Source organism: Xyrauchen texanus, chromosome 35 (assembly GCF_025860055.1).
Source record: "Xyrauchen texanus isolate HMW12.3.18 chromosome 35, RBS_HiC_50CHRs, whole genome shotgun sequence".
In the NCBI taxonomy this organism is placed as follows: domain Eukaryota; kingdom Metazoa; phylum Chordata; class Actinopteri; order Cypriniformes; family Catostomidae; genus Xyrauchen; species Xyrauchen texanus.
The window spans coordinates 24,457,089-24,705,283 of record NC_068310.1 but is presented as its reverse complement, the minus strand read 5'-3'; the positions used below and the strand labels follow the sequence as shown (position 1 = coordinate 24,705,283).

The 248,195-nt window shown below is 40.7% G+C and overlaps 4 protein-coding genes across 8 annotated transcripts; 2 read left to right on the top strand and 2 right to left on the bottom strand.

The window, feature by feature from the left end:
• Nucleotides 1-42,190: 42,190 nt before the first annotated feature.
• Nucleotides 42,191-58,971, bottom strand: rnd1b (Rho family GTPase 1b). The gene is made up of 5 exons (XM_052105216.1): nt 58,750-58,971; nt 57,972-58,059; nt 45,996-46,105; nt 45,521-45,655; nt 42,191-45,080 (listed from the first exon to the last, which is right to left on the bottom strand). Exons 1-5 carry the CDS (start codon nt 58,867-58,869, stop codon nt 44,835-44,837), a joined length of 699 nt encoding a protein of 232 aa, XP_051961176.1. The 5' UTR covers nt 58,870-58,971; the 3' UTR covers nt 42,191-44,834.
• Nucleotides 58,972-75,048: 16,077 nt separating this feature from the next.
• Nucleotides 75,049-96,244, bottom strand: cacnb3b (calcium channel, voltage-dependent, beta 3b). Of its 2 annotated transcripts, XM_052105214.1 has the most exons (15): nt 96,067-96,244; nt 81,801-81,920; nt 81,601-81,723; nt 81,386-81,507; nt 80,766-80,821; nt 80,069-80,088; nt 79,626-79,706; nt 78,602-78,660; nt 78,392-78,492; nt 77,877-78,028; nt 77,569-77,664; nt 77,042-77,212; nt 76,911-76,959; nt 75,262-75,291; nt 75,103-75,137 (listed from the first exon to the last, which is right to left on the bottom strand). In XM_052105214.1, the coding sequence occupies exons 1-13, from the start codon at nt 96,100-96,102 to the stop codon at nt 76,930-76,932; spliced, it is 1,167 nt and encodes a 388-aa protein (XP_051961174.1). In that variant the 5' UTR covers nt 96,103-96,244; the 3' UTR covers nt 75,103-75,137; nt 75,262-75,291; nt 76,911-76,929. The 2 variants fall into 2 exon arrangements, with proteins under 2 accessions (XP_051961175.1, XP_051961174.1); XM_052105215.1 differs by lacking the exon at nt 75,262-75,291 and having other exon boundaries at nt 75,049-75,137.
• A 28,907-nt stretch (nt 96,245-125,151) lies between these two features.
• LOC127628460 (adenylate cyclase type 6-like) lies at nt 125,152-222,875 on the top strand. 4 transcript variants are annotated; one of them, XM_052105210.1, is made up of 23 exons: nt 125,152-125,322; nt 145,085-145,286; nt 151,137-152,022; nt 193,702-193,851; nt 194,398-194,519; nt 196,164-196,275; nt 197,129-197,256; nt 197,353-197,511; nt 198,428-198,569; nt 198,782-198,910; nt 199,825-199,853; nt 205,510-205,657; nt 205,747-205,844; nt 205,930-206,017; nt 206,221-206,337; nt 207,917-208,069; nt 209,209-209,384; nt 212,733-212,759; nt 213,203-213,335; nt 213,462-213,725; nt 220,472-220,676; nt 220,783-220,907; nt 221,297-222,875. In XM_052105210.1, exons 3-23 carry the CDS (start codon nt 151,138-151,140, stop codon nt 221,423-221,425), a joined length of 3,519 nt encoding a protein of 1,172 aa, XP_051961170.1. In that variant the 5' UTR covers nt 125,152-125,322; nt 145,085-145,286; nt 151,137; the 3' UTR covers nt 221,426-222,875. The 4 variants fall into 4 exon arrangements, with proteins under 4 accessions (XP_051961170.1, XP_051961169.1, XP_051961168.1 ...); XM_052105209.1 differs by lacking the exon at nt 145,085-145,286; XM_052105208.1 differs by lacking the exon at nt 125,152-125,322 and having other exon boundaries at nt 145,132-145,151.
• Nucleotides 222,876-226,361: 3,486 nt separating this feature from the next.
• LOC127628878 (polypeptide N-acetylgalactosaminyltransferase 6-like) lies at nt 226,362-247,245 on the top strand. The gene is made up of 11 exons (XM_052105829.1): nt 226,362-226,562; nt 228,313-228,810; nt 230,941-231,113; nt 237,394-237,543; nt 237,997-238,231; nt 242,546-242,663; nt 242,938-243,138; nt 243,279-243,410; nt 243,524-243,625; nt 243,774-243,932; nt 244,785-247,245. The coding sequence occupies exons 2-11, from the start codon at nt 228,335-228,337 to the stop codon at nt 244,896-244,898; spliced, it is 1,860 nt and encodes a 619-aa protein (XP_051961789.1). The 5' UTR covers nt 226,362-226,562; nt 228,313-228,334; the 3' UTR covers nt 244,899-247,245.
• The last annotated feature ends 950 nt before the right edge of the window (nt 247,246-248,195 follow it).

Genomic DNA, 248,195 nt, shown 5'->3' with positions numbered 1-248,195 from the left:
CTTGCACATCATCTTCCTAGCATCTGGCAATGGAATGCCTTTATAGTTGGAGATTGGAGATATGAATATCCCATATTTTAATTGAATGCAACACAGCATAAGTGAGTAGTTTTTGGCTGGTCATGTGATTCCAACATGGCAGCCACCAGGAGGGGATCCTCTGCATGTAGAATAAAACAGCTTTTATGAGGTTAATGATATGACTGGAGTCTTCATCTCATGTGAGTGCTCATGATTTTATGCAGATGGTTTCAAAATTTCAATACATTTGATTCAAACTTTTTTAGGGGTTAGTTGTCATGCAGGAAAGGTTTACAAGTACAATATCTCAGTAACTATCAGGTTTTTAAGTCAAAAGTGTCTTTGTATGTTGGATTCAAAAACAAAACCTAAAACACATCTTAAATTAAAATATTTGATATTGGTGTACACAATAAAACTGGTATATATTCAGGCAAGGGTGACCTAAATAATATAGGTATATTTGAACTGTGTTTTTAGGACAAGGGTAGGCCTATATTTCAGAAATGTCAGGTCAGGGCAAGTTGTTACATGTGTTATCACAGTTTCTACTGACCAAAATAATGCTTCGATATCTTGTATGTATGTTATCTTTTATATTATTTCTATTTCATGATTTTTGTTAGTTATTGTTTTACTGTTAAAATGTTATTGCTATTAACTACTATTGTTTTTATTGCATGCTGTCACAAAAGGTCAACATGTATACTATTCAATAAAATCTTTTTTCCCTGGGCAAAAACAGTTGAAGTGTTCATATACTGTAGTTTTTGAAAATGTACCATCCCTGAGAAATATGCTATTCACTGGAGTAAAAAGTGTGACAACTACACCAGTCTCCCATATACTATGAGTTAAAATTGAACAGTCCAATCATATTTGCTCATATATATTCGCCGGGAGGATCCCGTGGATTAGCATTCCGATCCCATCGACAGGAGTTGAACTGCACTGCACCTTCAAAGCAGTTTGGGAGTTGTTCTTTGCTAAGATATTCAACAGAGGGCGCTACTGCATCGCTTATTTGCCCATTCTTTAAACTCGTGAACATAAATTGATGTGATTGTGCAATGATTTGTTGTTATCATCTGTTCAAATTCCTATAGTGATTGTCATTTGTAAAATATCTTTGCATTATTATGATACTAAACACCCAAACCCTGTCAAAAATATTAAATGATAAGTGGAGCAAGTGTTTCCAACTACTGCAGCTAGGTTTCAAACAGATGCTTATTCCCAATGTCCAGCACCAAACCAGCTTAAACCAGCCTAGACAAGCATGAAAATTCATGCTGGTCCAAGCTGCTCTTTTCAGCAGTGTCTACAGGTGAAACTCAACTGCCATTACTGTGAGCTCAACAGAGCCATAAGCTCAAAATTGAAGCCAAGGATCTTGCTTATATTTTCAATAATTCTTTCCAGTACCCAAACCTGTATTACATTTAAGACACAGTAAATAAATATTACCTAAAATGTGTCCTGTGCATTCCATGCAAATTTTGAACTGGGTCTTTCTAGAAAAGGGATAGTTCACACAATAATGGCAATTCAATCAATAAAAGTGAATGATGACCAAGGCTAACATTCTGCTAACGTCTCCTTTTGTGTTGCATAGAAAAAAGTTAGTTTACACCTTTGGAACAGCACGAAGGTGAATAAATGATGCTAAAATTTATTTTTATGTGAATTATCCCTTAAAGGATATGTTGCAAATTCTCCAGCATCAATTCCCACAAGGATTCATCAGTTCCCTATCGAGAGGTCATTGCGTAAGTAGCTTACGCTATGGGAAAACTCCGTTTCTCGAGAAATATTGAAGTCTTTATGTAAAACGCATTGCAGCTGCACAGCAGACAGTGATGAGCGAGGCAGCTCGGTCATTGGCTGTGCCGCGGCAACTACTCGAACCAATGACGGGGCGACTCTGAACGCGCGACCAATGGGCGCTCGCCTCGCGTTCGCGCGCTCAGAGCCTGCCGAAATTAGCATAGGCAGGCTATATGATGGGCACCCCGTCATGCGAGTTCCTTTAGATTTAATCTCCTTCAGCGAAGACCTTCTCTTCGCTGGATCCTCCGGATTGTTGGAGTCTTTCGCCGCCGTTGACAAGCTTACAGCGGGACTGCTAAGAGGATGCCGGCGCCTTCAGCCACCTTCGAAGCCTTCTGCTACGCCATCCGGCGCACATCGCATATCCTTTACTGCAAGCGCTCGCCCCCGCGATTAGCATAGGCAGGCTATATAATGGGCACCCCGTCATGCGAGTTCCTTTAGATTTAATCTCCTTCAGCGAAGACCTTCTCTTCGCTGGATCCTCCGGATTGTTGAAGTCTTTCGCCGCCGTTGACAAGCTTACAGCGGGACTGCTAAGAGGATGCCGGCGCCTTCAGCCACCTTCGAAGCCTTCTGCTACGCCATCCGGCGCACATCGCATATCCTTTACTGCAAGCGCTCGCCCCCGCGACGCTTTTAAAAGTAAAAGAGTGATGTTCCAAGGCGTTGTTTCAAATGCCTTCAGCCTGCGCCTCGTGCAGAGGCCCTCTTCACGACGGAGATCGGCACATCATCTGCACTCGCTGCCTGGGTCTGGACCACGCAGAAGCTGCACTCATTCAGGGCGGATGCCCCGAATGCGACTCCTTGGGCCTCGCCGAGCTGCGCGCTCGCTTTGCCGTTTTCACCGCAAACGAGCCGGCTTTAGCCGGCACTCTGCTCGCCTAAAGCCTTCTTTTTCTTCCTCACTCTCCTCAGTGGACGGCGCGAGAGAAAGAGTCTACGAGGCAACTCCGCCCCTTGAGGAGACCGTGGCCAACCATCTATGCCCACCCTCCACCGCTGGATGGAAGGCCAGAGCTTCTCACCCCTCGAAGCCCTGCAGAACCACCTCAGCTCTCGCCGGTCGCGCATAGGCCGCTGCCGGCCAAGCTGCGTCAGCGCTGCATTTGACGGCGGTCCTACAATTTTTTCAGGCCAAACTCCTCCGCACCATGGACGAGTCTGGACCTGAACCCGAGGCTTTCAAGGACCTGCGCAGCGCTACGGACGTAGCCCTGCGAGCCACAAAGGCCACCGCCCAATCCATCGACCGGGCCATGGCTAATTTGACTGTCCTTGAGCGCCATCTGTGGCTAACGCTATCGGAGATGAAGGATGCGGATAAGGCACCATTTCTTGACGCGCCTGTCACTCCAAGCGGCCTGTTCGGACCGGCGGTGAGAGAATTCACTGAGGGCTTCACTGAGGCTCGGAAGGATTCGCAAGCTATGCATTACTTCCTGCCCAAGCGCTCCAGCTCGTCTCAGAAACCGCCCCAGCAGCAGCAGCGAGCCAGGGCAGAGCCGCCCGTCTCCCAGCCGAAGAGCAGACCTGAAAAGGACGGTCGACGCCGCTCGCGTTCCGCTGGCCGAAGAAAGCCGCACGAGCAAAGAGGTCCTCGGCCCAGAATCACTCTGAACATGGAGCCTCGTAAGTCTTCCTAGCAACAGGAAGAAAAAGAGAGAGTACGTGTCTCGCAAAAGCCGGACCGCTCTCTCTCAAACATCTAAAACATTACCCAGTCCCCTTACAGGCGGCTGGAAATGTCTATACAGCAGTCAATGGGCCAGTCATAAAACTCGCTCACCTGCAATCAAACGCCGTTTTTACGGCGACACACAGAAATCACGAAAAGAGTCACTGCCTGTGTCACTAAGGGTTCACATGTCCACACTAAAGTGCGCATTCCCACATATCAATACTGTCCAAACAGTGCCAAATACCTCCCCAGTTCAGGCTGGATGTCCCAAAAATGTAGATCGTGTGCCTATTGTCATGAATGCACCACTACACACAAGCACTGTTCCCACAGTTATAAACACTTCCCCAGTAAAAACGGGAAATACTATAAGTGTAGTGCGCGTGCCTGCTGTACTGCACGCACCCCTACACACAGCTAACCATACAGTTTCAAACAGCTCTCTATTTCATGCCGCAAGCATCACAGATGCAATGCGCGAGCAAAGAAACTCCCCGCTAAATACGGAAAGCTTTATGAATGTGGCGCGCGTGCCTATTATGATGTATGCACCCCCACCCCAAAACACTGTTCATACAGTTGCAAGAATCTCTCTGACTCATGCTGTGAGCATCTCGGAGATAGCGCACGTGCCTGTACTCTCGGCACGCACCTGCGCCTCTGAGAGCCGTAGACTCTGTGTTAGCACAAAGCGATTTGCCGGTGGGGCCCATACGTCACTGCGACACCCCCCCAGCCAGCATTCAGCCCATATCTGTGCGAGCAGAAGCCTGGGAAAAAATCCCCAACATGCCGAAATGGGTTTTGAACATAATAAAACACGGATACTCACTTCAGTTAGCTCGCAGACCACCCCGCTTTTCAGCGGTGGTCGAGACGAAAGTGAGAAAAGATGTGTCACATGTTCTACGCACCGAGGTGCTCAAACTGATAGAGAAGGGCGCTATAGAAACTGTTCCTCCCTCTTTGAGCGAGGCGGGTTTTTACAGCCGCTATTTTCTCGTCCCGAAAAAGGACGGTGGCCTTTGCCCCATCCTGGATCTAAGACATCTGAACAAAGCTTTAATGATTCGCTCGTTCAGAATGTTAACAACCAAACATATCCTCGCGCAAGTTCGCCCCGGGGATTGGTGTCTATCAGTGGATTTGAAAGACGCTTTCACATTCCGATAGCGCCTCATCACAGGCCCTTTCTGAGATTCGCTTTCGAGGGACAGTCATACCAGTACACAGTACTACCATTCGGCCTATCATTGGCCCCCCGTACATTCACGAAATGTATGGACGCGGCACTTTCCCCCCTGAGACAGCGGGGAGTGCGAATACTGAATTACCTCGATGATTGGCTAATCATAGCACAATCAGAGGACCAGTTAATGATGCACAGATCTTGGATTATCAGCCATCTAGAATGCCTGGGTCTGAGAATCAATTTTGCAAAGAGCGTGCTATCCCCAGCCAGAATATCTCTTTTCTGGGAATAGTGCTAGACTCACTGCAGATGACAGCGCGCTCTCATCAGAGCCGCGCTCTCTATTCGACGCTTTGCAACATCGTTCAGAACGGCGCGCACGCCCCCGTCAAACGATTTCAAAGAATGCTCGGTCTCATGGCCTCGGCATCAGCTGTACTCCAGCTAGGATTGTTGCACATGCGTCCTCTCCAGCGCTGGCTCAAGAGCCGTGTCCCCACTCACGCGTGGCGCTCGGGCCACTTTTTGATCAGAGCGAATCACGGCTGTATAAAAGCCCTGACGCCCTGGAAAGCCATCAACTGGTATCAAACCGGCGTGAGTCTGGGCGTGAGTACGCGGAGAAAAATTATCATGACAGATGCCTCCAAAATAGGATGGGGGGCCCTTTACGAGGGCAGGCCTGTCTCCAGGTTTTGGTCAAACCCGGAAAAGCGCCTACACATAAACTGTCTGGAAATGAAAGCGGTCGCCTTGGCTCTCAGAGCCCTGCTTCCGTACCTAAAAAACGAACACGTCCTGGCCCGAACGGACAACATGACGGTAGTTTCGTATATAAATTGCCAAGGTGGACTCAGGTCGAGCTCCCTGCACTCTATGGCCAGGGAGCTCATTCTATGGTCACAACACCACCTGCACTCGCTAAGGGCAGCGCACGTGCCAGGTGTCCTGCACCAAGGAGCGGACATGCTATCCAGAGACAAGGTTCTCCCAGGAGAATGGTCTCTCCACCCTCTGACGGTTCAGTGGTTATGGCAAACCTTTGGCGAGGCAGAGGTCGACCTCTTCGCCTCCAAGGAAAACGCGCACTGCCCTCTCTTCTTCTCAAAAAGCATGGACGCACTCGCCCAAGTTTGGCCGAGCCGCCCCTTGTATGCTTTTCCCCCGATCGCGATGCTACCTCAGGTCATCAGTCGGATCAGGGTGAAATGTGCAGTGCTCCTGGTAGACCCACTCTGGAAAAACCAGACGTGGTTTCCAGAACTGATACAGATGATGCAATCTGCCCCATGGCCGATTCCGCTGAGGCAAGACCTCCTCGGACAGGCCAGCGGGATGATTCTTCATCCCCGCCCCGATCTGTGGGCCCTCCATGCATGGCCCCTCAACGGGTTCCCGAGAACCTCCCCAGTGGAGTTTTGAGAACCATTACTGAGGCGCGAGCGCCCTCTACGAGGCGCTTGTATGCCCGAAAGTGGAAAGTGTTCAGTGACTGATGTGATACCAAGAGTTTGAACCCCAAAACGTGCGAGATACCAAGTGTACTCGCCTTTTTGCAGGAGCTGCTGGAGGCGGCCGCACACCCTCCACACTCAAAGTCTATGTGGCTGCCATAGCGGCGTCACACAATCCTGATAAAGGACATTCATTAGGGAAAAACTATCTGATCGTTCGTTTCCTAAGTCCTGGACGCACTCAAGGGTGCCCCGTTCGAACCTCTCCGAACCGTGCACCTTAAGCAGCTCTCGCTCAAAACCGCGCTCTTGCTGGCGCTCGCGTCAGTTAAAAGAGTGGGCGACCTGCACGCGCTGTCATCAAGCGCTGCTTGCCTGGAATTTGGACCTAACGACTGCAGAGTTGTCCTTAGGCCAAAGCACGGGTATATTCCTAAAGTGCTCTCTACACCCTTCAGAGCACAGGTGATATCTCTGGCAGCGCTATCGTCCCCAGCAGACGAAAGCGACGCAAATTTACTCTGCCCGGTCAGGGCGCTCAGAGTATATTTGGAACGTTCTGCCCTGTTCAGACAGACGGAACAATTATTCGTATGCTTTGGCGGCCGAACTAAGGGTCTCGCTGTCTCAAAGCAAAGAATATCGCGCTGGATAGTGGATGCTATAGCGCTGGCTTATGAAGCCAAGGGCCTTCAATGCCCCTTAGGCATCAGAGCTCACTCTACGAGGAGCATGGCCTCCTCGTGGGCGTGGTCGAGTGGGATACCCATTGAAGATATTTGTGCGGCAGCAGGCTGGGCCTCGCCTTCGACATTTATCAGGTTTTATAACCTACAGGTCCCCTCATTGCATTCCAACATTCTATCAGCCTGACTATAGAATGGAATAGAGTGTATGTATGCTGGACATCACCTCCTCCCTTATAAGGTCCGTCTCTGACCGACTTAGAGGATTTATTATGCGTAGCAGTACATACAAAGCTCAGTACATAAGATGTGTGCTTGTGTTTGTACAAAGAGCGCCCCGCCTTGGCAAGGACGCTCTGTAATATCCCTGTATATAGCTTGCCGTTGGCCGGCTCAGGGAATAATCACTTTGCTTTAAAGCTCAGGCACCTGCCTCTGGTTTTATAGAGCGAAGTCAGCACGCACAGCGTTTTACATGGTGTTCCCATAGCGTAAGCTACTTATGCAATAGGAGAGACCTCTCGATAGGGAACGACTCGGTTACTAACGTAACCTCGGTTCCCTGAGAGGAGGGAACGAGTATTGCGTAAGCTGCCGTGCTTGTGCTTGGTCAGTTCGCTTCAGTCGATTGAACCTAAAGGAACTCGCATGATGGGGTGCCCATTATATAGCCTGCCTATGCTAATTTCGGCAGGCTCTGAGCACGCGAACGCGAGGCGCGCGCCCATTGGTCGCGCGTTCAGAGTCGCCCCGTCATTGGTTCGAGCAGTTGCCACGGCACAGCCAATGACCGAGCTGCCTCGCTCATCGCTGTCTGCTGTGCAGCTGCAATGCGTTTTACATAAAGACTTCAATATTTCTCGAGAAACTGAGTTTTCCCATAGCGTAAGCTACTTACGCAATACTCGTTCCCTCCTCTCAGGGAACCGAGGTTACGTTAGTATCCGAGTCGTTTCCACAGCCACTGCCATGCTATAAACATGCAACATTTTGATACTTGAGGGTCTATTGGCATAAATGTAGGGATGAGTGTTGCAAAGGTACTGTGCCATGAATTGGAAAACCCATGTTGACATTTAACTCAGGGCATTTCTTGATTATATTTCTCTGATAATGCCAATGTACCCTTGAGCAATGCACCAAATCCCCATCTGCTTAAAGGTTCACCCAAAAATGAAAATTCTTTCATTGTTTTACATATCCTCATGCCATCCCAGAGGTTTATGACTTTCTTTCTTCTGCAGAATACAAATGAAGATTTTTAGAAGAATATTTAAGCTCTTTAGGTCTATACAATGCAAGTGAATGGGTGCCAAAATTGTGAAGCTCCAAAATCCACATAAAGGGAGCATAAAAGTAATCCATATGACTCTAGTGGTTAAGTCCATGTGTTTAAACACAATATGATAGGTGTTTGTGAGAAATGGATAACTTTTTATGTCATATTTTTATCACAAATTCTCCTCCCTGCCCAGTAGGGGTGATAAGCACAAAGACTGCGAATCACCAAAAACAGAAGAGGGAGAAAGTGAAGGAAAAATTACTTAAATATTTATCTGTTTCTCACTCACACCCATCATATCGTTTGAGAAGATTCTGATTTAACCACCAGAGTCATCTGGAGTACTTTTCTGTTACCCATATGTGGATTCTTGGATTCACTTGCATTGTATGGACCTACAGAGCCGAGATATTCTTCTAAAAATCTTCATTTGTGTTCTGCAGAAGAAAGAAAGTCATACACATCTGGTATGGCATTAGGGTGAGTAAATGATGAGAGAATTTTCATTTTTGGGTGAACTATCCCTTTAAGTCATTTTTACTCTAAAACTCCACTTTCATTTTTTCATCCGAAAGTCACATGTGGTGCCTGTTTAGTTTCACTTTCACATCTGAAAGTGAAAGTGGAGATTTAGAGTAAAAAAATATTAAAATATTGTTCTGTTTCTCACCCAGACCTATTATATTGTTTCTGAAGATATTAATTCAATCACTGGAGTCATATGGATTACTTTTATATTTCCTCATATGATTTTTGGAGCTACAAAGGTTTGATCACCATTCACTTGCATTGAATGGGCCTACTAAGCTGTGATATTTTTCCAAAAATCTTCATTTGTGTTCTGCCGATGAAAGAAAGTCATACACACCTGGGATGGCATGATACAAATATTAAGGTATATACAGTGAGATGTGAATATTTTAATGTATATTTTTATTTGTGAATATTCAATCATTTGAAAATTCTATTTACATATACCACCATAAATCCATAAAATAGTTTAAATCAAAGATGTTTTTATTTAATACAGTGATATGTATTTAAAGGTTTTTAATGATATTATTTAAATTTGATTCAACATTCTTTATTTAAATACTGATTTATTATTTAATTTTAAATAAACAAATAAATAGAAATAAAGGTAGTATTTGTATTTCTCATCTTTATTTATTTCTAAATAAATAAATCAAGTAAAGATATAATATAACAATAAAGGCAGTGCATTTGTTTTTCTGGTCCCCAGAGGCCATAGTATAGACTTTTCAGGTTGTTACTTTGTGATTCTGACATGTTAAGAATTTTTAGCAAAGCTTTATCATTTTCCAGTACCAAATGGGACACAGATGGATGAAAGATGAGTCATTTGTTTCTATAGGATCATTCCTGAGCATTACAAGTTCCTCTTGGATGCTTTGTATAATGTATAACCATTTAAGCTTTTATTTTAATGTCAGGAATTGCATTTAAGAAATGGCACAATACATTTCTGCAACTTTGTTCATGAGCTGTAATAATCGATTTGGCTTAATATATAAGCTATAATACAAAAACCATGTTAGAACTTCCCATTCTTGTTTATGACATTATGATCTAGACAGACCTGAGGGTTTGAACTGGCTCAGGTGTATAATGCTTTTGTGAAGGCTGGACAATGAGGATCTGCAATGGTGTGGGCATAGAAGCTTCTCTGGACATCTGCTGCTCTTCCATCTGATGGTCAGGCAGGCCCATCTGACCAAATCGGCCCTTCCTCTGCGTTATTATGCTGTTCCTCATGCCAGGAGCACTGTTTGTCTCTGCTTATCTCTCTCTGTATAACCTATTATCTCTCATTGCATTTCTATCCCCATTCTTTTTTTGTTAATATTGTTCACAGTTCTCAAGGAATATATCAGGATTTGCAGAACTAAACTGTTTGGAATTGTCACAGGTTAACCTAGTGACTCTATAAACTTGGACTTACAAACATACACCCATTTCACGGATACTGTGCATTGCCGGCAATATTTTCATCTGTGTACACATCAGGAACGTGTTATGGATCTTTTGCTTTGTTCAGTCCAAAGTTTGTCACTGCTGTGTTTTGTTAAAGTTTGCAACTCTTTATAGTTTTTCTTAAAGTTTGTCATTATTTTCCTAAATGAGCAGAATGCCAGAACACGCAATAATTTATATGATAATTACCTTTATTTCCACAAACCTTATTGCAGTTAAACTTCCCGGGTTCACACTCTGCACAACCAAACCCATAATCCAGGTTAAACTGTTTTTTAAAGCAACAGCCATATCACTTCCTGTGGAAGATACCATTTTGGGTGTGATGTCAGAGGAGGGGGGGATTTGGAAACAGTTGTGTTTGTCACATACTTTGTTGTTAAACTCTTTTTCTGTTAATGGTTGTTGTTTTAGCTGTTTGGAAGGTTTAAGTGTTGTGTTGGGTGTTTATATTATTTAAATTGATTGTTACAAACGTTTTAGTTTTGTACCTCTGTTTGGTATGCCCTATAGGCGGGGCTTCAGCCTATAAATAAGCTTGCTGGCTTAAAGGCTAGCACTTTTGATTGTGAACGTGTATAGTAAGCAGTGTTGCGAACGTTGGGCCATTTGGTTTAGCCAAAATTAGCACATTGTTGCTGTTTTATTTTCGTTTTGTACAGTTTTTATTTATTTTTGTTTCTCCTGCACTGTAAATATTTTAGCACTCTCCAATAAAACACCATTTTGGATTTTGCATCAACTTTTTTTGTACAGCACGTCATTTCCTTTTTTTTCCACTCCAACTGGTTGGCCTTCCCACATATGGTGTCAGAAGTGGGATCCTCCCACCAGTGAGTGACGTGCCTGCATAAGGTAATGCCCTGCTGACATGCCACCCAAAACGAGGGGTCAGCCTGAAGAGGGCACAGATGCAGTAATGGACCAAGTTGCTGTTGGAGGTGTTGCCGAGGAGAGATTGCTGCCTCTGGAAATCCCAGCCACTGGGGGAGATGCTGCCATCACAGCGCTGGCACAAATGTTTCAGTCATTCATGCAGTATCAAAAGCACCGGAATGAAAGGCAAGAGAGAGAGACTTCTCGCCGCAAACAAAATTACAAGGTCCTCAGCCACCAGGTCACCCAAATGCAGCTAGACATGGAGCGGACAAGACATGCAGCTTTGGAAGGAGCTGCAAAGCGGGTGATAGACCATGAACCTCGAATAGCCAAGCTGGAGGACAGTGATGATATTGAACACTACCTTACAACTTTTGAAAGACTTGCAGAAGAATATCAGTGGTCAAGGGGCGACTGGGCCGTTCGTCTTATTCCCTTGCTAACTGGCAAGGCCCGAAGTGCTTTTGTGGCTATGAATCCCTCACAAACCAGAGACCATGACCAAGTGAAAGCTGCAATTCTAAAAAAATATGAAATCGGTGCAGAGACATACCGGTTAAGATTCCGGTCCCTTAGTACCCCTGCCGATGAGACCCCTACGGAACTCTATATCCGACTGAAGGACTTGTTCTCCAAATGGGTACACTTTGAGCAAAGTAGTAAGAGGGACATTATGGAGTCACTTGTGTTGGAGCAGTCCCTGCGAGTGTTATACCCTGAGGTGAGGACTTGGGTAAAGGAAAGAGATCCTGACACCGCTGCAGAAGCTGCAACATTGGTTGAGGCCTACATTGCTGCACGAAAGGGACCTGGAACCACTGGATATGCTGGCATCTTCCACTCTTCGAAGGGTAAGTCTGATGGGTTTGGGGTGGGTTCAAACTCTCAAAGTGGCCCTAAAATCTTTAAGCTCGTTCATTCTAAACCCCCATTAGCCACAATGCCCCAGACAACAGTTAAGGGAGAGATTGTTGTATGTTATAACTGTGGTGAGCCAGGTCATACTAGGCCCTTTTGCCCACTCAAAAAGCCTAAGACAACTGGTCTTTGTTATATGCCGCGGCCAGAACAGTTAAGAACACAGACTGAGCGGGAGCCAGTCATCACTGTACTGTTAAATGGTAAACCCCTTCCAGCATTGGTGGACACAGGTTGTTCCCATACTCTGGTACAGGCCCAATATATACCCAGAGATTCCTGGAGTGAAGGAGATGCGGTAACAGTTTGTTGTGTGCATGGGATAGCACTGAGTTGCCTACTGCTGAGGTTTATATTGAGGTCTGTAATCAGTCATATCTGATGAATGTGGGTGTTGCTACCAAGCTGCCCTATCCTGTACTGTTAGGTACTGACTTCCCTGTACTAGCTGAATTGGTGCAAGAGACTGTATGGTGTGGTGTTGTCACGAGAGCCCAAGCAAAGCAGCTTACTCAGGTTCCACAGCCCCAAGAAATAACATCAGACACACTGCGAGAAATGCCCTTCAGCTCGGAGACTAGTTTAGGTGAGTCATGGCCTACAGAGCAGGAAAGTCTGCAGAAATGCAGGGAGTGGGTTGAGGGGTTGTTGAAAACTTCAGAGGAAGCTGAAGAAGGGGCAGAAGAACCCGAACTCACTGAAGCAGACTTAGTTGTCCCAGGTAATCTAGCCCAACTTCAGCGTGAGGACTCAACCTTGATTGAATGTTTAAACCAGGCTGAGGAGACTGAGGGTGTTGTGTCTTTGCTCGGTGAGACTTTTGTGGTACAAAATAGTATTTTGTACTGACAGAGTAAGGAAGTGCTTACAGATCAGGGTCCAAACTTCATGAGCCACACCCTACAAAAATTATATAAATTGCTGGGCATAAAGAGAGTACGAACCACCCCTTACCATCTTCAGACTGATGGTCTTGTTGAACGTTTCAACCAGACCTTGATAACCATGCTGAAGAAATATGTTTCTGACACTGGCAAGGACTGGGACAAGTGGCTTCCATTCCTCCTGTTTGCATATAGGGAGGTGCCTCATGCATCTACAGGGTTCTCGCCATTTGAACTGCTGTATGCTCACCATGTCAGAGGCCTCTGGATGTATTGAGGGAGAGTTGGGAGGCCACTGATAAACCAGATAAGAAAAACATTCTCTCTTACATACTGAAGATGAGGGAGCATCTGCAGAAGACAACAGCCCTTGCACGAGAAAATCTCCTGCAGTCTCAAAAACGACAAAAAGTGTGGTACGACCGAACAGCCAGATCCCGTACATTTGAGCCAGGTGAGAAGGTCTTGTTGTTGTTACCAACAAGTGAGCATAAACTGCTGGCTAAGTGGCAGGGCCCCTACCAAATAAAGCGGAAAGTGGGTCCTGTGACATATGAGATAGAGATCCTATCCAGGACCCAGCCCTTGCAAATCTTCCATGTTAACATGTTGAAGAAGTGGTATGCTCGTTCTACACAACCAGAATCTACGTCTGAGGAAGTACCGGGAACCACAAATGCTTTATTCGTGAGATCCGTGGAGGGAGAGGAGGAAAGAGAGGAACAATACCTGCCTGGTCGTCAGGGGAACAGTCAGCTGAACTTTGAGCACCTGGAAGATGGTCAAAAGCTGGAACTTTTACAATGCATCCCAGCCCAACTCTTTATGGAGACACCTGGCAGAACAAATGTTATCCACCATCACATCACTCTCAAAGATTCCAAACCCATTCGTCAGCCAATATACCGGGTCCCAGAAAGACTTCTACCAGTTATGAAGGAGGAGTTGGAGACCATGCAGAGCCTTGGTGTTATTGAACCTTCAACCAGTGAATGGAACAATCCCATTGTCCTAGTGCCTAAGAAGGATGGCAGTCTTAGATTCTGTCTGGATTTCCGTAAGCTCAATAGTGTGAGCAAATTTGACCCGTATCCCATGCCAAGAGTGGATGAGGTAGTGGAGAGTCTTGGAAGAGCGAAGTATCTCACCACACTTGACCTCTGCAAGGGATATTGGCAGGTTCCATTAAGTTCAGAGAGCAAGGAGGTGACCGCATTTAAAACACCCTTTGGACATTTTCAGTTCCGTGTCCTTCCCTTTGGGCTTCACGGAGCTCCGGCTACTTTCCAAAGGATGATGGACAAGATCCTCCGGGGAACTGAGAAGTTTGCTGCTGCATACTTAGATGACATAATCATCTATAGCCAAACTTGGCAGGAGCATATGGGTCATCTGAAGGACATGCTACTGAGAATTAAGAATGCTGGTCTAACCATCTGCGCAGACAAATGTACCCTAGCCAGGACTGAGACACAATACCTAGGGTATGTGCTGGGTCATGGAGTAATACATCCACAGGTGGGGAAAGTGGAGGCCATCAAGAATGCAGAACGGCCAGTGACCAAGAAACAGGTCCGTTCTTTCCTTGGACTTGTGTGGTGGTACAGGCGTTTTATCCCAAACTTCTCTGAACGAGCTGTTACCCTAACTGATTTAACTAAAAAAGACAAGCCAAATAAAGTTAACTGGACTCAGGACTGTGAGAGGGCTTTCCAGGACCTAAAGGATTCCTTATGTACAGAGCCTGTTTTACAGACTCCCGACTTTGAAAAGACTTTCACTGTGCAGACCGATGCTTCTGAGCATGGTATTGGGGCTGTACTGCTTCAAGAAGGTCAAGGTCAGCTCCAACCAATTGCCTACATCAGCAGGAGCTCCTTCCCCGTGAATCCAGGTATTCCACAGTAGAGAAGGAGTGTCTGGCAATTAAATGGGCATTGGACGCTTTACGATACTACCTGGTGGGACGCAAATTCACACTTGAGACTGATCACAGAGCATTGGCCTGGTTGGGCCGTATGAGAGACACCAAAGCTCGTATCACGAGATGGTTTTTAGCCATCCAGCCATTTGACTTTGAAATTTTGTACAAAGCTGGATCACAAAATTGTACAGCAGATTATCTCTCTAGGACACCTCAGGTGTCTGAGGAAGGGGGGAGAAATGTCACAGGTTAACCTAGTGACTCTATAAACTTGGACTTACAAACATACACCCATTTCACGGATACTGTGCATTGCCGGCAATATTTACATCTGTGTACACAGCAGGAACGTGTTATGGATCTTTTGCTTTGTTCAGTCCAAAGTTTGTCACTGCTGTGTTTTGTTAAAGTTTGCAACTCTTTATAGTTTTTCTTAAAAATTTGTCATTATTTTCCTAAATGAGCAGAATGCCAGATGCCACTCAATAATTTATATGATAATTACCTTTATTTTCCACAAACCTTATTGCAGTTAAACTTCCCGGGTTCACACTCTGCACAACCAAACCCATAATCCAGGTTAAACTGTTTTTTAAAGCAACAGCCACATCACTTCCTGTGGAAGATACCATTTCCAGCTCCTCAGAAAAATCCTGAATGAACTCCCGTATTTGCGCCGCTTAAATACCCGTATGTCCGGGGGCGGGACATGCAAATACTGGTTGCCAACTCTCATTGGCCTTTTTTCATAGTCCAGAGGTGAATATCGGCGCTCAAGAGAGACCCCTAGTGTCGCTTCTCTGACACAACTTCTCGTTCCCTCCATCGGGGAACGGGGGTTACATACGTAATGGGTGTGATGTCAGAGGAGGGGGGATTTGGAAACAGTTGTGTTTGTCATATACTTTGTTGTTAAACTCTTTTTCTGTTAATGGTTGTTGTTTTAGCTGTTTGGAAGGTTTAAGTGTTGTGTTGGGTGTTTATATTATTTAAATTTTTTGTTACAAACGTTTTAGTTTTGTTCCTCTGGTTGGTATGCCCTATAGGCGGGGCTTCAGCCTATAAATAAGCTTGCTGGCTTAAAGGATAGCACTTTTGATTGTGAACTTGTATAGTAAGCAGTGTTGCGAACGTTGGGCCATTTGGTTTAGCCAAAATTAGCACATTGTTGCTGTTTTCTTTTCATTTTGTACAGTTTTTATTTATTTTTGTTTCTGCTGCACTGTAAATATTTTAGCACTCTCCAATAAAACACCATTTTGGATTTTGCATCAACTTTTTTGTACAGCACGTCATTTCCTTTTTTTCCACTCCAACTGGTTGGCCTTCCCACAGGAAGCTTCTTTGCTCGGACAATAGTTGCATGGACAATGACTGTTCACCAGTCTCCAAAACACCAAAGTAAATTTGTATGAAAATTAGCCAGATATTCTGAGATTTATGATCACAAACACACTATGACCTGCTTTCCATAACAAATGTTACAATAATAAAACATTAATTTTAAAATGTTTGTGCATTGAACTTAATTTGGCAAATAGGATATATTTATTATTTTGTAATTGTGTGTGAAATGGTGCATATGATTTCTGCAGCAGAATTGTGTGTTCTGTGATTTTGCCTGCCATGTCTATTTCCCAGGGCAATCTCATGTCATTATCCATCTGCCTGTATTAGAAGATAGACAGGGGGGGAGGGGAAAATTGAAAATATGCCAGAATGCAAACACAGGGAAAGAATTGTGATCATCTCTGTCTGTAATAAAATTGTGTGCTAAGTCTAAAATAAATTTGATGACAATAAGAACAATGAAAAAAAATTCAACAAACATTTTAGCATTGGAGGTAATATAACTTCCAACATTATATTACCAATCTAGCACAGAATGTCAATTTGATCTTTTGATTGCTGAGCCTGTTTGCTAAATTCAGCTACCAAACTTTTCCCTGCTTCTGTCTTCCCATAAAACAGTTCTGTGCAACAATGTGCTTTTATGAGATTTTGGTATTGACATTTGTGTGCTTTTCACTGAAATGTTCCCCTCAGCAAAGCTACCTTGGGCCCCCTCCCTACTGTGCTCTTTAATTAGACAGGATCTGGGCTCGGACAGCTTTGGCATGCTACTTCTCTCTCTCTCTCTGATTCTCTATGTCTCTCTGTCTATCTCTTTCACTCCCTTTATTTCATTTCAACACCTCTGTGTAGCATAGGCTGCAACAGGATAGATTGCTTTATACTTAATGATGGCAGTGAGGGGTTTGTAAAAGTACCTGCAGCACTTTCGACAGAGAGAACAAATAGGGTCACATCACTTTGGGTTCTCTTTCTAACATTTGTTCGGTATATCACTATGGGTAATGCCTCGCGCGTGACCAATCCTGGAAGCATCAATAACACTCAGTCTGTCATTTGACAGACCTATCACAGTAGTGATGAGGAAGTCCCACCTTCCTATATAAACCACTATCATAGGTGTCTACTTCATTGTCGTTCTCTTCCTCTTGAAGATCTTTGGAAACTAATCTCATTAGGACTTGTCAGAAGAGGTCGCTTAACGGTTCATTGGGCAAACTTTTCAGGTACGTTGCAGAACGCGGCTGTTCTTTTTGCGAGTTTATTCACTGTGAAATGTAATATATTTTCTGCTGTATTATATTGTTTTCTCCGGGTAGTGTGAACCAGCACGTAGTGGCAGGTTTGCGGGGTTTTTTTATGTGGATTTTTGAGCTTTTTTTAACTTTTACCTCTAAGGCAAGAGGATTAACACAGAATCAGTTGTCACGTTGTGGTGAACTGCTTCTGTGTTCTTGAGTTCAGGTTTTGTCATGCAACTGTGAGCTCACCCAGCGGCAGAGCGAAGGGGAACGATCCCTCCCTTCTGGGCTCTTGTGGAACTATGATCTTGCCGAAGGATTTGGAGAAGAAGGATGATGCTGATGATCATCTTTTGGAGGACGATGGTGAGGAGAACGAAGATGGTGCCTTTCTACCCGCTCTTCCTCCTTCCCGGACAGGTAGCTTGATAGATGCATCCCCCTCTCCTGTCCAAGTATATCTGGACCTTATTGAGATGTGTAGGAGAGTGTCAGCCAAGCTCTCCATTGACTGGCCATCACAGAAGACAAGCAAGCGTACAGAGAGGGATCTGTATGACTGCAAACGGTTGCCGTCACGTGCTGCCACGGTAAAGCAATTTATTCCAGCCGTCCCAGCGTGCATCGCAGAGAAGCGTCAGTTTTGGGACAAGCCTTTTTCGCACAGAGTGCCTGTTAAGGTTAATCTATGCTGGATGAGTACAAAATGGAAGATTCATTTTGTGTTACACAGTTCATACAAAAGCAATTTAACAGTTCATCAGGCGAGCAGAACGGCTGTTCTTTTTGCAAGTATATTCACTCTGAAATTGAATTGAGTTCAGGTTTTGTCATGCAACTGCCAGCTCACCCAGCGGCAGAGCGAAGGAGAACGATCCCTCCCTTCTGGGCACTTGTGGAACTATGATCTCGCCGAAGGATTCCCATCTGCTATGTATCAGCAGTCTGGGGGTCAGGCATGCACAGGCTGCACTCGCTAATCCCTAGTGTTGCTTGCATTATTCCCATTTCATATGGAGAGTGTTGGAAAGGAGGGTGTGGGATGTAGGTTAGAATAATTAGGATCCCTATTTTTCTATGCTGCCAGCGGAGAAAGACCCCCCCACCCCAGTTGTAAGGACAGCACTATCATGGACGAAGTCTCCCCCAATTTTCCTACCCTTCTTTGGCAGGGGACAGGGAAGAGGAGAAGGATGACGCTGATAATCGTCTTTTGGAGGACAATGGTGAGGAGAATGAAGACGGTGCCATTCTCCACGCTCTTCCTCCCATAGCTTGATGGATGCGTACCCCTCTCCTGTCCAAGGAGATATGGACCTTATTGAGATGTGTAGGAGAATGTCAGCCAAGCTCTCTATTGACTGGCCATCACAGCAGGCTGGCCAGGGTGCAGAGAGGAATCTGTATGACTGCAAATGGTTGTATGTGCTGCCCCGGTAAAGCAATTTATTCCAGCCGTACCAGCGTGCATCGCAGAGATGCGTCAGTTTTGGGACAAGCCTTTTTCGCACAGAGTCCCTGTTAAGGATACTCTATGCTGGATGAGTACAAAATGGAGGATTCATTTTGTGTTACACAGTTCATACACAAGCAATTTAATGTGAGTGTTGGCACCAGTTCCCCCAGTGCCTCTCAGTTTGCATCTCCCCTCTCCACCCACAGGGTCAGAAAAAGAGCGGAGGAAAGCTTGCACAAAACAGTGTGTGACAAAAAAAAAAAATCTCTTCTGTGCACCCAGGCAGTGTGCCAAGGGCACAGCAGTGTGTGAAAATAAATCACAAATTAATACCAAACTCAGAGCTGCAATCCCCAGCAGCATCAGTGAGCGAGAGCTTCAGCGGTCCCCTGTCTGTTTACGCAGAATGTTGACACACATGCACAGTTCATCCCTTGGTTTTATCTACAATAAAATGGGCTTATCGGCAGCAGTTCGCTGTTAAACCACCTCTGTTCAACAGTGTGTTCATATCAACAGCGGAGGTGGATTCAGCTCAGATTTTAGAGGAGGAAATAGCCAATTGGCCTATCAAAAGAAAAATAAGGATTGTGCCACTGGAGGACAGCCATCAGGGCTTTTACTCCAGGTATTTTGTCATTTCCAAGAGAGGAGACCTCCGTCCCATCCCAAAATGGTCACGCTCAAAACGGGGCAGCTGTGGCTCAGGTGGTAGATCGGGTTGACTGCCAATCGCAGGGTTGATTCCTGGCCCACACGACTCTACATGCCGAAGTGTCCTTGGGCAAGACACTGAACACCAAGTTGCTCCCAATGGCATGCTAGCACCTTGCATGGCAGCACTGCTGCCATTGGTGTATGAGTGTGAGTGTGAATGGATGATTGGGACACAGTGTAAAGTGCTTTGGTAACCACTAAGGTTAAAAAAAGCACTGTATAAGTGCAGACCATGTACCATGTACCAAAACACTCTCTCAGTTTATTCGTCCCAGAGACTGGTTTACGTCAGTCAATCTGAAGGACACGTATTTTCATATGGGCATTTACCCGTCACACAAATTCCCAAGATTCCTAAGATCAGGGAATAGCTTATGATTTTTTTACTTTCATTGGCCATTTCGGACATTTCATTTAATTTTTCATTCGGGCAGTCTTCAGCAAGTTAACGGGTCTCAGCGTGTCTGCTTATCTTGACGTTATTACGGCTGTGCGCGCCATTGCGGCAGCAAGCAGAGATAGTTACGAGAACGCTGATGTCTCATTTAGCAAATCTGGGATTCAAAATAAACAAGACAAAGTGCTGCCTGATGCCATCTCAGGAAATTATTTATCTGGGTTCAGATCAGTATCAAGCGTTCCTGTCAGAGGAATGCATCGGATCGAATCGCGGTTGTTTTCCGCTTTTTCAGAAAGGAAAACAATTCTTGTTGTGTAGATGCCTATTTGGTCTGATGGCCTCAACTGTGTCAGTCATTCCTTCCGGACTACTGCAAATGAGAGAGTTTCAGCTCTGGATTGCAGCGCAGCACTTGCATCCTCCTGTCACTTAAATCGCAGAGTAAGAGTGCCTTCAGAGGGGATGCTCACTTCCCGTCACTGGAGAATCCCTGCTTGATGACAGACACATTACTCACAGGTTGGGTTACGGTGTGTGAAGGCAGAATAGCGAATGGGGTTTGGCACATGTCACTACGAAATGCGCACATAAACTTTCTGGAGTTACTGAAAGTGTTTCTAGTATTGAAGCACTTTGTACTGTTCCTTCAAGGCCACAATGTCCTAGTCAGATAGGACAAAACTACAACAGTAGCATTCAGAAACAAACAGGGGGGCACGCATTCACAGCGATTACACAACCTGGCACAAAAGCTGATTGTGTGGAGATGAATATGGGGGCAGATCTCCTGTCCAGGGGAAATCCTCTTTATGGAGAATGGAGATGAACCCTCAGGTGGTGAGTCAGTTGTGGGAGAGATACGGGCGAGCTGCTATAGATCTGTTCGCATCAAACAAAAATGCTCAGTTTGCCCTTTGTTCTTCTCTCTGGCAAGAGACGGTGCTCCCATGGGTGTGGATACTCTAGTGCATCCTTGGCCAAACACGCTACTTAACACCTTTCCGAGTCTGATCATTCCAACTCTAAAAAGAGTACGAGAATATCGGTCACTCAGTGATTGAGTGAAACTGTGGCTAACTTAGATAATTTTGTGCGCCCAGCCTTGGCAGCTCCATCTGCGCAAGGATCTCCTGCGCAGGGGGAAATATTTCACCCAGTCTGGACCGAGTAGCTCTTTGCAGGTTTATGAGGGACACAAAACGTTTGAACAGTGTATCAAAACCACTGGTTCCATCATGGGATCTGTCCGTGTTCCTGAACGTGCTTTCTTAGCCTCCCTTTGAGCCAGTTGAAAGTATAGAATTAAAGCTCCTTTCGCTAAAGGCAGCTTTATTATTGGCCTTAACAACTGCAGAGCATGTTAGTGAACTACATGCTTTTTCAGTTCATCACTCTTGTATGCGCTTTGCGGTGGATTTATCGAGTGTGTCTCTTAAAACAAATCTAGCCTTTGTGCCAAAGGTGAGTGACTCCGCACTCAGCTGTAAGTCGGTGGAACTTTTCACTTGCCGCCTTTTTCCTCACCAGAGGACGAGAGGCTTCACTGTTTGTGTCAAGTTTGTACTCTACATTTGTACGTGGAAAGAATTAAGGTATTGAGGAAAAGTAATCAGCTTTTTGTTGCTTGGGCTGATTCTTGTAAGGGCAGACCCATATCACGACAGCTCCTGTCTCATTGGGTAGTAGAGGCTATTATATTAAGTAATAATATTCTGGGGCCAGGGGCGAAAATTTCATCAAAATGTTGGGGGGGGACAATAAACATAACAATTCTCAAGAGCAATTTTTTAAGGGGACACCAATGGGTTTTTTGTTGTTGCCCCGTTTGCATTTGTATTATTTTATTTCTTAAACAATTATTTTAAGAATATATCATTATATTATTTACAATACACATATTTTAATGATATTTTAGGGGGGGACAACCCTCAGATAGGGGGGGTCCTGACCCCCCGACCCCCCCGTGATTTCCGCCTATGTCTGGGGCTGTGACCTCCGGAGGGTTTGAGCGCTCATTCTACCAGATGCATGGCTGCCTCATGGGTGCTGTTTAAAGGCATTTCAGTCCAGGACATTTGTGCAGCTGCGAGTTGGGCATCGCCTCACACTTTTGTCTGATTTTATAGACTGGATGTCACAGAGCCCTCATTGGCTCATTCAGCCTTGGTGTGAGTAGTCAATCTGCTGATGTGTAAAAGCAAAAACAAAAATGCACACACAAATCAACAATAACACAGTGAAGCACAAGTGTGTTATATTGTTCTCTCACTCTTATTTTTTCCTCACTGTCCAAGAAGACCATATCAGAACAAACTTGCGGCCAACCTGTTTAAAACCACTGATGTAATGCGAGAGCACCTGCATGTGTGATCAGTTTTGTCTTGAGAGTGTGTGGCTTTTTTCTGCCTGATTTATCAATAGGGGCCCAGATTTACAGATTTACAGACAGACTTTAGTTTTAGGGCACAAGAGCAGCTCTGGCAAGGGCTGTGTTTTGGCTACATTTCCAGAAAACAGACTGAAGACTACGCTTGAGCTGTTCTTCATTAATCAAGCCTATGCTACCACTTGTGAGAGTTAAGATCATCATTCCACTGTGTGCAGAAGGGATTACAATGGTGATCCGTAATTAACACTAAGACCAATTCTTATATAACTATATTGGGCTAATGTCAACAGAGTGGAAAGCTCTTGGAGGAAAACGGATCACAGAAGAAGCTTTTGCTTGTGCGCAGATTATTAACAAGAGCTGTGATGTTACTTAGAAAGTAAATGCATGTGAAAATTGCTACTTGGTCAAAAGGGATATTTCACCTAAAATTAAACTTCTGACATTATTTACTCACTCTATTGTTGTTTAAAACCCAAGGAACACAACAGCAGATTTTAGGCTAAATGTTAGGGAATGACAGCCTCGGTCACCATTCATTTTCAGTGTATTGAAAAAAACAGCTTGGACATTCTGCTAGATAACTCCTGTTGTGTTCCACAGAAGAAAGAATGTTGTACAGTTATGGAACAACATTGGGTTGAGTAAATGATGACAGACTTTTCATTTTTGGGCAAACTATACCCTTAAATAATGACATTAGTTTTGGAAGATGGCTGGAATGTGATTTTCGGTTCCTTTGCAAACGTTTTAGCTGATTTACAAAATAGAGCCAAATATATGACACTTCTATATCTTTTCTGTTTCACTTCAGTGTGGCCTGGCATATCATTTTCAATAGAGTCATAAGGAAAAAAAATCCCTCTGTTTTCACACATCACTGCAAATGCCAGAAGTATAAATCACAACATGTGTTATACAAACAATTCACATTCTGCTCACTCAAACAAATATGTTTCCATTAATGTCCTTTGAACTAGAGCCACCAAGATAATTATTGTATTTTTATGATTGTTGTGGCAGATGCTGAGTTTCCAGCAATTTTGAAGCAGCTGATCTTAGAACACATTCGGTTTTTTCCTAACAGAGAGTTCTTCAGTAGACTTTTCAGACAGACCCTTGTCACAACCCTGAAAGTGTTAGAATGTTTTAGCACAATCTGTGGACTTTTTAGACACTCCCTTACCCACATTAGGCAACATTTACAGCTAATATCAAGTTTAAATTAACGATCTTGAAGGATTTTGCAGTGATGCCATCTGACCAGCTTAAAATACGGGACAAATCAATAAGGGTATCAATAGTGACTTTTCATCTTTAAAAATGGGATGATCCCATATTTTATGGGACAGTTGGCAACCCTACCCCCAACCCAACCCCCAAACCTAAACCTAAACCTAACCATCACTGGAGTCAAAATTGAATGATTGAGGTAAACTGCAACCTCTGAATCACACTTGTCACTGATTACGCAAACACAATTTCTGGTTTTAACATATGACATGAACCTGGGTCTACCGCACTCCTGGTCGTTGCTCAGGGGAAGGTAAACATTCTGGTCACAGGGTTTTTATGGCTCAGGTGATTGGCTCAAAAAACTTCTGAACTGTAGTACCCATGATCAAAGGTGGCAGATTTCAAATGGCATACTTCCAGAGGATCCTTCGCCATTCAAGCAACTGCCTCTAAGATTAATGGAAATGCCAACGGATAGATTTCTCCAAGTATTATAGAGCTCCTTGGAGCAAACAGGGAGTGAAATTAGTGAATTTCTCCTTGCTTTCATACTGCATACCAGTAGTGACCTCTTTGTGGCCATACCTGGTTAATAAGTCCACTTCTATCTGCTCTAAGAATTCCATCCTTTTTTAGTCTGGTGATACACGTCTGGAGGCTGCCTTATTTATGACTCCATTTACTGGGCCACCATTAGCAAGGCCTTTATCCTAATGAGTTAAGGAGAAGATACTGTAGGAGAGATGACCCATGGAGCTGTAAACAAGTTCTCTATTACTAGGAGCCGGAACCGAGAAGGTGAGTCTGAGTATCTGTAATTTATTTATTCACATAGAAAATATACATCTCTTTGTGTTTCAATCTGTTGTATCTATTCCAGTGTTTTCAGAGGTCAGACTAAGATGTACAACCACAAATAATTCAAATGCCATGACCTATGTACCATGTGCTGAGTTAGGGCCATATAAATGTCATCTAATTGTAAACCTGTGTGGGTAAACTAGAGGGTCTGGGTTGAGCATATATACCACTGCTTTTAGACCAGACAATGTAATTTTTCAGTTAGCTAAGGTGAAAGAAAGTGATAAGCTGTCCTGATTGCAGGTCAGGGTGCATCAATCTTTGGAAGTGTGGATATGCTAGGTGGTGGCATTTTGATGTATGAACAAAACTTGTCACAGAAATGTAATGTTAATATTTAAAATGTTCATGCAGAATCTGGGTAACTCTCTGTATCTTGTTCGATAAAGATATTTGAAAAAGGGGGAACTGTCCTCCCTGTCTACTCTTTCATGTTCCCATGACAACTGGCTTACCACTGTGAAAATACATGAAGACTAGGACAGCAACAATCTGTTTATTCAAAAAACATATCAGCAAAATGAGACATCTCTTGATTATTTGGCCTATCAATATATTGTTAAATTTGATGGAATTCTCATAAAAACAAATAGAGGATTTAAAACTAAGAGCACATGATGCAAGTTGGGATAATTAATATTGAATGTGCACTGAAAATACCATGATACTTTGCTATATATACCATTGTACTGAAAGGTTACCATATTCATATACCATGCTATTTACATGGTACTACCAGGTATACTGGTGGGAAAACCTTATAATTACCATGGTGCATGACCAAAAACATTGTGTCACCATGGTATAAAGACAATATTTGTCCACAAATGGTAGTTTGGCATGTTTACCCAGCTAACAAAAAGAACAAATAGCTTATTAAGTAAAAAACAAAACACTTTCAGAGTTGTGAAAGATATATCAAAAACATAAGTTGTGTTTGATCCAGTCAGCAGGGAGTGATATTTACATGGTACTCCAAGGTACTTAAAAGAATACCATAGTATTACCATGACACACATCCAAAAAAACAAAAACAAAAAAAACATTACTATGTACAGTATAAACATGGTATTGCCATGGTACCATGCCTAAAACAATTTGCAAAGTGATAATTTCATATTTTTGCCTGACGGAAAAACCCATGAAGTGGAAAAAAACATTAAATTAACTTCCAAATACCAATGAGTTGTTATTGCATCCAGTCAGCAGCACTGAACATAGAGCACTTGTGTGGTTTTTACATAACCCCCTTCAAGCTCACTTTTGCTTCACTTCCCATATTTCTTGTGAGTACATGGAGAAACATCTTCCAAGAGCTTATCCAGGGAGTATGACTGCTAATCGCGGCCTTATCATTGGGTTTTAATGTCAGCTCACTCCTCAGTTCCATTCCTTGATCCACAGAAGAGCTGAGCCTTTGAGATCCAACTTCAGTCAGAAAAGACGATCATTTATTTTTGTGCTTTGAACTGAGAGAGTGGGTCAATCATGCAGCTGGCAAGTTAAGGTGGAGGTGCAGGTTGAAGACAGTCTGACACATATAATGCTTTGCCATGGTAATGCTCAGTCAGTGTTGGACTCCTTTTACTTATAACAAAATGGTACTTAGGAGCTGACCTAGAGCTGATAAATTACATCTTATGGTTCTTCACAAAACAGACTGTTATGGCTGTTGGTGTATTGGATTTTACATGACAAAAAGATGACTGCTTCTCAGCTTTAATAAACCTGTTATTATTTTACTGTAGCCATATGGTATTTCTTTCACTTTCTCACCTTTCAGAAGAAAAGAAAAACAGCAGCAATATAATGCATTGTTGGAAATGAAAGCAGTCTTTAAAGTAACAATTAATATGCTATTTTTAAGCCAAATGGCATTTGATTTAGTCTCCAAGACTGTTTTCCTGGGGTCAGCATTATAGGTGAGACACCTGCTGAAGTGCTCCACAAAATTACTCTATTAAACAAATTACGGTATGCTTCTTAGAGGAATGGCAGAGGGTTTAATAGAGCAATTGAATGATGTAAAATCATGATTTTTTATTTTTTTTTTGGTGCTGCAGCTTTGATGTTAAAAGGATGTTGTTGATTACTGATCTTTATTTAACATAGCTTGACAGAAAAATAAGAAAATAAGGATATTATGACATCACAACACAAACTAATTGTTATGTTGCCGTATGGCAACTATATCACAATGAAACTGCACTAATGCATTTTCTCATTGGGAATTTTTATAGGTAAAGGCATCAATTCTATTATAAGATTTTATATATTTATTTAAGTGTTGACCTTAATATAATTGCAGTTATGCATAAATAACAAAATGGGATTTGTATTTCATATTTTTAGAAACACAATGTTTTATGGAAAGGGCAAGAAGAGTGCTTCTGAATGAAAACAGTGAGGATGATCCAGGCTTTAGTGCCAAAAAATAATTGACAATATTTAGAAATGCGTGATTAACTACATTTTAGTTTAATAAGTTCATATTTGATAAATGCATAAATTCATTAAATAAATAGTAATTTAAAATTTTGATTAAGGAGAAATGTATCATTTTTAAAGAAAAAACACATTTTATATAATTTTCTATTGGGGTACAGAGGTGCCATATTGTAAGATCCTCCACATTTAAATTTTATAAGAGATATTTTATGTAAAACATCAAGTGGGTAACATAATGAATACAATATAGGATACTTACAAAACACACAAAAGGGCCACAAGGCATATTTAATATATTATTAATTTTAATACATTTTAATAAATGACAAAAAAAAAAAAAAAGAAAAAAAAAATGTAAATGCTAAAACTACAACAAAATGCTTAATAAAAATATTGCTCATAAATATGTTCCTAAATATGTTAATTGTAAATACATTTGTTATTTAATTTAAAATGTTAGTTATTAATACATTTGTAATTCATCCTCTCGACAATTGTCAGAGCATCTAAAAGGTTTGTATTGTCAAATTTTATTGAATTATTTATTTTGAAAATGCTCTACAGTGTTATTTGCTTGTGTTATTTACCTTTTAAAAATGTCTGCAAGCAAAGTAGTTTTATGTTATGTCCGCAGTAACAAATTCTGCTTTTGGAGGACAGCGCTGCATTAAGCATACAGATACATTCATATAGTTTTCTTTCCTTAATCTTAAATCTTAAGATTAATCATGATTAACTTCATACATTGACAGCCCTATTTTATGTTATAGTAGTAAGTTAAAAGCATATTTTAAAAAAAGCACATAGCACTGGATATGCACTTTCCATTATACATTCCAAAAAAATTTTTTTAACATAATATCATGATGTTGATTTACAAAAAAAAATGCTGCCCATGTGCATTTAACATGTTTGTAGCATTGGATGAGACAAGAAAGCATCATCAAGGCCATGTTCATGGGTACAGAGCAGTTTCCCTCCCTCTTTATTGTCTGGCGGGTTTACTTGTAGGACACAGTTGGTAATCACTTGAGCCTGAACTATATATCCTTCTTTATCTTACACAGTGAAGGCAATGACAGAAAACCTGACTTGTGACTTGAATACATAGATTTCAGATCCTGTCTGCTTCGGCTGCCTAACCAATGCTTTCAAATGTCACATTCTGCACATCAGACCGTGTGCCACTGCCTCAGCCTTTGTGTGCACTGTTGCCTAGTGATGGCATGAAGCGAAGCACAATGTGTGCACATGTTTGAATGTTTCTGTGACTCTGCTTTGGGGTGTGGAGGCAATTTTTGCTCAGTATCCTGTCTCTGTTTATTCCAAGCAGGCATGCAGATATTGTTATAAACTGAACAAATATTTAATTAGACAATTATATGAGCAGCAGATTGAATCACCCCAATAAATACACACAGATGAAAAGAGCATGCCTAAATTTGTGATTACTCATCCAGGCAAGAAAAACGGAAGCATTTGATTTGTTTGACTGCATTGTGGTCAAGAAATGCTGTTTAATGTGTTTGGATGTGTTCAAGAAGCAAAGAGAAGATTTGGGCACTTCTGTTACAAAAACAGCAGAAGAGAGCAAGCCTGCTAGCAAAGCTTCAGGAACGTTAAAGAATTGATCAGGTCTACATTTGCCCTATAGAGAGTGAGTGGGTGGACAGGGTGCTCATGGGAGAATATGTGATCAAACCACTGTCAGCTGCTAGCAGTATGATTAAAGACCATCCATTGAAAATATATTTTGCTGTTATAAAACAAAATTGCCTATAACATTTATTACTTGTCTTTCTATAAATAATACTGTGCAATTAGCAGTGATTTGTGGTACTTGTGAAATCAGATGTAATATATGGTGTCACTTCAAACATTAACAAACAGAACATTATATCCAGAACAATTACATTTAAGATATTCATAGTAATATGTAAAATTATATATTTTTAATAATATTTCATGAAGAATGTGGATAAAATAACAAACAAACAAAACCTACAGTAGCATGTGTAGCATATACAGTAAGGTCTAGTCTAAGACGGCATTGAAAATCCAGGAACATACCAAATACTAAGAAATTCTGAATTTCAGATGGATTGATTGTGTTTGTGTGTATATGTACACTATGCACAATATAAAAGAGCCATTTACTTATTTTTAAAGATTTTTGTTAATGTTTTCCGCCGTGTGAACGGTATATCCCCTTCTCCGATGGGCATAAGGTGCTGTGTCATCTGCCTGGGTCAAGCTCACGCAGAGGTGGCTCACGGTTGTGTAGATTTGGCAACCATGCTCCTTCTGTGGCTCCCAAGGGACCGCATGAGGGAGACGTGCGAGGGTGGGGTGAGCTGGATGAGTTTGAGGAGGATATTTCAACAGCGCAAGCCTTGATTGTCTCTTCGCCTCATCAGAAAGCGTTTTCGTTCATGGTCTATGCCTGTGATGACCTGCGTCCCCTTACTGGGATGCAGGGCTCCATTACATTCGGCACTCACTCCAAGGACAAGGATGATATGTTGTCAGCAGTGTTTAAATTGGCTTCTGTTGGGAGGGGGAGCCCTAATTTACGGTGAATGGTCATCATTCTAAATCCCGCCGTAAAATGACTTAATGTGTTTTTACACCAAAGGGGCTCTTTTTCCAGTATTAATGTGTAAGTTAGGGTTGAGTAGTTATTCAAACAAAGACAAATACTTCACAATTCACTTATTTTATTATTATTTTTTATCTTGAATGTTAACAGGCAGGCAATGGATTTCACCCTCGGAAAATGTAAGAAATGAACATGTTTGAAAATATTGCAAGAGACGAATATGTAAATGTATTTTTTATTTGTGCAATTTAGAAACGTTGAAGTCCCTTCGCACCTGAATGTAAATGTAACTCATGCAGAAATTATTTATCATATTCATGCAGCCTGTGTTATTCTGTTGAGTGTTGAAAAACCATCGAGGAGAAACGCATCATGACAATTTTAGAAAGAAAATAAAGAGTAAACTCGTCCACTTTGCGACAAACATTAGTCGTTCTATACATTATTATTATTCAAACTGAATAATAAATGAACAGGGAAGTAGAGTTGGCAAAATAAATGTATAATCTCTGCCTTTATTGAGTTTTTAATGCCTGATAGAAAAGTATCTATCTTTGTAGAGCAATACAATTCTTTAGGCAATTGCAGAATAGTCTCACTAGTCACAGATACACTTAAGAAAATTGAGTAGCTACACAACTATTTCTGGGCTTAAAAGTTACAAAAAACAAATAAATGCAGAACATTGTATCTCAAAAGCAATACAATGTCGAACCCCATGCACTACTGAAAACCCGATGTGGCCCCTTAACCAAAATAGTAAAAAATATGAACTATTACACAATATTAAAATATTACACACCATCACCTTTACAAATTTGTTTCAGGATTTTACAAGAGTAAATGTAACTGTTATATTTTGACAAAATGTTTCAGTTTCATATGAAATAATCTAAAGATAGAATGTAGACATCAACAGTGGCAGTTTAAATTTCAAGATGTGTTTAAGCCAGAGGGGTTACCAGGATATCATGTTTGGGGGGGCATTTGGCTTGTTTGGGGGGCAACATAAACAATTGAAAAAATCGGCGCAAAATTAAGCTATACTACACACAATCTGTTTTAGTGCATATCTTTTTCTAAGCCAGGAACCCAGAGATCGGCACAGGGCCCCTATTAGACTATAGGGCTTAAACTGGATTTTTGTTGTGTCAGACCTCACTCATCTGCTAGCGATGGAAAAATATGCACAAAACAATCCACTTTTAAATTGTAATTTATCATCAGATGCAGAGGCGTTTCCAGCATTGAAGGACATCCGGGGCTTAGCCCAGACAATTTTATATTCACACTAGCAACCACTTCCCTGTAGTCCAAAGCTGGTGAGAGGGTATTCTTTGAGTTTTGCTCTGGCTGGGCCTGTTTCTACAGTTCCTAAACCTTCCACTCTAGTACTATCCTCAACATCCTCTCTCCTCCCTGAATCATCTGTGATGCAAAAGAACAAATACAGCACATAACTTATTGCAAATCAGCTTGAAACAACTAATTCATCAAGTGCTACATATGTCAAATTGTGGTCCAATACCATTGAAGAAAATGTATTGGGAAGAGCAGATCAGTGGGATTGCCCTAAGATCTATCATGATTCTTGAATTTTCATGTACATTAACATAAAGTCATCACAAAAGAATTATATTATAGTGAGTAAAGTGAGGTAAAAAAAATATTGAATATAAATAATTTATATTTTTTGACATACATAGTCAAAATGATGTTTAAGATCCTAAGTTAAAGCAATACATGAATGACTTTATTTTAATGACTCATCATCTCTATGAGAATAATTCATCTGTCAAAATCCTTTCATTAGGATCATTGGGATAAGAAATGTTTCACTTTTAACTTTCTCTAAAGTAAAGTGACTTATTAATTGTTACCAGTTTCCATGCCTGATTCTGGCACAGCTGCTGCTGCTGCTCATCTTTGCTACACTCTACAAAACCATTTAATCAAATCAAAGTGTATATTTCCTACAAACTAATATCACAAAACAAGTCACACATACATTTTATGTTAATGCTTATTGGTTATCCTTAGCGAAAACAATATCGGATAAACAAGAAAAGTACGCTCCGAACGGGGCTCGAACCGCATGAGAGGCGACTACGTTAACTCGGAGCTACCAAGCTGTGTCAATCTAAACAAGGAGGTTAGAGGCTACAACTCTTGAGGTTTAGCCTACTGTGGGTGAAAGCCAGCTAGATGATGATCTTAAGACTTTAAGGACAAAAACAAATGTGAATTCTTACCCACTGACTTCTTTCGAAAAAATCCCCAAAGCCTCATTTGCTTAATTTTTGCTGTCTTTCCTACTAATTGCCGTTAACTCGCCACTAAGTAACGTTAGTTGATGTCAAAGACTGTGCAAGCCTCCTCTACCTGCTGCATATTCAACAGAGAGGAAGAAACGGAGTCGCCCATAGGCTACCGACAGCAAAGGAACTTATTCTATAGGCTAGATTATGCCTATGTCTATTTTTACAGGCTGTATGCAGTATGTGCAAAGCCAAAGCACAATGAAATAAGGCAACTTATGATTTCGGGGGTTTACATAGGCTTTTGTCCGGTTTCATATTTGTCAGTCAACTATTCAAAATACATTCGGGGTTACACTCAAAACATTCGGGGCTGAAGCTCTCAAATTCTCAGGGGAGGCAGAGCTTATCCTAGGGGAGGCACTGCCTCCCCCAGCCTCCCCCTAGACACGCCCCTGGTTTAATCTAGTATGTTTTTTTCATAAATACATTAATTTAATATTATTACTATTATTTAAGACTAACACTGACCTAACCATGGTAATGAGGAGCCTTTCCTTCTGTGTATAAAAATGTAATATTAGGTAACAAATGTCATAATAATGGGCCCATATAAGTACAGTTTCTGTAGATTTTGACATCAACAACAAAAATAATGTCACTTGATGCATGTTCATGTACTGAAAAACCATGAACAAAACTATGCAACATAAAAGGAAATGCAACTCAGGACGCATTAAATACAGGTTATGTTTAATCTATGGCAGGTCGACACTTGATGTCCAATATAAAATCTGTCCTGAAGTAAAAACCAGTTGAGAAACACTGAGATAAAGTTACAGACAGGAGCAGGATATATTCGATCGCTCTAGCCGTTAGCGGGTTTCCATGGTAACGTCGCTGTTATGCTTAGAATTGTGACAGTTTTCCCTTGATGGCTGTGGGTGGGCTGCTGAATGAGCGACTAATGCATTTATGACGTCTGATAATTCCATGTAGCCTGGGTGTCTCTGTGTATATTATTCACTCTCATATGCCATGTATTTGTCAGGAGTCAGGAGATTAAAAATAATTCAAGTGGAATAACAATATTTGGTGCTGAAGGAGACGGAGCTGAGCTCCGGCAGGGTGTGTTGTGGACCCGAGGAGGCGGAGCTGCACTCCGGTGCGCTCCGGCCCAATTTAACCTCTGGTTGTCAGAAGTTGAGCCCTGGAGACAGCCGTTGGGTGAGCTCACCAGAACAAGGATATACGTTGATTCCCCTGGTTAAAGAGGTGGTAGCGGACCACCTGTGCACCTCCTCGACCCCGGTGTGGAAATCCAGGCCCGCTCACCCATCTAGGCCCTGTAGGACGACATCCACTCTATTGAACAAGGCCTACAAGTCGGCGGGTCAGGCTGGCTTGGCTTTGCACACCATGGCGTTTCTGCAAGCCTATGATGCTGATCTGCTGAGGGAAATGGACATGAGTGAGCTGGATCCCGAGTCACTCACGGAGCTGTGCTGTGCCACTGACATGGCTCCCCAGACAACCAAGTTCACCACCCAAGCCATCGGCAGATCCATGGGTTGTCTGCTGTCTGCCGAGTGCCATCTCTGGATTTATTCATTTGTCAGAGATGCGTGACAGAGACAAAGCCATGCTGTTAGATGCCCCAGTGACTCAAAAGTGCCTGTTCGGTGACACCATGAGCGCTTTCACCAAAAGGTTTCAGGCTGCGCAGAAGCATTAGCAGGCCTATAAGTACCTCCTGTTGAGGTTGGGGGCTCTGTAGCACCTACAACTCACTCACGCACCTCCTTGAGTCAACGCCCCTGCAAATTCAGTGCACCCACTGTACCCCCACAGTGGAAAATTGAGATGGAGCCCCCGGTGAGGTCCTAACGCCCCTAGCCAAAATTCAAGATCGTGGTCCCGAGGCTACCTGCGGAAGTCCTCCGCCAGACCGGAGCAGCGTTCCTGACGTCACTGGCATGAAGTGGGGACCAGAGCCCAGGTACGTGTTTGACCTGGGTCGTCCAGCCGAGTCCCCGCAGACATTCAGACATTTCCCAGACAGTTCTTGGGACCGACAAGGAAATCGCTTCAACAGCGTTATTTCCTCCACTGTAACATTGTGGGATGTGCCGATTCTCTGCTCAGAGATATTAAATCTCCTTCCAAAAGATGTGATAGAGATGAAATTAGCGGACTATGTCCACAGCGAATTCTACAGCCACTATTTTCTTGTCGCCAAAAAGGACAGAGGATTACACCCCATTTTGTATCTGAGATGCTTGAACTGAGCATTTGCGAGGTTTCCGTTCAAAATTATTACTCAGAAACAAATTCTGTCTCACGTTCATCCTATGGACCGGTTTGTATCAATCAACCTGAAAGACGCTTAATTTCACTTACACATAGCCCCTCATCACAGACCATTCTTGAGATTCGCCTTAGGGGAGACTGCATACCAGTTCAAAGTCCTGTCTTTCGGGTTATCACTGTCTCCTCCCACATTCACAATGTATGCCACTGAGGCTGAGTGGCGTTCACAATATGAGTTACCTCAACGTTTGGTTTCTGATCATAAGAACAAGCATGCAAACTCAGAGACCTGTTACTTGCAGATCTGGAGCGTTTGGGACTGAAAGTCAACTAGTCGAAGAACATATTAATGCCCAGCCGTCAGATTTCATTCCTGGGCATGAATCTCAACTCAGAATCTATGATGGCGCTTCTGTCGAAAGAACGCATTCATTCCATTCACCGGTGTTTGAACATTTTCAAGCTGGAAAAAACGTTTCCATTGAAACTTTTTCAACGAGACCTGGGCCTCATGGCCTTGGCAACAGCGGTCACCCCACTGGGACTACTGCAGATGAGACCACTTCAGTGCTGAATCAGATTTAAGTTACCCCATCATTCATGGCGACATGGCCACTTACGCGTTTTGGTGACACGTCACTGTCTAGCCGAGTTAACCATTTGGAAAATGCCCACATTCTATCAAATGGGCGTGTCAATTGTCCAGACAAAAATGATGATGACAGATGCGTTGGGCACGGGCTGGGAAGCCCTCTGCGACGGGCACCTAGCCTTTGGCACCTGGACAGGTTCTCAAGCGACCTGGCACATAAATTGTCTGATACTACTTTCTGTGTTTCTAGCATTAATGACTTTCCAACCAGCCATCCAAGGGTTTCATGTTCTGATCAGAACAGACAACACGGCGGTCGTGGCTTACATTAATCTCCAATGGGGAGTTAGAGTACGCCATTGATGGACCTGGCATGCCAGCTTCTCTTCTTCTTCTTCTGAGAAACATCTCCTATTAATACACAGACACGCGTTACAAGTAGAGGCCTGCACTCCCGCGGGACTACCATGGGACCTGATGCAACAGAGTGCGGCACGGGACAAGTTTTGCTTGGTAAGTAAGACACTCGTGTGCGGGTTGCGGGAGAATAAAATTATTCAAGGGACTCCCGCAAAATAGAAATATATAAAAAATAAAATATCTAAAAATAAATACATTGTTGTTCATCTATTGTATAAGAGCACCAACAACTAAAAAAAAAAAAAAAATTACAGACGCAAGGGCGGTAAATCTTTCTGCTCCATATTTAAGACACTGGAGACAGAAATTTGAATGTACATAAAGTACATAGTATTTAAAGACACCTAAAATCAAGTGTGACCTCACTTAATACAAACATCATTTTAATCTTCAAAATACAACATGTTTAATATAAAAAACATAAATGTATATAATCTTGATGTACTACAAATAAGCTCTAAAATACATTACAATTCTCTTTCAATTATTATTTAAGTTTAAAAGAAATGTCCAAAACAGCATCTGGTGCTTGACTTAATAAGTTGTTTTTGTCAATGTTAGAATGTTGCAGACGAGCTGAACTATAGTTAGAATTAACTGAGTATAATATTGATAATATCAGCTATCATCCTTTTTAAAAGAGCTACTTTAACAGAAGACATAAAACAATCAATACATATAAATTATATTCACGAAGTTAGCTGAAGTTTTATATCTTTGTATTTGGTGCTATCTTCAGCTTAATAACTGCTATGGACTAAACTTGAGTAGTCTACCTGGGTCAGATGAACATTCAGGTGCAGACTGCAGCTGCCTCAAGCCTAAAAGTTTTTACTGATGCTTCATCCTCTTTTTCAGCTGACGATGTCTGTGGTGTTTGTTTGATTTTTTAAAAACTGTCTGATATCAGAGGAGAAGGCAGAATCAAATATTTTCATACCTTTACCTGTGGGCGTGAGCGGGACAAAACGTGAAAATTGCAGGCGGGAGAATATAACATATATTTTTTGCGGGAGCGGGACTGAAAAATCTGTCACGTGCAGGTTTCCAGTTCCAGGTCAACAAAACCACCATAGTGTCAGCTATGATGCACCATTCATTCCTAAATTTCAGGGAACCATGGTTAAAGTCGTTACCTCATCGTTTTACTACAGTAACCATAAAATCTGAGTAACCACAAAATTAAGCATGTTTACTATATTATAACCACATTACTGTAATAACACCATGGTTAATTGAATAAACACTATGGTTTCTGCCAAAAACATGGTCACTAAAATATTACTATATTAATACAGTGATGCAATCTACGTACACACAAGCAATGCCGAGCCGCAGGAGTAAGAGGAAGTGCGATCGACAGACCCCGCCTCCAGATCAAACTATTCTCTGCACTCCCCAACACTCACCGTGACCAAATCACTGCAATAAAATCAACCTTTATATGAATTTGTATTTATTGATGTAGGTTAAAGGAAATATTAAGAGTGGAAACAGGAAATCGGATGGTTAAAAAAGAAAAGAAAAGTGAGACAAAAAGCTAAATCGAACCAGGGTCACCAGGATGACAATACACATTCACACAATCTTAACACCCCATGCCACTGTAGACACCTGTTGTCTAGTTTGCTGTACATTTATGTGGTTCCACCAGACTATTTGGGTGCAAATAGCTGCACTGTGTGGCAGATGCTATTTACACTGGGGGTGGGGGGTTTCCCCATACAATGAAAGTGAAAGTTGACTAAGGCTCAAAGGTGACTTGTCTTCTCCTTTTGTGTTATTTTGTGTGAATAGCCTATTTATATATACCTCTTAAATGTTTTACCACAATGACTAAACATCAAAACACCATTCCCACTCAGACACCTACACAACACTGAGAGGGCACACAAAGAGTATTTGACTGGCTTACTGACCGTGACATGAGAGTGAGAGAGAGTTAGACATAGATACTAGTCTGGGAAAAACTGATGGCTGTTGATGAGCTGGCTGAGCCCTGCACTGCGGCAGAGGCTGTGTGTGAGAGAGCGAGAGGTGTGGAAGTGTCTGTGGGGATGCTGCAGAGGCAGACAGCTCATCTGTAATCAGGGAGTGAAGCCCATTTCACTCTTCACACACTCACACACAGATATAAAACTCTTACCAAAACAGCGATCTTGTTATTAGGATTACAGCTCACTGCTCTTTCAGAGACACTAAGAAATAAGATAGTTTAACCACAAATGTAATTTCTTTCATCATTTACTCACCCTCATGCCATTCAAGATGTCATCTTCTGCTGAACACAAACAAAGATTTTTAGCAGAATATTTCAGCTCTGTTGGTCTTCAAAATGCAATTGGGTACCTACATTTTGAAGCTCCAAAAGCACATAAAGTCAGCATAAAATCATAAGACTCCAGTGGTTAAATCCATGTGTGGGTGAGAAACAAATTAATATTTAAGCCTTTATCCTTTTTTACTACTAATTTCTGCATTCACTTTCGTATTCTTCTACTTTTGTTTTTGGCGATTCACATTCTTCGTGCATATTGCCACCTACTGGGCAGGGAGGACAATATATATATAATAAAAAAGGACTTAATAATGTATCTTTTTCTCATCCATACCATATAGTCTTATAGATTACTTATATGCTGTCTGTATGTGCTTTTTGAGCTTCAAAGTTCTGATCACCATTAACTTGCAATGTGAAGACCTAGAGAGATGAGATATTCTTCTAAAAATCTTTGTTTATGTTCAGCAGAAGAAGATAAGTCATACACATCTGGGATGTCATAAGGTTGAGTAAGTGATGACAGAATTTACATTTTTGGGTGAACTTTCCCTTTAATTCTCTTTTACAAGCGCCACTAATAATAAGCAACTACTAATAATGAGTCATCATATGTCACCAGAAATGTAGGTTACAAGGTCAATTCAGTTGCAACACAATCAAAATATCCAAAATAAGGCAAGCTACTCAAAAGAAAACAAATCAAATTCTTACCCTGCAATTGTGTCTGGTCATTCCGTCTGGTTCTTGACTGTGCCATGATGCCTGTGGCCTTAACCATATCTCTTATTAGCTGAGTGAGCAATTCATGTTCCTGTGCCTGTCCAGATGTTGGCCTAATTTGCCATGACTGCCAACGTATGCATGGCATTACATTTCATTGTATGAGTATGTGCCCTTGTCTACATTTAAGGGGACAGGTTTTGTGCAAGAGGACACTTGAGCCAAGGGCTGGCTGAGCTGAAACTAGACACTAGGGTGCTTGTATTTCCCATCACATGGTTAACATGGCATTTAACAATAGCCTAGATCATTTTAGGATACACATTGGACCAGGGACTAAAAATTAAATGCGTTTCATTTAGGTTAATTCTGAGCAAAAACTGTATTTTTTCATTCCGGTTCAGAAATTCCGCAGTCTCCTTTCCAAATGGTTACCAATTAGAACAAAATAAAAGAATGGTTAATAAAGTTCTTTTTAAAATGACAGTCTAGGCTAAAGGGTGGTTGAAATACCAATTGTTGTGTTCTCTGATCTTGCAAGAAAAACAAGCACCCTAGTCTGGAAAAGTGCAAAATAAGCCACTTGCCTCACCAAAATAAGGAAAATAAGCAATACATTTTTTCCTTGTGTGGTGGATTTATCGGCATAGAAATCATAACAAGCAGTTAATTAGCAGTTATGCATGATTATAATAACAGATCTGCTTCTCAGTCAAAACCGCCAGCATCAAATCTGTATTAATGCATCATAATAATCCAGTAAAGTCTTGGAAACAACTGAGAAAAGTCCTTTTTTTTTTTCTCTCCCCAATTTGGAATGCCCAATTCCCAATGCATTCAAAGTCCTCCGGCTGGCGGAGGACAAATTTCAGTTGCCTCCGCATCTGAGACCGTCAGTCCACGCATCTTATTGCGTGGCTTATTGAACGAGTTACCGCAGAGACATAGCATGTGGAGGCTTCACGCTATACTCCGCGGCATCCATACACTACTCACCACGCGCCCCACCAAGAGCGATGACCACATTATAGCAACCACGAGGAGGTTACCCCATGTGACTCTACCCTCCCTAGCATCTGGGCCAATTTGGTTGCTTAGGAGTCCTGGTTGGAGTCACTCAGCACACCCTGGATTCGAACTCGTGACTCTAGATGTGGTAGTCTTTTCTCGCTGAGCTACCCAGACCCCCTGAGAAAAGTACTTTTTACCTCTAATAATGTTTTCCTTGTATCTGGATTAGCCGTGCATGTATACTCTATGTATAGTATTAATACATCATTGTTAAAAAGATCTCCATTCACAGAATGCAACATCCACAACAGGCAATTAGGCAAAGAAATGTGTGTTCCAGCAGTTTCCTTCAGGATCAAAGCACATTTTAAAAAACATTGTGCAACATGAAGTGGTGTAGTTCCAAAAACATAGTGTGATAAACCCTTTGGCCTTTAGTTCCATGAAAAAATAACCAGAACATAATTAACTGGTTATAACCGAAACAATTGAAAATCCCTTTGTTCTGGTTGAACCTTGAACCATTTTTAGTCCCTGCATTGGACACCACTAAAGTGGCTCTTTGAGGCTTTAGACGGCATCTGCTTATATGGCATGGGAATTTAAAGGAATAGTTCACCCAAAAAAAAAAATAATATTCTGTCATTATTTACACAGCCTCATTTTGTTTCAAACCTGAATGGTGTTTTTTCACCCGTGTAACTCAAAAGGTCAAATTTGCTATACATTATAGGAGAAAAGGAAAACAACATTATTTCATTTAGCCACATCTATCAAGTTCCAAAAAGGAAAAAGCACCATAAAAGTAGTCCACACACCTAGCTAGAGGGAATGCTTTTCAATGAATAATGATTTAAATGAACATTCTCTAATCATTTAATCACTGTCATTCCATCCCAAATGTGCATGACTTTTATCTGCGGATCACAAAGTTATATAGATATGAGGTGTTTCTGTCCATACAATGCAAGTGGAGTTTTTGGGTGAGAACAGACCAAAATATAGCTCCTTTATCAAACACTCTACATCAGCAGTCTCCTTGGCAATCATGATTTCAAGCTCCATTATACTTACTAGTGCTTGACACATCTGCAGAGTGCTAGATGGTGCTAGGAAGAGTAATCAAGCTTGAAATCATAATTGCGAAGGAGATGCTGATGTAAAGATTTATAGTGAAAAAGGAGCTATATTTTGGTCCGTTCTCACCTAAAACCGATTGTATCGCTTTAGAAGACATGGATTAAACCACTGTAGTCTCTATTCACTTGCATTTTATAGACCTTCAGAGCAGAGATATTCTTTTAAAAATCTTTGTGTTCTGCAGAAGAAATTCACATACCTCTTTTTGGGGTGAAGTGTTCCTTTAATACTCCAATTCATGCTTGTCCTCTTGTCCTTTGGTTGCAAACTGGATTAAAACGTTTCAGTGGATAAAAAGGTATTTCACAGATTTTCAAGGGAGTTAAGTGTTTTTAAATAGCCCTGCTGTAAAGAATCATTCCACATTCCTACTTGCACTTCTTTGATTAAATGTTCCTCGTTGTTGAATAAGCCTTAATAGACATTGTTTGCAATGTCTCATAATGGTAACCTCATTATACATATATCCCATGGGTACTACTACTTTGTACTTCACTGCAGTTGTCTTTGTAGAGCTGGTTCCTCATGATATTCAAAACTGGGCTGTGGGGAACTCTCTTGGTTGCTCGGTCAGGGTCTCCACCTCAGCCACATGGCTCATGGCAGAGTTACTCTGCTGGACACTGGCAGCAGCTTGAGCCCTCCTACCCCTCCAAGATGTTGTGTCTTGAGACAGATGTGCACAAGTGCTCAGTAACCAAGAACCCAGGCAATCTGCTGCCAAGACAGGAGATGTCTTTGCCACTGGCTGATGAAAAGGAGGAATATGCCAACAAGACAGCCCACCTGGCACCCCTAGGGCTAGCATTTCTCTGATGGATATATTAAGACCAAAGGATTGGTATCATTTTTGCTAAATTGAAATGATAATTCAATTTATATTTATTTAATTGATTAGAAGCTTGCAGTAAGAAAAAAAAAAACAACAAAAAAGAAAACAAAAAGAATATGGAAATGGTTAAAGCTACTGCAAACAATTTTTGAGGCACTAGAAGTACCAAACAGAATTGCAGAAATAGTGAGCGTTCCCAAACAGGTTTACCAAACACTTCCCCATCTTCCGTTGTAACAGTAGTTCCACCCCAAACTGCTCCAGGTTTTCTGATTGGTTAATAATTTTTTTGCCCTTTACAGAGCCTAAGACTGTCAGTGTGATATTTCAGGACACCTATTTCAGTGATCTGTCAGATAGTAGCAACATTTTGTGTGTGATATTCATAAAATGCTTACAGTAGTTTTAGGGGCCGTTTACACAACATTTTCAACTAAAAACGGAAAACATTTTAAACGGGTTTCAAAGTGAAAGTTTTTGAAAACGATACCATTATAGTCTCCATGTAAACCTACAAAAACAAGAATTTGTGAAAACGATAACGTCATGCGCACGCACGCGTATTACGTGTTCAGTCTATAGGCATGAACTTTGAGAAATTCGTCCTCCAGGGCAAACAGACCAACATGAGATCACCAGTTGGAGTCCTTAATAAGGTGGCATGCTTTATAGTCCAGGGATACTTGTAGTAATAAAGCAACCTCATTGTCCATCCAGACAAAATTGCTTGATGCTTTCGCCATCTTCATTGTTCGTATTCACCGCTCTGTGGAAGAATGCTTGTGCACAGGCGCGTGGTGTTTCTTTACAAAGTGATATCGCAAACTACTGGCCTGGCATGCATAATACAGCTTTTCTAGTTGTTTTTGCGGATCAGTGTGAACGGGGGTCGTTTTGACAACATTGTCATCTGTACGAGGAACTTTTCAAAAACGTTTCCGTTTTTAGTACATTGTTGTCGTGTAAACGTACCCTTAATGAGTGATGGGCACTAAAATAGTTTCAAGTTCATCAGCAGCAAAAGATTTGCACTTTTTACAATATGTTCCTTCGTTTTATTTTATTTTTGCTTTATAAGAAAATATTAATAAGGACTTAAGAGTGTTGTGCCTGAGTTCTATGGAGTTTGTATTAGCCTACAGTGACTAAAACAAACCAATACTCAAAGTCATGGGTGCCACACAAAGGCAAGCTTTATTACTCGAAAGACAAAAGATAAAGTAATTATTTCAAAAATAATGTTCTGAACAAAATCGTGTGTAAAACACAAACAGAAAATCACCTCAAATGATGAATCCAAATAAATAGGACAAAGCACATTACATCAAGCACAGGTTGGTCAATCCACAACATAAACAAATATTAATCTCATGACATTTTGAAATGTCTTACAAAGATTACAAAACAGGATATACACAACTGAAGAACTGTTACAGGACATGCTTGAAATGTTATAATACCAGCAATGTGCAATGGCAGCATAATTACTGAATTTTCAGAAAGACTTTATGATGTACAACCCACAGCTCAATACAAATATCTTTGAATCTTCAGACAAGTTGGCTGATAACACTGTTTTAATCGGCAGCTACAATGACTCTCCAGTCATGTGACAAGTTTACACATGGTTCACACTCCCCAGCTTTCTTTTTATGCATTTGTTAAGCAATACAAATAAATGTTGTTGTAATCACAGTGGCGAATCTTGTAAATAGCCACCTGAACACATAGATTACAGTGGCTGACCATTTATTCCCTTCCGCCACTAGTGATTTTACAAAATAAGAAAAATATTGATTTCAAGTGTATGGAAATAGAGAACAAACAAACAATAGTTCAAATAAAAAAAATAAAAAATAGCTGTCATTAAACAGGACCAGCCTGTTCCATTTTTCCCCAAAGTCTGTGTTTTCTATGCATTTTGACCTTGCACATACAGAACAAATGTTCAAAGCCCTTATCACAAGTCAGATGTTCCATATAATAAAATGGTCCAGTCTGAATCACCTTCCTGTCCAATTGCCCTTAATGCATTCACCTCCAATATAATATCCATATGTGGTTGAAAAAGAAAAAAGAATGTCTGTGTTGTACTCCAATGGTTTGATTTCATCCCATTTTCATCAGTGATCCAAAGGTGTCACTAATTACTCTTAACAAATGCTCAACAGAATCACAATATATTGGCTTGCTTTTACAGCAGCGATGTATATCCACATACATATTTCCACAAAGCAATAGCATGAATTTAAGCGTTTTAATTTTTTTATTATTGCCACTTGACATACTTTGCGTTATAAGCACTCAAATCATAATTATTGCTTTGTGGTGAAAAGCAGACTTCAAGATTAGCGCTTTCACACATAGCTTCTATCCAAAGTTTTGATCCAGTAGCTCAACTGATAGAGCATGGTGCAACACCAAAGCAACAATAAAGTCTTGGGTTTGATTCCCAGGAAACACATGTACTGATAAAATGTATCTTTAATGCACTGAATGCATTTGGATACAAAAGTCTGCCAAGTGCATTCATGTAAATATGTTTTATTCAGTCAAACATTTAGAGACACATTAAACTTATCCACAAATATTTCTGGTACTAGTGCTGTGAAGGAGGTCAGTGCATGAGCAGGAATATAGGAGGCAAGGAAACTGGAGATTCTATTGTTGGATGATTGAATGCTACATTAGAATGTATATGCATAACAAACTGAACAAACTTAAGCTGGTCTGATCTTAAATCAATTAATTTGATAATAAAATGAAAATACATTTTTTTATTTTTGGTCTCGTTGATTTCATGAAAACTTTAACATACTGTAGTGCTACAACGTCTCTCTGGAGGTCATTTTAACAAACAAAAGAAAATTAATCATGCCAAATTCGATCCAATTGGATCCTCAGAGAACTCTTCCAGGGATCGGATCACAGATTCTTGGTTGCCTACACTACGGAGCAGCAGGAACTGTAGATTCAGATCACTTTGTGTTCCTCAGTCACACCCCTCCTATCTCTCACATAGTTATTGCCTCTAAAAATAGAAGCTGTTATATATCAGAAAGTATTCCGGTAGAGGGAATAAGGGATTGGAAAACTGACTTTGGTAGCATTATAAATGGTCCATTTTAACAAAGGTTTTTGGCCTTCATCTTGTCATTTCTTTAACGTTTAATACCTCATCTTTCAAAGAGCATGTGACTCCCACTTAAAAATCACATCACTTCTAGCATGACAATGCCAAATAAGCATTTGTCTGATGCAGCCTTCTTCTCAACATGACCTGGGCCTTGTGCACAGCTCCACAATGGCCTATTCCCTGGAGCTATTCCCTCAGCTATAGTCCATAGTGCATACTGTAAGCATGTATTATAGGTTTCATTTTGAATCTCAGATACACCTCACACTAGAGAGCTCATATTTTTGCACAGAATAGATCAGAAAGTCTTACATTGTACAAAACATTATTGGAACTTTTAAACATTTGTTTCCGATATACTGAATTAAAATCATTCCGAACTGCCACAATAACACCGGTGCAACAGCAATTCTCTTCATAACAGCAAGGAGTGAATAAATGACAGCTGATGACTGATCCTTATTTGAAAATGCAAGATACAGTACTGAAAAAAAACCCAGATATGCACTGTGAAGAGCTCAGGACAAGGAAGACAGCAGGGTGTCCACTTGTTCTAAAAGGTGTTTCTTTGGGGGGTGAGGAAGGATTCCACACTTCAATGATGTGGCAATCAGAACCCACCCCCCTTCCCCAGACCAAAGCACAGGGAATGGTGTAGCTTTTTGGGGGGATGTTGAGATTACACTCACATTACAGAGCAACTCTTGGCTTTCTCCTTCTTGAAGGTAGAGGAGAGTAGCTCAGATTTGCTGGGCAGGTGGAGCAGGCGTTTGGACAGCCGGCGAGTCGGGCTGGGCTTGGCCAATGGCTGCAGCTTGTTAATGCAGGCCAGTGCAGCTGTGCGGAACACACTGTGGATGCTCTTCTCAGAGGTGAAGGCTGAACACTCCAGATAAGCCTCTGCACCCAACTGTTTGGCCATGGCAGAGCCCTGCGATGGGAAGAGATTGGCAAAAGCTCAATATTGTGGCCCCAGTTTTTCAGTGGTAATTCAAGTGTTTGAATATACAAAGTTATATTCAAAAGCTAATTAAAGCAAATTACGGTTTGATTTCAGTTTTACTAATGCATCATGAAATTAGTTTCAATTGGTACTTAAAATTAGATTTTCAAAACATGCATTGGGATTCAAATGTAATCCAAAAGTAATCAAATTTGATTGCCTAAAAGATTGAAACCGATAACAATTTCCATTCTGTAATTTGTACTCAGATCACATTTCAGAGGAACTCTACCCAACACCGCTTATAGGGGGCAGCCTTTGCGTGGGAGTGTACCATGATGCCTAAATATGTTGTCCAAGAAGGCAGCTCTATCGGTTATGGAATGGAGTAAATGTGTGAAATAGTGCGTGACAGAGAATGGCATTACCTGCTCATGAGTGATGGGTGTTTGTTTCTGATTGGACAGCTCCATCAGTGTGCAGACATCCGTGCGAAGGTCCGTCTTGCAACCAATGAGAAGAATACGTGTGGTGGGGCAAAAGTCAAGAATCTCTGTCCTCCACTGCAGACAGAAATGTGCCATTATAAAGATGAATACAAATCCTGATTCCTTGAAAACAAGAAATTATTGGTGTTCTTCTTTAACTAACCCTCTTACATAACTATGATTATAATAAGGGCAATTCCTGAGTACCAAGGACTTCTGGCAAGTATATTGTGATATTGTTTTTTCTAAAATATAGAAGAACAAAATATTGAAAAAAACAAAAACATAATATATATAACACACACATATATACACACAAAGTATATATAGAAAAACAATAAGAAGAAATGCATAACTTATCGCAAGTGTAAACATGCTAACAGGCCATTTTAAAATGTATTGCCATTTGTTGTACCTTCTTAAGTCCACTTTCAAAGATATCTGGACGACTGATGTCAAAACAAAGGAGCACTGCATCAGAGTCACTGTAGCAGAGGGGCCTCACGTTATCATAGTATGGTGATCCTGAAACAAAAGGGAGAAATCTACTGAATACACAAGTCCAAATGAATGACATAGAAAGGTCTGCTTTCTTCCTGCTTGGATACACTAAATATTCTACCATTATAATACTTCTTTGTTAAAATTATTATTTTTGATAGGGCCAGAGGCCACCACTGCAGATTGAGTATTCCTGACATTTTCCTTTTTTTTTCACCACCTCCCCTTTTCTCCCCAATTTGGAACGCCCAGTTCCCAATGTGCTCTCAGTCCTCATGGTGGTGTTGTGACTCACCTCAATCTGGGTGGCAAAGGATGAATCTCAGTTGACTCCATGTCTGAGACCATCAATCAGCGCATCTTATCACGTGGCTTGTTGAGCACATTACCGCAGAGACGTAACGTGTGTGGAGGCCCACGCTTTTCTCCGCGGCATCCACGCACAACTCACCCCACCAAGAGCAAGAGCCACATTATACCAAGAGCAAGAACCACATTATAGCGACCACAAGGAGGTTACCCCATGTGACTCTACCCTCCCTAGCAACCGGGCCTATTTGGTTGCTTAGAAGACCTGGCTGGAGTCACTCAGCATGCCCTGGATTCTAACCCGTGACTCCAGGGTTGGTAGTCATCATCAATACTCGGTGAGCTACCCAGGCCCCCCCGACATTGTACTACCAACTATAATTTACATAACTGTACATTTTTGATAGAGATAATATAACAGCCAAAGTGGATGACCGATGACTTGTCTGTGGTTGAAGACAACTGCATCAGCAATTAATTTCTTCTGTTATGCAATTTATGTCCAAATGAAACAGAATATTCCATTAAAAATGTTGGACGGTTTATTCATTGGAATTCCACTGAAGACTGGACGGCAAACACTGGACCATGTTTATCCATGATATTTCCCCACCCACACAGCCATAAATTGTCAACAGAACAGTTATTCCAGAGGAAGAGAGCATTAATACATTTTGAGGAATAAATAAATAATAAAAAAAAACAACAACAAAATTTCATGTTGGCTGTAAAGGGATAGTACAGCTATCAGATGTTTGGTAGAATGATACAACTACATACAAAGGATGTGAATGGTGACTGAGGCTAACATTCTGACTAACATATCCATTTCAGTTCAACAGAAGAAAGAAAGTCATGTTTGGAACAAAGAAGAGAGGGAGTAAATGACAATTTTCATTTTGGGTGAACTATCCCTTTAAGGCATTCCAGAAAAGAAGAGCTCACAAACTGTGAATGTGCTGTATATTTCAGCACACAGAATGAGACAAAGGGCAGAGGTAGATCTCCCCTGATCATCACTTCATTTCAAGTCAGCTCAGCTTACATCCTGTTAAAGCCCTCTTCCTCTCACCGATCACCCTATTGTCATTTTAAAGGAGAATAAAATTACAATTGAGCTCTAAATCCTCATTGATCTATCCGTCTCGCTCGCTTCCATTTTTTTTTTTTAAGTAGATTATGCAACCGGAGCAATGGGGCTATGGTAGGCACTTCCTCACGCTTTTGCGCAGAATCCTTTTGTAAGCCAGCCACCCACCACCCTTTAAACCCCCCCCAATACCTCCAGTCCCCCTGTTTCCAAGGCAACAGCCTTGGAGTCAACCATCTGCAGAGCACCGTTCTCCTACCCCTCTATAAAAAAAGAGTCCCTACTCGGCCCATCAATCATTTGATACAGAGATGTGAACACCCACTTGGTACGGGGGAGATGCTAGGGTGGAACTAGTGGTGTAAACGATTTTGCATACTTATAAAACTGTAGCCAAATCTCCTTGTCTGGGTGAATTCTGCATCTGTCTGATGTGAACCTTATAAATATGTGTCTTATTTTAAGTCTTTGCATGCATCAGGTAGTCACACAATGGTTAGCCATGCACTGTAGTCTACAAGCTACAGGTATATCAACAAAAGATTATTTGACCAGAGACAGAGCACTTGTATTAAAATGAATGGGAGGAATTGGAATGCCCAAAACAGAGGACATACAAAAGAAATCCCACCTAACAGGTGCCAATCCCCTTTTAGAAACAGACATCGAAATTGAAACCAAATCAAACAGGGAATAATTGCAGGGTGGATTTTGAACATCTTAAAAGTAAATAGGGTCAATTTAGATTTTCATGTTGGCTTTAAGGTTAAACTCACTGGTTGTGTGTTGCCACAAGTGGCGCTATAAGGGAAATTAGAGTAAACTGCATCTAAACTGAGTTTTGTTTTTCAAGTCAACTACTGTCATGGTGGAGCAACAGTTTAAAGAGAATATTGCTGAGCAAGTAAGTTATATTTATCAATTTACCCAAATAAGAACAGTTAATGCTACATAGGCAATGCAATAGCCAAGCACTCATTTCTACATTAGCATTAGCATACATTAGTAAAGTATGTTTCTTGCCTGAGAGAATCAGCCAAACTGCAGACATATGCAGTCTAAAGATCACTGCCTTTTTCTTCCTGAAAAGCCATAGACACGTATATCTGGGTGTGAGGCCGCATTAAATCGTTACTGATCTTGATGCAGCAATCGATGGAGACGTAGCTACACCAGGGAATTGAGGAGCAATTTCAATTAAACTTGACAGTTGACACATCCCAGTAGCCAGAGAGGAAAACTGAAAGGTTAATGCCAAGGAATCACCTCCTCATGGTAAACCTACCAAAACCAAATTAACTCAAGCCACTCATAATGCTGTTGAGGGTTTACAATAGCTGCTGAAATTCACTATATGGACAACCAAACACTTGAACTTTTCATTTTAAAATGTTAGCTGCTGTAACAGTTTCCATTCTTCTGGGAAGGCTGTCCACTAGATGTTGGAACGTTAGATGTGGGGAATACTCCCTTTCAGACATAAGAGCATTAGTAATGTCAGGCACTGCTGTTATTTAATGGGGTCTGGCTCGCATTCAGTGTTCCAATTCATTCCAAATGTGTTCAATGGGTTTCAGTTTTGGGTATTGTGCAGGACAGTCATGTTCTTACCAGTTCCAAGTTCTTTGTCACTGTAACACATTGCATTAAAAGGGTAGTTCACCCAAAAAGGACATTTTCACCATTTTCTCACCCATGTGTTGTTCCGAAACCATATAACTTTATTCCGTAAAGCACAAAACGATGTTAAGCATAATGTTAGTCTCAGTCACCATTCACTTTCATAGCATTTTTTTTTTCAAACAAAAAAGTTAAGGACTTAGGCTAACATTCTGACTAATATCTCCTTGTGTTCCATTTGTGAAAGTCAAAGGGGTGAGTGAATGAAAGTATTTTCATATTTGTTGAATTATCCCTTTATGATTAGCCTAAACTGTCATTACTGGAATAGCCAAACCAATTAATTACAAAGAGTTGTCCATAAACCTTTGGCTATGTAGTGTATAAAGTAGGTCTGAACGATTAACCAAAATAAAATCTAAATTGCGATATGACCCGGTGCGATTTTCAAACCGAGAGTGCTGCTATTTAAATAAATATTCTCAAAGCGCTGCCGATTTGCTGTGCCTTCGTGCACAACTGTTCTGTCTTTAGTAGGCCTATGTAGTGTTTTCTTAAATACGTGTAAACGGGATCAGTGTATTACACATGTGATTTCAGAGTGGTCCTGTGCTCCATACACACAAACTCTATATCTCAGTTGCCCTGAGTGACAGATGGTGTTCTGCATTCGGTTCGGGGCAGAGTATGTGAGCGGAATGGAGCGGCATGATTTTGCCTTGAGCGAGAGCGGGGTTTTTGTTTTTAAATATCGGGGAGTCAGTGTTTTCTCTCGTTTAAAGAGCACTTCACTAATACTCCATCACGAGCACAACTGTTAACGGACCTTAATGCAATAATTCACCATGTGTTGAGCTGTGTTAAACACTATTGGCATGAAGGAAAGATGGAATTTCTGATATAACCAGAAAGAATGTGGAAAAGTAAATAGTAATTTAAAATCTAGAGGCACGTGAAGGTCACTTTTGCTTTCTCTCTCTATATTCGGTTCCCATTCCCTAATATTGAGTTAAGCTTGCGGCAAAGCTTGAGTTAACTGCATGCTCGTGTCTCGTCTCTTTATTCCTACATCAGCTGGCCAATAGGCCTATTGAAATTAATGACGGGACGAAGGAGAACACGAGTGGGGAAGTGATTGCAACGATCAAATGTTCATTGTGAAATCACGATGATAATCCGTTCGCATGTGGAGAGACAATCTAAAGTCAGTAACGTATAAAGGCCTGTACCTCCCTCCCCTATTAAGTATTTTGAATAATCATATAATCACTCTTATCTAATGCAGCGCAATCTTAACTCTAGGCTATTAGGTCCCGCATTAAATAGAATGTAACATTTAACAACCTAAAACACCAACTAAACTAATCAATATATTAATATAGAATAGTTTGAATATGATCAATTGCCATCTAAATTTATTTTAGTGTCGAATGCCAATTTATGCATTATACATTTGCAGATGATGATCAGCAAACGCAAACAGAGAGGAAGATTTAAAATCTTAAATTCAAAAGCTAGTATTTCTAAAATTTTGTTTTGATAGTCTTATCTAGTTTAGAAAAATAACAATCTTGAATGTAATTTTTCATTCACAAAATTATAGAGCAAGGTTAATTAAAAGAAGTGCAACAATATAAAATATTAGGCAATAATACATGGGACTAATAAGGTTTTTTTTTTCGTTTGGTAATTTATTAATTTAGCCATTCCTCTATGTTGGGATGCTACAATTTACTGCACATTAAAAAGAACCCTATGATAGCGGGTTTTTGTTGCCAGTAAGACAGATGAGAGCAATTCACTTCATTACATTTTCCAGTCCGCAGTAAAGCATGAGCAAAACATGGTTTAATTTTGATTAAAAGGAATAGTTTTTTTGTTTTATGTTTATCATATCGTAGTTTGAATCGCAATTGTTTTCAAAATAATCTAAATTTGATATTTTTTTTGTCCAAATCATTCAGCCCTTATACAGTTGTGGCCAAAATTATTGGCACCATTGGTAAATATGAGCAAAGAAGGCTGTGAAAAATAAGTCTTTATTGTTTATCATTTTGATCTTTCATTCAAAATATTCACAAAAATCAATCCTCTAATGATATCAAACAATGGCAAACATAACACACACACACACACACACACACACACACACACACACACACAAAATATATGTGTGGCACAATTATTGGAAGCCTTTTTATTCAATATTTTATGCAACCTCCCTTTGCCAAGATAAAAGCTCTGAGTCTTCTCCTAATGCTTAACGAGGTTAGAGAACACATGGGATCTGAGACCACCTCTCCAAACAGAATCTCTCCAGATCCTTCAAATTCCAAGGTCCACACTGATGGACTCTCCTGTTCAGTTCACCCCACAGGTTTTCTATGGGGTTCAGGTCAGGGGACTGGGATGGCCATGGCAGAACCTTGATTTAGAGGTCAGTGAACAATTTTTCTGTGTTAATTTTGACATTTGTTTTGGATCATTGTCCTGCTGGCAGATCCACCCACAGCCCATTTTAAGCTTTCTGGCAGATGCAGTCAGATTTAGATTTTTTTTATCTGTTGGTATTGAGTCCATTATGCCATGCATCCGAACAAGATGTCCATAACCTCTGGCATAAAAAACAGCCCCACAACTTTAAAAATCCACCACCATATTTAACTGTGGGCATGAGGTACTTTTCCATATGGCTAAATCTCAGAGTGTGCCAAACCCATCTCTGGTGTTTGCTGCAAAAATGCTCTGTTTTTGTTTTATCTGACCATAGAACCCAGTCCCATTTGAAGTTCCAGTAGTGTCTTTAGTTTGTTGTTGGATGAGAGCAGACTTTTTTCCTTGAAACCCTTCCTAACATCTTTTGGTGATGTAGGGGACATCTGATTGTAGTTTTGAAGTCTTTCTGACCAAACTAATTTCTGCAATTCTCCAGCTGTGATCCTTGGAGAATTTTTGGCCACTTGAACCATCCTCCTCAGCATGCGTGGAGACAATATAGGCACACATCCTCTTCTAGGCCAATTCGTAGCATCTCCAGTTGATTGGAACTTCCTAATTATTGCCCTGATGGTGGAAATGGGAATTTTCAATGCTTTAGCCTTTAGCTATGTTCTTATAGCCACTTCCCAAATACTATATTCATAACTATATTCTTTGGTCTTACCCATTGTGATGGATGACTAAGGGAATTTGGCCAGTGTGTTACCTCATTTTTATACCTATGTGAAAAAGGAAGTCATGGCTCAACAATTTTCCTAGTTACCCAGCAGTACCAACAAAAAAAAAAAAAAAAACAATTCTTCAGATATATTTTACTCCAATAATTGTGGCAAATGTGTTTGAGAAAAATATTTATTTAATTATGAGAATATATATATATTTCTTTTTGAATATTTTGAATGAAAAATCAAAAGGAGAAACAATAAAGACAAACTTTTCACATCCTTCTTTGCTCCCATTTACCAAGGGTGTCAATATTTTTGGCCACAACTGTAAAAAGGATGGGATAATGCTTACATTCCTGGCACGGAGCACTTAGCATGAATCTTTCACCTCCTGCAGTCTTGGATCACAGAACTGCGCTACTGCATACGCCTGTGCACACAGTGAACAAACCTCTGCTCAGTTCCAAACCCTCTGCCACATGTTCCTCAGCTGAACAAGATGCCGCTCTTATGCCGTTGGTGTATAAACAGATGGAGGGTTTGTGAAGCTTGACAAAAGAGATGAAACTACTCCAGCTACTCTAAATGCTTTTTTGTAGAGACGCCATGCCTGCAGCAAACTAGCTGAAAAGTGGACCAACATGTGCATGTGATTGATATGAGATGGCCTTTTCATTGGGCACAGGAAGAGTCTAGTGAGGAGAACAGACGGCGGTGGGGTGGGCTGCTTTTGTGTGCCGCACAGACAAGAGCCATGGCGTATTCCATCTGCTAAGCCCTTTCAGCAACTTTAAGAGGACAACTATTGGAGCTTTAGGCATGATTCTAACCCAGACAATGGAATGCTGTGTTGCATCAGTCAGGTTCTGGAACCGAATAAAGGAATGGGTTGCATTTTGTGGGTGGCTTCCACTTTAGCACACATAAAAGGCAAGAGTTATGATCCCTCATAACTAAGCCATAACTCAGTCTCAATGAGACAATGATAACTGGTCCTGTTAAAAAAATAAAATAAAAATTCCTAGATAATCATTCAGGCCTGTAAGGAACTGCAATTAGGCCTGGATGATATATAAAATAATAAAAATATGGTCGCCATGATTTTTTTGGCAATATAAAATGAAGAAATCTCATGAAAATTGCAATATTTGTACTTTTTCTTGTTTCCAGAGTTTATAAGTTTGATTGATTTTCCAAGAATCAGTTCACAATGATTTCAAATTAATTAAATTCTGATTCAAAAAGGTTCTTTGTGTCTTTAGAATATGTTAATTGAAATGCCTGTGTGGCATCATTCATCCATCCATCGTCAACCGCTTATCCTGTGTACAGGGTCGCAGGGGGCTGGAGCCTATCCCAGCTAACATCGGGTGAAAGGCAGGGGACACCCTGGACAGGTCACCAGTCCATCACAGGGCCACATATAGACAGACATACACTCACACTCACCTCCACATCCACGGCAATTTTTTTGGAGACACCAATTAACCTAGCCTTTTGGATGGTGGGAGGAAGCCGGAGTACCCAGAGAGAACCCATGCAGACACGGGGAGAACATGCAAACTCCACACAGAAAGGCCGGGGCAACCAGGGTTTGAACCCACAACCTTCTTGCTGTGAGGCGACAGTGCTAACCGCTGCACCACCGTGCCGCCCTGGCATAATTCATATCTTTAAAAAAAAAAAAAAAAAAAACTAATTGTGCTAGGCAAATATTGCGGTTTATTACTATGCATTGTTAAATTGCTTATAAATAAAAATGATTAAATATTCTTGTGTTTTAGTCAAAATGAGTCTGGGAAAACATGCCTTGATTATTAACTAGATACATCAAAGATCTTGCCAACAATGGCTGTTACAAATTATGGCTCCCCTGACTGAAAACATATACTGTATTTATAATTAAAATAAGTAAAAGAGATTTAGATTAGCTAAAGGGCCTAGTTGACATTTCAAATGTAGACATTTTAAACAGATTTAAAAAGCTGACCAATAATAAACTTCAACACCATAGAGTCATGGACCCGTTGAATTTCAGGGAATTTATCAACACTCAGGCTCATGTAAATGAGAGCAGGGGGCTGAGAGAGGTCAGCATTCACAAAAGAGCAAGAGAAGAGTGAAAACCCATTAGATGATGGGAACAAAACCTAGACCATTCTCCATCCCCCACCCCCCAAGATGCAGAGATTCCTTCATAGAACCTGATGTGAGTTCAACAAAGAATCCCCCCTCTCACTGTGGGGCTGGCCACGACCCTTAGGGAATACCACCTTAACAGGGGCCATCTCAGTGCTGTTTTGCCATTTCCTCATCAGTGCATGTCATCAACAGCCAATGGGCACTGGAGAGCCCATTAATCTAGTGGCTGTTTTAATGTGCTAATGGAGCACTCCCCCTTTTCTTTTTTAAATGCACAACATCTTGTTAAATCATCCCACACTGAAGCAGCAGAATATTTGCAAAAATGTACATCCATCAGCAAATGCCACCAAATCCATTGTCAATACCTCAATGCAAATTAAATATAGCTTCCATATTATGAATAGAGAAGCCATCTTCTAAGAGCATGCAGCAGGTCCAATTGGCTGTGCTGATTAAGTGAGCCTATTGATTTTCACCTGCAAATCCTTTCTGGGCCCCAAAGAAAGCAACTCTGAAACCCAATGATGACCACTCAATCAATGAGCGGAAGACTAATAAGGAGACTCATCCAGACATGGAGTTGAGCAGCACCAATGAGTAAGAATAATTAGTACACTGGGAAATTGTACCACATAACAAGCAGTTACAAATCTAATCCATTTCATCCAATTGTGATAATCTGTGATCAGACCGTACCTCTGTATGAACAACAAGCAGGAAAGGGCGATATGACTTTACAGGCAATATTACCATTAAGTTTTCTAAAGACTTTGCAGCTCACCAGTATTCAGACTTTTTTTTTTTTTTTTAAAGCATCAGTGATTTAAACTTCAGAAGCAAAACACAGCATTAGAGTTTCCATCAATCAGTCTGTTTCAATGCTTTGTTTGCTTCATCAATCAAAAATAACACTAAAAAGAATGATTCATTTGCTCAACAACCATAACATTTCAAAATAAATTGCTTCTACACAGGAACGTAGATATTTGTAACATTTTTAACTCAAATGATCAAGTACATAACTGAGGTTATGGGGAAAACCTTCAGCCCCTGTGTTGAATAATTAAAGCATAGTTGTTTGGTCAAAAATAACCAATTGGGGCATTTAATTCATTGCTATAAGGAATTAGAGATTTTAGCTCTTTTTTTTTGGTATTATTAATGTTGTTTAGCCTGGTCTCATGAAATTTACATGAATATGACCACATTTTTGCTATTCAAAATGTACGTGCTGTATACAGGCCCGGTTCTATGGGGGTGCTAAACGAACCTTAGTGCACCCATTGCAGACCAGGGCAAATTTGCTGCCCATGGGTCGATTTATCATAAATGTTTTTTATTAGATCTTAAATTGTTCTGGTTTTGAACTATCGCGCATCCACAAGCGTTTAATATGCTCAGGGTTGCCAGATAATAGCTCATAAATTTACACTTGCACAAATAGGAAATATTTCGCATTATGTCATACTCCATTTATGCAATCTGGCAACAATACATGCGCGTGCATGCGCTTTCTCCTCTTCGAAAAAAAACCTTAGCGCTCAAGTGCAATATTATGCTCAAAGAAAAGTGTGATGCAGCCAATCCGTGTGCTGTTTAGTGCCAAGTCTGCGAGCAAACCTTTTCAGTGACAAACTTTAGTAAAACCCCAATAGATCTTCGCACCATTCGCACACGGAGAAAACACACGAGCAAAACCAAGTGAGAGAGAAAGATTTTTGTTCTTTGTGTTATTTGTGAAATTCTGAAGTCCCTCACCTCTGTATGTGAATGTTACTCTGGCAGTAATCATTAATCATTGTCATGCAGCCCGTTTTATTCAGTTGTGTGCTGAATGGGGTGCCAAACAAACCATTGACAAGACCCACATCATGATCCAAGAGCGTGTAAATATTAAAATAAGCCTTTAGAATCTATAATTTCAGAATATTTTACTATTAAACCAGACTACTGATGTACAGTGATAAATGTACATGTAATGTAAATTACCACTGCATTGAAGTATGGTGAAATAAACAATTAATAATAATAATTATTATTAGTCTTAATTCAGTTTTACTAACACGTGATAGAAATGTAGCAGCAAAACTTCAAGCAAACACAGTTTAAATTCTACAGCCCCAGCCACGATTAATGTCTGAAAACAGGATGAATCTCTGGTTTGCCCTCTTATCCTTTATAAACCTTCACTCATCCCCTTAAACCGTTCTGCCTCTCAGCTGGCTTGTCTCAAAGCGGACTAATCAGATCAAAAAGCATGAGCAAAGGGTTGAGATATCTTAACAGCACCTATTTCATTCAGCATTTTTAATATCTGCGTATGAAATAAGAATTCCACTATCTTTCTCTCTCACTCATGCTCTCACGCTTTCACTCACGTACAACAGAAAAAACATCAAAGAAACCTAGTCTTATTAGATAAACTTCACAGTCAGTTGGCAGACAGGCATTTGTGAGTGCCAATTATAATGCTGCCATTGGCATGCGTTTAACACACATCCAGAGCAGAGATGAGATTTTCATGTCTGTCATTTACTAGGGATTCAGATAGGAGTAGTGTGGAGAAGACAAACACAGCACGTTGTAATCAGGTCAATAGGCTACAATGGAAAGCCGTGGGGAGATGTGAACTGCCTCAGTGCCCATGTACTCTCTCATTAGGGACTCCTGACTGCATACAACAGCTGATGGAAACACATATAGAGCTCCTACAAATTAACAGAAAAGGTTGTGACACTAATAAAGCTTAGACATCTTGTTTTCCCCTCAATTTGGCCCACTAAACACTTTTCTGATATTTAAATAAAATGCACATATGCTTAGTGGAAAATGTATTGTTTATATGGGGTGTTGCATTGCAAATTGGACATCTGTTACAATAATTCTAAATGTACATTTTCATACAGTTGCTTAGCATTTGCGTAGATAATAATATTAGCATTCAAATTCATGTATTCAAATCATTTCACTGTTCAGTGTTTTCTTATAAATCAACATGACTGGATTGGCCCAGTACTTCAAAACTGCTCAAGACTGCTGCTTCGAACAGGATGTAAAACAGCTATAATTTTAACATTTGTAACAACTTTAAGGAGAGTGACAGACCACTGGCTCTAGAGACTCTCCTGATATAAAGAAAATGTCCAATTTAGTGTTTGTACAAGAAAATATCAACCAGGCAATAAATTAACACAAAATCCACAAAGCATAAACAACTAATGTAGCTTATTTCATGACCTCCACAAGGATGCAAAAGTAATACAACGACTGAAAAGTGTCTAAATTACTTGTAATTGTAATATATAATGTAAAAATGGGGAAAAGACTGAACCACGGCCATATTGGCATTCTGACCATACCACAATAGCTCACTTCTGAGGTCATAAAAATATACTGAATATACAGTCCACTATTAATGTACTACATCAAACCTTCATTGTTTCCACTACATCCCATTATGTTGTTAAAAAAAGGCATCATGCACTATCCAATTTGCATAGCATGGCCAAGCAAAATTTTATGGAGCCATATTAGTGTTATTTAGTCATCGGTTTATTCTTACCTGATGTGTCCCATAAACTCAGTTCTACACGCTGATCGTCAAGCTCCAGACAGGCTGTGTAGTTCTCAAACACTGTGGGCACATATGTCTGAAAGAAATGCAACATATCACACAGAGCAACGTGTGTGGTGCTGCAAAGAAAACATAACAAAAAAACTGGGGGAGCACTTTATATTACAGTGCCCGTGTTTCACAAATTACATGCATATACAATTAAATGCAAATTCAATAATAATAAAAATAATGTAAAAAAAACGTTCCTCCACCAAATAATTACAAGTACATGTTTACCGATTGTAAACCATAACATGAACACTATAATGTAATGTCTGGACATGTAAACAGGATCCAACATGTGAATAATTTTAATAAAAAGTATAAATAATATACATTATTTAATTTTTTTAAACAAATGTCATATCAACACTATTTAAGGTTTATTGGATTAAATTATTACAATTAAATAATGGATAAAGAAATCTAATTGTCGGTTATAAACATGTAACCCCTTCATGAACATTTTCAATGAACATGAAACTGTCAACATGCCTATTACACGACAGCAAGAATTCAGACATGTCCGTTTTATTATATATATATATATATATATATATATATATATATATATATATATATATATATATTATATGAGATATAATATATATATAATATATATAGTATATATATATCTCAGGTGGGGAAAACCCTTACATTACATAAACAGCATTAAATGAGAAATGAGAAAAAACAACAACTTCAGATAAAACGGTTAACTGACCTCTGGATAACAATCCTTTGCCAAAACCTGTAACATCGCAGTTTTCCCGCACTGAACATCCCCAACAAGCACCAGTTTACATCTGACCACCAGTGGCTGTACATTTCTTCTCTCTTTCATGATTTACGATATTTATTAACCGAACAAAACTAAACCAAAAACCTAGAACAGAGTAAACACAAAAAAGAGGACGCACGAGCGCACAATAGAGTCTGCGTTGACTTCAACCGCTGCGCGTACTGTGTTTGCCCGCACCCGTGGCTGTATATATGCCGCGCCAAAGCCAATCAGCTTGCGCGATGCTCATGACGTCGTACATTCTTCCCTCTATCATGCAATGTAATTCCCCGACGACTGAACCTTTTGGGAAACTTGAAAAACGTGGTGAAATGTGAATTCCACTTAGTTGCAAATTTTTATTAATGACCATATATATTGTCAATATACAGTATCCTGTATATAGATTTAGAGGCTTGTGGGCCTATTATATTAAATTAAACCACAGGACGAAATGCCATGTGAGGATAGTAATAAATAATTGACTTTAACATATTAAACAACAACAATAATTTAATTATCAAGCAATTTTATGTGGGATGAGTAATGTAGTACTTTATCTGAATCTTATTACCTTCCATATGTGTATTGTGTCTTGTCAGCTTTGCCAGATTTCCTGCATATTTTTGCATCTTGCATTGTCTCTTGAGTAATCACTAAGCATCAATAGGCAGAGGCACTAGGACAACAGAGCCTTTAGCAGCTTCTTGTCCCTCATCCCATCGACTCCACTTTAACCTTTAATGCAGTCTGTGAATTTCCTTCAGAGGACATATTATGTTTTGGTTTCATTTATGAGTTTTGTTTTTCTTTTCTTTTTTCTTCTTTCTTCTAAGGCAACAACAAACTTTGAAACAACTGTTTAGGCATGTTTGGTTCATTTAAAATTTCCAGTTGTCTGATATTTTACTGTAAAGTGTTCTGCATGACTTATCAAAATTCCCTTGACTCAAACCATGAAAGCACGAAGGTCTACATGACTCACTGACTGTTATTAGACAAAATACTCTTTGATTCATGCCTGTGTTTGTTTTGGACACACATACATTTATTTAATGACAAGTGTGAGCCTACAAGTTTATTGGCCTGCATGGGGCAGATGAAGATTTTAGCCCTGTGGGAGTCTCAAAAGGTTATAATGGCCTGCTAGATCAAGCACACAACTCAGACACTTTCAAGGTTATATTTGTATGTTGAACACCCCTGGGACAGCAGGCTGAGAGGAATAGACCTTATATAAACATTTTCCTCCTGCCTTCCATGCTCACAAATTTGATTATTCTTCAACTGAAATCAGATGGTCTAATTGCATAACACTGAATAGTTTCAGACTAGAAAATAAATGATTAATAAACATATTTTATCCCACTCATGCTTTTGTCTGTTCTCATCTTTTAAGGCACGTTGAACACATAACGCAAATTCACATAATGCAATTTTTCGGTGTTGCAATGTTTTTACTTTTTGTATTTAATTTGAATAGAAACCCTTTTTACTACGTTGTATGTAGTGTATTCCAACCCACTGAACCAGTTAGTGATGTCTTGGATAAGATTCATTTTATCCGTAGCAAGGGTGGAGACCACATGAAGTATGTATGAGAGAATAATTCCCTTGCTGTAACAGCAGGGCACAAAGTGCAGGAAAGCAGGTGGACCTGAATAATCAACAGCTCTGAGTGTCAGCACACAATCTGCTGCAGGAGACACAGGAAGGAGGTATCAGGAGGTAGAAGATGGCTTCTGACTCTTGTTTAACCTCTCAGGTTCAATGGTCAGGATCTTTTACAAATAGTTATGTCAGACTATGTATTTCAGAATTTCTGTTTATTTTTCACTCTATAATAAAAAGACACCTTTATTGTGCATATTTATATTTTATCATACACACATAGTTCCAAATATCATACAATACCTATTCACTACTCATTTGCATACATCATGATTTGCACTTCAGTTTTGTAAATTTGTTTGATTTGCATGTGCTTGCTCCACATAAAGTCAATTATTAATTGGTATATATATATTTTTTTGTTTTTGTTTTTTTGTGTGCGTGTGTTGCTTTTTATTGTCTTTTACACAGTCAAAGAGGCTTCCAGGAAAAAATGCCTACTACATGTATTGCATACTGCATGTGGGTTGTATTGCTGTGCTGTTTATAATTTGCGGCTTGGTGCTTTTTCATGCATGTAACGTGTGTAGATGGACTTTCAGTATTTGTTGATAGAGACAGAGATAGATATAAACCCTCATGTGTGACAGATGGCTGTGTCATTTACAGATAAAAATGAAAGCATTTTCAGTGTCAGGCTCTCAGGAGGGAAATGGAGCATGCAGAAATGAGGAGCAGCAGCATATGGAAATGGCAAAGCCCATTTGTTCTGGGGCATGTGTGGATTCAATGAATAGTGCGATGGGGTCAAGAGGATCAGTGGAATTGCTCTCAAACTTTACGTATTACTCAGTCAATCCAAACCACTCCTCTCCACATTCATTTATCTCTCTTTTTCTCCTGCTCCCTCATTAGCCAAATCTCTCTTTGAGCTCTGCTACACACCCTGCTATGTTCTGAAGTCAGGGGATGCGACACTAAAGAGCATATTGCTAGAACACCAACTGAGAGAGTAAGGGAAAGAAGGAGAGAGAGAAGGTGTATTCGATTTCATGTAGCTCTGCGCAGACCGATCAGCACTGGCAGTGGCTGTTCTGGCTTACTTGGTGCCCTAGGCAAGATCCGAAGTGGAGCCCCCCTTAATTTCAACAACATAAATATGAGAAACAGATACTTCAAGACCTTTTTATACACTAAATCTCCACTTTCACAACTGAAAGTCACATTTGATGCCATCTGAAAATGTAAGTGGACATTTAGAGTAAAAAGGGACTTAAATATTGATCTGTTTCTCACCCACATCTATCATGTCACTTCTGAAGACATGATTTAACCACTGGAGTTTTATGGATTACTTTTATGCTGCCTTTAAGTGCATTTCCTTGGTGTTAACCTGGCAGATAACCTCACCTGGTCCCTCAACAACAGCTCCATTACCAAGAAAGCCCAGCAGTGTCTCTACTTTCTGCGAAGGCTGAGAAAATTTCATCTCCCACCCCCATCCTCACCACATTCTACAGAGGGACTATCGACTGTACACCATCTGACTCCCTTTGCAATTTTTGCAAATTTCTGTATTATCTACCCACATTTGTTTTTTGCTGCTACTGTATATAATGAAAATAAAAGCCACTTGACTTTTTGGAGCTTCAAAGTTCTGGCCAACATTTACTTGCATTTAATGGACATACAGAGCTGAAATTTCTTCTAAAAATATTAATTTGTATTCTGCAATAAAGCAAGCCATGTTTCTGGAATCGCATGAGGATGAGTATGAGAGAATTTTCATTTTTGGGTAAACTATCCCTTTAAATAAAAATAACTAGACAATGAATATAGAAATGAACTAATATATATATATACACACATGTATGTACTGTATGTATGTATGCACAGTTGAAGTCAGAATTTACATACACCTTATTGAAATACATTTAAACTCAGTTTTTCACATCTCCTGACATATAATCGTAAAAACATTCCCAGTCAGTTAGGATAATAGTACAGAGATAATTATTTTTTTCAGCTTTTATTTCTTTCATCACATTCCCAGTGGGTCAGAAGTTTACATATACTTTGTTGCTTTGCCTTCAAATTGTTTAACATGGGTCAAATGTTTTGGGTAGCCTTCCACAAGCTTCTCACAAGAAGTTGCTGGAATTTTGGCCCATTGCTCCAGACAACTTTAACTTCCTGGCTGATATCTTGAGGAGTTGCTTCAATATAGCCACATATATTTCCTTCATCATGATGCCATATTTGGTGAAGTGAATCAGTCCCTCCTGCAGCAAAGTACCCTCACAACATGATGGGATGGTGTTCTTCGGAATGCACGCCTCACCCTTTTTTCCTCCAAACATAACAATGGTCATATTGGCCAAACTGTTACATTTTTTTTTTTTTCATTAGATCAGAGAGGAGATTTCTCCAAAAAGTTATTTGTCCCCATGTGCACTTGCAAACTGTAGTCTGGCTTTTTTATGGTGGTTTTGGAGTGTCTTCCTTGATGAGCAGCCTTTCATGTTATGTCGATATAGGACTTGTTTTACTGTGGATATAGATACTTAACTACATGTTTCCTCCAGCATCTTCACAAGGTCTTTTGCTGTTGTTCTGGGATTGATTTGCACTTTTCACACCAAACTACATTCATCTCTAGGAGACAGGATGTATCACCTTCCTGAGCGGTATGATGACTGCGTGGTCCCATAGTGTTTATACTTGCAAACTATAGTTTGTACAAATGAACGTGGTACCTTCAGGTATTTGGAAATTGCCCCCAAGGATGAACCAGTTCTAATGGCTTCAACCTAAGTGTATGTAAACATCTGGCCACACACACACACACACACACACACACACACACACACACACACACACACACACACACACACACACACACACACACACACACACACACACACACACACACACACACACAGCTTCACTTATTCCACATTTTGTTATGTTACAGCCTTATTCCAAAATGGATTAAATTCATTATTTTTCACAAAATTCTACAAACAATACCCCATAATGACCATGTGAAAGAAGTTTGTTTGAAATCTTTGCAAATGTATATATAAAAAAAAAATCACATGTACATAAGTATTCACAGCCTTTGCCATGACACTCAAAATTGAGCTCAGGTGCATCCTGTTTCCACAGATCATCCTTCAGATGTTTCTACAACTTGATTGGAGTCCACCTGTGGTAAATTCAGTTGATTGGACACACACATGTCTATATGAGGTCCCACAGTTAACAGCGCATGTCAGAGCACAAACCAAGCCACGAAGTCCAAGGAATTGTCTGTATACCTCCGAGACAGGATTGTATCGAGGCACAGATAAATTTCTACAGCATTGAATGTTCCAACAGTGGCCTCCATCATCCGTAAATAGAAGTTTGGAACCACCAGGACTCTTCCTAGAGCTGGCCATCCGGCCAAACTGAGCGATCGGGTGAGAAGGGCCTTAGTCAGGGAGGTGACCAAGAACCCGATGGTCACTTTGACAGAGCTCCACCATTTCTCTGTGGAGAGAGGAGAACCTTCCAGAAGAAAAATCATCTCTGCAGCACTCCACCAATCAGGCCTGTATGGTAGAGTGGCCAGACAGAAGCCACTTTTGGCAGGAAGTGGGAGACTAATCAGGATCGAGGGAAAGATGAATGCAGCAATGTACAGAGACATCCTTGATGAAAACCTGCTCCAGAGCGCTCTGGAACACAGACTGGGGTGAAGGTTCATCTTCCAACAGGACAACGACCCTAAGCACACAGCCAAGGTAACAAAGGAGTGGCTACGGGACAACTCTGTGAATGTCCTTGAGTGGCCCAGCCAGATCCCAGACTTGAACCCGATTGAACATCTCTGGAGAGATCTGAAAATGGCTGTGCACCGACTCTCCCCATCCAACCTGATGGAGCTTGAGAAACTTCCCAAAAATAGGTGTGCAAGCTTGTAGCATCATACACAAAAATACTTGAGGCTGTAATTGGTGCCAAAGGTGCTTCAACAAAGTATTGAGCAAAGGCTGTGAATACTTATGTACATGTGATTTGTTTTTATTATTATTACTTTTTTTTATATAAATTTGCAAACATTTCAAACAAGGTATTGTTTGTAGAATTTTGAGGAAAATAATTAATTTAATCAATTTTGGAATAAGGCTATAACATAAGAAAATGTGGAAATAGTGATGCGCTGTGAAGATTTTCCGGATGCACTGTATGTATTTCTTAAACCAATTGAGCTTTCGTGGGATCAGCTAGACTGTAAGGTGCATGAGAAGTGCCCGACAAGACAGCCACATCTATGGCAAGTGCTACAGGAAGTGTGGGGTGAAATGCCACCTGAGTGTCTGGACAAACTGACAGCTAGAATGCCAAGGATCTGCAAAGCAAGAGTAATTATTCAAGTTATTAATGTCCTGACTATACATTTAGATCAGTTGAATGCCACTTTGGTGAATAAGAGTACCAATTTCTTTCCATAAGAGCAAAATCTGTACAGTATTCCAAACTTTTGGCCACCAGTGTAAGTATGCACAACATGTGAATATCAATGAATGCAAGCAACTGCTCAATTTAACCCAAGAAAGAAGTTTGGTCAATAGTGCAAAATAAAAAAGGCAACCAATTGCATTCAACAAAACATTTTATTATGTAATATATCCAGGGAGAGGTTAGATACGTTTTTCCTTGAATGGGCAGTCTTCATAGAAACCAATTCGACCTAAAGTGAGAGAAAGATGGCAGAAAGCAGGCCAGGAAAGGCATAAAAGGGTTCAAATATTCACCACAAAGGTTGAAAGAAAAGGAGACCTGGACACCTGGACATGAGTGCTCAATAAACTTCACTGGATGATAACTGCTCAAAATATCTCCAGACACACATGCAAGAACCACAGAGTCAAATTTGTATCCATACAATGATAGCAAAAACATTAAAACTCCACGCCACAATTAATGCTACAGTTACTTACATTTTAGGGTGAGGGCATTCCACTGCCAGAAACAGAAAGTGTTGGAAGATGCATTCAGATCTTTTACTTAAGTACTAAAGTAATACCACACTTTGAAAATACTCCACTGCAATTAAAAGTCCTGCATTCAAAACCATACTTAAGTAAATGTATTATTAGCTAAATGTACTTAAAGTACCAAAAGTAAAAGCACTTTGCAGAAAAATGCTTTTACTATTATATATGATGTCAGTCTTTTACTATTATATATGATGTTTTTGGATTAATATTATTTCTGCATTAATGCATATGTTACATTTTAATGCTGTAGATGTTTAAGGTTGAGCTAATTTTAACTAATTTATATACTGTTGTGTAGTTTAATCTACCACTATGCATCATATTTTTATAGAGTCACTGTCCTGTGAGAACCACATATCTAAAGTCAACTTTTCACGATCTCTGAAAAACAGCCCTGTTTTCATCTTTGCGACAATGCATTTTCTAGCTAAACCAAAGCGGTTTTAAATAGTTCATTTAGTCCAAGTAGGAGAATTTTATGGAATGTTTCAGACATTTGGCTTGCTCTAACATGAGCCTGACACTTTCAAAGCAAGACATTTTTCTTTTCCCAAGCCTATAAAGCAGCACTTCTTCAAATTGCATTGACTTCATGCTTTAAAACACAGAAAGGATTTTTTTTTTAAAACAAACATAGGCATAAATTCCCATTTGGCATTTCAGACATTTAATCAGGTAACTAGGTTGGTAGTTAAATGTTTTTCTTGTTGGTGGTTGATATTTCACTAAGACCTAAAGGAACACTTAATCTTTCAGTTTATCACAAGCATTCAAAAATCACCACATCTGGATGATGTTCATTTGATCATGGTTTTCACTGGACAGGACGGGTGTGAAAACTTGTAAACTGAAAAGTAACTACTGTAGTAACTAAAGCTGTCAGACAAATGTAGTAGAGTAAAAAGTACAATATTTGCCTTTGAGATGTAGTGGAATAAAAGTATAAAGTTGCATTATATGGAAATACTCAAGTAAAGAACAAGTACATCAAATTTGGAAACAGACCATATCATAGGCCCCAGAGAAGACCGGGCCTTGAGTCGAGTTGAGCCTGTTGCTGTTGGAGAAAAATGGGAGTAGTAAGGAAAGATGAAACTGTTTTAATGTTAATACATTGAAGGACATAGATTAAATACACACAAAAAGCCAACAAAGATTTGAATGAGGTAGAGATTACAAAATTGAGTATACACTTACAGTTAGGTCCATACTGTCATGTTAACTGTTGTCTTTTTGTTTTTGTGCTTTTATGTTGAAATTTAGTTTAGTTCCTGTTTCCTGTTTGGTTTTTGTAGTCCTTTTGTAGTTTAATTTTATGATTGGTTTTCCCCTGATTAGTTCTCTTTCCCTGATTATTTCCCCAGGTGTTCCTTATTCCCTTGTCTGTTCCATTTGTGTATTTAAGCCCTTTAGTTTCCTTGTTTCCTTTGTTAGTTCTTGCATGTTTTTGATGCTCTGTGCCAGGTCTCCCTTGTTTTGCTTGTTTCTGAGTTTTTCTTTATGTTTTTGAATAAACTGCTGCGCCTAGATCCTCATTCTCCGCCAGCTTCGTCACACATACTTATTGGGACATAGGCATGATTTCTGTCCAGTACGTTGAATCTGAAATTAAATCATGACTATGGATTTAAAGTGCAAACTCTCATCTTGAATTTGTGGCTATTTCCAGATGTATCAACAGATTTGAGGACCAAAAGTTGTTGCACAAGTTCCTATAAACCTAAACAAAATGATAATATTTAGTACTTTGTTGCAGATTCTTTGAATTTGAGGACCAAACAATACCCTCATACTAAAGCTGAAATTCTGCATTTTAAACTCCTAACCATTGTTTCATGTAAAATCCAGTGTGCTGAAGGACAGACAAAATAACCAAAAATTGTGTCATTGTCCAAATACATTGACCAATCTGTATAAATCCCAAACCACCCATACACATGTAGGCTAGCATAACACCTAAACTTCTCCTTCCTACAATTACAAGGGTTCAGACATTGTGGACATGGAGTGTGTTCCTCACCATCAGTAATCAAGGGTTAATCCCTGGCAACATTTCAGCAGTTCCCTCTACTAATGCTAGGCAACACCATGCGGATGTTCTGATGACAAGCAATCTCCCGAATAACAAAAGTAACAACACAGGAACAATTCATTATCAAGGGTGCAAACTCATCAGGGGTACTGAAGTAGTATTCATAACATCTAACTTGTATAGATCAATCTGCCTTGCTTTGGAGAAAATAACCTATGTGGTCAGAGGGAAATTAAATAAATTCAGTAAAATATGGGACACTTTTATGCAATTCCTGGAAAGTGATTAAGCCGAGTAAAATTGGTAACTAAAACGACAGCGCCTATAAAAATACTTAAAGGTGGGTTTGGAATCTGCAGTTAGACTTTCTTTTCACTATGATTATCCACATTTATGCTGCTGATCTCATCACCCGTCACTGATGCACTGTCTAATAAACAATGTGTGTAATGTCTAAATTAACCAAGGAACAACCTTGCTAGATACAAGCTAGCCATGTGATCTAGTTGAACTAGCTACCATTCAGTGAATTTAGGTGTACTAATATGGTACAGTATGGTGGCTAGTGAAGTGTTGCTCACGTTAGCTAACTGCAATTACAATCTAACTAGCTATTATCTAATGATAAACATTAACTAGAGCTGGCTACATAAAATACCACTACTGACTAGATTCATGAGAGGTCAGCCAATGCGTTAAAATGTAACAAATGCAATCATTTCATCAACTTACTAGCGAGTTTGCTTGAGAAACAGTGAAATTAATGGGGTTCAGTGCTGGAACTATCAGTGTTTGGAACTATCGGTTGCTCCATGATACGTGTCACTTCCGCATTCTCCGATTACCACAGAAGTATATGGCAGTATCGCAGCCATTGATATATAAATAGAACTGGATCACTAACACATTGTTAAACTGCCAGCAGGAGGTGAAGCCAACGGAAGTGTTCGAGTGGCCATTTTAGTATGCCTAACCTCTCATAGAGCGTCAATGACTGACAGAAGAAAACACCCCCATTTCACCATCTCCGACCTGCGTATATGATATTTTGGCCTCTAGTGACAATCATGTTTAATGATTGATTTGTTTGTTATGGATAATATTTGTTACGAGTGATTGAGCATTCATCTGCCCTGATGTTCAGTCCATCAGTGCAGCACAACAGTCACCAAAGGAAGGGGGAAAACTGTTCACAAGTTTTAATGCAAGTAGGAAAAGCTTTAATTTCAGTTTGGACTTAAAAAATGTCAGACCGGGATTTCTAAATCACCTTAAATGCCCGGGATTTGCTTGTATTCACATTGAAATGCTCTGTCAGTTTAATTCATTGTCCTCCAGTCTAACCTGTATCAGTTAAATTTGACCCATCTTTGCTTTGATTGTTTCCCTCAATCTCAGCGCCCGCTGCATGTGTGATAGAGGGAGAGAGCGCACACATTCAAGCTCTTTTTGATGAAAACATAAAACAAGTAGCCTAACTCTGAACAAACACTTTGATTATCACAATAAATATGTCTGAAAATGTCTGTTTGTATCTTACCTCAGTTTCAGTGAACTGGTTTACATTCAGCTGATCTGTTCACTGAAGAAGTTTGTTAGAGGTGGATACTGTTTGTATAGATACACATAGCTTGCTTAGGCTTTCAAGAAACAGGAAAAATGTCATTTAAATAAATAATTACATGTGTAGGAACTTTGCGTTGTAGGGATGTAAATGCAGATTTCAGATATAAAATAGGTTACTGAATGACTAATGTTTACTCACTGAAACGAGATGATTTCCTGTTAAGTCAATAGGGACATTGGAATGTTTGGGCATAGCAATATGGCCGCGCAGTAGCTTCACTGATATGATGTCATGAGCAATCCAGTAATACATATCAGTCCATTCTCATTTTTAAGGGCTCTGTGCTGCACCAGCTCTGAATGACGACACAGCTCATTCATGATTAGCTAGACTCACAACGTAACAATGTAATAAATACGCGTTTCATGGGCTGCGTGCGCAATTGCATACTTCACATATCACTCTATCTACTTCTGCTATGTCAGTCAATGGGAGAAGTAAGAGTGAAGTAGTATGCCAATACAATGGTGTTTATTCTGACACCTCCAGTGCTGCGAAAACTCTCACAACTCCGTGTTTTTATAACCATACATCATGTTTTTATATCATGCTATATTATGTTTGTCATTGTAATATTATGTTTGTTCATAAAAAAATTAAAATAGATTAAAATACTAACTCTTTATTGGTAATAAAATAATACAGGCTTTTATTGGACTTTCTTCTTGTACAAACAATGTATTAAGCAGCACATAAAGCTTTTCAAATGAACAATGTTTCTGATTATTATTATGAGTAAAATGTAAGCTTCTGAATCACATATAACGGCTCTATTTTCAACTACTCCCCTGACTGTAACCGGCAAACCTTGCCGATCGGTAAATCGAGATGCAGTTCAAGTCGAACTCACATCGAGACTCCAGCAACACCCCGTGACCCACAACCTCCCACGTGCACCAGACAGAGCCATAGCAGGCAGTTAATTAGCATGTGCTAATTAGATTTTATGCCAGGGTGACCCACTCAGTAGTGCAGGAAATGTGTGGAGATATGGCGTGTCTGCTTTACTATGCTTGTAAACACAATTTCTAACAAGTTTGACATACTTTACTGAGGAACTCAAAAGTGCAAATTTAGTGCAGCCAACAGCACTAGTAGCAAGCACAGATCTACAGGTCTGCCCATGTTTTTAACTACACATTTTGGATTTTGGCTCTGTTTGATCCTTTTAATTTCTTATTTTGGCACTGCATTAGTTAATATAATAAAGTTACAAAATGACGTCACAACTACAGACTTGCAGGGCAGTTAAAGGAATAGTTCATCCAAAAATGAAAATTCTCTAAACATGTACTCAACCTCATGACATCCCAGATCTGTGTGAATTTCTTCTGCTGCACACAAACAAGAATATCTCAGCTCTGTTGGTCCTCACAATGCAAGTCGATACCAATATTTTTAAGCTCCAAAAGCACATGAAGGCAGCGTAAAAGTAATCCATAATACTCCAGTGGTTAAATTGAGAAGCAACATAAGTGTGAGTGAGAAACAGATAAAAATGTAAGTCCTTTTTAAATCTCCACTTTCATATTCTTCATGCACCTACTGGACAGGGCGAAGAATCTATAGTAAAAAATTACTTAAATATAGATCTGTTTCTTGCACACACCTATCATATCTCTTCAGAATATATGGATTAAAACACTGGAGTTATATGGATTACGTCTATGCTGACTTTATGTGCTTTTTGGAGCTTGATAATTTTGGTACCCATTCACTTGCATTGTGAAGACCTACAGAGTGGAAATATTCTAAAAAAATTGGAGTGGTGGTGGTGTAGTGGTCTAAGCACATAACTGGTAATCAGGAAATCAGAAGGACACTGGTTCAAACCCCACAGCCACCACCATTGTGTCCTTGAGCAAGGCACTTAACTCCAGGTTGCTCCTGGGGGATTGTCCCTGTAATAAGGGCTCTGTAAGTCACTTTGGATAAAAGTGTCTGCCAAATGCGTAAATGTAAAATTATTTGTTTTTTTTCAGGAGAAAAAAAGAAAATGAAACACATCTGGGATGAAATGAGGGTGAATAAATGATGAAAAAGTTGACATTTTTGGGTAAGTTATCCCTTAAGATTCTCTTTTCAAAATAAATGATGTCAAAGTACTTTTTTATGTTCAAGTTAGAGATATATTTCAAAATTTCAATCCACATTCCATTTCAACCATTTACACTCAGAATTAGTGTTTGAAATATTTTGAGTTCCTTGCTAGCATTGGGAAATCCGATTATTTTAGAGAATCTTTTTGTTCGGACGTCCATTTTTATTAAACCTATTTACAACCACGTCATCATGTAAATGTGGAGTGGTGGTGGCGTAGTGGACTAAAGCACATAACTGGTAATCAGAGGGTCGGTGGTTTGATCCCCACAGCCACCACCATTGTGTCCTTGAGCAAGACACATAATCCAGGTTGCTCCGGGGGGATTGTCCCTGTAATAAGGGCTCTGTAAGTTGCTTTGGATAAAAGTTTCTGCCAAATGCATAAGTGTAAATATAAATGCTGCATATGGAAGCTGGAAAATGCTGCCTTCAGAGCCTAGAATAAAAATAATGTGCCTTTCAAATTCTGAAACAGTTTCCTTATGAGGCCCATTCATACAAAAGCACTGTTGCTGCAGAAATTATCAGGTAGCAAGGCAGAGGATAGAATTATCTGACATAATTTTGTTTGAAAATTGCTGTTCAATCACATCATTTTCACTATTAGGATGTATATAGTACTGTGCAAAAGACTTAGGTGCTTTATATTTTTCACAAAAACATTAGTCTTCAAACAGTAATTTTATATATTCTGCTTTTAGTGTGTAAGTAAGAAATATAAATTTTGGATTCCAACATTCTCTTTGCAAATAGAATTCAATAGAAGAAGAACATGGAGTCCTACAACAGATGGTATGGTCCCACAGAGCCAGTATCTCGACATCACTGAGTCAGTCTGGGATTACATGAAGAGACAGAAACAACTGAGACAGTTTTACTGCTAATCAAAGTTATTCCTTACAGTTAGGCAGGGCTGTAGCTAGTGCGGTGAAAAGTGGTACCGATTCTAGGTCCAACGGTCCAGGGGGGGCAAACTATAAATTCAAAACTGTTTTATTTTAATAGGAAAGGGGCCCAGAGCAACATACAATCAGGGGGCCCAGATTTCCCTGCTACAGCTCTGCAGTTGTGTGATCTACCAAAGATTTGCGAAAAAGATTCGATTCTAAAAGTTCTTATTTGACAACAATTGTTCCAGCTCTGCCCTCTAGTGGACATTTGGAATTTCTTTCAAAAGCAGCTGTCAGAACATTAATATCAAAACCACACACAATTCTAAATGCTTGTAATGTTTTAATCATTTAGGCTATAATGAAGACAAGGGTAACACAAATGTTAAATAGGCTTCTAAAAAAAATCAATTTTTTCAAGTTAGATTGAAAGACACAATAGTGACAGAGGAAAAACAACAACAACAATAAAACACCAGCATGCTTTGTCCATTATTTTTTATTTGAGTTATTTTTCCATCCACCAGAGCACAAAGTACCTCTGTTCGTCATTGGGCATACATTTATTTTATGTGTTTTTTTTATGTACCAGAACTTAGTGCTGTCACATTAGTACAATATGTTAAAGTAACCATTGGAAGAGGGTTTACACACTTACATTGTGCATTTATTGCATTGTAAATCAGAAGAAAACTCCCAAACTATAAAAAACCAAAATAGTGCAATCAAATTGATTCCCCTTTATATTGTGATAGACCTTTTGAGTCCAAACTATTGTGTTCTGCATTCCTCCAGTGTTGCATACAGTACAGTTAATTGTGATATATACAGAACATAGACATCTGATAAAATAAACCATTAGCATTGAAAATATACTTAAGATATAGTTCTTGACTATGTACAAATCACCTGGAAAGATATCAAGCATATTTTTGATTGGGAAGAGCTCATTATAGTCCATCACTATGATCGAGTGATTGTGCTTGTGTGTGTCTCTTGCATGTGGTTCAAAAATGTGACTTCAGTAAAGCCAAAGCGGCAAAAGATTCAGCATGGTCCCAAATAACTTTTTTGTTCTATGTAAGTAAATAATATTACATATGTACATTTTAAACAAACAGAAAGTAATTTAGTCATTTGTTTGTGCAATTATATGGACATAGACAAGGGAAATGGATTTAATGTATAATCTGAAAATACTCAAGCAGTTTGTGATAGTTTCTATGTATGCACATTGCATTTACCTATTCAGTTTACAGTGCAGTGTATTCCTACAAATGCTGTCAAGTTTGTCATGCATAGTCATGGTTAGATTCAATGTACAATGAGACTGCATGTATATGAATGCCTAGAGTAAAATCAGTGATCTTTTAGATTGTCTTGCAAATAAGACATAGGTCATCCTGTTATGTGCTAATATTTGGAAACGTCATTGTTACTCCATGGAAGAACGGCAAGCAAAAACTAAACAGTTACAGCAGCAAGCAGATATGCCAGCAATACCATCACTTATCATGCAAATAAGTATTGATGGTTAAGATAGAAAGGATTGTTTATTTGTGATTTGATATTAATTGTGCAAATATGATCCAACCATTACACATATATCTTTGTGTAAAAAGAATAATGGTATATATTGATACTTAGCAGAGTATTTAAAGAGGTTTTAGAAAGAATGATGGTGTTTGATGTGGTGATGCTAAGATGATGTGTTACTAGTAGTTTTAAACATAAACAGTAGAGGTCACTGTAATTCAGAACAATGAGTTGAGAGTATAAATAAGATTATGTACAGGTAGTGAGGCTGTTAAGTGCAATTCAAAATCCAGGCAAAAGATGTAGAAACATTCATGTGGTCTCCTTTTCCTTTTTTATTAATTGATTTACTTTACTTTAGCTGACATAAATATAAGATGACAGGACACAAGAAATGTCAAACAGGAAAGGAAAAGACTGTCAATGAGGTTTGCTTTTGAACTCTGATTTACTACACTGTTATTACAGTCATTTGAGGGTTGTGCTACATAAAGCGTGTTGGGACTATTACTCATGCTGAATTATTATTAATCACACTGAAATGATATTAATAATGTTAGTGATGGTTGTCTAATCTTATAGGGTAAGCTGTGTCTCAAAAGTGCTGATTTGATATAGCACAGGGACGATTCACTGTCAGTTTTCGCAGCATACCAACACAACGGTTGATCCTGCTTTGGCTTCATTAAAAAAAATAATTTTCTTTTTAGCAGAGCAGAAAAAAAGCCAAAATAAAAGTCCATATCATGTCTAAAATGTAGGTTTCAGTCCTCAAAAAGCTGTGAAAAGGGTCCATTAACTTCTTATTTATAGTACTGATAAAAGCAATATCACACTAGCAATCGTGCATAATCGATGTGTAATATTGCTTAATTGACCACAGTGTAGTGTGCAAAAGCTGTTGTCATGGTGAGCTTTGAAAACGAACTAAAAGCAATGCATGAGGTGGATTTGAGTGGGCTGACTGGCAGTTGTGTGAGAGGATGTTGGTTGCATGGGATGTCCCTCTCTGTGAGCACTTGGTATGGACTCTCTGATGCCAGTGCCAGCCTCACCCCAGAGACAGAGAGGGGTAGGCTGGCATAACCTGGCGGACAGACGGCACCACCAAGTGGCTGGGGAAAACCCCTGTTGATCTCAGTGTGGCTCTCAGCAGGCACATTCAGACCAATTGAGGATGTGTATTGCATTATGTGGATGCGTGTGCTGGCTGAAGGCCTGCACAAAGAGGGCCCTGAGATACAGAGGGGACGTGTGTTAGCACAGGGGTGGGAGGTGTCGTCACTGTCAGGGCTCCTTTACAGTGAGGCAGGGATTGGTCCACTTCTTTGCTGACACTCATCTTATTCTCCTTTCCTCTGTTCTTCCACTTTTCAGGCGGGGGTGGGGGGGCAGGCTCCATCTGAGCCCCATCTCATTCTGGGGCAGTGAGTAGCTGGCCTAGTCTGGGGGGCTTTCTGGAATGTTCTGTCACTCAGACCACTCTACAACAAGAGCAATAGAGAAATCTGATATTATGGCTGGGTAGCTTAACGTGGCAAGCTTTACGGTCATCAGTTATTTAAGGGATAATCAGCCAAAATTAACATTTTGTCATCATTTACTCACCCTTATGTCGTTCCAAACCAGTTTCACTTTCTTTCTTCCATGGAACATATTAGAAGACATAAAGAAGAATGTCTTGGATATGAGATTTGAGAGCTACCACACGATACAAGATTCATATTTATTTGAATAACAACTTAAATTTGTTTTGTTTTTTTCCCTATATCCTAATTATACCAGCTACCAGCTATGGCTTCAGAAGAACATTTCATATCAACTACTTTCATTAAATTTGTTATAGTTTTTGCACCTCGACAGTGTCTGTCCCCAATCACTTTCATTGTATCAAAAAGAGCACCCAGGATATTCAGTTAAACTTCTCCTTTTGTGTTCCATGCACTTATTTTTTTTTAATAATATTAATGCATTTCAATAGTATAACACATTTCCACTAAACTAGACTGAGTAATCTTTAAATAATGTACATTATTATAGTAAATTAGGAAATAAATGTGAATTATTTAAGTTTAAGTAAATACTTCACATTTAAGCCTAATTCATAGTAAGTACATGTTGTTAAATATTAGGCTAGTTAAATATTCAGTTTGATCAATACAGTCGGAAATTTGTCATTCAATGGAAATGTATTAATCTTAAAAATAGACTGAAATATGTGTGTGGAGGAAAAGAACAATGAGGATTATTAAATGATGACAGAATTTGTTTTTTTGGTGACCTATAATAGTATTTTGGTACTGAAAAAAATGTAACTATATTATTTTGTACAATATTGGTTATGGTTTAACGATAATTTTCTTAAAGGGATAGTTCACCCAAAAATGAAAATTCTCTCATCATTTACTGACCACATCTGCTATCCCAGATGTGCATGAGTTTTGTCATCTGCTGAACACAAACAAAGATTTTAAGAAGAATATCTGAGCTCTGTAGGCCCATACAATGCAGGTGAATAGTGGCCAGAATTTTGTAGCTCCAAAAAGGATATAAAGGCAGCATAAAAGTAATCCATACAGCTCCAGTGGTTAAATCTGTGTCTTCTGAAATAATATGGTAGGTGTGTGTGAAACAGATCAATATTAAACTTTTTTCCCCCTATAAATATACGTGTAAACAGCCCTCCTGTGCATGTTCACGAGAGTTCTTCCTCTTCTGCTTTTTGCCGATTAGCATTCTTGTATATCGCCTCCTAGTGGCCGGTTGTGCAAATATGATTTATTTATACTTTTCCTTAGCTTTATCCATTCCTTTCTTCTTTCTCCTCCATGCCAAGTAGGTGGTGATATGTATAAAGAATGTGAATCGCTAAAACCAGAAGAATTCGTTCATGTCATCAATGCACATAGGAGTGCTGGCAAAAGTATACATTTATATTACAAAGAACCAAAATATCGATCTGTTTCTCACCCAAACCTATCATACAGCACCTAGGTTTTAAACACTGGAGTCAAATGGATTACTTTTATGCTGCCTTTATTTGCTTTATTGACCTTCAAAGTTCTGGTCACCATTCACTTGCATTGTATGGACCTTAAGAGCTAAGATATTTTTCAAAAAAAATTGTGTTCTGCAGAAGAAAGAAAGTCATGCACATCTGGGATGGAATGAGAGTGGTAAAATTGAGAGAGATTTCATTTTTGAGTACACTATCCCTTTAACTGACGGACACAGATGACAATTAATCCAACCCTTACCCTTTATTTGTGGTAGTGCTCATTCAATTAGCTCCTGCGTTTCTGAGAACTGGAGGGAAAGGAAGACGGTGTATTTAATGGAGCTTCATTACAACATATTCAATCCATGCAGTTAACAATTAAAAACGTACCTGTTGGCTAGAGTTGGCCGAAGGTGGCGTAACTATATTTTGCTCCACCAGAGGGTTTACCGGGGCAGAGCCTGGTAGGTGAGTGGCACGCCAGTATATATCCAAATACTCGGCCAGGTGTTCACAGGCGTCCTCTAACTGATTCTCATCCAGTATGATGTCAAACATTTCCTAATGCAGGATAATATGGGGGAGAAACAATAAGAGACAAAAGAATTGTATTTAGAATTTTGACAACAATTTCTCTAAGCATTATCTATCTATCTATCTATCTATCTATCTATCTATCTATCTATCTATCTATCTATCTATCTATCTATCTGTCTGTCTGTCTGTCTGTCTGTCTGTCTGTCTGTCTGTCTGTCTGTCTATCTATCTATCTATCTATTTGTACATAGATTAAACCAAAGCTTTGATTCTGTAATTCGTATCTTGATATCAGGGTGTGAGCCAAACTACAGAATCAAAATTGGTTTAATCTATGTACATTAGCAAGAGTTAAACGTGTATGCAGTACTGGGACTCACTGGTGGGCACTGTGATAGTTTATCTCCAGCCATCATTTGCACGTTAAGATGTTTACTTTGAGATTTCCCTCTGGATTTAATGAGTCTTTGAAGGACCTGGGGTAGAATGAGCAACGGTGAGAAAATGAGAGGGCAACAGTGGGAGCTATGATTTAGGGACAACCGAACCTATACACTGTAGTACACTGTACTGATATAACTGTATTAGGTTGTTTCCGATAAAATGACACTGACACACTATTTCATTGAAAAGAGAATTGAAAGCACAAAAATAACCTATTGACTGATTGACTTGAAGACTGTTGTACCTTTGGAGAGGACACTTTCACATAGACAATGATGGGAGCGAGGGAGGTCTTGAGGAGCTGTGCAGGGTGGTTTATCGTATCTGCATCTAAGACCACCAGCTGAAGGCTTTTAGCCAGCTCAAATATTCTCTCAATCTCACTCTGTACCTCTGCTGAGAAAGGAAGATGATAATTGAAAACACATTAATAATGAAATCACAGATAATATGAAATAACAATCAAGGTTATATGATATCCTTCAGACCAAAAATATTTTATTACTCTATATTAATGAGCAATTTAATTCTGTCATCATTTACTCAGCCTCACACCATTCCAAACACATATGACTCTTTTGTTTTCTTCGATGGAACACAAAACAAATTTAGGAACTTACAGCCTCAGTCACCTCACTAACATATTTTTTGAAGAATGTCATGTGGGTTGGAATGACATTAGGGTGAGTATATTATGACAGAATTTTCATTTTGGGCTGAACTATCCATTTAAATGTATCCTTGTATGATGTCACCTACCGAGAGTAGAGCGTGTGTTAGACCTCTCCATGATAGCTTTCTTATTCAGTACAGACCTCTTGGCCAGAGACAGATCTGCAGTCACCCGTGTAATAGAGATTCTGCCAAGAAACCACATAATGAGATAAAAGAGCAATGCTTCTTCTTTTAATCTTTAACCATGGGTATCTAAACAAACTCGAATTAAAAACCAACAGGCTCTGCACTCACCTTCCATCAAACCTGTGTTTTAGGAAGTCAAACAGAGCTTTCTGCATCATATCTGTCACCTGTACAAGAGGAAAACATATTCACTCATTGTATCTTTGACTAATGCTGGGCTAAATCTGTGATCATTTAGGTCCTGATATATTAATAGTGTTATCATCCAGCCAGTGATTTTGTTGTCTGAGTAATTAAAGGGTGATTTTAAAGATGAGCAATGCTTATCCAATGGATAATGTGGTTTGGATGAAGTAATGTGCTTTTTTAAACACAGGAGTGAAAAATGAATGACTCCAGAAATAGAGCGGAGAGTCAGCAGTAGAAGCAGCAGGTCCCTGGTGTCTCAGTTAAAGAGCTAACAAATGTGTCTAGATCACCATGCCACAGCTGGACATAAATATTTACATGCATGAATCCTCTCACACACCAAAATAGAACCTTACATTGTCTAGGCATTCACATACAGGTATGGGGGAGGCTGGGGCTAGTTGACACACACTTCACTTCAGTGAATATTTATCAGGGTAGATTTTTTCTTGACAGAGTTCACTGAACAAAAGTGAGGTAAGTTGGCACAATAGAACCGATTATTAAAAAGCATATTATAGGTGGTTCAGATAAATATACAAAGTTGGACCATTATGAAAAACACAAAAACACAAACTTCATGAAAGAGAAAAACTGTAAAAGATGCCGAAACATATCATACCATTATTTTGAACAACAAACATTGTAAAAATTTAATTGTGTGAATTTATATAATTTAGAACATGACAACTTGCCCCAGTTACAAATAGCCCCAGTCCCTCCTACATCACATGTCTGATAAATACAATGATAATCAAATTCAACAGAACAAAACATTTAATAAAATACAAAAATAAAACTATATACTGTATAAAACAAAATTCAAAAAACTATTATTATGCCAAACAATTTTGTAATCTATAGATTGTATAAATAAAAATTAAACTTGCCCTAATAAAAATGTTGGGGGCATTGATAATAAAATTTAATTGAAAGACTTTACCTCATAGCCTTTAAGTGACGGGCCAACCAAAACAACCGGCCTCATAGATGGAACGACATCATAGGGTGGAACATGTTCTGTCTGTAATACAGTGGTGTACACACACACAGTTATGTCTAACACACTCTGAAACTTAACTAACATCTCTCACATCTAATAAGTATCCCTAAGGGAAGCAATTTCAACAGAACATTGAAATCACTTACAGGTTACTAAGTTGAGTTGAGTTTACTTTAGTATTTAGCAAAGTCTTTGGTCTCATCACACACACACAACATTGTACATACTTAACTCCAGCAACAGTATGAAGAATACAGTATTACATGTGCATGAAATAATCAAACATAAGCATATATAAATATATATATATATATATAAAAAGAGGCTGGACACAAACTGTGAATATGTCATGTACATTTTTGAGGGAGGGTGGAGCCACCTACCTGTTTTTGCTTCTGTTTGGCTTTTTAAAAACATGAGAAAAGTGTTTAAGAAAAACATAAGGTGGCTGTTTGTGTGCAAATTTAGTAAAACCAAACCTGTAATTTCAGGCAAAACATACAGTACAGTGGAGTTCAAAAGGCTGAGACCACAAAAATGTGGGATTCAAAATTAAATTTAAAACCTGGAAACAAAGTTTTGAGATTTAGCAAAAGGTTACTCAAAAAGTGTTACACTGAACATGTTCTCCTTTGTACAGTTCCATTGACACACTAAAGATTGACAAAACTTCCTGGTATAACATCGATCATCATGTTTTGCACAAACTTGTGGAGTCCATGCCAGCTCAAGTGCATGCTGTCATTAGGGGGACATTTCAAATACAAAGAAATTCTGAAATTCATGCTAATTTTGCTACTGAATTTATGTTTGTTATGCTGATAATATAACTTGTAAAAAAACTAAAAAAAGAGAAAAAAAAGAGCAAAATAGAAGCATTTTTACTAGTGGTCTCAGACTTTCAGAGCCTCACTATAGCCTAAAAGTTTTGTGTGTCATGCTGAATATGACAAGTACAAGCAATTTATGCCCTAAAGGGAAATGTAGAAAGATTACACATCTACAGTATATGTGATCTATGAGTATTGTGGCTTAATAGCAGTAAGACACGACACATGACATTATTTAAATACCTCTCACCTGCAGGAGGAGGAGTTGACCTCCAACCCCCAGATGACGCATTCCCTCCCATTTTCCTTTTTACAGCATAAACACATCAGAAATTGATTCAAACATCTTTGATTAATCATAAACTATGCCATTCCAAACCTGTATAACTCTCTTTTTCCATGGAACACAAATGGAGAAATGTAAAAAAAAAAGTACTGGCCTCTGTTTTTTAAATAATGAAAGTGAATGGGGACTCCAATGAGTTCCAAAATTATAAAAATGTATCATAAAAATGGTCCATATTTATTTTGCTGTATATTTCAAGTCTTTTTAATCCATGCGACAGCTTAATGTGACAATCTAACTGACATTTAAGTCATTATTTACTTAAAATCCTCCTCTTCCCCCATTTTTTTGATAACATTTTGGAACTCAACAGCCCAAATCCCCATTCACCTCAACTGCATGGAAAAGAATCAGTACACTCTCCAACATTTCTCCTATTGTGTTCCACAGAAAATACAAAGTCATGCAGGTTTGGAAAGGCATTGGGGTGGAATCGACTTTTCATGTTTGGGTGAATTATTCCTTTAATGCACAGCATTCAGTAATGACTATTCATAATAATGAGATGTAATTTTAGGTCCGACCTCTGAGCAGCTTTCTGTTCCTGCTTGATGCGCATGGCCTCCAGTTTAACAGGGCTGGGGATGAAGGCAATGTCAGCCCCCTCCTTCACTAGCCTCCCGATCCACCAATCATTATTGTATTTCTGTATGCAAGGAGATAATGTTTACAATGCATTACCATACCAAACATAAACTAACCTCCTCTTAACAATCATCAGTTATTGCACAAATCACACCTCTTTTATATGTAGAAAATCTTTGGTTTCAAAGTTGATAGCAGTACCCTGAACCGGACAGTCTTCATCTAGAGCCCCGCAGTAGCTGACATTGGTTCTCACTGCAAATGCCACAGGCTTGATCTGCAAAAACAAAGCAGAAACAATGCAAGACAATGCAATTGAAGATGTGTCTTACATGACTGTTTAAGTAAGTGCACCTTGGCTCTCTCGAGCTGCTGCAAGGCCTGGCGCTCGGCCTCACGCCGAGACGCCTCCTTGTCCTCCTCCAGGGACAGGTCGGAATCCGATGGTCTACCCGTGTAGGAATCAGCTGAACTCTGAATAAACACAAAAAATGGACAGAGAGAAAGAGGGAGAATGTAATTAGATGATAAGAAAGAGATGTGCAGAGAACCAAACCATTTCAAATGCAAATCTTATGTGCATTGGTCAATTGCAAGCCTTACATTTGATCGTTCCTCAATTAGTATTGGACTTAATTCTGTATTTCATTTTCTACAATATTAAAGCACTCTTTCCACTGTTGTGAATTTATGGGTTGAGGACATTTAACAGAGATGTCTCCCATCCCTCAACCTTAAAACCTGCTCCTCTCTCTCTCCTTTTCCTCTCTCTTTCCCCTCCAAAAATCCAGTCTACAGTGAGGATATCATTTAAATATCAAAGGCAGCCACAGGGTGAAAGCGTCTGCAGCTTCCACCATCAGAGGAGACAAAGCATATTCTAATTAAGCAGACTAAGATAAGATTTTTATGTGCGATAAAAATATACCTCCCGTATAAATGAACATGTTAATTAAAAGGCAGCCCTGGTAGGGGAGGGATCTCCATCACAGAGAAATCCTGAACAAACTCTTGGAGTCATCAGGAATAAAGGAAAGGAAGGAATGAGTGGGGTACTGTGTAATCAATAAGGGGTAGACTGCCCTGATCATTTACAAACAAATAAGATCCACAAAAAGTAACCATGAAACAGAGTTCTCCATAATGACACAAAACAGATATAACTGTGATTAGGTAATTGATGCATTCATTTTATGTATCAATACCCTGCAGTGTGACAAATGAATTTCATAAAAGTACAAATATTCCATGTAGTCTCTCAATTATTATTAGGTCATAAAGATGCATGCATAATAACTATAAAACAAATTGATAGCTACTGTTTTTAAATAGTTTTAAAAATGCTGTTTTAATCATTTTAGAGTATGGCAAGCTTGTCACACTGTCGAAATCTCCCAAAAGTATTTCATGGCAAACCCCAAGGCTGGATTGGTAATCTGGCATACCGGGCATTTTCCCGGTGGGCCGACGCACTTTGGGGCCGATCGGGAGAACCTGGACTAAGCTGAAACGAGCCGCCGCGATATGCCGAAGGGGGCAGCGATATGCAGAAGGGGGCAGCGACCCCCCCACCCCAACCCTACTCAAAATGTGACACACATTGTAAAAATCCCAGGCCGATTTCTCTTCCCAGTCCACCCCTGGCAACCACACCAACACATCATCTGAAACTACTATAAACCACAACATCAACCTGTTTAAAAAGATTTAAAAAATGACACTATCACTTTATTTTTATTATTTTTATGAGATTATGAAGCTCCATTCATGATTGTATATTTCTAATATTAAGTCATTTATTTATACATAAAAAGTAAAAAGTATAATGTGAAATGTGTTGCACTACTCGCAAGGACATGTCTCTAAAAAAACAAACATTTTGTAGGCTATTCCATACACACACAGTGTACATTAACTCTTAGTCATTTTAGATGACCTGACAGACTAAGCAATTTTTCTCTTAGTACCTGGATCGATAGAGTTATACACGATACAAGGCAACCTCATCCGCTAAGAGTATTTCCACAACACCTCATCTGATATTCCACTTACAACACACATTCTAACCATCTGCCATTCCCAGAAATGGTTGTGCACAATGCTTATGTAAAGAGAATAATGCAGGATGACTCCAACAGCTGGGAATATCACAGTTTACTATAAACAAGTCTGCATGTTTCAAAATGTGTTTGTCTTCAGCAAGCAACTAAGCATCGTCAAACAATATTCTTCACAATATCACCTTAAAGAAATATTCCGGGTTCAATGCGTAAGTTAAACTCAATCGCCAGCATTTGTGGCATAATATTAATTACTACAAAAATTTATTTTGATCTGCCTCTCCTTTTCTTTAAAAAAAAGCAAAAATCTTGGGTGCAGTGAGGCACTTACAATGAAAGTGAAGGGGGACAATTTTTATTTTATTTTAAAATACTCAATGTTTCAAAAGTATAGCCGTAAAAGACGTAAACGATATATGTTAACATGAAATAAAGAGTGATGAAATTGCTTAATAACCTTTTCTGTGTACTTCTGTGAAAACTCCGTTGCCATGATGATGTAACGTCAACAAACCTTAAAATGACTGAAAAATGGCAATTTAAACAGCTTTACAGCTCAAATAATGCATGAGTTTTAACAGAAGAATTAAATAGTTCACCCAAAAATGAAAATTCTCTCATCATTCATGTGTATGACTTTCTTCTGCAAAACACAATTTATGATTTTTAGAAGAATATTTCAGCTCTGTAGCCTATGTCTATACAATACAAGTGAATGGGTGCCACAATTTTGACGCTCCAAAAAGCACATAAAGGCATTGTATAAGTGATCCATATTATTCCAGTGGTTTAATCCATGTGTTCTGAAGTGATATGACAGGTGTGGGTGAGAAACAATTCAATATTTTTTGATAGAGTTTGCTCATTTTAGTATCCACCAGGCAATAATTGTACATCACATAATGTGGAAAAGTAATAGGACACCACCCACCAACAAATTTTACAATTTGAGTAAAAATGGACTTAAATATTGATCTTTTTCTCACCCAAACCTATCGATTCGCTTCTAAAGACATTGATATAACCACTGGAATCTTATGCTGACTAATTACCGGTTGTGTGAGCAGCGAGCTGCGATTCACAAAACTGTTCACCTCATCTCTAAGAGCTTATGCTGTTGGATCTATGGCGCATATAAGTGGCTTTCTCCTTCTCTGCATGGCAGTGCAACTTTGCCCCTGGGTGCTTCGACAGCGCTGTCTAAAAGAGAATATTGTAAAAGAGTTTGATTCTCTAAAAGAGCAATACACAGCGGCGTTGAACGTCCTTTTCAGGGAGTGTCTTTATAAATATGCCCTTCCGCCCCGTGTAGTTCCTGGATGCGTTCGAGTTCTCTCCGTTCCTGATGGTCACAGGCGCTGCCTTGTGTGTCTGGGCTGTGATCGCACCGAGGCAGCGTTTGTGGATGGTTCGTGTTCTCACTGCAAGAACCTTACCATGGCAACGTTGCGGTCACGGCTTTCCTTCCTAAAAAGCAACGCCACTCCAGCTGCCCCCCGCGTAGCTCCATCTTCCCACAGGATTGAGGACAACCCGGCTGGCGATGGAGGCGATTTGGGGATGGCAGCGGGCTCGGTTTCGCCGGGTAAATCCCCACAAACCACCCGCCCCGACAGGCTCGTTGACTTCCGCCCGGGCTCGGGGTGACAGCAGCTCACCTCAAGGCCAGCCTGCCTATCCTCTTGAGCCCCCTGAGCTGGATGATGAGCTCGCCGCTGCATTGGAGAGTGTTCAGGTGTCTGACGCGGAAGACTCGATTTAGCTGCCACCCTCGGGTCAGCATGCCCAGTCATAGGCTGACGCCCAGATGGCCGACATGCTTGCCCGGGCTGCCATCAGCGTGGGGTTAGACTGGAACCCTCCATCCTCCCCACAGCCTTCGCGGCTGGATGATTGGTTCCTCGGGTCTGGGCGCCGCTCACAGCCACGCCCGATGGCGGAGCGGTCCACGGGTACTCGGCAGCCCCCTAGGCGGACAGAGCGGTTGCGAACCACCATGTCCTGAGAATGCCGCCACCTGGCGGGATCGCCCAGTGCTCCCCTCCAGGGCCTGTAGGATGATGTCGTCACTGACCTCCAAAGCCTACAGCGCCACCGGACAGGCCACTTCTGCTTTGCATGCCATGGCCCTCCTGCAGGTCCACCAGAAAAAGGCACTTAAAAATCTACACTTGGGAAGTTCTGAACCCAACGTGTTGCAGGAACTGCGCTCAGTGACCGCCCTCGCCCTCAGGGCCACGAAGGTCACAGCGCGGACCCTCGGGCAGGCAATGGCCACCCTCATGGTTCAGGAACGACATCTGTGGCTGAACCTGGTCGAAATGCGGGACGTGGACAAAGCACGCTTCCTCAACGCCCCTGTCTTCCAGTGTGGTCTCTTCGGCATCACCATTGAGGACATCGGCCAGCAGTTCTCAGCGGTGAAAAAAGCAGACGGAGGCAATCTCTAATATCATGCCCGTCACGCCACCAACACAGGCCGTGCTCCGTCTGCCTGCCGAGGGCATCCTCCTGCGGCTTCCAGAAAACATGCAACTCCACCTCAACCTGGGCCCAGCTCTCAGCCCCAGCTTTGAGTGCCCCACAGGAAGCATACGTTCCCCATCTTACGAACACTCTCCAGGACCCGGAAGGCTCCCAAGCGTTCCTGAGATGGATGACCCAGAGATCGAGACGTTTGCTCCGGAGCTGGTAAGCAGACCACTCCGTCCCGCGGTGGAGGGCTGGGAGGAGAATCCTTAGTTCGGTTTGTTTTCTTTGTCACACCCCCTTCTGGCTATGGTACCACATTCTCAATAAAGGAGAAATTTCCTCTTTCTCTGGGTCACCTGGCCCACAAATGCCTTTCTCACGGCATCCCGGTGCCACACCTCAACAGTCCCGGCACTGTTACTGTCAGACAGCACTGTGATGGTATCCGTGTTCACCTCCCGAGAGACCTTCCACTGCCCGACTGGTACTACCGAACGGAGGCTCCCCTCAGGACAGACGCGCTGGCACACAGCTGGTCCAGGGAGCTGCACAAGTATGCATTTCCCCCAGTGAGCCTTCTTGCACAGGTGCTATGCAAGGTCAGGGAGGACGAGGAACAAGTCATTGTGGTGGCCCCCTACTGGCCCTCTCGGACTTGGTTCTTGGATCTAGTGCTCCTCGCAACAGCCTCTCCCTGGCGAATTCCCCTGAGGAAGGACCTTCTGTCTCAGGGAAGGGGCAGCCTCTGGCATCCATGCCAAGACCTCTGGAATCTCCACGCCAGGACACTGGACGGGATGCGGAAGATCTAGCTGGCCTACCACCTGCTGTCGTGGACACGATCAACCAAGCCAGAGCTCCCTCTACCAGGCAACTTTACGCCCTGAAGTGATGCTTGTTCGCGAATTGGTGTTCTTCCCAGTCTGAAGACCCACAGATGTGCACAGTCGGGTCACCGCAGTCGGCTTTCATTTCTGCAGGAGATGTTGGAGGGGAGGCTGTCCCCCTCCACATTGAAGGTGTATGTAGCTGCTATTGCGGCCCACCACGACGCAGTAGACGGCAAGTCTTTGGGTAAGCACGACTTGGTTATAAGGTTCCTTAGAGGCACCCGGTGGTTGAACCCTTCCCGGCCTGTTTCCACCTGGGATCTCTCAGTGGTCCTCTTGGGTCTTCAGAGACCCCCCTTCGAGCCGCTAGAATCAGTTGAACTCAAGGGCCTCTCCCTGAAGACAGCCCTCCTGATCGCGCTCGCCTCCATCAAGCGACCTGCAAGCGTTCTCTATCAGCGACACCTGCCTAGAGTTCGGTCCGGCAGACACTCATGTCATCCTAAGATCGTGACCGGGCTATGTGCCCAAGGTTCCTAAACCTCCCTTCAGAGACCAGGTGGTGAACCTGCAAGCGCTGCCCCGAGAAGAGGCAGAGCCAGCCCCTTTGTTGCTGTGTCCGATACATGCTTTGATTATCTATTTGGACTGCACGCAGAGCTTTAGACGTTCTGAGCAGCTCTTTGTCTGCTTTAGTGGACAGCGGAAAGGGAACACTGTCTCCAAACAGAGGCATTCCCACTGGGTGGTTGATGCCATAGCATTGGCCTATCACACTAGGTGCTCCACAGGTTGGGCCCCCGTGTGGACTTTTCCCCCTGTATGTATTTTCCGCGGTACGGTCCCCTGGCAATCGGACCCGCGTCTCCCTTGGGCAGTCCTCACTGCCCCCCAGTCGCCGTGTTTGTAGCAACTCCTCCCTCCCAATGAGGTAAGTTCTACCACCGCGCCATTCTCCACATGCAACCTAAAATCCCATGTGATGTATTTCACCACTCTTTACCTCCCCCAGCCTGGCGATTTGGCGACCGTCCCGCGGTGGAGGGCTGGGAGGAGAATCCTTAGTTCGGTTTGTTTTCTTTGTCGCACCCCCTTCTGGCTATGGTACCACATTCTCAATAAAGGAGAAATTTCCTCTTTCTCTGGGTCACCTGGCCCACAAATGCCTTTCTCACAGCATCCCGGTGCCACACCTCAACAGTCCCGGCACTGTTACTGTCAGACAGCACTGTGATGGTATCCGTGTTCACCTCCCGAGAGACCTTCCACTGCCCGACTGGTACTACCGAACGGAGGCTCCCCTCAGGACAGACGCGCTGGCACACAGCTGGTCCAGGGAGCTGCACAAGTATGCATTTCCCCCAGTGAGCCTTCTTGCACAGGTGCTATGCAAGGTCAGGGAGGACGAGGAACAAGTCATTGTGGTGGCCCACAATGAGCGTTCTGAGCAGCTCTTTGTCTGCTTTAGTGGACAGCGGAAAGGGAACACTGTCTCCAAACAGAGGCATTCCCTATCACACTAGGTGCTCCACAGGTTGGGCCCCCGTGTGGACTTTTCCCCCTGTATGTATTTTCCGCGGTACGGTCCCCTGGCAATCGGACCCGCGTCTCCCTTGGGCAGTCCTCACTGCCCCCCAGTCGCCGTGTTTGTAGCAACTCCTCCCTCCCAATGAGGTAAGATCTACCACCGCGCCATTCTCCACATGCAACCTAAAATCCCATGTGATGTATTTCACCACTCTTTACCTCCCCCAGCCTGGCAGGTGTGGTCTCCGCAGGGTCTTCCCCCCCTGAAAGAATAGGAATTGGGAAAGAACGCTTTCCCCGATGCGTGTGATAGCGTTAAGATGGCCCAAGAATTTTGGTTGAAGTTTCAGTGTTTTATTTGTGACGTTTTGGGCACTCAAATTTCATTTTACCCCAGACTCTGTATTTTGAGCGATGGGGTGGTCATCAATATGGGGGATAAACACATAAAAAATTGGGTTCTGGCCGGCGTGATGCTTGGTAGGCAGGTTATTTTAAGAAGATGGAAGTCGGATTTATCCCAAAACCTTTTCATCTCTGCTATGCATACCGGAATGGCAGGAATGAATTATTTATCAGGTCCTTCTCATCATCCTCGAGAAGGCGATCACTTACATCGTTATCCTCTTCTTCTCATCTCTCCTCGACGGAGACATTGAAAAGAGGAGGGAGGTTCGGCAAGGCCTCCTCCATAATGTCCCCCAACTACTGGACTAAGGTTTTGAGGGTTCCTTTTCCACAGGGAGCGGGTAAAGATAAGGATCTAATTTTCTCGCAAGCCAAGACTCACACTCGCCTTTCACAAACCCTTAACAGTAATCTAGCCCAGTGTGGGCAGCACTCAGGGTTAGCCAAAGCTGTCTGTGCATGTTTTACCCCCAGGCAAGCGATACACAGGAGGTGTGAGTCCTTGGACGAAATCATGGCCCCACAAGTACACATGCGAAAAGGTTTCACTTTTGCTCTGCTTGATGCCGCAGTGGCCATGGTCCAGTGATTATCCTCAAGACTCACCACGACATGTTAGTTCGAGGTAGAATTCACTATTTCTCTCTATTATCTAAACGAATTAACTAAATATTAAGATAAAGTGTTAAGATTTTCAATGTGATATCAGACTTTTGGAACACCTTTCATATTTAGCAACCCTAAACACAATTTTCAGCAATCAATTTACTAGTGTATAAAGGCATTGCATTTTCATTCAAGTGCTGTGCACTGCTGGAGGAACTTATTGAATTTAAATACAAGGCTGCCAACATTAATATTCAAAATTAGTTGTGCAACGCATTCTATAGCAGTCTACAGCCAACAGATGGCGTCAAATCAATCAACCTCCACAGGGCTTGATAGATAACGGTCATTCATTTTCTTACTTCAAACCATATCATGCCCCATTTTCATTCATGTTGTCAGAAACTGATTTGCAGTATCCTGAATGCCTACTGCAATGTTTGAAACAAACAGCATGGAGATAACGTTCAGAAGGAGTGAACCTGATTTTGGTGAGGAGAGTGCAGATAGGTCTGGGTGGGAGTCCACAAGAAGCAGCTACATGCATTATTCAAGCACAAATGCAGACCTAAGATGAAATAAAGAGATGCAATGGTACAGATTGTGCATGCTTTTACAACAATATTAACAATATCAGAAAGGAATGAGCTATGCTGACTGGTTAGCATAAATAATAAAGCCCAAGGGACCACTTTATATTAGGTGCCTTTAACCAGGGGTGTTATGCACCTATTTTTTTTTAGGGGGCACCAAGGTAAGCTACCGCAACCCCAATTTAACTACCCCCTTTCCCCCCCAAAAGTTAGTATAAATAAAACAAAACAGTATCACTTTTTTAGTAACTATCACATTTGCAGCTGTTTGTCAATAAATGTCTATTTGTAATGGTTGTATTTGGTTAACTTTTATAAGGTGGAGTTCGTGTCTGACATCCTCACTTTTGATCTTGCCACGTCTTTTTCGCAAGCACTTATACAGGATACGAAAGGTGATATATATATATATATATATCACCTTCAGCAACAACAAAAAAAATTTCCTATTTTCAGGACACTGTATTTTAAAGATAATTTTGTAAAAATTCAAATGACTTTACAGATCTTTATTGTAAAGAGTTTAAACAAAGTTTTCCATGCTTGTTCAATGAACTATAAACTATTAATGAACATACACCTGTGGAACAATCGTTAAGACACTAACAGCTTACATACAATAGGCAATTAAGGTCACAGTTATAAAAACTTAGGACACTAAAGAGACCTTTCTACTAACTCCGAAATACACCAAATAAAGATGCCCAGGGTCCCTGCTCATCTGTGTGAATGTGCTTTAGGCATACTGCATGGAGGCATGAGGACTGCAGATGTGGCCATGGCAATAAATTGCAATGTCCGTACTGTGAGATGCCTAAAACAGCGCTACAGGGAGACAGGAAGGACAGCTGATCATCCTTGCAGTGGCAGACCATGTGTAACAACACCTGCACAGGATCAGTACATCTGCGGGACAGGTAGAGGATGACAACAACAACTACCCGAGTTACACCAGGAACGCACAATCCCTCCATCAGTGCTCAGACTGTCCGCAATAGTCTGATAGAGGCTGGACTGAGGACTTATAGGCCTTTTACAAGGCAGGTCCTTACCAGACATCACCGGCAACAACGTCGCCTATGGGCACAAACCCACCTTCGCTGGAACAGACAGGACTGGCAAAAAGTGCTCTTCACTGACGAGTCGCGGTTTTGTCTCACCAGGGGTGATGGTCGGACTCACGTTATTCATCAAAGGAATGAGTGTTACACCGAGGCCTGTACTCTGGAGCGGGATCGATTTGGAAGTGGAGGGTCCGTCATGGTCTGGGACAGGGTGTCACAGCATCATCGGACAGAGCTTGTTGTCATTGCAGGCAATCTCAAAGCTGTGCATTACAGAGAAGACATCCTCCTCCCTCATGTGGTACCTTTCCTGCAGGCTCATTTTGACATGCATGACAATGCCACCAGCCATACTGCTACATGATTTCCTGCAACACAGGAATGTCAGTGTTCTGCCATGGCCAGTGAAGAGCCCAGATCTCAATTCCATTGAGCATGTCTGGAACATGTTGGATCGGAGGGTCAGGGATAAGGCCATTCCCCCCAGAAATGTCCAGGAACTTGCAAGTGCCATGGTGGAAGAGTGGTGTAACATCTCACAGCAAGAACTGGCAAATCTAGTGCAGTCCATGAGGAGGAGATGCACTGCAGTACTTAATGCAGCAGATGGCCACACTAAATACTGACTGTTACTATTGATCTTGACACCCCCTTTGTTCAGGAACACATTCCACTTCTGTTAGTCACATGTCTGTGAAACTTGTTCAGTTTATGTCTTTGTTGTTGAATCTTTTTATATTCATACAAATATTTACACATGTTAAGTTTGCTGAAAATATAAGCAGTTGAAAGTAAGAGGACGTTTCTTTTTTGCTGAGATTATATATATATATATATATATTTCTTTTGCAGGGGTGGTTGGGCGGTGTTACGAATGCGGACGAAGGCAGACAAAGGTTGAGGATCCAAATGCGGGTTTATTGATGAACAGACACAACAGGAGCAAACAAAACAACCACGATGGGTAAAATGAAAGCAAAACACAAAAACGCTGGAACACTGGAAACACGGGCATGGGAGCGAACATCAACATTCAACAAATGACAGAGAGTGGAAGGCAAACAGGGTTAATATGCACACGAGGCAGGATAATTACAAACAAGACACAGGTGAGAACAATGACAGTGAACACGAACGCTAACAAGGAGACTATGGAATTAAATAACGGACAAAAGTGAAAACTAAGGAGCAAGGTGAAACACGACAGGGTAATACATGACATAGCCCCCTCAAAGGATCGGATCCCAGATGATCCTAAAAACAAAGATACAAAAAAAAAAAAAAAAACACAAAACAGAATCATCCAAGGAATGAGGGGGGGGGGTCTGGCAGACCACGGAGGGCACAAGGGGACACCAGACAATCCAGGGGGGGACAAGGGGCAGATAGGTAGACCAAGGGGGGCACAGAGGGCAGACAGGCAGTCCAAGGGGGCACAAGGGGCAGACAGACAGTCCAAGGGGGCACAGAGGGCAGGCGAGCAGTCCACAGGGGCACAAGGGGCAGACAGACAGTCCAAGGGGAGCACAAGACGGGGACTGGGTCAGGTGGCCTGGGAGCTGGCCACAGGACAGGGACCGGGTCAGGAGGCCTGGGAGGAGGCCACTGGACAGGGACTGGGTCAGGGGGCCTGGGAAGAGGCCACAGGACAGGGACCGGGTCAGGAGGCCTGGGAGCTGGCCACAGGGCAAGGACAGGTTCAGGAGGCCGAACCGTGGGAGGTGGAGCCGTTGCAGGCGGAGGCGTGGAAGTAGGTGCCGTAGGAGGCTCTAGAGGCGGAGACCTGGAAGGCTCTGGAGGTGGAGCCGATGGAGGTGGTACCGTAGGAGGTTCTAGAGGCGGAGACCTGGAAGGCTCGGGAGGCGGAGCCGTAGGAGGCTCGGGCGGCGGAGCCAAGGAAGGTGGCGCCGAGGAAGGTGGCGCCGTAGGAGGCTCGAGAGACTCAGGGTGCTCGAGGGGCGGAGGCCTGGAAGGCTCGGGAGGCGGAGCTCTGGAAAGCTCGGGAGGCAGAGCTCTGGAAAGCACGGGAGGCGGAGCTCTGGAAAGCACGGGAGGCAGAGCTCTGGAAAGCTCGGGAGGCAGAGCTCTGGAAAGCTCGGGAGGCGGAGCCCTGGGAGGCTCGAGAGACTTGAGAGGCGGAGCTCTGGAAAGCTCGGGAGGCGGAGCTCTGGAAAGCTCGGGAAGCGTTGGCTCTTGGATGGTCATGGCTGCTGGCGCAGGGACGGTCGAGGCTACAGGCGCTGGCTCAGGGACGGTCGAGGCTACAGGCGCTGGCTCACTGACATCGGAGGCTACAGGCGCTGGCTCACTGACATCAGAGGCTACAGGCGCTGGCTTGGGGACAGTCGAGGGCTCAGGCTCGCTCACCGTAGCATGCGTGGGCTCTGGCTTGCTCACAGTGACATGCGTGTGCTCTGGCTCGCAGACCGTAGAAGGCGTGAACTGGGGAGCGGAAGCCTTTCTTCTCCTCCTCCTCCGGGCGGACGAAGCTGGCAGCATTGGCTCTCTGATCACGGCAGGCACGAAGGTTGGCTCGCTGGCAGACGCAAAGGGACGAACCACGGGCGAATGGAGGGTTACCACTATGGGAGGAGCTACGGGGTTGTCCTCGACGATGTCCACGGTGAAAGAGGAACCGCAGGCCAGTAGGGTCTCCTCCACGGACGCGCGGAGCGTCCAGCTGCGCGTTGCCGGTGGCAACCACTCCTTGAGCGCACTGTTCAGGTTAGCCCGGAAGAATACGACCAGGGAGGAATCAGGGAAGTCGGTGGCACCCGCAATCGCGAGAAAATCGCGGATGTGGTCTTCCACCGGACGGTTTCCCTGCATGAGGCTAAGCAGCTGACAGTTCGCTTTTAGAACCGCTGGATCCATGTTTGTTGGTCGTTTGTTCTGTTACGAATGCGGACGAAGGCAGACAAAGGTTGAGGATCCAAATGCGGGTTTATTGATGAACAGACACAATAGGAGCAAACAAAACAACCACGATGGGTAAAATGAAAGCAAAACACAAAAACGCTGGAACACTGGAAACACGGGCATGGGAGCGAACATCAACATTCAACAAACGACAGAGAGTGGAAGGCAAACAGGGTTAATATGCACACGAGGCAGGATAATTACAAACAAGACACAGGTGAGAACAATGACAGTGAACACGAACGCTAACAAGGAGACTATGGAATTAAATAACGGACAAAAGTGAAAACTAAGGAGCAAGGTGAAACACGACAGGGTAATACATGACAGGCGGAATGTTATTACTCTATGACCATGCACTACATGGAAGGATTTCGCTGTTGCGCACCATCTCTGTGTATATACAGTATCTCCCGCTGAACGTGTTTACATATGCGCTCTGTGAACATAGACAGAGGAGGATAGGGTGGTTATAGTTATCTTAAAAATGTGCTTTATGTGGTAACAATAAATAAATAAACTGATTTTATTCAAGTCAAAAATATGATTTAGTATCATTCTATAGTGTAAAAGTTGCCGTTGTAACCTGCATTTGTTACATTAAGGAACTATTTCTACTGATCTAATCCTATTTTTATTTGTTTATTTTTTTGGTGTAACTTAATGTATGATTAAGTGTTGATTCAGTGGCATAAAATTATTTTTACTTGAATAAATCCAGTTAATACTGATGTTACCACATGAAGCTAATTTTTAGGTTAATATTTTTTTCAGTGTAAATGGTTTAGATCAGGGATTTTCAAAGTCAGAGACAGTGGGCCTCCCATGTGGCATAATATACACGATGGTGACATAATGGTACACGATTTTTCTTTGGAAAAACTACCTCAGCATGTTTGGTGTCAAGGTTTCTGCAGATTTTAGCAGGTTGCATGCTGTCATTAGCTAAAATCTCCTGACAAACGACACAAAGGTCGTTTTGCATCAATTGATCCTGTCCATGTAAATCCTTAACTTAAATACTGCTCATCATATCATCATCTTTTGGGTTTGACCCCTGAAACTGAAGGATTAGAATATGGTGGTCTCAGAAAACGCTCCATTGTAATTACAGACTTATACGTCACATCTGCTTTATTGGCGGGCTTGTCAAATATCAGATAATCTTCACAAAGGTTCTTGATAGATATATATATATAAATTATTTAATAAAAATTTTACCACTCTCCATGCCTCCCCTGACATAGGTTAATGCCCCCCTGAGGAGGCATGCCCCACACTTTGAAAACCACTGGTTTAGATTACACAAGCAAACGTTTTGTTAGGTAAAGCAGAAATAGGTAACAACAGCTCATTAAGGTAACAACAACATACTTTTACTTTTTACAGTGAAAAACAAATTTTTACACTGAGGTAAAAGACAAATGGCTGACAGATCTGTTCAAATGGTATAATTTTGCCAGGTACAAAAACTGTCCAGTTTTGGGAAGCTCCCACCCCAGTGATGGCCCTTGACCTTAAAAACTAAAATAAAAACAAAAAATATTAAATGAAATCTTAGAGTTGAATTAACTGGTTTTGTTCAAGTCAAATAATTATTTAACATACCTGAATCTACCTGAATAAATTAGGTTATACCAAGGAGACTTAAGGGTTAGATCAGGTAGAAATAGTCCCTTAACGTAACAACTGCACACTTTCACTTTTTACACTGTACGTGTGGGTGAACTCGTCTCAAAAAAGGCTAACTTAATAAGGCAATAACATGCTTTCTGTATCGATTAAACAATCAATGCAACTAAACGCATTTAATGAGTCCATGCTCATTCACATACAGTACGGACGCAAAGGCGTGCATCTGACTGAAAATAATTTATTTATATAAAAAGCCTTACATGAGGATATTAATAGACTATGACCAAGGCAGAATGCATGCAAAATTCATTCACTCGACCAAAGCAGCACAGATTGATTACAAAATCACACGGAGTGAAAATATAATAGAGAGGGATTGAGAGAGAACCAGTGAGCGGGCAATAAAAGAGCGAGCGTGAAGAGAGGAAGAGTGACAGAAATAAAGTGCAGAGAGTGAGAGGGAGGAAGAAAGAAAGAAAAAACGAAAGAGGGTTAACTATCCCTACCTTGAAGCTGAGCAGCGCTGCACTAGAATCGGACATGCCTATAGAGACAGCGCAAATCTGCCCCCATCACTCTGTGGCCGTCGCGAGCAGCTCTCTATAGTCAACAGTATGAGGGAAGTCTCGGCCCTAACGGTTGCAACGCACTGCACTCAACGCCTGTACAAAATTGATGCACGGACTGCAGCAGTGGAGTTCAGCTCATAAGAGCACACCCTCCCGCTGCCTCTGTCGCCGCTGCTGCTGCCTTTCTTTCACCTGCTCTAACATTCAATCAGGCTCCATTTTCCTCTGCTCCGCATTCAGGAGCTGGAGATGCTGTTCTGCAGCCAGTGCAGCGGGGGAGAAGATATTTAGCTCTCACACCAGCCTCAGAGACAATGTAATCTCATTCTCCGACAGCAAGATAAACAGTGGTGTTTTTCAAGATGCCCAGATGCTTACAGATGTTGGACTCAGTGATGCTCAGTTAGTATGCATTAGTGCAAAACAGTGGATAGAGGGGCACTAAACAATTATTTGGACACTTAAGCAACATTTACTGTAAAAAATAAATAAATTAATTAATTGCATAGACCACAAAACATCAAACCAATTGGCACCTGCAAACAAATGATACAAGATATTTTCAGAAATAACTTTTCTCAGCCATTTTGTAACTATAGGCCCACCTTGTAACCAACCTAAGGTCATTTTTAGTCAACATACAGTTGGTGTCCCAACAGAGGAAAATAGGCATTAAGTTCGACTATTTGTATTTTTTAATTTGTTTGTATGAGTTTGAAAGTTGAGCCAAAGAGAGTTTGAGTCTGACTCACATCATTTCCCAACCCTGTTCCCACCATTTTCGTTCCTTGCTCTACCTTACCACTCAATAAAATGGCAACAGAGCAATACAATTATGTTGTGTCCTGCAACATGCCATTGTTAACATTCAGCCTACATTTAGGCATATGTTATCGTCAAACAATAAGCCATTTAGTAGTTAAATCACTGGTCTGTCCACATACTTAGCTACTTATTTTACTACTAATTACATTAATAATTCTTACTGATTTTCTATTGTATTGTGGTGTTGTCTCGTGTTCTTGCAATGGCAAATAGAGTATTTCTGATCACTTTTAAGTCTGTACATATATTTTTGTCTCCTATTTACAGTCTCAAAATGTAATCCACTAGTGATGACTAATTACTAAATGGCATTCAGATTACTTCTTTTGAAAATGTATTGACTAATTTCATAAAAAAAAAATTTGTCTATATATTTTCTCATTGTCACATGCAAGTCATACACTAAGCACCTCATGTTTCTCCTTTACAATGACTCATTAAGACCCCTGCACACTTTCAACAAAATCAAAGAACAAAAGTGTGTGACGTAATTTAGAACAAAATCTTTTTGAGTTCATTTCGGTGGTTTTAAAAACAGTTTGTAACTTTTTAGTTAAACTTCTTACTGGCTGCAATTCATCTTACTGCCATTGGTCCATGTTATCGGTAGGTGTGACCTGGAGATCCACCTACTTTGTGGCTGACAGCTAATTCCCATTCAATCGGTTAAAGGGCACCTATTATGGCATTTAAAATGTTCCTAATATTGTTTTGGGAGTCCCCAACAACAGTTTTACATGCATGCAATGACAAGAAACACTTTTGTTGTCTTATAATATGCATTTATGTTTACCTGATTTGCTCACCAACTCCCAAATGATTCGTTCAACGACTCATTTTTCCAAACCCCTCCTTTGCGTGACGCTAATCTGCGGTGATTGGTCAGATGACCCAGTCAGTTGTGATTGGTATACTCTGTGCAGAGATTGTCGGAAACGGAACGCCCATCACCGCTTTGTAGTAAAATAATCAAAATCAGAGAAGGAATTTGAGTTGATTTATGTTAGCGATCATAGCCCAAAGTTCGGTGGTAAACACCCAATCAGTTATTGTTTGCGTTAGCCCAACGCATAAACATATTGATAAAGCACTGCATTACAACAAGTTATTGCTCTATTCTTTATGACAACTCCAATAACATCGACAAACATTTCACATATTTCAAAAAAATTGACATTGGAGACCTAGAAGCTGCGCTGAGCGTAACTTACACAACACACACAAATACTTATTAAGCATGCTAAAAAACACATAAAAGCAGCAATTATTAATAATACTTAAAGGTTGTGATTCGGAGGAGGAAGCTGATCCAAATAAACTTGGTACTGAACCTTCCTTCAGTATCAACCGGCTCGCGAATCCACACTTGAAAGCATTCATGTTCGTAAAGCAATCGTCATTAAAATGACGCGAACACAGCACAAGGTTCGGGCTATACTTGTGTGGTATAGTTGTAAATATAAACTCTAGACACTGATTCTTCACATGCTCGTCCCTGGGCAGTGAAATAAAGGTCGCTTTTGATATGCACTTCAGAACACAGCGTCTTGTTGTCAACATGATGTTTTCAAGTTTTCCCTGGTGTCTGCGCGCGCAATGAGTGGGCGCGGCCAATTTGATAAATTTTCATCTTGACGTCACAATGAAAATGAAAATGACTCGTTAGATAAACGATTCATTACATTGACTCAGAGTCGACTCCTACTTTTGAGAGACAATAACTTTTTTACGTTGAAGTTTCATATACAAAACTTTGCAGGATGTTTTTGTTCACTTAAATCTATGTTACACACTACATGAAAGGTAATTTTCAAAATTCCATAATAGGTGCCCTTTAAGATCAATATGACTGGCATTCAGTTATTAGAGATCTGGTGCAAATTTACCTACATCTGTACGATCATTCACGAAAGGACTTTTTCCAAGAACATGTCATGTGATTTTTTTGTTTGTTTAATTAGTCTACAAAAGGAATACAATCTACGCAAATACTACAACCCCAATTACAAAAAAGTTGGGATAGTATGAAAAATGCTAATAAAAACAAAAAGGAGTGATTTGTAAATTATATTCACCCTTCACTATATTGAAAGCACTACAACTACACATTATATGTTGTTTTTCCTTGTGAATTTAATTGTTTTTTTGAAAATGTACAGTAATTTTAAATCAGATGATTGCAACATGCTCCAAAAAAGTTGAGACAGGGGCAATTTAAGACTAATAAAAATTTGACGAGTTAAAATAACAAGTTTATGTGAAACTAGAGATGTTAAACAGGTGTGGCAATCGTGTCATAGTATATATAAAACAGCCTAGTTCTTCAAGAGCAAGGATCACTGGAGACTTGTCAATTTGCCAACAGATTCTTCAGCAAATAATTCAGCACTTTGAGAACAATGTTCCCCAAAGACAAATTGGATGGATTTTGGGCATTTCACCCTCGATAGTGCACAATATTTTAAAAAGATTCAAGGAATCTGTTCAAATATCGATTGGTAAAGGGCAAGACAAAAAACACTTCTGAATGCGTGTGATATCCAACCCCACCACAGACATCACTGTCTTAAACATTATCATTCATCTGTAATAGATATCATGAACATGGGCTTATAATAACTTTAGTAAACCTTACTTAGTCAACACCACTCACCGCTGCATCCACAGATGCACGTTAAGACTTAACTGTGCAAAGCAGAAGCCATACATCAACACTGTCCAGAAGCTCTGCCAACTTCTCTTGGCTTGGTCTCATCTTAGATGGAAAGTAGAACAGTGGAACTGTGTTTTTTTGGTCTGAAGAGTCCACATTTCAAATAACAAAGCTATTGTGTTATCCGGGCAAAGGGATATCCAAGCTGTTATAAGGACCAGGTCCAAAAGCCAGTGTCTGTATGGGCCAGGGGTGTGTCAGTGCCAATGGCATGGGTAATTCGCAAATCTGTGAGAACACCATGAATTCAGACAGATATGTAAAAATTTTGGAGCAACATATACTGCCATCCAGCACCGTCTTTTCCTGGGACATCCCTGCATTTTCCAGCAGGACAACTTCAAACCACATATTGCCCGGACTACAAGTGCATGGCTTTGAAGCAGAGAGTGTGGGTGCTAGATTGGCCTGCCTGCAGTTCTGACCATCTCCAACTGAGAGAGTGCCATACCGCAATGAAGACCCCGTACAATTATGCATCTAAAGACTTACATAATGTATGAATGGGGGAAAATTCCACTTTCTAAACATAACAAACTTGTGTCTTCAGTGCCTAAATGCTTAATAAGTGTTATTAGAAGAAATGGTGATGTTACACATCGGTAAACACTCAACTGACCCAACTTTTTAGGAGCGTGTTGCAATCATCTGATTTGAAATGACTGTCCTTTTTTTAAAAACTATTAAATTCACAAGAATAAACATAATATAATGTGTAGTTGTAGTGCTTTCAATATAGAAAATGGTGAATATCATTTATAAATCATCCCTTTTTGTTTTTATTAGCATTTTTCACACTGTCCCATCTTTTTCGGAATTGTTTTTAAAAAAATGCTGCTTCACTCATGTGCCATCTGCAGCTGAAAGCCATTAACACATCTGCCCAAAGTAAGATGCCTATCATCATTCTTTTCTCTCCATTCTGCCCATTAACACTTTTTTATACACCCATTTAGAAGTATAAGTGTCTTCATATTACAACATTACATAAAATCAAGAGTTGCCACAAACTTGCTGCAAACTTGCCGCACATTAAAAAAGCAAACTCTTCATTGTCGCCAAAGGTTTGTTGCAGGTTCAACACTACCGGTGAAGTGCTGCAAACTTCTGGCAAAAATTTGTGGCAAATAACAAACTCATTTGCATATGAAAATAATGAGTAGCACATTTGCGGCAACTTAATTTTTTTTTAACTGGCACATGTGCCTGTGTATAGTGTGTTAGTACATTAGCATTATGAATTCAGAATGTAAACACGACAAATTAAAAGATGAGGGAAAAGATGACTAGTGGGTTTTGACCTGACGAAGACCCATTTTGGCTTGAAACGTTTATTAGTGTGCCTGCGTCTCTATTAATTCCTGAAACCATAACAAATTACACATTATATACTGCATATACAGTATATTTTTGTACAGTAATCATGTGACGTCTTTTACTTGTGTGAATTCTACTCATAGAAGGAGGCATGAAGTCATTGATTACACATTTTAATGTCATATTAGTTGACGTTTTACATGAAGTCTTGAGCGTCCTTTCATTTATTACATATTTATATATCATTTAACACCTCCCCCAGTGGCTTGGTGGGTGTCTGATGTTTGCAAAGAGTATTTCATTGGTCATTGTTTGAAAATATTTTACCACTGAAAGAATGAAGAAGCCCTTCACTGTGAGTGTTCCAGGGCCTTTAAGGGTGAGGACCCTTCAGCTTTCATAGAAAATTGGAACATACAGTATGTTCTGGACTTTAGTTTTGCATGAACTTTTATTTTGAAGTCATGTTTTGGTTTCTTGACTTGTCTCAGTTCCTTGTTATCCAATGATTGCTCCCCAGCTGTGTGTTGTTAACCTTGTTTGCTCCAGTGTATATGGAGTTCTATGCTAATAATCGATCTTCAGCTGCAAAATTAAATTAAGAACAAATATAATAAATGTGTTCCTAAGGAGCTTATTGTCCAACAACACCTAGATTGGGGTTTGATTCAATGCTGCATATCCATTTACTAATGGATCTAAATGTCCCTTTTCTGGTCGCACAGCTGCTGCTATGTATATTCCCAAAAAGTAATACAGTATTAAGGAAAGAACTACTGATCATATATCTGTGTTTTCAGCTTAAATTGGGTTGAAGATGCTCAGCCTTCAAGTGTAGTAATATGCACACACTCATATGCAGTGTTGGCAAGCCTCGCATGTGGACAAAATTCAGTAAGACAGGCCTTACCCATGAGATTCTTGCAAGTCTGTTAAGAATGTATAATATGCAGGTATTGATATCCTTTTTGTGGGTTCCAACTCATGTAGGAGTGGAGGTCAAAGAAATGGTTGACAAACTGGCAAAATAGGCCCGAAAACACACAGAAATAGATAAACAATTATCATTGAGCAAGGCTGAAATCAAAGGAAGAATTAAAGCATACATTAATAACATATGGCTAGAAGCATGGAATACAGAATTTAAGGGCAGACATTTGCATAATATTCAGAAACAAGTAGGAATTGAGAGGATGGATTATAATAACAAGAAAGAAGATTCAATAATTACTTGAATAGGTAATTCTGGATTAAATCACTCACTTTATATATTATAAGAATGTTATCACTATGGTCAAGCAGAGACAGTTGAGCATGTACTGTTAAAAGTGTAGTGAAAAGAGAACAAGGAGAACTTGTCCCACCCACATGCATGCCATGTGATTTAATGGCGTGCATGGTTTAATGTAATTAATGTGTGTGTAAATATATATATATTTATATTATTATTATGATTATTATTATGATTATAATTTTTTTCCTATCTGCTGATGCTCCATTCTCCAGTTCAGTTGGTGGTGGTAATGCACCAAAGTTGGTTTTTATATCGGCAATAAACAGTAGAAGAAGAAGTATATATGGAGGCTGCATTTGAGACCAAAGCTGTCTTTTTGCCTCGTTGACCTATCAGTCAATGACTCAGGATTCATGCACAAAGGTACCTCCAGAAACTGGTTTCGTACAGGTTACTGAGGCAGCATAACGTCACATCGTTTCTAGGTTACCAGCGACTAATTAACAGTATCTGGTGTCCAAGGTAACACGTTTGCTTCATTCACTCCAACAGAACCACAATAATCTAATAATCTAGAATAAAATCAAGAGAGTTTTGGCGATAAACAAGTGTATATTTAATAAATACAATGCTACTTTCTCATTAGAAATGGAATAAAAATGTGGAAATAGTTAATAAAATAGTTAATAAAAACAATCTTAAATTGGCTATCAATTAACTCTTCAGTCTGCATTTTGTTTTTGTTCAGCTCAAACATTGTGGAACGGTGTGCATAGGATTGTGGGATTTCATAGGCAGCGAAGGATCAACTATGCTGCATTAAAAAAATCTATTAAATGAAGGTACTGTGGACAGGATGTGACACAAACATTGCATTCGGACGTGTCTTGGTCCCTTCCTACCTATTCAGCCTCCGGAAGCAGCATTTTACTAGTTTCGGACGCAGCTCTTGTCCTTCATGGATGTTGTGTTTGTTGTTTTCTCATGTGTCTAGTGTTTGGTTTTCTTGTGTTTCCAGTGTTTGTTTTGCATTTCTTTAATTAAAAGCTGCATTTAGATCCTGTTCTTTTGAATCCTCTCTCCACCACATTACAGAAGAGCTGACCCTCTGATGGATCTAGGGGCTTTTGAACTCCTGTCTCTTCGGCAGGAGTCTGACTCCATAGAGGATTATATAGAGCTTTTCTGTGTGCTGGCAAACTGTGTGAGCTGGGGTGATATTGAACAAAAAGACATTGTTCATTTCAGCCTAAACGAGTGATTAAGTCTTTTCTACCAGGAGGAAAATGTGAACTCTCTTTGGCCAAATAAATCGACTACACTTTAAGGGTTGCTTTCTCCTCCTACACAGTAGGGTATGGCAACCTCAATGGACCCTGCCTTATTGGTCCCGGTGGTCTGAACCTTGGTGGTCCCAGCTTCTGTGGTCCCGGGGGTCTCCACCTCATGGTCTCTACTTCAGTGGTCTCAGCTTCGGTGGTACTGGTTGTCTCAAACTCAGTGGTCCTACCTCAGTGGTCCCGGTGGTCTTAACCTCTGTGGTCTCAACCTCTATGTTCTCAGCTCCAGTGGCCTTAACCTCAGTGGTCTCAACCTTAGTGCTCCCAGCTCCGGTGTTCCTGTTGGTCTCAACCTTAGTGGTCCCAGCTCCGGTGGTCCCGGTGGTCTCAATCTCGGTGGTCCCAGCTTCAGTGGTCCCAACTTTGGTGATTCCAACAATAGAGGTCCCAGCTTTGGTGGTCTCATCCTCAATTGTCCCCACTACGGTGGTCTGTCTGACCATGCCCTTTGCATCGCCATCTGCCCTGACTGAACCTCTCCATCTCCAGCTGCCTTGAACATTGCGTCCTCAGCTGCCTTGACCATGCTTCAGTTGCCCTCCTGAGATTCCACCTCCTGCAGCCTCGCCCCCTGAGCCTCCACCAACAGAGTTTCCTAGCTCTCTAGTGCCTTGTTCTCTAGTAACTTGTTCTCTAGTTCCTTGCCCTCTAGTGCCTTGCTCTTTGAGTCCCCAAGTACCTTGTTCTCTGTGTTCCCCTGTGCCTTGCTCTCTGAGTCTCCAGCTACCCTTATCTCTGAGTCCCCAGCTACCCTGACCCCTGAGCCCCAGCTGCCCTGATCCTGAGTCCCCAGCTGCCCTTACCCCTGAGTCCCCAGCTGCACTGACCGTGGGGCCCCTTGCTGCCTTGATCTCTGAACCCCCTGTTGCCTTGACCTCTGAACCACCTGTTGCCTTAACTGCTTGAGTCTCCTGGCCAGCTGACGTATTTCTGGTGGTTTTTGCCCCTTTGCCTGATCCGCCCTGGTCTCCTGGCCGTCCGTCAGGTCCTTGTTGGTCCCCTGGCCTCCCGCCAGATCTGCCCTGGTCTCCTGGCCTCTTGTCAGATCCACCCTGGCCTCTTGGCCTCATGCCAGATTCTCCCTGGCCTCCCGCCATTACCACCCTGGTCGCCTGATTCGCCCTGGTCTCCGGTTCCTATGCCAGCTCTGCCCTGGTCACCTGGTTCGTCCTGGTCTCCGGGTCCTCTGCCAGCTCCACCCCAGTTGCCTGGACTGTCCTGGTCTCTAGCCCCTCCTGTTTCCCATGGTCTGCAGTGGCCTCTCCTGCTCCCTGTGGACTCCAGCTCCAGCTCCGTGGCATATGTTCTGGACCTAATTTTGCATGGGACTTTTATTTTGAAGCCATGTTTTGGCGTCTTGTCTCAGTTCCTTGTTCCCCTCTGATTGTTCCCCAGCTGTGACTTGTTAACCTTGTTTGTTCAAGTGTATATATTGTCCTTCATGGATGCATTGTTTGTAGTTTTCTCGTGTCTCTATTGTTTTATTTTTTTGTGTTTCCAGTGTTTGTTTTGAATTTCTTTAACTAAAAGCTGCATTTAGATCCTGCACTCTCGAATCATCTCTCCACCACATTACAAAAATGAAATATTTATAATAAAATAATTCACTTATGATTAAGTCAGTATTGAAAGTCAGTAACTATAATATGATTACAAGAATTTACAATGTTTGTGGTGATGGGGGCGTGGCTGAGTGAAGTCTGTAGAAAGCGAGGCCAGGAAAGGAAGAGCGGTAATGATTGACACCTGTGGGAAATTATCTCTAACAGCTGTACAGTGTTGCAGTGAGAACTGGAGAGGGATAAAAGGGAAATCCAGTCTGCCCGAGAGGAGAGAGAGAGACTGACACACGAAGCTGACTGTGTGCATTTGTTGCTGAAAAGCAAACCCCTTTGTGTGTTACACTGAAAAGTGTGTTGAATAAAAAGGCTTACATTGGATTGTTTATCTAGCTCTCGCTTCCTCCTTCAAACAAAACCAGTGAACTGTTACAGCGTTACACTACTTTTTGTGATAAAAAATAATTTGAATACAGAAATGTATTATTTGTAATCAGATTACATCCAACAATGACCATTTAAGATATTAAAATATTAATGACAAATTGACATATGTTACTTTGGTAGCACCATTCTGAATGCCTTTCCATGTTGTATGATGTTCACCATCACTACAAGGAGACATTTGCCTACCGCTATGTCTATCTAGTCTCTTTTCACACCATTTCCATTCCCACCTTGCTTCAATGAACACTGAAAGCTCTATTGTGCATGAATTAACAATCCAAACAAACACATCTGCCTGATGAGAAACATCTGTTAAACTAATTAAACTAATGCATTTGATGCCCTATAATAGGGGACACTGAATTAAATGGACTATACTTCATAATGCCTAGCCAGTATGAAAGACAATACACTTAAAGCGAACAAATGGTGAAAGAATTCCAAATACTTTTGAAACGTTCTGTCACTGGTCTCACAGCAGATGTCATACACTACTGTTCATCCCTGTAAGCAACCGCACTAAGCATCTTAAATGGAAAGTTCACTCAAAAACAAGTTCTGTCATCATTCATGTTTGGCGAAGAATGGTGATTGCTGGTTCAGTCTGATCTGTGTAATAAATGGTAAAGCTAATGTAATGGACAGCTTTTACCAGGCATTATAGAGCTCTATGTGATTGAGTATTTTACAACATTGGAAAATTCTTCATGCCGATGCATATAAAATCCATGGGGGGTTTGATCTTGACAACCTCTCTCTGTTTGCTAATCTCTCACAGCCAGATCCCACTGAGAATAAATCTGTTCCATTTGGGGATGGATGCCTTCACAGTTCTACTGTCCTGACTATAGCATGATGCAGAACGCTCCAGAAACACAAGGTGAGTCAGCTTTTGCAATCATAATGGGGCAGCACCAACACTGAATCAGTGGTACATTAATATGGACCCTTCCCTTTTCAGGTTCTATTAAATCAGCATGCTAAAGGAGGCCCGTGGCAGCCCCGGGCAGTGTGGACCGCTCTCTGGAGTCCATTATACTGAAAGCATATTCTCTTTCTTCATTCAGAATTGTGTGCATCAGAATAAACTTTGCTCTGCTGTGGCTTTTAGAGCTGCATATCTTAAGGCCATGTTAACACTGTGCTTTCTTTCAAACACTTAATAAACATATTGCAAGTGGGCAAACTTAAGACAAGCATAAGGCTGCTTTCACATACATGCTTTAAGGAATAATTCACCAAAAAATTAGAATTTGTAATTTACTCACTTTCATGTTTTTTTTTAAACCTATATGAGTTCCTCTATGCTTCTAAGAGGGCCAGCGTGAAGTTGACCATTTAGCCAATTAGTCTTGATTTACTGATGTTTAAAACAGCAATAAAGTAATATGGCATGCTCCTGACCCACCAAAATAACTATTTTAATGTCTATTATCTCAATTACAATATTATAGGAAACAATAATACAGTACTGAATTTCTTCTTTCATGTTCCACAAGAGAAAGAATGTCATATGAGTTTAGAATGACATGAGGATGAGTAAATGATGACAAAGTTATTATGTTTGGGATAATTATCCTTTAAAAGTAAAAAATGTCTGGAATTAATTAATAATTGGATCACAGAATATATTATTATTATTATTGCCATGTACTTTTATTAAACTACAGTATTTAAGTAAAGTCAACATATAAAGAAGATCAGAATTGGTCCAGAAAGGATGACAGAAACAGACGGGTTTGGAGGTATAAAGGAAAGAGAGAAAGAAAGAAATATAGCTTGAGGTGAACAAATCATGAGGGTGAGTGGAGGGACATAAAGGAAGGATATCACTCCAACTCGGCCGAAGAAATAGAGAAAGATATATACATATTTGTTTGTGCTCTTGATCTAAATATAGCTTTTCTTGCACTCTACTTGCTTTTCATCCGCTGGATGCATAACAGGCTGCCTGGGCTGATGACCCATGATAAACAGAAGGGTAGGCTGGGTGAGGTAGAAGGCCCTCGGAGGAGCAAAACAAAACAATGCAAATTTTCTCCACAAAAATGATTGTTACAAACCCATATAACTTTTTTCTTCTGTGGAACATAAACGCAGATAATCCTTTTTCAATACAATGAAAGTGAATGGTGACTAAAGCGAACATACTGCCTAACTTCTACCTTTGTGTTCTATGGAGGAAAGAAAGTCATACAGGTTTGGAACAACATGAGGGTGTGCACGTTATGGCAGAATGTTTCGTTTTGGGTTAAACTGTCCCATAATAAAAAAGAATACAAAAAATTTAAAAATATTTAATATCATTTACTTATTTATTTGGTAAGTAGCAAAGTTGGCGTCCTAATCCCCCTGTCTGAGTTTATTTTCCCATAATGACTGCTGACTGTACATTATCCCCATAAATGGTTATTAAGCTCAATGGATTTTCTGTTTAAGATCCTTTTCAAAGTGAAAGGTATAGTTTAAATGATCTCAAATGAATTTCACATATGGCTGATCATTCTGGATGTTTTGCTGAGGTGTTGAAAACCAATCCCCTGAGAAGACTTAAATTCGGTACCTTCTCATTTCTATTCCAGATGAGAACAATACTGGGTAAATCAATACCAGCAGCAAATAGACTGATACCTCATCCAATCCTGTTGAGAACTTCCTGTCCTTCTCTTCTCAGGTCATCTTGCGAACTTTCATCTTTCTGCTTCATTTTAAAAACAGCTCTTGTCAACTCTGTGTTCTAAAACTATCTCTCTTAATTATGCAGCATATCCTGCATTCCCAGACGTCTTGTTATTGTACCAAGGACACTGATTCCTATCAAAGACAAATACCCACTGATGTATACACAGGATGATAAAAATAGAGCCCGGTATCTTGCATTTCAACCACAAGCAGTGAAAGTGTAATATGGACACCAGAATGACACGACAGCATAATACGACAGCAACATATGAGGCTTTTAGGCACGCTTTGCCCATACAGTACACAGTATAACAATGCAACTATGACATTGACTCTTAATGATCAAATGGCATGGAAAGGCCAATATATCCGGACAGTATATTTATGCTTTTAGCAGACACTTTTATTCAAAAAGACCATAGGTACTATAGTCAGTACAGTAAAGACTACTATTTGTCTGATTATTATACAAAAACTTTATAAGTTATACCACACAATATTATTTCTTAACACTATGCCATACTGTGCTATATAGCACTATAATATGCTAGATTGTACCATGCCATGCCATAGACCACTACATTCTAACTTCTACAGTTTCTTGTTAAATATGAATCAGTGACTCTTTCTATAAAACTGTTTATAGTTTTAAACTAGTATTAAGTCTCCTCACCTCTATAAACTTTGCTGGTTCATCAAATTTAATCAAGGCATTGCACAGTGATGCTTCAGTAAGGCACACACACACACACACACACACACACACACACACACACACACACACACACACACACACACACACACACACACACACACACACACAAACACAAAGCACTCCTCTCCTCACGGGACAGGCTTTTAGTTCTCCAAGTCTCATGCAGTATTTAATTGACCCCTCACAGGAAGCCCAGTGGTTCCAAATGCACTCCTTCCCCAACACAAAAGAAACAGCATGAATGCCTGCATGTATGGCAAGAGCTCCACTGGCATATTCCACCAAACTGCATCTTAACACCATTATGAACACATTTTTCCTTACATTTAGTTCCATTTAAAATGAAACATAGATAAAGAGTTTAAACCCTCAGTAGATCCAATTGTTACCCATTTTCAAAATTATGTTCTGGCCTTTATAAGTAATTTAGCCATTCAGAACATGTCAAAAGCCTTCATTTATGAGCTCCAAGTAGATACGTTTTGTATTTATCATGTTTAGATCATATTCCGTTTCTGTTGTGTTGCACATTTGTTCCAGATGTTCCAGACATCATTCAGAATGTATTGCTGAACTAAATACACTTAATTTAAAGTCTGAAAAATGGACTAAACTGAATTCTTAAAACTGATACTTTCAATTATTTTCATTCTGCTATAGGTTGAAGAATTATGTGTACTCACTCAGATGGAGGTGTGGAGAGAGTGCACAATCTCACAGCTAGCTGGTCATGGTGCACTCCCTCACCAGGGTAGAAGTGAAGTGTACTGTAACATCAGTCTACAGTTCTCTCTCTTATACCACCCCCCCCCCCCCATTAAGCAGTATCTATCTCATATTCTCACTGTCTTGTTATATTCTCTGCTCCATCCCCTTCTCTCTCTCTCTCTCTCTCTCTCTCGCTCTCTCTTTCGCTCTCTCTCTATTTCACCCCACTTAGTCCTTATGCCTCTGTCTTCTCTTCTCATATTTCTCACATCATACTGGCTCAGGTTAAACTCTCATAGCATAGGCCAATTCCCTTTATATAGCTAAAATGACTAAATGAGATCTATGACGTTGTTTACTTCATTGAAAGCCGATCAAGCTCACTGCTTTGCCTTTGTCAGGCTTTGGTTGAGTGCATTTTCAATTTGATTCAGTTCCAGTCCAAATAGATATTTGTGTTACTGGCTTACAGTAACAGTATTTTCACAACACATATCATTACTCATCATTTCAATCTGTTGTAGTGGAACCTCCAATGTGTATTAGCAACAAAACAGAAATAAATTAGATCTTATAAGTAATATCTTTTTGATTCTCTAAGACAACAATGAGATTGAACTAAGGGGGCTTTCACACTAGCACTTTTGGTGCGCACCCCGGTTCGAATGACGTCAGAGTTCGGTTCGTTTGGATGATGTGAACGATGTCTTCCGAACTCGGGTGCGCACCCGCGAACCGTACTTGGGTCCGCTTAAAAAGGTGGTCTGGGATACGGTTCATGTGAACTCCAGTACGGTTCGCTGCTGATATGAACGCAATCGAACCAAACCGCGGAAGTGAACCGCTATTGATGAGGAATAATGTGGTCGTCAGTCTCACACGCGTCACTTTCACGCACGAAAGTGTTTACTTTCGTGCGTGCGTGTGTGCGTATACACTTACCTTGACGAAAAGCGGGATTGACGCACACGCACTGCAAGCAGAGAGATGATTTGTGCTTGCCTTCGCAAAAATTGTCTTCGGCGGACAGCCCACTGTCTTTTGAACGATTTCAGTATTTTTGCGGCAGACAGACGCAAGTGTGTTTCTGTATCTTGATGTTGAAAACAAAACCAAAGGTTAAAAAAAAGAAGAACAAATGTGAACCGAGCAAGTCTATTCATTGAATTTTGACGCCTTTTCATTTCGCGGTTATCAAGCAACACGATTACGCACCAGCTGCAGCTTGATGACGCAAGCGTACCGCGGTTCGGATACAAATATATAATGTGAACACAGTCCATCGGGGGCAGGGGGGAGCAATCGAACTCGGGTTCGGAACAGGCAATCGAACCAAGTGTGAAAGCCCCCTAAGAGCAAATGGAGACTTTTGCTTACTGTACATGAATTTGTTATCTCAACACGTGTCTCCTCTAGATTTTCAGATGAGATCTCACCAATGTATCACACTGTGATCAGATTTGCCAAAACACCAAAGTTCTGCAATCAAAAGTGAGAAATTTCTATATGAATTTCTCAAAAATACTTCAAACTACATTATTAGTATTTATTTTTTATAAAGCTCTATCCTCTTTATGTCAATAATGATCTCATTTGTGTTTATTTATATTTCTCCAAAGGGATTTAAGGAGAAGTATCTGAGACAAAGTTTGTCATTTCTGTGCTATAGTATCAACAAACTGAGTTGCAAAAAATGAAGACAAAGGACAAACAGGGCAGACAACCAGATGACCCCCACCACCTACAGTATTTCTGGCTGGTTGGCATGCTCAAACAAACAGAACTAATTTAATAGCACCATAGAGTTAATGTGGTGTTTACACTTTCCATGGGAATCAGCCAAAGAATGTCTTACTTGCAGTTGTCTCTGCATATTAGCTTATTGAATGATGGGAGAAAGTATTTTAACATGGACATAATGCACACAGCACCTTTAAATAGCATAATTTAGAAGAAATCTATTATGTCTCCTAAGCTATGAAAGAGCAAACGTTGGGCAATACAATTTTGGCATTCCTAAACATTACTGAAGCATCTAAGTATCTCCCTTTCCTCCACTGTTTGCTATACTGTCTTGAAGTAATGTCAGATCCAGTGCCAGAGCTGTGGTTTGGGAGAGGATGTTAAGTTGCCAGGTGTCTCTTTTTTCAATGCTTATGTCAGATATGTGGACATGTCCCATGCTTGGCCTATTGTAATGAGACTGGGCTGTTTTAAAAACTCCCTGTGCTGCTGAGTCTAGAACTGCATGGCAGAATATTCCTGATTAGTCTGTGGCTACAAAAACCTTTCAACCATCCAGCTGAGCTACCAAAAGTACTCTGCCCTCAATTTGAAAGCAAACCACACACACACACGTGTGTGACATAAATACAGTAAACAATAACAGCATGTTAAACTGTACTAAACTAAAATAAAAAAAAAACACAAGTAAGAATACAGTGATATTACTTCTACAATGGCCCCAAAACTAGTTGAACATGTAAGCCACACTTAAAAAAGTTTGAATGTCATTGCGTTATATAAGAAAATGTTGTGTTATCCACTAAAATGAAACCAGTTAACTAAAACCAGTTGGCTAAATGTAAACTCAGAAATGGTTAAGAAAAGTTAGTACTGAGAAATGGACTAACATCATTTGATTGCAGATGCCACATGATTTGAACTTGCTGTACTTTTTAGACCCACTGTATATCTGTCCTTTGTTGTACTTCTAAGCACAAGACTTTGCCTATTTTTGCAAATTTAAAAAGATCATCACATCCAATGACAGTAGACCATAATAATGGATAAGTGGAGATAATATCATATAACTTTTCATTTTCACTGTCTATAAGATCTTAGTTCTATAATAGATAAGGACATGTTGCTCTGAACAGTGAGGCATGGAGAGGAAAAGAGGGGGCCCATCAATTTGAGTTCCATATGAATGGTGCATGTGAATAAAACATGAATAGAGATCCACAATGTTATCAGAGCAGAGACGGAAAGAGAGAGAGAGAGAGAGAGAGAGAGAGAGAGAGAGAGAGAGAGAGAGAGAGAGAGAGAGCAGAGAGAGAGAGAGAGAGAGAGGGTTAGAGAGAGGGCTACATTTCTGACAGGATTTTGGCAGCCCTATGAGCTCATTCAGTTCTTGTGTCTGTCAGTCTGTCCCTTGGACTTGCTCACTGGGTTGAACCCTCTACCATGCATTATGTATTAAACCCCTGTTTTAAGGGATTGAATTTAGAATTTAAGCTTTTTTGAAATGGGCTGTGACAACTATTTTCTTTATCCATAGTAATAACATTAAAATGAAGGTAAGTCCATAAATCCTATATTTTTGTAGTTCCCTTTCAAGAAAGTTCCTTCAATGCAGCATCAGAAGCTGAAGCAATGGGAGAGCCCATCAGGTGATGGGACTTTCAGACCATATAGCATCATGGCAACTTGATTGGCTTGCAACATAGACATCTCTTGTGCTTCTGGAACCTTAAAAAAATGCATCGCTGAGCATTATGCAACTGATTAGCAGGGACGAGTTCTACTCTTCTTTCTGCGAGACGGCAAGAAGCACAACTTCAATCACTTCCATGTTGCAGTGTGTTTACATTTCATAAAGAGCCAATTTTAAGCTAACTAAAAGAGTACACTTGCTGCAACACTTCTTTGTAAAGATGGACAATTCTTTGCAGATGTTTCCCACCTTGTGAGCGATATATCCATTTGTCTGATGGATGGGGTCTGATTGTGTTCATTTTGAATGCATGCTGCTCAGGATGCTACATTTGCTGCTTGCTTTCATTGAGAAAGTGGAAGCCTATCCTTCTCCCACCAATTTTGCTCCTTCTGTGTCTCCTGAGGGACCACACAAAGGCAGGGCACTAGGAAGGGATATAGAGGATGGAGATTTTGAGGAGGATTTGTTACTGACTCAAGTCTTTGGCACCTCCAATGCACCGTATTTGGCGTCTTCTCCTGTAAAGTTCACCCATGATGATTAATATGCATGGTTCAATCACATTTGGCAGTGCAGACAAAGAGTCCTCGTGTGGTGGAAAAAATATGATGTCTGCTTCTGCAGCTGAGTTGAACAAGGTTCTCGGCCGGGTAGTTGAAAGGCTTCAGCTTGAATGGTCCATCACTGTTGCACCAGAGCACTCTTGACTGGACAAACAGTTATTACTGAGCAAGTGTAATCAACTATTGTGCCACCCTGGCCATTCTTTCCATAGTTGCATGACCAGCTAGTCAAGATATGGTGCTGACCGTACTCGGCAAGAACCTACGTCACTGGTGCAGCGGCCTTCACATCTTTGGTCTACGCCAAGCTTAGATGATTTTCACATCTTCCACTAGTAGAAGAGGCAGTAGTGGCACTCTCAAGGCCTTCCTCTTTCACACTGGTGGGAACATCTATGCCAGTGTATCCATCCAAGCCATCTAAGATTACATCCGTGCTGCTGGGTAAGACCCACAATTCAGTGGGTACATGGTGGTGTTGCAGGCCTACCTGGCGGATCTGCTGAAGGACCTGGAAGAAAGCAGTCCAGACCCTTATTACCTTCAAGAGCTGTGTTGCGCCATTGGATTTGGTGCTCCCAAGACCACTGCTGAGGTAGATCTATAGGTAGCCTGGTGTCTGCTGAATGCTACATCTAGCTAAACTTGTCATACCTGAGCGTAAGAGGTAAAGTTACTTTTGGGCATTCCTGATGGTTTGACACCTATGAAGCAGGTCTTTCATACATGGATCAGTCTGCTTCCTCTCCAAAGAAGGCCCAGACTACTTTGCCATGTCCCTACAGTGTTTATCTCGCTCCTCCCACTGTTTCATGCCAGGATTGAGATCACATGCCTGTCTCTGTGCCAAATATTTGTAACAAACAAAAAAAGTTGCAAACATCGCTGCAGATACTTGAGGCAAAAACAACTTCACAAAACCGGGCAAATTTTGAGTTCTGACTAATTAGATCATTCTGAACAACTACCCCCGGCACAATCCAGACTGGATATGTGTTAAATTTAAAAAATCATCCGTGAAACTTCAATGGCGCTCACTCCTCGACTGTACTGGTGTGTCCCGCGTCACTTTTTTGCTCAGAGGTACTGATTCTCCTCGCCAAAGTTGCAATAGAGAGCGTGCCCAAAGGCAAAAATGGGAAAGGCCTCTATAGCTGTTATTTCCTGATTGAAAAAAAGAGCAGGGGTTTACGGCCCATACGGGATTGACACACTTGAATCAGGCACTCAGGATGTCTCTGATCAAGATGGTGTCTCAGAGAAATATCTTGTCTCATGGCCGCCCTCTGGACTGGTTTGAATTCATCGACCTGAAAGATGCATACTTTCAGATGTGCAGATTACCCCATCACAATTCTTGAGATTTGCATTCGAAGGGACTGATACCAGTTGAAGGTCCATATGCATATTGTATTACCTCAATGATGGGCTTTTATCTACTCATTCAGAGGCACAGAGATCAGTTGCTCAGGTATCTGGAGCAGTTGGGACTCAGGGTCAATTGGACAATGTGTGTGTTGTTGCCCAGTCAGCAAGTTTCCTACCTAGGAATGACATCAACTCAGTTAGCATGTCGGGACATATGACCAATGAGCGCATTCAGTCAAATCCAAAATTGTCACCATGGACATGTCCAACACTGGGGAGCCCTCTACGTGGGCTGTCTGCTTGGACAGGTGCACAAGTGGGGCGGCACATAAATCACCTAGAAGTGATAGCAGTCCTCTTGGCTCTATAAGCCTTTAGATCAGACACATTGGAGTCTCACAAACTGATCTACTCATCCTACATAAATTGCCATGGAGGAGTGAGATCACGCCCAATGCTGAACTTGGCCAATTGAATTCTCCTCTGTAGTGAGTTATGTCTCCTATATATATATGCCGTGCATATGCCAGATTTACTCTCGCGACAGGCTGTCAGGACGGTGGAATATAGACTCCACCCTCAAACAGTTCAGAGGATTTGGGAGGTATTCGGGATAGCCTAGGTGGATCTGTCAGCCTCCCCGGAGACCACGCATTGTCACCTCTGGTACTTTAGCACAATACAAGCTCTGCTAGGCTTGGATGCCTTAGGTCACAAATGGCCAGCAGGATGCAAATAAGGGTTTCCCTCATTTGCTTGCTACATCAAGTATTATGCGGGAATAGTTGAGTTGAAATGAAAATTGGTTCCCAGAGATGGAAGAGCTGCTAGATGCTCCCCAATGGATAAATCCTTTGAGGACAGATCTGCTCTCTCAAGCTCGGGGCACGATCTGGCATCCTCAGCCAGACTTATATAGATTGACTGGGCTTTGAATGGGACTCTGACACAATAGGGTTGTCACAACAGGTGTTAAACATCATACTACAGGCCAGGGTCCCACCAACAAGGTGGCTTTATGCCTCAAAATTATTGGTGCTTCTCCCAGGGGTGAGGACCCTATGTATTGCCATGTGTAGACGAGACTCTCTTTTATACAAGTGCGATTGGATGCAGGACTCAGTCCATGCTCAAAATATATTTAGCTGCCATAGCAACTACTCATGACCTCATTGAGAGCTTGTCAGAAGACAAACATCCTCTGGTCAGAACATTCTTGTGAGGTGTGAGACATCTGAGACCTTCTCTCCCCATTAGTTATGGTCTGGGTCTTAGTGCTGGTATTAACTGTATGGGTCCCCTGTTTGAGCCACTAGAGGCAGTAAGCTTACGCATACTCTCACTGAAGACTGTGCTACTACTCACTTTGGCATCAGTCAAACATGTTGGGGACATTCAGGCCCTTTTGGTCAATACTATCTGTGTAGAGTTTGGACCAGGCCTGTCAAAGGCCATTCTTAAGCCTAGGAAAGTTTATGCGCCCAAAGTGCTGGCAATTCCACTTAAGGCTCAGGTTGTACCTAGGTACATTAACAGAACAAGTAAATTCAGGGTATCAGAACAACTGTTTGTTTGCTTTGGAGGCCACACAAAAGTTTTGGCCATCTCCAAGCAAAACATTTCCCACAAGTTTGTGAAAGCTATTGTGCTCGCATACAGAATGATTTGCAAAGCGTACATTAACCCATGGCCATAAAAGCTCATTCTGCCAGGAGTATGGCTTCCAATTGGGCATGGGCAAAGGGTGTGTCTGTAGAAAGCATATGTTTGGCAGCAGGTTGGACTTCCCCTAACACCGTTGCCAGGTTTTATAACCTGCAAGTACCTTCTCTCTCTTCCTAGATCTTTTCAGAAGAAGAAGGTTGATTACTGACCAATTGTTTAGTATTGATGTCACACCATGGTCTCTCTATTCACACTGATGTGAATGAGAGCATATGTACAATGTTTCCTTACCCTGTTGGCTAGTGTCATTTTGCTAAAGCCAATGTTTAACTAGCCTGTCGGCTAATGTCTTTGTGCCAAGGGCCATGGCCAGGTGATTACTTTGCTTCCCTCCTTCCCGCTAACTTGAACATATGTGTTGAGACATTGCTCATCTACCCAGCATGGCTAGTGTCTCTGTTTTAGCCTTGCACCGTAGGCTTATTGTTCTTACCTCCACAAATGGGCGAGTCACCGGTGCGTGGAAAGCAGAGATGAGCATTTATAAGTTATTACAATTCAAGCGCGGAGCAAGCATTAAGCAGCCAAGAGTGTCAAAAAACTGAGAAATGCTCAAGTTTATTCAGATGAGAAATGCTGTCTTCAAACAGACTTGAAATGATGATTGCACGCATTCAATGCTGCAATACCGTGGCTGGTTAAGCAAAAGTGTAATAAATCAACACTGTTTAAATTCTTTGGGCATTTGGACATGAAGCTGGCATCTTTCCAAATGTAACTGCACATATTTAAGATGATATCATTGCTTTTGAACTAAAAACATAAATTTAAACTCGCTGTACCACAACCCAAAGTGGCAGCTCTCTGGAGATTACTTACACTCCAGTGAACGTGTAAAATTAGGAGCTGTTCACACCAAATGTGTTTTGCATGTCTACGCTGTTTTTGAATTGTTTTCCTTTATGAACAAGCGCTAGACATACATCTTTGACCATTGCATAATGTCTAACGCAGGAACGCCTTATTTTGTAGACACATTGTCAATGTCAAGTAAAAAAAACTATGAAAATTAATCTTGTGACATCTGCATTTGGTTTCATGTGTTGCGCTTCGTCTAGCTTGATTTTAGCGCATGTGTAACAAAACTAGTTTTATGTTTACTGTTACTGTAATGTTACTAATGTTGTCTACGTTCATACATCCTTTTATTTTGAAAAGAAATTATAAAGAGATCTTTATAGAGCCTTTTCTGGTTCAGGTCGTGTTTGGGCTTAAACATTTGACAGTACCGGTCGGGCCGGCTCACACAGTCTCAAGTACCGGTCGGATTTGGGTCTCATTTTAAGACCCAAGCATACCTCTAGAACCAAGGATACACAAGTAACCGAATAGTTCTAACTGATTCAAATATATGATAATATCTTTATTTCATTCATTTGTCTTCATCATAGACAGGCACACTCCTAACAGCACATTTGAGCAATAGAAAATGTAAATTTGTCAACAAAAAAAGATTCAGTGCAAATATAAAAATAAAGGTATTTCTTTAACCTTGATATTTTCATGAAACAACTGTTCCATGTTGCTGTCTAAAACAAATTCTAAAAATAAGCAGACATAATGTGGACTGAGACAGGTGTTGCATAATATATGTTTTCCCCCATTAATCCCAGAACATTTCCTGGTGGTGGGGTGCATTCTGGAAATTTTCCCTGCCACCCCTCACAGCTGGATATTGGAAACTTTCCATTGCTTCTTCCATTCCCATCAAGACATTCCTCCTTTACCAGTCATATCATGCAGCCAGAAGCAAAGCTCCCTTTCTCAGCTTCCTCTATCATTTCCTTCAGAGACTTCTTTAATGCTGATCCAATGATACCAATCCATTTTAATAGGTGCTGCATTAATCTTCCCATAAATCCTTGACACCCGACCTCCACAGGGTAAGTGGCAGCCCTCCATCCATTTTCCCTGCACTCAGCTGCTAGATCAGCATTTTTTAACTTCGTCCTTTCAAAGGTGGCCTCCAATCCCTCTTCCCATGGGACAGTAGCTTTAAGCAGATTTTCTGGCCTTGGAAGAGTATCAGAGGTGTATCTTATTAGAAAACTTAGCCTGGTCTGGGGTACCTTCCATGGGTCAGCCCATCCTTAAACTCTATTACTGTAGATGTACCCTCCCCCTGGACCGTATGGGTCCATAGAGGCTGTATGAATGGTAAGGCTATGCATCAAAAGCTCTACCAGCCTTTTCAGGAGTCTGTTTGTACATGTAGCAGTCTGTAGGATATGTGTGATGTCATCCATATACAGTAGCTGCATAAGTTACTAATCACTGGTGCAGAAGGCACAGGTTTAAATACTCTCATGTAATTAGCAAAATGATGCTTAAATTGGAAAGAAACATCCACGGTATGTATAGAAAATCCCCTCAGTTTAACTTTAGCGAGTTAAAAGTAGATAGGATGTGTCTCAAAACCTAGTGTGTGTAGGTTACCTAGAAGGCATCTTTGGGTATCATAGACGTGAAGCATTTTTGAACATCACAGGCATGCATCACAGGATCACATTCTTTCTATCCATCCATCCATCCATCCATCCATCCATCCATCCATCCATCCAGCCATCCAGCCATCCATCATATACTCTCCTGGTCTTTGTAATTCATATGTAGAGAAGAAAGGAAGAGGGTTGTGGATATAACAAGGATTAACTTTTTTTTAAATCAAGAGATTTGGTTAAAATCTATGTGTGTTTATAATTGAAATAGTGTATTTTACATGCAGTAGCTGCATCGTCACCTTTTTTTTTTTTTTTTGCCCCACAATTTTTACAATGCTTTTTAGCCATTTGTGTAAATAGACTTGCAGTCTGTGTCATTACTCTTAGAAGTACTTAGAAGTAAAAAATGTCCTGTAGTCTCTTTATTAATATAACGTCATAAAAGTTTACCATGACACATCGTAGGAAACTTATCACTGCTTGAAATAGCATGCCAACAACTCAAAAACAGAGAGCAAGGATTTACGATGTCTCGTTGTTTTCACTAAAGTTTCAGTTAAGGCAATATCTGAGGTTATGTTATGTAGAAACAAGGATAGATCCTCTCGTTTTTCATTGATCTGGCACTTTGGATGGGACAAGACTTGCAGTGCTGTCTATTTTTGATTGAACTATTGACATGTGAGGCAGGTTATATTAGCTCTCTCTCTCTCTCTCTCTCTCTCTCTCTCTCTCTCTCTCTCTCTCTCTACACACACACACACACACACACACACACACACACACACACACACACACACACACACACACACACACACACACACACGAGTTGTGTTTCCATGTTTTATGGGGACTTTCCATAGACATAATGGTTTTTATACTGTACAAACTTTATATTCTATCCCCTAAACCTAACCCTACCCCTAAACCTAACCCTCACAGAAAACTTTCTGCATTTTTACATTTTCAAAAAACATAATTTAGTATGATTTATAAGCTGTTTTCCTCATGGGGACCAACAAAATGTCCCCACAAGATCAAAAATTTCGGGTTTTACTATCCTTATGGGGACATTTGGTCCCCACAAAGTACACTCACACACACATACACACACACACACACACACACACACACACACACACACACACACACACACACACACACACACACACACACACACACACACACACACACACACACACACACACACACACACACACACACACACACACACACACACACACACACACACACACACAGAGAGAGAGACCTTTCCCTGTACATTTCCAACTTTTATCAGACTTACCTAAAGAAACACTGGCTGCTTACGACTAACCAGTGAATATAATCTGCTGTATAATACAAGCTGTTGGTGCTTACTGAATTTTGTATGAAATACAATACTCATTCATGAAGCCAGCATTTGTAGGGTTTTCATTCCATGATAAAAGTTAGTTAATGGTGCCCTCTGGTGAACATGTACAGAAGAAACAATTTGTATGGTAGGATTGATAGTAATATATTATTTATTTTTGATTCATTAATGAAATGGCTGTCCATAAATTATATAAATAGCGTATTATTTATTTGTTTTTGTTATTGTATTTTGTTTTTGTTTTCTCACTAGGATTATAAATCAGGGCTGTGCTGAAGGCCAAACCTTTGTGGTCTTCATTGATTGTGCCTGTTAAAGATATGCTTCATTAAAATTGTGTGAAAATATTTAAACATATTTCAAATGTGCTTGTTTATGAAATATGTATTCAAGGTTACATTTCTAAGGGTTATATTTATTATTGTTATTTTCCCTCAATGTTACAAACCCTAGATGGCAGTAGTAGGCAACAAAACTGTTGCAGAGAGTTTTTAAAAACGTATGGTCACACTTTATATTAGGTGGCCTTAATTACTATGCACTAACATTGAATGCATACAAGACTATTAATTTTCTGTGAAACTACATGTTGTTCTGCAAAATGCCCACATTTCCTGCTACTGAGGTTGAGGTTCAGGTAGGTTCAGGAGTAAGGGTAGGGTTAGGATTAGGATTAGGGGTTAGAGTTAGGTTTTGAGGTAAGGGTCAGGTTAGGTTAGTGATAAAGTTAACAGTGTAACTACAAATGTAAGTACTTTAAATGTAATTACAATTCAACAACATGTTTGTACATAATAATTACATTGTATCAAATGGTTAAGTATGTAGTAGTTAAGGCCACCTATAATGTAGATCCCTTATAAATAAGATAAATAAAAATGTTCAAATAAAACATCATACTGCAAAATAATCATACTAATTTGACCTCCTTAGATGATAAATTAAAGAATTATGCAATCTAAGCTTCTTTCAGCAAAAGTTTTATGTTGTTGTTGTTCCCTCAGGGATTTGTCATTGGGTCTCTTGCATATCTTGCATTTATTAGCATTAGCAAAAAAAATTATAAAAAACAGCACTTTAGTTCACCTATTCTAATAGAACTCATTATTGTTTGGCAATTTAACTACTGTAGATGTCTGCCTTTCATTTCTTGCATTTTCCAAAAGGAAGACTAATATTATTTTCAAAATAATATAATGAATGTGTTGTCACAGTATAACAAATAATAATTAATGGAAACACGTAATCACCTGTGAAGGACAAATGAGTGAGAGGAGGTATAGTCGGAGAGAGGATGTATAGCTTTTGTGGGGCAAATCCATTAATTGCCTATTTGACTACCAACATAGGGGCAAGAGGCAAAAGTCAGACCAAAAAAAGAGAGAAAAAAAGATTGATTGTTTTGATGTCAGTAAAGATACTGGTTTGTCATGGGTGGAACATTTTGGAAGACAAGTGTAGTTTTGCCTCTGACCCCCAATTTCATGTTTGCTTGGGGTTGTCGAAGGTTTAGGACAGGAAATTAAAGATCTTCAGTCCACAGTGCAGAATCTTCAGTCTGCACAGAAGGTAAATCTCCTGCAGGGATGAGTCGGGGGATGGTGGGGGCTAGTTTAGATAGAGCCCAGAAAAGTGTTGTGAGCTGAGTGTGTAGATGCAAAAGATACTTAAAAAGAGACCCTTATGTGAAAGGGGGTTGATGAGAAGGACACATCCCAGCTCCTGTATCTCAAAGTTCATATCTTCAAAGGGCTCCCTCTTGTAAAAAAAGTGGGATAGGAGTTTATTTGAATGTTAAAGCATGTGTAAGTGGCAGTTAAAGATCTGGGCAGTAGGGACTTAAGATTTATTGTTGTATTTAGTGTGTTTATTTAAAGTGAGGGATATTTTTCTGTTTTGATGAGATATCACTTGACATATTGTGGACTTTTATACTCTTTGGACTTTATACACTGACTATCTCTATGCTATTTATTTTATTTTGTACAGTCATGTTGTGCCTATTTATAGGATTTGCACAGAAGATTTTCTCTTCAACTTGTGTAGGAGTTAACGGAAACATACCCTGTCACAAAGGTGGTTGCCCTTTAAATTGTGAAATCCAAAGTTTTAATGAATTGCACAGGGTCGTGTTCAGGGTTTTTAACACAATTTTTTTCAACACCTGTTAAATGACAAAGTTTCAATCAGCCCACGGTTTGCTTCAAAGCATCAAGGTCATTCAATCGCTGCAATTCTCTGTTCAACCAGGAAAAAGTTGGCTGTAGGTTTGCCCATAGTGTGTTTGAAAGCCTGTTTCAAATTAATAAATGTATCATTGTAAAATTAAACAATTGTTAACTTGAAATTATTTGATCTGTGAAATCTGACTTGGTAAAACAGACACAAACAACAGAGAAAACTAGGCATTGCTCTGACAAACTGCTCTCAAAGGTTATGTGTTCTGTTGTAAGCAGAACAAATAAAGCTTTATTTGCAAAGTGGGGCTGCCACCACACACACACACACACACACACACACACACACATTGTTTTTATCAGTGTGGAATCCTCAGGCAAGCCTCACAGCGGAACTCTTTGTCCTGATCCACAACCACTTTAAAAGATAGTGAAGCAATAAGCTTGCAAGTAATGAGCTGTCATGTAATTATTCTGATGAAAAACAAGTTTACACAAATAAAGAACTATTTAAAGCTCTTTACTGTCAGATGGGCCAATGTGTGAAATATTTTCACATTCTCTGCGTATGATTTTCCCTTCAACGCACATGTTTATTTCACTGTGTTAGTGAGGACATCTCATACACACAGTGGTTGTAATACAGAGGTAATGATATTTGCTATATTCTAACCCTATATACCCCTAAATACTGTTAATTTAATGATCAGTTAATTATTGTTAATTATTAAACAGATTACACTAACTGACTTTCAATTAAATTAATTACTTTTCAGTATATTTTGTGTTGCACAAGCTTTTAAAATAATATGCAGAATGTATTTAAAACATGAATTATGTTCATATGTATGTCTATGTTCCAGTGACAGCTGAAGGGACAAAGAATTAGTATATATATATATATATATATATATATATATATATATATATATATATATATATATATATATATATATACATATATTCATATACAATTGTATAACAACATATAATGTATTTCTACAGTAATTAGAATCATCATTGATAACATTGTTAATAGTAAAATAAAATATCCGGTGTAGTGAATCTTTATTGAAAACAATGGGAATAGTAGAACTTGTGTATGCGTTAAGGTAATAAGAATCTTTATTGAAAACAATGGAAATAGTAAAACCTGTGTAGTGAATGGAAACTTATATGATAATGAGAATAGGGGTAAAATGTGCTTAAGTATCCTGAAAATAATGTCAAAATTCAAAAAGCCAAAATGTTGATTTATTTTCAAAAAACATCAAAATGTCCCCACAACGTCAATAATTTTGGGTTTTACTATCCTTATGGGGACATTTGGTCCCCACAATGTGATAAATACACACTCACTCACACACACACACACACACACACACACACACACACACACACACGTTGGGTTTCCATGTTTTATGGGGACTCTCATAGACAAAATGTTTTTTATACTGTACAAACTATATATTCTATTCCCTAACACAACCCCTAAACCTAACCCTCACAGAACACTTTCTGCATTTTTACATTTTCAAAAAACATAATTTTGTATGATTTATAAGTTGGGACCATCAAAATGTCCCCCACAACGTCAATAATTTGGGGTTTTACTATCCTTATGGGGACATTTGGTCCCCACAATAAATACACACACACACACACACACACACACACACACACACACACACACACACACACACACACACACACACACACACACACACACACACACACACACACACAAATGGGGTCAAAGGTTCTGCCAGTTAAAAGGCTCCGCTGATTCTATTTAGTCCCAAAACACTAAATAGCAACAAAAACTACCACAAGACTGTGGGGTCTAAAGCTTGTTTTAGAGGCAATCAAATTTTTAATGCAAATTTATGTAGCTATGAAAATCCCTGAAATAAATCAATTTATTTTGAGACAAAATACTTATTTATCATTTTCAGTTTTGTTTAAGGTCATTAAATCAAGGTCATCTGTCCAATAAGTGAAAGGATAGTATTTGAGATAAGCAAAAACCTCTGTTGCAGGGGCTTAAGGCCCCTATTAAACACACTGTTTTCATTAAAGTGGGGTGAATATATTTGTTATGAAACATTTTCAAAGTGGGCTCACATTGACTTATCCAATCATAGTAGAGATTTTTTTTATTTTTATAGAATACTTGAGATGTATTTAAATGCCAAACGTGTTTGAAATTAACAGGAAATTATTGACTTTTTCTGAAGTAGTTATTTTGAGTATCAATTTGTTACTCAAAACAGCATCTTTCTATCTCATTTGCATTTATTGACAAATTGTGCCCTATGCCCCTGTATCTACACGATATCACTTGAAACCCCCTAGGGGCATTTTACACACACTTCAGCGAGTAGTATTGGCGTGCGAAGGGAACATGAAGGCGAGCGTGACTGTATCGCCAAGCGTTCGCAAGAATGTAACCATCGCTCAGTCACTCGCTGTACACGCGCGCTGGCGGACTAGTGACAGTTTCACTCCGCGCTTTTGCTAATAAGACACGAAGCGAGTTTCTCTGCTGATTCATGGGATGGTCTGGTAAGTGCAACCTACGAATGTGTTTTCGATTACTCTTGAAATGTGTGTTTGTTTTGCAGTGTGTTGTGCGGCTTGTTAGCAGTGGCAGCAGTAGTGTATAGGATCCTGTTATAGTTGCACCAGTCCTTCAGTCTTTAAAGTCACGCTGATGAGATGAAAAAGCAGTATAGAATAAGTACTTAATGATAGGATTTGTAGCTGCTGCTGTTGGTCTCTCGCTTCTCGATCAGGTATGTTGAGCATGCATTCAGTAACCCCACTTCAAGTGCTTCTTCAGTGTAATGCACTAGAAACCAGCCACATTTAACACATATTAGAGTTTGGATTTATGGTGTTTACTTGCTTAACAGTGGTGTACTAGTGTCTGAAGAGGTGGGCACACTGTGAATTTAAGAAAGATCAGTCAGACTGCCTGTCATCGGACTGAATGTTGCCAGTGCCATCAGTTGCGCTCCCGCAGCTTCGTGCGCGTTTAGAGAGAATCTCTGTACACTTTTAAAAAACATATATACACAATTAACTCAACGGTGCTGAGGCATCGCGTTAGTAGATTGAAAAGAGTAGTCGTTCATCCTGGCGGCAATACGTGTCATCAATTATTTAAGGTGAACATGCGCAAAATTCTAAGAAAGATAGGTTTGTATATGCCCTAGACTACACTACTGCTTAACAACTATGGCAACATTTAGATGTAGCTTCTCTAAAATATGTCATAGCACTGCAGGTAATATTGCCTATGCGTGTAATGCTTGTGGACCCATAACTCAGGTTCTTGTCTTTGACACAGGCAAAGTAGGATACTGTTTACATAAAACAGGTGTCCTTTGTGTAATTCTGTGTATTTTTTGGATGTCATGTGAAGTGTCAAACTTGTAGGCTCTTTGCATTATATCACCTGTCATATAGGCATTGCTTTTGTGTCATTAATGTCTTCACTACAACAAAGTTAAAGGTTTGAAGTTTTGATAATCTCTTATGTTCTCTTAATTTTTTGTACTGAATTTCTTCAATCACAAACAAGCTGTGATGGCACTTACCCAATAAAGAACCTAATTCAAGTTCTCTCTCTGCAGAGAAGTGTGATTGTGTAGCTTTTCGAATTTTCAAGAACAAAACAGATTCCTTTTCAACTCAGTACACTTGACATTGCGTCAGGAAGCTGAAGCTGAAGCTATGGGGACTGTCCTTCTATATGACCTAGTTGAAATCTTTCTACAATAGCGGCAATTCTAAAATTGGCTATGGTGTTTAAGCCCCGCCCCACGAAGCTGTCTTTAAATAATAGTGTGAACGCAAACACCATTCCTTAGGATTTTCTTCCTTCAAGACTTCGATTCATCTCTCGTCTAAAAGCCTTCTACTACTTCACCATCGCCATACACGAGTCAGCAGGCAGGATCTTCATAGCAACGAGAAGACTCTCTGCTCCCCTGCATTGATCTAGCGAACATTTACTCCGCCTCGCTGCTTGACGCTTTGCTGGTGTATGGATATTATATATATATATATTAGTGCTGTCGATTTAACGCGTTAATTCAGTGCGATTAATTTGACGCCAAATTAAATTAACGCCATTAATCGCAATGCCCACGGACCATCATATGGAAGATTCCTGAGAAATGCAAGCTTGTAGTACCAACTGTTTACTCCAGAGGGCAGTAAGTGAAACTTCAGCTGTGTGGCAATGCACAGTTTATACAGTGAAGAAAAAGCCCTTTAACAGCAACAACACAAACATGCGTTACGTTCTTGTTTTCAGAACACTTTGATGGAGCGCAAATCCAAACTAAGGGATCTCAAGATGTGTTCTAAGTATTAAACTATATTTAACTTGTCACAGTGACCTACAATTTTTATGTTTATGACGCTACACAAGCATGTCTGATGCTGGTGTACACTGACAGGTCCTTAATCAAGCCCTCATAATAAATCTTGAACTGACTGACAAATTCACTTGTGAAATGGATTGCTGTGAACTGTATGCCAATGATTGACTTATGTTCAATAATATGGTAGTAAACAATACATTGTATTCTTAAGCCACATTTTGTATTGTCTTATTAATGATTAACTTTTCTGCCACAAGAATGTAATGCATTTTAATTATCTGAATATTTTTATATATATATATATATATATATATATATATATATATATATATATATATATTCAGATAATTAAAATGCTTTACATTCCTAATATATATATATAATTTTTTTCAAATATTTAAAGATAACGATGTGTCATTATTTCATAATTATATATTAAATTATATTTATATGAGGGGCTTTCTCAGCAAATATTTGTATATGCGATTAAATGCGTTTAATTGCAATTAATTAATCGGGACACCATGCAATTAATTCGATTAAAAATTTTATCGGGCAAATCGGACAAGCATGGCTACGATCCAGAGATGTTCAAAGAGCTCCACACCGCTACGGACTTAGCGCTGCGAGCCACGTAAGTCACTGCACAGGCCATTGGCAAGTCAATGAGCAACCTGGTGGTTTTGGATCTTCATATCTGGCTGAACCTTATGGAAATGCATGAGTCAAGTCAAGTGGTTTTTATTGTCGTTTCAACCATATACAGTTAGTACAGTACACAGCAAAACGAGACAACGTTCCTCCAGGACCATGGTGCTACATAAAAACAACAAAGGACCAACACAGGACCACATGAGACTACACAACAAAATAAAATACCTATATAAAATACCTATGTATACCTATATAAAGTGCTCGTGCAAACATGTGCAAAAAGTACGGGACAGTACAACAAATTTCTGACAATGAACAGGACAATAGACAAAGTGCAGCGCCGACCAGTACACAGTAGTGCAAAAAGATGACAGTTTCTAAAAAATAAAAAAACGTAAACATAACATACTATGAGATAATGTTCTATGCACATAGCAGTTATTGGGGTAGCAGACAGTTATAAAGTGACAGTAATTAAAGTGCAACTCAGGACACGTGTGTGTGTGTGACAAACCAGTCTCTGAGTATTGAGGCTTGGGGGAAGAAGCTGTTACACAGTCTGGCCGTGAGGGCCCGAATGCTTCGGTACCTCTTGCCAGACGGCAGGAGGGTAAAGAGTTTGTGTGAGGGGTGTGTGGGGTCATCCACAATGCTGGTTGCTTTGCGGATACAGTGTTTTTTGTAAATGTCTTTGATGGAGGGAAGAGAGGCCCCAATGATCTTCTCAGCTGTCCTCACTATCCTCTGCAGGGCTTTGCGGTCCGAAACGGTGCAAGTCCCAAACCAGGCAGTGATGCAGCTGCTCAGGATGCTCTCAATAGTCCCTCTATAGAATGTAGTGAGGATGGTGGGTGGGAGATGTGCTTTCCTCAGCCTTCGAAGAAAGTAGAGACACTGCTGGGCTTTCTTGGTGATAGAGCTGGTGTTGAGGGACCAGGTGAGGTTCTCCGCCAGGTGAACACCAAGGAATTTGGTGCTCTTGACGATCTCCACAGAGGAGCCGTCGATGTTCAGCGGAGTGTGTTCACCTTGTGCTCTCCTAAAGTCAACAACCATCTCTTTTGTTTTGTCCACATTCAGAGACAGATTGTTGGCTCTACACCAGTCCGTCAGCTGCTGCACCTCCTCTCTGTATACTGACTCGTCGTTCTTGCTCGGTCTGTATGCCGACACGGTCGTGTCATCGGCGAACTTGACGATGTGGTTCGAGCTGTGCATTGCTGCACAGTCTTGAGTCAGCAGAGTGAACAGCAGTGGACTGAGCACACAGCCCTGGGGGGCCCCAGTGCTCAGTGTGGTGGTGGTGGAGATGCTGTTCCCGATCCAGACTGACTGAGGTCTCCCAGTCAGGAAGTCCAGGATCCAGTTGCAGAGGGAGGTGTCCAGGCCCAGCAGGTTCAGCTTTCTAATCAGGTGCTGGGGAATGATTGTGTTGAATGCTGAGCTAAAATCTATGAACAGCATTCGAACGTATGAGTCCTTATTGTCTAGGTGGGTGAGGGCCAGATGGAGGGTTGTGGCGATGGCATCGTCCGTTGAACGGTTTGAACGATACGCAAACTGCAGTGGGTCTAGTGAGGGGGGCAGTTGGCTCTTTATGTGCCTCATGATGAGCCTCTCGAAGCACTTCATGATGATGGGTGTAAGTGCGACGGGACGGTAGTCGTTGAGGCAGGACACTGAAGACTTCTTTGGCATGGGGATGATGGTGGTGGCCTTGAAGCACGTTGGAACGACGGCGCTGCTCAGAGAGATGTTGAAGATGTCGGTAAGAACATCTGCTAGCTGGTCTGCACATCCTCTGAGCACTCTGCCAGGAATGTTGTCTGGTCCAGCAGCCTTCCGTGGGTTGACTCTATGGAGAGTTTTCCTCACATCTGCCGTGGTAAGACAGAGCACCTGGTCGTTGGGAGGAGGGGTGGTCTTCCTCGCCATCACGTCGTTCTGCACTTCAAACCGAGCGTAGAAGTTGTTCAGTGCATCTGGAAGGGAGGCATCTTTGTCACAGGCAACTGATGTTGTCCTGTAGTTGGTGATGGCCTGGATGCCCTGCCACATGCGCCGCGTGTCACCGCTGTCCTGGAAATGACTGTGGATTCTCTGGGCGTGTGCGCGCTTTGCCTCTCTGATTGCCCGTGACAGTTTGGCCCTAGCTGTTCTTATCGCCTGCTCTGAAGGCGGAGTCTCGGTATGCGCCTGGGATGTTTGTGTAAACAAGATCAAGCACGTTCGCCCCTCTCGTTGCAAAGTCCACATACTGATGGAATTTAGGGAGCACTGTCTTGAGATTCGCATGGTTGAAATCTCCGGCGACAATAAACAGTCCGTCGGGGCGAGCGTTTTGCAGTTCGCTCATAGCCCCATACAGTTCACAGAGCGCTTCCTTAGCGTTAGCGCTGGGGGGAATGTAAACTCCGGTTATGCAAACAGTGATGAATTCCCGTGGTAGATGAAAAGGTCTGCATCTAACAGTCACAAGCTCCAACAGCGATGAACAGTAACTAGAGACTAGCATAGAGTTCTTGCACCATTCCGTGTTGATGTAAACACACAAGCCACCACCGCGAGTCTTACCGCAGAGAGCTGTATTTCTGTCGGCACGAAACGAGGCGAGCCCGTCTAGCTGAACTCTGTCACTGAGCCACGTCTCCATGAAAACAAAGACGCAGCAGTCTCTAAACTCACGCTGCGTAGCCTGCTGGAGTCGGATATAGTCCAGTTTATTGTCCAGGGAGCAAACATTTGAGAGCAGGATAGACGGGAGAGCCGGCCGGCTAGGGTTTGTTTTTAGCCTAGCATGGACCCCCGCCCTCTTTCCGCGCTTCCGCTTTCTCGTACACCGCTTACGACGTCCTCTCCCCCGGCCACCGGCATCAGACGACGCCGAGGACTGGAGGCCTGGTCTCCGCAGCAAGCCGAGTACGCGTAGCGCCTCCTGCAGGTCATCATGCAGCTTGGTTTTTGCATGAGTCTTATATTTCAGTAGTGTCTGGCGATGGTAGACACGAACACCGGTTGATCCGATGTCCATGTGTGGCAAAAGTCAGGCTTTTTAAACAAAAATAGCACCATTGTGGATCCGGAGTGGCCCAAACAAAGGCAGCCGCCTCAGCGCAAGCCCTGTGCTGAGGGGGAAACCCCCTGCCCTGTGCAGCAAAAGCACTCCTGACACCAGTGATGTGTCAGATTACCTGATTTATTGTTTAAGCTAATAATACGTAATAACAGTGAACGTTACGCTCAAGCGCGGCATATCAAGAAATGTAAAAATCAGGATGAATTATTTGTCAATAAATTTTTAAAAAAAAAATCAGGATGTATATCGTGTACTCTCTCTCTCTCTCTCTCTCTATCACAAACACACACACACACACACACACACACACACACACACACACACACACACACACAGTGAATGTTACGCACAAGCGCGGCATATCAAGAAATGTATGTATTTTATATGTGTTATATATAATATATACGATTTTGTTAATATATCTTCATTAGATATTATTATACAAAATTCAGTAGTCAAAACACAGAACATATAACAGAACATAAGTTGTTTATTTTTTACAACATTATGTGCTTATTTTTTTATGTGCAATCTTCATCTTTATAACAGAAGATACAATACAACAATCCTTTACCTTTTCATTGTGGTAGGTTATATACAGCTTCCTTTGCTCGTCAAGTGCAAGGTCGATCCGAGATTTTCCAAAGGTTTTCAGTGTAATTTGACACTGGATGTGAGCTGACGACTTTTCATGCTTGGTTAAAGCTGCGGGCAGGTTGTTCAAATCACAATATCCCGCTGAAGTCCAAACAGTCTGACTGGTTGAAAAAAGCAGGCAGGGATAGCAGTACAGCCGCTGATTGTTAGCACAGCCACATAGCCAATCTTTTCTTACATACCAATCAGTTTGAAATGATCGGATAATTTTTGGGCCCTTTTGCTGTACTAGTCAATCTAAGGCTGGCGTAGACCTCCCTCTTGCAATTAACTCCTATTTGGAATTAAAATCGAGCTTGGAAAAATTTCTTAATTCCGTGATTACGGCCGGTGCTGTCATTTTGATTTTGAATTTGGCGGGGATTAGGCATGTACACTAGCTGTGGTGTAATGACGTTAGCTACGCAAATGTCCAGGAATATCTCGATTTTAATTGGTCCATGTCTGATACATAACGGAGATGATTACGGGTATAACATATTTACGTCAAAAGGCACAGCAGATTTGTGCTTTTTGCCGTACATGTTAAAGAATACAGGATCGAAGTGCGCATGCGCAACATGGGTTTTCCGCGTGTCGTCTGCAATGAATGGACCGTAAAAGCACTGCTTATGCTACCATTTGTTTTTAGTTGATTATGCGTAACTGCTACATTTGTCATCATAACGTCTAAACAATTGGAATAACACACATATTGCATGTATAAATCACAAGAATAAAAAGTAAAAATACAAATACAAGTTTATTATTTAATAAACATTTTATTTTTGAATTTTGGCAGGGTAGGCAGTGCCTAGTTTGCCTACCCAGACCGCACGTCAGTGCCTGACACACAATGCTGTTCCCCTCTTCCCCACTGCTGTTTGTCGGGAAAGGAATATTGATGTTCAGAATGTTGTTCAATATGTTGTTTCTGTGTCTCACATTCAATCACATGCAATACAGAATGCAAAAAAGAATACAGCGCTATTTGCACATGCACAAGGTTCTCACCCTTTTTCAATAAAGAGCTTTCCCACTTCAAAGACCACACATTATGCACAACCGCTTCCCAGTGGTGAGTGGCATATTATATGATACAATGAACAATCCAAATTGCCCTCTGTCCCATTATGCAGACATTTAGCGAGCCCTTATGGGCATTTCCGACTGGGTACTAAAATTAGTTTTGCATCATCGGCCATCCTGTTTCAACAGTGTTCTGTCTTCTACGGTTCCATCCGAAGAGCCAAAATAAACAATCTTTTCACAAAGAACGCGATAGAGGTTGTTTCAGATGAATTAATATGCCTGCTGTCCCGCTGCATGAATGCATGGCAAGTCCTCACGAGCGTGTCAGAACTGGGTGTTTAAAACAATCGAGCATGGTCATATGATTTAGTTAGTACACTATCCACCTCACTTCTCCGGCACTTTGCAATCTGTGGTCCAACCACAGTATGTGCCGGTGTTGCACAAAGAATTTCACAGTCTCCTTGCAAAAGAATGCGATGGAGACTGCCCCACATTGCGACACACACAGCAGGATTTACAGATGTTAGATGTCTGAAGAAGGAAGCGGGCTACGGCCCATTCTATTTCTATTGAGATGCTTGAATCGAACGCTCGTGATGTGCCAATTCAGAATGTTGACTCAGAAACAGATTTTATCACACGTCCTTCCTCAGAATGGTTTGCATCAATAGATCTGATGGACACATACTTCATGTACCAATTGCACCACGTCACAAGCGGCTTTTTAGATTTGCATTCGAGGAAACTGCGTATCAATTTAAAGTCCTTCATTTCAATTTGTCTCTGGCTCCCCACTTGTTCACGAAATGTAGCGATACGGCTCTCGCCTCATTGAAAAGTAATGGTGTGTGTGTTTTGACTTCAGCGACTGGTTATTACTAGCTAATCAGAGGCACTACTGAGCAAGAGACTTGGTCTAATGTCAACTGGGCAAAAAGCACACTTTTTGAGTGGGTCCAGTGCCATCGACTGGCATTGCTTGATGAGGTGTTCCAGCTGGCGGAGCACCATATGATGGTATATTTGTGGCCGGTGAGCCCCGTTCTTCTCTCTCTCTCTCTCTCTCTCTCTCTCTCTCTCTCTCTTTTTGTTTAAGTTTATTATTAAAATATTATTTATATTCTCAAGCCGGTTCTTGCCTCCTCCTTTACAATAATCCCTTTACACTGGTGCCGAAACACGGGAAGGAGGAGGGATGCGCTGTAGTGGAGTTCTCACTGCTACCATCCACCCCAAAGGAGCAGCCGCAGCCATCTGCCTGGGGACGGAGGAACCCTGCTGCCTGGAAGTGGAGGAATGGCCACCGACCATGAGGGGAGGAGGGGTATATGTCATGCTGGGGGCTCCCCAGCCTGAGAGAATGAGGGATGAATGTGGCAGGGTGGAGGGTGGGGCCGGGTCATGATTCCTCACACCCGGCTCCTACTCGAGAGGGATAAAGGATGACTGAAGACGCCAGTGCGCGCACGCCCGTGAGAGAGAGAGAGATTTACAGACAGCTGTCCGACACTTGTGTGTTTGTTTGTCTTTTTTTTAAGTTTATTATTAAAATATTATTTATATTCTCAAGCCGGTTCTCACCTCCTCCTATACATTAATCCCTTTGCAAACGATTTAATCAGACACTAAAGAATATGATTCTAAGTCGCTCGAGCCCCTATTATTTGCAGTACAAGAGGTCCCACAAGCCTCCAAAGGGCTCTCACCATTCAAATTATTGTACAGTAATAAACCGCTTGCCATGCTCTAAGTCCTATGTCAAAATTGGGAAGAGGGACCTTCAAACAGCAAAAATTTAAGACCTGAGAGCAAATCTCCACACCGGGGCAATTAACACAGGACAGTTTGCTCCAGACTCAAGAACGTCAAAGCTGGCTGTATAATAGGGGTACTCGGCTATGGGAATTTGCCCCGAGAGATAAAGTCCTTGTATTACTCCCCACATCAAGCTCTAAATTACTCGCCAAGTGGCAAGGACCCTTTTAGGTCACACACCGAGTAGGGGAAATCAATTATAAGGTTAAACGAACGGATAGAGTGTGGAGTACATCAGATTTACCACCTCAATCTCCTAAAACTGTGAGAGAGGCAGTCCCTGTGACATTGGCGACGGAGAGGGAGGAGCTCGGACAGGAGGTGAACTTAAAAGCCACCGATTGAGTCACCCAGGTCACTTGCGGAGACCACCTCTCATCGTTACAAGTCACAGAGTTTACCAGAGTTTTCTCATCCTTTACCCATTCGAACGAATCTCATAGAACACCACATTGAAACAACCCTAGGGGTAGTGGTACACAGTCATCCCTACCGATTACCTGAACACAAAAAACAGTCCATGCTTGATATGGGGGTAATAGAAGAATCCCACAGTGACTGGGCCAGCCCGGTGGTGCTGGTTCCAAAGAGTTCTGTGTAGATTATAGAAAAATCAATGCAGTGTCTAAATTTGATGGCTACCCAGTGCCTCGGAATGATGAACTGTTCGATCGGTTAGGTGCAGCTCGCTTTTATTTGACACTGGATTTGACAAAGGGATATTGGCAGATCCCCTTAACTCCCATGTCCCGTGAAAAAACAAAATTTTCCACACCGTTTGGCCTACATTTTTCATCCTTCCTTTTGGTTTGTTCGGGGCCCTGCTACTTTTCAGTGGCTCATGGACAGAATCCTCAGTCCACATGCCACTTATGCCACTGCCTATATGGATGACATCATTATTTATAGTAATGATTGGCATCAGTATCTGCAGCATCTGAGGGCTGTACTAAAGTTGTTGAGATGAGCGGGACTCAAAACAAATCCTAAGAATTGTGCAATTGGACAGGTGGAAGTACGGTATCTGGGCTTCCACTTGGGTCATGTGCTGGTGCGGCACCAAATTGATAAGACTGCATCAATTGCAGCCTGCCCGAGACTGAAGACCAAAAAGGGTGTGAGACAGTTCCTGGGGCTTGCTGGATATTATCGTAGGTTTGTACCTAACTATTCGACTTTTACCAGCCTGCTGACTGAAGGGGGCACCAGATCTGGTCCAATGGACGGAGCCGTCTCAGCAGGTGTACACGTAAGTGAAAGCTGCACTCTTTGGCGGGCCATTATTGCACTCTCCTGACATCTTTCTCCCTTTTATCTTCCATATGGATGCATCGGACAGGGGATTGGGAGCAGTACTGTCCCAGATGGTGGAGGGGGAGGAGCGTCCCACGCTGTGCATTAGTCTTAAGCTTTCACTGTGAGCACCATCGAGAAAGGAGTGTTTGGCCATCAAATGGGCAATTCTCACCCTCCAGTACTATCTGTTGGGACGTGCCCCTCCAGTGGCTCCATCCATAGCTCTCCAGCCTTTTAAGATCGAGGAGGTCCACAGACTGGGGGCCTGAGTCGGGTGATGGTGGTATGTGTTGATGGGAGTTCGGCCAAGCAATGTTTGCAGAGAGCGAGGCCGGGAGAGACTGAACGTTAAGGACTGACACCTGTGTGAAATCAGCTCTAACAGCTGCTTTGTTTTTGCTGTGAGAGTGGAGAGGGATAAAAAGGGCAATCCAGACCACCAGAGGAGAGAGAGAGAGATGCACGCAGCAGTGATCAAGTGTGCCAGCGTTTATGTAATGCTGAAAAGCAAATGTTTATGTTACACTGAAAAGGTAAAAAATGAAGTCTTACGTTGGACAATTTATCTGGCCCTTCCTTCTTCACAAGAAAGCCAGAGACAGTCTGACTGTCACAGTCTGTTACACATGAGACCTCTCCTGTACTGACTCAAGCGATGTTCCACATTGCACCTGGAGCTTCGGGTGCATGCACATTCCGATGACTCGCCGCTGTCTGGCTGCTCTAGCACCTTATACAACGCCAGTTTTCTACCAACAAGGTGTTACGCTGGGTCAAATTTTCAGAAGGAAAGTGCTGACCACAGATGCATCCAACACAGGTTGGGGTGCGGTGTGTGATGGATGCCCAACTTTTGACACATGGACAGGTGCGAAACTGGTGTGGTATGTCAAATGCCTAGAGCTACTGGCTGTCTTTCTAGCTTTGAGAGCATTTCATTCCGACATTTTGAATCACCACATTCTGAATCATTTGGACAACACAACAGTAGTGACTTATATAAGGCACCAGGACACACTGGCCCATGTAAGGCCGGTGAAACGCCAGTACGTGTTTCCCCCAGTGCCCCTCCTTCATTCTGTCATCAGCGAACTCCGAGTGGACATGGAATTGGACATGCATCAGCTTCCTGATGCAATGTCTTGTTCTCTTCATCTCAAGGAACCGAGGTTACATATGTAACCGAGACGTTTTAAGTTATAAAATTACAATTTTGGATGTCCAGTTTTTTTAATTCTGCTGTCTAGTGTTTGATACCTTTGAATTGAAAGTTATTTTGTCTCTGAGTTATTCGTTAAAAGTTAACATGAGTGACAGCTGCTTACACTGCCATGCTATACAATGTCAGTACAATGAAAATACAATGTAAGACTGAATTTAAAGATAGAAACTCTTAAAAAGGTGCTATGAACAGTATTTCATTTAAGTATTTTGTTGTAAAACAATTTGTTTGAGTACAGAAATAATGTAATTATATTTCAAATAAATATATATTAAAATTTGCTTTAAATACAAATTATTCCTAACAGATCAAATATTATTGTACCATAAATGGTGAAAGTTACTTTTTGAATTTCTATATCTTTCTTTCTTTTCTTTTTTCAAGTTTTATAATTGCCCCAATCTTGTGATGGTGACTTACAAATTATACAAATTTTCTTAGTGTAAATATTTTTTTGGAGCTGTTACTGTTGGCCCATATGTGTGTGTAATGAAGACTCAGGTTGGTTTGGATCCATATGCGGCTTTATTAGAACAGTAAACTCAGGTCGTACAGGCAATGGTCTGGGACAGGCAAACAGAGTTAGGCAGAGAGGCAGAGGCATAAACAGGGACAGGCTAATGATCAGGGCGGGCAGCAAACAGACGTGGTACAAGGCAGGCTAGAGTAACTGGGCAGGTGGCTAACAAACTGGAACGGGGAATAGCTAGGTCGGTACACGGATAAACTAGAGAGGTAACTAATAATGCTTGGAAATGTCGCTGGGGCTAAACAAGACTTCGCAAGGAGGGAACAAACAGACGTGATTAAATAGAGTGAGGTAATAAGCAACAGCTGGGGTGAGTAATCAGTATTCGGGTGAATGCGATCTCCGGAGGCTCGAGGAGGAGGCGCCTTCACCCGTGTTCGTGACAGAGCCCTCCTCCTGTGAGCGGCTCCTGACGCGAAGAAGCGACCCGCGCCGAGGTCTCCCCCGAGGTCGAGGGGCCGGTCTCTCCGGGTTGGTCCGATGGTACTCTGTAATGAGGTTAGGGTTGAGGATGTCGTTGGTGCTGACCCAGGACCTTTCTTCCGGGCCGTACCCCTCCCAGTCAACCAGGTACTGCATCTGACCTCGGTGGCGCCTGGAGTCGAGCAGCCTTCGCACCAGGAAGGCCTCCTCGCCGCCCACGATCAGGGGAGGGGGTCTGAGAGTGGCCTCCTCTTCGGCCCCCGGGTCGTCGGCCGGTTTCAGTAGGGAGACATGAAAAGAGGGAGAGATTCGGTAATTAGTGGGGAGCTTGAGACGGAAAGTAACAGGGTTAATCTTTCTAAGGATTTTAAAGGGGCCAACATACCTAGGGCCGAGCTTTCTGCAAGGCTGGCGGAGGCGGAGGTCTTGGGTGGAGAGCCAAACCCATTGGCCTGGGGTGTAGTCGGGTCCGGGATGGCGGTGACGGTCTGCTTGTGACTTAGTGCGGTCCACGGCCCGCTGTAAGTGGACGTGGGCCTGGTCCCATACTGCCTCGCTGCGATGCAGCCAGTCGTTAACGGCGGGGACTTCCGAGGGTTCTCCGGACCAAGGGAAGAGAGGGGGCTGGTACCCCAGGATGCATTGGAAGGGGGTCAGTTTGGTGGATGGTTTGAGTAAGGAGTTCTGGGCGTACTCGGCCCATGGAAGGAATCTACTCCAGTCCGACTGGTTGTGGTGACAGTACGTGCGCAACAACCTGACAATTTCTTGGTTTAGTCTCTCCGTATGTCCATTGGACTGGGGGTGGTAACCGGAGGTGAGGCAGAGGTTGATGTTCAGGAGACGGCAGAAAGCCTTCCAGACCCTGGAGGTGAACTGGGTCCCCCGGTCCGAGACAATCTCTTCGGGCAGACCGTAGAAGCGGAACACGTACTGGAACAGGTGTTCGGCGGTTTCGAGGGCAGTGGGTAGCTTGGGTAGAGGTATCAAGCGGCAAGCCTTGGAGAACCGATCTACGACCGTGAGGATGGTGGTGTGCCCCTGGGAGTTGGGTAGGTCGGTTACGAAGTCCACGGCGATATGTGACCAAGGACGATGTGGAATGGGGAGAGGTTGGAGCAGGCCGGCCGGTGGTTGTTTAGGGGACTTCGCTAGGTTGCAGGCTGAGCACCTCTTGACGAAGTCAGCAGTATCCTCGGGTAGGGTCCCCCACCAGAAGCGGTTACTCAGGAGACGGGTGGTAGCTGTGATTCCGGGGTGGCCGGAACTTGAGGAGTCATGCACCCAGATGAGTACCCTCTCCCGGAGGCTGGGGGGTACGAAGGTCTGACCTGCAGGGCACTCAGGAGGAGGTGGGACTGAGACTTGAGCCTGGGAGATGTCTGACATGAGGTCCCACTGGACGGGGGCTAGGAAGAGCGCGGGCGAGATGATGGGTTCGGCTGTGAGGTTTTGGACTATGGTCTCGTGTTGACGTGAGAGGGAGTCGGCCTTGGTGTTCTTGGAACCCGGGAGGTAGGAGATGTTGAAGTCAAAGCGGGTGAAGAACAGGGCCCATCGGGCCTGTCTGGGGTTGAGCCTCTTGGCGGAGCGGAGGTACTCAAGATTTCGGTGGTCCGTCAAGACCTGGAATGGTTGCCTGGCCCCCTCCAGCCAGTGACGCCATTCCTCCAGGGCTGCTTTTATGGCCAGAAGCTCCCGGTTACCGACATCATAATTTTGCTCGGCGGGAGTGAGTTTGCGGGAATAGTAGGCACAGGGAAACAGCTTAGGTGGGTTTCCTTGGCGCTGGGAGAGGATGGCCCCAATTCCAGTGTTCGAGGCGCCCACCTCTACCACGAAGGGGAGGTCTGGATTGGGGTGGTGCAGGATGGGCACAGTGGTGAAGCGTGCTTTGAGTTGGGCTAAGGCCTGGAGGGCTTCAGCCGGCCAGTGGAGTTTGTTTCCACCTTTCTTCAGCATGGCGGTAAGAGGGGAAGCAACTGTGCTGAAGTTACGGATGAACCGGGCGGTAGAAATTCGCGAACCCCAGGAAGCGTTGGAGCTCCTTCACCGTGGGCGGGCTGAGGCCATTCCAGGATGGCTCGTACCTTGCGGTCATCCATGGCCACTCCGCCTGGGCTGATGACATACCCCAGGAAGGCTACCGACTTCAGGTGGAACTCACACTTCTCGGCCTTGGCGTACAACTGGTGCTGGATCAGGCGTTTGAGGACGGTTCGACATGTGTGATGTGTTCCTCAAGGGAGTCAGAGTAGATCAGAATGTCGCCGATGTAAACGATTAGATAACGGTTGAGCAGGTCTCTGAACACATCATTGACGAAGCGACTGGAACACCGAGGGACTGTTAGACAAACCGAACGGCATCACCAGATATTCATAATGGCCGGAGGTGGTGGAAAAGGCGGTCTTCCACTCGTCTCCCTCCCGAATACGCACCAGGTTATAGGCGGAGCGCAGGTCCAGCTTGGTGTAAATCTTTGCTCTCCTTAATTGCTCCAGAGCAGCGGGCACGAGTGGCAGGGGGTATCTGAATTTTATGGTGACGTCATTGAGGCCACGGTAGTCGATGCACGGGCGAAGGGAGCCGCCCTTCTTGCCCATGAAGAAGAATCCGCAGCTGCCGGGACGTGGAGGGTCGGATGAACCCCTTGGCCAGCTCCTCCTCGATGTAAGACTTCATGGCTAAGGATTCGGGTTCTGACAGGGAAAGATTCGGCCTAGGGGTGGTGTGGCTCCCGGCTTGAGTTCGATGGCACAATCGCTAGGTCGGTGGGGCGGAAGTAGGGAGGCCTTGGCCTTGCTGAAGGCCTCGCTCAGGTCAGCGTACATGGGGGGTATCTGAGCGGAGTCGTCAGGAGCCTTCTGGACATTGGTGGTTCCCACGGTTAAGGGGTGGACTGTTTTCAGACACCTCGCCGAGCAGTCAGTGCCCCACTGTGTGATTTGACTGTGCCGCCAGGAGATTCGTGGGTCGTGAAGACGGAGCCAGGGGAGGCCGAGTATTACCGGGTGGTGAGGGGAGGTGACGAGGTGCAGACGGATGGTCTCGATGTGCAGCACTCCTACCTGCAGGCGGATGTCGGTAGTGGTGTTGCACACTTTACCGGTACCCAGGGGCCGTCCGTCTAGGGCCGCCACTGCCAAGGGAGGTTCACACACAGTCAGGGGAATACCATGTTTCTTACAAAAGTTCTCATCAATGAAATTACCAGCCGCACCAGAATCGATCATAGCGTGGACATTTAAGCTATATGATCGGTAGCAGAGTGAAATGGGAACTTTCAGGCTGGAAGAAAGGAACAAACTCACCCCTGGTTGTTGTCGCTCAGGCGGACGCGTCGGGCAGTTGGAGCAGATATGCCTGGCCTGGCCACAGTAGAGGCAGAGGCGGTTGGAGAGGCGGCGTTCTTTCTCCTCCGAAGTGAGGTGGGCGCGGTCTAACTGCAAGGGTTCCGGAGCCGCTTGGCGCTGGGGTGCCGGAGCGGGCTGCGGGAGCCACCTAGCTGGTCGTCGGGAGCGGATGAGGTTGTCGACATGGATAGCCAACGAGATGAACTGCTCCAAAGTGGTCCCCTCATCGCGACACGCCAGCTCAGACTGCAGATCCGCGCTCAGCCCCTGACGGAAGAGGAGTTTTAGGGTGCACTCAAGCCAGCCGGTTTGCGTTGCAAGGGTGCGGAAGGTGAGAGCGTAATCCGCCGCTGTGCGATTTCCTGGCGGAGAGCCAGGAGTTGCTCACCAGCTCTTGCCACATTCAGGGTGATCAAAGACGCCGATCAGGTTCTGCATGAACGAAGTCAAAGGAAAATTGTGTGAAGCCCTGATTGTGCCAAACCGCTGATCGCCCAGTCGAGAGCACGGCCCGTCAGAACGGAGCTGACGAAGAGAATCTTGCTCTGATCAGTCGGGTATATCGTCGGTTGTTGCGCGAGAAAAATAGAGCACTGCATTACGAATCCTCTGCACTTCGAGGGTGTACCGTCGAATTTTTCCGGAAGGCGAAGTCGTGGGCTGGCAGCTGCTTGGGAAGTGAATCGCCGGCTGACGCCTGGCTAGCTTGAGGAACCGCTGGTGCGGTCGCGGAAGCCGGGCGCTGGTTGGAGTGCTGCCTGCACGGTGCGCATTATCTCCTCGATGGCTGAAGCGAGCGCTCGAGCTGGAGCTGTTGCGCTGGAGAGCTGGTTCGCCTCGCCGAGAGTTCCTCGGACAGGCGGGTGATCACCGCTGGATCGAGGGGCGAAGTCTTCTGTAATGAAGACTCAGGTTGGTTTGGATCCATATGCGGCTTTATTAGAACAGTAAACTCAGGTCGTACAGGCAATGGTCTGGGACAGGCAAACAGAGTTAGGCAGAGAGGCAGAGGCGTAAACAGGGACAGGCTAATGATCAGGGCGGGCAGCAAACAGACGTGGTACAAGGCAGGCTAGAGTAACTGGGCAGGTGGCTAACAAACTGGAACGGGAATAGCTAGGTCGGTACACGGATAAACTAGAGAGGTAACTAATAATGCTTGGAAATGTCGCCGGGGCTAAACAAGACTTCGCAAGGAGGGAACAAACAGACGTGATTAAATAGAGTGAGGTAATAAGCAACAGCTGGGGTGAGTAATCAGTATTCGGGTGAATGCGATCTCCGGAGGCTCGAGGAGGAGGCGCCTTCACCCGTGTTCGTGACAGTGTGTTTCTTATTCTAAAACATTGCAGGTAGATTTGTAGTAGTCTGTGAGTTATGGAAAATTTTACTATGGCTCCTGGTCTCTCCACCACTGAATGAATGGTTCAATCTTCCTGCCAAGTTAAATTAGTGCTTCCAATAGAATGTGAAGCCACAATGTCTTTAGAGTGGGATTCATGTAGGAAAAATCAACCCAAATGTCCCACAGACCACTGTTACTTTATTTATATAGCTGTGTTTAATTTTGATCAATAATACACGTTGTTGCCTTCAGCTCAAAACTGTTGACTTTGTTGTAAAATCAGTGATTCAAATCCAAATAAGAGTTGGTTACATCTTATTTTATTTCCAGACAGTTAGTCATTAAAAAACTAATTTGAAGTCACTAATGCCCCTGACATGTGGAAAAGTGGTGATTCATCTGAGTAAATTTGGGGAAGCATGCACAATTTAATCTGAATTACAGACTGTTGACTTATGATAGCACACAGGCAGTAAGTCCTTTGTTGTCAGACAGCAAGCTAAAAACTGGCTTGTGTTTACATTTTGGGTAAATCTCCCTTTCTTTAAATGCACCGTTATTGTGGTTAGCTATTTGCAAGTCAGATCTGAGTCAGTTGGACTGGCGGTTTAACCTGAGTCCCTGAAAACGTTTGTGTTTGTGCTGTTTTTCTCTTGCGCATATGTCGAAAGCACACTTTCTACTTCTGGCAATTTTAATTATAGTAAAGTACTCCCTCACTTATTTTTTTTTTTCATACTTTTTCAAGAATTTATATTTTTGTAAAGGTTAAGTGAATTAGATTGTGTAATGTGTAAATTTGTCAAACTAGCATCATGAAATAGCAATAATGATGAGTATTTTCAAAAAGGTTTCCCAACACTCCTCCTATCTGTCATTGGTAGAAAAAAAAGATAGTCCTGCCCCGAACTCACATCATTGGTTGAGCCAATTTTGCCATGTCAGGTTTGTCAGAATGCTAAATATTTTAATAGCACCACAGTGTTTTCACTTCTCAGGGGAAATCAACACAAATTTTCAAACTTATAACTGTTTGTGCATATTAAGCAGGGCTAGGAGGAAGTATTTTGATATTGAAAAGATCACAACTTCACATTTGAGAAGATCCACATTTTTAGGCTCAAAGTGAACTGAAAAAAGGAAGGGCAAAGTACACAAAACCACTAGAATAGCCAGTTCATCATTGCTTTACAGTTTTACTCAATAGCTTTGGCTCAATTCTTGAATAAGTTAAAATCTCTGAACAAATAGTTCCCTGTCTGTCGCTCTCTCTACATTGTGTCGAAGAAGCGACATTAGGGGTCTCTCCTTCAGCACAACGTCTCGTTCCCTCCATCAGGGAACGGAGGTTACATACGTAACCTAGACGTTTCTTGTTCACACCATTTGAATTTCTTATTAATTTAAGCAAATTGCATGTGTTTTGGCACATGTGTCCAGTGCACGAGTAAGAACATTTGTCTGCAATTTGCACAATAACTAAATGCACATGAGTTGATTCTCAGTGAAATTGTCATATTGTTCACAACTTCTAAACAAAATTTCATCATGTGAGCCATCACATGCTAAATGATCCATTAAATTATCAAAATCTGACATACATGTATATTCCATAAATATATATGACATGGAATGTTTGTGATGTCTGCTGAATCTCTGGCCAGACCAACAAAAGTGACAGGATGTCCACAAAGAAGATGGGAATTTTCTGTTCACTATATATGACTTGAAATGTAACAAATGTGTAAAAAATGTACATGCAAATGTGAATTTTCTGTTTACATGTAACACATTGCTCCAAAAATGAATTTACTTTATACATACAGCTTATTCTTTTTCTGTGTACTACAATATTGTGCTGTATTGACTTTTCCCAGTAAACTTTTACCTACTGTTGAAATCAGTATCTAAAAAGCTCAGTGTGATACACAATAGCATTCAGCTAGAGAAAACTGACATTCTTGTATAGTACAGTAAGCAGTCAGTGTCAACAAAAATGTAGAACAAAAATTTTATTTGTATATAACAAACAGTTCCAGGGTTGACTGCCATGTTGAAAAAACATCTAAACATTTTGACCAGTACGGCTCACACGATGACAAAAAAAACTTGGTGGCATTGGTCAATTTACTGACACATTAATTTGATTTTGAAGCATGAATTAAATGTTTTTGGCAAGTTACTACATTTTACAGACAAGCAATAGAGTTGTGATGTCCCATAAAACAGATGTGGCAATTGCACTTACAGTTTAGAGAATATTAAGACTGTTTCAAAAAAATTTGCCAAAGCGATTGAGAAAAAATGTAAATCAGATTACCATTCAATATTATCTTACTTAAATGTGTTACTAACTCAATGAGGAATACACATAAAAACACTTATTAATGGTAACAACAAAGAAGTTCAGCAACAGTTATTAGTGAAAATTATTTGCAATAATCAGACACTGATAATCTCAGTAAGGTTTGTCATGTGCTTTTGTTTTGTTTTCGTTTTCAGACTCCTCTCATGCTCCATGTGTTTTATTTGTGTTGTATCAACAGACTCAGCTGTCTGAGAGATGCAGAGATCTGGCACTGTACTAGAATTTTCTATTGATCCTGTGCTTAAGTGAGTGTCCCGGAACTCAGAGACAATCCCTGTGAATGTGTTCAGAAGAAATCTGGTAATATTATCTCTCTACAGAGTAAATGCATTGCCTTGATAAAGAGAGCAGTGCCGCTACACAAGAGGGAAGCCACACAGGTAAGACGACCTTACCAACTGCTTGGCAACAATCACTCTGTAAATACATTATTTGCTTGGATTAAATAATTACATCCTTCCCTAGAGCAAGAATGGCGAGCAAATACTGGACTGTTGTGTTGAGTAAAATACCTAAACAGCAAAATATTGTTGGGAAAGTTGACACTGTGAGTGTTAAAATGAACACTTTCTGGGTGAAAATAGCCTAGAGGTCCATCTTTGATAGTGTTCGGTTAAAACTGACCAAAGTATAACTTACACTGGCGGCCAAACGTTTGGAATAATGTACAGATGGTACTTGAATTCACCAAAGTGGCATTCAACTGATCACAAAGTATAGTCAGGACATTATTGATGTAAAAAACAGCACCATCACTATTTGAAAAAAGTCATTTTTGATAAAATCTAGACAGACCCCATTTACAGCAGCCAACACTCCAACTCCTTATCCTTGAGTAATCATGCTAATGGCTAATTTGGTTCTAGAAAATCACTTGACATTATATCAAACAGAGTTGAAAGCTATTAGGTTGGTTAACTTAAGCTTAACATTGTCTTTATGTTTGTTTTGGAGTTGCCACAGTATGCAATAGACTGGCATGTCTTAAGACCAATATTAGGTAAAAATGGAAAAAAGAAACATATTTCTCTAGAAACTCAAGTCAATCATTGTTTTGCGGAATGAAGGCTATACAAAGCTTGAAATGCCACAAAAAAACTCAAGATTTCATACAAAGGCGTACACTACAATCTTCAAAGACAAATGACAACTGACTCTAACAAGGACAGAAAGAGATGTGGAAGGCCAGATGTACAACTAAACAAGAGGATAAGTACATCAGAGTCTCTAGTTTGAGAAATAGATGCCTCACATGTCCTCAGCTGACAGCTTCATTGAATTCTACCTGCTCAACACCAGTTTCATGTACAACAGTAAAGAGAAGACTCAGGGGTGCAGGCCTTATAGGAAGAATTGCAAAGAAAAAGACACTTTTGAAACAGAAAAACAAAAAGAAAAGGTTAGAGTGGGCAAAGAAACACAGACATTGGACAACATATAATTAGAAAAGAGTGTTATGATCTGAACCCCATTGAGCTTTTGTGGGATCAGCTAGACTGTAAGGTGCATGACAAGACAGCCACATCTATGGCAAGTGCTACAGGAAATGTGGGGTGAAATGTCACCTGAGTATCTGGACAAACTGGCAGCTAGAATGTCAAGGATCTGCAAAGTTGTCATTTCAGCACATGAAGGATTTTTTGATGAGAGCTCTTTGAAATAGTTGAAGTTAATTATTTTTCAATTCAAATTGTAATAGTAATTTTCTCACATTATTAATGTCCTATAAATATATCAGATCCATAAGATGTCTGTTTATCAAATGCAGAAACAGAACAGTCCTAGTTCACTATCCATAGCTTGGGGGGCATTTAGTCAATTAATTAATTATTAAAAGTATACCGAATGTGCTCTATATATGAGCAATAATATATTAAGTATCCTTCTGAATGCTTTGCAAATAAAACATATCATCATGGATTTGTAGTTTCACTGAATTCATGTTTAACAGTTTTGCTCTTAAAGGGATAGTTCAGCCATAAATATAAACTTGTATCATTTATTCACCCTCATGCCATCCCAGATGTGCATGACTTTCTTTCATCTGCTGAACATATATTAAGATTTTTAGAAGAATATTTCAGCTCTGTAGGTTCATTCAATGCACATGAATGGTGACCAGAACTTTGAAGCTCCAAAAGCACATAAAGGTAAATGGTCTGCACTTATATAGCACCTTTTTAACCTTAACGGTATTCAAAGCGTTTTACACTGTGACTCATTCACCCAAACTTTCATACATGCAAGGTGCTAGCCTGCCATTGGGAGCAACTTGGGGTTCAGAGTCTTGCCCAAGGACACTTCATCATGTGGAGCCGTGTGGGCTGGGATTCAAACCACCAACTCTGCAATTAATGGCCAATCCACTCTACCAACTGAGCCACAGCCACCCAACTCTAGAGGTATAATTCATGTCTTCAGAAGAAATCGAATCAATTTTGGATGAGAAGAAACCAAAATGTAACTCCCTTTTCACTTGATCATAATTTCAAGATTGAATACACTCTAGCATTCTGCACATTATATTAAAATCACGATTGTGCCTATAGACTGCTGATGTCAAGATTTATGGTGAAAAAGGAGTTAAATTTTGGTCTGTTCTCACCGGATACTGATTAGATCACTTCAAAAGACATGGATTAAACCGCTGGAGTCTCATGAATTTCCTTTAAGGTGCTTTTATGTGCTTTTTGGATTTTCAAATTTGTAGATCCTGTTGACTTGCATTAAATGGACCTACAGAGCTGAAATATTCTTCTAAAAATCTTTGTTTGTGTTCTGCAGAAGAAAGAAAGTCATACACATCTGGGATGTCATGAGGGTGAGTAAATGATGAGAGAACTTTCCTTTTTGAGGGAACCATCCCTATAAATTTACACTTGTGATGATTGGCTGGATTTAACAGGATTGATTATGTAATATGTTGTCTAGATAAAGGTAAATGTAAACATGTCATATTCTTAAACAAATTAAAATGAGCTTTAAAAACCTCATAAAATGCTTCAGGTGAAGTAATGGCTTGACAGTATGAGATTTATGTTAACCACAATTTAGTACTCGTGCACATCTGCTTCCAGTTGCCAGTACAAAGGGCTGCCTGTCTCGATCCTCAATACTTCTGCAGAACTGAACAACATAATAACTTGTTTACTTTAATGAATCAGGACAGTGAATCAGGTTTTTGTATCATACACAGATTATTCAAAGAGTGAAATTGTTCATAAGCGTACCTTTTCTAACTTAAGCAGGCGACCAACAACATTTCTCAAACAGATCTTGGCAACTCTCTTTTTTCCAGAGGGCACAGAGGTGCAACACAAGAAGAAAGGAGGCTATGTCACCATCCAAGCCTTCATTGACAAGACACTTAAAAAGAGAGAGAAAAAAACATTCAATCATTATTCATCCAGTACATCTGTGACAAATGACATTTATAGCACTTTCATGAGTAGTGTCATGTACCTTGATCTTTGTTATCGATGTAATTTTTTCACCAGGAAAGGCGATGGAGTTAGAATGCTTGCCTTAACCAAAAGGTTAAAGAGACGATTTGGAGTAAAGTTCCTTGATGTATGAGATTAACACTTAACTATAGATTATTTTTGTTTGACCAACATTTATGCAGAAATACTTACATAGCCAAGTTTGGAAATAGTGTAACAATGTCACAGGTATGGATCTCTCCTTGATTTGAGTGGTAACTTTCTGCAATAAAAATAAAGAAAAAAAAAATCCACAATGAAACTACAAACTTCTTAATAATTGAACAGATTGCTACTTATCACCATTAAGTTAGGTAAATCAGTTTTAACATTATTAAAGGAATATGCACCTAATACATTTGACATTTAATCACAATACATACAGTTGAAGTCAGAAGTTTACATACTGTACACCTTAGGCATATACATTTAAACTCAGTTTTTCAAAAACGTTGCCATAAAAAAAGCTTGACTACAGTTTGCAAGTGCACATCGGGACACAGATCTTGAGAAATGCTCTCTGGTCTGATGAAACCAAAATGTTAATATTTGGCCATAATGACCATAATGACCATTTGAAGGAAAAAGAGTGAGGCTTGCAAGCCGAAGAACACCATCCCATCCGTGAAGCATGGGGGTGGCAGCATCATGTTGTGGGGGTGCTTTGCTACAGGAGGGACTGATGCACTTCACAAAATAGATGGCATCATGAGGAAGGAAAATTACGTGGATATATTGAACAACATCTCAAGACATCAGGCAGGAAGTTAAAGCTCATCACAAATGGGTCTTCCAAATGGACAATGACCCCAAGGATACCTCCAAAGTTGTGGCAAAATGGCTTAAGAACAACAAATTCAAAGTATTGGAGTGGCCATCACATACCACTGACCTCAATCCGATTGAAAATCGGATCGGATGGTTAGGGATAAGGCCATTCCCCCCAGAAATGTCTGGGAACTTGGAAATGTCTGGCAAGTGCCTTGGTTGAAGAGTGGGGTAACATCTCACAGCAAGAACTGGCAAATCTGGTGCAGTCCATGAGGAGGAGATGCACTGAATTACTTAATGCAGCTGGTGGCCACACCAGATACTGACTGTTACTTTTGATTTTGACCCCCCCTTTGTTCAGGGACACATTATTCAATTTATGTTAAGTCACATGTCTGTGAAACATGATCAGTTTATGTCTTAGTTGTTGAATCTTTTTATGTTCACACAAATATTTACACATGTTAAGTTTGCTGAAAATTAAAGCAGTTGAAAGTGAGTGGACGTTTACTTTTTGCGGAGTGTGGCACCAGTGTAATGTAGTTCAATGGAAAGGAGGAGGCGAGAACCGGCTTGGCAATGTAAATAATAGTTTAATTGGTAAACTGAAACAAAAGACAAACACACACACATGACAGACATGTCCGTAAACTATCTCTCTCTCCCGCACCATCCTCCGCAGTCGGCCTTTATCCCTCTCGGAGGCTTGATTAGCCTGATAAGGGACCGGGTGTGTATGATCACGACCCGGCCCCGCCCTCCACCCTGTTTAATTGTTGTTTAATTTAGTGCTGTTAAATTTTGGAGGGCAGAACTTTATAATATAAAAATATCAAATATAAATAATATACTAATAATATACTAGTTAACAAAAAAGTTTTATTCATTTTTGGTCATTATTTTATTTCGTTTTGGAGTCATGAAAATGTATTGTTTAGTTTTATTTCATTTTTGTTAGATTGTTTCAGTTAGTTTGTAAACTATAACTAGATAGGTAAAACTTTGATGTTGGCTTGACAAAGCTTTGTCTGAAAGTTTAAACTTGGCTTAAAAGCTTGAAGGTTTTACTAGTCATACAGTCAAATAGACAGACAGAAAGAATGTAAGAAATGTAGATAGATGGATAGACAGACTGACAAAACAAAAAAGAAAGAGAGAGCAACTTAAAGGTGCTATAAGTGTTTTTTTCATGTAAAAGTATGAAAAAATTGTTCCTACTCCCTTAAAGACATGAATAAATATGTGTCCTGAGATATCTCACCACTCTCTGTGACAGCTATAGACTTTATAAACAGAAAACAAAAATGTGTCCACGGACATTTACACTTTTCACCTGTCAATCATTTTGAAGGTTCTCATAGTGTTGTATTTGAAGCTGATCATTGAAGCTATGATTCATAATGTTTGTCATTTAAGGGCGCTATTGCACCATTGTTTAATTCACAGCCACAGAAACAAACAATGCTGCTCTTTTGCTCGGTTTTGGCCTTAAAAATTATCTTTGGAGGGCGGGGTTTTGTAACGAGGGGGAGTGGCTAATTCAATGCTCAGTCACGTGAAAGCTTCAGAACGCTAAAATCGCTTATAGCACCTTTAAAGCAGATTAAAGGCCTTGTGTGTGTTTGTTTATATTTCACAATTTTGACTGTTAGTGTTTGAATAGTCTTTGCTCATTTGAACATTCCTTTGATGTAATCTATGGGATTTTCAGTGATTTGATTGTCCGCTGTCTAAATACCATAAGCCCAATCAGTTAGAAAAGATTGAGCACACTTCTGTAAGTCTGAACAGTCTGAAGGTCTGAGCCAAGTTTGATGGATGTAGCTTTAAATCTCTATGTTACAGTTACATTGGTTACAGGTGATAATTTTAGTCTTTGTTTATAGATTAAAAAAAAAAAAAAAAAATAAACATCTGTAGCAATAACAGTATGTTGGCTAATAATACTGACCCGTATTGTGTCCTCCTTCACTTTAGGATGTCTTGGGTCAGTGGCTTTAAATCTGTAAGAGTGGACCACCATAAAACAGCATGGGGTGAACGCAATGGCAGAAAGTCGAGGCATAAGAGGGGCTCATCCCTGTGCAACCCACGCTACATGAGCTGTCTTCGGGACCAGGAGGCCATGGAGTCTCCATCACAACACAACTCCTGTGCAGCAGGGGGTGCCTCTAGCAGCAACTTCAGCACACGATGTGTCTGGCAGGAAGACCACTATGGCAGAAAGGGCGATGTGGGTCTGAGGGCTGTGGACCTGGCCTTTGAAGATGCTGAAATGAGGCAAAAAGATGGAGAGGGCCAGGGTGATGGTGGCCAAGAGAGGAAGGGTCCCAAAAGGTGTTTTTTTGGTTGCTTGATGCATTTAGCTCATGTCTTTCAGTCCAAGAAATTCCAATCAGCCAAGCTTGAGAGATTGTATCAGCGATATTTCTTCCGGTTAAACCAGAGCTCTCTTACAATGCTGATGGGTGTGCTGGTTGTGGTTTGTGGGGTCATGCTGGCTTTCCACTGCATCCAAGGGCCGCCTGGCATTGCATATGCCTCTGTTCTCTCTGTAGCTATGGGGCTGTTCTTGGCCTTGATGGTGGTGTGTAACAGAAATGGCTTTCACCAGGACTATATGTGGATCGTGAGTTACCTGGTAATGGGGGTGTTAGTGGTGGTGCAGGTGTTTGGAGTGTTAATGGTGGCTCCACGCAGTGCATCTGAAGGGATCTGGTGGACAGTATTCTTCATCTACATCATCTACACGTTGTTGCCAGTGCGTATGAGAGCAGCTGTGATTACTGGGTCTGTGCTCTCCACTATTCACATTATTACAGCATGGAGACTCAACCTTGGGGACAGCTTCCTCTGGAAACAGGTATGTGTATGCACATCTCAAACATTTCAAAGCTGGACTCTGAAGTCTTAAACACTCCACTTAAACTACTTTTTCCTATTCTAGAAAGCTTATTATGCAGACAACTAGTAGTAAACCATTTGTTTTTAAAATTTTTAACTCTCTTACTTTTTGCTATCAAAACATTGCTCTATTTGACAATGCAACATTTGCTTAAGCAATAGTGTGAATCTGGGGTGGGACTTTGGATTGACACTAGTGGCACAGAAATTGCACGCTTCAGGTTTAAACAATTTTAATCTGCACAGCATTAGCAAAGTTTTTTATTTTGTGCCATTAGCACTTGATCTTTTGAAATCAAAGAAACGTAACATATTGCACTCTGTTATTCATACCACAAGCTTACTGTTGTATCTTTTCACAGTGGTGGATGAATACCTGCCAAGAAACTGAACAATTGAAGCCACAATCTGTTTTGGAATCATAGAGTTCTGTAAAAAATTAGTTACTGTTTGAAATCTTTGATTATTTGAGTACTTACAAAGGCCTGTGTAACGTTAGTGCTGACACTGGCAATTACAAAGACGATGATGATGATGACAATCAACAAGACAATCAACCAATGAACCAATGAAAACAAGACACATGAACCTGGAGGGAAACATGAAATCATATGACATGAAACAAGAACTAAACTTTTCAAAATAAAAAGACATGAAAAACATGAATCAACAAAATACGCATGCTAGGCACATCAGTTTCAGTCAGCCCTTTTGGACCTTTTGAAAATGGATCATGGTAACCAAAATTCTCTCTTCTTGTCAATTTTAAACGTGTTTTGTCCTTCATGGCCTTGCATTTGCTTTACTGTTTTGGAAACACAAGCAACATTTTACATGCTGTCGTTCCATGCATTATCTGCACTGCAATATCTCTCTGTGTCTGTCAGCCTCATGCTCAATGTGAACTAATCTGACATTGACCAGGTTAATGCTGGTTCAGTGAGCTTGCACTTTTGTTGTTTGCTTCTTGGACAGCTGGGCTGTGGGCTCTTCACTTGGCACTCAGCGTGATAGAAATGGATTGGGATAATGGCTGCTGATTGACTCAGGCCATGCCCTGGAGCATGTACTTGTAGATTCTCGTCATAGATATTTGGAATAGGTTCTAGTCCTGTGGGCAATCAATGCAGGCCAAAAGTCCATTGGTTCTGTGGCTGGTTAGTGCCTTATATAAATGCTGTTTGAAAAGCATGCAACAAGCAAGGTACTCTATCCAGGTTTGCTTCTTGATCTTTCAAACTCTAATAATTGTAAACTTTATTGCTGAGCAAAGTTAAGACTGAGGGTGGAACTCTGAAGTATTTGAAGTCTGAGGCCACAGGTTTGAAAAACTAGATTATTATGGTTTAATACCCATTATACCGGTACTGAAAAAGTACCACAGTACAATATTATCATTTAGCAAGTTTCGGTACCTGATTCAGATGACACAGACTAATTACACTGTCAATTCACTGTCGGGAGGTTGCAAGTGCTGCTGCTGAAATCGGTCTGTGCCAACCGAAATTCCAACCACTGCCGAAACTGGAAATGTTGTTCACCAGTTTCTGAGTGAAATGGCCACAGAGTGGTGCCAAAAGTGAGTTGTAGTTTATCGTAAATTATGTAATACAGTCAAGAGGAGTGCATATTTTATTAACTCCAACCCTAAACCTAACGTCAATGGATTCAAAATCAAATTTTAGAGCAAAAATGTGACCCCTACTTCCTGGTTTTCCTGGGACCTGAAGAATGTGTCAGTGGGAGCAAAGGCAGAGCCGATACAGTGAAGGGTGTGTGTCGTATTTATCATGCGAAAGAGAAAGTTTGTTTGCAAACAAGAGAAATAACATTGAAAAGATAAAAACATTTGCCATGAGGTGTCTCAAAACTGCATAAGTGCAGCGGAATAGTAAGTGTACAATGCGCTAATTACTAATATTTGTAAAGTACTTAAAAAAAAAAAAAAAAAAAAAAAATGGAACAACTGATTTATCATATAGAACTGGATTGCTGAATACGTTATATCAGTGAAGCCACTGCGCCGCCATATTGCTATGCCCAAACATTCCAATGTCCCCATTGACTAAATAGGAAATCTTCGAGTATACATTAGTCATTCAACACCAATTTTATATCTGAAACCTGCCTGCACATCCTTACAATGCAAACGTCCCACACATGTAAATATTTAATTAAAGTCGGGAATTATTCCTGTTTCTTGAAAGCCAGAGCGAGTAATGTGTATCTATATGTAACAGTATCCACCTCTAGCAAAGTTCAGTGGTGAACAGGTCAACTGAATGTAAACAAGTTCACTGAAACTGAAGTAAGAATATACAAGCAAACATTTTGATACTTATTGCGAACATCCAAGTGTTCATTCAGAGATACTTGTTTTATGTTTTCATCAAAAAGTGCCTTTTTCTCGCTGTCACTTCACTATGAGCGGCACGCAGATTGTGACGGAGACAAGCAAAGATAAGTCAAATTGAACTGATATGCTAGGTTTAAATGGCAAACGGTCATCTAAACATATATCCATGTATGATTACAGAGTGTGCTTCAATTTGAAAATAGGCAAATCCCGGCATTATATAGGCGATTTAAAAATCTTGGTTTTACACTTTTAAGGACCCCCTAGGGAAGGATCACCCTAAAGTTATCACCCTAACAAGCAGATATTACAGCTTTTCCTACTTTACATTCAAACTTGGTGAACGTTATGCTGCACTGATAGTAACACACCGGGGCAGGTGAATACTCCAACATCGCGATCCGCTTATATCGTCTCCCTCGTAACAAATATTATCCATAACGAGCAAATTAAACATTAAACATGATTGCACTAGAGGTTGCAATGCTGCTGTCGTATCTGGAGGTCAGAGACTGTGAAATGGGGGCGTTTGCGCCTGTCAGTCATTGATGCTCTGTGATAGTTTGGGGAAACCAAGATGGCTTCACCTCCTGCTGGCAGTTTACTGTTGAATCAGCAATCCAGTTCTATATACTGTATATATCAGTAAGCAGAACATAGAAACTACTGGAAAAAAACACCGACAAATAAACACAAATTAATAATAATTTTTTATTGTAATAAATTATAATATCTGAAGGAATAATATTTTTTATCTTCTCTGTGTAGCTATTTTTCTTTAGTATTCAGTAGGTAGGTCTATTGTTTAGAATCAAACAAAATTACAAAAGCAATTACTGAATTTAATGTAAATCATTATTTCAATTTTTTATTTATTTTTTAATAATTTTAAAATAATATTAATAGTATCATGTATTATAATTTGGTATTATTCAATATGAATAATATTGCAAAAAAATTGCTTTTATTTTAAAATATTTTTGATGGTTATCACTTTCACATTCGATCTTTATTTTTCTCGTGAGGCAATTCAGTAGGTAAACAACAGCCAATAACACAAAAGCAATTAACATTGAACAATACAAAAATAATTTTATGATATAGTTATAAAAGTAGGCCTAATAGCTTCTGGAATAAAATCAATAAAATTGGCTATCATGCAAATCTATACTGTTTAGAGTTGAGCACGAGTACTCGGTAGTGACAGCAATGATCGATCACTCAATTTGAAATTCAGTGACAGCTACACAAACGTGTTAAGGAGGTGCCTTATTTTTTTGTTACTATTACATAATGATTTTCAGCGGTATCTTGCATGTCAACAGAGAGGTCTCATTGTAACCAAACTGATAAACGATACTGCAATGCTAGCATTTGTTCAACAGGTTTATGATAGCTAAAAAGAGAGTAAAATTGATTGTGTTTTGAAAACCTGTCTCTCTAAAAACAGGTTTGTGACAGGGCGGAGGGCAGGGCAGGGCCGGGTCGTGATTCTACACACCGGCCCCTTATCAGGCTAATCAAGCCTCCTAGTGGGATAAAGGCCGACTGCGGACGGTGGTGCAACAGAGAGAGCGCGTTTACGGGCAGCTGTCCATCATATGTGTGTGTTTGTGTCTTTTTGTTTAAGTTCTTAATTAAATATAATTTATATTGTCAAGACGGTTCTCACCTCCTCCTTTCCATTAATACCTTTACAATGTTTTATAATTATGTAATGTTGAAACTTTGTCTCATTAATGCATATTATATAATTAAAGTGAATGTTTATTAACTCTGTAAATCTCCCTGGGTGCTGACATGTTTGCATGACGTCACACACCTGCATCTTGGCGAAATATGAGTTGTAGATTTCTGCTCAAGTTTCCAAGTTAAAAGTCCAATATAAAGTGGCATTCCATTGCACTTTTCCTGGTAGGAAGTAGAAAATTCCAAGATGAATGGAAAGCAGCATAAATCATCACAGCAACAAAACAAAAGAAATCAATGGAATGCAGCTTGACTTTCAGTCCGGGACAGAGACTATGCTCAACACTCTAGAGAGCACACACACACCACAGCATATTAAAAAGGCCAATGTTATGGCATCTCCGGTCATGCCAACTACGCTTTGCAGATACACAATTCAGAAACAGTGGTGTGTGCTTATTAAGATAACTACGGTAACTTGAAGGAAGAGCTGAGAGACATGCTTTTCATAATGTTATTGTGTTGGCCAGCGAGTCTTCACAAAATGACAAAATACGATGCATTATATTTTGATTTTGTCAACTTTTGTATTTATTGTAACAGAGTACATTGTAACAGCCTATAATAATTCATAGACGAGACACTGGAACAATGAGATGCAACGCATCAGCCAAAGATATATACTGTATGTCTGACATATACTGTACATACATGTACATGTCTACATGCATGACACGTACATTTTTCGAAGAGTACTCAAGAAATTACTTTGAGTACTCGAGCAGACAAAATACTCGTCACCTGTGTAGACCGCGATGTACATTAGGTGTCTTTACAGGATATTTCTGGGATGTGTGTGAATGCAAGCACAGATTACCTGAAAGTTTGGGCAGTGTGATTTTACAAAATCTCGCAGTGCCAGAACAGTTGCCGGAAAAATTTTTTCTGGGATTCTTTTCGGGATCTCTGTGTGAAAGGGTCTATACAGGTTAATGCATTGATCTGTGAGACTTTTAAACATATTTTTGAACATATTTTCTGAATTTGAGATTCAGAGATGTATGTTTAAAGCTGATGTGTGTCATTTTTGTGCCACTAGTGCCACCGAATGAAATAGCTTTCCAAAAACTGCCCCCTTCTGTTGTTGAATGAACAAACAGATAGTTCTCTCCCAGGAGATCCCGTATATTCGGATCCCTGGATGACACCTCCCTAGCCCTATGGGTCCGCAATTCAGCGGAGGAATTCGCCGACCCAATCCACTGCAGGTACTCAAATTTAACCTGTACTGGAATAGGTGCTCCATAGGTCCGGACTCCTGCAGTACAGTCCCCTTACGAGTGGACCCGCGTCTCCCTTAGGCAGTTCAAGCTGTATTCGCCATATTGTAGCGACTCCCCCCCCCCTTGAGGCTGGATCTACCACCACGGCATTTTTCCACATGTGACCGGAGTGGCCCATGTGATGTATTTATCACTTGTCCCTGGGCAGGTGTGGTCTCCGCAGGGTCTTTTCCCCCTGAAAGAATAGGAAACTGGGTAAGACCCCCTTCCCACAATGCGTGTAAGGGCCCCAGCTGTTTGGCTCTATGCGAGAAACAGAGAGAAAAGAGGCCCGGCTATGCTCGGCCCGGGGTGACAAGCGTCGCCTTGTCACCCTGTTTAGGGCAACCAGAAGGATTCCGATGACTTTTATGGGGCATTGAGTACATGTAGCCTGATACAACTGGTCGCCTTTGCACGTGAAATACTTGCCCGCTCGTGTCAGCAGTACACGTACACGGCTCAGTGCATGGCGTGATTTAAATTGGACCCCTAGTGTTGCTTCTTCGACACAACGTAACCTCTGTTCCCTGATTGAGGGAACGAGACGTTGTGTCCTCCCGGCCTTGTCGCTGAGCCGAGCCACTGTGGTGGCCGGACCATTTCCGGCTCCTCAGAAAAATCCTGAATGAACTTGACGCATTTCCCCGCTTTTATACCCGTATGTCCGGGGCGGGGTATGCAAATACTGTCTGCCTAATCCTCATTGGCCTTTTTTCACAGATCAGAGGCATATTCGGCACTCAAGAATATGAAAAAAACAGTTGCTGGGAATATAACTTACAAACATGCTTAGATTTAAAGAATCAAATGTGAAAACATCTGACTTTCAAGACAACCTTTCGGAAATCTGCTTACCACACCACCACCGAAGAGATATTATAGCTACTTTACTGAGTTTTCTTTTCTAGTGAGAGGACATTTTCTTGCGAGTGAAAGAGGAAAGAAGCTTGCGCAGCCTGAGGTGAAATTATACTTTGAATCTGCTCCAGATATCCTCTATTTAAAATAATATTTGTATTATTAATTATATTAAAATGGGCAACATTAATATGACCGTAATTTAAGTGCAGCCTCTGTAGAAATATAAAGCCAAACGTAAATGTGTACAAATGTGAACAGTTTAACAGGGAATAATATTTTTGGACTAGTAATTGCAGTGTTGTCTAGCAGCATCGACTCGTCTCGCACATCACGTAGTAGTTAACTACAAAAAACACGAATTTAATCATTAATTATTTACATTAAATTATTGAATCCATTGACAGCCTAGTTTAATTTCATCAGTTGTCCACGTTGTGTATTTGTTGCCCAAGGTATTGATTTAGTATCATACCAAAGCCGAAATTTCTGTATCTGTCCAACCTTACTTCACACATAGAGAACATGATGGTTAGGTGCATAAGCTAGTATTCTTTAACATTATCCATAATTTTATGAGTATAAGTCTGCGGCAAGGCCTCTATGGAACAGTCTATATTTGTGTGTGTACAACCTCAGGAACAAGTTTTTTTCTACATCATGTGGCTAGACTGCCTAATATGAGAAATGCAGCTACTGCATATGTCAGAAACCTCATCAACTGCCGTCTCTGTCCCTTTATCTCTCTCTCTTTCCCCCACCATTCCTCTCACACCCCTGCAGTGCTTCTCACTGTGCTGTTTGCGTGTCCTTCTGAGATGGCCAGCAGTGCAGGGCAGATAGAGCAGGTCAGTGGGCGATCACCAGAGGGACAATAGCTGTCTTTGTGAAGATACACACTGATGGGTTGGTGTGGGGTGGAATGTGGTGACAGCAATGTCCCAGGATCGACAGTATGAAATAATGCAAGAGTGGCGTGCAGGGCTGATAAAAGACAGCCAGATTAGGCTTTTCTTTTGCATGCTCTCTCTCATATTCATAAATTCCCTTTCCACAACAGGGCACAAGAGATGGCTCATGGCTTTGGGACTGGTGTGAATTCCTTGCAACCCACAGAGGCTTAATGTTCGCCACTGTGTTGTAAAGCTCCATACTGCTGCTCTCTTAAAGATCAGGATTGGTGACAGTGAGGGGAGCTTTTTAATTGATCTAGTTGTGTGGACCTGCAGCTATGTATGCTTAAAAAGGCAAGGCAAGGCAAACACTTACCTCTAACAGGTCTGTCATTTAACAGAAAACAAAGCAGTGAAATGATCACTAGTGTAGAAAAGTGTTTAAAGTAATAGTTCTAAACTAAAACAAAAATGTTGTCATAATTTATTCACCCTTATGTTGTTCCAAATTCGTATGACTTTCTTTCTTATGCAGAACACAATTTTTTTTAATGAATATTCTGTTTTGTCTTTTCAATACAGTGGCAGTTGATAGAGGCTCACTTTAAAGGGGTCATGACATCAACATTTCATTTAATACATAAGAGGACTTTGTACTAAAAAACATACTGTAAGTTTCAGAACTCAAATGTCCTCCTCACTACAAAAAGAGCATTTGTTCAAACCAAGCTGCCAAAACGACTAGTTCTCTACTTCTTCCACATTGCGATGTTGTCTCCACAACAACACATAAACTACTTTACCTTCCGTAGCCCCGCACCGTAGTGGTAAGCAGAGAGCCAGGCATAATAGTGGGCGTTTGCTGTCAAATCTTAAAAGAGAAGCAGCACCAAAACAGAGTGTTTCTGACAGAGGGTCAGAATGAGGTGGAAAATGAGCATGTTTCACAAATATATGACCGATATGATTTTTGTGCAAAAACCTTTTCTAATATTATATTTATATATTTATAAATATTTCCTTAATCGGAAGCACCTCAAAATTCTGCGCGCTACAGATCACAACTCGCAAAGATGTCCATTTTATTCGACCCAAATCAAACCTTTATAATTGTCAAAGGATACAGATTATTTGCTCTAGCCATCACTTGATGATATATTGCGTATATGTATCTTTCATATAGCCTACACAATGTTTTTTAATTTACAAGTACATTTGAGTATGCCTTTGTGATTTGACAGCTCAAGTGAAACTATTCAAGGCTACATACAGAGAAATTGCATAATAATCTAATCGTTCTGTTTGCGCATTTACAACAGTTTCACACTTACCTACAAATTCATCAACGTAACTTCTTGAAGTACAAAAACCTTTATAACTTTTGTGCATAAGGAGATTAGATTTGACGCATCCTGCGTGTGACACCTGTGCCTTGTCCAACCTACGATGAGGTGCTTCTCATCCAGTATGCAACCGGCTTCAGTAAATTATATAACCCCCTTGTGGTCTTCAAAAGCCATTACGTCCAGACAACATTAAATGGATGGCCAACTGACAATGAAGTGGAAAACACAAATTAGGCTTCTAATTTAAATGATGGCAAATGTTAATACGTCAATGCCTCAAACAACATATCAAGAAAACTGTGTGCCGATTAGTTATCAATGTCAATCATTGTGCTTGTTCACAGGGCAGGCCCAAATATGCTCGTATAAAAGCCTGTTCGGATTCCTGCTCCGATGAAATGCTCCTTGTCGGATGGCGAAGTGCTCAGGGAGCAGGAAATCGTACAGGCTCTTATATATACACACCGATCAGCCACAACATGGCGAACTGAATTGCGTAGCTGAGTCGGATGGTCCTGGCCAGCCACCGCGTGAGGTTAGAAAGCGTTAGCCACGCGTGTGGGGCACTAAGGGGACAATCGCTTCTGGCGTATCTGGGGGTGGGGCCTCGCAGTGGGGGAGAGCAGGCGGCATCGTGTCAGGGAGCGTTGCTTCGACCAGAGGTGGCTGTGCTAAGGGGGAGCTCAAAGCACTTACCTTGCTCTGCGAAACCGGCATAGGGCGGGTTAGCAACTGAGGAGGAGGGCCTCTTGGGCCGTCCTCGAGAGTCGTCACAACCGGTGGAACAGCAGTAGTATTCAGCTCGCTGATAGTACTACCGCTTGGCTCCGAAGAAAAAATCTGAATGGAATGGCATTCCAGCTCCTTTTATACCCGTATGTCCGGGGGAGTGGCATGCTCACCAATTCTCATTGGCCTTTTCTCAAAGAATGGGAGGTGTTCGGGGCTCTCAAGGGCGACAGTCAATCCGCACATCTTATCACGTGGCACGCCCTGGATTCGAACTTGTGACTCATCATCTTTACGTTTACAGCGTCTTTGAGGTTTATTTTTTTTTCTGACAAATTCTGATAATGATTATTTTAACGTTTAAGTGTCCATTAATCAATATGTAGAACCACTTTTTATTTGTTTAATTTCTTATTTTTTAACAAAATAATAATTATTATACTGCAACAATAAAACACGTGTAATAATAATAATAATTCTTAAATGCTACATATCAAGCATTTCTATAAAACTAGTTACACTTACTCTCATTTAATTAAGCATGAATGCTATTATGTAAAAATGTGAATAACTTATGTAAACAGCACGTTCAAATCTTAAGTTAATTTACTCACACTTAAACACATTTTGGTTGAACATACGTTGCTTTAATGCGGTTATTGGGTGCTGTTCTTAAAATGTGGCTTTTATTGGTAGACTTTTATTTGACCCATACATTATTAAATAGAAAATGTTGTTTTTTATGTGTAAAACCTCTAATTGGTATTGTGATCTCTTTGGTATCATTTTTGTTTTCATGTCATTGTAGGTGTGGAGCACAACTGTGTTTGCTGTTACTGAATGTGTTGAACAATACCCACCCAGTGTCATTTTACTGTTCCCAAGTTCATAATTATTATACAAAATTCCTGAAAGGGTGCTTTGAATTCTCTCAAACATGGCAGATCCCTGTGAGAACTCCTTCTTAAGCCATCTCTGTGTGTATTTAGGTAAAAAATACATGATGTCTAGGCCAGGAAGGAGAATGAGGCAGTCATGTGACTGTCATGTGTGTCACTGTGCTTGACTGACCTTGTGTGCTTGTGACAGACAAGCTCAGTGTAGTCCTGGAGCACATTAGTGCAGTGTTCAGAATAGAAAAGAGTGGAACAAATTTGTTTTATGTAAGTGATAGATCTCCACTCTTATATTTTTTTATCTGTATTTATATCATTACGCCATGTGCTAATCAGATGTAACATAATGCGAACAACTTTTTTCTTTAATGTACTATAAATCAGATTTTGCCTAAACCAACAGGGCATTTTGTTTGTTCGCTTGGTTTCTATCAGAGACTGTAAAAATGTGAGGAGATGGGCAAGTCTTCGTAATGCTCAATTTGGCGGCTGAAGGAATGGAAGTCATTTTCAAAACACAATTGCCTTTGTGATAGCATTTGTTTACTCTAGAACGCACATTCACATTTGCAGGAACGGCCTGAAAAAGCTATTTTGAAGCGTCATTTGAGCTAAAAGATTTTAAAGCATTGTTGTCAGGTTTTGATAATATGTTATTGAAACAAATAATTTTGTAGATTTCAGTCTTTCCCAACTATAAGAACTGTGCTTGTAACATGTAACTAGAACTGGGTAAAAATATAAATTTTTCTAATGCATCGCAATTATTTAAAAAATATCTGTAGTACCCCCTAGTAATTTCACAAGCACGATGATTCTTTGATGACTGACAATTTATTGAAAGGTTCACCATTGGATCAACATCCAACTCAAGATGCCGTGAGAACTAAAATATAGACAATATATAAGAAAATTATGATAAAATACAGAATATAAAGCACATAAAACAAATAAACAAACTAAATATCTTTGTAAAATGTGTTAACAGAGTTAAATTCACCTTAACATTATTACTACAGTATGCTCTTTGTTTAGGTTTTACTCTTCACAATACATTAAGTATTCACATGAAATAATATACAAAACAATGGAGCAGTCACATTATATATGCATAGTAAGACTCATATCCTATAAGAAGCATTAACAACCACATTATTAAATACTAAGTTTACAACAGTAGGAATCAGGGGCGTGTCTAGGGGGAGGCTGGGGGAGGTAGTGCCTCCCCTAGGATAAGCTCTGCCTCCCCTGAGAATTTGAGAAATAATCTATAAATCTGATCAGAGGCGGCGGCAGCCGATTTTGCTGGGGCTTCAGCCCTGAATGTTTTGAGTGTAGCCCCGAATGTATTTTGAATAGTTGACTGACAAATATGAAACCGGACAAAAGCCTATGTAAACCCCCGAAATCATAAGTTGCCTTATTTCATTGTGCTTTGGCTTTGCACATACTGCATACAGCCTGTAAAAATAGACATAGGCATAATCTAGCCTATAGAATAAGTTCCTTTGCTGTCAGTAGCCTATGGACGACTCCGTTTCTTCCTCTCTGTTGAATATGCAGCAGGTAGAGGAGGAGCTTGCACAGTCGTTGACATCAACTAACGTTACTTAGTGGCGAGTTAAAGGCAATTAGCAGGAAAGACAGCAAAAATTAAGCAAATGAGGCTTTTTCTTCAATGGTATTGGTCCACAATTTGACATATGTAGCACTTGATGAATTAGTTGTTTGAAGCTGATTTGCACTAAGTTATGTGCTGTATCTGTTCTTTTGCATCACAGATGATTCATGGAGGAGAGAGGATGTTGAGGATAGTACTAGAGTGGAAGGTTTAGGAACTGTAGAAACAGGCCCAGCCAGAGCAAAACTCAAAGAATACCCTCTCACCAGCTTTGGACTACAGGGAAGTGGTTGCTAGTGTGAAAATAAAATTGTCTGGGCTAAGCCCCGGATGTCCTTCAATGCTGGAAACACCTCTGCATCTGATGATAAATTACAATTTAAAAGTGGATTGTTTTGTGCATATTTTTCCATCGCTAGCAGATGAGTGAGGTCTGACAAAACAAAAATCCAGTTTAAGCCCTATAGTCTAATAGGGGCCCTGTGCCGATCTCTGGGTTCCTGGCTTAGAAAAAGATATGCACTAAAACAGATTGTGTGTAGTATAGCTTACTTTTGCGCCGATTTTTTCAATTGTTTATGTTGCCCCCCCCCAAACAAGCCAAATGCCCCCCCAAACATGATATCCTGGTAACCCCTCTGGTAGGAATAAATCTAAAACTTATTTAATTGGCTGCTTATTACAAAGGGAGAACTTAATCTTGAATCTCGTGACATCTTCTGCAACTTCAAATAAGCAGGATAATCCTGAATAAACAGTATTAAAACTTCAGCAAACTCTGTCTAGTACCCCATGTGGAACCCCCATCTTTCTTGTGTCTATCTCCATGTTTCTGTGTCATAATAAAAGTCCTGATAAACAGTTCCTTCCTAATTGGCTTTCACCTTACAAATTAAAGGCATAATATTTCGTAAACAAAATATTGGGGAAAAAATAAAAACTTGACTTTGATGTCAGTTACAATATCGATATTGATTTTTAAATCCCAAGATAGATCTTAAACTCTAATTCACAAAGTAAATCATGTGACCAATTTTTGTGACTAAAAATGTCTGTGATTAGCTAATGGATGTAAAAGTTCTGATTTCACTCAATAGTGAATGAGTTGTGAAGTTGGGTAGAATGAGTTGTGAAGTTCAGCACCAAGATCCTTTGACTACATGTTGAGAGTAGTTTGGTTTGACTCGTCCTGTGTAATGTGTTCAAAGACAAGATCCATGCAATCATTTGTCGTTGAATAGTGTCTCTAAAGGGTCTCTTTCTGTAGTTTACAGTCAGTTGTTGATAAAAAAACACACAAACACACACACACACACACACACACACACACACACAAAGCATGAATGAGGTAAAGGAGCTTTTGTTTATGTGCGCTCGCTCAACCAAAATACTTCTGTTAGGCACTTGATAAACTGCCAACCCTCCTACATTATGTGCATATTATTATTTCTGGATTGTGCGTTTAAATTCACAGAGTTTTCTATAGTGTGGTGGTCTCCAAAAACTCATGTTCATTTTTCCAATTATTTGTTAAAAGATTTGAATGCACTTCTTGTCTGGTTGTTCTTCGCCTCAACATTGTGCATTAAAATAATTTAAAGGGATAGTTCGCCCAAAAACGAAAATTCTCTCATAATTTACTCACCCTGATGCCATCCCAGATGTGGTTTACTTTCTTTCCTCTTCGGAACACAAATGAATATTTTTAGAAGAATATCTCAGCTCTGTTGGTCCTCACAAGTGAATGATGACCAGAACTTTGAAGGTCCAAAAAGGACATAAAGGCATCATAAAACTCCAGTGGTTATATCCATGTCCTTAAATGCGATATGATAGGTGTGGATGAGAAACAGATCAACATTTATCAATATATATATATATTTGAGCGGTCAGTAGATACAGTTTTTAATTGTGATTAATCTCATGATTTTTCATAGTTAATTGTGATTAGTCATTGTGATAAGTGCATAAAACTGATTCTGTGCTTATTTCCTGTCAAAATGCATTTATATCTTTATTTGGCAAGAACAACACAATAGAACAAAAGAATATGTAACAATAATGCTTTATTAACATTTTCCAAACTCCACAGTAAAAAGATTAATTTATGTCAGGATGTTGACTGATTGATAGACCTGCTATTCATTGCAATTAGATCTCTTAAACACTCATCCTCCACAACATTTATCCTCATCAGGCTGTCTTTTCACTTTGGACATGATATGCACATGATTTGTTTCAGGGCAGCAAGCGCCGCGTTGAACTCGTTCACTGCAATGCCGTTGGAAATATAATTAATCCAAGTTGACTGTTAATCGTTAGCTGATGCTTCAGAAGTTTGGCGGCAATGAGTACAAAGTTAAAATTATGTTAAATTTGAGCGAAGCATCAACAGACCCCCCCATGGGAGAACAAGCTGTGCAGCAGGCTTGTAAGAATTGACTTGCTTATGTGGTAAAATGCGGACTTATAAAAGACACGAAGAACATAACTTTTGTCACAAGTCCCACCAGCTTGTTTTATAAGACTCACTGTTGTGTATTTCTTTGTAGTGTGTATATGAGTTTAATGTCCCTGCTGGACACATCGCCCTCTTACTAGAGTTCAGAACACACACTAAGCTGAATAAAATGTCAGAATTTAATGTCAAATCGGTACTAGGGATGGGCACTAGAACCTGTACTCGGGTACTCGGACGTGGCAGCAATGATCGTTCATGAAAACGATGATCGATGGTGATCATGCATGATGTAACTTTTCACATAATTCGTAATTCTGTGACAATTACCTGACAACTAAACACACACGTGTCAAAAGGGAGCATATTTTTAATTTTGAGATTGATTACGTTGTGATTTTGATGGGTAAATTGATTGTCAGAGACGTCTCATAGCAACCAAATTGATATGTGACACTGCAATGCTATCGTTACGATAATCACAAGAGAGTGTTATTAACCATGTTTTGAACACTTGTCTCTGCAAAAACTTTGCTAAACAAGTTTTATTATCTGTGACAGGGCGGAGGGCGGGGCTGGGTCGTGATTATTCACACCCGGTCCCTTATCAGGCTAATTAAGCCTCTGAGAGGGATAAAGGCTGACTGCGGAAGGTGGTGCTACGAGAGAGAGATCGTTTACGGTCAGCTGACCATCATGTGTGTGTTTGTGTCTTTTGATTTAGTTCTTTATTAAACTATTATTTATATTGTCAAGCCGGTTCTTGCCTCCTCCTTGCCCGTCTAAATCCCTTTACATTATCATTTAAGAACTTTGACTCATTAATGGATATTATTCAATAAAAGTGAATGTTTGTCACTGACTGTAAACCTCCCTGCCTTGGTGACGTAACACACACCTGCATCTCAACGAAATGGGAGTTGAAGATTTCTGCATGAGTTTCCAAGTTAGAAGTCTGACATAAAGTGTCATTCAATTGCACTTACCCAGTTGAAAGTTGGAAATTCCGACTCTCTGAGTTGAATGAAACGCTGTGATGTATCATCACAGGAATGACCATACGAAGCATGGCGGCTTTCCCCACAGGAGCGAACATTTGGACACACACACAAACACATACACCAGGCATGTGGCAGCGGACTCAACATATATATATATCAACGCATATACAGCTGTCAAGTTTTTCAAACTGCTAAACAGAGCGCAGCTGAATGGAACAGAATGCAGCGTCTTCAAAACTGCACTTCAGCTTAACACGCATTTTAAAAATGCGATTTGAAAATAGATGGTTCAGACAATCACAAAAAAAACTGGTGCGTGCTTACTTAGATTACTACATTAACCTGAAGAAAGAACAGACAGAAGTGCATTGTGCACATTCTTTCATTGAGTTGGGCAGCGAATCTTCACATAATGACAAAACATGATGCATTATATTTTGTTTGTGCAATCTTTTGGGCCTTTTGTAACAGATTATTTTATAACAGCCTGCAATAACGAATAGACGATACACTGGAACAACAAGACGCAATGCTGAAGCCAAAGACGTTTGTCAGATATGTTAATATATTTATACAGTTATGTACTTAATGTCATTGCCCCTCGAGTACTCGATGAGTACTTAGTCAGAGTACTCGAGTAGACATAATGCCAATCCCTACATGCCTTAATCGCGATTAAGAAAATAATAACACATTATACATTTTAAAGTAATCGCATATGTCAGTTCGTTAATGCTGAGGGCACTAATATATATATATATTATAGGTAATATAAGCATATGACAAACAATCTGCATAATTAATATCTTAAAATAAATGCTTTGTGTCATGACCGCATTATCGCCTCAGGTGTGCATTATTTTTCAACAATTCAAAGGTCCGTCGTCAATTATTCCTTACATATATACAGTATCTCACAAAAGTGAGTACACCCCTCACATTTTTGTAAATATTTGATTATATCTTTTCATGTGACAACACTGAAGAAATGGCACTTTGCTACAATATAAAGTAGTGAGTTTACAGCTTGTATTACAGTGTCAATTTGCTGTGTCCTCAAAATAACTCAACACACAGCCATTAATGTCTAAACCGCTGGCAACAAAAGTGAGTACATCCCAATTAGCCATTTTCCCTCCCCGGTGTCATGTGACTCGTTAGTGTTACAAGGTCTCAGGTGTGAATGGGGAGTTTAATTTGGTGTCATCGCTCTAACACTGCCTCATACTGGTCACTGGAAGTTCAACATGGTACCTCATGGCAAAGAACTCTGTGAGGATTTGAAAAAAAGAATTGTTTCTCTACATAAAGATGGCCTAGGCTATAAGAAGATTGCCAAGACCCTGACACTGAGCTGCAGCATGGTGGCCAAGAACATACAGCGGTTTAACAGGACAGGTTCCACTCAGAACAGGCCTCACCATGGTCGACCAAAGAAGTTGAGGTCACGTGCTCAGCATCATATCCAGAGGTTGTCTTTGGGAAATAGACATATGAGTGCTGCCAGCATTACTGCAGAGGTTGAATGGGTGGGGGGTCAGCCTGTCAGTGCTCAGACCATATGCTGCACACTGCATCAAATTGGTCTGCATGGCTTTCCTCCCAGAAGGAAGCCTCTTCTAAAGATGATGCACAAGAAAGCCCGCAAACATTTTTATGGAACCTTGTCCTGTGGTCTGATGGGACCAAGATAAACTTATTTGGTTCAGATGGTGTCAAGCGTGTGTGGCAGAAACCAGGTGAGGTGTACAAAGCCTACAGTCAAGTATGGTGGTGGGAGTGTCATGGTCTGGGGCTGCATGAGTCCTCCGGCTCTGGGGAGCTACAGTTCATTGAGGGAACCATGAATGCCAACATGTACTGTGATATACTGAAGCAGAGCATGATCCCCTCCCTTCAGAGACTGGGCCGCAGGGCAGTATTCCAGCATGATAACAACCCCAAACACACCTCCAACATGAACACTGCCTTGCTAAAGAAGCTGAGGGTGAAGGTGATGGACTGGCCAAGCATGTCTCCAGACCTAAACCCTATTGAGCATCTGTGGGGCATCCTCAAACGGAAGGTGGAGGAGCACAAGGTCTCTAACATCCACCAGCTCTGTGATGTCATCATGGAGGAGTGGAAGAGGACTCCAGTGGCAACCTGTGAAGCTCAGGTGAATTCCTGCCCACGAGGGTTAAAGCAGTGCTGGAAAATAATGGTGGCCACACAAAATATTGACACTTTGGCCCAATTTGGACATTTTCACTTAGGGCTGTACTCACTTTTGTTGCCAGCGGTTTAGATATTAATGGCTGTGTGTTGAGTTATTTTGAGGGACAGCACTGTTATACAAGCTGTATACTCACTACTTTACATTGTAGCAAAGTGTCATTTCTTCAGTGTTGCCACATGAAAAGATATAATCAAATATTTACAAAAATGTGAGGGGTGTGTATATGTATGTATATATATATATATATATATATATATATATATATATATATATATATATATAGTTCTACATGTAACCTACATAGAACATAGCTTCTCCTGTTTGCTGCATCGTGTTTTGTAGCCCACCTTCTCTGAATTTATTTTTTTGTGACACAAATTGTTCATCACTAATATATTGACATATTTCACCTAGTGTGACATGGTGTTAGCTATTAGATCTCTCACAACGGAGTGTATTGGGTCAAAGCTAATTTGCAGTTTTGTTTGCATCCCTATTTTTATTTTTTTTAATAATTTGTGCACAGTTCTCATGTGACCTGGTATTGGGCCTCAAAGGACTACTGTGGAACATGTCTAATTCACAGCTGTTTGTTTTTATACTACCCTAGATAATAATTCTGCTGTAAAAGAGAAATGCATACTTTCATAGTCTAGAGATGACTGACTCTATGACCTACTTGTAAATAGTTTTTTCTTCAAGCTGACATTTTATCAGGGGCCCGGGGCCTCAAGCTCTTGTGAATGATAAAGAAATAAACCCTTCACAAATGCACACAACAATGATTCTAAATGACTTGGAAAGTGTTCTTAATTTGTCTCAAAATGGAGTAAACTTTGGCCTTAAAGGGATGGTTTATGGGGAAAGATGCAATGAAAATGAATCATGACTGAGGACAACATTCTGACTAACTTCCCCTTTTGTGTTCCACGAAAGAAGGCAAGTCATACGGGTTTGAAATTACATGAGGGTGAATAGTAAGTACATTTTTATTTTGGGTGAACTATCCCTTTAACTCATATATCAAATGGACATCAACATCAAATGTTTTTTCCCATTTTTACAAGTGGACTTTCAATCCTTATAAACAAAATGGATTTGTTATAAATCATAGTTAAAAATGCATGGTTGTGGAAAGATGTTTCATATGCTTGCTTTTAACTCTAGTATGTTGGGATGCGACCTCAGTTGAGATGGCAAGTTCATTTGAGGTTGTAAATGTTTTAATGGGTTTGTCCTTCCAGGAATTCGTCTTGGTAAGGCAGTTCATGGACCACTCTTAAAACTCAAAAGGTTTCACATTCATGAGGTGGACACTCCTGCTGTATCTGGCATTCCCTTAGAGTAAACATTTTGAATAAGTGCTGGCTATAGTCCTCAATGGGCCCTTAATTAAATCCAGTTGTAAGCCCCTACATGAATGTATGACTATATAATGTTCTGTTTCTGGGCCGAGCTCCAATGCAAGTTGGGCTTTGGTTCCCTTATGTTTCAGCCCTGTGAAATCAGAGCTTTCGTTCAGCTACAACTTCCTAGAAACTGACGTTTCTCATAGTTATCTATTCATTTAGATGATCGGTCTCCTCTCTTTTTTCACCTTTACTCAAAAAAGTCTGAAAGTCTTGGCTTGGTTTAGATTTTGACCCTTCCATCATGGAATAGTTTGAATCTTGATTTTGAAGTTATTCTGTAAATTAGTTTTTATAGGGATTCACTCAAAAATGAAAGTACTTTTCACAATACGCTTACATGCAACCAAATAATCCATTTGTAATCCGATTGATAGCTCAATCAGATTGAAAAGCCTTCATGTAAACACCTCAATCTGGAAAAAATATCTGATTGAGCTTGATCCGAATGATCTTCCATCCGCCTGAAAGGGGTGGTGTAGATTCTAAAATAATCAGTTTAAAATAAGAATATTAGCCATGTAAAGGTTTAAATCCTACTACATTCTCAATTGCATTCTAAAATACCTTGCACGTCTGCGCAGTGCAGCGGTGTGTATGTTTGTTAATTACATGATACTCATCGCAGGAACATAATTTATACAAAGCAAGGACAACATGCTTTATTAAGGGTATGTGGTATTCCACATCTTTAAAATCCTTTAAGGACAACAATGACAACTCCCACCCACCTGTCTTTATTACATACTCATATCCAGACATGCCTGTGGTTATATTGGAGGAGGAATGGGCATGAGACAAATATGGTTTAGCCAAACAGGATGTTGGATGCTGCTTCTAATTTTGTGTTTGCTGAGTAAAGTGAGTAACATAAGAAGACAGCGTTTCTGGAATATTTTTAGATTTCTCAACAAAGCAAAAACACTGGGGGCCTGGGTAGCTTAACGAGTAAAGACACTGACTACCATCCCTGGAGTCGCAAGTTCGAATCCAGGGCGTGCTGAGTGACTCCAGCCAGGTCTCCTAAGCAACCAAATTGGTCCAGTTGCTAGGGAGGATAGAGTCACATGGGGTAACCTCCTCATGGTCACTATAATGTGGTTCACTCTCGGTGGGGCACGTGGTGAGATGTGCATAGATGCCATGGAGAATAGCGTGAAGCCTCCACACGCACTATGTCTCCGCGGTAACACGCTCAACAAGCCACATGACAAGATGCGCGGATTGACGTCTCAGATGCGGAGTCAACTGAGATTTGTCCTCTGCCACCCGGATGTTGGTGAGTCAATATGCCGCCATGAGGACTTAGAGCACATTGGGAATTGGGCATTCCAAATTGGGGAGAAAATAAAAAAAACTAAATTAAAGCAAAAACACAATAACGGTGCCATGCATGCTCACACTGGCTTTCTCAGCCTTTCACTGCTTCTTCAGAATGCAATGACCGATTCTCTTCGCATGCACAGAAGTTTTGTTTGGAATACATGTAATGCACATTGATACTTGTATCGGATTGCATAGTTTAGGGTACAAATGGACAGTACATTCAGAATCTGCAATTGGATTGAATTCAATTAGATTGACGAAAATTAATGCATGTTAACAGCTAATAACAGCTCAGTTGTGATATGAAAAAGTCTCTTGGCATCTTGCGGACTCTTGCATTATTACAACAGCAACTGATGCGGGCTGCCAGTCCTATGTATCGGAAAACCAAATTAAATTTGTGTGCAGTGTGAACAAACCTTTCACCCAACTGGGAAGTCAAAAAGAAGACAACAAATTGCACAAACAAGTTGCTGTAATTAGTGGTTCTATCTCCGAGATGATATTAGGTGCTGTCAGCCTGTTTAGGGGCCCTTGTATCTTGAGGAGATTCAGAAAGCCATAGCTCAGAGCAGTGAAAAGATACACAACATGTTCTTCCCTGAGGATGCACTGTGTTAGTGTGCTAGGACTAAGATGCTGTAAGGGTGGGGTTCCTGGAACAAATGGGGGAATAATACATAATCCCATCATGATTGTTGTCCAGATTATCCTAATAGGGGAGATGGTTGATGAGAAGGGCCATTAGCTTAAAGCTTTATTTTTCTGGGAGATTTGCCACATAATTTTAAAACTGCAATACATAAGTATTCCTTTTTCATCTATTGCATGGCCTTTGTTCAGATCTGCAGAGCCCTTGGTGTTTAATGCATTATTTGTTTTTTCAAGAATATTCTGTAACTTCACTTCTCAGCTGTGACCAATTTTGGTTTGGCCCAAACCCTTACATAGTTTGCTGCCAATAAAGCCAAAGTCCAAGTTTCTTTCTTTCTTTCGTTCACTCACTTTTTCACTCTTTCACTGTTTATTTTGCTCTTTCACTTTTTCATTAATTCACTATTTCTGTCACATTCTTTCGCTCTCTTACTTTCTTTTAGTCGCTTTTTCTTTCTTCCTTTGTTTTGCTTCTTTCACTCTTCCTTTCATTCGATCTTTCTTTCTTTTGCTCTTTCGCTCACTCTTATTTGTCATGTCTGACAAATTTAATCGTCTGTAAGTGACACCACTCCCCATTTAACTTGGAAGTGATTGCCAAGACAGCAACAAGATCTTGATGAATTTTCCTCTCATGAATTTTGTAAGGCAATAGCAAATTCTAAACATCACCATTAGTTATTCAAATGTAATGACTCTAATTCCTATTAATTTGGCAGGCTATAAGTGATTTATCAACATAATTCAGAGGAGTTGAAAGATGTTGAGACCTGGTTTTGATCAAAACCACACAGTGGTTTTGCACAGTGCGACTACATTTCTTTTTCTTTCCCAGCCTTTTTCTGTCTCTCCCTCACATAAGCAACCTTTGTGGCATGGCTGCATTTTACTGCAACCAAATAAAGTTGAATTTGGAGTCTATCAACTTATAAGCCAATTGTAATGAAGAGCCCTGTTCAAATAGAAGGCACAATGTCTTTCTCTGAATAAAATCTCATCATCCTACTCTCTTCACTATTCTCACACCAGCCCTGCTTCATGCAATGTGTGTGTAACAAAGGTTCAGGTTGGGCAGATAAAGGAGGAAGTGGGGACCGGTTTCCAAAGGTCACCTGAGTCTATTTTATTCACAAATACCCCAGTGTGTCAGCAACTTTAGAAATGATAAATTGTGGGAAAGTGCAGAAATGGTGTGTACTGTAAACAAACTTTCTCCCAGCTGTTACGTTTGAGCAGCGAGGCAGACGAGGAGATGCGGATCCAAATGCAGTTTAGACTTTTATTAAATGAACAAATGAATAAACAAAGGAAAAAACCCACAAGGGGGAAATAAACTTAAACGGAGAACCAGGGTAAACATAAACAGAGAACTAGGGCAGGAAACATTCATGCACACACATCAAACAACGACCGACAATGACTAAACAAAGAACCAGGGTTTAAATACACAAAGGAACAGACGAGGGAATGAGGGACACCTGGGGCAACAATCAGGGGAAACCAATCATAAAAAGAAACTACAAAGGACTACAAAAACCAAACAGGAAACAGGAACTAAACTAAACTTCAACATAAAAGCACAGAAACAAAAGACAACAGTGAACATGACAGCATAAAAGAAACTACAAAGGACTACAAAAACCAAAACAGGAACTAAACTAAACTTCAAAATAACAGTACAAAAAACAAAAGACAACAGGGAACATAACACCAGCAAAGAAGTTTTTACTTGGGAGTACAGTACAGAAACAGTGAAGCATCTCAATGCTGTTTTACGAAATATCAGCACTCTTGGAACACCGCTTGTCCAGTCAGATAAGAGGACCGAAACTAACTGCTGTATAATCAGCAGTTTAAAACAAAACCTAACCAGAAATTTTGAGTGATATAAATACGGGGCTGTATTGCAAATAATGTAATAAAATAACAGTGCCTTTATGCTTAAATGTTTGTAAACACTAAAGGCCTTTTCACACCTAACCTGTTTGTTTGGCGTGAATGTTCGTTCCAAATGAGCTTTTGTATGGGAACAATTCATTCCTATGGCGCTATTCACATCATGTCCGACATATAGTCTGCAGACAATCTGAAGGTTTTTTTTAAAGAGATCAGTAAGTTTTTTCTTTTTCCTTTGGACTGTGATGAAAACTGACTGACCAATGAGATACTTTCCTCGTTTCACGCACACAAACTCAGAATTCAAGGCAATTATGCAGTAAATAAATTATATAGAAGCTGTTAACACATTCTTTTCCTTTTTTTACAGAAACATAGTAATATAATATGCTCACTGATTCTTGAGATAAGGGATAAAACATGTTTTTAAATTTGAGTTTTTATGTTTTAATACTAAATTAATTTGAAATGGCTATACTGTATTTGTAGAAATAGGTCTCAGCTAACAAACCATGTAAGGGAACAGGCTGTTTTGACCATACAGTACTCTTTATATGTGCAATTCTAATACAAATATGTTATCTGTTATGTACAGTGCAATATACAAATCTGTTATGTGCAGTGCAAATTCTTTTTTTTTTTTTTTCCTGAGGAATGAAATGGAAGAAATGGCAAAAGAGGTAGATGTGTTGGATAAATATAGAAAAGACTAAACAGTGTATTGTACATAATTGTTGCTCAATGGGGCAATTTAACTGTTCATGAGATGGATAGCCTGAGGGAAAAAACTGTTCCTGTGCCTGATGGTTCTGGTGCTCAGAGTTCTGAAGCGTCGGCCAGAAGGCAACAGTACAAAAATGTAGTGGGCTGGGTGAGTGGGGTCTAGAGTGATTTTTCAAGCCTTTTTTCTCACTATGGAAGTGTACAGTTCTTGAAGGGGGGGTGGGGGGGGCAACCAATAATCCTCTATTGTCTTCTGATGTCATAGCTGAACCAAACCAGACCGTAATTGAAGTGCAGACGACAGACTCAATGACTGCTGAGTAAAACTTTATCAGCAGCGTCTGTGGCAGGTTGAACTTCCTCAGCTGGCAAAGGAAGTACAACCTCTGCTGGGCTTTTTTCACTTCAGGTCCTGTGAGATGGTAGTGCCCAGGAACCTGAATGACTCCACTGCTGCCACCGTGCTGTTTAGAATGGTGAAGGAGGGGGGGTCAGTGTAGAGGTGTTCCATCTCCACCGTTTTGAGCGTGTTCAGCTCAAGGTTGTTTTGACTGCATCAGACTGCCGTTCAACCTCCCTTCTGTATGCAGACTCATCATTATCTCGGATGAAGCCGATGACAGAAGTGTTGTCTGCAAACTTCAGGAGCTTGACAGAGCGGTCCTTGGCGATGCAGTCATTGGTGTAGAGGGAGAAATGGTAAATGGTCTACACTTATATTTGCACCTTTTTAACCTTAACGGTATTCAAAGCGCTTTACACTGTGACTCATTCACCCATTCACACACACTTTCATACACCAATGGTGGCAGAGCTGCCATGCAAGGAGCTAGCCTGCCAATGGGAGCAACTTGGGATTCAGTGTCTTGCCCGAGGACTGAGCCACAGCCGCCCAAAGAAGTGTAGTGGGGAGAGCACACCCATAAGGGGCACCAGTGCTGATTGAACAGGTGCCGGAAGTGAATTTCCCCTGTCTCACAAGCTGCTGCCTGTCTATCAGAAAGGTGGTCCACTGACAGATAGACATGGGAACAGAGAGTTGGTGTAATTTAGTCTGGTGTATAGCTGGGATTAGGGTGTTGAAAGTTGAACTGAATTCCACAAAAAGGATCCTTGCATATGTCCCTGGTCTGTCCAGATATTGCAGGATATGATGCAATCCCATGTTGACTGCATCATCCACAGACCTGTTTGCTCGATAAGCAAGGGGATCTAGAAAGGGTCCAGTGATGTTCTTTAGGTGAGCCAACACCAGTCTCTCAAATTACTTTATGACCACAGACGTCAGAGCTCTGTCTGTAGTCATTAATTCCTGTGATTTTTTTATTTCTTTGGGACAGGGATAATAATTGAGCATTTGAAGCAGCATAGGACTTCACACTGCTCTAGTGATCTATTGAAGATCTGTGTGAAGATGGGGGCCAGTTGGTTAGCACAGGATCAAAGACACGCTGGTGAGATGCCATCTGGGCCTGAAGCATTCCTTGTCTTTTGTTTCCGAAAAACCCGGCACACATCCTCTTCACAGTGCAGGTTGAGTAGCAGTAGGGGTGGAGGGGGGGGTTGCAGGAGGTGTTTGTGTGAAGTGATGGTGCGGGGTGTGAGATTGGTACTTTCAAATCTGCAGTAGAACACATTCAGGTTGTCAGCCAGTTGTTGGTCCACCACAGGGTTGGGGATAGGAGTCCTGTTTTGTTCATGCCACTCCACACTGATGCAGGGTCGTTAGCTGAAAACGTGTTTCCTTGCTTCTCAGATTAACTACTTTTAGCCACTCTGATTTCCCTATTCAGTGTATTTCTGGCCTGATTATACAAGGCTTTATCCCCAACCCTGTAAGCATCCTCTTTGTCATGATGAAGCTGTCTGATTTTTCCTGTAAACCATGGTTTATCGTTATTGAATGATAAATAAGTCCTAGTAGGAATGCACATATCCTCACAGAAATGGATATATGATGTAACAGTATCCGTGTGCTCGTCCAGGTCTGTGGCTGCAGCTTCAAAAACATTCCAATCCGTGAAATCGAAGCAGGATTGTAGTTCACTTTCTGCTTCCTTGATCCATCTCTGTACAGTCCTTAATACAGGCTTGGTTGATTTAAATTTCTGTCTGTAGTTTGGAAGAAGATGAACCAGACAGTAATCAGACATTCCCAAAGCTGCTCTAGGGACAGTAGCAATGATCCAGTATATTTCTGTTTTAGGTGGGGCATGTAATATGCTGTTTATATTTGGGCAGTTCACATGTGAGATTTGCTTTGTTAAAATCCCCAAGAATAATAACAACTGAGTCTGGGTATTGCTGTTCCGTGTCTGTGATTTGATCAGTCAGTGCGGCGACACGAGTTTGGCACAATATACACACTCACCAGAATAAACGAGGAATGGCTTACAGTTAATAAAGAGCGCTTCCAAATTTGGACAGCACATCCTCTTTAACGTTGTTACGTCTGTACACCAACTTTCATTGATGTAAAAGCATGTTCCATCACCTCTCGTTTTCCCCATTAACTCAGACATGCGATCTGCTCTGAACAGCTGAAAGCCCGGCAGATGTAATGCGCTGTCCGGAATGGCATCGCTCAGCCAGGTTTCTGTGAAGCACAAGGCAGCAGAGTTTGAAAAGTCCTCGTTTGTACGTGTGAGATGTAGTTTGTCCATTTTGTTAGGAAGAGAGCAGAGATTCACTAGATGAATGCTCGGCAACGCCGTATGAAAGCCGTGCCAATGGAGCTTCACCAGCGCACTGCCTCGTCTCCTTTGCCTGCGCCTCGCAGTGCGTTTAAACAATACAGCTACACCTCCGACTAGAATGTCCAGCAAAACGTCAGAATATTCGAAAACCGGGAAAAGGTTGACTGGTGTATGATGCCAAATGTTCAACAGTTCGTTCCTGTTAAAACTGACTGGAAAAGATTACTTAACATCGGACAAACAAACAAAAACAACAAAAAAACTGAAGAGATCCAAACGCACTATACTCTCACTCACACAGTTATGAACATGTCATTGCCACTCGAGTACTCAACGAGTACTTAGTAATTAGTCTGAGTACTTGAGTAGGTAAAATGACGAAAGTGCCAATCCCTAGGATGTTAAAATATATATGCTACAGCATTCTGATCACAATTATATAAACAAACACAAATTCTGTATTCCTTAAAATGCTGTTAAAACATGGAACAAACATAATAAAACAATTACACCAAATTAGTTAAATAAATGCCTTAAAAGTGTTAAAATATTAATCTTAAGCACTGACAGCTGAATAAGGTCTTCTGAGCAGGAATTTTTCCTGAGCAGGAAAATAAAATATGTTTTTACAGTAGAACAGCTCCGCCTAATGCAAAGGGGTAAAAAAGTTTACAATTGTATTCGTCTCTGTCTCTGTGTGAATAGACCTTTCCATCTGCAGTTTGTCTGCAAATTCATCACAAATTTGGTGTGAATAGCCCTAAAGGCTGATGATTTAATGTGCTAATACAGTGGGATTAATTACATAAATATTAAAAAAATTTACTCAATTATTTTGCATGTAAATTCTGTCAGAAGGGGGCAGTCAGCATAGCCTCAGCTCAGCTGTACAGGCAACTAACTTCACTCACTGAGAGCAAGCAGCACAAAAGAGTCACAGTAGGTTGAGTTGAAAGTCTGCTGATTGGAGGAAAACTGAATGCAGCTGTCTCAAAATGCACTCTCAAAGTTTCAAGCTGCTTTAACCTTGACACAACGTTCTAAAAATGCAATGTTTTACTCAAGATGCTGAAAATGCAATCACAGTGAAAAGGGACTCAAGCACAGTAAGACTCCCATCCATCTTCAACCGCTTATCCGAAGTCGGGTCGCGGGGGCAGCTGCTCCAGCAGGGGGCCCCAAACTTCCCTATCCCGAGCCACATTAACCAGCTCTGACTGGGCGACCCCGAGGCGTTCCCAGGCCAGTGTGGAGATGTAATCTCTCCACCTAGTCCTGGGTCTTCCCCGAGGCCTCCTCCCAGCTGGACGTGCCTGAAACACCTCCCTAGGGAGGCGGCCAGGGGGCATCCTTACCAGATGCCCAAACCACCTCAACTGACTCCTTTCAACGCAAAGGAGCAGCGGCTCTACTCCGAGCTCCTCACGGATGACTGAGCTCCTCACCCTATCTCTAAGGGAGAAGCCCGCCACCCTTCTGAGGAAGCCCATTTCGGCCGCTTGTACTCACGACCTAGTTCTTTCGGTCATGACCCAACCTTCATGACCATAGGTGAGGGTAGGAACAAAAATTGACCGGTAGATCGAGAGCTTTGCCTTTCGGCTCAGCTCTCTTTTCGTGACAACGGTGCGATAGAGCGAGTGCAATACCGCCCCTGCTGCCCCGACTCTCCGGCCAACCTCCCGCTCCATTGTCCTCTCACTCGTGAACAAGACCCCGAGGTACTTGAACTCCTTCACTTGGGGCAAAACCTCATTCCCTACCTGGAGTACGCACTCCATCGGTTTCCTGCTGAGAACCATGGCCTAAGTAAGACTCCGTCTTAAGTAAAAGCTCCGTCTGACACCTCTGTATGTAGACTAGGGCTGGGCGAAATGATGATATATATTGTGGCGACAATATAAATTGAAAGTGTCAATCAATATACATTTTGCTCTATCGTGTAGATCGCGATATATAAGTATCTATGTGTGCAGCGTGGGCTTATTTATCAGGGGGCAGGTCTTTTCGGCAGCCAGCCAAGCAAATTCAGGGACATGCATCTTGCATTCGGTGCTTCACAATCATCATGTAAGTGTCACGTGCACCGTCTCTGGAGTCCTGATGGCTTCTCTCTTTTTACAGATCTGTGGTATAGGTTTAAAAAAGCCAACAGAACCTACAGAAAAAAACAAACCAGAAAAAATTCATCTGTATACTGTGCGAGGATAACCACCGGTGGTAATGCAAGCAATTTGTTAAAAATTAAGCATGGGAAAGGATAATATGAAAGCCAAAAGATGCGTTTTGCATTAATTCAGTCATAATTTTTGCAAGATGTGTAATATTTATTTTTGTTAAGAAATGTTTACTTTGGGGTGATCAACAATAGTTTTTCGTAGTATTAAAAAGAAACTGTACTTACGCATTATTTTATTTGTTGCGTTGCTTTGGGAAGGTCCTTTTCTTGAGGAAAAAAGTTTCTTGAGGAAAAAATTATATTGGTCAACAACATTTCAGACTGAAATGTTGCATAATGATTTTTTTTTTCTTTGACTATGTTTGTCAAGTTACAAATAAAGAGAAAATTATTAAGAAGAATTTGGAATTATTGAATTCACTGACTGGATTATCCAAAAATAGGCATTACAAAATTGTTATTTAATAAATGAAGTAATTCGATTTTCCAAAAAAAATATTATATTGTGATATATACAGTTATACATATATCTGACGCATCTGTATGTAGACTAGGGCTGGGCGAAATGATGATGTTTATATTGTGTATATATCGTTGTTTTGATATAAAATGACCCATATCATGATATAAGATTTTGGTCATATCACCCACCTGTAACGTTAGTAGGAGGAGGCAGACGAGAAGTGCGGATCTAAATGCGGGTTTTATTTATAAAGGTGAAAACAAGACAGACAGGAACAAAGGAAACATCCACGATAGGAAAAATTATACAAAAACATGAAAACATCAAAGGGTACATGAACAGGGTAAACTGGGCTGAACATCGACTTCCAACATCTACAAACAACGATCGACAGAGACTGAATAAAACAACCAGGGTTTAAATACAGAGGGGTAATGAGGACTAAACGACAATCAGGTGAAGACAATGACAAAGTGTTGGCAGTGATGAGGGCCGGGAATTGTGGGAATTGTAGTTCAAGACAATAGACTAGTGAAACACGGGGCAGACAACCGGAGATCGTGACACCACCCCTAATGTAAACCAACAAAAATATCTCCGAAAGATGCAAGAACACTTCATTTGAGAACAGCCCGTCCTACCTCAAACAGTTTTACGATGTCAGTTTTAAAATGGATTACTGTGGGCCAGCGAAAGGCTTATAGCATACAATATATTTGTAATATCATATTTAACTATGTAATTATTATTTATTGAATTATCTTTATTTGGGTACTTTTCTCTTCACATATCGATACATGTGATTAATTGTGGTTAATTTGATTATTTATTGGCATCTCATATAATTAAATTGATTACATTTGTTTCAATACACTGCCCTAGTAAACACATACTCTTCTTTCACTGGCAGAGTGACACACTCTCTCTCTCTCTCTCTCTCTCACACACACACACACACACACACAGAGATGTTTGTGCTCAGTGAGTGATCTGACAGTCTTATTTAATCAGTCTCTTGTTCTGAGGTAAAAGCATGTGACATTTGCTCTTTCAGATTTTCAGTCATCTCAAATGTCAAATGCTGTGTAAAGTTTCACTGATATAATACACTCTCAGACAATGTGATTCAGTCAAACTGAGGGGGCCTGCTGTATATTCAGGTTAAATGTTTAAAGGAGCATTCACACTGACAGCAATTTTATCGCTTTAAATTGCAGGTCGCTGTCTTGTTGGTCGCTAGTTGGCATTCCTGCTGCTTGATGTCCTAATATTATTGGTGGTCTGCACAACCGCACACAGCCTCAGAAGACTTTGAAAATAATGTATGAGTCATATCGATTACTTTTACTGTTGTTTTATATATTTTTTTCTTGTCTTTTTAGTTTGAAAGACCAGAGTCACTATTCAGTTAAAGAATAGATAATAAACCCTGTGAAGTCCTTTTAAAAATATACTTTGAATTTTTAATTGTAGGATCTATCCTTTTAACTTCTCAACTGTCTTGCATACACTCGACCACAGTATCTAACTGGAATCATGTCAGATCTGTCAGACTGTGTACTTTTTACAACATGTTGCAGCGTCTTTCTAGCCACAAAACAAGAATCGTCAGTCTGTGGTTTCCACATCTGAAGGCCACATCTTTGCACGTTATTTTTGTCTACTGGCTTAAGTGAGGGTCCCTGGAATAGATCTACTTTTTGGTTTTGGAAAATTTCTGCAATTGACCACACAACCCACCTTATTGCTAAAAAAATCCAAAGCTATTACATCATTGTAAAACCCTCACGGGAAGGAGGACAGGAAACGAAGGTTTCAGCGAAAAAGGTAAGGTTTTTAATGGCTGTCTGTCTCACAAACATTTACAAAAAAACCAACACACAACAACACAAGCGCACTGGGTTGGCTTGCTCTGGTCGGCTTCACTCTGCTCTGCGGCTGCTGGCTTTTTCACCGCTCTCCTCACTCTACTGCAATTAGAGACCGCTTACCGCTTCTCTCTCCCGGACGGGCGCTTGACCACGCCCCCGCTGCCACATACCCCCACCGCCCGACTCAGGCCGGGGCGTCATCCGGCCTGCCTACCACTCCCCCCCCCATTTCTGGAGAGGAAGTCGGCGGCAGCCATCTGCACCCCGGTCTGTGGATCACCTTGAATTTAAAAGGCTGGAGAGCGAGATACCAACGGGTGATCCGGGCGTTAGTATCCTTCATGCGGTGGAGCCACTGGAGTGGGGCATGATCCGAACAGAGGGTGAAGGCCCGCCCCAGCAGGTAGTAACGGAGGGTGAGGACCGCCCACTTGATGGCCAAACACTCCTTTTCCACGGTGCTGTACTTAGTCTCCCTTAAGGAGAGCTTCCGGCTAATGTACAGCACCGGCGCTCCTCCCCTCCACCAGCTGCGAGTACGGCCCCCAGCCCTCTGTCTGAAGCGTCCGTCTGCAAAATAAAAGGGAGAGAAAAATCAGGTGCATGTAAAAGCGGCCCCCACAAAGTGCAGCTTTAATCTGCGTAAACGCCTGTTGGCACTGCTCCGACCATTGGACCGGATCTGGAGCCCCCTTTTTAGTGAGATCAGTCAGCGGGCTGGTGACGTCCGAATAATTAGGCACAAATCTTCTGTAATAGCCAGCCAGCCCCAGGAACTGTCTCACCCCTTTTTGGTCTTAGGTCTAGGGCAAGTCGCAATCGCCGCAGTCTTTTCAATTTGGGGACGCACCTGGCCATGACCCAAGTGGAACCCCAGATACCGTACCTCCACACGCCCAACCGCACACTTCTTAGGGTTTGCCGTGAGCCCCGCCCGCCGCAGCGATCTCAGGACGGCCCTCAGATGTTGCATGTGCCGCTGCCAATCATTGCTATAGATGATAATGTCATCCAAATAGGCAGCGGCGTACGCGGTATGCGGTCTGAGGATCCGATCCATGAGTCGCTGGAACGTGGCTGGGGCCCCGAACAAACCGAAAGGAAGCGTCACAAATTGGTGTAATCCAAACGGCGTGGTGAAGGCTGTTTTCTCGCGGGACATTGGTGTCAAGGGGATCTGCCAATAGCCCTTTGTTAAATCCAGGGTCGAGTAAAATCGAGCAGTACCTAACCGATCGAGCAGTTCATCAACACGGGGCATTGGGTACGCGTCAAATTTAGACACCGCGTTGACTTTCCTGTAATCCACACAGAACCGAACCGACCCATCACTCTTGGGAACAAGAACAACCGGGCTGGACCAATCACTGTGGGATTCCTCTATTACGCCCATATCGAGCATTGCATCTAATTCTTCCCGAACGACTTTCTTTTTATGTTCGGGTAAGCGATAGGGGCGGCAACGCACCACCGCGCCCGGCTCGGTCTCGATGTGGTGCTGTATGAGGTTCGTACGGCCCGGAGAGGGGAAAACACGTCCGCAAACTCTTTTTGTAACTCGGAAACCTCTGTGAGCTGCCGCGGTGAGAGCTGGTCCCCACAAGTGACCGGAGTGTTAAGATTGTAGTTTTTGTTTACCTCCGGTCCGAGCTCCGCCCTCTCCGGAACTACCGTGGCCAACGTCACAGAGGCCGCCTCCTCCCTCCACAATTTCAGGAGGTTGAGGTGATATATTTGACGCGCGCCCCTCTATCGGTACGTTTGACTTCATAATCGAGATCCCCTACTCGTCGTGTGACCTCAAACGGTCCTTGCCACTTGGCGAGTAATTTTGAGCTCGATGTTGGGAGTAATACAAGCACTTTATCTCCCGGTGCAAATTCCCGTAGCTGAGCACCCCTGTCATACAGCCGGCGTTGGCGTTCTTGAGCCTGGAGCAAATGCTCTTGTGTTAGTCGCCCCAGTGTGTGGAGCTTTGCTCGAAGATCAAGAACGTATTGAATTTCATTTTTGGCATTAGAAGGACCCTCCTCCCAATTTTCACGGATGACATCGAGGACCCCGCGTGGGCGTCGTCCGTACAACAACTCAAACGGGGAGAACCCGGTGGAGGCTTGCGGGACCTCTCGTACTGCAAATAACAGGGGGTCTAGCCACTTATCCCAATTTCTAGCGTCATCGTGTACGAATTTACGAATCATGTTCTTGAGCGTTTTATTAAACCGTTCCACTAGGCCATCTGTCTGAGGATGGTAAACGCTAGTGCGAATCGATTTGATGCCCAAGAGCTCGTAAAGTTCGCGAAGTGCTCGTGACATAAACGTTGTGCCCTGGTCGGTGAGGATCTCTTTCGGGATCCCCACCCGGGAGATTATCTTGAAGAGTGCCCCTGCAACACTGCGTGCGGAGATGTTGCTCAGAGGCACTGCTTCCGGATACCGCGTCGCGTAATCCACTAGGACTAACACGAAGCGATGTCCGCGTGCTGACCGTTCTAATGGCCCGACGAGGTCCATCCCAATTCTTTCGAAGGGGACCTCGATTAATGGTAGAGGGCGCAATGGCGCTTTTGGGGTGGCCGGTGGGTTTACCAGCTGACATTCACGGCACGCCGCACACCACCTGCGGACGTCACCGCCAATGCCCGGCCAATAGAAGCGGGCTATTAGACGGAGAAGTGTTTTTCGTTCCCCTAGGTGACCGGCCATAGGATTATAGTGAGCCGCCTGGAAAACCATTTCCCGACGGCTCCGTGGAATCAACAATTGAGTTACTTTTTCCTTTGTCTGGGCGTCCTGCGTCACCCTGTATAAGCGATCATTGATCAGCGAAAAGTACGGATATGAGACGGCGACACCCGGCCGGAGTTGTTGACCATCGATTACTCTCACTTGGTCAAAGGCGTGCTTAAGGGTTTCATCCCGCGACTGCTCCAAGGGGAAGTCCCCCTCCGGGAGGAGCGTCCACCTCGCCCCTTCCCCCATCACTCGGAGCAGCAGAGGACGGCCCTGGCTCCGCCTCCCCCGCCAAAGCCTCGCACAACACACACCCCTTCACTTTCACGCAGGACCCATCCGCGCAAACTCCCTCCAATAATTTCCTAAAGTTTGGCCAATCTGTACCCAGAATTAGCGGATGGGTGAGGCGGGGACTAACCGCTGCCTCTACACTATGCTTTTCTCCCCTGAATTTGATCGCCAAAGTCACCACGGGATATTTGTGAATATCCCGTGCACACACCTTACCCTCACCAATTTAGCTGAGCCCAAAGCCCCGGGTTGAACCAAGCGTTGGTGGATGGTGGTCTGGTTACAGCCGGTATCCAACAAAGCTTGGTATGTACCCCCCTGGATTCTTACCGGAATCCGATACGCTCCAGCTGGATCGGGGGCAGTCTGTGGAACATCGGAGACCCGTACCACCGCCCCTATTTCCATCAGCGGACACTGATCCCGGAAGTGGTCCGGGTCTCCACACCTCCAGCAGACCGGCCCAGACGCTGCGGCCGCACCCGTGCTGGCGGGCGCCCCCACCTGAGGAGGAGAGCGGCTGAAGGATGGAGAAGGGCTTGGTGGGTGTTCCCAAGACCGGGGAGCTGGGCGCGCGAACGCTCCACGCCTGCGGGGGCAGGAACGGACCCTGGGGAGAGAGCAGAGCGAGAGGGAAGAGGGGAGGGAAAAAAAACAGGGGAAGACACAGAGGAAGGGGAGACAGACAAAGAGGGCTCGTCCGCCCTAGGAATCGCCGCCATGTGGTCCTCCGCGAGCCGGACGGCTTCCTCCAGCGACGCCGGGCGGTGGCACTGGACCCACTCGGCCGTCTTCCGGGGCAAACGCTGGACAAACTGCTCCAGTACCACCTGGTCGACGAGCTCCTCGACGCCGCGGTCCCGCGCAAGCAGCCACCTCCGACACGCATCACGGAGCCGTTGGGCGAACGCAAACGGGCGGTCGGATTTCTCAAGTTTTAAGGCCCGGAAGAGTTGGCGACTTTCTTCTGGGGACCGACCAACCCGTTGCAGGATGGCTTTTCGCAGGTCGTTGTAAGCCAGGAGGCTTGTTGCCGGCAGTTGTTGGGCCGCGAGTTGTGCTTCCCGGACAGGAGAGGGACTAACCGGGCTGCCCACTGGTCTTGGGGCCACCCCCAAATCTCCGCCGTCCTCTCGAAGAGGTCGATGAAGGCCTCTGGGTCGTCCGCCGGCCCCATCTTCTGTAACGCGGGTGGGGGCAATGTGGCGCGGGTGTCCGGGGTCGCGGCTGCGGCTGGAGCGGCCTCCTGGCTGAGGAGGCTCCGGATGGCGTGCCGGTCCTCTGCTTGAGCCCGCATGATTTCAAAAAAACGACGATCCTGGTCTTGCCGGAGCTCAAGCAGGGATTGTTGGTGGCTCTGGTGGAGTGTCGCGAGGGACTGGAGGACTTCAGCCAGCTGGGAGGACTCTATGGGGCGACTCTGTTCCATTATTATGGTTTTCCCGGGTTTCGGCACCAGTGTAAAACCCTCACGGGAAGGAGGACAGGAAACGAAGGTTTCAGCGAAAAAGGTAAGGTTTTTAATGGCTGTCTGTCTCACAAACATTTACAAAAAAACCAACACACAACAACACAAGCGCACTGGGTTGGCTTGCTCTGGTCGGCTTCACTCTGCTCTGCGGCTGCTGGCTTTTTCACCGCTCTCCTCACTCTACTGCAATTAGAGACAGGTGTTAGTCATAATTTGGCCCAGGTGTGAGCGCCCTTACCGCTTCTCTCTCCCGGACGGGCGCTTGACCACGCCCCCGCTGCCACAATCATCTGAGCAGATGGATTTCTGGTGTGCGTGGCTCTTCTTCCTAGACTCTAAAATCTGAATACATACTCTAACGGACACTTAAATGAGGGAGTTGAGATGTTTTTCTGAAACCATACACTTGTAATTTCTTGTCAAGTGAGTACTGTCAATAAAGACTCTTTAACAACAACAGCAACAACAAAAAATGCTTGTTGCGGTGAATGGAAGTAACAATTCTGACAGTCTGATATAATTTGACTATCTTTCTTAGTTTATCCAAATTATAACCCTAACTCTTAAAAGGGATAGTTCACCCAAAAATAAAAAATAAAAAAAGAGAGAAAAAATGAAAAAAAAAAAACCTTTAAGATTAATTAATCCGTTGTGTGTATGATTTATTTTATTTTTGGTATTCACATCTGTCTGACAGCCTATGTGTAATCACATAAATCCTTTAATTCAGTCTGTATGATTGCACATCTCTCAAAAACTATTTTCACGAAAACATTAACCTTATGTTAAGGTCTCTTAAGAACACTGGTTTTACCGCATACCATAAAAACCTCAAATACTGGTACTGGTGTTGAGATAAAAGAAGACCTGATGCTGGATGTTTTTCATTTTAGTCTTCACACCTTTATATAAATAAACCCTCAGGTGTTTTATACTTTATAATTGTTCTTGCTATTATGACCTTATACTGCAACTGGGCTTTCTGCTCCTTTTAAACTGTGTGTAAAGTTTATATGACCTGCTAAAAGGAGGACATGGAAATGCTGAATAATGAATGGCAGAACAGATAATGAATGGAAATAATAACCAGCTTAAGAGAAGCCTGTGATTGGCCAACAAGAATCAATATTTCTTTATGTGGTTTGTTAATCAACAGGAAACTGATTGCATTTGGAGGACAGTGGATGAGGTGGCTGTTCTTTCTGGTTAAAAAGAAAATATTTTTTATTTAGTAGTCAAAATTTTTATTACAGACTAAAAGATATAGACAGGCCCAGGGGGTCAAGGTTTGGCTGGTTAGCATCGGCAGTTAGTTGGTATTCACCAGACTTGCTGGGAAATGGCACAACTCAACTGATTTGCACTTAAAATCTTTCATTATATAAATGTTTTACCTATGCTCAGAATTTCTTAGAAGGGTACTTAAAAACATGAAATGGAAATGAAAAAAAGTTGTGTTTATATAATAAAAAATATTATATAATTCTATATTAATTTCTCCAAGTATTGTAGACTTCTTTTGACCATCGTCTTTGTTCAGTTTTGGGAAGCAGCTTTATTTGTGCTATTTGACCTTTTGATCAAAACTCTCGCCACACACCATTGGAGTTCCCAATTCCTCACGCTAAAGTCTTACGTGAATGATTTAATCCCGAATTATGTAATACAGGCAGTAAATCATAAATTGAGACGCTCGAGTTACTCCACCCATCTGCAGTGTTTATTGCTGTTCCACAGTTACGTTGTTCCTCTCTTTGTGTTCTGTTTTCATTATTGATAGGATGATCTTAGGAAATGGTAGCTACTCTGCTCAGAGATCATTTTTTTTATTAGGTAGGACTGAGGGCAAGGATGAGTGGCTAACATTTAGGGCTGTACATGAGAGCCATTTGCTTGCCATAAGTTAAAGAAGCAAAAAGATCATAATATGTAGCTGACAAGATTGAACTAGAAAAACTATCTTTCTTTCTCAGTCTCTCTCTGGATTTTTATTTAGTGGAATTTAAAAGATTGATTATCCCTGTTGGCTGGCTGACTGTTTATATTCCATTTAAAATCAGACATGAGGGGGGTGAGGCTTGAGCTCCACTCTTTTTGAATCACTCTGTTACATCCTGTTTACACATGGTATTAACATCCCCCCTCACCCTGGTTTTAAATATGTTGATCATAATGTGATTAAATTTAGAGAGAAGGATGGGCCCTTTTCTCATTACCCCAATTTTGCTCTCAATACAAGTACCTTTACCAGCCTTTTGCCAACTTTTCCAATGTGCCCAAGTGTTCAGTGCATGCCTATTTATGTTTTGATGTCAAAAGCAGAGAATTGTCAAGGTCAGAAAATGATGAGACTCAGGACCCAAGCGCAGTTATAAAAAAAATCAAAGGATTTATTAATTTAACAAAAAGAGCAAAAAAACAAACCAAAACTCCCAAAAGCGGGGAAAAAAACATAAACAACCCCATAAGGGAAAAAACTCAGCACAGAATATTCTCTCGGAGATGGACTGGGACAGACAGATGTGGAATCGGGACCAACCGGACTGAACAGGGAAATCAGAAACCGGACCGAGATCAGACAACAAACAAGACTGACTGATTACACAAGACGAACTAGCACTGGACAGCACACACGAGGAGGCTAAAATAGGGAGAGAAATCAAATAGGTTAAAAGGGGACAGGTGAGGTAAATGAACTAATAATAAGCAAACAACGAGGTGGGGAGAGACACGCGGCAATGCAGAAATAAAACAAAGCCACATGCTCTCACAAGACAACAAAGCATCCAAATTGCATGAGCACATATAGCCAAGACAATAAGGCAATATACGCCCATGCCAACCGACAAACAAGATGAGAGAATGTGTAGCAACGGCAAACAAAGCGATGCCACGCATTCTCACACTAAACAAAACTAAAGAGTACATCGCGAGGCAAACGGCATGCGATGCAAGCAACAGGTGACAAAAACATGATAGGACTCCTGTGTGAGAGTTAGGCCACACACAAACCTGAAATCTCAGACTGAAGTGACCGAACCTCAGCACAACGTGAAGACAGCTCGCGTCCCGGGCACACAGCGTAAAGCGAGCACAACTCAATCTGCGGTCACGAGAGACAGACACAGAACATGGAGCATGAGTGTCCGGATCCCGACACAGACTGAAACTGACCTACACAGGGAAGTCAGGATCCAGACTCCATGCTCCGGACATGAAACACAATACAGCTTGAGACCTGGGTGCACAGCACAATGCGAGCACAATGCAAGGTGCACCCATGTTCACGAGAGACAGAGATAAACTATTGACGCATGCCACTAATATGATATAAGCACAATGCACCCACGTCAATAACAGACAGAACATGGAGCATGAGTGTCTGGATCCCGACACAGACCAAAATCGAACCAGACAGGAACTCAGGATCCAGACACCATGCTTCGGACATGAAAGACAGACCGAAGAGCGCACGGCAGGGAATTCAACCGAAACGTGCGCTCACACAAAGACAGAAAAGGAAACACATGACAGACATGGGATGATGATTCCATGGTCCTGTCAGACAAAAACCGAGACTGACAGATTGACATGGCTTTGACAGAGAATAATCAGATGATTTCAAACATCATGTAAAGCCTGTTTTCTAGCATTGTCGCATTTTTTGAATAAGCAGATTTTGCAATTATCAGCATATTGGCGTGGATGTGTGAGTAATTTGAAGCCACCGCCACACTCTTCAGTTAAATCTGAAAACTCAGTTTTCAGTTTTGCAACGTCATCTTATTCCAAAGTATGTGGTAATTGAGAGTGTTTTCGAAAACAGATGCTGTTCTAGTGTGGTTGAGAGCTATAAAGGCCTGGTAGGCAATAGTTCTTTGTTTTAGTGCGCTCCAGATCAGCTCACACCTGGTCGACCATGTTGCGAATACTCCTCTGACCGCGAATAAATACGAAGGCATTCAATGTAGTGTTAATTTTGTCACCTATTTTTAATTTAGTCTTAGTCTTAGTCTTGTGCCAAATGTCCTTGTTAGTTTTAGTCATATTTAGTCATTCACATATCTTTTTTTGTTAGTCAAGTTTTAGTCGACTAAAAGTCTCGTCATTTTAGTCTAGTTTTAGTCAAAAGAGAATTTAAGGTATCTTAGTCAAGTTTTAGTCGACTAAAAGTCTCGTCATTTTAGTCAAAAGAAAACTCAATATATCTTAGTCAAGTGTAAGTCAAAACATTTGTCTTTTTTAAAATAAATTATTTCTGAGATTAATTCTGAGATAACCATTTCAGTCAAATAGTGTTTAACACATCTCAAATATTGGTTAAACGTCATAATTACCTGACAAAATACACTTGTTGAATGATTTTTGTTGAATTCACTTTGTTAAAAGTGTCTGGTTTTCTGATTTAAGAGACACATTCACAAATGATGAACTTGTTCTTTAGATTATTTTATTTTGAACCAACACAATTCAAAAGCTGGGGCCCAACAGACTCAGACTGACAAATTACAAAGGTTTTTAAAGCTGTTTTTGGTTGCCTTTTGTCTCATTTTTCTATTCAGAGTGTACCCTTTAGATGTCGCTTAAGGTTGGTGGTGTTTTTCCCCGATATTTTTTGTCCGCAGTGCTTCCCGTCAGTTATAATGACACACTCTGACTTTTTGTCAATGTCATTGTAAGTAAAATGCGACCAAATATCGAGCCTCTTCCTTCTACCTAGCATGTCGTCGGCGCTCGTCGCGTGTTAGATGTCGCTTAAGGTTGGTGGTGTTTTTCCCCGATATTTTTTGTCCGCAGTGCTTCCCGTCAGTTATAATGACACACTCTGACTTTTTGTCAATGTCATTGTTGTTGTGTTCTTGCTCCATGTAGTTTCGTGTTGCATCCACAGGCTGGCAGCAACAGGAGTATGAGACCTGTAACCGTCACTTGAGCAACAGCGCGAACTCGTTCGGAATATTTTGAAGGCTCGTAACAGCTGAATATTCTATCTCATGATGAAAAAGTCGAGACGATTGTTGACGAAAATGAAGATAGATTTTATCTTCGTTTTTATTTTATGCAAAACATTTTAGTCTCGTCTTTTTTCGTCAACAATAATGCATGTTAATTTAGTCTTAGTCAGCGTTTTTGGACATTGGTGCAGTCTCGTTATCGTCTCGTCTTAGTCATGGAAAAAAAGGTCGTTGACGAACATATTTAGTCTCGTCTCGTCTGACGAAATTAACACTAATTCAATGCATGGCCACTACAGCTGCTTTTTTTCAATCCACCTGTCCAGAAAATCTGGGCTGCGCACGGTGTGCTGATGACGAAATTTGCATCACGCATATTGTGCGTGGGGTGATCAGCTACACGGACAGCCGAAGCATACTTTGGCCCTAAATGTAGGGAACTATATGCGTTATCAAACAAGAACTTTTTAGTTTGGACATGGCTTACGTCTAACACTGTGTCCTAACCAAACGTTATGCGATAAGATCCAAGCAACACACTGACCTTGACATTGTTGCATGATGGAGAGAGATCACAGACAAACTGTTTGAAGTTTAATGTACTGCTATGAGAAGCTGGATTTCGGAACAATTATGGTTCAGCTTTACTTAGTTTTTGCATGATCCTGATCGGCTCACGCCTGGTCGACCACGTTGTCTTTTTGAGTTTATAAATCTGACCGTGTGCATATACGAACGCATTTGACACATGGCCACTAAACTTTGTTATTTTCTTTTAGAAGACTCAATGACCGGTGCCTGCGCCGACAATGCAAACGGAAGTTGATCGCGAGTCGAGAAAATCTGGCTTCCGTGATCAGGCTGCACGAACTGCATTATGACACAATTTAAGTCACACATACAAGTCGAACATTATGTCACAAATGTTGTCGATTGAGCTTAACTTCCATTGAACCCCAAATATTCCTTTAACATGGAACATATACCTTTTATTGCGCATTGCTTTATCGTTTCACCTCTGGTTAAGACATGGTGCAAGTCAAAAAAGTAATAAAAAAAACACTTTAAGTCTGTGACATTTCAAGCAGAATACTCATTGTTATTTTAGTGGAGTATCTGCCTTAAATGTTCTTTGATGTGCATGTTTCTAATGATCAGTCTCACTGCATGTAGATGTCAGGCAAATCTGGTAAATCTTGAACATATAGATCCTCTATAGATGGGCTTTTTTTAAATGTTTTGATCAGACGGGTATTTATGTTTAAAGCCACACATAATCAACAAAAGTATAAACTTTTGATTTATTGCAGTGGTTGATTGACAGGTGAGTGGGCAATCCTTCGCTGATGTACGGGACACAGGAGGACAGATTAGTGTTTAAACTTCAAATGTGATTTGTTCACCTGCATTTTCAGCTACTTCCAAAAGTGGAGCAGATCAAAAGATGATTTGGACCCCGTTTACACTTTGTGATCAGATCACCAGGGGTAAAAGGGTCTGACAGACAGCAAGCAGTCAGCCCTTTTCCACATCTTTCAAGAATGTAATTCCTCTCCCTCTCTCTCTCTCTGTGCAGTTAAGTGCTAATACGCTGATTTTCCTTTGCACCAACATCATCGGCATCTGCACACACTACCCAGCTGAAGTATCTCAGAGACAGGCCTTCAAAGAGACCAGAGGATACATCCAGGCCAGAATACACCTTCAGAGAGAGAACCAGCAGCAGGTTGGCCAACACTTGATTACACAAACACACTTACTTACCTCTTATAAATGTGCATGAAACACCTCATAAACTCACGTTTCATTCTTATGAATGATGTTACACATTGTGGTTTCACCCCATTTCTGTTTGATTTAGACCAGGTTTTCCTGGGATCAGTAACTACATGTTTATAAAAAGATTTTTTATTTAATTTCTCATCCTGTTGAAGCCATTTTTTTTATTACTTTGTAGTCACAAATACCTACTACGTACATGCATGTGAACATTATTTTGACTGTTTTCAACAATTTAGAATAACAGTAAATTCATCAAAACTATGAAATACCATAAATGGAAGAATGGGAATTATGTAAAGAAAATGACCAGAACTCAATATGTTAAACAATTAAAAACAATAACTTTCCATTATAAATACAGTATATACATTTTTATCTAAATTCTTGATTTGAAAATGAAATTTCATGTCCATGGCATTTGCCAGCTACCCGAATACTTGTTAAGTACATGTGTACACCTCACGGGTGTCATGTCATAAACCCAATCCAGGAGCGCCTGCTGCTCTCAGTGTTGCCAAGGCATGTTGCCATGGAGATGAAGGCAGACATCAATGCCAAGAAAGAGGATATGATGTTCCACAAGATCTACATCCAGAAACACGACAATGTCAGGTACACAAATGCCAAGAGCAGCACATGGTCTCGAACTGGTATGATTGCCAGTGTTGACATTACACCTCCTAATTGTGAAGCAAAACCGTTATAACACTTAATCTATGTGTGATTAAAACATTCTGAGTGTAAAACATATTTTACACTGATACTACTTTAGGTTAATTTTTTCCAAGACTGAAGATATGTTGAATGATTTAACGTAATTAAGTTTATTCGTATTCTTGAGATGTGAATTTTTTTCTTTGCTTGTAAGAGTGAGGGTCAAGTTGGGATATGGCAACTTGTTATGGCATACCAGAAGTTACACAGCCAAATAACAGAGAGCTGTATGAAATGAAAACAAGCCACTTTAGTAGCAGAGTTTCAAGCCTCAAGTAAAATAATATCAAAAACATATTTTTTATTTCTTTGAGACATTTATCAGTAATAAATCAACATTTGGCCACAAACTAGTTAGCCCCTACTGAGTGATAGCTTAAAAAAATATTCCAGGATCAATACAAGTGAAAGCTCAGTCAACAGCATTTGTGGCATAATGTAGATTACCACAAATAACAATTTCAACTCACCCCTACTTAAAAATAATAATAAAAAACTTACAATGAAAGTGAATGGGTCAAATTGGAGGTTTTAAAAGGCAGGAATGTGAAGCTTATAATAATAATAACAAAAATAACATGTTAATTCTTTTTTTTAAAACTTGTGTATTATTTGAGCCGTAAAGTTGGTCAAATCCACATTCTTTGAAACATTTGAAACAGTGAGTATTTTAACATTTACGGATTGGCCCTGTTCACTTCCATTGTAAGTGCTTCACTGCAACCCATATTTTTGCTTTTATTAAAGGAGGGACAGTACAAGATCATTTTTTGTGCTTAACATATTGAACCTGAGATATTCCTTTCATTTAGCCTAAGTTGGCAACCTTGTTGCCCATTCTGGCATAGTTTTTATTTATTTATTTATAAAATGAATTTGACTAAAGATTACTTTTTTTTTTTTTACATTAATTTAAAATAAATTATTTCGTTTTTATTTTATAAAAAATATTTACATTTGATACATTTTATTTAATTTTGATGAAAAAGTTGAACATTTTCTAAAGGTGAAGCGCCTCCTTCCACTGATCATTTGTTAAATAAATAAATATATTTTTACTGTTTCAGGCCCAATTCATGGAAAGTTATTAGGAGTTATTTCATATAAATCAAGCCAGCTTGAAGCATCTGTAACAAAACAAAACAGAAGCTAGGCAAACTAGCATTTGTGAAAATGCTGCATGTAACTGACTAAGCAGGGATCTGGCTTTTCAAATGTTGTGAATTTGCAAGTGTTTATGAAGGAAACAGTGCCATCTGTTGTCAGATAATGTTGTGTCCTCACCATGTGTCCATTCTGTCATGTCTTAGATTGTAGTTGATGACCATATACCCTACTTGTGGCTATTAGGACCTTGAGGACGCCAGGTCCTGGTTTTTATAACTGAAGGATAAATGGAAGAATTGAGAGTGGCCACCCTCCATTCAGAGAGTGAACATAATCAATGTTGTTCTCCGTTTGCCCATCAAAACAACTGCAGTGACCCAGACAAGAGGCTTCAGTGATTATTGATCTATTTTTTTCTGTCTGTCCTCTCGACAGTATCCTGTTTGCTGACATAGAGGGCTTCACCAGTTTGGCATCGCAGTGCACAGCCCAGGAGCTGGTGATGACCCTTAATGAGCTTTTTGCTCGCTTTGATAAATTAGCTTGGGTACGAAAACAAACATTATCTCATTCTTAGTGTAATGATGACTGTTATTGACTACTAATACGGTGAATTTCACAAAGAAATATACAGATCATATTTCACTCCAAATAAAAAGGAAAAAAATCTTTATGCCAAAATTATTTTAAATTAAGAAATGAAAGCTTATTTTTAGGACTAAAAATATTTGTTTCATGACTATTAAATCATATTTTCCCCTCAAATTGTTGTTACTGTAATAATAATATAATAAAATGTATCCTTATTACTGTAATACATTAATGCAATTGTTTTAGATCTTCAAATGAGATTAACATAAAGTATAACATAAAACAAAGGCAACCTGAGTAAACACAAAATCTTAATCTTAATAGCTGGTTGTGCCACCTTTAGCAGCAACAACTGCAACCAAATGCTTCCGATAACTGGAGATCAGTCTTTCACAATGCTGTGGTGGAATTATATATACAGTATATATATATATATATATATATATATATATATATATATATATGTGTGTGTGTGTGTACATATAATATAGACAGTATATAATACAACATACAGTTTGTAATACACAGCATGTAATAGTGAACGCATTATACAAACTTGTATATAATGTGTACATAATCATTTCAATTTTTTTATATTTTAGTGGAGGTAGGTGCTTAATTATCTAAAAAATTATTTTACAATATAAAAAATCGTAATGGTTTTAAAATGTGCTTCAATTATTTTGTATTTTATTTTGGGGTGAAATATGACAGACATTTCTTGACAGTTTTCATAAATGATTTTAGCGATACTGTGCAAATAATACTTATTAACGTGTGTGTGTGATGTGTTATGTCTGTATTCTTAGGAAAACCACTGTCTGCGGATCAAGATATTGGGGGACTGTTATTACTGTGTGTCTGGTCTTCCAGAACCGAGGGCAGATCACGCTCACTGCTGTGTGGAGATGGGGGTGGACATGATCGAGGCCATCTCGTATGCTTTGCATTTATCATTCTCCCTTTCTATATCCTCTTTTCATTATTTTTTATATAATGTGTTATGCATGTCGTTACATGTGGCTGCTTGCAGATTGGTACGTGAGGTCACAGGAGTGAATGTGAACATGCGTGTGGGTATACACAGCGGCCGTGTGCACTGCGGGGTGCTCGGGCTGCGCAAATGGCAGTTTGATGTCTGGTCAAATGATGTCACACTGGCCAACCAGATGGAGGCTGGAGGCCAAGCAGGGTAAGAGTGAACAACACCCATATGCAGAAAGCTCATTTATGAAAATGTGATGTGTTAGTCTGTTTCAAATTTAAATTTGGCTTGAAAAGATGTATCAATCTTAGTAAATGTGTTGAAAGTTAATAAAGCATGAACTATTTACAAGGTTCAATTGGTCATACAGGATTCCAACAGGCCTACCTGGAAATATCAGGGAACTTTAAAATTGTTTTTTCCAGACCTGGAAAAGACATGGAAATTAGCATAATCTTAAAGTTGTGGAAAGGAAATTGCTATAATGAATATCAATTTTACTAGTAATGCTCTGCTCTAATATATTTCATCAGCTAAATATTGCTCTTGTGTGGAGTAAAATTTGCTTGCAAACTATAGTGATGTCCAATTGGTAAGCAAATAATTCTTAGGAATTGGTTCTTTTTAGTGAATCAGTTGAACTGGTTCACAAATCATTTTAAATGTATTATTAGCAACCGCAATGTTTATTGAACCTGGTCATAGAAAAGCTGGAAATTAGGGAATTTTCAAATATTAATTCCCAAGTCATTGAAATGAGTAAAATCTTAAAAGATCATGGAAATGCTATGGGAATTTCTATAGTGAATATTCCTTTTTTACTTTAAAATACTTAATCGGCTAGATTATGTGCTTTGTGAGTTCTTGTGTATGGTAAAACTTGCCTGCATCCCAGCATGATGACATTAATCTGTTATGAGGCTTATTTGAGACATTTTTGCACAAATAAGGATAACTGTTTAAATCTATTGATTAAAATGATTGGTAGCTGCTGATATACATGTGGAAATCACCTCATCAATCTCAACAACATTATTTTTAAAAATACTTATATACCCTCGAAAGGTGTGGGAATTCTCTATATATCACTTTACTACAACTGTCACACTATAAATGTTTACAGGCGGATCCACATCACCAAAGCCACGCTGCAGTATTTAAATGGAGACTATGAGGTGGAACCAGGTTTTGGAGGGGACAGAAACGCATACCTGAAAGACAACAACATTGAGACTTTTTTTGTGCTTGGCTGTACTCAGAATAGGGTCAGTTACATGATGATATATGACGTTACGTACTTTGCACACAAATGCTAAATGGCTTTTTGCATTTTGATGGGGGAGTGGGCAAATCTTGGTTGTGAGTGTGGGGGACTGCGATTTCATTCCCTTTTGGGGATCAATAAAGTATCAATCTATCTCAGTCTGCTGGAGTATTGTTTAATTTCCTGTGTTTGTGGTTCCAATTTTCCCTGCAGAAAGAAGAGAAAGCCATGATGGCTAAGATGCAGCGTGCCAGAGCCAACTCTTCAGAGGCGCTGATAGCGCGCTGGGTTCCTGACAGATCTTTCTCCAGAACTAAGGATTCCAAAGTCTTCAGACAGATGGTGAGCTCGGCTCCATTTACTAACACTCTGCCTCTGACAGCTCTCAGCATCTGATCTCCCCTGCAATTCCTTATGAGTGTAGCAACAAGTCATGAAGCAGTTTTCTCCAGAGCTTGGCAATGCCTGTGTGAATTATTTTTTACCCTTTCTGGGCAATTTTCTGGTTTCAATCATTGTCAAAATAAAAATCAGTGATGTAATAACATGACAAATAAATATAGTGGAAAAAATGTACACAGGACAAGAATTTAGTATGATGGTTTTGCTTATTCTTTTAATACATTTTCAAATAAATATATTGTAATTAATACATAAATGTATTCATTAATACATCATTTTAAATTATTATACAAGTTATACATTGTAATTGTAAGATGAGGGTTAAACAAGTGAAATGTGAAATTTTTGTGCTAATAGTATCACCAAACGGAATTGCAAAAATATTCACTCTTTTCAAACAGGTTTCCTGAACACTCCCCCTCTCTGTCATTGGTCGACAAACAGATATTCCTGCCCCAAATTTATGCCATTGGTTGAGCCAATTTTGCTGTGTCAGGCTGCTCTAGCAAACAGAGCAATGTTTTGAGAGCATCACAGAGCCACAGTTTTACACTTTTTAGGGAAATTAACCTACAAAGGACTTACTAGTCTCTGAAGAACATTTTTTGACATTGAAAAAAATGAACCACTGTACATTTAAGTTTGATTACTTGACACCCATTCCTTGACTTTGTCTCTGTCATGTTCTCTCTCTCTCTCTCTCTGGGTGTAATTTGAAGTCTATGTGTGTGTGTCTATTAAAGTGGCAGTGGCTCTGTGGGCTTGGCTTTGGAGCTGTCTAAGATGAGACGTGTTTTTCCTTTTCCATTGTGTTTCTACAGCCCGCTGTAACTAATCTACCTGTCTGTTTTCAGGGCATAGATGAAGCCTCCAGCAAAGATAAGTGAGTTCCAGTTTTATTAGGACACAAATCCATTCTCTCTGGCTCTGCAAAGTTTATAGCTGATATTTCAAAGGCTGTTTTCACAAGCTGTGTGTTTCTATTGGAATGAGCCAGTGTAAAATGAATATTCTAGATAGAATAGCCCTGCAAAAAAGCCCAGCTGAAACCAGAATTATTGGTATTACCTGGTGTCCCAGCCTGACCAAGTTGGTCTCAATTGGTGTTCAGCTATTTTACAGGGTTCTTACAAAGTGCTTGAAGTACTTGAATTTGGCTTTTTTAATTTAAGACCTTGAAAATATATTTTTTTTTACCAAGAGGTGCTTACAAAGTGCTTGAATTGTAAAAAACTTAAAATATGTTGCGGAAATCATTAAATAACTCAAATGTATTTATTTATTTTTTTCCGGAAAACCACGGACACAATCCTGTTACGGAAAGACGTAGGCTACCTCCACTCCTACAGCCAAACACCACTCCCCCTTATCATTTTTCTCGCTCTCATAGACATGTTGGTCATGAATCATAGAGAATAAAGAATTTATTTGATGAATATATCATTGCATACCTCTGTGTATGTTGTATGCTTCTTATTCAGAAAAATTTTTAATACCAGAGGAATTTTATGACTTTCGGTTCCGTTAACAGTTCTCAAACGGCCATTCTTCCACTGGTGCGGATGGAACACACATGGGGAATCACTAAGGATGAAATGTGCCCAGTAAATGCACTATTAGCACGTGCTCTCTGTGCTGGTTTAGTGCCCCATTCACTATATGAGTAATGCAGATCAGCCAAAAGCGCAAACTAAAATCCACTCAAAATCTATGATGAACACAAATTGCTCACGCAATTCTGATCTTGCAAGTCGATTCTGAGTGCAACAGCGGAGGACGCAGCAGACTACCTTGATATGACACACTCTGAGTCTGCCGAGACTCAACAGCAGTGTGGTGCGGAGGGGGGCGGGGCCGGGCTAGAATGTTGCATGCCCGGTCCCCAATCGGCCTGATGGGGCGCACGAGGGATAAAGGCGGCCGGTGACAACGGTTCGAGAGAGAGAGAATTACGGGCATGTCCGTCATGTGTGTGTTTATGTTTGTGTGTTTTGGTTTTGAGTTTAATTAAATATTATTTATATTGACAAGCCAGTTCTCGCCTCCTCCTTGCCCATCTTAACCCCCTTACATTGGTGCCGAAACCTGGGAAGGAGGAGGGATGCCAGTCGCAGAGTCCTCAACACTACCGTCCACCCAGGGGAGCGCCGCTACCATCTGCCGGGTGACGGAATAGCCCGACCGTCCGGACGCGGGGAACGGCCGCCATCCGCGGGGCGAATGGGGACTGGATTCCCTGACCTCTTGGAGCGATGGAGCCGCTGCCAGGGGCGGAGGAGTGCCCTGCCGTCCCCCAGAAACGTGGAGGGGTCGAGGTTAGACCGCCGTCCGCGAGGGGAGGAGGGAAGTAACTCCCCAATCGCCTGGAGCGGTAGGGCCGCTGCCAGGGGCGGAGGAATGTCCCCAGGTGCCGCCAGAAATGCGGATTTGGTTTTGAGTTTAATTAAATATTATTTATATTGACAAGCCGGTTCTCGCCTCCTCCTTGCCCATCTTAACCCCTTTACAAGCATTAATCGCTAGTTATGTGTGTTCTGTGAATTCTGGATGACCACCAGAGGCAGTGTTAAACACTAGTGGATTATTGCCATGCCAGCAAGATAGGTCGAGAGAATATACCAACATAGTCACGTGATGATGTGGGCTAAGCTCGGAGGGTTATTCACCATAATAGCTCAGCACTCCACCTGGGAAGTCTTTCTCGCACATTCCGAGTGACCAAGAACTCTGGCGGTTATCCAGAATTCACAGGACCACAGTTACATACTGTACGTAACTGGCATTCTGTTTCATTCCTCCTGACCACCAGAGGCAGGGTTAAACACTAGTGGATGATTATTACCAACATAGTCATGAGGACTACCACATGCCTGAAACCCGTTAAGGTTGCTCTAGAAGAACTGCAAAGCTCGAAGCATGAGGGGCAGCAACGTTGAGCTTGTAAAACCGGCAAAGTTGCATGGAAAAGACCTGGTAGCCTCTAGGAGACGCCTCTAAAATTAGCCCATGAAGAAGAAAAAGCCCTAGTGTTTGACAGGACAAACCTCTAGGCAACGACCTCTGAGCCTCCTTGTAGTGCAGAGTGATTATTTCCTTTATCTATTTTGACAACTTCTGTTTCGATACAGGGCCACCTTTCTTCACACCACCGTAATAGACAAAAAGCTGATCGGACTGCCTGAAAGTAGTGGTAGCCTCCACATAATACCTTAAAGCACATACCGTACACCAGGGGTGCCCACACTTTTTTGTGTGATGATCTACTTTTAAATGACCAACTCAATAAGATCTACCAACTAAAAAAACACAGTTTCATTTAAAATAAGAAAATGCTTGTTGGGACTACTGCATGTATCCCTACATGGAATTCATCTTCTAATTAATAAAAAAATATATAATAATGTTCAATGTTGATATCATTCAGTTTTAAAACTAAACCCAAAACACCTACAGCACAATAGATTACAATAGCCAGGTCATTTACCTTATTCTGATGAAATTGCGATGCTACTGCCCGGATTAGGCAAAACTGTCTGATTCCATTCAGTTTTGCCTAATCCGGGCAGTAGCATCGCAATTTCGCGCTCTGTTCTCAGAAGTCCTTGGAAGGCACGTATGCGCAAACCTAGTTGTCATGGCAACTGAATAAACAAAACCTTGCCTGGTCAATATTTACTCGTCAAGTGCAAGTCAGACAGAAACTAAAAGAAGGAAAGACATTATATTTATTTTTATTAAAATTTAAAGAAAGTACATTTACATTTTGTGCGATCTACCAGCATTGCCTTTGCGATCGACGTATTGGGCACCCCTGCCGTACACAATAAAAAAAATCCCTTGAATCCTCTGGTTCTGAAGAAGGCTGAAAGGGAGACAGGCCAATGGAGAACCTTTGGAAGAGAATATGGATTGGGCTGAAGTATCACCCCATAATTTTCCGGCAACAACGCAAGCACAATTCACTAATAGACTAATGCACTAATAGTGCATGTAGCTCACTTACATGTTTAGCAGAAGCAATAGCCAGTAAAAAAAGCAGTCTTAAAAGATGCCCACTTAGTGTCAGTTTTCTGTAAGGGCTCAAATGGGGAGGAGCACAAGAAAGCAAGTACAAGTGGTAAATCCCACACAGGAAAATTTGGATATTGAGCTGGCCTCAAACATCTTGTACCTTTCAAAAAACTGCATACCATTGGACCCATAGTTGGGGTGTGAATACTTTCCAATCACTGAGGGACACTGTTTAATAGGTTGTTTCTTAGGGTCAAATGATGAAGCATTCGAAGCACCAAATTTAAGGCTGTCCATGAAACCTGAAAGGTTTAATGGGCAAGTGGGATGTCTAGAAAAGGGGGTTCCAAAGGACACAAGACAATTCAATTTGAGATCTTTGACTGTCAGTGCCCCCGAATTGGGCCTAAAAATTTGGAGACTCTAAAACCTTCCAAATTGTAGATCCCAACCCTAAACCAATTTGTCTCTAATCTAATTCAAGAGGCTCTGTCAAGCTGTGAGTGCAAGAAGCATGTGTGTTCCTTTTTTCTAGAGCCTCATGCTCTCGATTTGTCTTTCGAGGGACATTGGGCTACAACCGTGTGAAATTTGGGGGCTACAGGACCTTTATAGGAAAGTCCTACCTGCTATATATTCCATTCATTTTTGGTAAGTGGTTGGTGGATGGTGAAAATAAGTTGCACATGGGCCGTCCTAGTTACAATCTATCTAATGGGCTAAAATAGGTGTTTGGGGGACATAATGTTTATAAATCCAGGATCAAATTAATGACTCAATCACATTTAGGTGACTCTATGTCTCCCTATGAAAAACATACACCATTCAAAACCTCAAAATTCAACTGACCACGAACCACCTCAAATTTTGAATGGGATCAATTGTACATGGGATCTGCATATCTCAGCTCTGGGCAGACTTACAAAGCTAAAACCTATACTCCTATGCTCATCGCAATCTCTTCTCTATGGTGTGAATTTCGAGAGGATAAGAGAAAGTAAAAAATGTAGTCTAGGAGGTGTCGTGCAGCGACCACAAACCAGCATCCACGGAGTTACCGAATAAGCGCTCCAAAGACCTGATGGCTTTACTGGTTCCCTACCGTATGTCCCTCCTCCCAATTTTCCCCCATGATGTCTAAGATGCAATGAGGCTTACGATAATTAGAATGGGGAAAATCTCTTGGAGGCTTGCGGGACCTCTCGCACTGCGAATAACGGGTTCGAGCCACTTATCCCAATTCCGAGCCCACTGTGAGCATGGCCCCTTTAGGGCCCTGGCCGTGTGATCTATCATGGGGTCCTGCTGCTGCTGGGGTTACGGCTGAAGCCCCCTCCTGGTGCAACAAGCTCTGCAACACCCAGCAGTCCTCCACTTGATCCTGGAAGAGTGCTTCTCCTGCTCCATTCACAGCTCCATGAGGACCTGGTGTTGTGCTTGGAGGATGCTGGTGAAGAACTTCTCCATGCCTTGTTTCATTTGGCGGTAATGGCTAGATGTGCAGGGAAATTTTTGTGAATGAAGCAAACAATGAGACTAATTGACATAGAAAGGAGGTATGTTTGCATGGAAAGGAATGACAAAGACCTAATTTAAATATTGACAATGCAGCGCAATTTCAGCACTGATTGTGCCTGCTAAAATAGATTGAATGTGGTTAGTGAATAAGATGCAGGTATTCCAGGTATTTGTGCTGAAATACCATGCTCAAAAGTGTCACAACTTTTCAGTGAATTCTCCCCAAAGTGTTTCCGGAAGCGCTAATCAGCTTTGTGCACCATTGCTCAATTCACATCAAGAAATGTATTCGTCCAGAGTAAAAATATCTAAAATAAGATATATAAGGCCTATATAAAACGTTCTGCTTTGTTTCATAGTCCAGTCCAGTCCAGTCCAGTCCAGTCCATGTTTTGTTCTGTTCACGTTTAGAGTTAGGGTTTTTGGATTTCACATTTGGAAATAAACTGCACTTGTGTTCATACATCATTGTCTTCATCATTGTCATTGCCAGCATCGTTACAAGTTCATCACATAAAGCTGTTGAATGACTTAAGAAAACTTTTTAATGTTCCAATTATTCATTTTTGTTAGAAAGTAAAGTACATTTAAGGCTGCACACTTAAGGGTTGTGTTTTAATAAGTGGTATTTTATCTACAACTGAAGAATTTATTTGATGAATGACTACTCTTGCATAGTCCTTGAAAACAAATTAAAGTGTGCTTGAAAAGTACTTGAAAGTCCTTGAATTTCACTTTGAAGCATCTGTACAAACCCTGGGTTTAGCTGGTCGGCCAACTGGTCTATCAGCCTGATCAGACAACAAGAGCTCAAAACACCTTAACACTAGACCAGCTAAGACTAGCAGAATATCTTAGCCTTGTTTAAAACTGTCATATACTGTATATTATATGTTTTGAGGCTAGAGATATGTAAACGCTTTTCATGCTAAATGCTGAATGTCATGCTCTCATAATTTTTACAGAATATGAATGTAACATTTTGCCCTCATTTGGTTGTTCTCCTCCAGCCGCTGTGCACAAGAGGCTTTGAATCCAGAAGATGAGGTCGATGAGTTTTTAGGTCGGGCCATAGATGCTCGTAGCATCAACCAGCTGCGCAAAGACCATGTCAAGAAATTCCTGCTCACATTCAAAACCCCTATTCTGGAGAAAAAGGTGCATAGACAGCCTATAAAATACACTGTCCATGAGACAACATATTTACGTACAAACTCGTAATACAACACCAATTTTTGTGCTTTCAGTACTCCAAAAAGGTGGATGATTGTTTTGGCAGTTATGTGGCCTGCACTCTCCTCGTCTTTTGCTTCGTTGTTTTTATTCAAATCATCATCTTCCCGCCGTGAGTAGCATTGTATTAACAACAATTATTATGTATAATAAGGGATGTGGATTGAGACCTGAGTTTATGGTATATTTTATTTCAGGACACACTTAATGCTGTGCATGTTCATCAGCATCTTTATTATCCTCGTCCACGTCCTCTTTTTAAGTGCCATTTACTCCTGCGTTAAGGTCAGTCACTGTTACTTTACTCAAGCTGAAGTATTTGTACAGGTGATATCTCTACGTGTAAGCTGAACCACCACACTATCAAGGAGCATCATTATTCACCCTGCTTTTGGGGCTTTTTGGGGTCATTCATGGTATAAATATTGCTAATGGTCATTTTGTGAGTGAATTTATGTATCTCTTCTAACTTTTGTGTCTTATTGCAGCTTTTCCCAGTTAGCTTACAGACAGTGTCCAAGAGGATTGTTCAATCCCGTATTAACAGCACACTAGTTGGAGTCTTTGCCATTCTGCTTCTCTTCATCTCTGCCTTTGTTAATATGGTAAGTATGTGATCCGCCTCAGTGAATTCACTTCAGTGGGTAATGCTGAGAATATTATACAGGATTGTGACTCTCAGAGGAAAATCTTTTCAGTTTTTGTGCACCGTTAGGTTTTATGTACCACAAGTGAATATTTGTATTTACTTCTTTTAATTCCATTAAATGCCTGTTGACACACAGGGGAAAACCTGATTATATTTAGCAGAATGATGAAAAAAAAAAAAATAATGGAATTAAAGACCCATGAAACTGAAATTACAGTTTAAGGATTTTAATCCAAATGTATAAGCACACTCATAAACGTTAGATAAATTCACTTTGAGCAGATATACACATTTAAAATTTACAATATTTTTCTTCTGAGAAAACAGACCAAAATATTGATGACTCATCTTGCCCTACACAGATTTTTGTCCAATCAAATACTCTCTAGAACGAGAGTGCCCCACCCCTTAATAATGTAACTAAACTAATACAGTATGTAAATAAAACCTTTAGACCTTATTCATGCTATCGCCATCTTTGGCTGTGAGGGATAGACTCTCTTCAATGGGCTGTACTGCTTTTTAAAGTCATTTTGGATCGTTCTGCAGACAAAACATTGATAAAATATCTGTCCAAGAGCATTCAGTCTACAAAGAACTCCAGACAATATGAGTTGTGGAAAATCAGATGTGATCAAGGACCTTTTTACAGCTTTATACTTTTCGTGCGCCCGAAGAGATAGGTCTATCGTCTATCCCTTACAGTCTTGTTGTCAATCCCATAGACATAATAAATACATAGACGCCCTATTGGCCGCTGGAGCGTACGTCAACGGGCCGCCATATTGCGGAGGGCAACATTCCCATTTCTCTCATAACGGGAGTTGAGGAAAAATGCCTGCCTCATGTGCTGCTTGGGGCTGTACAAATCGCTGCACTATTGAAAACAGGTCTCGGGGAATTACTTTTCACAAGTAAGACTGAACATTTGTTTTTGGTTGTATTTGGTCGTTATATAATTAGTAATAGTAACGTTAGTTGGCCACCGGAGTTAGTCAGACTAAAATAGCTTGCTTGCGAGCTGTGAAAGTTGAGACATGAGTTGACATGATTTATAGTATAGTTTTATCTTATATTTTATATTATAAAGTAAATTTCCTGAAAATCTAAATATTTTCTTAAAACCGACTTTTATGACAAGTACTCGTTACACCATGTACGAACCACTGAAATCGGTTGATAAATGTAAACGTTATTTTTGTTTTTATCCAGAAAAACCGCAACTCACCCGTTTACTTGCATTTGATTACAGCGCAGTCTTGCCCTCCGCAAAATGGCGGAAGCGTTGACGTATCGCAGCAATGTTCCAAAGCGACCAATAGGGCGTCTATGTATTTATTATGTCTATGGTCATTCCCATTAAAAATCAAAGATGGCGCTAGCGTGAATAAGGTATCTGTATCAGTAGAAAGAAAATTGCTCCTTTCCCCTAATGTTTAGCCTTTTTAACTAGAACGGACAATTTGCCATTTATTCTTAAAATATATTTTGTACGTTTATCAGAATTGTATTTTTTTATTCCTTTTATTTTTCAGTTTGCCTGTGATGGAGACAGACTGTTAGACTGTTTGGACATACAGCAGAAAAATAATGTTTCAGTTATTTTGTGTCGGCTGCATAATCTGACTCAAACAGCAAAGGACACCACCACCCTGTGTCCTGCCCAGACTTCATGTGTTTTACCCGAGGTCAGTGTGTGATGATCCGTACATGTATACTTTGTGTACACTTTGCATATATGCTCTCATGTTACTCTACTGTATTCATATACCTTGTATTTTGCTCAATGAGGATGAGTGACATATTTGTATGTATTATTTTTCTCATTGCTATGAGGATGTTGCCATGGTTGCGGTATGATATGGTTTGCAACACTAGGGTTCCGAAAGTAAAAATCCCAATAATTTTCTTCATAGACCACGTTCACACAGCAGCAAAATTCGGTTATAAGACCGGTTTTGAGTACTTAATAAAGTTACGTTCACATACAGGACGGTGATTTATGTGTGTGACAACCTCATTCTCTACAAACCTATGCTGTGTGAACGAAACCATACTGGACAAAAAGGATATGTTTACACAGTCAGTGTTTGGAATTGACAACTGTATATACTTACAGGTGTGAGTCTTGAAATGTCCTGTTCATAAAACAGTGTACAGTAGCAGTTCGAATTCTGTCTTTATGAACAAACAACCGAAGTCACAACTGTATTTCAACAGCTGTAACCATAGTGACATTGACTATGTTATTCTAAAAGGAAAATCAATTAAGACATTCTAAGATACATTTTAGATCTTCTGAAGATCTTTTCAAGAATTTCACTTAAGAAAGTTTTTACGAAATTCTTATAATTTATCCTAAGAACTTTTGTATATATTTTTTAAGAACCTCAGTTGATATTGTTTGAAATTTATAGGTAAGAGGTAATAAATTCTCAATCTAGTTATTCATATTGAGAATTCATATTAATCGATTATTAGATATTAGATCATTAGATAATTAAGATAAAAGGATGCCATTTTTTATTTGGGTAGAAAACATTCTGCCCTACAAATGTATAATATCCAGCTGAAATTCAGAGTGCACATAGTGTCTTTTAATGGAAAAAATAAATAATTCTGACCCTGCTTGTACCGTTGCCTTTTTTCAGATTTTCATATGCTTTTTACTTCAAATCAAAGCTTATAACATTGTGAATCATGTTGGAGCTTTTTGGTTTGGTTCATGGCTTAGAATTAAAGAGAATAATACTTTTGGAACTAAGGCTGCTGAAAAAGTAGGTCTCTGTTGCACCCTATTGACAGGTTGTGTTGCCTATGCTCTAAGTACTTCACTTACAGTGTGCTGCTGACTCTGCTGTGCTGCTCAGTGTTCCTGCACATCAGCAGTATAGGCAAACTGATCCTCATGGTCTTCATCCAGATCTCCTTTCTGCTGCTAGTGGAGTGGCCTCTGGTCACTCTGTTAGACTACGCCGACATGTTGGTCACTGCCAATGCACTGTAAGTTTCCTTAATGTTATCTATTCTTATAGTCCAACAGGATTCTTGATTTTGCTAAGTAGGATGTGCTCCTGGATCAGCATGGTTGTTTGTCCTGAAACAATATTCCTGTCAACCAATCAGATTGCAGGGTTAAGCTTAGGCCTGGGATTGGGGCTTTAGCAACAAGCATAACAACCTATAATTTCCCTCAAATTTTGATAAAAAACATTTCCCTCAAAATATAAGACTGCTAGAAATACCAAATAAGGTCTGTGAAAAGGGTCAATTTTTAATGTGTGTTTTTGTGTTGTGTGCTGAGCTCATCATTGTTACTTTTTTTTTTTTTCTGTCGGGGTAATGCTGATTTATCCTATTTCGTTGAACAGTTCTTTTTTTCCTTGAAGGCTTTTGAATGTATCTGCATTGCAGTGGGTTATGCTTTGCATTTGATTCAGTGTACTGGTATACAGTTCTGTGAAAAGTATTTGCCCCTTCCTGATTTCTTCTGTTTTTGTGGATTTTTCATACAAAAATATTTTAGATCTTCAAACGAGATACAGTATAACGTAAAAAAAGGCAACATGAGTAAACACAAAATAAAGTTTTCAAATATATCTATAGTGCATCCAGAAAGTATTCACAGCGCTTCACTTTTTCCATATTTTGTGATGTTGTGATTTTGTGATGACAGCCAAAATGGATTCAATTCATTATTTTCTACAAACAATACCCCATAATGACAATGTGAAAGAAGTTTGTTTGAAATCTTTGCAAACTTATATAAAAAAAAAATAATAATAAAAACAAGTTTTCACAGCCTTTGCTCAATACTTTGTTGAAGCACCTTTGGCACTAATTACAGCCTCAAGTATTTTTGTGTATATTGCTAGAAGCTTGCACACCTATTTTTGGGCAATTTCTCCAATTCTTTTTGCAGGACCTCTCAAACTCCATCAGGTTGGATGGGGAGTGTCGGTGCACAGCCATTTTCAGATCTCTCCAGAGATGTTCAATCGGGTTCAAGTCTGGGCTCTGGCTGGGCCACTCAAGGACATTCACGGAGTTGTCCCGTAGCCATTCCTTTGCTATCTTGGCTGTGTGCTTAGGGTCGTTGTCTTGTTGGAAGATGATCCTTCGCCTCAGTCTGCGGTCCAGAGCGCTCTGGAGCAGGTTTTCATCAAGGATGTCTCTGTACATTGCTGCATTAATCTTTCCCTCGATCCTGACTAGTCTCCCAGTTCCTGCCGCTGAAAAACATCCCCACAGCATGATGCTACCACCACCATGCTTCAATGTAGGGAAGGTATTGGCCAGGTGATGAGCAGTGCCTGGTTTCCTCCAGACATGACGCTTGCCATTTAGGCCATAGAGTTCAATTTTTGTTTCATCAGACGAGAGAACTTTGTTTCTCGTTGTCAGAGTCCTTCAGGTGCCTTTTGGCAAAACTTTTACTGAGGAGTGGCTTCCATCTGGCCACTCTACCATACAGGCCTGATTGGTGGAGTGCTGCAGAGATGGTTGTTCTTCTGAAATGTTCTCCTCACTCCACAGAGAAATGCTGGACCACTGTCAGAATGACCATCGGCTTCCTGTTCACCTCCCTGACTAAGGCCCTTCGCCCCCAATCTCTCAGTTTGGCCGGACGGCCAGCTCTAAGAAGAGTCCTGGTGGTTCCAAACTTCTTCCATTTACAGATGATGGAGGCCACTGTGCTCATTGGGACCTTCAATACTGCAGAACGTTTTCTGCACCCTTCCCCAGATTTGTGCCTCGATACAATCCTGTCTCTGAGGTCTACAGACAATTCCTTGGATTTCATGGCTTGGTTTGTGCTCTGACATGCACTGTTAACTGTGGGACCTTATATAGACAGGTGTGTGCCTTTCCAAATCATGTCCAATCAACTGAATGTACCACAAGTGGACTCCAATCAAGTTGTAGAAACATCTCAAGGATGATCAGTGGAAACCGGATGCACCTGAGCTCAATTTTGAGGCGGTGAATACTTATGTACATGTGATATTTTTCATTTTGTATTTTTTATAAATTTGCAAAGATTTCAAACAAACTTCTTTCACATTGTCATTTTGGGGTATTGTTTGTAGAATTTTGAGGAAAATAATGAATTTAATGCATTTTGAAATAAGGCTGTAACATAACAAAATGTGGAAAAAGTGAAACGCTGTGAATACTTTTCGGATGCACTGTATATGCTCTTATTGAAGCAAAAAAAAAAAAAAAAACACCTATAATCACCCATGTGAAAAACTAACCGCCACCTTAAACTTAATAGCTGGTTGTGCCACCTTTAGCAGCAACAACTACAACCAAATGCTTCTGATAACAGGAGATAAATCTTTCACGATGCTGTGGTGGAATTTTGGTTTTTGAATTTTAGTTCAGCCACATTGGAGGATTTGAGCATTAACTGCCCGTTTAAGGTCATGCCACAGCATCACAATAGAGTTCAAGTCAGGACACTGGAGGCCACTCCAAGACTTTAATTTAGCTTCTTTTGAGCCATTAAGAGGTGGACTTACTCCTATGCTTTGGATTATTGAATAATCCAGTTGCACTTGAGTTTAAACTCACGGACTGATGATCAGACATTCTCCTTCAGGATTTTCTGGTAGAGAGCTGAATTCTTGTTTCCCTCAATTATTGCAAGTTGTACTGGCCCTGAAGCAGCAAAGCATCCCTACACCATCACTGTACCTCCACCATGCTTGATGTTGTCCTTGGCTTTTTTGTGACATCCTGGATGAGTCGTCAGTGCTCTTGGAGGAATTATGGAAGGTCGGACACTGGGAAAGTTCACAACTGTTCACTACCACTACCTGTTCAAATTCACTCTCCATTTGGAGATAATGGCTCTCACTGTGGTTCTTTGGATACCCAGAGCCTTTGAATTAGCTTTGTAACCCTTCCCAGACTGATGTATTTCATTCACCTTTTCACTCATCATTTCTGGAATTTCTTTTGACCTTGGCATAGTGTGCTACTGGGTATGACCTTTTAGCCAACTACTTGATGAAAAAGTTTAGGTATTGATTTGATTTGAACAGGGCTGTCAGTAATCAGGTCTGGGTCTAGTCCAGCTGAACTCTATTATGAATGCAGTTTCATAGTTGGTATTGGATAACTTTTTTTGCTTCAATAAATAACGTCATTTAAAAAAAATATTTTGTGTTTACTGTGATTGCATTTGTTTTGTGTTAGAATTTGTTTGAATTTTATTTTACAAATTTAGCATGAGTTATACACAAAAACAGAAGTAATCAGGATGGGGGCAGATACATTTTCATAGCACTGTATGTTTAGTGGTTCATGTTGGTTGCTAATGGGAATATTTCTATTTTTACGCAGGACTTCTTTCAATGAAACAGAGATTTGGTGAGTTCATGTCATACTTTATTGTTGAATGATTGTATGAGATGGTTTAAAAACAGAAGCGGCTTTGAAATAAGTGCAAAAATTATGTTGTGCTATTCTTTTAGTCCGAGATGTTTTAAAAGCGTTTGAACATACAGTATACCATAATAACAGGTCTTATAATAAATGTATGGGCTATTGTTGTTTGAGCTACACCAGACAGAGGCTTCCCACGGTCATGGAAAACCTGGAAATATCAAGGAATTTAAAAATGTGATTTCCTAGCCTGGCAAAACCACTTAAGTAACATTTGAAAGTAATGGACATTTCTAAAGTGAATAAAATGTTTTATTGATCTAAAATTATTTGTTTGACTAGATATTGTTCTTTCTGGGTGCAGCTCAGTTCTGTTCTCAGAGAATCAGTAATCTACTGTATGTGTCTTTGTTCTTCTTTCCACATAGCACGGCGAGTGTGACTAAAGTGTCTATGAAGGTGATGATTCCTGTCATCCTCACAGTGTTTGTACTGGCTCTTTACCTGCATGCACAGCAGATCGAGTCAACTGCACGCCTTGACTTCCTGTGGAAGCTACAGGTAGGTCTCCACTGGCTTTTCTCTGAAGTGATTATTTGGTCAAGTTAATGTAAGCCAATGTTAGCCAAAGCCACTGCCTGTTACATGATACAGAAAATGGACATCCAGTGTGTCATTTTTCACCAGGCTACTGAGGAGAAAGAGGAGATGGAGGAGCTGCAGGCCTACAATCGTCGTCTCCTTCACAATATCCTGCCCAAAGATGTGGCTGCCCACTTCCTTGCAAGAGAGCGTCGAAACGATGAGCTTTACTATCAGTCGTGTGAATGTGTGGCCGTTATGTTTGCCTCCATCAGCAACTTCTCTGAGTTCTACACTGAGCTGGAAGCCAACAATGAGGGTGTGGAATGCCTGAGACTACTCAATGAGATCATCGCTGACTTTGATGAGGTAAAAAGGTGTTAGGGGTCATAGTCGAAATATAAATAGATAGACTGAATGTATGCCAGTTGTATCTGTAACAGAAGTGGCATTTTATCAGTATTTCAGTAATTAAAAGTGAACCAAGCAGTTTTTGTTTATGTTTTAATGATCAGTATGACTTAATGTTAGTATTGGAATTTATTCTGATTCATATTGGCCTGGATAGAGCATTAAGCAAAAGTATATATAAAACAAATCTGCTGTAGAAAACCCTGTTATCAGAAATATTTGTCACCCATGGTCCATTTATTTGTTACCAAGTTAAATCAAGTAGTGTTCTGCAGGTCATCTGATCTCAACATGGTTACCACCATTATGTCAAATAAAATAACTCTATGCCACTCATATGACTGGAGTCTTCATCTCATGTAAGTGCTCATGATTTTATACATACGTTTTAAAATTACAATTAGTTTCTTTATAAGTAAAACTTTTTAAAGGAGTAAAAAATACTGAGTGTATCTTTGACACCTGTACACTTATCAATTAGTGGAGTAAATCAGACATTTCATCATGATACGATCTTATATCGATTCTCTTGGCCTGCGATACGATATTTGCCGATATTTCAAAGTTTGCCATGATACGTTTTCAATTTGAGTTGATTCAGTGCCCTGTGATTGATATGTGCCTATTTTACACAATCAATAAAAACAAAATTGCCCTCAAATGCAACAAAAAACTAAATGCCAAACATTTTGAGTTCTCTGAAAAGTGCATATTTAGTATCCACACTGGGCCGCTGGCTAAATTGATGCCCTACGCAGAGCTCCAGTTGGGGGGGTTCGCGTGATATGAGCGTGAATCGATGGTCTGTGTCCCACAACTGCATTCGGGTCCTTGAATAACATAATGTGGGATTAAGGGCAGCCAGTGGACTTTCTGGTGCCCTCTTAGGGTAAGATAGTGCCCCCCTAGGGAGTTGGTGCTCTACGCAGACTGCGTAGTATACGTGTAGTGAGCTGCGGTACTGACATTGATACATCCGCAGCAGAATAAGGTACTTCAGATGTTGAAAACAAATTATACAGATAATAATATAAAAATACAAATAATGAAACAACTACAACCAAACGCTTCCAATAACGAGATATAAGTCTTTCATGATGCTGTGGTGGAATTTTGGTTTTTGAATTTTAGTTCAGCCACATTGGAGGGTTTGAGCATGAATTGCCTATTTAAGGTCATGCCACAGCATCACAATAGAGTTCAAGTCAGGACACTGGAGGCCACTCCAAGACTTTAATTTAGCTTCTTTGGAGCCATTAAGAGGTGGACTTACTCCTATGCTTTGGATTATTGTCTTGCTGCATAATCCAGTTGCACTTGAGTAAGGTCCTGGCCATTTCAGTGGCTTAGTACAGTGCTGTGGCAAGAGGGACATAATGTCTCATTCCCTCTATCAGGGAACGGAGGATATGACAGTAACCGAGACGTTCCCCTTCTGTCACTCACTTGACGTTGTGCCGATGTAGTGATACTAGGGTTCCCTACCTAAAAACGGCACAATACTGAACCGTGTTACGTGGACTGCTGATGCAGGTGCAAGCAAGCTGCTTTGTGCGAAAATAGCAGGTGCATCAGACTGCACGTAACCTTCCCCAATGCCCCAAAAGATGTCATATAGTTCCCCACATTCCTGAGGGAGGGAAGCAACGTAACTAGAATGGGAGCAGGCCGCGCCAGCCGCTGCCTTTTCTCTCTCTATGTTTTCTCTCCATAGAGTGTTAATGTGGCTGGGGCCATCTAACGCTATAACACACATCGGGTAAGGCGTTCTTTTCCAATCCTATTCTTTCAGGGGGAAAAGACCCAGTGGATTTTAACTTGTGGCAAATACGTCACATGGGCTTTCCAGCCACAAATGGATGGTGGTGGTAGGTCCTGCCTCAACGGGGAGGAGCTCTAAAAACACAGCGACCGGGGGACAGAGGGAACTCTGCCCAAGGGAGATGCGTGTCCACCGCCAGGAGGACCGTACCACGGAAAATAAATCATAGGACATATTGGAATAATCAGAACCTGTGGAGTACCTGTTCCAGTAAAGACAAGTCGGTGCCTGCAGTGGGTCTGGCTGCAAACTTCCTCGACTGAGTTTGGAGCCAGAGGGCTAGAGAGAAAGGACACCCAGGGTCCGTGAATTGTGGACTTGACTGGGGGAGTAGAGTACACATCTTCACCTCAGGGGAGGAGAAAGGCGCTATGCGCAAACGATGCACCTGGCCAGCTGTGCCGTATTACCGAATTCTACGTGTTACGGAGCTGTCAGAACACGGGACAAGACCAGCTCAACCCGGAGATTGTAAAATCTCACGAAGGTATTGGGTGTTGACCAGCCTGCCACTCTGCCAATGTCTACTAGAGAGGTGCCATTGGCCAGTGCCCACAAGGATGCCACACTCCTTGTAGTGTGCTGGAAACCACAAGGGAGCAGGCACGGCCTGGGTCTGGTAGGCCAATGCAATGCCATCCACAATCCAGTGGGCAAGCCTCTGTTTGGAGACTGCGTTCCCTTTCTGCTGTCCACCAAAGCAGACAAAGAGCTGCTCAAATTGTCTAAAGCTCTTCATGCACCAGGCACGGCAACGCTAATGCTGGGTCTGCCTCCTCCCGGGGCAGTGCTTGCAGGTTCAATAACTGATCCCCGAAAGGGTTCTTATTAACCTTGGGCACGTAGCCCGGTCGGGGTCTCAGGATGAAGTGAGAGGACGAATTTTCCATGGAGCTGCTGTCGCGAGGAGTGTGAGATCCGAGAGCCAAGTCAGAGTGGGCTAGTGTGGGGCCATGAGAATGACTTGTTCCTCGTCCTCCCTGACCTTGCACTTGGACTTGTGCAAGTAGGCTCACTGGGGGAAATGCAAATTTGTACAGCCCCCAGGGCCAGCTGTGTGCCAGAGCATCTGTGCCAAGGGGGGCTTCCGTCAGAGAGTACCAGAGCGGGCAGTGGGTGGAATCTCAGGAGACGAACAGATCTACATGTGCTCTGCCAAACCAAGCACAAATCAGCTGGACTCTGGTCTCCACTCTCCGCTGAGCCTTACTTGACGTGACAGTGCTTCCACTGTGGTGTTTAGATTGCCTGAGATATGAGTGGCGTGCAGTGACCTCAGCTGCTGCTGACTCCAAAGGAGGAGATGGTGGGCGAGTTGCGACATGCGACGAGAGCGAACGGCACCCTTGCGATTTATATACGATAGTGTCGCTGTGTTGTCTGAGCGAATCGACATGTTCTTGCCGCGGATCAAAGGCAGAAATCTGCGCAGGGAAAGAAATACAGCCAGCAACTCTAGGCAGTTGATGTGCTAACCCAGCCGGGGCCCCATCCAGGAGCCAGCGGCTGCGTACCTGTTGCACACAGCACCCCAGCCCAACTGGGAGGCATCCGTAGTAACTACGACACATCTGAACACCTGCTGAAGGGGGACTCCTGCCGGTAGAAAACAGAGGTCTGTACAAGGGCTGAATAAGTGGTGGCAGGAAGAGGTGAGGGTCACACGGTATGTGCCGTGGTGCCATGCCCATCTCAGGACTCGAGTCTGAAACCAGCGCTTAAGCGGTCTCATACGCATCATCCAGACCAGTGCGACCTTCGCTGAGGAGCCTCTAAAATAGTTTCAGTGGAGCCGCTGTGTCCGGTCTGAACGAACTCATGCAGTTCAGCACTGACTGCACGCACTCGCTTGTGGGGTGCAAAGGAGTCTCAAAACAAACTCTTGGGGAGACCTAACCAACCTTTGTCAATTGGACTTTGTAACTTGTTAAAATGCATCCGAGGATGTTTACCATTCCAGATAAAGGATTTAGCTAAACTATCAAATTGTTTAAAATAAAATAGGCGAACTTCAATGGGGAGAGATGGTAGTAAGTAGTTGAATTTTGGAATACAATTAATTTTAATAGCATTCAAATTCCCAATCATAAATAAAGGTAATGAAGCCCCCCTGCTCACATCACATGACAACCTTTTTATTAACTCTTTCCCCGCCAGCGTTTTTAAAAAAAAGTTGCCAGCCGCCGCCAGGGTTTTTGACGATTTTCGCTAAACTTTAATGGCCCGCAGAATATTTTCTTCCATGAATATATGAAGATGCTATATATCACAATAAAGATCTGAGCCTCTGCTTTTAGGCAAAAAAAACGATTTTATTTTATCTTCATTTGTTCTTTTTTTATTGCAACTTGAACAGAGGTAGGTTTTGTCAAAAAACAACATTTCAGACAAAAAGCTGACAAAAAGGCATGTTTATGTCTGATATTTTGAGCTTCTCAGTACTCCACTTCTTCATGTTTGACGCAGTCTGTTCGCAGTCTGTTTCTTTGATCAAAGAGTTGCATACTCTTTCAAAACATGCGCAGGGGTCTTCCTTACCGTATAACACCTAAAACACGGAAACCCGGAAAATTCCTTGTTTGGCGGGGAAGCGTTTTTTCATAAAACACGGAAAATTCCATGTTTGGCGGGGAAAGAGTTAAGGGGTCAAAATGAACTAACTATATCACACAATATTGCTGGGAATAAAATGCCCAAACACTTAATGCCCTGTTACTGGGCAGTACGCTGTCAGAACCAAAGCTTCGGATTTAGACCAATTGACTCTAAGAAGAACTTAGAAAAGGAAATAATATTTCTGCTGAGGCAAGGCATAGATCTAGTAGGGTTGGAGATGAATAATAAAATATCATCTGCTTAAAGCAAAAGCTTATGCGCTACACCTCCCGCCATCACCCCTCTTTTGTTTTGTCCACATTCAGAGACAGGTTGTGTTGACTCTGTTGAGGCTGATCTTAACACCTCCTCTCTGTATGCTGACTCGTCGTTCTTGCTGATGAGACCCACCACGGTCATGTCATCGGCGAACTTGATGATGTGGTTCGAGCTGTGCATTGCTGCACAGTCGTGAGTCAGCAGAGTGAACAGCAGTGGACTGAGCACACAGCCCTGGGTGGCCCCAGTGCTCAGTGTGGTGGTGGTGGAGATGCTGTTCCCGATCCGGACTGACTGAGGTCTCCCAGTCAGGAAGTCCAGGATCAAGTTTTTTTCTGCTTTATTGACATGGTCAAGGTCTATGATACCATCAGTAGGCCTGGGTTCTGGGTTGTTCTTCGTGCTTTCGGAGTCCCTGACCCTCTGCTCACAGTCATTAAGGACCTTCATGATTGTGAGCAGGCCCGGGTAAAACTACGTGACTGGGAGTCAGTTATTTAACATCTATTTCGACCACGTAGTTCATGAAGCCTTCAATTGCTGTACCGGAGGAATTTCCATCTGGTACAGATACAATGGAAGGCTGATCAATGCCTGAGTGTGGTCAAGGGATGGCTCCCTATTTCTCAACCATGTTATGTATGCAGATGATCTTGTAATTGCTGCTCACTCCGAGGAGGATTTGGGGGTGCTGCTGCTGAACCTGGAGCTTGCCACTAAGAGGTGGGGCATAACCATCAGCCCCACCAAAACTAAGCACCTGCCTTGGTACTTTGTGCCACTGGACACTCCACCCCCCCAGCTTCCAATTGGTGATAGAGCAGTTGTGAAGAGAGTGGAGAGTTTCCCAAAGATCTCACTCCGAATCAGTCGACCGGCATTATCTTTTCATTGGTTGCGTAGCGCTGTGTGGAAGCTACCTGGTCTGTCGCTCCGCACAAAGCTTCAGGTCTTTTCGGCCACAGTCGTTCCCTGCATTCTCTATGCTTGCAAAACTTGGACCCCGTTAATGGAACATCTTCGCATGTTAGAAACATTTAGGCTGGCCTGCCTACGATCCATCCTGTGTTTCACCAGGCTGGATTGTGTGAGGAGCTCGCAACTCCTTGAAAGATCTGGATAAAATCTCATCAGTGAGCTCCTCCAGCAGGCAAGGCTGGGCCATGTAGCCTGCATGCCCAGCCACCGCATGTCTAAACAGCTTTTGTTCGGCTGGATTGAGGGGGCTAAACGGGCGCAGCACAGGCTGGAGAGGAGATGGAGTGATGTGGTACGTACAGGAGGATGTGGAGCTGAGTGGACTTGCTGCTGACTGGTACCAACGGTGTTAAGATCAGCCTCTGTTGAGGAGGCTCATGAAGGATGCTACTGGGCAGTTGGAGGCAGCAACAACAATGAATGGAGGGTGGAGGAGTGACGCTCACAACAATGAGCGGAGTGCCGGATGGCTAAAGCACAGTAGGGGGTACAGGTGGTTCCTCAACCGGTCGTCTCAGTTAGTCACCCTGTGACCTCCTACCAGCAGGCTTTTGACACTTCACGTGGCGTCAAGGTGCACATAGCCTGGCACAAGCATCGAGGTGACATCACCGCCACTTAGTGGCGAATGGCGGTTGTTGTTGTTGTTGTTGTTGTTGTTGTTGTGTGTGTGTGTGTGTGTGTGTGTGTGTGTGTGTGTGTGTGTTCAAATGGAAAGTTTAGTAAAAGTCACCACACCTTGTACCGCTCAGATGAAGGACATTTCTTTTATAATAAATAAGTAAATAAATAATTCAGTGATTAAGGTTTAAGTGGAAAAATTACATACTTCACCTTTAAAGCTGATTGAAAGGAAAGATAACCTCTGTCCAAAGTCACATCTATTAATAAACTGTATTATCTAAAAGTATTTATTTGAGATTTCATGCTCTTGTTGTATTGATTATAGCAATTTTTCTGTTGTCTCATTGCCTGCATTATTTTAATACTCTAAATACTTGCATTGTTCCCTGATTTTTACTGTTCATAGATCATATCTGAAGAGAAATATAAGCAATTAGAGAAGATCAAAACTATTGGTAGTACGTACATGGCATCATCTGGACTTAATGACTCGACGTATGACAGAGAAGGCCGCACACACATTCTAGCCTTGGCTGACTATTCCATGAGACTGCGAGAACAGATGAAGTACATCAATGAGCACTCATTCAACAACTTTCAGATGAAGATCGGTAAGACATGTCTTTGCCGTTGACTCCTGAAAAGACCATATGCTTTCTTGAAGTTGATGTTGTTGTTATAACTTGGCAGAAAATTACACATTTATTTTTATCAAAGGTCTGAACATTGGGCCAGTGGTTGCTGGTGTGATTGGAGCCAGAAAGCCTCAGTATGACATATGGGGAAACACAGTGAATGTGGCCAGTCGCATGGACAGCACAGGTGTACCAGATCGCATCCAGGTAACCACAACTTTAAAAAAAATCTTTGCCTATGTCATGCTTATACAAGACAATTTTTGGCACAACACAGTGCAGAATCTCTTTGGAATCCCATTCCATTAATAAAGGATCAATAAAAAATGTGTAGAAGTGATTAATCCATGAATATATTATGCACATCGATTTAATTTATAAAGATGGTACTGCCATCTACATTTATGTGACTGCCGTTGCAGTTTAATATTGCAGGACTTCCTGATATTATAGTTATTAGTTATATGGTTACACCAGAAATATTGACTAATTATAGTAGGATTTTGTGTTTCACTCTAAAGATTCAAATACAGCAATTTTATTTAATTTCATCTATGTATTATATTAGATCCATTAGTGATTCTTTATTCTTTTAGGTGACAACTGACCTGTACCACGTACTAGAAAGAAAGGGCTACCAGCTGGAGTGCCGTGGACTTGTTAAAGTGAAGGGGAAAGGAGATATGACCACTTACTTCCTCAACAGTGGTCCAGCCAGCAGTTAATATTGACCAAATGCCTCTCAATCCACTGAAATGTGGGAAGGACAACTGAAGGCTGTTAATGGGATTTGGACCTTACCTGGATCCAAATTCAACCACTCACAAGCTCTCTCTCTCTCTCTCTCTCTCTCTCTCTCTCTCATGACGTCAGCATTAATGGGCATGTGTAATATATAATATATGCACATCTTGAGAATTATTCCCATTCTGAGGTATGCTCACAGGCTACCTGAAAGATTTAATGATCCATGAACTGTTGCCTTCGATGGAGATGACTGTGGGGGAAATACTTATTTTGGGGGAAAGGCTTATTTATTTTGACAGGTTTTTAAACCATGTAAATAAATCAGACAATTATAAATATGCAAGCATCAAGAAGCAAGAAGAAACTGACCTTTTTCCTTTTGTTTGACTTTGTGTCACTCTTTACTGTAAATGCCAAGTTCTATGACAAGACACAAAAGCAAAAAAGTCTTCAATGAAGGCCTTAGAGAAATTCCAGTTACTTGTATTTACAATGGCTTTGATTTATGTTTCATCCATATGTTTTTCCATTTTAGTATGTGTGTGCAAATGAAGTAACTTAAATGAAGGTCAAGAAATTTTATTCAACAAAAATATTTAGCTTTCTCATTTGTTAATTTATGTGTGTGGATGGGGAGAGTACGTGTGTTTGCATGTGTGAAGGGACTAGTGTCTGAGTGAATACAGAGCACTATCTTCAAAGGACGTAACAGCTCACTGTGAGGTTTATAAAATTAATTTAATTCCTTTTTTTTTTTGCCAAATTAAGTGCTGAAGTGTGTGTCTAATTTAAATGCTTAATTCTTTGTTTGTTCTCTGTTAACAGGTCATTTCCCTACCATTTGAATTCAGTAATGTATTCTACAAATTGCAGCTCTCTTTATTAATTCCTACAGAAATGACTGAAAATGTGAACACACAAATGAACAAGACCTCCATATTGCTGTTGAATTTCAATACAGTATAGTCTGCTTAAGACCCTTGTAAATAGGTTTAAATGTGCTGCCGGGAGCCAATAGGGGTTAGTGGGTGATGACAAAAGTGGCTAGACTGCAAAGTTGTCCATTTAACAGTGTTCAGTTGAAGTCATTTTCAGCATTTCCTCACGAGTGTCCTTAGACATGCTAACATAAAAAAAAAAACCTTATGCAACTACTGGTCAAAAGTGAACGTTAGCACTGCTGCAGAGTATCATATAGTTTAACATTCCCACTGTATAGACACATCTATGACTGTATTGCTGAAAAACATTCTTTCCCCCCTTAAGGATTTTCCGATATAAATGTAAAATGAAACCGTTTAACATTCTTACCTTGTCATACATACAAATGCACACATCATTTTTTTCAGGGAAAATATGTTTGTGGTACATCAACCTTTCAAGACCTTTTTATTGGAAAGGTGGCAAACAATAAATTGGGTGTTTTATTAAAGCATATTGAGTCTCAATATCTGATTCACATTTTACATTGTACAGGTTTGTGCAATTTGTCTTTCATATCTGCATGTCATGCCTGCTTGTTTTTAATGGGTAGTTCACTCAAAAATGTAATTCATCATTTGTTCACCCTCATGACATTCCAAAGTTGTATGACTTTCTTCCATGGAACACAAATGGAAATCATAGGGAGAATTACAATTGCAGTTCCCATTCAATATCATTGTATGAAAAAATATGCAGTGAAAGTGAATGGTGACTGAGGTTTTCAGTCCCTATTCTTCCTAACATCTCCTTTTGTGTTCCACAGAAGAAATTCAAACAGGTTGATGGTGGAGAAAAAGGCAGGGTAAAAAAAATTGTAAATGGTCTGCACTTACATAGCGCCTTTTTTAACCTTAGCGGCTAACAAAGCGCTTTACACTGTGTCCCATTCACCCAAATCACTCACACTCATACATCAGTGACGACAGAGCTGCCATGCAAGGCGCTATACTAGCCTGCCATTGTGAGCAACTTGGGGGATCAGTGTCTTGCCCAAGGACACTTCAGCATCTGGAGTCATGTGGGCCGGGAATCGAACCACCAACCCTGCGCTAACTGCCCAGATGTTTCCTGTCCTATTTCCACCTTTAAAAAAAAATAAAAAAACGAATGTAAGAGGCTACCTCAAAATGATGCACAGCTCTCAGGTAGACAGGCAGGCCATTGTTGGGTGCAAGAGGCTCTTAGTGATTGTTGTGTTAATGGACTCTTCTCTTTTGTTCATGCTCAGCTTGGTACCTTTTCTTCAAGTAGCAGTGGCAGTCTAGTCTCATGTCAGTCGATATAGTTGGTAATCACGATTCTCTTCGAAAGAAAGTAGCGACCCATTTCCTCTTGGCAAGCCTTTCTCAAATTTCTGAATAAATCTGTATTCGGTTACACGAACGCGACATGAGAGGCATTGAATTTAATTGCAACCCAGTTAATAATTTATATATGTGGGGGTATAGTTTGTTAACTTAATTCATCCTTTCCTGGGCTTTAATTAAGTAATCAACACCATCCAGTTAATGTCTTTAGACGTTTTAACTGAATTCAAGAGTGGTTAAAAACATATCAGCTTGGTGAAAATCTAAGGCCCCTAAGTACAGTAGTAATGTTTAAATGGTAAAGGGCTGTTCACACAAAGTGTATTAGTGACGGAACTCTTTCCATTACCGCATCTTGCTGTTTTTTCAGCGTCTTGCGTAGGAGCACCTTGTTTTTTAGACGCAGTGTCAGGTAAAATGATACCCTTTTAAAAGTCAACTTTTAAAAGCACAACTGCGTTCTATTATAGCATATGCATTGCAGTTGCGCCTAGAACACATTCAGTCTGAATGGCCCCTAAGAATGTTTATATGGGTCATTCCTACAAGTCGTTGATATTTAAGTCCCCAGTGCAAGTTGTGGTATTTATAATGTTTAGTTTCACCCAATTACAATTTTAAAAGGCTTGGTAAAAAGAATAGAGATAATGTATAATGTTAAACACTGATGTGGACCTAAAAGGGAAAAATATCAGCATTTTGTAATTTCCTCATGTCCCCAGAGCTGCATGCCAAACATCTTTGGAAAGAAATTAGTGCTAAATCGTATAATTAATAGTTTAGTATTACATTCTCTCACTAACATATATTCATTTGTGCTAAATGTGTCATATTAACACTGATAGTGGAGGGTTTTTGTGTGTCCCTTGATTTATGGTCCACCCTCTTATGATGATATTATGACCTTTAATTGAAGATATACAGAAATTACATAACACACATTGGAGGTGGACATCAGCCATTCTGCAAAATTATTTTGAGTTATATGAAGTTTGTAACCCTTTTATTTTATTTTTGTTCCTTTACTTTGTGGTTGTTAGTCATATGTGGTCAAGTAACAACCCAGTTATGGGAAGATCTATGGAAAATGTATAACATTTTTAAATATCAATATATTTATATTATCAGAAATAAAATCATCAATATAAGTTTACAAATTTGTTCGCTAGAGATTCACAGACCATGTAGTGGTGAATTCATTCCCTGAATGTCCACCCCATTATTGTTCACCCTGACCCTGCTGCCCTTTTAACTGGATGGGCATCTGAATTTTGTGGAAAATTGGCTTGACCTGTATGACTAATAAAATCTTTAACATGTATCTTCAATGATGAAACATAGAGATACTTGTCAAAGTTAATTTAATATTTCACAAGTTTCAAAACCAAAATGTCAAACAGTCACCGAATTGTTGGAATGTACTAATGTGCCCTTCAAGTGGAGTAATGAATGACCCAGCAAAGTAATATTTAAGAGTGGGAATTCTAGATGATACTCGAGTTTCCGAGTTGGAGCTTTGGAAGAAGAATGTTAACATGAAAGGAGCGCTCAGTAAAATTTTCTCATTAAAAAGAAAATTAATCCTCTTGAAGAAATTAATTGCAATTTTGAAACAACTTTATATAATCTTGATGACTCACAGGAGATGAAGACTCTAGTCAATATCAGCAACCTTTTAAAAGCTGTTTTATTCTACACAAGGGTCCACTCATGGGGGCTGCCATGTTAGGAACTCATAACCAGCAGAATACTACTCGTTTAATCTTAGTAAACACCCTGTTATTAGACACATTAGACTAATAGATGAAATAAATCGTGCCTGAATTTGAACAGTGAATTTATGCAAGGGGGTCTATAACTGAAAACTCTTGTGTTTGAACTTCTGTACTTTCTTTCAAAAATATTAATTTGTTATTAATTATATAATATACAATTATATATATATATATATATATATATATATATATATATATATATATATATATATATATATATATATATATGACAGTCAACTAATGATACCCTTCGTGGCTTGTTTTAAGCAAATAAATTAATAATTTGTTCGATACATGCGTTAAATCATATATGTTGTGTATAAGTGATGCAAGTATATTCACTTAAGTAAATTTTAGAGTACAACCGAAAAAGAGTTTTGCAGTCATTAATTGTGTATTTATTTAACTTCCCTCTTTTGTTTCCCACTTGAATGCGTGACAGGCTATTAACCAATGCCACACTCGGAGATATGAGCTTCCCAGGTTCATGTGAAGGCAGCATAAAACAACGACCAGGAAAAAACTAATTTATCACAAATTTCCCTTGTCATGAACATCAGTCTACTGCCAAAACCACACCATAATCCAAGGGAAAGGCTATATTTTTTTCCATTAAGCGTTTTTCTTAGACGTAGCTCAATGTACCAAGGCAGTGGCAATGGAAGACCAAATTCATACTACAGGCAAGCTGATGAGCCCAGAATATAAAACGCATGCGCAAGGCGTTTCTCCCCATTGAACGCCAATTTACAGAGAAAACGCATGGCGTCTTCAACCAGAGGAACCTATCGGATTTAGGACCCTGCAGACTCACAATCATTTGAGCGAATGATGGCACCTGTTGCGTTCAAAGGGAAGCCGGGAGGCTGGACGCGTGAAACCTGTCGCGCGTTTGGTTAACCCAATACCTCAAGAAACTCGAAGTTACAGTAACGATATCCGTCCATCGACTCAGCACAGATCAAACAAATAGTGCCGTGATAAAACGCGTAACTGTTTCTAGTATCTACCTTCTGGAAGCAGTACCTGATTGACTGATCTAATCACAGGTAAACTTTAAAGATTTTATCAAATGAGAGTTTTATTAATTTCGACTTAACGTAATTACACGCGAGACATTTTTGTCCATCATTGTTGTCAATGAAATTTAACCACGCTGTATCTTCCTTGACTTTAGAGCGTTTTTTATTTTTGTGATAAACAACCATATAAAGACTCTCTCCCTCTTTATATATATATATCTATATCGTTATTAGCCTGAATATTTTATATGATGCCCAGACTACACACGTGTGGTCGTATATGCTTTACATCTTGTATAAATGTTTAACTTATAACACACATCCTTTTGTTTCGTTTGGTTGGCATGTTGCGTGGCACCAATACTTTTTTCCTCTTTGAGGAAGTGCTTGTAGTTTCAGTTCAATGATTTGCGAAATTGTGTCAAACAATTCACAGGGGAGGTACTTTTTTTTTACCAAGTACGTGTACAACACAATGTGTGAATGTAACCGTAGAATGTCCGTTTAAACGCATGTCCTTCCCCCCCATGTATGAGAACCAGTTTTGGTTGAGAGGTTAAGGAAGTCTGAACCCCTATGCAGATGAACCGTACCAGTTGATCTGAATGTCTCTGTTGGCCCCTGCACGTCTTGGGATTTGTGATGTAGATGTTTTTAATAGACTGGTGTCATGGGCAATGAGGAAGTCAGTGCTGTCAAGCACCAGTTACTGATTTATTTTAAAACCCTATGTGGAATTTCCATTTTCATCACATTTCCTTGTCTGGAAATATTAATAACTTTGAAGTGAACAGTCATAGCAATGCTTTATTCTTAAATACACCAGTCCTCTCTTAAGGATGACCCACTATTGCATGAATGTGCTTTTCTCATGCCACTTGTCTGACTCAAGATGCAAACCATGTCTTTTTCAGTTAGTCCAATCAGAGGTTACGTGTCACTGTTGTTAATTTTATGCAAAGCCGCCAACGTCACCTATTAAATGTAGTGGGAGTGTGCACTCCATGAGCCACCCGCTGCCACGTGGATCAAGCAGGGCAAAGGAAGGATCAGGTGCAGAAAGGTGTTTGTTGTCAGGTGAGGTTTGTTTGCTCCGTTGCTGTGCTCCACATGAGAGTCCACAGTGCAGACTTTACCTGCTAATTAGAAGTGGGGCTAGGCCTGCCCTGCCGGGGAGTGTATTTGGTTGGTTTGTGTAACAGATTATTGCTGTTAGAAACACTTAAGGGTCATTAAAATTAATTTGATGCAAATTCTGTGATCATTTACTCCTGTCACTTGCCTTCATGTTTTTCAAAACCAATATGACTTTCTTTTTTTCTTTGGAACACCAAAGAAGTAGCTTAGAAGAATGTTCACGCTGCTGTTTTCCATACACTAGGAGCTGTTATGCTCCTTTTAAGCACCTTAAACATTCTTAAAGTAGTTATTATGACTCATGCACTATAATCCAAGTCTTTGGAAGCTGTTTGATAACTTTTTGTGTGGAACAGACTGAAATGTTATTAACTGACAATAGTGCCTTACACCCATGGTCACCATTCACTTTCATTGTATGGAAAAGAACATCTTGAGTTAAACCATGTTTTTTTATATATATATATATATATATATGTATATATATGTGTGTATATGTATATAAAAAAAACCCTGTTGTCTTCCAAGGAAGAAAGTCATACAGCATTTGAAAGACATTGGAGTAAATCATTTTCATACCATTCTTTTAAGTAGTATTTGATTTTCCTATTTGAGCCATGTTTGAAATTTGATTTCACAGGTGTTGAAGTTCAACCAAAAGAATGCGTCTGAGGCAACGTATGTCCCCCCTGAAGCTTGCTGTTCTAGGGGGAACACTTTTCATGGTGGTTCTGGTGGTGCTCCAGAGGGACATTGGCAGCGCTTCTCTACAGGACCCCTGGCTGCGAGATCTCTCAGACAAAAAGGAGAGAGTTTTTGAGATGGTTCGGGTGGCAGTCAACAATTTTGCTTTCCAAATTGGAGCCCCTCAGCCCCCACCAGTGGAGCTACTGCCCACACCTAACAGAAACTGCCCCTCCGGCTTCTATACGCAAGCAGAACTCAAACCATGGATGGAGAGACCTCCACAGGACCCTGAGAGCCTCGGAGCTGATGGCAAAGCTTTCCAGAAAGCCAGCATGTCTCCAGAGGAGGAGAAGGAAAAACAAGATGGCATGACCAGGCACTGCTTTAACCAGTTCGCCAGCGACCGGATCTCCTTGCACCGCAGTCTCGGAGATGACACCCGCCCGCCTGAGTAAGAATGGGCACATTGTTTGGCACCATGAGAAAATGCTGAATACGAACAATTTGTGCAATTCAACAACAAATCCAGCATAATAATGATTCCCTTCATAGAATTTAAGGCATAGTTCACCCACAAATTAAAATTGTCAGTATTATCTCACTCATGTTGTTCCAAACCCTTACTTTTGTGGAACACAAAAGGACATGTTGACAACCTCGGTCACCATTTACTTTCATTGAATCTTTTTTCCATGCAATTAAGGCTAACATTCTGCCTAAATGTCTCCTTTGTGTTCAAGAGAAGAAAGCTGTCTGGGTTTGGAACCACATGAGTGAGTATATGATGGCAGAATTTTTATTTCTGGGTGGACTAATATAGGTCTTCTGGGTAGCACCCATTATCTGTTCTAATGTTTGCTGGCAGTTTATATACCTTTTAACTTATGCTGATCCTTTTTTATTTATTAAGACAGGTTCTAAGGTATAGACTATTCTGTTGATTCAAGGGCTGGGACTCAGGCTGTATAAATGATGCATAAACAAACACTCATTATAGAGTCTTTGCTGTACTGCAGCTTAAGCCATTTTCTAATCAGACCTTCACACGTTGCATTTCAGGTGCTCTTAAAAGTAGGTGGAGGCATTATGTTTCAAGGTATAGCCAATAATATTCATACTCTGTGCTGAGTAACAGGTCTTAAAAAAAACTCATTTTGATATGTCTGAATAATACTAAGAGACCCAATGTTTAAACATGTGTTAGGGAATGGTGTTTCAGAGTATTGTCTTCCACATTTTGATGACATTTCTTTGTGGATTTTATTTATCCAGCAACTTTCCAAAGCTCAGGGCTTCTGGATAAGATTAATGCTGAAGTGTCATTTCTGTGCCACAAGCAGCTCAAAACTTGTGCTGCAGAATTGCAAACATATTGACTAATGAGTTGCCTAATACTGTCTGCCATTGGTCAGCAAACTGTTAGTTCTGCCCCAAACTTGACACTTTTTCAGAATTTACCATTGGATTACTTTTAGTTGGAATACTCTGCATATTTAGCTTGGATTGGTAAAGTATTTTAACAAATTACACTTAAAGGGGTCATGACATGGTTTTTTTTATTGTATTATTATGTTCCCTTAGGTGCAATTATAGTATTAATATATTTTTTTTTAAGAAAAACTTTTAAAATCTAGTGATTTATGACCTTTTCCCACCCTGTTTCTCATCCTCTGATTCAAACAGTCTGTTTTGGGGGCGTTTTCCATTTAAGACTTCAGTGTTAACGCCCACTGTTATGATTGGCTAACGTCAGTGCCTATGTAACAATTATTGACGCCCCCAGCCAGAACAATATGCAAGTAAACTAAGTAAAAACACTGTGATTATTCATAATGAATGAAATTGCGCTTTAAAAAGTAGTTTAAAGTTTAAAATAGATTAGGCCTACTTACAGTTTGCGTCGTCGTTGTTCCCAGAATAGTCGGCACGGACTTATCTTTGAGCAACAGTTTTCTGGCAAAGCCAGCATCATATTGAGATTTGTTCTCAAAACAGTCATCCTTAAAATGTACAGAACAAACGCTTAAGTTAACACTGCCGTGACTGGGACGTCCGCAAAAAATAAACTGCATCCATTTTTCCCTGACGTCTGGATCTTTCGGCAGCTTATTCAGAGGTTTTGTTTGACCACAGCCAGGAACAGCACATCTGTGTGGCATCGTAATTTTCCTGTGCACAAGTAGTCTCTGTCAGAGCTCGCTGTCCATCGACTGAACACTTGTGAGGCGCACGGCGATACGAAATGAGCGTAGCTGTCTTGCGCTTAAAGCGTAGTTATCTTGTGCTGGAGGCGGTCATATGCAAACGCTGTTACGTCACTTCTAACCGACACGTCACTTCTAACCATGAATCCAGAACGAGCTGTATTTTGAGCTTGATTAAATAAATGATTCGTTTAGAATGTGGAGGACGTCTTACAATATTAAACTTGCAGGACGTTTTAATGATACAAAGACCTCTTATATACCAAAAGATCAAGGCAAATTTGGTTTCTCATGTCATGACCCCTTTAAGTAATTTTTGAAAGTACAGTACATCTTTTCCAAGATGATTTCAGTTTTTCACAATACATGTCTTACAGGTGTGTTGAACGAAAGTTTCGCCGCTGTCCTCCTCTTCCCACCACCAGTGTGATCATTGTTTTCCACAACGAGGCATGGTCAACACTTCTGCGTACTGTGTACAGTGTGCTGCACACCTCCCCAGCAGTCTTCCTCAAGGAAATCATAATGGTGGATGATGCCAGCACAGCAGGTGACCATGGCTTTATCACATTATCTATATCTCCTGTAAAAATTAACCACACTCTGAGGTGAGAGGCATTGGGTGGATCAGGGACCCCCTATTAAAATATTGTATAGAACATAATGTTACATTGTAAGCCTGGCCTATAATGACATATAGCGTACCATGTTTTTACATATTTTTTTTGTGATGCTTACAATGCAACACCATTTTAAAATAATCATTATACAGTGGAAGAAAAAGTATGTGAACCCTTTGGCATTACATGTATTTATGCATACATTTGTCTTAAAATCTGTTTTTCATCTAAGTAACAATAATGAACAAACATACGTTTTGTTCCTGTACATATTGAATACATCTTTCAACCATTCAGTTTTATTGGGAAAAGTTTGTGAACCCCTAGGCTAATGATGTCAACATAAGCTAATTAGAGTCAGGAGTTGGCAAACCTGGAATCCAGTTAATGAAACAAGATTGATGGTGTGGGTTAGAGCTATTTTGACTTATAAAAAGCACTCAAAAAGTTTAAGTTTGCTATTCAAAAGAAGCATCTGTTGATGTGGACCATGCCTCACAAAAAGAGATCTCAGAAGACCTATGACCAAGAAATGTTGCTTTGCATAAGACTGGAATGGGCTACGAAGTTATCTTGAAGAGTTTAGATATTCATCTTTCAACAATTAGACAAATTGTCTATAAATGGAGATGATTTCGTACTGTGGCTACTCTTCCTAGAAGTGGCCGTCCAGCCAAGATGACGAGGAGGTCTCACTGCAGAATGCTCAGTGATGTAAAAAGAACCCTAAAGTGACAACTAAACTTAGAATTATTGGAACTTGTTAACATCTCTTCCTGAGTCTACTATATGGAAAACATTAAACGGACATGATGTCCATGTCAGGACACCACGAAGGAAGTCGCTGCTTTCCAACAAAAACATTGCTGCGCACCTGAAGTTTGTCAAAGACCACCTTGACACTCCACAACGCTACTGAGAAAATGTTTTGTGGACTGATGAAACTAAGGTTGAATTGTTTGGAAAGAACAAGCAGCACAATGTATGGCTTTAAAAGGGCACCACATAAATCGCCAACATGATAACATCCCAATGGTGGAGGGAGCATCATGATTTGGGGCTACTTTGGGGCCTGGACCACTTGCCATCATTGAGGGGAAAAATGAATTCCCAAGTTTATCACGATATCCTACTTCAAGGATAATGTTAGGGTGACTGTGTGCCTGTTGAAGATAAATAGAGGTTGGGTGATGCAGCAGGACAATGACCCTAAACGTCGAAGTAAATCCACTGCAGAATGGCTTCAAAAAAAGAAAATCTAACTTTTGCCATGGCCCAGTAAGGGCACAGACCTTAACCCAACAGAGATGCTGTGGAATTACCTTGAGAGCCATTCACACCAGACATCCTCAGAATATGGCTGAGCTGAAGCAGTTCTATAAGGGAAAAATTGTCAAATTCCTAAAAAATTATAATCTGCATCTACCAGAAACGCTTGGTTGAGGTTCTTTCTGCCAAAGGAGGCTTGACCAGTTATTTAATCAAAGGGTTCACTTTAGGGCTGCATCTAACGATTATTTTTGTTGTTGATTAATCTATCGATTATTTCTTCGATTAGTCGACTAATTTAACGATTATTTTTCCGATTAATCTAATGCATATTTTTGGGATTAGCCGATTTATCCATTGGCAAACTTTCCAATAAATAAGTACAACTTCTACATTAGTATTTAAAATTGTATTAATTAATTTTCTGAATTTTTTTTTTGTATCCGTCCCTATTCAAATAAACAATAAATAAATACACTAGATTACAGCCTAGGCTACTGTTAATATGTAAATATAACGTTATTGTTTGTTTTTAAAGTCTACATTAGAGACATGCGCGGGACGGATTTCTCCCTTAATAATTCCTAAAAAGCGGACATCTGTTATTATCAATGAAACTGACTGCACAATGAATCTTTCATTATATCGATTTGCCAGTATGCAGAATTCAGCACTGAACAAAAAGTCAATTTTGAGCGGTGAGGAGATTCCATCTTAAATGCTTCTGATTGGCCATTGCGTTCAAGAAATCAACACATATGTCTGTGATTGGCTACATTGTTAAACGCTGCAAACATGTTATACATAGACCCTGGCCTGTAAATCGTTTCTATCTATTTTGTTTTAGTTGTTCTTGTTGCTTTTGTGCAACAAATGAATGACAATTTATTTGTTTTGAGATGTTCAATTTATAGATTTCTATTTTGCGGGAGTCCCGCGAATCGTTTTATTCTCCCGCAACCAGCACACACACGAGTGCATTACCGCCCGCACTCGGCCATCAGATCCCGCGGCGCACTATGTTGTGTTGGGTCCCGCGGGAGTGCATGTCTCTAGTCTACATGTGCATACACAACTTTTAAAAATGGGCAATTTAAATGCACTGAAGGCTTCGTTGACAGATTTAAGTTGAAGTTATAAATGAAAGTCCATTTTATTGTTGCCGAATGGGCCAATAAATTACATCTGCACCGTTAGCAATTAACACTATTAACTAGCACACAAGCTGTAATAGCTGAAAAAAGAAGGTATGACCGCAACAACAACTCCAAAAACTCACTGTAATAAAGCCTACTACTTACCCAGCTGGCTCGTCGTTTTGAGTTCGCAGAGTCACAGGATGTTTCCTTTTAAGATGCTCGTTCATAGCAGTTGTGCTGCCATGGTATGACATTTCCGCTTTGCATAGTGAACAAAGCACCTTTCTGTTCGGCTGTAGTTTAAAGTATTCCCATACTTTGGATGATCGTGGTCTGGCTTTATGTGATAAAGTCAGATTGTCATTTTCACCATGAGCTGGAGCAGAAGCCGCCATTACTCGATATTTAAACGTAAATGATGAACGTGACGCGTCGACGCATTTCATTCGTGTCGACGTATTTTCATAGTCGACGTAATCGATGACGTTGACGCGTCGTTGCGGCCCTAGTTCACTTTTCCCATTGTGAATGTTAATGGGATGTGTTCAATAAAGGCGTGAAAGATTGTAATTTTTTTTGTGTGTTAGCTTAAGCGCAGTGTTTGTCTACTCTTGCAACTTTGAAGATGAGAGCACATTTTATGACAATTAATGTAGAAAAAACGCTAATTCAAAAGGGTTCACTTTTTTTTTTCTTGCCGCTGTAGATGTGAAATTTCATTTTCATTCTTTGCAAAATGCCAAATAGTTTCATGTTAGTTTTCTGAAAATAGTTTTCTGAAATTACGAGATGTACATAAGAATTTTCTGATGGTATTTTTAAAGGATATGTCATTGTTAGCGCTAATAAGATAATGTTAACGATAATGATAAATGTTAGCTTGCTTGAACTCTCACCACAGGAAATGTTTCATGAGTGCAACATGTGATCTGAAGCTCTGTGTATATTTTTAGATAAAGAAATTAGTCACATTGAGCTGCTGTCAATAAGTTACAGTTGACTTGAAACAGAAGTTAACAACTGCTGTGTGTACTTAAAGCTCAATTGGAGTGGGGCCCCTGCTGCTCAATTGTCTTTTATTTTATTTTAATTTTTTTTATAATTCTATTCCAGCTTGAATATGCAGGGACAACTAGTAAGCCGTTGATCGGTTAATTTTCTCCAAAAAGCGTAAACACTGGCTCTGCTGTGTTATCCAAACATTGCCCAGTTTGTTTGAGCATCCTGACCAGCAGCGTATGCCCACAGTGGCTGTGAATGACCAATTTTACCAGCTACTTTGATTATTTTCATACATATGTTTTTAAATTGCTGCTTTGTAGAAAAGGCTATCCAAACTCCATGCCCCTTCTGAAATGGTCCGAGATCATTTGCTGCGTTCTCTTAGGTGACACGGTTCTTGCAAATTGTTTTCAGACGACTGAAACGGAGCAGTGAGAACTCTATGCATACGCATGTTCCATTATGAGAGGCAGTGCGCCACTGAGCGCATCAACAGCTTTTCTTAGTTTGTTCTTCAAAATATAAACAAGTGTGTTTCTTCTACGCGTCGTTGTGTCTAACGGCATTTCTTGTCATGTCACTCTGAGATGTCTTACAGGTTATCTGCCACTGTGGCGGATAAATCACCCATCACTTTGCATGAAATATCCGCAGTTGCCGAGTGTTTATGTCTAAAAACCTGCTGACCAGTCGGACGTAGTAGCCTTCAGTATGTTTACATGCACTTTTGAAAGGTTTGAGAGCTGAAACGATCAGTCTACTTTATCGACAACAAAAAATTAAATGTAGACAATTTTCGTAACATAAGATTACATTAAACTGTACTGATGGCGCGCGAGAGCAGCACTGCAGCTCGCGTCTTACTGAGGAGAGGAAGAATTGGGTACAAAGTCTAAACTTTCACAGTTTCAGGTAATGTAGATCGCAAAGTATGAGGGAATTCTAATGCAAAAATACTACGTAAATAAACACTTATGCACTGTCGATGTGGAATAAGTGGAGCTGGAGCTCCGCTGAAGCAAAACATTAGTGTCGAGCGTCTTTAGAGGAAACACCCCGACGTTGCATCTTAAATGCAGTTATATTTAATGATTTATAGCTTTATTAAAGTTCAAATAATACGGAAGCAGATCATGTAAATGCCAGTTTCGGAGTTTGTACGTTTTCTGTGCGGTCTGCGCCTCTTCTATGAGTTGTGTTAATGTCCAGATCTATTTAAGGGAGAGCTTGAAACTGCATCCGTCTGATGCGCACGAGGCTGTGTCTTTTTTATTAACAGAATATAATATACAACAGTATTCAGAGATGTACAGAAATATACCAGAGTGTACATAACATTAATTCCTTAATCAAAAAAGTAACCACGAAAAATACTACTAGTCTGTTTTGCTTTTTTGTTGACAATATTCTCCAGACAGGTGCTGCAGTTCTTGATCTCCTGGAGAAAATGAATGAAATTTGGCTTGGACCCTGACAATTTCTTATTTATGTGGAACTTCCCCAAAATAATTTGTACAAGAAAAATAATAAAATTAGTATTGTAATTGGAATAATATATACATATATCAAAATTATTTAGCTTAAATATAGTTTTGGTTTTCCTTCTGATCAAATTTTCCATATCCACCCAAGAAATCTTAGAGTAGGCCTATACACAGTTACAAAAAAGATGGACAATAGATAATTTTTCTGTTGAGCAAAAATCAGGAATAATCACTATCCAAATTAAATCTCTATTAATACACATTTAGCTGGATATAGGCTATACCATGTAAAACTTTGGTTAAAATCTAACCTCTTTTACTTTATTATTTAAATAATAAAAGGCATTGACAATAGATAATAAATAAGAAAGCCTCGATGACGTATGCGGCCGACAAATGCGACCTCCGGAGGACGCCTCCTTACATACGAGACGGTGACGCTCATCACTCGAGTGCGCACGCTTGCTTCAGGTGGATTATACCGTTTTGGCTCGCGACATATTGAATAATAAAATGTGTCACTGTGCATTTCTTATCGTGAAGAAAATTGGCAATATGCAGCTTTATTAATACGAGATCGTTTTTTTTACGAGTTAAAGATGGATTGAATTGAACAGAAAGGTGAGAGAGAGTCTTCGCCCCCATTACACACTGTAACAAAATATGTTTTTGTTTTTGTTTTGGCTCGTTTTCCAATATAAAAATGTAAAGCTCTTAAAACAATGTACATTTTTTTTAGCAACTACATGGCAGAAGAAAAACATTGCTGAGAATTTTGAATATAATATTAAAAATACAAATATTTTTAAATATCTAAATCCTTTAAAAAAGGATTCATTCACCTGAGAAGCCGCATATAAGATATGTAGACTTGCTTTTAGAGAATAGATCTTGAATATAAGTATATTTTGTCTTTACTGCACTCGCAGAAGTAAGACCAATTTAAAAAAATACACTTATTTACAAAATACACTTACTGTTTATTTAAGATACATTCTCTTAACTCAAGTCTAAATATCTTATGTTGCTTCTCAAGTCAGTTTATCTTGTTTTAAGGATTTGTAGACATTTTCTAAATGGAAAACAAGACAAAAACCAAAAATTGGATTTCTGTACTGAATTAAACTTGTAAAAAGTATTTTCCCCCCTTTAATTCAGTGAATGTCATTTAGAGGTATTTTTAAAAGTTGATTTTGTCATCTTTATTGTTAGTAAGCATGTTTATTAAAACCTTAAGTCGGGACACAAGCTGAATAATTGCTTAAGAGCTAATGATTCATCGTTGCTCTTCTGCATTTTGTTTTGTGTTCCTGCAGACCACCTACATGGTAAGCTGGATGAGTATGTGAAGTCACTGAAGGTCGTGAGGGTTGTGCGTCAGCCGGAGAGGAAGGGCCTCATCACGGCGAGGCTTCTTGGAGCCAGCAAAGCCCAGGGGGATATCCTCACCTTCCTGGATGCCCACTGTATGAATTGCATCACATATCAGAAATTACCCTGCCCGATTTTTACAATTCCATTGTCACTAGAGATTCCGGTTTCTGTATGTACATCATTAACAGCTGACAGACTTATTATATTTTGTGGCTGATCAGATGAGTTTGCATGTAGTAGTTTTTCAGGAATCTACAGCTCAGGTACACAGACATGAGCTGGGGGTAGTTAAATCGGTTGTTGTTTTTTTGTGTGAACAAACAAAGGGGCTAGTATGTGATTCTTATCACTCTGAGACTTGTAGGCAAAAAAACATGAATTGGCCTAAGCATTGAGGCCAAGAAATATGACATCTGATGCATAATGTTTCTGATATTTTACCTTTAGGGTAAAATGGTAATGCTTCATACCAGCATATATTCTTGATTGGCACATTTTTAAAGTGTGAAGTTATTTTTTTCTCCTAATATCTTTTGTTGTCAAAGGTGAGTGCTTCCATGGCTGGCTTGAGCCTCTCCTTGCTCGAATTGTTGAGGAACCTACTGCTGTGGTGAGCCCCGAAATCACAACCATTGACTTAAACACCTTCCAGTTCCACAAGCCCATGTCAAATGCCCGTGCCCACAACAGAGGCAACTTCGACTGGAGTCTCACATTTGGCTGGGAGGGAATTCCTAACTATGAGAATGCGAAACGCAAAGATGAGACCTACCCAGTAAAGTGAGTTATGCACATTCATTTGAACCTTTCATTTAATTAGAAGTGCCATAGCAAAGTTTCACAAAGTGGCTAAGCTATTAATTAGGGATTGAAATCGAATGTAGTTTAACGATTGTGGTTCCATTTCTGATTCCTCACTATTTTGGTTTCTGTATTGTTCCATTCAATGATTCTTTTACTTTTGAGAGAAATATTTTGGAAAAAGAAATCCAGTTCTGGCATTTGCTGACCTCTGCCATTTCAACAGAACAGATATAGCCCATTGGAAATAAATTTACAACACAATTGCAACAATTTAAATATTTAATGACTTTTCAAAAATCCTTTAGAGCAGGGTTGCCCACACTTTTTTTGTGTGATGATCTACTTTTAAATGACCAACTCAATAAGATCTACCAACTAAAAAAAAAACACAGTTTCATTTAAAATAAGAAAATGCTTGTTGGGACTACTGCATGTATCCCTAAATGGAATCTTCTAATTAATAAAAAAGAAATATAATAATGTTCAATGTTGATATCATTCAGTTTTAAAACTAAACCCAAAACACCTACAGCACAATAGATTACAATAGCCAGGGCATTTACCTTATTCTGATGAGTAAATATTGACCAGGTGAGGTTTTGTTTATTCAGTTGCCATGACAACTAGGTTTGCACATACGCGCCTTCCAAGAACTTCTGAGAACAGAGCGTGAAATTGCGATACTACTGACCGGATTAGGCAAAACTGAACGCGATTTCGTGCTATGTTCTCAGAAGTCCTTGGAAGGCCCGTATGTGCAAACCTAGTTGTCATGGCAACTGAATAAACAAAACCTCACCTGGTCAACATTTACTCGTCAAGTGCAAGTCAGACAGAAAATAAAAGAAGGAAAGACATTATATTTATTTTTAGTAAAATTTAACGAAAGTACATTTAAATTTTGTGCAATCTACCAGCATTGCCTTTGCGATCGACTGGTAGATCGCGATCGACGTATTGGGCACCCCTGCTTTAGAGCATTTAATGCAGTCCAAAAATTGGTCCTTCCTATTGACCTGTTTCATCACTGTATGACTGTGCTGCCATGTTTTTGACCAATATTCCATATACCTTTTATTGTGCTGCCCTGTGAGATGCGAAAAAAAACTTCTTCATGAGTAAAAAGCAGCTCACATTCATACAGATGAGACCATCACAGACCTGTTTTAATACTTTGACTAAATCAGACCCGAAATCAACAAAAGCATTTGTAACTTCTGAATGAGAGATGGTTACGGTGATGTGCCGGTGGGCGTGTCTACTCGCTGGTCACAAATCAGACTCGCTGGTGTACGGAGATGAATCGTGGATAACATTTTAATTGTCCGCAAAAGTTCAGAAATAATTTTGCGGTCTTCAGACCTGCATGACATTTCCTGGGACTTGGCATGGAATAAAAGCAATTTTTATTGATGTTGTTTTTTGGGTCTTTTTTCCATTCACCACCATGCTTTCCTCCCACTGATAGTCACAAATATGGCAGCTGCGGGGAAAAGTGATGTCACTGAAATAGGTCATTGGGCTTTATAAAAATTCTAAAATAAGTGTAACAATCAGTCATGCTTTTTTTTTTCATGATTGTTTTTACATTTTGTATAATGAACATGAACAGATACGTATCATACAGAATTCTTCATCCGTAAATGCCTAATATAATAATTATTTATTTATATATGTATAGTACAGATTTTTGCATTAGAAATACTTCAAAATTAAAGTACAAAAAACTTAGACATTTAGTGCTTAGTGTATGTGTACATGCATTTTGATGGTTTATATACAGTGCATTCATAAAGTATTTAGACCCTGTTTCAAATTTTATGTTGTAGCCTTATGCTAAAATGCTTTAAATGATTATTTTTTCATATCAGTCTACACTCTATGCCCATAATGACAGAAAAAACCTGTTTGTTTTTTTGCAAACTTATGTCAATGCGATATTTCAGTTTTTTCTTTTTAATAAGTATTCAGACCCTTTGCTATGACACTTGAAATATAGCTCATGTGCATTCCATTTCTCTGGATCATCTTTGAGATGTTTATACACTTTGTCCACTTGTGGCAAATTCCATTGATTTGGACATGATTTGGAAAGGCTCACATGTCTATTTAAGGTCTCAGAAAATGCATATCGGAGCAAAAACCAAGCCATGAGGTCAAAGGAACTGCCTGTAGAGTTCAGAGACAGGATTATTTTGAGGCACAGATCTGGGAAAGGCTACAAAAATGTTTAGCCAGCATTGAAGGTTCCCAAGAGCACATTGACCTCCATAATTCTTAAATGGAAAAAGTTTGGAACAATTAGGACTCTCCCTAGAGCTTGCCACCTGGCCAAACTGAACAATCAGGGGAGAAGGGCCTTGGAAAGAGAGTTGACCAAGAACCTGATGGAGATCATGCATGGAGAGGAAGAAACTTGCAGAAGGGACATCCATCACTGCAACATTCCACTGAGCTGGGCTTTATGGCAGAGTGGCCAGACTGAAGCCTCTCCTCAGTGCAAGACACATGAAAGTCTGCTTGGAATTAGCAAAAAAAGCACCTAAAGGACTCTCAGACTGTGAGAAACAAGATTCTCTGACCTGATGAAACACAGATTGAACTGTTTGGCCTCAATTCCAAGCATTATATCTGGAAGAAACCAGGAACCGCTTATCATCTGTGCAATACCATACCAATGGTGAAGTATGGTGATGGCAGCATCATTCTGTGGGGGTGATTTTCAGTCACAGGGACTGGGGGACTAGTCTGGGTTGAAGAAAAGCTTAATGCAGCAAAATACAGAGTTATCATTATTGAAAACCTGGTCCAGAGTGCTCAGGACCTCAGACAGGGCTGAAGGTTCACATTCCAACAGGACAATGACCCAAAGCACACAGCAAAGACAATGCAAGTGTGGCTTAGGGACAACTCTGTGAAATGTCCTTGAGTGGCCCAGCCTGATCCTAGACTTTAAACCAATCGAACATCTCTGGAGCGACCAGAAAATGGCTGTCCACTGACGGTCCCTATCCAACCTTATGGAGCTTGAGAAGATCTGTAGAAAATCCCTAAATCAAAGTGTGCAAAGCTTGTCACATCATACCCAAAAAGACTTGAGGCTGTAATCGCTGCCAATGGTGCTTCAACTAAGTACTGAATTAAGGGTCTGAATACTTATGTCAGTGTTGTCAAAAATCTGTGTTTTTGCTTTATTATAATGTGGCATGGGGTGTAGATTTATGAACAAATTATTTAAAGCATTTTAGCATAAGGCTGCAATATAACAAAATGAGAAAAAAAAATGAAGGGGTCTGAATACTTTATGAATGCACTGTAGGTTTCTTTTGTCTGTTGGAAGCAAGTAGAATACTTGCCTTTTCTGTGTATGATGTATAACACTGATTCCTATATTGGTTGATTCATTTACAAAGTGATTGCGTGTGTGTGTGTGTGTTCGAAGTATTTTGCATGTAAAATGGTCCCTCACAAAAACGTTTCTCCTGTTTCATAAACGCTTCGTACACCCCATATTTGTTAGTTAAACGTCTATATGTTCGTGGATACCAAACATGCGTAAATGGAGTGCGTGTGAACATTTATTCACAAATATAATCCATGCCCATGAAAACACCCTATTAGGAGAGCATCAGACGTACTAGTAAATGTGAATAGGGGTACAAATTCTATGTTGTGTCCGCACCTGATCGCAACATGTTTATTTATAGGTTTAACAGCATTACCATTGACCAGACGCTATCAAGCTGAATGTGATTTATTGATGACTATACTGGATTATGATGAAACCCAAATTCTAGAGCTATTATCAAATGAAAAATACTGTCCAACAGTTCACGTTATAGAGGGCATAATTTTTAACAAACATTTTTAACAAACTGCATCTTTCCACAAACCTTTCACCCTATGCCAAGCAGTTCTGGAAAAAACTGAAGTATAATGGAAGCGGAGTTGTCAATAGTAGAATGCTACATGGTGATGTGTTAAGTTAATTCTTGGATATTTTTTTTTCTTCACCATTGTGAATTACATTATTATGAATGAGAACTAGACTGGCTGTATCAAGTTTCCTTCAAGTATCAAATGAACAACTTTCATTTCTTAGGTTGCCATGACCGAATATTTAAAGAGATTACTGATATTGTATTTCTCCTCCGCTAATCTAAGGTAAACTAGTGTAATTTGTCATATAAGAGCCCATGCTACATTCATATGGTCATCTTCAACAAAAACTTCAGTTGTGGCTTCAGTTCCAGCTCTTATCATCCTGTTTTATTCTCTTCTCCCTTTTAGAACTCCCACATTTGCTGGTGGTTTATTCTCCATATCCAAGGCCTACTTTGAGAAAATTGGAACCTATGATGACAAGATGGAGATCTGGGGTGGTGAAAATGTGGAGATGTCCTTCAGGGTTAGTTATCAATTTGCAGCTGTATTTATGAACCAAGAGGAACAATACACTCAAAATTAAATTCTCCCATAATTTACTTACCCTTCTTGTTGTTCCATACACAATTGACTACCAGACCAGATTGCAAAAAAGATGCAATGGAAGTGAATGGTGACTAACCCTAACTTTTCCTTTTGTGTTCCATGAAAGAATGTCATTGGGTACAGATTTATTTTTTCTTCTATTTTTGGGTGAACTATCCCTTTAAGTTTGTTTGTGTGTTTTGTAATGTTAGGTGTGGCAGTGTGGTGGACAATTAGAGATAATCCCATGCTCAGTTGTGGGTCACGTCTTCCGCACCAAGAGTCCTCACACCTTCCCCAAAGGTACAGAGGTCATTACACGTAACCAGGTACGCCTGGCTGAGGTGTGGATGGATGACTACAAGCTGATTTACTACCGACGCAACCAAAATGCAGCTAAAATGGCCAAAGATGTAAGCACTACATTTACTTTTTAGGCTATTGAAATTACCCCAGGAGATGGGATTCTCCTTTTATTCATGGTTATGAATCTGGGGCTATTTGCCAAGACCTGAGAAGAATTGCTGACTTTGCTTCCTGTATGGTTGTTTAGAACAACTATGGTGATATATCTGACCGTCTGAAACTCAGAGAAAGCTTGCAGTGTAAGAACTTTTCTTGGTACCTCACCAATGTCTACCCAGAGGCATTTGTACCTGATCTGACCCCTGTCAAGTTTGGAGCAGTAAGTCATTTTGTGCACACAACATTCATGATGATGATGATGATTATGATAATACATTTTAAAGCCTAGTCTGGAGCTAAGCATTAATTTTAATTAGATGTTTTCATGTTTAGCTCAAAAACCTTGGGGCCCAGCGTTGTCTGGATGTTGGAGAGAGTAACAATGGAGGAAAGCCTATGATTATGTATATATGTCACAACATGGGTGGCAATCAGGTATGGCTAAAGTGTTGTCATAATGACATTGATATTATATATGTTTTTTTTTAAAGTGAAAGTCCTCTTACAACAAAATGTGATGGTCATTAGCATGTTTTAATGCTCCAAATAGAACAGAAGTTCAAATTGATATGTTTTTTCCCAGTATTTTGAATATACATCACACAATGAGCTGAGGCATAACATTGGAAAGCAGCTCTGCCTGCATGCAACTCCTTTTCCCACACAAGTGAAGATTGAGCTCTGTACATTGAAGGGTAGAGGCAGTAGTTTGACTCCTGAACAAGAGTGGTTGTTTACAGAAGTAAGTGTCCTGTCACAGCACATCAGCTACTGAATATTTTTTTTCTTAGTGTTAGTTCACCCAAAAACTGAAAATTCTATTATTTACTTAACCTCATGCCTTCTAAAATGTGAATTACTTTTTCTTCTGCAGACACATATCTCAGCTCTGTAGGTCATTACAATGCAAGTGAATGGTGGCCAGAACTTTAAAGCTCCAAAAAGCACATGCAGCATATACATAATCCATCAAACTCCAGTGGTTAAACTATGTCTTCTGAAGTGGTCCAGTTGATTTTGTGTGAGAACAGACCAAAATATAACTGTTTTTTCACTGTACATCTTGGTAGCTGTGTCCTTGTCTATTGTAAGCTTGATTTATACTTATTATAGCGCCATCTAGCGTTATGCGTCAAGCACTAGGAAGTGTAATCAAGCTTGAAATCATTATTGTGCCTAGAGATTGCAATGTCAAGGTGTACAGTGAAAAAGGAATTACCCTGTTATTTAGGTCTGTTCTCACACAGAACCAACTGGATCGCTTCAGAATACATTGATTAAAGCACTGGATTTGGATCCCCTATAGTTTTACTTTTTTATTTTTTTTATTTATTTGGTTAAATCACTGGTGTCTTGGCACCAAAAATATTTGGACAATAATGTCTTTGCATTTATATAACCAAATATCTAGCCAAATTGCAGTCATATTAAATATAGCACCAATACACTTTTTCAAGCAAAACATTCCACAAATAGATGCTTGCTAGGTTTCAAATTATTAAAACATATGCTGTTAAAAATTGACACATTTTCATTATTGGGGTGAACTATGCCTTTAACATCTTACTATTTGCTCTCTCTTACTAATTTTTAGGACCAACTGTTGAAGAATCCCTCCTCTGGAAAGTGTCTCCACCTTAAGGGAGACCAAGTTGTAATGAGCCCTTGCAATCCAATAGACCTTCACCAGCACTGGGCTTTCAGTTGATCTCTGCCTTCTTCCAAGGAACAATGACCTTCACTCCCATGTTGGAGCAAAGCAGCCACAGCCTAGGCTGATTGAACTCAAAGTTGTCAAACTCCCTGTAAGCCTGATCGAGTGGAGTGGAGTGGAGTGGATTGCTCATATTATTTGCCTTCCAAAGACATTGTGATCGCACTGTGGTGCTCAAGACGCTCAGGGAAATCATGCACATCCACTGAAGCTTTGGAAGTGAACAATCCGGCAGCAAGATTGTTTACTGAAAGCTATATATTTTGTCTTATTTGATTGTTTACTGCTGGTTTTTAAAATGGTGTAGGTTTTATTTCTTTAAGAACTATTTTTGGAACTTTGCTAGTGTTAAGGCCAATGAGTGGCTATTCTTGCCAACAACACTTGTGATATTTGTACGTAGTAAATCATTTGCACTTGCTGCAGGGGAATGAGGGCTGTATTTCAGAGGTAGTAAATTGCTGTATGGCTGGACGAGTTTTCAGCTCCTCAAAGCCATCTTTTTGTATGTGGTAGCATTGTGTGGCTCCCATCACGTGATTCAGTTTAAGCTCTTTTGGGGGAAAATCTTACTCTGAAAATATAAGTTGAACTTAGATGGTTTCCCTTTTAATGACCCTTTAGATTATTCATCATAAACCTTGAATACCCAGATTTCTGGGGGGGTGGGGGGCTTACTTGCACTTATACACTGTTTGAAGTATATCACGTATGTTTCTACAGTATTAAAAATCATATGAAAGTCATATACATACAAGTTAGAGGGGTCTGTCTGTTAAAATACAATTTAATTTGTAAGTGATAATCACTTTAGCTTTGTGGTAGAAAGGAAAAAGTGTTGCAGCATGGCATGTTCATATTCGCCAGTAGGTGGCAGGCGATATTTATAAATGGGCTTGGCAGTAGGCCTAGTGATGGGCATTCCGGCTCGTTCAGCTCGGCTCACCGAAATGACTCTCATTTTTTTTTTTTTATGTTTTTTTTTTTTAATGTTTTGTATTTTTTTCAAGTCAAACAGTTTGCGATAGTTTCACTATAATTGGTGTTGAAAAAAAATTATAATTAAATTGCTAATAGAAATCATACACTACCTTAACCACAATGTATTTAAAATGCATTGGTTTGCTATGAAAAAGAATGATATTAAACATTTAAAATTAAAGTATAACTTTTTATTGTATAGAAACAAAGTGCACATAAATCTAACCATTCAAAACGAATACAATCTGAACAGCATAATGGAATATTGCACCATATCAAAGAAAAATAATTAAAAATGTGTAAAACTGCAGCATCCCACAAATTGAAATAAATATAAATATGGATGCTATTTCACATGTGCATTTCAAGTTTAACTTTACGTAGGCCTATATAAACAAAGTGCATATAAATGTAACAATTCAAACGAATACAATCTGAACAACATAATAAGTTGGCTCAACCCTCCCTCACGCATCTTTGGTTCATTGGTTGACACTGAGTGTCTGATTGACAAGAACAACACGTGAGAACAAAACGAATGTGCGCTTGAGAATTTAGTCCTATATTAGCCTATTATTATTATTATTGTCGTTAATTATATTCATGTAAATCTTTTGATTATTCATATCTTTATTTTTTTTATACATCTATTTTTATCAATAGATTCGGCTCTACTGATATTCACCGACGTTCACCTACAAGAGCCGGCTTTTAGAGCAGACTCGTTCGCGACAATGACCCAAAAACGACCCATTTGGCAGACGCGTTTATTCAATGCGACTTACAGTGCACTTATTAAAGGGACAATTCCTCTAGAGTTAAGTGCCTTGCTCAGGGACCCTATGGTGGTGGATGTGCGGATCGAACCAGCAACCGTCTGATTACCAGTTATGTGCTTTAGCCCACTACGCCACCAAGGTGGTTCTTGGAAATGTTGTACTGATAATATCCTTTCTTTCACTGATGAACTAATCCTTTTACGTGGCGTGAGAGTTGGTGCTGTTTATCCATCATGTTGGCTACAGTATAATCCAATCTTTTGAACTAGCTGGGTTTTTTTTATCTAATGTCAAACTGCAGTGTAGATCTTAAGGCTTTATTCAACCAATATCCAATTTCAAAAATAACCACCAAAATGCCAATGCGACTACAGTAAGATGCTTGTTAATGTCATTTTATTTTATTTCTCACACTAGTTAACACTGTTGTATACCATACAGGTTATTGTAAACTGTTTTGGCTCGTGGTGGCCATGGTACATTTTTGTAAGTGTCATTAGTCTGTAGCTCAAGTAGGCCTACTCTTTACATCCATTGTAAGGTGGAACCAATGTGGAAAAATAGATCTAAATATTGTTTGACTCCATTGTCTTGGTTGATTTCATGACTAATGACTTAAGTCAGAATCTTAAAACTATGTAGCCTACATATTATAGGCTAATACTCATCTTTACAATACAACATATATTCTGAAGATGTGACTTTTTCAAACACTTTAGATTACCATTTATATGCATGACTTTTGAGATCGTCTTCCTATTAGTGACTACTCTAGGAAAGAAATAGTATAGCAAGTTACTTTCTACTTAAATAATCTTTTCTAATAAGAATATAGTTCTTTCCATAGGCTTCACAAAATTGTTTTCTATACATGACACTTTAATGGCATTAACACTATTTCAACATCTACTGTATAATATATATATATATATATATATATATATATATATATATATATATATATATATATATATATATATATATATATATAGTATTTTTATATATAAACTCACTGACAGCCTGTATGTGCACATTCATTTATATGAATCATTCATCTACATATATCAATCATCTACATTCACTTGTCAATCACTTCATCTGTGACACTGTTGATTGGAATGAGTCCACTCTCTTAAAGTATGTCAAGCACTCCCATTAACATGCCCTAGGCAGAGGATGTAGTGCTTTTTACTGTAGCCCATATTTTAACTAAAGCGGTTGACTGTCATTGCATTTGTCCAGATTTAATTTTTAATTGCTTGTGAAAAGCAGTTTTTATTTTATTTTAAATATTACAAAAGATTGCATAAAATTGAGCAAACAAGCAAGTTTATTAAAAAAATGTATTTATTGCTCTGCAAAAAACAAACTATAAAATAATTTAAATGAACAAGACACCTGAAATACAATTTTATGCAGGGGATCAATCAACCTACATATGTTATTGCTATTCTTGTTCTTGAGGTTTACATGAAAATATAGGAATCACTAAATTATCCTGCTGGCAAATATGAAATGAACTGGTATGACA

Coding starts and splice junctions, on each gene's coding strand:
- rnd1b (XM_052105216.1), bottom strand. CDS start 58,869: ATGAAAGAGAGAAGAAATGTACAGCCACTGGTGGTCAGATGTAAACTG. Junction 58,060..58,749: donor CAAAGGATTGTTATCCAGAG/GTCAGTTAACCG, acceptor CATTTCTTTCAG/ACATATGTGCCCACAGTGTT. Junction 45,656..45,995: donor TTGAAAGTGGACTTAAGAAG/GTACAACAAATG, acceptor TTCTGTCTGCAG/TGGAGGACAGAGATTCTTGA.
- cacnb3b (XM_052105215.1), bottom strand. CDS start 96,102: ATGTCCGATTCTAGTGCAGCGCTGCTCAGCTTCAAG. Junction 80,089..80,765: donor GTCAACTCCTCCTCCTGCAG/GTGAGAGGTATT, acceptor GTTTTTAAAAAG/CCAAACAGAAGCAAAAACAG. Junction 77,665..77,876: donor TGAAAGTGTCCTCTCCAAAG/GTACAACAGTCT, acceptor ATTCTACCCCAG/GTCCTTCAAAGACTCATTAA.
- LOC127628460 (XM_052105209.1), top strand. Junction 197,512..198,427: donor GAGGCTGGAGGCCAAGCAGG/GTAAGAGTGAAC, acceptor AAATGTTTACAG/GCGGATCCACATCACCAAAG. Junction 212,760..213,202: donor TTCAATGAAACAGAGATTTG/GTGAGTTCATGT, acceptor CTTTCCACATAG/CACGGCGAGTGTGACTAAAG.
- LOC127628878 (XM_052105829.1), top strand. CDS start 228,335: ATGCGTCTGAGGCAACGTATGTCCCCCCTGAAGCTTGCTGTTCTAGGG. Junction 228,811..230,940: donor GATGACACCCGCCCGCCTGA/GTAAGAATGGGC, acceptor CATGTCTTACAG/GTGTGTTGAACGAAAGTTTC. Junction 238,232..242,545: donor GATGAGACCTACCCAGTAAA/GTGAGTTATGCA, acceptor TCTCCCTTTTAG/AACTCCCACATTTGCTGGTG.